At 38.6% G+C, this 225,056-nt stretch overlaps 2 protein-coding genes across 18 annotated transcripts; one reads left to right on the top strand and one right to left on the bottom strand.

The window, feature by feature from the left end:
- Positions 1-6,052: 6,052 nt before the first annotated feature.
- CPEB3 (cytoplasmic polyadenylation element binding protein 3) lies at positions 6,053-179,379 on the bottom strand. 17 transcript variants are annotated; one of them, XM_088791954.1, is made up of 12 exons: positions 178,964-179,091; positions 147,981-148,990; positions 115,719-115,878; positions 106,568-106,624; positions 90,430-90,453; positions 76,585-76,752; positions 74,601-74,690; positions 55,333-55,451; positions 41,800-41,914; positions 32,231-32,412; positions 28,617-28,715; positions 6,053-11,809 (listed from the first exon to the last, which is right to left on the bottom strand). In XM_088791954.1, the coding sequence occupies exons 2-12, from the start codon at positions 148,977-148,979 to the stop codon at positions 11,582-11,584; spliced, it is 2,241 nt and encodes a 746-aa protein (XP_088648080.1). In that variant the 5' UTR covers positions 148,980-148,990; positions 178,964-179,091; the 3' UTR covers positions 6,053-11,581. The 17 variants fall into 17 exon arrangements, with proteins under 17 accessions (XP_088648080.1, XP_088648079.1, XP_074195491.1 ...); XM_088791953.1 differs by lacking the exon at positions 178,964-179,091 and adding an exon at positions 151,728-151,870; XM_074339390.2 differs by lacking the exons at positions 90,430-90,453; positions 178,964-179,091 and adding exons at positions 149,084-149,309; positions 151,728-151,860 and having other exon boundaries at positions 76,585-76,725.
- Positions 179,380-179,471: 92 nt separating this feature from the next.
- Positions 179,472-223,215, top strand: MARCHF5 (membrane associated ring-CH-type finger 5). The gene is made up of 6 exons (XM_019739398.3): positions 179,472-179,611; positions 194,203-194,405; positions 217,525-217,655; positions 220,893-221,076; positions 221,199-221,365; positions 222,136-223,215. The coding sequence occupies exons 1-6, from the start codon at positions 179,577-179,579 to the stop codon at positions 222,250-222,252; spliced, it is 837 nt and encodes a 278-aa protein (XP_019594957.1). The 5' UTR covers positions 179,472-179,576; the 3' UTR covers positions 222,253-223,215.
- Positions 223,216-225,056: the final 1,841 nt, after the last annotated feature.

Genomic DNA, 225,056 nt, shown 5'->3' with positions numbered 1-225,056 from the left:
TTACCCAAATGAATCGAAAACTTAGGTCCACACAAAACCCTGTACTTGGGGGTTTATAGCAGCTTTATTCATAGTTGTCCAAAACAGAAGCAATCAAGATATCCTCCAGTAGGTAAACAAACTGTGGTACATCTAGACAATGGAATAGTATTCAGCACTAAAAAAGTAAGCTGTGAAGCCATGAAAATACATAGAGGAAACTTAAATGCATATTGCTTAGTGAAAAAAGCCAGTCTGAAAAGGCTGCATATTGTGTGATTCCAACTATATGACATTTTGCAAAAGGCTCAAACTATAGACAATAAAAAGATCAGTGGTTGCCAAGGCGGGTGGGGAGAGATGGATAGCTGGAGCACATAAAATTTTTAGGGCAGTTTATCTGTATGATATTATTAGGTTGGTACAAACATCATTGTGGTTTATGAGGTTAAAAATTGCAATTACTTTTGCACCAACCTAATATTAATATATTAGGTGGTTATGACATGCATTTGTCAAAGACCCATAGAAATGTACAAGACAAAGAGTGATCCCTAATGTAAACTATGAACTTTAGTTAATAATTTATCAGTACTGATTGATCAGTTTAACAACTGTACCACATTAATGCAAGATGTTAATAGAGAAACTTGGGGGAGGGGAACATGGCGATTATTTGAGCAGTTTTCTGTGAAGTTAAAATTGCTTTATAAAATGATTTAAAAAATAACCACATGATTTTTAAAAATCCAATTAGAAAATGAGCAAAATAGAAAGCGACATTTCACTGAATGGAATCTAGAGATTATAAATATGCACATGAAAAATAGTCAACATTAGCCATTAGGGAAATGCAAATTAAAAGCATGATGGGATATTATTGCATAACTATGAGAATGGCTAAACGAAAAAGTGGTGACAGACCCAAATCCTGGAGAGGATACAGAGAAACTGGGTCACTCATACATTCTGGTTGATACGTAAAAGGGTACATACACCCCCTGTAGAAAACAGATTGGTAGTTTCTTGAAAACTAAATATGAAACTACCATAATGCCCTATAAATGCACTCCTGGACATTTATCCCAGAGAAAATGAAGACATGTTCACAGGAAAACCTGGATAGGAATGTTTACAGTAGCTCTATTTGTAACAGCCCCAAGCTAGAAACAATCCCAATGTCCTTCCATAGTAAATGGTTAAAGAAACTGCTGTATCCATGCCGTGGAATAGTACTTGGCAATCAAAAGGAACGAACTACTGAGCCATACAACCACCAAGATGAATTTCTAGAGAATTATGCTGATAGAAAAGTGCAAGTTCCAAAAGGTTGTATAGTGGATGTTTCCATTTATATACCATTCTTGAAATGAGAAAGTTAGAGAACTGGAGAACAGATTAATCACTGCCAGGGATTAAGGCGGGGAGTAGGTGCAACATGACCATTCCCTATGGAGATGGAAATGTTCTTTATTTTGTCTGTATCAATGTCAACATTTTGGTTGTGATATTTAACATAATTTTCCAAGATGTTAAGACTCTGGGTAAAGAATACATGGGATATCTGTCTTATTTCTTACAACAGTATCTGCATCTACAAGTATCTCAAAATGAAAACATAGTAATGTTAAGAAAATTAAGCACTATAATGTGGAAATGGGGCCCACAGATCTTGGATATTAAACACGACTTCACAAAAGCCAGTCAGCACACGCACTGTGAGAGTAACTGGCTTTCAGTCTCATGCTCAACCACCAACTCCTGAAGTTAATGGATGGAGATTTTTTTCTATTGTATCTCTCTACTCCACCTTTAACTCCAAACGGACTTAAAGAGAATCCTCCTGGGTGTTGGTAGGCTTAAGGAAGAGCAGAAAGGAGGGAGCCTGGAGATGGGTGTGGGGAAGATTGGGAGCAGGGACACTGAGCTGGGGGGAGTGGGAAAGCAGGCCAGTCTACGTGGGCAACCGGCACCAAGGCCAGCCGGAAGAGGTCTGCGTATTCAGGAGTGTGGTTGTGAGTCACACGGAGCTGGCCTGGAAAGAAAGACATGCTGTGTGGCCCAAGCATCAGCTTTGACCTTCCACAGAGCCCGTTCTGGTTTGTTTTAGAGTCCCACTGAAACAAAGAAAAGTGCACAGGTGGCGGTGTATAGCTCAATGAATTTTTACAAACAACACACCTGTTTATTCAACACCCAAGCTCAAGAAAGTCACCAGCACACCAGAAGTAGCTGTCGTGCCCCTTTCAGTTATTCCTTTACCCGTTTACTTAAGTGGAATCATATATTATGTGCTCTTTTGAGTCTGGCTTGTTTTGATCAACATTAAGTGGGCGACGTGCTGCTGTGACGTTGCTTATACTTGTAGGTCTTCATTCTCACCTTGTTCTACAGGATTCTACCGTGTTGCCCCGAAAATAATACCTAGCCTGCACCATCAGCTCTCATGCATCTTTTGGAGCAAAAACTAATATAAAACCCCATCTTATTGTGGGGACAGAGCCAGGAGTGCAGTCTCCAGGCTCTCAGCCTCACGTGGGAAGGTGCTGACTCAGGTAGTAAATGGCCATCAACTGTGATTGGATGGCCATCAGCTGTGACTAGTTGGCCATCAGCTGTAGCCAGTGAGCCATTGGCCACTAATGTAACTGCCATGGCTACGCTAGCAGCAAAATGGACCTAGCAAGAAGATGGTGGTTAGCAAGCAAGCGCGGATTGCAGTTAGCAAGTGGCTTTGGTTGGTTGGCAGAAAAGCGGACAGCAGGTTGCAGATCATGTGGCTCCTGCTTCCTGTGTCTCCAACCCAGCCGTCAGAGAGACTATAGTGGTGTGACTCCCCTATCTATGGCTCCGTGGGTGTTCCTTTTTGGCTTCACCATGTCCTGTGTTCTTAGGTGGGGAGTGGGACCAGAGACCCCGCCTGTCGCCCTGCATGACAATTATATTACATTATTGTAATGCAGGGTCTCAGCTCCCGCTCACCGCACACGAATGCAGGATATGGTGAGGCCTAAATGGAACAACAACGGAGCCACAGATAGGGGAGTCATACCACTATATTCCCGATGGCAGCTGGTTGAAACACGAAAGCAAACATCTGCCAGTACCCCAGCGAGGGATCTTCCTGCACCCCAATCTCATTGGCAGCCGGGCGAGACACAGGAAGTAGGATCAACACAATCCCACAATCCGCCATCCGCTTCTCTGCCAGCCAGCCAGCCAGCCAACCCACCCCCCCAATGTAGCCATGGGAGTTGTATCAGTGGCTAATGGCTAAGTGGTTACAGCTGATGGCCATCTACTACCCGAGCCAACACCTTTCCACGTGAGGTTGAGAGCCCGGAAACTGTTCTCTGGGACTCTGTCCCATTATATTATATTAATTGTATATTATATTATATATTAATTATATTATATTTAATTATATATTATATTAATCATACATTAATTATATTATAAATTACATTACATCATATCAATTATATTTTATATTATAGTATATATTTTAATTATATTATATTATATTAATTATATGATATGATATATGAATATGATATGAATGATGTATATGATATATTGACCCAGTCTTATATTAAAATAAGACTGGGTCTTCATTAATTTTTGCTCCAAAAGACACATTAGAGCTGATGGCCGGTTAGGTCTTATTTTCAGGGAAACACAGTAACTACTCAATTATCTGTTCCAGTGATAGATTCATTCCAGCCATTTATCTCTGTGAACCCACTGGGATCCCCCATAATTAATATGAAGATGATTTTAAATTGAAGACATTTCAGATTCAACAAATGTAAAAAGCTTTTTCAGAGCTTCCTTTATCTGACTATCTCAGAAACTTCTGAGAGGCCATAATCAAACCCCTCTCCCTCCCGGAGAGTTTTACTGGCAACACGATGGAGAAAACGCTCACAACTGCGTAAACAAACATTCTCACAGATTTTCCTATCTTACATTTGCTCCCCTAAAAGCCCAATGTCAAGAGAAACCACTTGACCTTTCATAGACGCCTTTTTCTCCCCCTCCCTTTCCCCGATTAGGTTAGGTTGGAAACCTATCTTTAATTATGTTCAGGAGCCACTTTTGTGCGCTTCACATGCATGTGAATGAGCTTTGTCTTCTGTTAATCTGTCTTTTGTCAGTTAATTCGCAGAGCCCTAATCACTGAAGCTGACTTGGTGGAAGAAATTTATTCTTCCCAATAAGCCGTTGAATAGCAGTAGGACCCATCAATTTGGACACCCCTCTTCCCAATACACAACCATCAACCTACGAAGCACACACAGCTGCTCCAGTTAAAATGTACGACTTTTAAGCCTTCCAATTTCAGAGTTTCCGATTGACCCATGTGCCAAGGGTCTGGTGAAAAACCACCCAAATACAATTTTAAAGCTGAGCATTCACCAGTGTTTGAGGGCAGTGAGTTTTCTTTTCTGTAAAGCAAGGTACCTAGACACACCGTGTTTCCCAGAAAATAACACCTAACCGGAAAATAAGCCCTAGCATGATTTTTCTGGATGACACCCCCTGAACATAAGCCCTAATGCGTCTTCTGGAGCAAAAATTAATGTAAATCCCGGTCTTATTTTCGGCGAAATACGGTAACACGAACCATCTCAGCAAGCTGGGCCCATCCCTCACGGCTGTTCCGTGTTAGTGTCTTACAAACCTCACGCACCAGAAACACTAGGACTCCGATTTTTATCCTTAGAAATAACAGACCGGTCCTTACAAAGACACTTCTAGAGTTTAGACATCAGAACCTGTTTTCCAGGGGCAAACGTGGGGCCGAAGTCAGACCAGCATTCTGAAAATAAGATTCCATTTGTTGCTTAGTGTATGATACATATGTAGAAATCCTAATGGAAAGGGGACCTGAAACATACTGTTCCTCTGCTCATTTTGGAGGGGGCTGCAAGAGGAATACAGAGCTCCCAATGTTCAGCGCTGTCCCCCGCGGCCCAGGTCTCCTGCTTCGGGCTCCCGGGGCCCCCGGCTCGCGCGCGGGAAGCCGGTGCTGAGGGAGCCGGCGGCCGCGCAGACGGAACCCGGGGCGCCCCGAGCTGCCCCCTCCAGGCTCGGGGGCGCCGCGCAACCGCCCGGGTTAGCTTACCTGCAGGGCTGCAGCGAGGAGTGGATGGGCCACCACGATACTCCAGGGCCATCTGGGAGGGGGGCAGACGTGGGACGCAGATTTGGGTACCGGCCGCAGGAAGGGGTGCAATGCAGAAGACGGGGCTGGGAGCCTGCGACGAAGGAGCGTGTACGAAGCCGAGCAACCTAGGACGCGGCCCGAGCTGGAGGCGGAGGGAGCCCGTGGACGCCCCGAGCCGACCCTCATCCCTTCGGTCAGCTGGTGGCCGCCAGGTGGCTCAGGGCCCGGGCTCCCGGCTTGGCGGCCGCCTCCCTCCTGGCAGCTGAGCTCCCGAACGGCCCAGCTCCCTCCGGCGCCCAAGTGACCCGCAGAGGCGGAAGGTCCCGCGCGGGCCCGGGAGTTTAAAGCCCCGGGAGTTTAAAAACACCTGCGCCAGACCGCACCTGAAACCCATGAAAGCAGTCTCGGGGCTGGGATGCCGGCACTGCGTGTTTTAAAAGCTCTCCGGGGGGATTCTCCATTTTCTAAAAGGATTTAAGTTAGTGCGTACGAGAGCTTCTAGCACATCCAAAGTCGTTATGGGATTTTACAAAGATCCATTCCCTGAAATGATCGGAGAGCCTCGTGTAAAAAAAACGAAAAGGGGCGTACTTACGTTTTCATCGACTTCCATGGTTTTGAAAATTGGTTTCTGGTAGCAAGCAAGTAAAAACCAACACGTGCACATCGTGTTAACAGTCAAATACCTTCCTGTTTCAAAGATACACTCTCCCGCCCGGCCCCAATGAGTGTTGTTTGTGACAGAGAAAAGGTGAATGTTGCTGTACGTCATCTGCTGTAAAGGAATTTGTCCCACCTCCCCCAAAAGCTAATGGAGCAAATGGAACGTACCAACGTTCCCAGATGCAATCCACATAGCCAAGCAAATGCACCCTAGCGAATGCAAAGGATGACAAGTGTCAGTACTTCATACAACTAGATTTAATAAGTTGTTATTACAGAAAAAAAATGAAGTCCAAACTACAAAGTTTAAGCAGTTGTAAGCAATAGCTGCATTGAGCTCCATGTTTAGTCACAGTACTGCAGTTCCATACAAGCAATAAGAGTCCAAACCCCAAAGGCAGAAGCTGAGTAAGGGTTACTAGCAAAAACAATCTAAGAGAACAGGTAATAAAAGATACAATACATTTAACATTAGTTGTTAGTTGAAAAACAAATACAGAGATCTTAGCTGTGAACACTCTAAAAGTTATGTCCATTATTTTGACAGCAAAAATACAAATACCTAATACTTTATACCCCAACAGAACTATATCCAGAAGAGAAGAAAGAGCAGAAGTTATCCTGTATTAGCACCCGAGTTTTCTACTTGTTGCGATTAACTTCGTCAGACCAATTTAAACATCTCTGAATCACATATCCACTTCTTGACCCATTTTGGGGTATAAAGTCAATAGCATTAATTATAAAATACTCTGTGGTAAAATGGAACACTATTGCAGCTGAGATAGAGAAGTTTGGTTATTATTAAAAAAACAACAGAATGTTAGCTGACATACCATACAAACTGGTGAAAAAGCAACAATCCATACAAATAAATCAGTTTTAACAAAAAAGATATTTTCCCCACTATTCTGTGACTAATCTTTCACTCAAACCTTGCAAGTAGAGATGTCACAATACTCAAATATTTAGATAGGAGCTTTACCCAGTTAAATACCATTTTGTTGCTAATATAATAGATAAAATTAAAACTAGCAGTTATTTGCTAATTGCATAAATGCGATACATTCTGCATTAGCCCATGCTTCACTAACAAGCTATAAAACACAAGATATAAGCAGAAATCTAAGCATAATCTTTATATCACTAAGCAAGAATTTTCCAATTTCTTTTCTTCTGTTCCTAATCACTTATTTGTAGTTAATGTAAAATTCCAACCAGTAATACCCAATTTGAGTTAAAATTTTACATCACAACTTGACCTAATCTATATATTATTTACAAAACTGAATACATAGAGCGTACCCAAGAGCCAACTCTGGACACACGTTTCTCCGAGCTATTGACAACCCCGCTTCCGTGGCAACGGAACTGGAAGAGGCCATCAAGGACTGGTAGAAACACATCATCCATCTAGAGCAAGTCATTGGATGTTCTGGTTACGCAACACCAGTTTTGCAGTTTTTTTGTTTTAATTTTAGGTGCCATTATAATGACATGCTGCCTTAACAGCACAGCTTCAAGGTGAGGTGGGTGTTGGAAAGGTAGGAGGGCAGAGAGATCATGCTTGGGGTGTTGCCAGATGTGTTGCCACAATAAGGGACAATAAGGGACAAACAAGGGGCACCATAACACGGAGCAGGTGGGTGTGGGGTGGGGTGGAGGAAGACGAAGTCTGAGACTGTCCATACACAGTGGTGACGCCTGAGAGGGCTTCCTCGGTAGACACCCAAGCCCTACAGGGAGCTAACTCAGGGGGGACAATGCAGTCAGTCTAACTACACGGCAGGCGGTGTCCTCTCAGCAACTTCCTTTCACTCTCAGACGTCACCACTGTGAGTGCATGGAGAAGATCTGGCCTGGTGAAAGGTACCGTCTCACACATGGACAGCAGTTGGTGGCAGACACACACACACACACACACACACACACACACACACACACACATGCGCACGACATAATGAAGTTAGAGGGGAAAAGCAATGAGTCATTCTGTTGACCTAGCCAGGTTTTCCACCTGGTGGTATTTCACTAGGGGTGACTTTGATCAGGCCACAGATTTGGTTGCACCTGGTGTTGTATAAATCCACTGTGACATCCCTAGAGAACTGTACTGTGACATCCCTAATCTTACACTAAACCACTGTAATAAAGGAAAAGGCTTGTCAAAATCTCACATGTTCTGCTCATTCTGTCATTTTATTACCCAATTGTTCATTACATTTTCCAATCACTTTACATAACCAACCGTTTTCATTGTTGTCACACTATTGTAAACCACATCAGCAAGTTAATACATAAAGCTTTGCATTTCAAAAAACTAGACACTTTAGTAACAATATTACAAAGGTTTTAGCTCCAAAAATAACTGAAAATGAAAAAAATAAACTTTTAAAGAATTAGCATCATAAAATTAATTTATTCCAAGTAAAAATACAAAATAATATTATGACATTGACCAGATATGAAAGTCCCTCCCAGAAACAACTCTATTAATGATTGAGAAAGCACTCCTTAAAGAAAATACGAAATAAAATGAAAAATATGTAAATATGTTTAATTTTTTTCTTAGCAAAAAATCTTTCTAAAAATAACAATGAAAATTTGTCTCAGTACAAAGGCTACATTACTATTGAAAAAATACCAGCATGAAGAAAAGGTACATATTTGACAGTAGAAAAATGATTTCAGTGAATCACAATGTCTAAAGTTTGCAATGAAAATAAATCTGCAATAAAGATTTATGCCTTTTTTCTTTTCTTTTTTTTTTCTATTTTTTATACAAACAGTACAAACAGTATTGCACATAACAACAAATAGTCGAGGTTAGGTTATAGCCTTCAAAAAATCGACTAGTTCAAGTGTCACATCAAGGAAAGGCCACAACAGGACCTGTGATACCCAGGGGCTTCCCAGTCAAGCTGCAGGTCAGAACACCTCTGTGTTTTAAAAAATAATTTTTTTTGAAGGACCCTCTCTTTTAATATAACATTAACAACTTGGGGGCACATTTATTTACAAAACAAAAGGGAACGTGTTATAATTTAATAAACTAAAAAAGTTCTCTTTAAAAAAATACAAACAGAAGAACTCTTTCACAATCCTGGTCAGTCGTGCACAATCAACGCTTGATTATAAATATACAAATTAAGGGAAAGTAGTTTCCACCATCTATTCACAACTTTCAGCACCAAATGGAGTTTATTGTTTTTGTAACCTATTCTTTTGACAATGTTTTTTCGCCTTCACGTTAAGCATGAACGCTGTACGATCTTCCAGCTTTTTTTTTTCCTTAAATCTCAGTGTTATTTTAGTACATGAAAGAGGGGTGCTTCTTCAAAAAGTTTTGCTCCTTTCACATAATTAGGTAGATTTCTGTAGGTTAGATATGATCTTTACTATTATAGTTATAAAGCTCTAACTTCTTCATTTTCAAAAAACACAAATAAGCATGAAAAAAATAAAGTTACCCATCTGTTAAATCATTTTTCTTGCAGAATTAAATTAATATATATTTTTCTGAATAAACTTACTTAGAAAATATCATTTTCTCTCCTATATTTCAAAATTGAGGTATTGCAAAAGATCATGTCAGTCAGAAAGCATGCCTTTTTCCTTAAAAACAAACAAACAAAAAATCTTCAGCCAACTTTTGAAAACTGTCTAGAATACAAAAAGTAGTAGTGCATAACAAAATTTCTTGTACAGATGAAAAAAACCACAAACATAGAAAAAAACAAACAGAAAACCACAGCTGGGCTGGGACAAAAGCAATTATTACCAAAAAGCCCAGAGGTAACCTCAAAAGGGGAGAATTCTAATAAGCATTTTTAATCCAGTAAAAAACTATTTTGTTTTTCCTTTTTGAAAACAAACTATAGTTTGAGAGCTGGTAATTGCAACTAAACACTGGAGAAACAAAACAAAACAGAACAAAAACAAGCAATGTTAACTTAAGACAGTACAAGGACATCACAGCACATAAAACACAGCGATTTAAATCTATTCTGCAGTGTCATATCCAGTCAGATTGTCCCCAGAATTCCAAAACATAGGAAGATTTAAAAAAAAAAAAGATTTACATAGTCTCACAATCATTGTGTGTGTTTATATATTACTATCTGCAGGCCAAGAGTGAATGCTAAGAAAATGTCCATGGTAGTACTAGCAGGTCTTAATTCTATTCAAGCTTTACAGGATAAATCCAGGGAATTAAGTAGTTAATTTCTCACCCAGACAACCAACCCTGCCCAGGCCATCTGATTTGGTACAGACATTTCTTTAGCATCACCATCACGCAACTTTCTTAAAATGTGCCTAGTTTGTCAATCTGACAACTTAGCTCTATATACTGTATATATTCCTAGTGTTTGTAAGCTAAGATGAGCTCTTTGGTTTTCTGGACAAGGTCTGAAGCTATGTAAAATGGTGCAAGCACTAGGAGATTGTAACTAAGAGCTCATGTGTTAGTTAATAGTATACCAGTTATGAACTGTCAAGTTCAGTAATGTCTGACACAGAGGCTTTAAACAGTTAAGTTTGATCACAGTTAGACATAATCACTTTACTATATAAAATAAATTGCACAATATATAACAGAGCACCGCAAAGTACTTCATCTACCATCCACAAATTTGCTTTAAGAATATCCTACACCTAGGTTTTATATTGGTTGTAATATAGGTCATTCTGTTATGGGCTCTTCCTAATTTCAGAAGCATTCCATTTATTGAGGCATGCCTTCCTCCGGTCAATTACCAATTCTTTGAATGAAAAAAAATCTTCTTTTAAAAAAAAAAATCAGTATTTTATAGCTTATATAGATTCTTAATTTGTGCATTGTGGGAAGGTTTTATACTAGACATTGGATATAAAATTTATTGCATGCAGCAACCTGATTAAGTAAACATGCAGTCAGACATAGTGGCCTTCCGTTGAAGCTTTCTGAAGTCTATTCTGATCTTCGTTCGGCAGCTGATTCTATCCCTAAATCACAAAAGTGTGTTGTTGGTTTTTTTTTTTTCATTGATACCTTAGCCTGAATAGAGTATTATGGTATTAATAATACCATTTTAATAGCAGCAAAAGCTATTGCAGCATAAATTTACATAACACTAAAAGATCTAACCAAAATCCTCAGCAAAACAAAAATCAAACATGAAGGAAAAATAAAGATTCAGCTTATGAGGTATCCTTACATGTCAAAATAGGGAGCAACTAAAGGCTTATTTTCATTAAGGGTAATCCTTACTCTAAATGACCCCAACTAATGATTGCTGAATTGTTGGGAAGTGTTTGCTACATCTGCCACCTACTCGCGAGTATTACCTTTGGTAAGTCTTCTCCTAGGGGCAACTCTCTAAGTTTCTGAAAATAAGTGCATGCTCCAGTTCAAAAACAATCAGAACAACAACACAACAACAAACAAAAAAATCACAGACATCAACCTGATGGCCGCTGATGAGAATGGCAGTCTAGGTACTGTCACGAGTGACAAATCAGGTGTAAGAAATTAAGGTACCAAGCCGACAAAGGTGTGAATCAAAGTGCAAATCAGTACCGTTATACACTCTGCAATTTTGCATTATACTGGACATTGAGTTCAGTAATATGACTGTAAATAATAATAATAATAAAAAGACCCATTTCTTCTTTAAAAATCGAGAACAAATGCACAGATTTCCAGAACACTGTAAGCCCTGCGGCAGTGTCCTCTCTTTTCCCTCCTGTTATCGACTCCAGTACTTTGTGGCTGGGTCTGCCCCCGGCTCAGCTCCAGCGGAACGGGACGTGACGAGGGCGGTCGCCTCCCTCCTTCACCAGTGGTTTGTGGAACTCCCGCCCGGCGCGGGAATGGATGCTCGCCCAGCAGTATTCGCAGTAATACTGCAGACAGGTGACGTTGGCACAGAAGAAGGGGGCGAACTTCCCACCACAGCGTGTGCCCTGGCACTCATCACACATCTGATCATCCAGCACATATGGCTTCACTTCCACCTGGACCCAAAGAGGAAAGACAGGAAAAAAGGTTTAGCCACGCTTCCTCACGCTTCTCAGTTTCCAGTGTTGACAGCATAGCTGACTGGTATCTCAGTCAGAGGCCAGGATTGGATGTGGCTGAGACTATGGGCTTCAGACGCTGCTCCTTCATTTGCTAGTTGTGTGACTGTGGCAAATCCTTTACCTGTCTCCGGCTTCTGTGCACTCTATCTGAATATCTGTGAGATGGGTGCGCACATTTATTTGTATATCTGTAAGCTGAGTCTAACAGTGTGGACCGCAAAGGGTCCCGGGGAGGACGACGACAGGTAGCACACGAGCTGAAGGCGGGGCAGCACCTGACAATGAGGGACAAGGAAGAGCGTTTCGGGGACAGGAACCAGTTAGGACGAAGCCTGGAAGCCGGCAAAGGCAGCACATAGCCTAGGAGAATGGTGTGACAAGAGCCAGGCCAGAGGGGACAAGTCACACTGAGGCTGGCAAGGCTCAAGGACGGTGCTACTAGGAGGCCCTGGGCTTCATGTTTCCATGACAAGGCTTTCAAAAGACTAACATCCCCAGACTGTGTACAGTGGGCGGGAGAGGAAAGCGGAGACTAGTGAGATGTTCAAAAGCTAATAACAGGCTTTTACATTTTTTGGACTTTATTGCCCTATTCTCCTCCCAAGACTGGAAGCTTCAGTAGAGGAAAGCTGTTCATCATAGCCCTTTGGGGGCATTTAATACTCCAAAGAAGCAACACTGTATTATGGGGGAACCAAAAGCAAGGACGAACAAAAGTCACCACAGTTTTCCCCTGTGTCTCCTTCCTGGAACCTCAGAAAAGGAACGGCATTAATGTTTTCATCTTGAATGTTAGAAACCAGCACACGGGGGCGTCTGTGACCAGGCTCCTTGGCATATATATTCAAAAGACATATGCCAGGCTCCTTCCCACACTGATCGCCAGAGCCATTCTGGGGAGAACAACTGCTGTGGCCACAGGGGCTGTGTCCACAAGGACCCACCATTCTTTGACAGGAGCGAACTCCCTGCACATTCAGGCTGCCTCTGGATGCAGCCAGGAGGTTCCGGAAGGGCAGGAGGTGAGTGGGAAAGATGGGGCCTGCCTCGCATCGGACTCGCTACGTCCCTGCTTCTTCTTCCCTCCCGAAGGCTCCTTTGCTGGCCTCGTCTGGAGTTGTGTCTCCAGCCATAAGCTCTTGTCCACAGGTCCACCGGCCAGACAGACATTTCTACTTGGAAGACCCACCTGAGAAGACTCGTACCAGCTCCTGGTTGCCCAGAGGGAAAAGGTCTTTACTCTGGCTCTAGTTCCCTTTCTCCTAGTTCCTCATCCTCAACCTGACAAGGGAGTAAGTGGGCTTCAAAAAACTTTCTCACATTCATCTCTGTGTCATAATTAAAACTTCAGATGGGGTTCTGGGATCATTTGCCTGGGTTCAAATCTAGGCCACGTTAGTGGCTGTGCAACCTTAGGCAAGTTTCTCAGCCACTCTGTTCTGTTTACTCATCTGTACATAGGAGGCAAAGAAGAGTTCATACTTTATGGGGTCCTGTGAGGACTAAGTGAGTTACACGTCTGGACACCATGAGCACTGAGCATAATAATTGTGATTCCTACTGCTTCCTCTCTAGTCCAGGCCGTCTCGATGTACCGGATGTGCTCAATGTCGATGGCCTCTGCATTGACCACCAGGCTCCAGGCCTCCAATCGTCTACCCCTATGTCCCACTGGCCAAAAGCCCTCCCGATTCTCCAGCGCCTACAGGACGAAGCCCAGCTGCCATCGTGTAATAGGGTACTTCCTGTCTCCTGTGGCTCAGTTATAAGCCAGAGACGAGACTTCATGATTTGCACCAATCTCTCTCCTAACTAATTCCCAACTCAGACTCTACATGGTCTTTATTTTCACTTGCACGTTCTGTCCACCTTAATGCTCTCCTTTAACACCCAGCCCACTCAACAATTCCTGTACCCAATGAGGCCCAACCTTTCTTCTCTTTTTCTTTCTTAACATAAAGTTAACAATTTTAAAGTGAACAAGTCAGTGGCATTTAATACATCCACAATGTTGTACAACCACCACCTCTATCTAGGTCCAAAACATTTCATCACCCCAAAAGGAAACCCTGTACCCACTAAGCAGTTACTCAGCCCACGTCTCCCTCCTGAGCCCCTGGCAACCACCAATCTGGTTTCTGTCTCTAAGGATTTACCTATTTCTGTCTCTAAGGATTTAATATTTTATGTAAATGGAATCTCATAATATGTGACTTTTCATGCCTGACTTTTTTGACTTATCAAAATGTTTTAAAGTTCATCCGTGTTATAGTATTTCTTTCCTTTTTATGACTGAATACTCCATTATACGTGTATGTATATGTACATATATACCACATTTGTTTATCCCTTCATTATGGACGGACATTTGGCTATTGTGAATGGTGCTGCTAGGAATAATATATGGGTACATATATTTGTTTGAATACCTGTTTTCAATTCTTTTGAATATATGCCGAAGGAGTAGAATTGCTGGGATGTACAGAAATTCTACGATTAACATTTTGAAGAACAGGCAAATTGTTTTCCACTGAGGCTGTACCACTTTATATTCCCACCAGCAATGTGCCAGGGTTCCAATTTCTCTCTATACGCAGCAACACTGGCTGTTTCCCATTTTTGTGATGACAGCTTTCCTAGTAGGTGTGAAGAGGTACCTCATTGTGGTTTTGATTTGCATTTGCCTACTGACTAATGACACTGAGCAACTTTTCATGTGCTTGCTGGCCATTTATATATCTTCTTTGGAGAAATGGTCCTTTGACCATTTTTAAAATTGGATTTTTTTGTTGTTGTTGTTGAGTTGTATGAGTTCTTGGTATATGCTAGACATGAGATTTTTATCAACATATGATTTGCAAATGCTTCCTCCTATTTTGTAGGCTACATTTCACTTTCCTTTTTCTTTCTTTCTTTTTTTTATTGGGGAAGGGGAACAGGACTTTTTTTTTTTTTTAATTGAGGAACAGTGTGTACTTCCAGGACTTTTTTCCAAGTCAAGTCGTTGTCCTTTCAGTCTTAGTTGTGGAGGGCGCAGCTCAGCTCCAGGTCCAGCTGCCGTCTCTAGTTGCGCAGGGGGCGCAGCCCACCATCCCTTGCGGGAGACAAACTGGCAACCTTGTGGTTGAGAGGATATGCTCCAACCAACAACTGAGCCATCTGGGAGGCAGCTCAGCTCAAGGTGCTCTGTTCAATCTTAGTTGCAGGGGGCGGAGCCCACCATCCCTTGCGGGACTCGAGGAGTTGAACCGGCAACCTTGTGGTTGAGAGCCCACTGGCCCATGTGGGAATCGAACCAGCAGCCTTCGGAGTTAGGAGCATGGAGCTCCGACCGCCTGAGCCACCGGGCTGGCCCCTACATTTCCCTTTCTTGATAATGCCCACTGATACACAAAAATTTTTGCTCTTCCTTTTGGTGTCACGTCTAAGAATCCACTGCCAAATCCAAGGTCATGAAGATTTACCCCTATGTTTCTTCTAAGAATTTTGTGGTTTTAGCTCCCATCGTTAGGTGGGTTGATTGTGAGTTCCTTTTGTACACATACAGTGTAAGGCGGGGCCCACTTCATTTTTGTGCGTGGACACCAGCCGCCCCTGCACCACTGGTGGAAGAGACTCTTCTTTACCTACTGCAGGTCTTGCACGCCTTGTCAGAAATCAGGGAGAGGCACAGTCTGCCTTAACTATTTCTGTCCTTGCTCCTTTGTATGATACTAAACACGCCATATTGCTCATATGGCATTTCCTACTACAGTCCTGCCTTGGTCGGCATCTCTCCTTAGTTTCAAGTAACTTGAGGACAGAGTCCTGGAGTAAGACACAACAGTGGTACATCCGGGGAAGAGTGTGGTAGTAGAGATTATAGACAACTAGGGGAAGGGAGCTATTGGTTAATGAGTGTATCTAACCTGGCCCCATCTCATGCATCTGAAGGCCAAAGAGCAGCCAAATGGAGGAATGAATCCCGTGCCCTGAGATGAGGGGGCTGTGGGTAGAGGCAGCGCTCGCAGGGGCCTGGCAGCAGCCTGCGTTTCCGCCTTCACCCCACAAGTGAGAACTGCTTTGCTTCTATCACCAGGCAGACACCTATATTCAGGGTGCTCTAGCAACCAGATCTGAGCCCCAGTAAGCCTGGAAAGGGGGATCCAGCAGTCAAAGAGAGGATTGGTCTGAACAAACAGAATTCACTCTCAGCAAAAGAAAGCTACTGGGGGACAAAGACGATGGCCATTTATAATATATACAAATATGAAAAGAGCATTTAAGGAGATTCAAGTCTAGTACAAAGGGGACTTTCTGGTAATATTTTTAAAAAAACAATTACTTTCGTTTAGGTATAAAAGCATTATTGTGGCTATGTGGGCTTTTTTATTTTATTTTTATTTACCTCAGGTTTTTCTAAGAGCTTAAATTAATTTTTTAAATTGAGGTTAAAGTCTAAAACATTAACCATTTTAAAATGAACAATCCAGGGATGATTAATACACTCACAATGTTGTGTAACCACCACCTCTATCTAGTTCCAAAACATTTTCATCGTCACAAAAGGAAATCTTGTACTCCCAGTTTTTTCATTTTTAATTAAAGTTTAGTGGGGTCCAGTTTTGTTTTTTAAAGAACTCTATTTTAGAGATATAACTGAATTATTTAATTGAATTATTTCAGGATGAAATTATATGACGTCTGGGATCTGCTTAAGATAATCTGGGGGAGGGTGGGAGAGTGAGTAGGTAACTATTGAAACTGGAACACTGTATGTTGCTAATTGTTGTAACCGGATGATGAGGTTCACTATGCTGGTCTCTATACTTTTGCCTACATTCAAACTGTTTTATTATCAAGAAGCTGAAATATCTAAACTGTGACTTTTTGACTAATTAAGCTGAATTGAAATAATTAGATGAATTGAAGAGAAGATAATCACTGTTGAGATCCAGTTTAGTGGCCTAGGAGATCAGGTGGCAGAAATATTTCAAATCTCTAGAAAACAATAATTTTGAAAAGTAAGAGGAAAGATAAATTTTAGACTAGATCCAGGAGAACCTAATATACAAATCATAAAAGTTCAGGAAGAAGAAAAAGTAATGAGGAAAGGTAATAAACTGACAAAAGTCCTGAAACCTCATCTCAAAAATACTACCAGGTCCAGTACAGACTGATAAGGGAAAAACCCCAACAACATACCACGGGGCATATCCTGGTAAATCACTAGCTAAAATTTCTGTACTCCAAAGGTAAAGAGAAAACGTTACATGCTTCCAAGTGAAAAGAGCAAGTTACTCTCTCCTGCAAAGGGAAGGAAGAAACAAACTGGCACCGGACTTCTCATTTGCAACATTAGAAGCTAGAACACCAAAGAATACTACCTATTAGGCTGAGAGAAAAGGACATGATCCCAAAATCCTGTATCTAGTCAAGATATTATTTCTCTGTCAAGAAGACTTGTCAGAAAACTAGTAACCTTATGTTACTCTAGCAATAAAAACAGAAAAATTCTATTTGCAATTGTAGCAAAAATTACAAATTCCTTGGAATGAACCAAATTATAACGACACAGTACCTACATGAAGAACTATTTAAATGTAAAACTTAAAAAAAGAAAATAATCTTAAAATAAACTAGGTCTATATGTACAAATTAAGGGCAAGATAGACCTTTTTAATAAGGACTAGCATTCTAGGAGCTTCAGAAGGAAATAAATCTATTAGACTACGTAAAAATAAAATACATTCAAATGACCAAAAAACACCATGAAAAATGTCAGTAGACAAATGATGGATGGATTTGGAAAAAAATTACAGGTTATTATTTATATTACACAAAGAACTCTTAAAAACTGACAAGAAAAAGATGCATAAAAATAGAAGACATAAGAAAAAGCCATATAAGAATTCATAGTCAATCCACATTAAAAGGTTTTCACATTTGTTAGTAGTCAGGAAAAAGAAAGTTAATATTACTTTAGTCTCAGACTGGCAAACATTTAAAAGAGGTGATAACTGCCTATCATCTGCTGATAGAAATGTGAATCACTACATTTTTAAAAAATCAAATTCTTAAAATTAAAAATACGTATACTCTTTGACCCAATAATCCTACTGTTGGCTGTAATCCCAGTGTTTGGAAATATAACCACCATAAGAGAGTTCACATGTACAGTATATTTATTGAAGAACTGCCCATAGTGGCAATGTCCACCTATAGGTAAATGGTTGAATAAAATGTGGTACCTCTAACCCCATGGAATACCACGCAGTCAAGAAAAAGATGAAATTAGTGCTCCACCAGTTGATTGGAAAGGATTTCTACAGCATGGAGATGTTAAGATCAAGTGGAATGATGGATACAAACACCTACTGCAAACTGTAAAACACTGAACAAACAAATGTAACGTCAAGTAATATATTCATGCAGATATCTGAAAATGTAATAGGAATAAAGCTACCCCTTCTGTCTATTCAGGCTTCAGGTGAGCTCGGCAACAGTGCTCCTTACCAGCTGAAGGGTTCTGTGGAATCTGGTCCACACAATACATGTACTTCAGCAGATAAGTCATCAAGCATCCATGCCTGCCTCTAGGCCAGAGGCACTCAGTGGGGCCTTGTTTAATCAGCTTCCCTAGGGAATAACGAATTCCTCAGGAGTTACTTTTCCAGGGAGCAGACGTTTTTACTTTTTGGTGCTAATACGTCTTGAATTTTGATTTTTTTCAAAATGGAAATCTTCCTGAAATGTATTATTTACTCTGCCCTCTCTTAAGCAAGGGATGTTATAAATACCTTTTATAGTTGTGCCAGGTAATACAATGCAGTGGACAGTTTTCACTTTTTGCTGTCCCCCCCCTTCAAAATCTGTCTGTCTGCTACCTTCTAATAATACCTTTCAATGATGCTTTATAAATTTGCAATTTCCTATCATTTTAAATTAGACTGAAAAACTAGAGAATCAAGTTTGCTAAGACTTGCACATTAAATGCCAGCAATCAGAGTCAGTAAGACTCTGAATAAAGCCAAAAACGGAAAGGGGGTGGCTTTTGGATTGCTAGGGGCACTCAGAGGCCTTTCCTGGTTCCTTCCAGATGCGTGAGGGACGCTTATTACTGGGAAGCTGCTTCCAGCACCTCCTTGCAAGGTGCTGATCCAAAAAGGAGCGGCTTGCCCAAAAGATAAGACATGTACCACGACTCAGAACGATCCACAGACAGACACGCAGTGTGGTTTCCACATCTCTCGGAGGGCAACAGTCAGGCAGCAATTTTGACAATTTAAATCAACAAAGAGAAGTAGCTGCATGAAGGACATTGGTAGTTAGGTGGTCAAATGGATTCACTTGTTTGACTAATATTTACGGAGTGCCTAGTTCTTGTAAGCCACCATAATAAAAACTGAAATACAATGGAGAACAAGATGTATTTCTTCCTTAAAATGATTTATGGTCTGACAGTGTTTTAGAGGCACTCCCAAACCATTTGTTTTCTCCATATCCTAATGCCACCTGTATTAATAATATGTGACGTTTTACTTCACTATCCAGATTAATTCCTTTTTTTTCCCAATACACAGAATAATAACTATTAAAACAACAATGAGTTTCTCTGTTAACCACCTAAGTCACCTGCAGTGTCACTAAGCTTGACATTTTGGAGACTGGGAATCCCATTACTGACTTTCACTACCATTCAAGTCAAATACTAGAGCCCTCCACAGAGCCGGTCCTCACTAAGCTGGCCCTCGCTTCCGAGGGCTGTGCAGGCACCGGAGATGGAAACTTCCCACAGAGACACTTGGATTCACACCATGCCCAATGGAGACGGCCGTGTCCAAGGATGCTGAGGCCTGTGTGTAATTAGTGATGAGTTGGGAACCGCTACGCATAACGAGGGCTGATGTGGAACCCTGGACAAGTGGTTCCAAGAAGATGAATAAAGGGAATCATATATTTAGAATGAGACAGACAAAGAGAAAGCCATACGTCAGCAATCTGATCGCAATGCTGACATTGTTTCGTTTCTAACACGCTAGAGAAAATATTTCTCTCTGCACTCATGTTGACATCAGTCAGCAAAATGACCTCCCAAAGTAAATAAAGCAATGACTAAAGTGCTCTCGGTGGAGAGAGGGGATACCCAGGGAAACCGTAAAGTCTTCGCGGGTAGAGAATTCCCTGTCCTTGGGCCTGAAAGGTTGTCGTAATGAGAAGGGAGGCATAAGCCAAGGTCAGGCTCATGAATTACGTGCTAAAGGTTAGATAAAGGACACTAAAGACGGGTCGCTGCTTCAGTGTGCCTTTTGGTGATGGAAATAAAACAAATGAAGTCTGTCAGATACCTAACCATCCCAAGGCAGGTGAGGTATGTTTCCAGGTGCCTGGAAATTGAATAGAAGCAAAGATTTCAGATAATGGAATCAGGGTGGACAAACTGGAAAAAGAGGCCACATAAAGAGGTGTAATTTGGTGGAAATAAAGGCTTGCCCAGAAGTCAGTAGGACATTTTTTATCATGTGGAGCAAATGCTTCCTGGAAAAATCATTTTATTTGGTGTGCTCACAGCTTTTAAACAATGCACCTCTAATCTTCTTGGCACGTGTCACAGAGACATCTATCCTAAAAACCACAGTGACCTTGTCACCATTCCCACTAACCATGGTGTCTTTACAGTTGCTAAAGCAAGTTGCCTGCTGGCAGCGAATATGAAGATTATTTAAATATAAAATTTTTAGTTTTTCAACTGACTATGAGCTGGAATCCTGCTATTTAGAAAGCAGATGACAGATGCCCAGGAAATTAAAGCAGCTACATGAAAAATAACTTTTGCTTAGCAACAAAATTATCTACAACCTCCCAGGTTTAGCAAACTCAGTTATTCTAAAAGCAATGTGGGATAGATTAAAAATCACATAGGAGAAATGGTTTGGACTGTCTTTTCTTTTTACCTTTCCAAGGATAGGACTTACCAGTTTTCCTATTTTGAAGTGCTAGGGGAAGAAAGATTTAAAAATCACCCTTTGCCTTTCCCACAGGTGAGAATGTGCTTATGTACACGCAGAGAGCGCAGAGAGGTCTGTGAGGGCTCTGTCTAGCTGTAAGATAACTTATGTAAGGCCGGGCCCCTGACAGTAGCCTGTATCATCTATAGATTCAACGTCAGTCTGGTTTCCTTCCATGATACTTGCGAGTGGGGCTGGAGTTTCTAGTAGCAGAAGAGTGGATCACGTGGAGAATGAAGGCTAAGAAAAGCATTAGAAATCTGTGAAATGCATGACTGCCATGGCCTCACCTTCCCGTCCCCGCCCAGAGGGGCAGAGAGCCCTGGCTCTATTTAATGGCTGTTTCCCAACCTCGCAGGCCTCAGTTTCCTCTACCCTATGAGAGGTTTGGACCGGCTCTTCCAAATAAGAATAAGCATTCACCAAGAAACTGCTAACTGACTGATACCGCCTGCCTTCTGGGGTTAAAGAACTTGAATGTCTTACTGAGGTAAATACTTCAAAAGGGGGGTGATGGTCTTTTTTTCATTAGTAGTCCCATGAACAGCCTCTGTACTCCAACAGGAGCAGGAAAGAACACTTAATCACTCTAAAGAGTTTTCATATTAAAAATGATTCCAATTCCAAGAGAGAAGACATAAAAAGAGAGAACAGGAGAGATCAGAGGTCAAGATGAGGAAGGAGAGACAGGAGAAAACGTTTCCACGCCATTTAGAGAAAAGGAATATCTTTCGCTCTTTCTTTAGACAACCCAAACTCCATTTCAAAAACTATTTCTAGTCAAAGGCTCTAAGACCCCCAGTGCTTCAAAACAAGCTCAGGTAGGATTAATTCCGACAATATTTGAATTCACTTCTGGGAGTTGCTTCCTCTCAAAGGGTCAAATCAAACACAGCCATTGCTGCAGCTGGGAAGCTTTCAAGCCAGATCAACGCAGGGGTCAGTAACAGCAGCAAAATGAAGGCTGGGTTGTGGGAGGTCCCAAGACTAAGGCAAGCAGCAGACAGTCTGGAAACAGGTCATCAGAACCCCCACTTCTTTTGCTGTTGAACCATCTTATGTATTCCAGCTGCAGCCAGGGACAAAGTGTAGAATTACCAGCACTTGTGTTAGTGTGGTTACTGGGTCACAGTAATCTTTACGCAGGCTGAAAATATAAAGCCTTTGGTAGTCTTTAGCTAAAATTCAGGCCTAATATGTTTCTAGAGAAGAGAGGAAAAAAACCGTTAAATATGTGAAGTACTTGAAGTGCTTGCAAAGAAAAGTGCAATGGATAACATCTCATTAAATAAAATTTAAAAAAAGGGTTATTCTAAAGAGTATGCTATTGAAAGCAAATATGATGTACTATGACTTAGCTGTCACAATGTTCCTTAAATAAAAGTATCAGGAAGCCCCAAATTAGCTAACTGAAAGTCAGTCTCTCTGGTCCTATGCATTAAGCTAAAACAGAGTCAAGGAAATATTATTTGTCAATGGCATATTGATTTCAAAACGATTTTCCCTTCTTATATAGAGACTAATATGTTAGACAGAGACAATACTCTCAAATAATCAAAATGCAGAGAACTATAAATACTAAAGAGAACTTCAATCACATCTTTAATGCCCCCCATGGATATGCAGCTGCTGTTTCCCTGCCTCACACCAACCCTCTATCGATAGAAAATACACACCCAGCAATCCCCCTTCTGGGCATTTATTCAAAAGAATTGAAATCAGGATCTCGAAGAGATATTTTCACTATTGTGTTTATTGCAACATTATTCACAATAGCCAAGCCTTGGAAGGAACCTAAATACCCATTGATAGATGAATGGATAAAGAAAATATGGTATATGTATACAATGATGGAATATTATTCAGCCTTAAAAAAAGAAGGAAATTCTGTCACATGCAACAACATGGATGAACTTCAAGGACATTATGCTAGGTGAAATAAGCCAGACACAGGACAAATACTGCATTATTCCATTTATATGAAGTATCTAAAGCAGTCAAACCCAGAGAAAGCAGAAAGTAGACTGGTGGTTGCCAGGGTTTGGGGACAGAGGGAAGTGGGGAACTACTGTTCAAAGGTTATAAAGCTTCCGTCCCACAAGATGAAAAACTTCTAGAGATCTGTACATCACTGGGCTTATAGTTAATAATAACTGTACACTGAGACATTTGTTAAGAGGACAGATTTCATGTGTTGTTTTTTCACAATGAGAAAAAAAAAGAAAAGAAAATATATGGTGGGTGGGACACACTTAGTAAAAAGGCACCGAGGAAGGGAAAAACAGTCAACCGCTTATTAAACTTCTGAATTGGAGCATGAAAGAAGAAAAGAAGCTGGAAATAGTATTTTCTCAACTGGGCTCTCGAGAACATTATTCCCAAGAGATGGTGCATTTTAGAAGAGTTCATGATCAAAAAAACTTGTGAAAAATTGAAGTGTCTCCTTCGTGGATCTTCATAATGAAGATTAGTATATAAAAGATTCTAAGAAGCCCTAGAATAAAGCAACCTACTTAACTTTCTTGAAGAAAGCATTTTCCAAACTCATTTGACTTAGAAAAAAGATTTTTTTTTTTTATAGAATAGATATTAAAATCCTCAGGGACTCGTGCTTTATGAGGAACAATTTAGGAAAATGGTGGTTGACGGGCCCTAATTTTAGGAACGGATCCCTGCGTACCGAGAGCTCCTCCTCCTAGTTCAAAAACTCAAATAACCAACCAACTTTATCCTTGCCTTGCCTGAAATATTTAACTCCTTTTATCATGCGGAATTTCAATTAAACTGTCTAATAAGCATCTGCCAGAAAAGCTCAAATATTAGCCATTCATGGTTTCACGTAAATCAGTATGTTATCAGTGCCACTGTGTATTGACAGAGAGCTTTACAATTTCCAAAAGCATTTTCATTGACACATGTATACACATATCCTTCTTCCAGCTACGTAGTAAGTGGTATAGTTAAGACTAAACTAGATTGGCAGATGCTAGTTTAGTATCCTTTCTACTAGTAAAAAGGTCTCTGGGCTGAGTTGCCAGACTATAATCAATGTTTACCACATGCTGCGTATCAAGTTATAAACATCTGACTTACAAATTTCTAGGGGACAACAGGACCAAATTGTGCTAAACAATAGTTGTGTATGGGGGGAGGGTACCTCACATTTTTATAAAGAAATTGTTCATATAAGTCAAGTCACATGTTTTTGTTACACTAAGGCAGATTCAACTGATTCTACCCCTACAAATCTTCTCAGAATCACACAGAGTAGACAAAAGGGTAGATAAATGGCTATATAAAAAGATCACTCATTTTCTAATGATCTCATTTTTCACACTACAAAAATCTTTCATATGTAAGTGACCGAGACTTGAGTTATAAAGAAAACTGGATTTAGCAGAGCTTTCACATCTTTTAAGTGTTCATTTGGCATCACTTCTAAAAATATCATTTTAACAGACAGAATGAGTACAGGTGCCCTCTTTTGCCCTCTTTGTACTTAAATACTTTAAACTGTTCCAATTTTTCACAGAAACACTGTTCAAAGGAATATAAGCAAAATTTAATCCTAACCTTCTACTGAATTTCAGGTTCAAAATCTTTTCATTATGAGAGAAAAAATACTGGTAAAAACACATTTTCTAGACTAAAGGAAAAAAACAAACCTCCTTTAATTCTTTAAATGGTAAATGCATCCAGGTGTTTATATCTATAAAAGGAACTTAAGAATCTCTATATGTGTGTCTTAACTAACATCCAAGCAGAACATTGGTAGTTTGGCACCTATGTTAATTTCTTTCTTTTCTTCTTCTTCTTCTTGTTTATTTCTTAGTATTAACTTCAATTATTTCATTATCCTTATATTAAGGATTCCTAGTGGAACTGAGAAGGTACTTTCAGAGGACAAAAAGAGGCAACAATTAGCCTTGGACATATGGTTGGGAACAGCACAACTTAAATGGGCCAGGCTCTGCAATACAATCAACATCGGTACAGCCTAATAACTTCCCAAAGCACTTCATCTATTACTGTTGATCTGTGCAAGAAGCCATAAGATAGTTAGGCTTGTGTTCTTCCTATACTACGAGACAATAAAATGAAGCCTCTAAGAGATGAAGTAACTTGCCAAGGTCATACCATAACTGGGAGAAGAGCTAGGAGTATAGCTCAGATCTCCCAGTTCCCAAGGACACTTTTTCACTGTGGCGTGGCTTTCTGGGTGGTGAGGATTGGAGTGAGTGTGGGATGTATCCCCTCCTTACTTATGGTCACAACACATAAATGCCCACCCTACTAGTGTGCTAGGGAGCCCCTGTTACCCATGAGGCTGTATCACATGTCTCATGTATGTCAAGGCAGAAGAAACGCTGAGAACCACAGTGCTGGGTATTACACAACCTTGATATTGCCATTTTAGGGACAAATTATCAGTTGGCTCAGAACTGGTGAATGTTAGCCATAAGATATGTATAATATATGCCTTAAAGGATTCATTTCAAGATGTTAACAGTTTTTCCTTAGAAGTAAACACTGAGGCATGAATTGTATTTGTGTCATTTATTTATTTTCCCCACTCCTTGGGTCATTTATAACACCAATGTTCCATAATAAGGGTCACTCATACATTAAAAATGCCAAATATTTTCACTAATATTATATATAAAAATTTACATATTTTATATATTTATATATATACACATACATATACATACACACACTCACACACACACACATCCACATATATACCAGGGGTGCCAAAAAAAAGTACACATTTTAAGAGATGTTGTCTATGTATTACTTTTCGAAGTTGAATTACAGTAGCAATGTGTAGTATGACGTTCGCTCAAAAGACGGCGTTAATCAAATGAATGCTAGCGTGATTTCATTGTATTACAATTTTAATAGTTTTTTCCTTTCTTAAAATGTGTACACATGTATGTGTGTGCCAAGTTATTGGTTCACACTGACTTGAAAAAGGTTTTACATGAAGACAACATAAAAAAAAGTGAAAATCAAAAGCAAAACTGAAAAAAAAAGCATAGGAAAATTTCACTCATTTAGTTAACGTTCAAAACGACCTACAGACACACTAGAAAGTGCTGATAACAAACTCCACGTGTATACTCCGTCCTGTGCAGAATATGTTCATCTGAAAAGTTATGTGAAATACTGAAAGGTACACAAAACTCACTAAGGGGCCTATAATCTAACTCAGGGGTTCCTAACCTAAGTCTGTAGGCAAAGGACTTCATGCAAGAAGTGGGTCTGTAGAAACTTTAGACCCTGGCTGTGCAGCAAAATTCAGGGAGTTCCATGAGCAGAGGTGGCTCTGTTCTTAATTGACAGTCTTAATTGTCTTAAGAGTCTCCAAAACTCTCCTAGACTCTGCTCTGTTGCAAAAAAAAAAAGGGGTGCTGTCAATATAGGGACCAGGTCATGCCTAAGGTTAAGTCCAGTTTTAATGTACTGTAAGTGTCAAAGAACACTTTCTGATATTCTAAACAGCAAAACCTAAATTTCTTTATTACTTGAGTGTTCTTAACTAGGTAGAAAAGGAAAGCTGTGCAAAGTGCCCTTTGGTGACCAGTTGGATACGCCAAAGGTTGGTGCAGAAGGGCTTTCACCTGGGCTACCACAGTCAACATTCATTCAAGAACTCCTTCATCCATCCCAAAATACATAATTAATGTGTATCTACTATGTGTCAAGTAGTAAGTATACAGTAACAGAATGAAAGACATATATTCATTGGCCTCATGGATTGTACAGTCTAACAGGGTAACGGACAGTAAACCAAGCATTGCTTCATTACAGAGGTTCTTTAGTGACAAAGGAATGGTAGATGGTATTATGAAAACGATCTATGGGGTTGATATAAGCTCCACTGAAGAAAGGATTCCTAAAAATATCACAATTAAGCTGAGACCTGAAGGAAAAGTGGGTAATTGGCAGGCAGAGGAAACCGTATGCATAATGACCCTGAAAAGTAGAGAAAAAAGCCAGTTGTGACTGGTTCAAGATGAGGGAGTGCTAAGGCAGAAGACAGATGTCACATGAAGGGTCATGCAGGCAATGTTAATTACGAATTTTGACCTTTATCCTAAGGGCAGGGCAAGATAAAAAAAGTTTAAAAGATTTAAACATCATCAAAAGGTTTAAAAGGAGGAAGGCATTATTGACATTATGACTTTTAAAAGATTACTCTGGTTTTCATATCAAGAATGAATTGGGGATGGGCTAAAGTTGAACTGGGGAGACCATTGGGGAAGCTACTCTAGGTCCGGGTGAGAGATGAGAACGACGCACTCCAGTATCCTCGATAGACTTGCATGGTGGCTTCCAGCCCTTGCTCTCCCATTTATCATCCTAATTTATTCTACATATTTACTGAGTGTCACCCATGTGCCGAGCACTCCCATTCAGACCTCTGGGCACAGGTGGCCAACCAAGATCTGGCAGCTCTGTAAGGAACTACCATTGAAAGCCCTTCCACCTCTGTTTGTCCTCCCATTGCTAGACAGACTGTGGCAAAAAGTCTGTTGATGTGTAGATGTATCAGCTCACTCCATCAAGTCATATATTCACGAGGGACCCTAATTATAGCTAAAGCAGGAGTCAGACATTTGCCCCAATAGCCTGGGCTACCTTGTTCCTGTGACTTCAAAGAGTACAGGTTACATAAGTAGGATCCCCTCCCTATAAGGAGCTGAGTAAACTTATAAAGAATAAATGCAGCCCCCCACGTGCACTGCGGTTATTGTTCAACTGATCCGCTTATTGCAGAGTTCAAGGCTGTACATTAAAACACCTCTTCCTGTGTTCTAAAATTGACTGTGGTGATGGCTGTGGAACTATGTAAATATACTGAGAACTACTGAATTATACACTTTAAATTGGTGATTTGTATGGTATGGGAATTACAGATCTGGAGTGAGCTGATACATCTACACATTACAGATCTCAATAAAGCTGTTACCAAAACAAAAAACAAAAACAAAAACACCACCTCTTTCTCCCCGCCCCCCTTTCTTCTGTCTCTCCCTGCCCCACTCCAGTTCAAGTGGTTGTTTCTCAGTCTAGTTGTAGGACACAGCTCCCTGGTCCATGTTGGTATTATGAGCCTTGCGCTCACCCCTGTCTCCTTGGTCAGCTGGCCGCTCACAGCAGCTCACAGCAGCCCACGGGAGCTCGCGATGGTTGCCAGCCACTCACAGCAGCAGCTCATGCCAACCTCCGGCTGATCACAATAGCCCAGCTCTAGGGAGAGCTGTTGTTCACAATCTTAGCTGTAGAGGGCGCAGCTCACTGGCCCATGTGGGATTCGAACCGGTGACCTGGCGTTAGGAGTATGGCGCTCCAACCACCTGAGCCACCGGGCCAGCCCAAACCACCTCCTTCTTAAAGATAATGACATAATGGATGAGTGAAATGACAGCAGAGATGAAAATGCCAAAGCTTCAGGGTTGACAGTTCCTATAAATGTTGCATATTGACATACCTTATTTTATATTCATAAAGCCAAAATGTCTCTAAGATGGTGAGAAGAAATCAAATCTATAAAGGTTGCATTTTCCCCATAAACCACTGCATCTAAAGCTTAGCCAAAGAGCAATAATAATAATAATAATAATAACAATAATATAAACTCTAAAGAGATGTCTTTTTGGAAAAATTTGGTTGGACACAAAAGAGGTAAAGGAAATATACCAAATTCTTCTTCATGTACCTCCCACAGTTTACCTGAGAACACACACCTCAAACAGCTCTAGAACTTCCATGGTTCCAGGCACTGCTGTGCTGCAGGTGGCCGGCTCCCACTCTCCATAGGGGGCAAACAGTGAAAGAAGTAAGGGCTGCAAACAGGAAGCAAGTGGCCTTAAAATTCCATCTAAAGTTTTTTAAAAAGTTCACTAATTCCATTGAATCTGCATTTATAATGATGCAGACAGCAAAGGAGGCTCCTCTGACCAGAAAGGTAATGGAGGTTGATGCTATTTAAAACAGTCAAGGTCTCGGTTTAAAGGCAACTCTAGGCTCACACCCAAAGGAAGGAGAAAAAGACTGTAGCATCTTGGAATTTGTAATAGCAAGGAAAAAGGATTTGTAGACACAGGTGAACATCTGCGCCCGTCTTTTAGGACAGCAAGTTTCAAAATCTTAGCTAAGAGACGACTGCTAAAATCCTGGAGGGATTATTTAGGGAAGAAGGAATGCCTAAGGACAGAAATGCTGTAGATAATCAAGAACATAGCTCCTGAGAAGGAAAAAGCGCATTCCCTAAGGAAATAGTCATGTGATTATACATAACGGGAGCGCTCTGGGAAGCTCAAATTTAAGCTTTAGTAGAAAGATAAATAAAAACGAAACTCGGAATGAACCTTAAAAGGCATCTATGAAGGGTGCAGTTAACAGAGGCTCAAAATGCCAGAGACGACACAAGAAGGGAATGTGGCTGGCTATGTTCAAAGCAAGAAATTAAGAAGAGGACAGAAGAATAGTTTGGGAGAAGGAAGTATAATGTTCACAGAATAGTGAAAAAGGAGCCCAAGTCAAGATGGAGGCTGGCTTCCATCTTTCATACTGAAGGAAAAAAACCGGTCTCCATATCGGTCAGAGCAAACAAAGAGCGTGACGATGGGGCAGGGGAGGGAAGGGACTCTGCCACTTCTAATGATTTCCAAGTCTCCCACTTAGACAACACTCATCTCAGGGCACTAAAGGACAGGGCAGGTCCCTTTTAGACACCACGTGGCTGGAGGTGGCATTCTTGTGACCACAACAGTCCCACTATGCGTGTGTACAGTGCGTGACATCGTGTATACTGCTTTCTTGTTCAATATCTCTTCTGGGCTTCTCAACGATGTCGTGGAGTATACTTGGCTATTCCTACTGCCCTCATTATATACTGACACTCAGAATTTAAGTGACCCGCCCGAAGTTACATATCCCATGGGGAACAAAACCAGCTCTAGACCCAGCAATCTGACTCTGGCCCAGAACTCTTTTCACTAACCAGTGTAACTTTTCACTACAAAAATTTGTAATATTAACGACATCAGTATTACGTGCATTTGTAGCAAGATGAACACTGTAAACCAGCAAGTACTAGTTAATCATCTACCCAACTGCCATAGCTCTGGCTGTTCAACCCTCAAATCCCATTCAATCCTTAGACGTCCCCTGGAGGGAGTTACAGATGAGGACCAGAGGCGCCTGGCATTACCTAATTTGCTTGGGTTCACCAGTGACTGGTGCAGCAGAGGTTTAAATGTGCTGGAATCTGTTGGAACTCCAAACTCCATACTCTTCCCATTACAACTGGCTGCTGGCCTGAATGTGAATCAAGGATGACTCTACTACTCTAACATCTGGAAGGCATGGGTAACCCAAATACGGTGAGTAGCAAACAGTCAATGGCTTTCCTGAGTCCTGAGAAGTTTAATGTCCCAAATACATTTTTATAGCATGGCCTGTGATTATGCTAACAAAAGCAAAGCCACTTCTCTCTTTTTTGACTTAGTTTTAAAACTTATGGGGAGAAATCCTAAGGGTCTGAGCACAGCAGGGGTGAGAGTAGGGGTAGGCAACAAAACAAATAGTATCTGAATGCACTGTGATTCTTAAAGAGGCTTAAAATTACCATAATCCCCCGAGTACTTCCCTCCGCTAAAGAGGCGGCCAGGAGATTGTCAGGATGGGAGCAAAAGGAAGATAGAAGCATGAGGAAATGGAACCTTCTTTTATCATCTCTAGGACCTACCTCCTGCACAGTCTGAAGTTCTGGCTTCAGAGGGGAACAAAGAAAGCTACTTCCACACAGGTGAGTGCCTAAGCCTCTTCAGGTCAAGTGTCCTGCTGGGGACACCAGCGATGGGTGTGGTAGCAGTCTAAATGGAATGCAATCTGGTATCTGACTCACAAATGTAACAGGCAGAAGGAAATCCACCACACGAGCATCAGGAGTTAAGAGAGCCCTTCAAGTAGCACCATTTGTCCATTTGACAAAGGTTTATCGAGTACCCACTCCTGTAGCTACATATCAAGCAATGGGTACGCTGTGGGAATGGAGAGAGAGACAGAGCTTACACAGTCTGTGGGGGGATTACTGTTACAAAAGGGGGAGCTCAGGATGCTCGAAAACTAGGAATGGAGTCAAATCTTATCACCCCTCTGAGTTTCCATTAATTCAAAAGGTGTTTCAAAATTCTGAAAAAGTTTTATTCATTTTAATTAAAAAAACCAAGCAGCCAACACTACTTACTTTGAATAAGCCAAGTGACGTAGCAAATAGGTTGTTCATTTTAAGCCCTGGCTTTTATAATTTGATCAGATATATGTCTTAATAAAAACATAATCTTACTGAATATTAAAAACAACAACAACAACAACAAAAAAAACCCATCACTAATGGAGACTTCACCTCCTAAGAAATTTAAATTAAACCTGCTACACAAAACTAGTCAAAGTTGACCACAGAGTGTAGGTGAAATTTTATCACAGAACATATTTACTACTTTATTTATTCTAGTCCAGTGTATCCCCCCAAGAATATCCTTTGCTGGAAACGTTAAGACCATTGCACAACTGCATAGGGAGTGGTCCAGACTTGATGCTATTCTACTTGCTCTTTTAATCTATTAACATAGGTTCCAGATTAACACCTACCACCTCCTATCCCCACCCACAAGCTTCCAAACGGTGGCAAGGCTGAGATTTAAGGGACCCAAACGTGTGTGCGTCCATAAAACCAAATGAGCACACCAACTCCCTATAATTCTACCTCACGGCCCCTTCTTAGATCAGAGGTAGGAAAACTGAATGTCGCCAGTGGCCAGGCAGGTAACACCAATGAGCAGAGGCAGGTAATGCAGATGCATATATGGTATGAGCAGAACTACAGGGAGTTGGACAGGGGACTGGAGGGGACAGCAGCTATTTGGTTCCAATGGATGCTATTACGTGTGATCTGGCAATTTGAAGAGAAACCAGAACTTCAACATTTGATGTATAGTCCTGAACATTGACATTAAATGTTAGTCCAAGTTTGTTTGTTTTCAGAGCATCACATGGATCAAATAGGTCACCAGCTCTCCATCCTCATTAATACACTGTTGGCATCATCTTTTGAACAGCACTGGTTGATACGCGAAATTCTGCAGGGTTATTTTCATAAGTGTAACATTGCCCTGGGGATGAGTGAGGTAGGAGGTTCATTAACACCTCACATACCAAGGGTGCTCTCTTTCAGGCAGCCTAGCTGGACTCAGGGACTAGCGCCATGTAAGGGAAAGCTGCTCGCTTACGCTCACAAGGTGCTTTGCTTCCCAGGGACCCACCGAACAAACTTCATTTCTTTTCAGTTGCTTACCCGTTTGTCAATGTCATTGTGTTGGAGCTGCACAAAGCGAGCGCTGATGGCTGCAATGTAGCTCTGCTGATTGGAGAACGCCACGCGGCCGGCACCTTTCGGGTACTTCAGCTCTGGGTCCGTATCAATGCCAGCATAGCAGACACCACCGTACAAACGGTCCATGATCATTGCCAGTTCAACTGCAAGAAAATAAACACAATTCTATATAAATGTTTAGAAGGCACTCTTGCCCAGGGGAGAGAAGAACTATTTAAGGATCATGCAGTACAATGTAAAAAAGGAAAACCCATGTTAAGTATCATCAAGAGTGTCCACATCAGTCTTACAACTCAGGTAGGATATTTAAAAATAAAATGAAAAAAAAAAATTAAGAATTTACACACACACACACACACACACACACACACACACACGAATTTATATCATCAGAACTTCAGCAACAGTATAAAGGGAATGATCAGTCAGTAATCCTCTTTTCTAATTTCTAACTGCTTAGTCCACTGGAGTGGGCCCTGGGTAGGCAAAGCATTTCACAGTGCTCTAACAAGTTAATAAGAAGCAGCCCTATTTACTGACCTCGAAGAGTGAAAGCAATTATAGAGTCACACTGTTATATTTAAAATTAAGCTATAGAATGAATTAACTTCTTGTTTTAGCGAGAGGCAATATATTTACAGCCTTAAAGTAAATCTCTACAATTAAAAAAAAAAAAAAGACTTTTTGAGTATATTCTATCCCAACTGAGAAATCTGCACACTAACCTCCCATACTAAATTCTAAGTAATAATACCAGTAATGATATTAGCAGCAACGAACATTTACTGAGCACTTACAACGTGCCAGGAAACACTAGGTGCTCCAAAGGCAGGAACAGCATACCCATCCTGCACCTGCCATAAATCCACAGGTCTGCTCTGCAGTCCTTGCCACATTCTTTCTAAATATACCTTTATACTGGTATATTTACAAAATACCTTTTGTACAGAAAGCATTTGGAAATCGAACTATTCCGAAGGTCTGATATTCTAAAATTATCTTCACCATAAAGGTACCATGGAGAGAAATGTAGCAGTTACTCACCTCGATCCAAATTGCCTGAAGGTAATTGTTTACTTGATACTGGACGGCACCTCCTCCAGGTATGACCACTCCTTTCAGGCCATTCACATGGTTTAAATCCAAAAGACTTAGCCCTACCCCTGGGGAATGACCCAAGCACCCACTTCCATCAAACACCTACATATGTACTTGGAAAGGAGAAGACAGCAAAGGCCGGTGAGGACCTGGGCCCCAGCCAGTGTGCAAAGACCATCACGCAGTCGAGCTCACAGGAGTCAGTGTCTGGGGAGAAGAACAGCAGCACGAGCAGGGGAGCAGAGGAAGAACTCTGCAGTACGTACGAGGGCCGAAGGGGCTGAATGGTATAAGAACCCCGCCAGACTTTTAGGAGAAGAAGGAAAGCCAAGTACTACTGGGTTCCTGTAGTAGGACGCTGCTGAGGCAGCAAGAAAAGCTCTGGCACCATGACAGAATGGCTGTCTTTCTACTTCACTTTTTCAAAATTGCTCCCCAAACCAGACCTGCCTAATATTGGTGACTGTTGTCTAAGTGCTGCTTTCAATAGGAAGAATGACCTGCAACAAACAGGTAATTTTCAGAAGGTGAGAAAAGAAGCTAGCAATCACTAAACCAAAGAATATGTGCCATTAAAGACAGAACAGCAGAAAGCTATCCCAGTTGTCCCATTATGATCATAATTACACAGTCATACCAGCCAAGGGACCATTACTGATGAGAGCTCAAGGAGACACTCACTGCAGCCTTGGGGCAGGATCCAGGAATCACGTTCTTTCAAATAATGCAGTAAGAATGGTGCACATACCCTGAATATCAGAGTTCAGTGGGTCTTTCCTCCCAACCACCTCTGATGGCTTCAGGACCTCCTCATAAGGCTAATGCTATTCCAGTCAGAGACCAAGAAACTGAAGGTAGAATTAATTGATTGCAGTCATTAATGAATTTCCCTTATTAGTCAAATGGGCTTAGTAAAATAAGTAACCTTGGGGCCTGGAAATTAAACACTATTTTCCAAAACCTGGCTTCCTCTGGATTAGAATAAGAGAGTAAACACTCCCTTAGCCTGGTGAATGACCAGGAGACGAATGCTAGCAAGAAACTGAATGACACTTGTCTTCCACCCTTGGGAAAAACTCAAGAATGCATCTGACTTAGAAAGAAGGTATACCAGCTGTAAGCTTGAAACTCTAGCTGAGGAGAGTTATACACAGTTCCTCTACAGCACAGTCGTCTTAAAGGAATCTTAGGGGTCCTCAGATGCCAGAGAAGGTGCCTTCCATAAGCACAAACATTCTATTACTTCATAAATCTAGCTGCTGAAAAATCATCTTCATGTGCCAAAGATTAGGTCATGACTGATGTTGCAGGCAGTTAAGTACTGTTGATAGGAAGCAGAAACCCTCACTCACTTATGCTGTTTATGAAAATTAATTATAAATAAATCATTTCCACTTGTAAGTTTATATACATTTTCTTGGCCACCAAAAAGTCTGCAGACATTTGAACCAACGAAATCTCACCCAAGTGTAGGGAAATTTATTGAGAAGCTAAAAACAACCAAAATAACGAAAGGAAGTTTTTTGGGGGAAGAGTATGAAGATTTCCTATTTTTCTATCCTAATCTGCATTTTAACTACCAAAGGTCTAATCACCCTTGAAGAAAAGTAAATAATGGTCAAACAACTGCTGTTTGTATTTGGTCCTTTACTCAATCAGCAAGTCTTCACTAAACGTACACTTCCTGTAGGCTAAGCTCAAACACCAGAGAGATGTCATTTAAGTACAAAATAGTGTCTATTGAGAAAAGTAACCACTTGGTGAAAACTGCTTTAGGGGAAAAAAAGTAATTTAATGCACACACTACATAGATGACTAACGGAAACACAGAACAAGCCTTCCTCAAGTCCTATACATTTTCAATCTGAAAAAAAATTTATATAGAGGATACAGACTCACCTACAGATGTCAGAATGTACAACCACTTTTAGAGACTAGGTTTTAAAGGATTCTTTAGAACAAGTATCATCACTTAATACAGGAAAGGGCCATATAAAGTCCCTTCCTCTGATGGGGTGGGGGAAGCTGAGACAAGAAGAGGGCTATTATTTTGAGTGAGGAGAGAAAAGTAGAAGAAAGGCAGTAAGGATGAGGCAGAAGTCAACTAAAACCTTCATGGGTTTATCTATATCTTGTGATCTCATCTCTGCTCATGAAATGTGAGCCCTTGATCAAGGGTGCATCTTATCTGGAAAATGTAGTTAAACCACCTACTAAGCTTATGATAGTGCATCCTCATTCTAAATCATTCTCCGTAGGGGCCAAGAAGAGGGTGGCTTCCAGAAGTAGGACCGTAACATTTAACCCGAGGAAGATGAAGCTACTGGAGCCGAGCATATTCTGGTGGAGGCTGGAAAGCAGACAGATGGAGGTGACACCAGGCACAGATAGAGTCCACGAGGAAGTCAGGAGTCTCCTTATTTTTTCCTTCCTATCCAGACAGTGTTCACATGCTCTGTCTGGTCACCACAGGGGTAAGAAGTCAGCAGGTCTGCTAGCTACATCCAAGCGCATTATGCATTTTGAATAAGATGCTCTGGCTCCTAAGACAATTCAAATCATCCCATGAACCAATCTTTCATCACAGCAACACGACTTTGAGTGTAACCCACACACTGCTCTTGCGATGAGCTTCCCTGTGCCACACACTGGAGAGGGAAGCAAGAAGACGGCAGTTGTGTGTAGCAGAGAGCATTCTCATGAATTGCTCTGGATTATGGGGACTGTATCTCTGAAGTGAAATCTGAACCCTAATTATGATTTCTTGAATTTGCTCCTGATTGGAACTGAAGCTCACCAGAGAGGAAACTGTGATGATGCCCCAACCCTGCCCCACTCTGCACCTATCCTTTAATTAGATTTCAAAGCCAGCCATGAGGCAATGTCTAAGGCTGAGATACTATGAGAACCAAAGGGAGGAGAGCAGGAATGAGGATTCCTGAGGGAAATAGCAACACATTCATCTTTCCAGATTCTAAACTGTGCATCTAGAAGCCACATTTCTTCTCTTTGGAAATAAGAACAAAGCAGACAGGACAGAGGCATAAGGCACCTCAGAACGATGACGAGGTCTGGACTTCTGAAAGAAAGGAAGGCTCAAGTTGAAGGTGGACTTTCTCGGTTTACCACAATTACCAAGTTGGATCACAAGGGCAGTTCACACATCTTAAGTGCAGGAAATGTGCTCATAAGCTTCCACTCTGTGTCAGATGTTGGGAAGTTATGAATATTTTCAAATAAGCGGCATGAACAACCAACTAAGTCTGAGAAATAGTGTGTTTAACTTGATTAAAATCAGACTGGTACCGACTTGACTGTTACTACTGTTACAGAGACAACATCTCAGATCTCACTTTGATAAGGTGGCTTCCTTGTGTGCAACGAGCCCCAAACTTGACTTCTGGAGATCTGAATTTGAATCTTGGCTTTCTTACCTATTGTGGCCTTGGCCAATCACCCCCGTTGAACTCTGCTTCCTTATCTCTAAAATGAATTCTACCACTTACACACTTACAACATGATAGGGTTGTCATGAGGATTAAATATTCATGAAAACACACTGCTGAGTACAGAGTGGTGCTCAAATGTCTAGTTGTGTCCAGGGGTTGTCCTTCACTCTGCTCATAAATCTTTGCTTAACATGAACTTGGCCTGGTTTCTGCTCCATAAGCACCAACTCATCCCAGTCTTACTTTGACTTTATGCTAATGCTACCCAACCTGAGACTGATATGGCAAAGTTTGGCATCAGCTGTAGGGGAGAATTTGTTTTCTTTTTTTTTTTTTTTTTTGGGGGGGGGGAACATAAACACATATTAATATTAGAAAATCCTTAACCTAAATGCAGTCGATCAAGTCAGTATGCCAAATCTGGAGTCTATCTGGGACAACTCATACTGAACTTGGGACTTGGTGAAAGAAGAAGATTCTATTGCTGAGAAACTTGATATAAGATGTTTCCTGCCTGCTACCACTTCATAGAACAACAACAAAAAGATACAATACTCCTATTTCCTAAATCACAAATCAGGATGTGATTCCTAATGCATGAGCTACCAGAATGTCTGTGCAGAATATCTGAAAAAAATTCAGGACATGTGTTCTCTGGATGTACGCCATATATCACTGAATATTTACTTCAAAAGTTTTCCTTTTCCTGCACAGAAAAGCTATCCTCACAACAGTCAGGGGGCAAAAAAAGGCAGAGAGGGAAATGTCAGGATTCACTACAGAAATTAGTAGGGGAGAAAAAGACAGGAAAGAATAAGCAGAGCAATAGGAAAGACGGGAGACCCACAAAGATGACAAGCAAATGGCAGCTAGGCTCCAGGGACTCAGATGAGCAATCTCTCAAGACTGATGGTCTTTCCTGTCAGCGGAAGTCATGAAGTGGAAGAACAGCTCACATGCCTCTGATCAGAGAGGACGACTGAGGGTTTTTCAAATCTGAACAAAGTTGGAAGTGGGTGGGTTCCAAAGATGGATCATGGAGGTAGCACTCAAATTAGATGTCTAAGCCCAGAAGCTAGAGTCAGAGAATACCCATGTTTATAAACTGGGGGAGAGTAAGGGATCAATGCTTCACGTTCCACTTTTTCCTGGTAGCCTCTTCGAAATCCCCAAGCCTGGCACTTACTTCCTCTCAGAGCAAAGAGATGCATTCTAGAGAGCTCCTAATGCCACAGGGATATGTAATCCGGTACTGAGATCCCGGAAGACATGTTGTTTGCATCACTTGAACAAAGAGTGAAAACATGGCTGTTGCACGTCCAGGTGGAGAATGAGACAGACTACCCCTTTCCCTGTACTGACTCTCTGAAGAATAATGCAAATTTTAGCCACATGGTGGCATGGTGAGTCTACCTATAGCCTTTCCTAGCATGGGGGTGGGAAGAGGTGAGGAGTGGAAGGAGAACAAGACCTGAGAAACACCAGGACTTCAGGAAAACGGTCCTTGGCTTGCCACTGCCACTGTCACTGACGGGAGTGATGGAAAGGGCAGGAGACAGTAGGAATGTATATCATTTGACCTAGAGAAACCAACAATCAGGCAATATAGCTTTGGGCAAACGCATCTAGATTTTTCCATTGATACTTTCCCATTATCAGGTTAATTTTTCTAGGCCTGTGATTTTTTTCCAACCTGAATTTTAAAAAGGAAGGCTTGTCAAAGGACGAGAAGAAGCAACCTAAACTCAGGATAATACTGCTTAAAACAGGTTGCCTTGCTTCTTTAGAAGTGTTTGGGTATTTGTTTCGTGGGGTAAGGACTATATTTATAATCATTTATTAGTAACAAAGGTTCTGTGTTACAGGGGGAAATATCAAAGATAAAAAGCCTCGCAAGATCCAAAGGAATCATTCTGGAGTGGTAACATTTTAGTCATTACACCACGTTAAAAGTCCACTTATGGCCCAGAACAAGGTGAAAAGTAATTTGGACACTTACAATCCCACCTGTCCCACCTGTTGAGCACTGTCACCCATCTCTACTCCAGGATCACCCTGTATAGTGCCTGAAATAGTTTTAAGACTTTTCAGAATTCCATAACCACAACATCCCCTGGAAACAATAAAAAATGCCCTGACGTATTTAGAAATGAAATTTGAGGAACATTATGTTAAAAAGTATAATTTAGTATCTAATTAATTGAGTTAGCATTCTATTAATTCATTTCTCATTTTCCTCTGTTCTGAAATCTCTGTTTGCGGATGGTGGCCTGTTTGACACGACAGTGACATATTCACTCCGCTTGGTATGACACGTACTTGCTCAGGGCCAGTAATACAGTGGATGCTCAATAAATGTTTATTGTTCAAGTGAAGTGCACTGCATTCAATTCAAGATGGTCTAGCAAAGTCACAATGAATTCCTTTAAAAAATAGCCTTCTATTCCAGTCCACAAAAGTCAGTGTGTTCCAAAGAAACCCAATTCTATGCACATGGGTAAAAGCTGCAGAAGTGAACTCTTTCTGTTTAGATTACATGGCATCTAAGCTGGAAGTCTTGGATAGACAGTAAAATTCTAAGATGCTGATAGAGATTGTTTAGCAATCTAGAAACTAGCTACCATCATGGGAGGTGTTGGCCTGGGGTAACATTTCCATTAGATAAAATGACTATAGGTTACTATCCACATAACTGTAAAAACTTGTGTGTGTGTGTGTGTTTTTTTTTTTTAATACATTTCACTGTAGGTTTATTTTTTTAAAACTTTTATTTATTTGTGTTTTTCCAGGACCCATCAGCCCCAAGTCAGGCAGTTGGCTCATCTAGTTGTGGAGGGCGCAGCTCACAGTGGCCCATGTGGGAAGTGAACCGGCAACCTTGTTAAGAGTACAGCATTCTAACCAACTGAGCTAACTGGCCGCCCCTAAAAACAAAACTTTTAAAACGAAAAAAAATATTTTAGCTTAGCTTTAAGAAAAAAGAGAACTTCAAGACTTATAAAAGGTGTACAGTAGGGAACACAAAATACTACTTCTGATGAGAAAACTAAATATAATTCTTGTCTAATCCTGATCTTGCAATATCTTGCAGACACAGAATGTTAAAGAAAGAATATAATTTAGCATCTTGGGTTTCCTGTTCTGTGGGGTCAGTGTGATCTTAGAACAAGAGTGAAAAATAGATCTTCATAGGATTTATAAAGGGAAAATGATACAGAGGAAAATGACCTATCCTTTCAAATAATAAAAATAGGAAAAATAAAGGGTAAATAATAGAAAAGGTAATTTAGTTTATATACTATTGTGTCTGTGACTTAAAAATAGACATAGGAGGCTAAACCCAGTTCTGCTATTTTTATAACTGTGGGACTTTTTCTTTCAGATTTTTTTTTTTTTTTTTCAGATTCCTATCTAGGAAAAAAGGAGAGGAGCTATAACATTAAAACTAATTTATACTTGCAGTTAGTTGCAAAAAAGAATAGCTAGAATATTAGCAATGAATGTCCATTTTTGTAGAATACATATGTAGTTAAAAGACAATCAAAGGGGATTTTTCTTCCCCTCCACTCCTAAACATAACACTAGTTAGAAAAAGTCAGGAATATTCCACAACTCCCCGCCCACATTTTGCTTTTTTAAAGCACGAGTAGTTTAGAAACGAAGGGCTTCATTTGCCCTCATTTAATATTGGTGCTCATGTTTGAGTTAGCCATTCCTTGACTTTCTTCTCTGACAGCAGGTCGTGGAAAAGGGTGGGGAGAATCTCTACTGCTTTGCTTTCTTTCGTTAAGCATAGTTTTCCATTAAAATGAGAATAAGACTCAAAGATATTTGACTTCCTAAAATACCACAAAATTACAAACTCCACAGTCACAATTAATATGTTTTAAAGTCCTTCAAAATGGAATAATGAATATATCTTTATGTGGGCCTAAAGTTATCTTTTAGTAGATTGGAGTTGAGATTTAAATATGTCAGAAAGGTTGAGGAATATTTATAATTAAACACTCATCAAAGTCACAGAGCCAAATTGCTGTAGGTACATTTTACATTTTAGAACTCTGTTCTCACAACTTGATTTTAATGATCTCTGCTTTTTCTTTTATTTTTTAGGTAGAACTAAGTCTACTTTACAAATAACAGAGATAATGTTGCACTTTCGCAACTACAGTGGCAATGGTAACCTTCTTTTTTCATCTTACTTTTAAAAAATAAACTCAATTACTTTAAGCACTTAAAATATGTAGTTCCTACAAATAATTTTATTATACTCCCCTGGCAATAACACTGATCCACAACTGATTAGATTTGTCTTTGGATTTAAACACTGAAGTCATCAGCTCAGCATCACTTCAAATGCTCTAGTCAATTATGATTCTGCCCCACCTCAGCAGGCACAATTCTTTCATCATTGGAAAGGAACTTAAAAAAACAGGGAAGCTTTATAAAAAGTCATAATAAAGATGCTCGAATACATAACTCATTTTTCAAACTGTATAAGAAAAAAAATAGGAACCTGTTTCAGTTGGAAAGAGTTCAGTCTGATTCCCAGTGACATAACTCCCAGCAGTGGTTTGGCTCGTCACTGAGTGAGTGGGCACACAGCTGCACTGGACAGATTTCTGATGGAGGGACTTCTTTTTCTGTCATACATAACAATGCTAACTTGCATAAGAATGCACACTGCCAAATGTACTGCTATTATTGTTTAAATACGTGGTTGAATAGGAAAGCACTAAATAGAATTCATCCTTTCGAAATAACATTTTAATGAAATTCACTCTTGCACCAGAGGGAAATGGAGCACTTTGGGAGAAACCATTTAATTTTGGGTCAGCTCAGTGAAACTGACATGACAGCCTTCTTTTTGGAGACTGTGTATATATATAAATGACTGGAAACCTAGAAAATATTGAAGACTAAATGCATTGGGAATTTTGTTGTTGTTGGTTTTGTTGTTGTGGTGTTACTATTTCCACTCACCAGCTCGAAGGGGTCGTGGAACTCCCCCAACAAAGATAGTTTTTCTGGGGTCCAAAGGCTGAGAACCATCCATTACAAAGTCACTGTCACTTAGGTTCCATGGTCGAATTTGCACCTGAAAAAAAGTCGTTTACTTGGTCCTTACTTCATTTCCATCAACCCCAAATGAGAATAAGGTGACTAAAGACAAACCCACTGATTTGTGCATTTTACAACATACACAACCCAAACAAAAATCCAGTTATTAGTTAATGTAATCTGCATTAAGTGCCTTTCAATAGAACTCCTGGGGTATGTACTTATAGGTACTATACTCAACTCTAGACATACTCATATACCATGAAACCTTCAGAAACCACCTGTGGCTTAGGAAAAAAAAGCAGTCTTTTAGAGACAGATTCTGGGTTTTGAATCAGATCCATTTTAGCATTGTTTATAACCTGTCACAGAACAGCACTTAGCTTTTTAAGAGCTCACCTAAAGGAAGGGAACAGGAACATTAGAAATGTGTTCTAAAAATTATCTGTATGTCTGGCTTTTAAATTCTTATCACCCCCTAAAATTAAAACATTTATCTTTCAGCAATATGATTTAACATAGATTAGCGCTCAGCAAGTTCCCACAGAATTACCAGCAATATCAAATACTGAAGCACACAGAGTTAGCTACATTTGATTTATCTGATTTTCCAAAACAAGTCTGGTTCAATAAAGGCAAGCCTAGAAATTGAAGTAAATTTTCAAAGAGTAGAAAAAGATATTTTTATGGCATATTTTTTTTCTATTTGGTAATATCTCTGGACTGGAAATCTCACTTCCTGTCCATAGTTTGTACTGTTTTATCAAATAATAAAAAACAAGGTATTTCATCGGAATCTGAACCTTAAAACATATCCCTTTCAATACATAACTGAATTCTAAAACAGAAGCTTAAAACAATACCAAACACAACAAAAACACACACACACAAAAAAACCCTCCCATACCAAAAAAGGCGAGTTTTAGCACCGCCTGGAAAACCAACCAGTCACGTAACTGGCAATGTGCTCTAGGAAGTGGAATTAGGATAGGAAACAAAACAGTTGAATTTTCATTTCCTTAGTATCAACAAAATTCTTCATTTTCCCCACTGCTCAACTGTCAACACTTAATGCAAGGAAACACATAAGAAAATTTCTTATGTGGCTTGGCTTACATTCAAGAGTACTCCCATTTGAAAGGTAGTAAACCTGCCAATGACACTTTCAAAACACTTTGAATCAACTCTAAAACGCAATGCTCAGAGACAGTCTGCACATTCCTTGTGATTGCTACAAGATTCACCCCCACCTAACTTTTTGCCTTTTACGACACAGTTGCCTTCACTAGTTAGCCAGAGGCCATAAAATCTCTGTTTCTTTCCTAGATCCTGAAAACTTGGACCTGCTCGCAATACTGTAAACATTTAGCCACTGGCCCCACCTATACTGCATGGGGAAAAAAAAGATTCAGTTCTTTCCTTGTAAAATTTGCTCTGACTAAATTATCATTCCCTTGACATTTACCACAAAGGCAGATTCACTAATACCATAAAACATTCCTTTTAAACACCTTCATTCAAGGCAATTCGTTCATAAGGTCTATAAATGTCTAATCACTGTGCTGTACACCTGAAACTAATATAATATTGTATGTCAACTGTAATTGAAAATAAATTAAAAAAACAAAAATAAAGCCAAAAATGCCTTCATGAGGGCCCATTATTAATTTTTAATTAAAAACACAATTTCTTGACACTGTAAGAACGAGAATTCTAACGTCATCAATAAAAAAAAAAAGTAGGAGGTATCTTTTTCTACACAGAGCCCTCTCGTCTAGTTTATAAAGCCGTGAAGGCAGCTTCAGGACCTGGTAAGGTAACTCCAATCACTTTATAATTGAGTTTGATCCTGGATCACTTTGTTTTACAAATGAAAACAATTCCTGTGCATCCATAGTGATCTGGTTTCATTTAATCAGAGGTACAAAAAAATGCTGCCTCTTATCATCGCTGTAGGTTCCTGCTGCTCAAAAGAACTCTGCCCAAGCTCTCAAACCTTCCTGCTGAGAGCTTTCATGACTGTCTCCTCCACCTCCAGCTCTGCCCCCGACTGATCCCACCCTCACTTCATTACATCACACACAACCCATTCCATTACCCTCTTTTTGACATTATAGATTAGGTAAAAATACAGGACGAAGTCTCAGGATACAGTGAGGATTAACCCTATTCATAAAACCCACATTTCCCTGCTACCACCAGAAAACAGCTTCTCAGAGCTGGCACCACCGCAGAATCAGACAAATGTCAATATAGGCCAACATCAGCCATTCTATACTCTGAGCAAAAAGTAATGCTGTGGTCTTGTTTGCATCGAGAAGCTCCACTCACAGTTTGGCAACTCTCTGAAATAGAAGCCCACACGCACACAGGACATGTTCTCCACTGTCTGAGGTTTATTCTCAGGGTCCGATACCCATGTTCTATATCTGACTTACTCTTTGAATGTATTTTCTGGTCCTTTGAATATTATTTTCCACACGCACATGTTTCTCTACTTTTAAATACCATATTTTATAAGCTGACTCAAATATTTTATAGAAAGGGATAAAACACAAACAAAAGAACTGCTGTTGATTATCTTTGTTTCTTTAATAATTAGTTTTGAGAATGAATGAAATTAGAACTCTGTCCTAATTCAATATAAATTTACCCCAGCAATAGAACTTTACATAGACAGGGATCAGAGCGTGTGTGCGTGTGCGTGTGTGTGTGCGTGTGTGTGTGTGTGTGAGAGAGAGAGAGAGAGAGAGAGAGAGAGAGAGAGAGAGAGAGAGAGAGAGAAAGAGACAGAGAGAGAGAATGTGTGGATGTGTGTAACAGCTCTTGTAGTATATTCTCAAATAGGCTATATTCTGGGCAGGAAAAGCCTCAACATCCAGAGGACAAATACAGGGATATCACCAGACGGTGAAGATTCCCTTAAATGAGCCAGACATTAATCCCAACACTGATTCTCCTTCCTGGAGACACCTGACCATGTTTACTTATAAAGGTGACTCCAGGAAGAGGCACCACCCACCAGCCCTCAGCCATGTTCTCACAGCAGGGATTACACAAAACCACATGTCCGTAGGGCTGGACAGGTAGCTTAAGTGTGACCAGCCACCAGGACAATAGTCAGCAGGCAAGCAGCGACACACTGGGTAAACCACTCCTTTAGAAGGAAGCTAACAGTTCTCAGCTCTGGCAAGTAGTTATCATTGGCGAATGTGCTGTCAGAGTTTTCCATTTTTCAAAAGCAGCTAGATTTCTACGTGAAACTTCAAGATTTCTAAATACTGGGAACTAATTCAAATGTTAAATCACTGTACAGGCTGAACAAAACTATCTGCAGGCCAGATCTATCCTGTGGGCCCCAGTCTGTGATCTCTGGTTAGAAAGGTTTGGTTACCACACAGCTCACAATGGAATGTTGTGTTCCATAAGCACTTCTGAGAGAAAACACAAAATGGCTTTTCTTTAGTTTCTTTTCAAAGGATGTATTCCTACCGCAGCTCTGGTGAGGACCATGAAACCTACTTCTGGCTGAACTATTTGTCTTGTAAATTATTATCTCCAATGAATAATCTGCTTTAATTATCTCCAAAGACGAAATCTTTTTAAGGATAAAGGCACAAACCAAACAGGAAGCTTGGCTCTACAAATATGCCAATTTATGCCACATAGTGACTTTAATAGCTTTTCAGAAATCTAAAAGAATATAACATTAATGATAACGAGTTAGTACTAAAAGCACTAATTTTCCTTTTCTAGTTTCCCAAAGTGTGTTCTGTGAGGTGCAGGCCCCTAAGGCTGTCCAACCAGACAAGCAGTGTTTGGGAAAAGCTATTAGGCTGGTATCTCTTCCTTCTTGGAGTTTCACAGCACCCACTGGTGTGGATTAATTAAAGGCTCTAAGAAGTTCTACAGGAAAGAAATCGGTTCAAATGTTGTTTAGCCCAGCATTTCCAAAATGACTTCCAGTGAACCTATCTTTTGCATAACACCTATTAATATCCACACTTTGATGCATCAAAATATGGAGTAAGGTTGAATTAATTGAACAAAATGTTGTAGAAATTTCACTCTAAACCAGGACTTTTCCTCACTTTTTTCCTGCTCTGAAAGAGTTGCTTGTATAGAAATTAACTTTAAATGGTTGAGAGTATAGTAAATTTAAATAGATAGCTATTCAAAGAACTGAAAGCTTTCTGACTAAACTGTACAAAAGAGATGTGACCAAACCAGTCTGACTGTTTTGCTATCAATAAAGAATAAAATATCTAATTATAGTTCTAAATAGAAACTAAAGTTACATCCTAGTTAAAACTGAAACTCATTATTAACAGGGGTAACAAAAAAAAAAATTAAGAACTATGAGTCACTTATTCTGACAGGAAACTATAACATCATTTCCTAAAAAGAAAATTTCATTGAAATTTTGCAAAAATCTCTAAAAGTTAAAGTTAAATGTAAAATACATTTGATTGTATCTTTAATAACAGGATAAGAGAAAACATACAGTTTTAGTAAGAAGAGTTCTTAACACAAGCCTTAGGGCTGCAAGTTTCTGAATATGACCAAGCCTCCCTACAGTTCTAGAATTCTCTCAGCTTAGACACTATTTAGAATTTAGATATTCATCTACCAATAAATAATGTTATCTTGAGCTCATTTTGAACATCTCACCCTATATACCGGGGGTGCCAAAAAAATTAAGAGATGTTATCTATGTATTACTTTTCAAAGTTGAGTTGTGTTACGGTAGCGATGTGTGGTAGTATGACGTTCGCTCAAAAGATGGCGTTAATCAAATGAACGCTAGCATCATTCATTGTATTACAATTTAATAGTTTTTTCCTTGCTTAAAATGTGTATACATTTTTTTGGCACCCTCTGTATTTCCTTGTCTGGTCATCTCCCTAGGTTACGAACATCTGTCACATGACCGGCCTACTGCATAGAGCCTTTCTTTTCATCTGTTCATCTCAAGACAGCTCCACAAAGCAACCAAACTGTTCAGAGTTAACAGTGCAATCTGGTGGCCAGCACAGAAACTACCTGACCAAAAACAACCTCCCTGTCATTTGTTCTGCTTCCCTTAAAGCACGTGAGTAAGCCTTCCCTTCCCCGCTCCCTTTTCCTATTTCCTCTTTTCAGTACCCTTCAAACTCCTACTCAAGCTCTTTAGGAAAAAGACTCTATTTTTCTCTCCCTAATCCCACAATCCTTTCAATCCACATGAATCAGAAAAACAATACTGCAGAACCATCAGGACTGCTCTCCCCAGCAAGCTGCAGCATCCCGGCTCTTCTGACAACCAGCATGAGTCATCTAAACCGAGGTCTGCTGACATACAGCTGCGACAGCTCAGCTGTAGTGGTAATGAACTCAGACCCACTCGAGCTGTCAGCAATTCTATTTTAAGTGTCACAGACTTCACAGAGTGACTGGAGAGTCCCACAGTATCACAAATAAACTAGTTTGTGGTTTGTGAGACGTCTTTATCTCTTCCATAGTATAAGGGCTGATTTACTATTATGAACCACCAAAACTAACAGCCACAACAGCAATAATTGTGGTTTGGACTCTTCAAAGTATGTACATGCATATCTGGCATCTCATTTCAACCTCATGTTTTACCACATGGCTCCCTAACAAAAAGGTCAGTAATTTCTAGGAGTTTAGATGCTACCTATTATCTCAAGTGCTACCCTCCACCCAATGGAGAGAAGGAGATACTCTCCCTGTATATTCTGGGGGACATGGGCAGAAAGGAACCTAAAAGCTGATCAGAGTTGTTGCCTTGATTAGACTTATGTACCTTGGGCAGCTCTGGGGCCTCCAGTCAGAACTCCACTGGGCCTCAAAGCAAAAAAGCTGTCCCACATTCAGACTATTTCTCCCATTCCTTAGATGCAAGTATAGTCATGTGTCACTTAATGACAGGGAGACATTCTGAGACATGTGTTCTTAGGCGATTTCGTCACAGAGTGCATTTACACAAACCTACACGGTACAGCCTCCTACTACATGGTATGTGCTACACTTTATGACAGCAGCACAGTGTGTTTCCACCAGCATCGCCACAAACATGTGAGCAATGAGTTATGACAGCTACAATATTACTAGGTGATAATTTTCAGCTCCATTATAATTTTATGGGATTGCTGTTTTATATGCGGTCTATTGTTGACCAAAATGTCATTATGTGGTGCATGACTGTAGATCACAAGCCCCAGAGAGCCTTGTCCTAGACAGGGAGCCAAAAGTCACCCTGGGAAATTCTTTCATGCTCTCCCAACTTGCTCCGGGTCCACCAGCAGGGCCAAGAAACAGTCCAAGAACAGAAAAGAAACCCCTGCCATCTACACCAAGCTGCACAAACTGCATGGTGCATGGAAACCACAGGCTCACAGCCCCCTGTATAGGACCTTCAGTTACAGTTGAACAATTCAAACAGCACTCTGTATATTGTTTCATAAAGGCACCCAGTACAAAATACAGCATGCATAAACTGTGCCCCCAAAATGGCTATGCATAGCCTTGCTCTGTGCTTCATTTAATAAAGCCATTATTAATTAAATGCCATGATTAATACCTGTACTTATAACCAGAAGGTTCAAGGGAACACCTTCCCTCAAAAGGCTTCCTGGTTCCTTCAGGAACATCTGACCACTTTGCTGTGGAGCCACCACCCTCCCCAGCCCAACTCCTCCCTATATGACTTCTGTCACAGCACCTGTGACTCCTTACTTCACGTACTATTCACCTGCCTTGTTCCCTCCGTCGGACTCCAGGGTGCTCTAAGGCTGAGACCATATCGCTGAAGGGTCCCAGTGGCCTGGCACAGTGCCACCCTGAGTGAGTGCTCTGTGCTCATCAGCGTTCTGGTGACTTAGCAAAGGTTTCCCTGAGGGGCAGACACTGGTGCTGCACGAAGATGTCCAGCAGCTGCGCTTCTCTCTCCCAGATCACTCTCCTCACTCCACAGAAAGCCACCCTCCAGGGGCAAGGAAATACAGTGTGTCTGGTCAGCAGTGGGCACCCCCGGACTTGGGCCTAATCAGAGCCACCAGGTGACCCCTGCGTCATCAGCATTACCTCGTGCTCATCATCACTGCTGATGCTGCCATAACACACAGAAAGCACAAGCATGACAGAGGAGTCCCTTTGGAAAGAAAGAAGAAACCTGAACTCTTAAGCACAGACACTACCTCACAGTGCTGGCCATTTCACACACAGTGTTATACTTAAACTCACCAGAACTGCTACGCTGTAAGAATGATCCCTACTTTAGAGATAAGGAAATTCAGGCTCAGAAGACAGTGAAGTCAACTCAGGACTGAAACCCATGTTTACTCGACCCAAAGTCTAGATATACTCTTTCCCCGGCAGTGACATCGTGTGCCCCCAAGGTCCCTGTGCTTCAGCTACTGGCCACCAGTCACGCTTCCTGATAGTCTCCTGCACGAGTCAAAACGCATTTGTATTTGTGAGTGATTAGCCTCTCTTTTCTTTCCAAACCTGTTCTGCCCATTTTCAATGCATTAAAGAAGTAATCAATAGACTCTCCTTAAACCTAACAAACCTAGGGGTTAGAAAAGCTTAAGAGAGAGAGAGAGAGAGAGAGAGATAGAGAGAGAGAGAGAGAGAGAGAAGGAGAATGAGTAAAACTCAAGAAAATGGTTTAGCAAAGAAACTGACATTATATTCAGCTATTTTAACCTCCAGGTTCACAGCCTCAGGTGACTGTGCTCTGCGGCCATACAATATTGTCCAATGTCTACATAAATGTGTATTTTCAGCTCCATGGTACCAGGACAAGGAAGTTGCTACTGGCATGCTGATCACTAAAACTCTTGAGAGGAATGTACACATAAAAGTTCAAGTTACCTAAGTCTTTCCTGGGAAGAAGCCTATTCTTTGAGGGAGCTTCATGGAATACTAATTCCACTGAAATCTTCACAAGTATAATTCCAAAACAGGTATATAATATGCTGGATTAAACAATATTACACAAATTTATTTACTTCTCAGAACCTTTATATATCAATGTTTCCCGAGTGTTTTTGGATATGGAACCTTTAATTAAAGGAGAAAATGGATATACAATGTATACAGTAAGTGCTCAATAAATGACACCTATTATTATTATTATTATGAGCAAACCTTCTGTTGATGAGCCTCTGAAGAGGATCTGTTTGATGGGACAACTGGTCTTCAAAACACACTTTGGAAAACACTGAATATGGTCCCTTAGGGATAGATTGGCTGTTTTATCCACTAGATACCACACAGCATACTGCAGCGTCTTTTAGAACTCCCTACAAGAGAATAACCGTTTCCAAAGACTCAAGGACTAAGAAAACTGTGGACCCATTCACAAAATCAGAAACTCAGGGGAAGAAAAATAGGAGGGAATTCTCTCATTTTAGAGGAGGAATTCTTTCTTTGGAGGAATTCCTATGATGGAAGGTGCCCCAACCACAAATTTAGACCAGGGATTCAAGGAACAAATCAAAAAAGAAGAATTGCTGAAGATTTCCAAGGAGGAATATAACAAAACCAGATTTGATTGAGCCAAGATAAAATTATAGTTATTGTCTTAGGAGGTAGTAAATGGAGAATGACAGAGTTTGAGTAAATACACCACAAACCCAAGGCCGGAAGCTGTCTCTCTACGTGCCCTAGAACTTAGCCCCTCCCTATTTTTCCCAGCTTAATTTTCCTCTGTTCCCTTTCATACATGTGTGCTCCATTTAACCAACCTAAATCTCCTACATTCGTACCACACAGTTTCTCATTCCTGTGTTCAGACTGTTGTCTTTCTCGGGAATGTCTATTTCCCCGCACCTCCGCACCTCTACCCCTCTCCTGGCCAATCTCCAAACTCTCTTCATCCTTCAAGGCCTAGTTCAAATGCCACTTCATTCAAGAAGCTTTCTTTCATCATTCCAGGTATATATAAACTCTCCAAAGTACTTAATCTCCATCTTATCTTCATTGTATTTATTTTTCTTAATTTGATAAATATTTGCAAACCTTTTATGTGCCACAGTCTATAGATATGTGTATTTATATACTTGTTTTATCTACCCATTATACTATTAACTTTTTGACACAGGATTTTATATCTGATTCATAGCAAGTTCTGATTCATAGTGACTAGTACTAATGCCTTGGCTACAACTCACACTCAAAGGTGGTTTGAAGGAAGCAAGGCACCCCGTTTAAAAAAGATGGCTGTAGTGGGTTGGAGACATAGCTATAATAGCAGGTACGATTTGCTGTATAGATGGTGTAGTGAAAGCTTCAGGAAAGAGATGGCATTTGAGAGGTGTCTCAAAATAAGGGTAGACATTAGAAATTAAGATGGGAACAGAAATATTTCAGTTACTTGAATATGGGATTCAAAAGGAAAGCAGAAAAAGGTAAGGTTGGAAAAAATTTTAAGTCAGTTTGGGAAGGTATTAAATCCCAGGCAAAAGGATCTGGACTGCTTTTGTAACTAAAGAGAAGTGATTAAAAGTGCTAGAGATCTTATTAATACATAAATGGGGGCCAGAGAAACCAGAATGATAAAAAGATTGGACAGAATTAAAGAATTAAGCCATCCTCTATTTCCAACTTCCTTGCTCCTAATATTTTTTCCCCCAATTTTTATTTTTCAAGTTTTAAGTGGATGACCACGTTACCTAAGCAATAACCTAAAGAATTAACCTTCCATGAGCACACTTCAGTTTGGTAAGACAATTTTTAAACATATAGCAAAATCAATCTATCATATCTCAGGATATTTATAAAGTGTGATTGTGTTATAAACTGCAAGGAGGAAGAAGCAGGAAACTTCTCTGCTCTTCCTTTCAAGGTGTCTGCTATTCCACGTCTCTGGCTAAAGAGTCATAAAAAGGTAAAAACCACAAACACCTTTCTCACCTCCTTTTCAAGGTTACTCTTTTCCCATCCTTATTTCTGTTAGACCCGCCAAGGTTTCCTGGTCTATCAGTTTGCTGTCTTGAACCTTCAGGTTCAGTCTATTTATATGAGGTTGGTGCAAAAGTAATTGCGGTTTAAATGCCATTTCAAATAATTTCAAAAACTGCTATTACTTTTGCACCAACCTAATACATCCAAAAAAGTAGAGTCACCTTGACGAAAGGGACCACTGTCACAGTGTCTGCATGCTTCTCTGGGAGCCTGGACGAGGACACAGCTGTCCTCTGAGATGCCTGTGATATCTGAGCTATGGAACATCTCTTGCTGGAGGAGGAAAAATAGACACACAGATCTAAAAGTTCTGCAATACCTCCTGCTCTCACCAATTTGTCTTCCCATTCTTGGAGACTAAGGAGTCAATTAATCAGGACATTAATACAGTGTTGTCTGCCATCTTTCAGGATCAGACCTATACATAGAATAGTCTAAATGGAGCCATTTAATGAAAGGTAATCATTGACCAAAAATATCTCTCTGATACTACCTGAAATCCATTAATTAGGGATTCATTTGAGTTATAAAACAAACATGATCTTAGAAAGGATTAGTGAGAGGGGACCTTGCTATCAGGCTCTATATTAGAAAAACAATCTGATTAACCTAATCCACACAAAGGGAACAGGGTTTGATTGGGGCAGGAGGTTGGGGGAGACTAGGGGGACGGACAAAGGATAGAAAATCTGTGAGGTCATTTTGGAACATGGTGTATTTCCAAGGAGAAATTCAGGGAGGATTGGGGAGAACTAAACAACAGAATGAGAGCACTAGGATTCTGAAAGGAAGCCAACTAAGGAGAAAAAGTGGGGAAGAACCATAGCTCAGAGTTTGGGGAATGAGCTCCAAAGGTTGACTTTACATTGCGCTATTGCCAAGGTCCTCATTTACCCCCAAAGGTTCAACCCAGCTCTCACTTTCTGTGGGAGCATCCAAAACGAGGTGGATGTACCGAACCTGGTGGGGAAGTGTGGCCAAACGAGGCTGGGAGAGAGAGATGGAGCACTGAAGCATAGGAAGAGAAGGTTTCAAAAAAGGAGCCAAAAGAGTTGGAACCCAAAATGGGATCCAGTTCATTAGAATTAGAGGTGTTTGGGGATTTTAATGTTTCCTAGCCTAAATTTTATCCAAATTGTTTGTGCTGGAAATTCTGAGTGTGCTTGGGTCAAAGAAATATGTGATCAGCAGCCACCGTTCAGAATTCACCAAGCTCCAATAAAACTGCTTCACTTGAGCTCAAAAAATGAAAATTGCAATAAGGCAGAAATTTGCAGAAACACAAACAATGAAAGTTAGTTTCCCCGTAAACATTTCCAAAACAGATAATTACACTAATTATTTGCAAAAGTCCTTCAAGCCAAGGGCAATACATGTGTTTGGAGTGAACCACTCACCAGTAATGGTACCACTGCTCATTCCCCTCTCAAAAGATGTCCAGCCCTGGGGAGGGCGTGTCCTGACAAGGCATATCACCCCCTTTCTCCCATAGAGCCAGTAACGACCTTTCCAAGGTATACACACCCCATCTGCCCATCTCCAGTTACCTCCTCTCAATTCAACTGCTTCTTAATCTACTGTGGGCATAACCATCTCAATGCGTACCTCTACCCCTCTGCCTGTGTGTGTGTGTGTGTGTGTGTGTGTGTGTGTGTGTGTGTGTCTAATTTCTAATCCTCTTCTAGAGTGCATGACCAATCCTACCTTAGCTATTCCTATCTCACCCCCATCCCCTCCTACTGAGGTGCCAGTGGCAGAGGTTCTCTGGAGGTTGACCATTTACCTCTCAGACATCTGACCCTGCCAAATTGGGTTCACTCTTTCTAATCTCACACTATTCTAAAGAGATTTGGAGAAGTTATTTCTGGTCTCTTATTCTTCACTCAGATGAAACACTGAACATTCTCCTTCAACTCAGTGCCAGTGATATACAGCCTTTCCACACTGTTGATGACCAAAGTTAACGAAGGTTGCCTACTCTTTTTCCCCACCTTCTGTTTCCTATTGTTTTTCCCTACCTGTACAGCTACCCTATCCAACACTGTTAACTGTTGTTATAAAAATTTGGTAATGGCCCCAGAATTTGAAAATGATTGGCATTTTCACACTTACTAAAATAAAATCCTTGCTTCTTCTTCTGTATCAATTTTTCTAATACTGTGATGCAACCTCCCGATTCTTTAGTAACTCCCTCTTCTGCTTTACATACTGCAGTCTCCTCCTTATCGGTGGCCAAGTCCCCGCACCATCCTTTTGCAACCAACTGTAAACTCGGTTCCAGATGGCACCATTTTTTCCCAACAGATGCTAGTGTGTAGATCAGCTCTAACTTTGTTCTCTTGTATCCTCTCTCTCGCACTATGTTAGGCTAATAACACCCTCCAGCTACATTTGCACAAGTACCTGACCTCACCAAATGTTTCCACATTCGTTTTCCTCTTATATAAGCCTCTCAACATCCCAGAGAGGTGCCATTATTTCTCCCATTTTATAGATGAGGAAACCAAGATTCAGCAAGAATTGGGTGACTTATTTGGAGCCAAGCAGTTACGTAAATTCTAGAGTCACGACTCTAACTTCTATGTCTGACCATCTCTTTCCACATGCACATTTCAAAGAACAAATGTAGCTGCCAAGCAAGCTCCACCTCTGGTATGAGTCCTACAGGGGATGCTGCAGGCCCCACGACAGAGGTGCCTCGGTCCACATGACTATTTTTACTCTACTTCCCACTCCTAGCGCCAAGTCTTGACACACAAACTCACCTCTCCCAACTTCCCACAGGTCCTTACTCCTTCCACGTTCACCAAGTTCTTCTGCTCTGACTGTGGTTTTGCCCCCTTCTCCGCCAATACCCACTTCGCCAGGAGAAAGGAAGCAGTCTTCCTCTCTTACCCAATGACTTATGTACTCACAGTCTGGTTCAGCGACCACAAACTCTGTGTAAGTGCACATTTATTTATGGTTTTGGGTCCATGTTCTCTGTCCTCCCCCTCTCCTGCCCTGTTTGAAGCTATTCCTTTTAGAGTGTAAGCTCCTGGCCCAGAAGGCTCTATTGAGCAAGCTGTGGGTACCACTCAGCACAATGCCTTGCATTCAAAGGCACATAAACACTGACGATTATGATCTTTAAAAAAAAATTACTCCTGTCCTTGATCTGAAATAATAGAAACCAGCTGCCAAAACCATTAAGAGCATTATTTACTTCAATTCAGAGTTTTTGAATAGGAATTAGCTTAAAAGAGCTATAAAGTGGAAGACAAGGGCACATTTGTTTACATGCAGTCCCAAAGGTATAAAACGAAATACTGAGTAATTTGTTATTAGCTTCCCATCAACAACAGTCCAGCTCTACTGCCCAGCGAGGTCACCCCGGGTACGAGGATCCCAGTTACCAGCATTCCCATTACAACAAAGAGGCGCTCAGCTATTCCAATTGCATATGTGCTCTAGAAGAACAACAGCTGGCTGTGTATTACTGACCGGTTTATCCTTGATGGTGGGGCTCGACACGCACAAGTATAGTTTCCCGTCTTCTTCTAGGCACGCGTCTATCAAAGCTTGTACTGAGCTCTCCTCCTGGAACAGCAGAAAGGCGTAGCCTTGGGGAGAACAGAAACAAAAGGGTGGGGGAAGGAATCAGTAAATAGAACTCAAAGTACCAATGAAAATGTTAGAGATTGTTTTCCTTTGGCAAATTCTGGCTAAAGTCTGAGAACTCCAGTGGGACACAGGGAAGTAATAGTCACTGAGACCCTCCCTCAGGGGCCGGGCACTATATTAGGTGCTCTGCACACACTGCCTTGCCTCAGGCTTGACACCAGCTGTGGCATGGACACACCTTGAAAACAGGCTGAATGAAAAAGGCCTGGCACAAAATACCGCAGACTGTATACGATTCCATGTACATGGAATGTCCAGAATAGGCAAATCTATAGCAATAAAAAAAAAAAAAAAGAGTAGATGAGTGGTTGCCTAGGGCTGGGGAATTGGAGGAAATAGACACGGTTTCTTTGGGGGATGATGAAACTTTTCTAAAATTGGTTGTAGTGATGGTTGCATAACTCTGTGAACATCCTAAAAACCACTGAACTATACCTTTTAAATGGGTGAACTATATGGTATGTGAATTGTATCTCATCAAAAGTTGTCCAAAAAATAAAGAAAAGAAAAGAAAAGAAAAGAAAAGAAAAGAAAAGAAAAGAAAAGAAAAGAAAAGAAAAGAAAAAAGCCCAACAAAAGGCTAGTAGGTGGGTGCAAAAGCAATTGCAGTTTAAAAGGTTAAAAACTGCAAAAACCGCAATTACTTTTGCACCAACCTAATACTTCTGATGTTACTTCTGATACGGCTGTTTCTCCAAGGACACTCTCCTGTCTCAGGACAGAGCATACGGTCTGTAAACATAAACACTGGCTGCAGATCTCCATCGACACAGCCAGCTTTGTTCAGTCCAATTCTGTAAGATTTTCTGAGCAACTGCTATAAGTGGGACACCATCTATGGATTAGGAGAAAACTGAGATGAATGAAACTAGGTTCCTGCTGTCAAGAGATTTATGTGATAGAAGAAATAGACATTTAGACAAGTAACTAGTCGCTGCAAAGCTGAGGGAGATACGTGAGGACAAAAAGAGCAATGGGAGCCGAGAGCAGCCAGGACCCTGACTTGGGAGAATCACAGAGGACAACAGACAGTTAAGGGGCTAACTCTGGCACTTGCTGCTGTGCTGGCAGTCATGAGTGGCAGCTGAGTAAAAAGGATCCTCATGAGCTAGTCTAAGCCTGAGTATTCAACCTCTCCACAACCCCTCGAGCTTTGCTGGGTCTCTCAGCTGTCACGTCCACTCCCAGTCCTGCTAGGAAACCATCACCAGTACAGTCTTCCTCTGGTGCAGTGCATGCCAGAGAGATGTAGCTGGTGGAAAAGAATAAAAACCCCCAAATATTCAGAAGGTTCGCATACATCCAAGATGTTCATCAACTGGCCTAGAAGCAAAGGCCTCTCAAGCATGTAATAAGGGGCAGCGGATAACAAATAATGGGGACTCTTTTTGAAATCCTTTTTCCAAACTCCTCATCTACTATACAGAGCATCCAAGTAAACAGAGAAGGGGAAAAAAAGATCAACCACTACCCAGCACACCAAGAGCACCCACGCAACCGGCAGAGGCCAGCACGCAAGGGAAAGCACCAAGCCCACAGGAGAGGGAGGTCGCTGCAAGAGGAGGCCACCAATGGGGTAGGACCCAGTGCTGTTTTCTGGGCTTTGCTCCCAGGCTAAATGGGTCAGAGGTTTCGGCAGGTAGCCAAGCAAGAAAAATAATACTTAACTGCAAAACTAAAAGATTAATATATCATTTCTTCATAGTCTCTCTCTTTTGGCAACAGTATCAACCGATCAACAAGCCTCAGGGAATCTATTAAAAAGTCAGTGTTTCCATTCAATGTGAGAACATTAATTCCACTTGCCAAAGAGAAAATTAGAGATGAATGGGTTAAGAGATGCAACTATCACAAAGAGAAGGTCTTAGCATGTCCTCTCCAACCTGCCTCACCAGGTGAAATCCTGGTACAACTCTGCCACAAAGGTCCTAAGGGGCACACAGGATCTCTGGTTTCTGGAGAGGACCCCGTCTGTATATACCGTGTACAGGCACATCAAAAAGGCCGGGGTGTGCTCGGCGAGCTGGGCTTCTCCGCTCCTTGCCTCTGGGAGGCCACCAGGCTGGCTGCACCGGTCCTGCCTGTCCTCTGCAATCTTCCACATCAAATCCCTCCCTGGGTTCAGCGTTGGCATCAGAGCAGAGGGAGGTATCTCCCCACAGCAGCTGACTAGCTACCACAAAAACACACCGATTTTCACTCAGGCCTATCTCACAGTCATAAATGTCAACATTGGCAGTAGAAAGAGTAAAAACAACAGGGAGTCACATGTCAAAGCATGCCACAATATTATTACTAAGAAAAATATCTACAAACAACTTATTTTCCTTTCCCAGGGAATGGCCCCATTATACTTTACCAATTTCTTCAGGATGGCTCTTTTACAACAAATCATTTCTACTCCCTGGTCAGCAAGCCGCCACGCTCAATAATGACAATATTCTTTTAGCACTGCAGATAAGGTGTGTGACTCAAGTCTAACAATTTCCTTCAATCCTACTTCCCACCTCAGGCCTTCTGACCGAAACAAAATCCACTAGAAACATCCAAAATCACTCCTAAAAACAACTTTATGATACCTTCACCTACTAAAACACCTTCTGAAACCTCAAGGTCAAGGAAACCAAGATGACAACAGAAATCAAAGAATTAAAAAAAAAAAAAAAGAATCAGGAAGAATCCTTTAAACACATTTCCCTTTTGATCTTCAGAAATTTAAGGTCAAAATAAATAAAGTACAAAAAGAACCCTTCAAGAATAACAAGGTCAATGTGAGATAGAAATTAAATCAATGATTTACTAAAAGGCAAATTCCACATGGTACTCTGAAAAGAGTTCTGGACTAGGGGTCAGAAGGTCTGGAATTGGGCCTAAGTCCTAACATTTACTAGCTATGTGATAACAACTAACAGCTAACATTCATAAGGCATCCACGACGCACCAGGCACTATTCTAAGTGCCTTCTATGTAGTAACTCGTTTCATCTTCACACATACCCTATGAGGTAGGCACTATTTTAAATTGTTTTACAGTTAAAGAAATTGCAGAGTGATTAAGACACTTGTTCAAGGTCACCCAGTAAGTGGTGGAACCATGAACTTGAACATTCACAAAGTTTCTGAGTCTTGGCTCTTTTCTCTGTAAAATGAAGACACTTAAGTATTTGTCCTGATTATCTTACAGAGATGTAGGTTGTGAGATAATATATGTAAAGGTGCTTTGTAAACTAAAATATCACGCAATGTCAATTTTTCTCTTACTGCATTTTCAGTTACTTATGTGATATGTAAAATTAAGTTGAGTTTTGCATATGTCTCATTATAAAAATTAAAGTTAAAATTAATGATATACACTTTCTACGTTGCATCTGCAAGCATTTAATGAATAAAGGGCAATAATCTAGATACTAAAGAAAAACCTTAATTAAAGTTATTTGAATGACAGGCTTAATATTACTGTAAACAAACAATAAAGTCACTGAATGTTTGCTATTATATATCATTAGCCATTTCCACCAGGAGAGAGAATTATCAGATGTGGTATTATTTGCTGATTTTAATATATTCTTTAAATGAAAGTCTATGATAACTATAAATCCAGCTGGTCAAACTGTCACTATGATGGTAGGTTCTGTTACTAGTTTGAAAGGAATAAAAAAACCTGGCTAAAAAATTATGCACTCCCTCTGTTCTTCCTTGCCCTCTGAGCCAATAAGAGATAACAGGATTATAAAGCTCCTCAAGTTTCAGAAATGCTGACCTTGTTTCCCAAGTACCTGAGGAGGGTGCGGGGGGTGTCAGAGATGTGGGAGGCCCTCAACTCAGAGCAAGTCTGTGGGCAGAAATACGGGCTCTGGAGGAAGCGGTGGGAGCTCTTGCCCCCCGTCACCACCTCAAATCACACCTTACACCCCTGCATGCAGAATGGATGGCAGAAAATCACTTGCTTTTCCGCAGGTATCAAATAGATGGTGGGAAGAAGGCTAGAACAGTGAGGGATTTTTGGAGAAGCCTGGACTGACTAATGTCCTTCTCTGGGGGAGAGAGAAACAGGAAGGTATTGGAGAGGGAGGTGCTTAATTGGGATAATTCCATTTTATTTGGCCAGGTTTCTGAAGGGAAAATTTAATTAAAAGATTTTTTTTTTCCTCTTAATACCTGAGAACACATTAAGTATATAACAACCTCCAAAATGTTCTTGGCTACTTTACAAAAACAAAGCTTGCTGAGCATTTAAATACATAACTTTTCATTTTATAATGTTTTACACTGATCCCTAGTACAAATAACAATCACCACCAATTTACCACAAACACCAGTTACCAAGTGCTTACATGTGCCAGGAACTTCACTAATAAATACTTTACATCTGTTAGCTCTTTCCGTCCTCGCAGTCATGCCATGAGGTAATTACAGTTGTTCTGACCATTTTACAGATGAGGAAACTGAAACTCCAAGAGGTTTAGTGACATCTCAGATTAAAATGTAGAGATTAAATTTGGGATTAAAATTTAGGTCAGCTTCCATAGCCTTCATTCTTTAGCCATTAACTTCTGCCTCACCTAAAAATGGTGAGATAAAAATTTCAGCATCACTAGCAAATAAGGACTTGCCACAAAAGTGACAATAAATAAAAATAAACAAGTGTTTTAGTGGCAGGAAGTGGTCACCTGTGCTTCACTCCTAAAATTGAAGGCCTATGTAAATATGTTTGCTCTAAAGCCCACAAAAACTGTATTAAGAAGAGTTGAAATGATGAATTTCAAAATAATCAGGAGAAGCTTAGATTTAGCTTTATTTAGGTCAATCAAATTTTCTTATTTAGTAGAGATGCTTATTGGTTTCCAATGTATTTTTAAGTTGTACATTTAGAATGAACGCTCTTGAGGGAGTTAAAGAGATTCTACTAAATTAAACAAGATTTTAATAAAATGAGTATCATTGCCACAGGAAGAATCGATGTGAGCAAGAATTGTCAGTGTATCCTAAAACCACTGGGTGAATGTGGGGAGGGGATACCAGATCCTCATACAGCCTTAAAGCAGCACCTCATAGAGCAGTATGTCAAAGGGAGAAGGAGGTACCTTGCCAATGGAGGGATCTGGTGGATAACACCTAAACCAAATGATCACACGTGACAGCAGCACCAACGGGGCAAACTGACATCACTGCCATGTCCATCACACACTGCAGCCCTCTTGGTGTAGCATCTTGGCGGTCGTCCTGCTAACAGTTTCATCTGCATCTCATTATGAGGAAGTAATCAGATAACTCCAAATTAAGTGATATTCTATAAAACATCTGGCATGGACTCTTCAAATGAGACAAAGAACAAAGAGCCTAGGAAACGGTCTAAATTAAAGGAGAGTAAAGAGACATGACAAGTAAATGTAAAGCTAGACTTTGGATCCTGGATTTAAAAAAAACACAACACTTTAAAAAACATTACTGGGTCAATCTGGGTATTTCTTGTTCTCAGGAGACATATGCTACAGCATTTAGGAGTGAAGGGTCTTTTTTTTTTTTCCCCTTCTTCCACCTCCCTTCTCCCCTCTCCTCCACTAGAAGTGAGGGTCTTGATGTCTACAATTTACTCTCAAATGATTCATAAAAAAATGTATATGTATTAATACGTATACACAGACCAACAGAAAAAAGAGAGAGAAAACAAATGTAGCAAAATGCTAACAACTGGTGAGTCATTTGTACTATTCTTACAACTTTTTTGGTAGGTTTGAAAATTTTCAAAATGAAAATTTGTGGAAAAAATTAAAAACCATAAGATCTTTCTCAAGAAGAGGGTAATACACACTCTCATTCTCTAAAGAGGTGTGGGGTCTTTTGAAAGACCCATAGTTTTTATAATCAACAAATGCTCTTACTGATTTATATGTTTCAATATCAACTTCAATGGGAAAATAATTCTAGCTTATAGGGCTGTGCCCTGAACTGCTGCCTTCAGAAAACAGTGGCTGACCAAACACTGGCCGGTTTCTGGTCCCAGAAAGAAGGATCCACGGTTTGAACACAGAGTGAGATGTTTTCTTAGAATTCAGGCTCCCTGATTTCCTCTGACCTTCCTAGAGAGACCTGAAGGGCACCTCTCCAGCCAGAGCTGCCTGAGTTCAGACTTTTTTTGGCATGGAAAGTCTGTTTCAAACGTTCTCTCTGACCTTGGAGCTGAGGTCAGAGGACTTACCTGGTTTGCCTCAGGAGTCTTTTTCTTTGGATTCAATTCAATAGAACCAAAAATATTTAGAAGGTATAAGGCATGATACTAGGCACTGAAGCTACAAAGATGAATAAGGCAAGGAAGAACCGGGCCCTGGAAAAACTCAACCTGTAAATAAATAACTAAGAAACAACATGGAAAGTGCTAGGCTGGGAGTATATGCTACAGAACACTGGTGAGAGACAGATGGAGCAGAGGTGTCCAAAGATCAGGGAAAGCCACAGAGCAAAAGCCATATCTGAGCTGGAGGAGAATTACTTTTCCAGGAAGTAAGGGTATTCCAAGGTCAGGAAAGAGCTCAGGCCACGGCATGGAAGGATCAAAGGGCCAGTACATTTGGAAAACAGCGAGTAGTGTTTATTGGAGCATAGGATTGAGGGCGGTGGGTGGGAGGAGATGAAACCGCTCATCAACGCCCCCCGCCTGGAGAACACTGCAGGTCTCTGAACTGGATTCTTTATTTATTTTCCTCTTGGATGAGAACATCAGATCTCCAAGATTTACTGAACACTTACTACACGCCCTAGGAACTGTAGGGGAATACTGACCCGAGCAAGTCCTTGTTCTCAAGGAATGTGCAAGAAGAATAAGTACATAGAGAACTCTAATCTAGGAACAATACATTAGGGATCCTAAAAAGTATTTTTTAAAATGTATTTTTAAAAGGGGAACTTCATAGAAAGAAGATAGATTTTTTTTTTCCAGTGAAGACATGGATAGAAAAATCAGGGAAGACTTTCTGTAGGTGGTGGCACATGAGCCAGACATTAATGGTATGATATACGTGAAAAAATGGTGACATTCCAAGTAAGCTATAGAGATGCCTCTGCAGGTACAGCCCAAGTCCACGGATTCCTGAACATTCCAGTTGGATTCAGAAATGAACATATTTCTTTGACTACATTTACTACATAGGGCTGAGGCTCAACATTTTGGTTCTAGCCTGTTTTATGTTTTCTATCACACTAGTAACTGTTTCTTTGTGGGCTTCTTGCTTGGCAGGCAGGAGTGAGGGAAGGTAGGAATGGACAAGAAAACAAGTCGGATGGGGAGAACCCCCTCAGAGTTGAAAACTGGCCATCTACTTCCTGGGTTCTAAGTTAAGTCCTGCAGTCCAGGGCAGTGACTGGTGGCATTCGGATGTAAAGTCTGCTCTTTTTACATAACCACACATTCCTTATATAAAGAGGTCCTTGTGAAATCTGCCAATCTGTCAGTTCTGGTCACAGTCAGTTCCAACAAGCACCTGACCAAGAAAACTGAGACCAGATTATGGGTGTGGGAGGGAACTGGTCAAACAGGTCGGGCAGTTTTATTATTACCAAGCATGACATTTTCATCGGGAAGAAAAGACACTAATATTATTTAGCACATACTAAGCCTCAGTACTGTATTGGTGGGTATGTGCACGGTCTCACGTAATCCTCTATTAACTCAGATGAGTAAACTGAGGCTCAGAGATTAAACAATTTGCTCAATGTCATATTGGTTATAGCTGCTGGTGCCCACATCTGAGTCCATAAATACCTAGTTCTTGCCTCACTGCTTGTTGTTCTCTCTCATTCAGCATCATACAACTGGCAAATTCTGCATTTTAACCTAGTAGACGCTTCCCTACAGATGCTGCTTTAGTCTGGCCTTGCTTGTATATCGCCTGAAGTTTGACAATCGAATTTCTCCTTGCCCTTGCACTTTAATGCTCCTAATGAGTGCTCAGCGCTGTTGTCTGCTCGGTGTCACCGTTTCCTCTCCTCAAGACCAAGGCTGTCCATTCTATTTCGAAAGACAACCCAAGCCAGCGCTCCCAGCTTTCCAAATTTTTCACCAGATTCCCTCAGGCAGTTTTCCACTTCAGACTCTTTCAACGGACATATCGTCTCTTGGTCTCACTTGCTCATATCCTTCCCCTGATCCAATTCCTGTCAGCAAGTCCTGTCCCAAGCTACACCCTCTTCTGAAACATTCTCTCTGCCTCTCAGCCGGCCAAATTCGCACCTTCCATTTCACTTCCTGAAATCTACTCTCTTCCAAAGAAAGTGCTCATGAGGGCTGCTTTGGGCTTGTCCCCCTTTCCCGCACCTCTGCCTGGGCACAGCACAATAGATCCTGCGGGACAGACGACAAGAAGTCGCTGCTATTTATGCGGCTGCTCGGGCTGTCCCGTGGCCTGCGCCTTCCTCCCGCCTACTCCTTGCTGTACAGTCCCCCGAACTAGCCATGCTTTGAAGTCAAAGACTAACTCTTATAGTTCATCTTCAATACAGTGGAGATGAGGCCAGTGTTTACTACAACAATCGAAGCTGAGGGTGTGGTAAGCTTTTAAAAGCAACAATAGCAACAATCCATCTGTCAAAACAGGACAAAACAAAAAGCCCACTCTTGCTGCCCTGCAGTGCAGTGTCCATGTTTTTACAAACAAGTCCTTCATGAGAATGAAAATTTCAATTGATTAAATAGTAAAATATAGGATTCACCAAAGGGTATGTATACTATAACCCTGCGTTTAAAGGGTGGTGGGAGGGGGCAAAGTATTACTCAAAAGCTTACAAACTGCAAAAGGTTAAATACAGGCTAAAATCCCTCAGCTTCTCAATTTGACCGGTTTATGTAACTCAAAAGGTGGAAAAAACTTGGAATCTGGGCCTAAGACAACACTGACTTATTTCCATTCAAGTTATGTTACAAGAGAAAAAAAATGTGAAGTTTGAAAACTTTCCTTTCCAAAGCCAGATTTAGACAAACTGAAGCAAAGAGAAATCGAAGCCATGAGTCCAGCCGACTGCAGCTTCACAATGACCTATTTTTGCCCATTTCAAGTAGAGACTTCTTTCCTGTTCTTCAAACGGTATCTCCTTAGCTTGTTGGCTCAGAGTCGATCTGAATCCCATGAGGCCTGGCTCATGCCAGGTTCACAGACCATGTTGGTATTGTATAAACTTCCACAACGGCATGACTCTGGTCACAAGGCCCAGCAGGCAAGCCAGCCTGCCAGTGCAGCGGAAATACACGACTGGCAGCAGAAACAGCCACGCCAAGGGACACGCCTTACTCGAGGTGGGTGGGGATCATCAGAGCACATGGCATGGGTCACTCCTGCACGACTGTGCATGCCTGTTCCTGTTCCCGTTCACCTGGGCCCCTGGACTGCAGAGCTGAAGCTGGCTGCCCAAGTGGAAGGAGGACAGCAGCCTCGTCCATTCCACTGCCAGCACCGCCGACTTCTGAATAGAGTGTCAGAGCCACGTGGCCAGTCTCCTGTCCAACATCTGCAGCTGGCCGCCTTCCTTGCCTTTGCCCTGGAGGTCTCTGCCAACAGTGGTACTGCAGCTGTGCTTACTGCCCAGGAGACGCCAGCTCCCCTCCCTGCTCCCAGCCTCACTACAAGAGGTGAGACTATTGGCAGTGTCAGGGGCAGCTGCGTAGTATGGAACCATGGGGAGAAGGCTCAGGATGGGCAGACACTTTTTTGTGCCTCTAGTGACAGCAACTTTGGCTACGGGCTGTTCTCCCACGAGGCAATGAAGGAGGCTATGCTATCTATCGTCGTAGGAGCTTGTCACGCCCAACGTAATCTTCCCAGCTGCCACAGTCAAGGAAGCAGAACTAAGCTGCTTTTGTTTGTTTGTTGGTTTGTTTTTTAAGCAGTCAGGGATTCTAAGGCCACTCTCACTCAGATGGCCTATGTCACAGCCAGGTGTTAAAAGACGAACTGGGTCAATCAGATTCCCTCTCTCTGGAATTCAACTAGAAATATGAAAACAATTTGCCCCCTGGAAGCACAAACAGAGAGGAGCACACATGCAGAGGAGAGCTGAGTCATGATAATGGTGGAACATTACAATGAGGAACTAACAGCTCCCACTGTTCGGCTCCCTGGCACCTGCCGCCCATAGCACAGCTCCATGACATCTGGTTCTGTCACAGCTCCTATTTTGGGGCTTTCCTTGTCACTCATAACCACAACCCCAATTTGAGGTAGCACACGATAACCTCTTATCCTTGTAGTAAAAAAAATCAACTACAAAGCAGTGCACTCGTATCCAGCAATGGTGTGGTATCACCCAAGAGGCACCCAGGGTTAAGCTACAGCTAAAGGATAGCTCAGACCTACAACCTCATCCTGAACTAGCTCTTGGAAATACCCCAGCTGTGTATGAGTAACAGAATAGAAGAATTCAGGAAAAAGCCAAGGATCGCTTTCATTTTTAAATATCTGTGAAAGTGTACCATGGGTCATATAGCTTAAGATGCCAATTTTTATATAGCATACAGCCTTGCAAATAACAGCATAATTTATCAGATCATGTAGTTTAAACCTTCCTTCCTTTCCCACAAATGATACACACTAGCACAACAAATAAAAACTACTTCCTTTATAATTCACCAGGCAAACTACTATAACCACTGTGTGCTTTTTAGGAAAAGACACTTCACGTCTTTGAGTCTCAGTTTAAATTGTGTTACAATGAGATAACCTTTAAGGAACTAAAATTTGATGGACTTTACTCTCTGAGCAAGTAAGGAACTCATCATTTGCAAAGGTAAAATTTCTTCATTTAACAAGTATCTGAGAGCCAGCCCTTGAGGCAGGTATGCAGGGGACCGGGTACAGAGCAGTGACTAAAACATAAAAAATTCCTACTCTTATTAAAACTTACATTCCGATCTGGAAAATAAACATAAAAACATGTCATTTTTTCAGGTCATGAAAAACACGGAAGAAAAATAAAATTAGGGTAAGAGGCACAGAGGGTGAGAAGATAGAGGGGTGGCTATTTCAGATAAGGACATCAGGAAAAAGGAAGTGCTAAGGCCCTGAGGAGACTCAGCTGACCTCAAGGAATAGCCAAGAACTCAGTGTGGCCAGAGCGGGTAAGGGAAAGGAGGATGGGTGATGGCAAAGAAAACCCAAGATTCAACGGACAAGACCCGAGAGGAAAAGCTTTAAACACGTCAGGCACAAGAGTCATGCTAATGAGGTGTCTGGCTTCTGCAGGGGTCCATTATTTTCCAAACACACAAGCAAAAAGGTAAGTCCACAACTGCAGTGTACCACTTATCTGGCTTGGAACTAAGCAAAATATGTGCTGCAGCTGTCCAAATTAGCATAAACGTCATAATGAAAACTGTTTTGGGAAGCCACGTGATTGCAGACCCGGAATCATTAAGATTTTCATTTCTTTTAACTCTGGTTAAGCTCCTGCAAATTTATCCTAAAGAAAGTAATATGAAAGAAAAATCATATACAAGGATATGTTAACAGAAGCATTATTTATCATAGCCTAAATGACCACTAGGCAAGTAAATCATGGTTCGACAATAAGTTAGGTCGCTTTTTTTTAAATATGAAAATTATGTAGAAACATGGGAGGAAGGAGAATAGAAAATTGTGTCTCTGCTATTATTACATCCCCACAACAAAATATATGAATAAAGACTGGAAGGAAACAGAAAAATGATGGTGGTTGGTTTTGTAGGGGAGGCAGGATTCTTCTTATTACTTATAAAACAACATTTGATCAATGCAAACCAGATTGCTTTGTTCTGGTTTTACTACTTCATTACAACATTAAGGCCTAGAATTAGGCTAACAATCGAAATAACAGTGATCACGTGCTTGACTTCCTTTAGCCTCCACAGCCAGACACACTCCCAGTCCTTCATTCACCCACATCTCCACTGCCATGTTCTCTTCTTCCTTCCGGTTCCTAACAAAATTTACTTGTTAATAGTTTTTCATTTTCTTCTATAAAGATGACCCTAGATGGATGTGATCTCTAGCCAGTCTCTTTCCCCAAAGTCCCTAAGCCACAATTCCAACTGCCCAATAGGAATTTCCTCTCAGATAAGAGATGAGGACGTACCAAATTCCACATGTCTTTAATCAAATTGTCACTACACCAAACTGGTGTTCTCTCTGTTGACTCGCCTGCATTCAGCAGTGCCATGATTCTCCCATTCAGTGGAAGGAATTTTAGCACAATCCTGCCATTAAATCTACCACCATCATCATCTACTGTGTCACTACGAACCACCGGTCCCTTTCTCTCCTCGTTGTAGTAATATCTCAATGCTTATATCTTGGCTTTTCCTGGTCCTTATTCCTTCTTATGAGCTTGATTACAGAAAACTCCTAAATGGTTTTACTGACCCTGCACAAAAAATCCAAAACCAAACAGAAAAACCTAACTTGTCCCTTACTTTACAAAAAAAAAAAAAAAAAAAAAAAAAAGCCTTCCATATTTGGGCATGAAAGTAGTGTATGTGTATTTTCTCATTGAGTCCTCATAACGAACTAGAAGTAGACACTGTTACCATTTCCATTTTGTAGATTAAAAAAGAGATTAATGACGCTTAATAATCAGCCCAACGATACTTGTGGTGGTGGCAAGGAGTGGCACAGGAATTCAACCCAGGCAGCTACTCCAGAGCCTGGATCTTGATCACTGGTTACCTGGCCCAAGTTCTAGGCCTGGCAGTGAGGCTAATCCACCTTAATGAAAGCCTACCTTGAGCGTGCCTACCTCTGGGCCATTCTTACACCCGAATGAGAACAGTATGAGTGCAGTATTTAAGACACTTGGGCTCTGAGCTCAGCCTGTTCAAGCTCAAATCTCAGTTCTATCATTTAACACACGACCATGGACAAATTACCCTCCTCTAAACCTGCTTCTTCCTCTATAAAATGGGGAGCATAAGGGTGCCTACTTCTGGGAGCTGGAAAGATTAAATGAGATTAAGCATAGAAAATAGTTGTTCCCTGGATCAAAATAAGCCCTCAGTAAATGTTAGCCATACTAATTACCAGAATTCCAGGCCCCTGCAATTTCTGCCATTCTTTTCCTGCCTAGCTTTTAAGACCATGGTCCATAGTAATCTGTTCTAGGCAACCGTCCTCTGGCTGCCTAGAATAGTTCATTCATTTGTCATTAACCATAAATTAATCTGTATTTTAATAAAAAAATAAGCATCATTCATAATACCTACTGTAAGCAGGGATTGTTTTAAACATGCCACGCAGATTTACTCATTTTAATCCTCATCACAACCTTATGAAGCAGGTACTATTATTATCCCTCTTTTGCAGGTGACAAAAATAAGGTACAGGAAGGCTAAACAGCATGCCTCAGGTCACACAACTCATAGGTGGGGGAGCCCAGCAAGTCTGTTTCCAGAACCCATGCTCTTCACCATTACCTAATGTTTCACCATCTGTGTTTCTGTGTCTCCACTGGAAAACCGCAGCCTTCTCAACAACAAGAATGATGTCTTCTCTAGATCCCCCCACAGTCCAAACATAGCCTCTTCCACAGACTGATGTGCCAACAAATATTAGACAGTGACATTCCTCACGCTGCATGATCATTTGCACTAGGACCTAAGCTCTCTGTTTACATTTATTCTGTTCTCTTGCCATCCCTTTTCAACAAATATCTGCAGATTACCTGCATCCACGCTATTATAAACGTAATGATGTTGATTTATATTCTGTATGAATGGGAGCTTTGGTTCATGCCCTAAAATTTGGGAGACACTCTGTTTCAGGACTCATAATTTCAATGCTACTATTTCAGAACTAAAATGCATGAGAATGCAATCTTAGGAAACTGTTCCTCAATATTTTGATTAGAGTTGGATTCTTTTTATCATCAAGAACTAAATGCAGAAAACACAAAGCGAGATTGCTTCAATTTTATCCACAGCTATTTGAAAGTATTTTAAACTAATATTTCTAGTTGACCCAGTTACATTCTCCCTCCACCCCAAAGACAAGCACCACACAAATGCCTTCACATCTACTCTCTTTGGGGGACTGGATCACTTTAGGGAAGGGAAAAAAAAATCCTACTTCTTCAAGGCTCTTTCTTCTGCATCATTTTCTCTTCCCTCATTAAGATTCCAACCACACTTCCTTCACTTCTTCAAAGGGACTCAAGTCCTTTTCATACTCAGTACTTCCCCCATGGTACTCCTCTGCTTTTTTAACTTGCTTCGCTACATTTTCTAGCTAACTCTTCAATTTCAGGTCTGTTTACCCTGTTTCCACGAAAATAAGACCTAGCCGGACAATCAGCTCTAAAGCATCTTTTGGAGCAAAAATTAAGTAAGACCTGGGGTATTATATTGTATTGTATATTATAATTACATTACATTACATTATATTATATATTATACCCAGTCTTAAATTTTAGTAAAATAAGACCAGGTCTTATATTAATTTTTGCTCCAAAAGACACATTAGAGCTAATTGTCTGGCTAGGTCTCATTTTTGGGGAAACACGGTAACTACTGTTTTGTCAGAGAAGCTATTTCCATATCCCCAATCTAAACTGATACCTCCTTTTTAAACTCGCTCACTACACTCTATATTTTTCCTTTAGAGAACTATCACAGTTTGCAACTGTGTTTATTCCGTGACCATTTGACTATTTTCTTATCTCCTCCACAGGACCATAAGCTCATGAGGGCTGAGAACAAATCATGAAGACACACAATCTGACTTCCATGCCTTCTATGTCCTCAGTGGTATTCTGGAGAACACCAAGCAAGTACCTGCTTATGGCCCACAGATAGATTGATCCAGAGGTTTCTGCGTATCCGCGAATGGTTGGTCAAATGCCTCAGTGGCCCTTGTGCTGGAGAGAGCCCCAGTCTCTATCACCTCCCACTCTGTTGATCTAATAACAATTAAGGGGACAGCTGATGTGCCTGCCACTGTTTCTCTACGTGGATTTTAAGCCCTCCTTTGAAATGCTGATGGTTTTACAAACCCTATACCACATCTATATAGGTAAACCTGATACATGAATGAATGATTCTGTTTATTAGGGTACACTTTCTGAGAAAAAGGTCAAAGGGCTCAATAGTGGATGGTTCATGTTTTCCTCTCTACTTACACGGAAGCCTAAAATGTTCGGTCAAAAAAACTGTACCTAATGGCTAACCTGAGGTGACCTAAAGAAAAGTACAATCGGAAAGAGGGGGATTACCAAGAAAGCACAAACTGGAATTAAAACCCAAGGATTGTAAGGAAAAGTATAAGCAGCACAAGAGGGCATTAGTAAGAAGGCACAAAATAGTTCAGGGTGAACTACTTAGATGTTCCCAACATTCAAAGCAGTGGGCACAGATTCTCAAAGTTAACTTCAATCTTGGAATACCACCAAATTTCTTTAGGTCCTCCCCAAATAGGTCAACCTTCAGACTTTAGCTAAGAGCAAAACACAACAGGAGTCAATAGCATAATAATTATTTCTCCCCCTTGACCCCGAGCACCAGAAAGGCAATCTGCTCTCTGAGGACGCCAGCCTGAGGACCACATTTAGGAGATCCAGATTCTCTTCTCGGCCTGGCTCTCAGTGGTTTACCTCAGCACTTAACCTCGGAGCCAAATAAAGGCAGCAGCTCTAATGTCCTACAGTTCTATATGGTGATGCTGTTACATAGGAGTGGTACCAAAAACCACGGCATTTACAGAGCTGCTAAACTCTGTACTGCTCAGACCTCTCTCCAATTTTCCTCTCTCCAATTTTCAGTTAACAAATTTCAGTAGGAAATTGTAAATGTGATATGTATACAGAACAGGCAGACAAGAAGAATGGTGGTCCAGAAACCATAAGGCGTAAGATATGACTAAGAGCAGTGAAAATATTTAGCTTGGAAAAGAGAAGACTTAAAGAGAATCTGACAGTCCTTTAAGTACCACCAGATAAATGTCACAATGATGACTTATTCTGTTTTACTTTAAAGGCCACAATTGACCAATGGGTAAAGACTGCAGGGAAGCATATGACTCAATAGAAGAACAAAATTTAATAATTAGCTAGGTCTGCAAATATACAGACTTCCTCTGAAATAAACTGCTTCCTTCGTCAAGGGATGTCACAGAAGCTAAATGAGCAATTCTCTGGGCTGTTTTAGAGCAGGAGTCAACAGACTTTCAGCAAAGAGATTTGAGGTCCACATATAGTCTCTGTTGTATAATACATATTCTGCTTTGTGTGTGTGTTTACAATCCTTAAAAATATAAAAACCATCCTTAGCTTGTAGGCCACACAAAAACATGTCGTTTGCCAATGCCTGTTCTGGAGGAATGCTGTCCGACGGACATATGCATCACATCTATAATTTTAAAATTTCCAATATCTAAATTTAAAAAGGTAAAAAGAAATAGGTGAGATTCATTTTCATATATTTTATTTAATCCAATATATCCAAAAATTATCATTTTAACATGTAAACTAAATTACTGAGGATGCAAGCCTGAGTAATTTTTAAAACCAAATCTTTACCATTTTTAAAACCAAATCTTTGAAATGCAGTGTGTATTTTACACTTGTAGCATATCTCACTCAATTTGAATTAGTCACATTTCAAGTGCTCACTGGCTACATGTGACTAGTGGCTATGATACTGGACAAAGCAGTTCTAGAGCCACTTGTGCATTCCATTGAAAAACAGAAGAGGCCAATCAATACTTCACTCTAAGGATTCAAATCAATGACGAGAAAATGGAATAGTCGATAAGTGACTGTTGGGACAATAAATAAATATAGAAAAATAAAGCTGAATCCTTTCTTGTGCCTTACTCCATTATAAATTCCAGACAGAAATGAGATGTCAATGTAAAAATGTAAAATAAATTCAAATGGCCAGTAAGGAGGGAAAAAAATGCCAAAAAAGATGCTATTTCAATCATCAGCTTCTCAAAGACTGAAAAAGAGCCGTATCCCCAGACCCTCAATAAAACTGAGTTTTGTAAATCAGGTACTATTAGTGGAAACATAAAATATGAATGACTTTTCTTAAGGGCAGCTTGACAATATTTATAAACATGTACCTCAGACTTCTGGAAATTCACACTAAGTGGTAATTATTATATTAAAAGAGCCAAAAGATGAAGGCATAAGAATATTCACTGAAGCATCATCCATGAGAGAAAACTGGAGGTAAATTAAGTTTCCATCATCAGTAGGACTGATTAAATAAAATAAGGTCATTAACTAATACAGGTTTCTTATAGAAAGGTATTGATACTGCTGGAGGGAAATTGCAGGTTATTAAACAGCATGTATAGTGCAATCCCATTTATGTAAAATTTAAAATTTCATGTAAATGTATATACTCATAAAGAGGTATCAGAAGGTATTTTATAAAATGTATACAGTGATTATATCTGATAGAGGTAGATTTAGGATAATTTTCTTTGGACCTGATCATATGTACTTGTATGCTTATCTTCATTTTTACTTTTTATGATGATCCTCTGACACCTTTTATCCCAGAATAATTTTTACAACCTTCCCAGCTTTATTTTTTTTTCAACTGGCATTCTTAAAAATATATTTTATACCTGTCATTTTACAGAGTATGTTACATGAACCACATTGTGATGACCCATTCTCTCACTGAAATATCACTGTCTTGATTCACATGTGCAACAAGTACTTTTTGGAACATCTTTTTATACATATGACTTTACAGAGTGTATTACCTGCAGCAGAGTGTGGTGAACTCATTCCTTCACTGAAATGACACTACTCTGATTCAATGCATTATTAGCATTCTTAAAAATATGTTTTGAACACATGCCTTTATGTAGTGTCGTAGGCATCACAAAGTGGTAAATAAATCAGCATGATGATTTTTATCTTTTCTGGTTAATATAAAACTTGATTTTTATTTTTATTTATTTTATTTTTATTTTTATTGTTTTTAAAGAGGGCCCAGCTCACAGTGGCCCATGCAGGGATCGAACCAGCAACCTTGGTGTTATTAACACCACACTCTAACCAACTGAGCTAATTGGCTACCCCTAAAACTTGCTTTTTAACTTTAAGAATTTTTGGAGAGAATTAACAGAAGAACGTTCAAAGCAACCAAACAGCCCACTATTTAGTGACTTATTTTCATAGGCTATAAAGAGCGGGGAGAAGCACAGGCAACAAAGAAACTTAAGAAACCACACATCAAAGGGAGCCACTTGCCTTCCCTAGGTTAAGCTACAATTTGATTCCCGGAAAAGGCACTGGAAGGACGAGTATTTTGACTCCATGTTCTAGTGGTGAGTGATGTTACACAATAATACATATCAAAAAACAATTCCTTAGAGATGAAAGAGGTCCTTGAAACACATCTACAGAACACATCTACAAGAAGAAAACTTCCTCTTTAACCCAAAAACACTCTTCTATATAAATCTAGGAACAGACCCAGGGTTATTCTCACCAGAAAAAATCCCTAGATTCTGCAGAAGTGACAAACTATAAACAAAGTAATATATTTTCATGCCTTCAGAAATAATAAAAAAATACCTACCAAAAATAAGGGAAGCAAGGTCATATGAAGAGTTCTTTGCTAGTTTGCTCTCCACCCATAACCATGCTTAAAATACAGACATGGATAAAGGTAATTTCATGTAATATAATTCTTCAGTCACTAGGTTTTCCACGTTTGGGGTTTATAAGATCTGTAATACCACAGGGTTATGGGATACAAATAAAATTTGACTCTAATGTTTTTCTCTCCTATCGCTGACATTCCTCAAAACCCTTTCTCTGAAATAATGAAAAGTTAGCACAAGGCTCATTCACAACAGATTCACAGGTTCTCACTGTCAGTAAAATAGATGCCGTGAAACAATCAGTGTGCTTCTGGGGGAATAGTCTCCAAGTAGAAACAGTAAGGCACAAAAAAGGTGATCAATGTTAAAATGTTTTCTTAATTGGGGAAAAAAGTCAACAGCTATTTCAAGAGTTAAAAAGCTGCCTTTTATTGAATTATTGTACTAGCTCTCCAAAAGGCAGGCAGTGGAAACATTTTAAGTGCAGATAGTGGAGACATTTAAAGTGCATTACCTTTAGGAGGAAAATAAGACTTGCTTTCAGCTTTGTGAGGCCAGTCTACGACGAGAGGTCCAAACCTGCGAAAGCTGGCTGTGATCTCATCTACAAAACAAAAAAGAAATCTTAGCAAAAGGGAAAAAAAAATATTGCAAATGGAATAGCATAAAACATATCTTTTTATACAAAATACGTTTTGAGAGCTATTTTCTAAAGCATTTTTACAGAAGGTAAACTTATTGAGTGAAATACCATTGTTTGGGAGGTACATTTGGTTATTCACTTTCAACTGTGTAGAATGTGTTTCTAACTATAATTCATTTCCCTTCACTGCCAATAAACTTGATATAAAGAACATGGAAGAAAAGAAATCTAACATTAGCTAAGGTGACCTCTCTGTCAAGTAAAAAGGAAATTCTAAAAATAGGAATGGTCTCTGTTTCTCAGAAAAAGGCAGAAGTACACAAAATATTAAAAAATACGCTTTTACTTGTGTGAAATAATCTCTAAAATCTCTTATTTACCATAGATTCTTATTATTCATCTCTAAGATTATTTTAGAAATAGATATTCTTTCAGTTAGGAGTAGGGGAAATAAGGAGGTAATTCTATTTGGTGACAAGAAAAAGTTAAAAGCTTCTTCCTCCCATACTACACATCCTATAAAGAAAATATTTCAAAAGTTGTAGCTCAGTAAGTTTATCTTTTCCTTCTGACTTTTGACTCAAAGCAGGTTATAATGTGGCTCCTACCCAGGCTTAAATTGCCACTCTCTCAGCCATGATCAAAACTTTGTCTTACAAATAGTTCAGGGGCGGAGGGATGGTAGAAGAGGGGGAAGGGGGTCAAATACGGAAGGAGAACTGACTTTGGGTGGTGAACACACAATGTAATACATAGATAATGTATTACAGAATTGTACACTTGAAACCTATATAATTATCCTATCTATCGTCACCCCAATAGATTTTAATTAAAAAATAAATAAAACTTTAAAACAAAACGAAAAAACTTTGTCTTAAAGAAAAAATCCAATCAATAGATGAAATTAACACTAGTGCAAGAATAGTTTGGAGGAAAATGAGTCTCCAGCTGTGTACAATTTTAAAGCAGTTAGTCTAGAATAAAACTATTTTTAGAGATTGTTTTTCTCTTATCATGAAAAAAGAAAATCATGATAAATTAGAGAAATGTCATAGCTAGAATTATGCTGGCAAAACAATTCTGTTTTAACAATATTTTTATAGCAGATCCAAGGCCTACTAGAACTGGAGTTGTTTTTTTCCCTATGTTAAATTAACTCTGTCACAATTTTGTTTCATTTGTCCATTCAAGAAATATTTATTGACAACCGACTACGTGCTGACTTTAGGCATAAAAGAAAAACTTACTTTTGGATTGGTAGTATCTCAAAAATGTTATTAAGAAAATTTCTAATTAGTTTTCGTTCCCTTAAAGACACGAGGGGGCTCTTCATTTAACAGGTACCTGTATTAAAATATGAGATGGTATGGTCTGATAGACATGAGCAAAAGCTCTGGAATCAGACTAATTTTGAGTTCCACTGCACCATTAGCTACATAAAATGGGACGAATTCTTTCTCTCTGATCCTCAGTTTCTGCATCTATAAAATGGAGTAGGATGTGACTTATAGGACAGCTATGGAAATTAAATGAGATATGGTAATGTAAAGTGCTTAGCACAATAATGGGCTTATAGTAAGAGTTTCATAAAGATTAGCTCTCATTATTATTTTAAAATGTATCCCCAAATGAATATTTAGGAAATGGGAAGATGTTGGGAGACTGCTGTGTATAAACACGTATAAACAAAAGACCTGCAGAATACAGTCTATTACTGATCCATCTAGCGAATATTTTCATCTCCTGCACACTAAGACCTGACATGTCCCCAAGCTGGTTTGGAGAGGAACGGCAGGGTCAGATCACACAAAGCACAAACCTGACCTTTATAAAGTTATTAATGAATGCATAGTACCTTCATCGATATCAGGAGGAAGACCTCCGACAAACACCTTTCTAGAGTAGCGTTCTACTCGTTCCCCGTTTTGACAGCGAGTGGGAGAACTTAAGCCAGATGACAAGGACTGGTCGCCGTGACTGTCGTCCAGGAAGGCATCTTCAAAGGGAAAGAGAGAAGACCGACCTGAAACAAATGTGGGAGTTTCCACAATTAAAATTATTTTCCTGGACAACAACTGCTTTATTAGGAGCCAAAGCACAGAGTAAAACATACAAAAAAAAAAAAAAAGAATCCTGAGCTGGGACTTTTTCCATAGAATAAGCAGATTACCAGGTCTACACAAGTTCATAGCATCATTTTCGTGTAAAGGTATGCAAGCACAGATTGATACTCAGGAAGAAGCATTGCAGCTGTTTGTGGAGAAAAAGGAACCACTGTTGGTGGGAATGCAGACTGGTGCAGCCGTTATGGAAGGCAGTGTGGCGGTTCCTCAAAAAATTAAGAATAGAATTACCATATGACCCAGCAATCCCTCTCCTGGGTATCTACCAAAAAAATCTGAAAACATTTATACATAAAGACACGTGTGCTCCAATGTTCATTGCAGCTTTGTTTACGGTGGCCAAGACATGCAAACAACCAAAATGTCCTTCGACAGATGAGTGGATAAAGAAGTTGTGGTATATATACACAATGGAATACTATTCGGCGGTAAGAAAAGATGATATAGGAACATTTGTGACAACATGGATGGATCTTGAGAGTGTAATGCTAAGCGAAATAAGTCAGACAGAAAAAGCAGAGAACCATATGATTTCACTGATATGTGGTATGTAAACCAAAAACAACAAAAGAACAAGACAAACAAATGAGAAACAAAAACTCATAGACACAGACAATAGTGGTTACCAGAGGGTAAGGGGGGAGGGGGGTGGGAGATGAGGGTAAAGGGGATCAAATATATGGTGATGGAAGGAGAACTGACTCTGGGTGGTGAACACACAATGGGATTTATAGATGATGTCATACAGAATTGTACACCTGAAATCTATGTAATTTTACTAACAATTGTCACCCCAATAAACTTTTTTAAAAAAATTGCAGCTGTTTTCACTGTTAAAAAAAAAAAATCACTACATTTTACTCATACAGTCCCCATAACTGCTGCTAAGAGTATTCAGCAGTCATTTATCCTTCCCCCAGGCATATCTTAAAATAAATGGGAAAGTAATCTTTATTCACAGATTTTTATTTGCTCTTTATGGGACCTCAAAGGTTTGGTTCTAAAGATGGGCCCTGAGAGCCAAGGGAATATTACGTTTATGACAGAGGCTGATAAATTCTTTGATAGCTGGACTACAGATGACCAAGTTTTCCCTGCCATTCTGAGCTACGTCATAGAAAATAAACATCTGCAATAATAAAGCGGGGGCAAGTAAATGAAAACATACCAATTAAGATGTGAGAGAACAGATGTAGAAGTGGTTATGACATTTTCACCCTACGAATAATCTATGCCATATTTTATATTACTCAAAAAAATATTTTCATGTGAACTCTATAGCCAAATAAAGTTTGTAGAGCACATTAACTCCACATTACTATAAGAAAGACACTAGCAGTTAAGAGTCTGAATAAATGAAACATAACGATGCCATCTGGCATTATAAAATAAAATCTAAGTTTAAAAACAAATCTATTTCTTGTTTGAGTCAGTAAGTTCCTGGTAAAACTTTCCACTAGGTTCCAATCTATAAACGAACTGTCTTGAGCACTCTTCCTCTTGAAAAAAAGAAAACCTCTCCTCTAAAATAAATTCACACACTCGTCAAAAAAAGCACAGTGTCTTCCCCATTTAGTCTATCCTGTCTTTATTTCCCTGAAACCTGGGTTCTGCGTCACTACAGCCAACTCTCTGTAACCAAATATAAATAGCCATAGAAAAATACTGAACATTTATTTCTTTTACAAAAAAATAGCTACTAATATAACTCTGTTTATTTTATGAACAACCCAGGTGGTAGAAGAAAGGCACTATTTTGATGTTGGGAGTTAATAAATAAAAGGACCAAAGAATTTTTTGTTCAGCTCTTCCCAGCTTAGCTACAAAGACACAGAACAAAATTTGTCACCTCACGTCACCTAGCTTGTTTAGTCTGGCAGGAACAAACAATAGACAGTAAATTCTCATCTCTTGATGTCTGTTTTGATTATTGGGGGGAAAAATAGATCTGCAGCAACCATAGGCAAAACGAACTTCCCAAAAACATCCAGGGAAGTTCTCCCACGGCCGTTAAGTTTGTTTTTCACGCAGGCCACACTCAGTGAATTAATGTGCCTACTCTGTGACAGGCACATGCCTCAATCAGCATTTCCCACAGAATGTTCCTATCCCCACCTCTTACCCTTAACACTAGTAACATGAGCTGCTCAGAAAACAAAACTGGTGTGGGGGAGGGAGAACTAAATAACACTGGAAAATACTGTACACTTTATACCCTTCTCAGAGATTAATAATCCACATTAGAATGCCAAAGGCTGGGGAAACTGCAGTAAACTTAATTAATCCAGCATTACCTGGAGTTAAGATAAAGAAATCTTTAACATACATAACTCAGTGGAAAACACTTGAAGAAATATTTATTTACATTCCAGGAACACCAAACAAATAAGACAGTTATTTGGAAGTCTATGACAAAGAACTCAAGTCTGGTAAGAGAGATAGACAAGCACATAATTATTATAAAACAGAGGGATAAATACTAAGAGAAGACCTCACCAAGTGACACAAAAGCACAATTTACTGCCCTATGGGAGATGGGGGCAAAAAGACCTTTTTATTTTATAGGAGGGCAATTTTGAGAAGAATCTTGTGGAAGTGGGAGTTTCTAAAGTAAAGAACAAGAATCCACAGGAAAAGAACTTTCAAAACAGCTTTTAATCTTTCCCTCCAAAACTGCCCCTCTAGCACTCTCTGCATTCTCAATAAAAATGACTATTACCCATGTTCAATCCAGAAATCAAGGCGTCATCCGTGGCATCTCCATTTTTTTCACACTCCACGTCTAATCCCTCTCTCACTAAATCCTACCAATTCAAGCTACAAAACAATTCTTCAGTCCAGTCAGTTCTCTTCATGTTCGGTCCTAACACCCTGGTCCAGATCACCATCAACTCTCCCATGAACTAACACTCTAATGAGTCTATAGATACAATAGCCTGTTTCATCAACTGATTTCTACCTTGTATCCCATAATGCTTTTGCCACAGACGACCAAAATCACCATTTTCAAATATGAATCTGAACATGTAACCACACTCCTCACCCTTTTTTTTTTTTTTAAGATTTTAGGGGGGGGGGGGCGGGAACAGGACTTTATTGGGGAACAGTGTATACCTCCAGGACTTTTTTCCAAGTCAAGTTGTTGTCCTTTCAGTCTTAGTTGTGGAGGGCGCAGCTCAGCTCCAGGTCCAGTTGCCGTTGCTAGTTGCAGGGGGCACAGCCCACCATCCCTTGCGGGAGTTGAACCAGCAACCTTGTGGTTGAGAGGACACGCTCCAACCAACTGAACCATCGGGGAGCTCAGCGGCAGCTCAGCTCAAGGTGCCGTGTTCAATCTTAGTTGCAGGGAGCGCTACCCACCATCCCTTGCGGGACTCGAGGAATCGAACTGGCAACCTTGTGGTTGAGAGCCCGCGCTACAGCCAACTGAGCCATCCGGGAGGCAGCTCAGCTCAAGGTGCTGTGTTCAATCTTAGTTGCAGGTGGTGGAGCCCACCATCCCTTGCAGGAGTGGAGGAGTTGAACTGGCAACCTTGTGGTTGAGAGCCCACTGGCCCATGTGGGAATCGAACCGGCAGCCTTTGGAGTTAGGAGCATGGAGCTTCAACCACCTGAGCCACCGGGCCGGCCCCTCACCCTTATTCTTAAACCCCCTCAATAACTTCCCAATGCTTTCTGGATAAAGTACAAATACATCACTGTAAACTGTAAGGCCTCTGCCTACCTCTCCCACAACGTGGTTGCTGCCTCGCTCTCTGGTGCACTAACCTCCAATCACACAGACCTCTGATCACATAGACCTCCTTTGCATTTCTTGATTATTCCTCCTTGCCTCAAGCCCTAAGGAGAAAGTGTTCCCCCTAACCAAAACAAACATCCTTTTCCCAACTCCCTGGTTTTCTAGTTAATTCCTACCAAGTCTTCCGGTCTCAGCTGAAAAGTCATTTCCTCAGGTGGAACTTTCGTCACCTTCTAGATGAGGTTAGGTCCCATTTTCTATCCACTCACAGCACTTTTCTTAACACTTTCTCCAATTACCATTAGACTACTGTATGGGTTTTTATTTGGTATCTCATTCCCCAACCCCAGTGAATTGTAAGCCCTATTGGGAAAGGGACCAATTATAATCTTGTTCACCACTGTATCTTCATGTCTTAATAAGGGCACATAAAAGGTACTCAGTAAATGTTAAAAGTGAGACAGCATCCAGGAAAGGAAAACAGTATGTGCAAAGACATCCCACCTCAAGCATAGGCTGGAACACAGTACACAGCTTTGACAATGGCAAAAAGTGGGACCATACCCCAGAAAACTGGGACCTTTTCTATTGCTTCTATTTGTTTAAGCATTACATTCAACATTCTGTATTACAAAAGAAAGGAAATTCCCCCATTTTCCAAATTTAATATTTCATTATAATTCCTTCCTTCCTTCCTTCCTTCCTTCCTTCCTTTCTTCTCCTTCTCCTTCTCCTTCTTCTCCTTCTCCTTCTCCAACTACATGCACTCCCTGGAGACTCTGATACTCCCATCTAATCCACCTCCAATCCTGTCAGAATGACTTCTCTAAGATGCTCTGACCATGTTATTCCCTCTGCCCCAAATCCTACAATAGCTACCATCATCTCCACCAGCAATTTGCACCCTGGGAGAAGGGGGGACGGGGCAAGAGTCTGAAGAAATCTGCGATTGTCCAGATGAGAGATGAGGAAGTCTTGAACCACAGCAGTGAAGGAGAAGTGGGTGTTCAAGACATTCTGGAACAAAGAGAACTTTCTTTCTGCATGGCCAACATAACCACAGCTTCCCCAGAGTGTTTTGGCAAAGAAAATAAAAGCAAGAGTTAATTGTAAAAATTTGAACTTTTAAAAATGCGTTATGGGTACTGAAACGTCCCAAGGTTTTAAAACCAAATCTCTGTTTTATTATTGGTATTTGGAATACCATAGATTTTAGTAATAAAGTTGCCCTTGGAAATGAAACTGCTAAGAATTCACACATACACGATGTTTCTATAACTCTGGGTAAGAACTAAGAATATAGGTCTCAAAGCCCAATCCCCAGATCTATTTTATCTGAATCTGTGGAGGTCAAACTTGAAAATCTGCACTTTTAACAAATTTCCCCAGTGATTCCTGTGCTCAAGTTCAAGAACCACTGAAATGGAGATTGTGTGTAGCAGGCAGTTACTGAAAGAGATATTGTGTAAAGTGTATAGAGCCTTGGGAAACATCCAAGTTCAATCAAGTTAAAGAAAATGTATCCTCAGGAATGGAATGTAAAATCTACAATCTAGTCAACCTTATTGTAACATGACTGCTTGAAGTGCTGATGGAACAAAAAGTTAGTCGGCAGGAGGCATTTAAAAGAAGTGAAGAGTAAGGACTTACAGTGTTTACCCAGAGCAGACCAACAGGAGATAAAAGGATTTTACCATAAGGGTGGGATTACTCCTCTGTGGGACAGATGGTTTATTTGATGTTTTCACTGCCTGAAAACCATCTATTTCCCTATGTTCTAAAGATAAGCTCCTGAAAGACTGTTCTACCGTGTTTCCCCGAAAATAAGACCTAGCAGGACAATCAGCTGTCCTTTTGGAGCAAAAATTAATATAAGACCCAGTATATATTATATTATATTATATTATCTTATATTATACCCGGTCTTATAGTAAAATAAGACCAGGTCTTATATTAATTTTTGCTCCAAAAGATGCATTAGAGCTGATTGTCCTGCTAGGTCTTATTTTTGAGGAAACGGTATTAATGAATTTACTGTCTTGAATTGAGAAGAGGTGAATCTTGAACTAGGCAAATAACCAGCCATTGAAATTATATTTCTATTACATCCATTTCCATGGTAAGTGAAAACATTGATATTCTGATTTGTCCAGTGGTCCCTCATGAGGTTGGTATTTGTTCATTCATTCACTTGACATAACCCCGTCCCCCTAAGACAGATTGTCCCTGGGAAGACTGGTAAAATTTTAATTCTTGGGCATGTGTTACTAGAAACTGAAACTTGAAGAGGCTGCATCCAAAGTGTTTCTCACGAGAGGCCCTGCTTCACTAACTAGTGTCTCTCGGACATATTTCTTTTCTTTAATGAAAACACTCCTCAAAACCAAATGTTTTTCTTTTTTTTCAAAGAAATTTAAATTCTTTTTTTTTTTTTCTTAATTGGGGAGTATTGGGGAACAGTGTGTTTCTCCAGGGCCCATCAGCTCCACGTCGCTGTCCTTCAATCTAGTTGTGGAGGGCACAGCTCAGCTCCAAGTCCAGTCCCCGTTTTCAATCTTTAGTTGCAGGGGGCACAGCCCACCATCAATTGAACCGGCAACCTTATTGTTGAGAGCTCACGCTCTAACCAACTGAGCCATCCAGCCCCCCCCTCTGGAGGCTCAGCGGCAGCTCGTCTTCAATCTAGTTGTGGAGGGTGCAGCTCATTGGCCCATGTGGGAATCGAACCAGCAACCCTGTTGTTCAGAGCTCATGCTCTAACCAACTGAGTCATCAGGCCGCCCCCAAAATGTTTTAAATAAATCATGTTACTTACCAAAAATTATATTCTTATATATCTAGTATATAAACCTGCTTTAGAACCTCATGATACTTCCATACAAAATATTCATATTCAATATTTCAACAGAAGCAAGAGGAAAGCTTCTCAAATGCTGCAACTTGGTTGTTTGGCTTTCTTTTCCACCAATAGGCTGGTTTTCTGATATCTCTTTTCAATTAATAACCAGAATATAATTTTTGGTCCAGTAATTGGACACATAATCTCTGAGTGAAAAGATGACTTAAAGCTAAAATGCCAAGTAACAAATCCGCAGAGCATTAGCTAAGCATGAAGGCCTGTCCAAGGCCGTCTTCCTCAGGAGGGTACCTTTTCTGCAGATTATGATGGAAAACAAAAGGTCACTGGCCATGCTGGACTGCCAAAGCTGCTTGCACATCACCTCTGAGCTCCCACCAAAGCTCTGCTGTTAATCCAACAGCTCCAGGACACTTCTGGCCCAGTAAGGCCATTGCAAGCCTGACTCTTTTTATCTTAGTTTCGCAAGTAGCTCAGGGATTAGTCACTTTGGGTTTTTTTTTTTTAAAAAAAGGACTATGAGGCATGACTTCCCTTAAAAAAAAACATCGCCTGGAAACCAAGAGTCAGGTTCCAGTCTAGGCTTTAATCTGTGCCATTGGACAAGACATTTCATTTAGCTGAGTCTCATTTACATAATGAGAGATTTGAACTACATGAGTGATTTTCAAATCTCTGTGGGCATAATTCCTTTCATTACACAAAAACCTTACATAAAACCCTAATATACAAATAGATAAAAATACATCATTCTTGGTATTACTATGTGTCTATCTCTTAGGCATCACAAACTTAATCTGTTTATAAATGAACCCTTGACATCTACCTTAAGACTATTCTCACCCAGTCCCATTTCATTATGTGGCATCCCAATTCACCCAATTGCTCAAGCGAGAACCTGAACATCATTTTTGAGGCTTCTTTCTCATTTACGCTTCCATATTTAGTTTTTCTTTTTTTTTCTTTTTTAAATGATTTTTGTTTTTTTTTAATTGGGGAAGGGGAACAGGACTTTATTGGGGAACAGTGTATACTTCCAGGACTTTTTTCCAAGTCAAGTTTTTGTCCTTTCAGTCTTAGTTGTGGAGGGTGCAGCTCAGCTCCAGGTCCAGTTGCCGTTGTTAGTTGCAGGGGGCACAGCCCACCATCCCTTGTGGGAGTCGAACCAGCAACCTTGTGGTTGAGAGCCTACTGGCCCATGTGGGAATCGAACCGGCAGCCTTCGGAGTTAGGAGCATGGAGCTCTAACCGCCGAGCCACCGGGATGGCCCCATATTTAATTTTTCAATCTAATGCCATTAAAGAGGGTAGGTGCTACCCTCCATAATATATCTTCCCTTTGTTCACTTCTTTCCAATTCCATTGCCATCACTGTATCCTAAAACGTCAGCATCTCTTGCCTAGACTATACCATCATTCTGAACTAGACAACTCACTCCTCCTCTAACTCTACTCCAAATAGTAGTCAGAGTACTCTTTTAAAAACATAAATCCAATCACTTGACCCTGCTTTAAAACATTCATAGATTTCCTCTTGTACTTGGACCAAGTTCAAAATCCTTACCAGGAGCTAGCCGAGGAGGATCAGATTTCCTGCCTTCCACCAACTTCATCTTAACACACCCTCCCCTTTCTCCCTCCAAGCTCAGCCATTCTGGGTTCTATCAACTTCCTCAAACACTCAAAGCTCTTTCTTGCTTCAAGTACCATCCTTAAAAAAAAAAAGCAACAGCTTTATTGGGATATAATTTACATATCATACAATTCATCCATTTAACCCATTATCAGCCATTCTCCAGTTTCTTAAATTCTCTCAGCCCTAGGCAACCACTAGTCTACTGTCTCAATAGATTTGCCTATTGTGGACATTTCATTAATATGGAATCATACACTATGTGACCTTTTGTAATTTCTTTCACTTAGCATAATATTTTCAAGGTTTATCAATGTTGTAGCATTTATCAGTATTACTTTTCCTCAAGCCTCTTAAAATAGCTTTCTTATAAAGTCTGGAGTTTTCTTTAAAATAGTCTAAGGGAAAAAATGGAGGGAATATATGAAACAAGATTGGCAAAAATGTTGATAATCATTGAAGCTAAGTGATGGGTATATAGTTCATTAAACTATTCTAATTTTGTGTATGTTTGAAAATTTCAATAGTAAAAAAAAAAAATTTAAAGATAGCTGTCTTTCCATCCTTTGGGTTTCAGTTTAAACATCTCTTCAGTGAAAATCATTTTATATTAGAGGAAACCTCCCCTTTTTCCTGCCCAGTACTTATCACAACTTTTAAGTATCAAAATTTTATCTATTTTCTCTCTCTCTCTCCCCCCCCCCCACTAGAGTGAATACTCAGTAGGGAGACAAAACACATCTACAGTCTAGCAAGCATCTAACCCAAGTAAGCACACAAACACTTCATGAATGACTTCAGGGTGGACAACCCAAAACCCCTCCTCCCAGAAAAACTTACTACAGAGGTGAAACACCAGTGATCTTATTCTCCTCCCCATCTCCTGTGCTCAAATTTTCCTATTACTGTAAACAGTAACATTTCAGATATTATAACCATGAACACTAAGAAATTTCTTCAGCTGTCCATGATTCACTCTGGGACCATCCTTCCTTTAGACAAGGAAGCTCACAAACCAGGTTTGAACAAACAGGATGGCATGTTTGTACCCGGTCTCACTGCTATAGCTGACCTCTCCTCCCTTGGGCAGGCTTTTGACAGAAAGACCCAAGTCCAACTTGGGACACGAACTCGTTTTATTGGATATTTAGAACTTTTGTTATCAACTAAGTTATCCATTAATGTCAGATTTTTCTGGATTAAATATACACAGAAGTACATTTTACAATAGTAAATCCAGTAGTAAAGTAACTCCAATCATCCTTTACATTTGCTCATTTACATTGTTTAAAAGGATCTTTTCTATTTTCCTTGCTACTCTAACTAAAAAATTCTGTTAAACTTCAAGAGCACTGCCACAGACAACATGTCTACTTATGGACAAAAGTCTCCCCGAGTCCATAAAAACTCATGCAAAATGAAAAACACAACATGTATTTTAATAAGGAGTGCTGCTAAATATGAAGCAAAGACCTTGCATGACACTACCCATTAGACTAGTTGTATAGGAAACTACACATCAAAGCTTGGGAAAGTCAGAAGACTCCTGAAAGAAAATGTTAAGATTCTTTGGTGTCATTCTGATCCACAAGGGAAGTCAACATTTGTCTACTAAAATACATCTCTAAAGTAAAAATGAGTATCAATAGGAAATGTAATTGGATATTTAAACACTTTATATACAATAAACATTTATTTTCAAATCCCATTCTTTCACATCTAATTCTTCTTATTCCTTATTACTACTGCTTCAACTACCATGTTTCCCCGAAAATAAGACCTAGCCAGACAGTCAGCTCTAATGTGTCTTTTGGAGCAAAAATTAATGTAAGACCCGGTCTTTATTTTACTGCAAGTAACATAAGACCAGGTCTTATATACGACAGGGTCTTACATTAATTTTTTTTCACCACAAATAAAATAAGACTGGGTCTTATATAATATAAGACCAGGTCTTACATTAATTTTTGCTCCAAAAGACGCGTTACAGCTGATGGCCAGGCTAGGTTTTATTTTTGGGGAAACACGGTATACTACTGGAAGCACTTGGTCTGCCAAAGAGTCTGCCCTCCCAATGCTTGTTTCCCCGTCTAAGCCTTCAACTGAAGCCCAGGTTCTCCCGTGTTCATTATTTCTATCATGAAACCCTCTTCCTAAAGCCTGACATATCTACGTCTAGGAGTCTTACCCTGTTTCAGAAACCATTCATCAGGCAGCACAGGCCGTCTCACTGCCAACAAGACCTCTCCCCTGGCCCCCACTGCATACACTCGGGGACATATTCTCCAGTCATCTGCTCAATCGCACCTTGAAGCTTTCTTTTCAGTTGAATCACACACCTGGAGTGCCTTGCTTCCCACTTCTCTTCCATCAGCCAAAGAGTTTCTGAAATTCTACATATTCTAGGAAGCTGTTCCAGGTTTATCAGGAGGGATGAAAGATTCCACTGGCCTAATTCTTGCTGATAGATCTCAAAACTAACACAGATTATTCCCTTTGCTTTCTATTCCTAAAATATTTACCAACATACATATGTAATATATGGAATACGAGTTATAGCAGATCTTAATTATAGGTAGAATGAAAGAACATACATCAGCAAGCTTACTTTTTATGCTTTTTGGGGCAAGTCTAAATTTTGTTTAGAGGAAACAAATCAAGCATTAATATAATCCCTGGTCATACAAATAAATGAGCATGAGGAAATCTGCCAGTTCATCAAATTTATGCTATGCAGCATTGGCCCAGAAGAGTATATTTCAGGGAATGAAAGTGGATATGGGGTATACCTGCCCCCTCCCACGTGGCTATGTCACTCTATTTATGGAAGATGACTTTTCTTCTTTTTCAGCTTTGAGAACTGAAAACCCAATGAAAGTATGGAACAAAATTTTCTTCCTGTTCTTTTCTCTTTATAGAAAGTCAACATTCAGTCTTTTAATGCCCTCTCTCTCTCTCCACCCCCATCCCTTCCCCTCCCCAACACCTCTCTCTCTCTCTCTCTCTCTCTCTCTCTCTCTCTCTCCCTCCCTCTCTCCCTCATTATCTTCTTTATCTACAACTATCAAATTTCAAACTTACAAATGTATAGAGAGTAGGGACCAAGTCATCTAAGCAGTGTTTAGCTTAGTACTTGATGCAAAGCTGACTGTGGCTTCTGAAAATGATTAAGTCAAATCTTACAAATAGATATGGAAGGTAACATGGAAATAACAGGAGTAATTTCTTTTTTTGCAAGAGTTTAGAAACTACACACAAGTGATGTTACATTTTTGATGTCTAGTATTTAACACCCTATGATTTGTAAAAATAAAATATTTTAAAAAAATATAATGCCAAAGTCTGGTCTGCATTGATGTGGGGTGTTACTTCAAAGCAATCCTCATCAATAAGCATTTGGTAAGTGCTAACTAAGTAAACATATTATCACAGCATTAGGCAGAAGAGACAACTGTCCTTAAAGAACTTATTTCCACTTGAAGAATCATGGCATACAGAAAAGACAGGAAGAATTGGAAGGCAGTGGAAGCAGAGGAAAACTGCCTGTACAGCCACAGGGCAAGGCTTCCTGGAAGGGGAAAGGCCTGAAGTAGGCTTGAATGCATGAACTAAGGCTAGGCCCTACGTAAGTAAATGAGAGGAACAGTGGATGATACTTGCAATGGCCAGACAGTGGGAATGCACTTGGATTGGTCAGGGAAAGGTGACGTTGGAAAAGTGGTCGTGACGAGGCTGATGAAACAGGGAGAAGCCAGATGATGGGTATTCTGAATGGGAAAGGAAGGTGGCATGGACAAAGTGGTGTTTCAGAAAGATGAAACAATGCAGATGGAAAGGGAGGGACGAGAGCTGAGAAACTAGAGGGAAACTGTTGACAAGATCTGCTGACTGATTAGTGTGTGAGAAGAGGATAGGCTAGTCCCTGCCCTCTACCCTCCAGACTGTGTTCATTTTCCATGTATAACGGCGCATTCCCTATTCCCTCCTGAGAGTGATCATTTTCCAAGCAGCATGAAGAAAAAACATGGAACCAAACGATTTCTAGTAATATTATTTTCTATACATTTAAACATAATTTAGGTTGAAAAATGTTAAATGGTATTCATTTCCATGGTTAAAAAATAATCAACTACATATGTTTTTCTTCACCATGATGTGAAAACAAAACTGACTATATGATTCCGCCATGAAAGAAGGTTTCCATGGTGACTCAACTACATATTGGATTCTGCCAATATTCATCTATTCAACAAATATTTACTACGGAATAAATAATAAAATACTATGAATTTAATATTATCTTTTCTTTAGGACTCAACTACAAAGTTGGAGAGTGGCAATGAATGGTAAATATGACCCAATAAGCAGCCAAAGACAAAGGTTCCGGACTTGGCTCTGACTTGGGGATCACACAGCCAGTAAATCAGTTCATCTCTCCCAGCTTCTGCGAATGAGTACCAAAGCAAGTTACATTTGTGGAATGCTTTTAGTTTACATGGACAGGTTCTCCTCTCCCATTTTTTAAACCGTAATTTCACTAACATTCTTGAAGTTGGACAAGATTGGCTTTATTACCTCCTAATTTACAGATGAGGGTACCAGACATAATTGATAAAGCAGTGATTACAATCGAGGTCTTTGACACTAAGGCTCACACTCTTTCTACACTGGGCTTACCCAACCTACTTTAAAAATTATTTGGCTAAATTACAGATATGGAAATGCTTTGGAAAGGTTACAGCATTACACAAATGAAACCAATAGTATTTTGCTTGAGTGTGACCAGGAGAGAATGCAAGTTTTAAGGGGCCTAGCACCTATACAAGTTGGAGATCCTTCCTTAAGAAAAATAAGGTAAAGACCCTGAAGGGGGCCCATGAACGTGAGGTTCCCTGAAATTGAAGCTTCATTTAGTTTCAAGGTAAATTTGCCTCTAGATGTAACACAAAAAATTCACCAGTCAGTCTAAGAAGATCAAGAATTGCCTTCTCAAACCTAACTTCTGCCTTCTAAGTAGTAGGAAAAGAATACAGTGGATACAGGACAAAAAAAAAAATTCATATTCCCTCAGTATCACCCATGATCAACCATGTAACAGAACCTCCAGGTAGAATTAATCTTTGCCTTGTCTTTATAAGGATTAAAAAACAAATTACCAACTAACAACAAAAATAATTATAATAAAACTATAAGAATTATTTTGCTAAAATAATTAAGCTAGAACATTATACCATACAATAACTGCTTTACACACACACACAAACACACACACGGATATAAACACGCACGCATGCATTCGTATTTACTCACAATGTGGCAAGCAAAAGAACTCATTAAAAAAATTTTACCTCGTCTCCGCCCATAGCTCCTGGCTGCATGTAAACATAGAAGAAAACCATGGGTATTTGTATCAAAATGGTGAATTTAGAAAAAAAAAATATTCACACAAACCTTTTCTAAGTATTCTCAGAATTAATCTGGAGATACTGCTCAACTTGACCCCAGACATATTATAGTAAAAAAACCTTTATGAAGCACAAGTTAAATCACAATTTTAAAGAGAAATTCAACTGGATGTGGCAGCCACTGGAAAAGATAACAATGGGTGCTTAAGTTTCACAAGTCTCATAAAGATTTATATTGTGGCCCATTATCTGTATCAGACATAGAGTTCTTTTAAAATTTTTCTGATTTATAAATCTTCATTTGTTGTATATATTGCCATCAGACATAACCTAAAAAAAACAAAAAACATTCTAAATAACGAAAAACTGTAGCATGTGGTGGTCATTCTGAATTTCTCTAGACACACACACACACACACACACACACACACACACACACACACTTCATAAAGAGTCCCCTGAAAACTGTATAGAAATTTTATACACAATCAACTTTTCCTTTACTGAATGTGTTTCTACAACATTTTCAGTTAAGTTTCTCTTAGTCTCCCCATTTATTTTCTATACAGTATCACAGATGAGGGGAAAACAATAGATTTTTCATCAACAATAGATTTTTCACCTAAAAAGGTAGAAAGGAATTAAACTACTGGGGTACATCCCAGATCATGCTGAAGAATAGAGTACTTTGAAGATTATTTTCCTCTTCAAAACTCAAGGCCCACATTGTATTGTTACAGAGTTTAATAGAGCTAGACTGTGATAAGATATATATACTGCTAGGAGATCCTGTCATCTAAAATGATACTCAAAGTACAAATTTTCTCAAATTTGAAACCTCAGGTTCCATAAAAATAAATAAGACCTCCATTTAATTCATTGTTTAAAGCATGCAATGTCACAATATTATATTAACGTAAAACCAAAAACAAGGATATTGTGGGGCTGCATCTGCAGTTTCTCTCCTAGGAAAGGAATTCAGACTTTTCAGCCAGAAGTTGAAATACCAGTTGGCCAATCTCCTCTTCTGTTCCTGTGAACGTTTCCTCACTCACACTCCTACACGCCTTTGGCCTCTTCACTTTCCCATTACACAAATATTCAAAAGGGTTAGCCACTTCAAACCCTTCTTTCTCCCTAACGCCTTCCATCACTAAAAACCAAGCTCTTCTGAATTTACGTAGCAAGACTTTACATCACCTACAAATGGAATACAATAAAAAAAAAAAAAAAAAAGGAACTTTTCACACTTTTCATTATTGGAACCTGGAATTCATCTCCCCATAGAATGTATAATAAATGGTACTTGGTTTCCTAGCCTGCCCCCCCACCCAGAAAGCCTACTTAATTTATAATGAGTTAATTAATACTAACAGGTAACACTCAAAAAGAGATTCCGTAGGTTTGACATCCTACCACTTATTTCTCTGTCCTTCTTCCATCCCCAATGACGTCATGCTGCCCAACATCCCCACTACAAAACCTCTATTTAGAGGAAAAAATATAACATTCTGTATTTCAAAATTACTTATTTCTCTCCCAAACAACAAATTCCCATCCTTTCATTATATCTGATTTCTGGCCAGATACTCAATGAAAAAGAGTCTGATTACAATACTAAGGTACAAATGACTCATCAGCCCTTAACACCCCACAAGGATAAATGAGAATGCTGTTCCCTCAAGTCTCCTACTGCTAAGTATTCAGGTGACAGAGAACGCAACATGAACAGATCCAGACAGGCGTCGGGGTGCAGAGGAGCACCCCGAGTTGGGGAGTGGGGAAGAGTTGGAAAAGACATACTTGGGAGTTTTAACCACAGTTTCCTTAAACAATTCATGATTTTTATAGAGTCTTCGTTTTCCATTCTAATCAAAGACAGGAAATTAGTTCATGTCAGCCTGGGGACTCTGAGGTCACGCAGGGAAGATGGCATATGGAATAGGCAGCCCATTTAGTGATCTGAGATGCTTCAATCTGCTTTCAACCTTCATTGTGGAATTTAATTAGGTGCTACCTTGGTTCTAATTTCAGTATTTCATCTATGATCCCTATGGCGATTGTTATTATAGCAGCTAAAACTTAATGAGTACTTACTATGCTCAGGAACAGTTCAAAATGCTTGACACGTATCAATATCATTAATATACCCCACAACTTTATGATATAAGTATTCTTATTAGACTCTCCTTTCAAATGAGGAAAATGGAACACAGAATTAAGTATCTTGCCTAAAATCACACAGCTAGGAAGTGGTAAACTTGGAATATAAATCTAAGCAGTCTGGCTTCAGCGTTCACACTTTTAACCTACTCATGTTAAATTCCTAGAGGGCACGGTCAATATCTTGTACTCTTTTTAACATCCTCTAATGAACCTGGCAGAGTGCTCTGTACCAAGCTGGTATTCAACAAATATGGCTTATTAGCTGGGTACGCAATCAAGGGAGGGAAAAATACATGCCTTGATGGCCTTTGGAATGTAGGCCGACTCTGTTGGTGATTAAAAATTTGCTCATATGAGGGCCATTTGCAAATAGAATAATTAGAGTCAAACTCTTCCCCGAGGGAGAGGTAATGAAATGAACACCAAGGAGAGACATTTGGGCGCACAAAGGTAATGCTTTCCCCTGAGAACAAATGTGACTTTTAAACAAGAAAGAATGTTGAATACACAAACATACATGAGCCAGCACAAAATAATCCCACACAGAATAAAAAGGGAGTAATGTGACTAATTTCATCTATGTAATATATTCTGTGCTAGTGTATAATTATATCAGCCATAATAAGATGTGATATACTTCGAAAGTCCTGTGTACTCTGTGCAAGACCTTTAATTCTCGATTATCAATCATCATCATCATTACAGATAAAAGTCTTCTACAATTTCACATGTATTCAACAATTTTAGACCTCACAAAAATTACATTTAATTTTTAGAAGTCAAGGCAGTGGTTACCCTTGGCTAGGGGAATTAACTGGAAAGGAGCCTGAGGGGGTTTCTGGGGTGTTGGTAATGTTTTGGTCTTTAAGTACAGGTTATATGGATGTGATCAATTTGTGATAATACATCAAGCTATATATTCATGATCTATGCACTCTTTGGTATGTGTATACTACTTCAATAAAAAAACAAAGCACTACAAATATTTTAGACTGGTTCACTGGGATAAAAGGTTTTAAGGTTAATGTAGAAAATCCAAATGCTAACAGTTTTGTAGTCTTTGAATCATAAACCTGAATAATCCAAAACTGAAAAAAATTAAAGACTTATTTTCAATTCATCAAAATAAACATAAACAGGTACACGTAGTTGGCAGTGGAATATGCCCGAGTTATTCTAAGTTTACGTGATTAATGACTAGTACATGGTGAATGGCACTCTCATGTTAATGGTATGGTGCTTTGTTAGGCATGTGAGGCAATACTGTAAAAGCATCATCTGTTATTCCTTACGACTTGGCCTGCACTTGTACTCATACATGTGATTTCCCCAAGGGCATGTTATGATCTGATTTAAAAATCGAAACTAATTCTTCAACTACATGGATTCATCCAAATTGACTGAAGTTTCTCTAAGCCAAGTAATTTTATATACAGATTTCACCACAAAGGCTCAAAGATGAGGGGTGTTGGGGGGAGACAGATATCTCCACTCTATGGTGGATCAGGAGAGCATGCACTATTTCAGGAACTTAAGCAGAGTCCCTGGGGTGCTGTGTTGATGAAAAACAGAGGAACAAGATACAAAGAACCTCGTATAACATTTTTACTATAACTGGCTTGGAAATATCTGTCAGGATAGTTAAAAATCAACTATAGGAACAAATTATTAACTCCTTTCCTTGCAATAAAATCAGTTTCTTAAAAATACCTTGCAAACTTATTTTTTGAATACTGTTTCAGTAAGCAAAATTAAATTCTATTCCAACATCTAACGGTCCCTTTCAGCTTCCATCTAAGTATTAGTCATGCAAATAATTCCACCAAAGATGGGTTAAGATCTTAAAGTTAGTATAAAAATGTCCCCTTTTCCCTAATTAGATTGTAAATTCCCAAAGAGCAGATGTGATGGAGTTTGTCTCATAAATCCTCCTCTATCTTTGTCTTTATAATGGTAGGTAAAATAGTTTTAGCCCAATGATTCTCAAATCTGGCAAATTATAATTTAAAAGATCGATTGCTCCATAAGCATGAATTTAGCAGATAAAAACAATGCTTGAAGGAATGGGGTACATTTTCATCTGCTACATTCATATAAAGTGTTTTTGTCTGTCTTAAAATCCCTTCCACCCTTCTCTCCTTGGTTCTTACATATTTTTCTTAGAAAAATCTTCTTTCTGTTTCATTTGCAAGCCTAAAAAGTAACATTAGTAACTGACAAACATAATACTAATGTTATTGACATAGTTTATAAAAGAGAAGAGATATTATAAAGTAAAATATAAGAACTTACTGATAATTTACCTTGCTCCGGGCACTATATGCTAAACGCTTAACATGTCTATTCTAATTCCCAAAGCAACTATCATAATATACATTTCCAGATGGGCACACTGAGACCCAGAAAAGACGCCTGGCCTCAGGTTACTCAGGTACTAGACAGCAAAGTTGGGACTGAATCCAGGTCCACACTGGCTCTAATGCATTTATTTTTCTTTTCTTTTCCGTTGAGGTATACTTATATTCAATAAAATTCAACCACTGTAAGTGTACAGTATGATCAATTTTGGTAATAATACAGTTGTGTAACCACTATCGTTATTACCAAGATATAGAGCAGTTCACCTCCCGAAAACATTTCCTTTTGCCCTGTTACTGCCGATGCCATGCCCCAGCCCCAGCCCATGCCCCCTGGGAACGATTAACCTGCTTTCTGTACTACGGTTCTGCGCACCCTCTCAACAACCTCATATTAATGGAATCAATGTGTTTGACATCCTTTATTTAGCATCATGTTTTTGAGATTCATCCACGATGTTGCATGGATTAATATTTCGTTTCTCTTTATTGCTGAGTAGTATTCTGTAGTATGGAAATAACACATTTTCTCCATTCACCTGTTGTTATGGACTTAAATGTGTCCCCCCAAAATTCATAGGTTATAGCCTTAACCCCCAATGTGACTGTATTTGAACATAGGGTCTTTAAAGAGGTAATTAAGGTTAAGTGAAGTGGTAAGGATAAGGCTCTAACCCACTAGGACTGGTGTCCTTATAAGAAGAGGAAATAGTAGGAGTGCCCATGAACAGAGAAAAAGCCATACGAGGTCCCAGAAAGAAGGCAGTCATCTGCCAGCCAGGGAGAGAGGCCTCAGGAGAAACTAACCCTGCTGGCACTTTGATCTTGGACTTTCAGCCTCCAGAGCTGTGAGAAAATACAAGAAATTTCTGTTGTTTAAGCCATCCAGTGTTTGAGATTTTGTTATGGCAGTCCTAATAAAGTAATACACCAGTTGATGGACATTTGAAAAGCTCTTACTCTTAACCACCAAGATTGAAGGGCTAGTATTTCAAACCTATAAAGTTCTTGAAAGTACACAGAAATTCCCTTTAGAATTTCCACAAACTTCATCATCCTCTAAGTGTTTGTTTTCAGTAGCATAATCTAAGATTAGTAAAAAAGAACTTCTCACTCAAATCTTTTTAATTTCATTATTACAACCATAGCACTATTGTTTTCTTTTACTCATTTTACTTAAAGTTGTTATTTTATGAATTAAAATAAGTATTTTTAATAGGTATTTTTGTGAATTGGTCAGAAAATCCAATTGTCATTAACAACATATGAAACTGAACTTTTGCAACGTTCTGCTTCCTTGCTTACAAAACCTTAGAGGAAACCTATAAAACCTTTGATCAACTCCCCAAACAGAACAGGAATTACTTCTGTGAGCAACACAAAATGCTCTACCTGGTTCTGCTATGACACCTTCAACAAGACTTAGGTACAAGAATAAGGAGGCTCATTTCAGCCTCTTCCAGTTGTTTTTGTTTTGTTTTGTTTTTCAAACTTTTTTCTAAGTAGCAGAGTGCTCTCTCCTCCAACAAATGAACTCCAACAAATATGAGACATGTTTCTTGAACAAGACAGTTCTGGTTGAAGCAGAACAGGAACCCAGAGTCCCACCTGTCAGGTATCTACTCACAGTGGGCCTTGAAGTAGCTCCCTGGATGCTGGGACTCCACAGAACATGACCGGAAAACTAAAGAACTCTACTCCATGGTAGGACCATTCTTACTAAGTTAGAAAGTTCTTTCTCACTTTTGCCTCTAAATTAGTTTTAACCACAGACCTCAGCCTAATCCCACTTTTATTTGAAGGTCATCACTCTATCTCTTTTTGTTTTGGTTGTCTCTTTTTTACAACGAAGATATATTTAGCTATTCTTTATAAGAAATGGTTATTCATACCCTGTATCATCCTGAACATTCTCCTTCAGATAAACCTAATTTTCCAGTAAGACAACACTTGTCTGTCCCAGCTTCTCATGAGAATATCCAAGGCCCTTTACCATCTGAGCTCTAACCACCTTTCAGATCCTCATTCCCACCATTCCGCATATCAGACCCATATACTCCAGTCACACTAATTCAACCCACTCTTCTGATAGTATTATTATAATGTAAGTACCACAGTCAGCAGAAGAATCTAGAAAACCACAAGCTTTGACATCTATTCTTCTCTGCCCCCTTGTTCATTTCCATACACTATTATTTTTCCCATCTTGTCCAAGATGGAAGTTCAAGGCTTTGCTACACTCTCTTGCATACCTAGTGTTGTTACTTTCTAAACTACATTTACCACGTAGGTTTCTACTAGCGTCCCTCCATAGGTGACAAGTTATCAAAGCAATCACTCAAAACTTGTAGGCCATCTCCTAAGTGCCTCATTGAAACAGAAAAGATCATTCCAAATGTGCATCTCATAAGATTTCTCTGGAAACAAACCTCGGGAGAGACTCTCTGCGTTACACATTATACTCTCCGGCTTTCATGGGTTAGAGAGAATGGGCATCCTCATCCCGTTTACAAAGGTGATGTCTGTGCACTCACTCCTGTGGCCTAACAGCATCCTACTGAGAGTAATTAATTCCCTCCCTATTGTAATTTCAATAGCACGTTGCTGAATGACACAAGAATTGCAACCCCCACCCCCAGCAAGAAATCAGAAGTCCTGAGGATTCTAACCATGTACCAGAGTAGTGTATATTTTACTCAGACCCGTCTGCCCACATCAGGTCTGAAGTCACCTACTACAGAGGTATGCACCCAAACATCTGGCATAGGTTCTCAAGAAACCATCTCCTGTGAACCACTATGCCAAAAATCTCATCAGGTCTCTTCAAACATTATATACTCAATTTCTAGACTGTTCAGGACAGCCAATACGTGCTAATCTTGTATTTCTGAACCCCAAAATTACACAGGGATTTATACCAGAAAGAGGAGTGGGAACAAAAGGGGTGGAGCTGTGCTCAGGAGCCTAAGCAGAACCAAAGGCCTGGACCCTGGGTCGGTGCTCCTTGTCCCCTCCCAACCCTCTCATGAGGGTTCCTTCTTGGAAGAAAGTTATGAAAAGGACTTGACCTGAGAATTTGGAAAGAGCTCCAGCACACAGAGAGCCGCTCATTTCCCTTACCCCTGCCCTGACCTCTCCAAAACAGCTTCCTCTTCTGACTTGGATTTGGGAAAACCTCAGGGAACAATAAAAGAGGACCAAGCCTTCAGGGGAAAGAAAGAACGGGAGGGAGGGATGGCACAGTCCTCACGCTACTGATTCCTTCTTGCTCAGATATACAAGTAGACAGACACTGGCAAGGGGTAAGGGGAGGTAGTGGTCTTTTCCACACACCCCTCACTCATGTACCATAATCAGGTTTCATCTCAGATCAATGAAATTACAGTCTCTGGTGTGGGGTCATGGGTATTTTCTATTTTGGTTCTCATTTTGATTGTATAGCCGGGATTAAAAATTACAGCTAACCCAAAAGGAAAAAATAGGTGGAGAGGGGTAGGAGAGGGAAGGAGCAGAGACTAGCATTTGTTAGGTTTGTATTTCTTGCCCCACTTGGTAACAGGAGCATTGCACACTTAACCTTACCATTTGTAAAGAAGCGGTTAATATGCCCATTTGAAAAAAAAAAAAAAAAAAGGTAACCTGCCCAAGGTCACATAGCAAATAAGTTAATGGATCCAGGCTTTAAACCCATACCTATTTGCCACCACCCTTCCCCCTAAAAAAAGAACCATATAATTTCCACTATATTAGGCTGGGGGAAAAACACAAAACTTTAGTCTGATAACAAAGGTATATGTGTGTGGAGGCAATGAAGAAAAGAAGGCCAAGTTTCACCCACTTTACTCGGGGACCATCGCATACCAAGTCTCGGAAAGTCTCAGACTCCCGGTCTGCACAGACTAGCAGCCCAAATGGGGGTGTGGCTAAAATCCCTGCCACTAATAAGCAGGACTAGGTTCTGAAAGTAAAACTGGTGACTTCTGAAGTGCACTAAGTGTCCGCAATCAAAATATTGTTTAGCTACTTTGGCTGAAGGAGCTAATGGAAACCTGAGTGATCTTTTTGGGGAGACCCAAAAGAACAGAAATCACATTGGATTAAGGGACTGGTTGGAAGAATAAAGTGTGTATCCAAGCCATAGATGGCTATTTGCTGGTTGTATGACATGAGCAAGTTCCTTTGCCTTTTCAAGAAAATGAAGACACTTCCATGTTTTCAACAAGGTGGCAAAAAAGATGAAATGAAGAACCATCATTCTCAACTTTTCTGTGAAAGTGCCCAAATGGCCGAGAGAAATGAGCGTTCTTAAAACTTGTTGAAGACCACAAAACCCTTTGAAGTCTCCAGCTTTATCTTAAAAACTGCATTTCAGTTTCCTATACTACTCTATCACATAGCCATGTTTTATTTGGATATGAGAATAATCCTCGGGTAAAACTGGTGTTTAGGGCAACTGGGTTTTGACCATTTCCTGGCAAACTATTATAAGTATTACAAAGGCACAGAGATCTGTGAAAGCACTTTTTAAACTGTTAATTATTAGATCCATATGTTATTACCATCTTTCAAAAGAAAGAGTTAAAACAAATCTTTAGGAAGGAACTAAGGTAGCTTGGATATTCTCTAAGGCCATTACACTGCGTTTTCCCAGTTTCTCTGGTACCTTTCCCTCGCTTCCAGTCTCTCATATTGAGTCCCTGTTTAATGGGCCACGCATTGTACTTGAAGCCAATGAACAGTTGTGAACAAAAGGTAGTCTCTGCTCTCTTGAAGCATACATATTGAAGAGAAACACCAACATTAAATAGTTAATTACAAGTGTGTCGAGTGCTATAAACAGGACACCCAGGTTCTACTGCCTATATAAGTAGAGAAAGCAAACAGGGAAGTCCACAGGGAAAAGCAGGTAACTTTTCAGTTTCCTGCATCTTTATTATTAGGTTGCAAGCATTGCAAGCACCCAATTCCTGGCACTTAAGACATATTCACACACACAAAGAACTTCTTCCAAAATCCAATAAAATCCAGAATATTTCCGATTTCACTTATTTACAATGTTCAATGTCAGGCCATGCAGATCAGGTTTACCACTTGCTTTTTCAGGAAACAAGGATTTAGTAAGCATTCTGAGCATAAATAATGTAACTAGAAAATACTAGAAAAACAATTTTCCCAAAGACACCAAATTTGTGTGTTTGTGTTAAACTAGTATAAAAAGAAAACAACCACTCTTAACAACTAAGTATTTAAAGCAAGGGTTACCACCCTCAACCTGAAGATGGAAGGTTCTGTTCTGCTCGTGGCTCCATCATGTTACCCCCACCAACTCACATAGCCTCTCGAACTTCAGCTTCCCTACCTGTAAACTGAGAAGGACAAAACAAAACAAAACAACAATGTCCTTACGTCCCCTACCACGTTCATGTACAACATCCATCCAAAACAACAGTTTGAAACTTGAGTACTTGAAAGTTATAGAACATTACATATCCCTCTAATTACTATTGTTCACTTTTAATAAGCCATTGTTTACAATGTATTCATACCACAATAGTATACTAATTTTACTTCTAAACCTGTTCAGACAGAAATAGCAGGATTGGATCTTGTCTTCTAAAAGTTCCAAATACTCAAAGACAATGTATTTAGTCTGAGAATCTCAAATAGAACTACAATGTAGTCTTGAAATTTTGGAAAATTCCATTTGGAATTCTAACAAACCTGGCTCTATCCCCACTTTGGCATAAAAGCATCATGTGTTCAGCTCCCTCTCTGCCACTTTTTCTCAGCTGAGCCTCTCCCCAAGGAGTTTACTCCCAGCAGAGAATGAAAGGGGGGGTGGGGGAGTCTGTCCAAAAGTTCATACCAAAACCCCTTTACATTTCCTCTTTTGATTCAACAAATGCTCTGGTAGCCCTCGGTTCAAACAGAAATATAAGAAAAATCTTCTAAAATATTTTCCAAGCATTAAATAAAAGAAAAAAAAAAGTGCAAGATAACATAATCTAAAGCTCCAAGTTGCTTGGTGCTTCAGCTGTGAATAAGTTGTTTAACAGTCAATGAACTCAGCGTTTCTCAAGCCAGTAAATGTTTGTTTTTCCCAAAAAAATTTTAAAAATTTAAGTCTGTGAGCTGTCCAGGACTCCTACTCTAGGACTCCTCAATTTATCAATGTTTTTAAAACTCTAATAAGAAAGAGTGAGGACAAAAATCATCTCTCCCTGTCGGAGGTGCTTTAAATTTCTTACCTACTTGGAACAGACTCCAGTTACAAGCTGAGAGATATCACAAAATAAATGGCATGAAAACTTTTATTTAAATAAAATTAAACCTCTGTTACATTACAAGCTTCTGTCAAAAAAAAAAATCATTCTCTGGCATATCTTCTCTAAGTAAGACTATGCTGCCCACTTTCCAAATGTTGCACTAATAATACCTTATGTGTACATGTGCCTAATCTCATCTAAATCTCACAAACATGATGAGGTAATTAGAGTATCATAATTGTCCTCTTCTAGGGCTTTGAACTAAGAGAGACATTCAGAGACTTGCCATCCTTATCACATGACTCTTTCAAGACCTAAGCCTTTATTTTTGTCCTCAGAAGGGGGACAATATTACTTCAAAACATTGTTGAAGCTGTTGTATTTTCTGTCACTATAGATTAGTTTACATTTTCTAGAACTTTATATTAATGGAATAGTCAAGTATGTAGTCTTTTTTGTTTAGCTTTTTAAAGTTAGCATAAGTATACTGAATCATTCATGTTGTTGCCATGTATCAATAGTTCATTCCTTTTTATTGCTAAATAGTATTCCATTGTATGAATGTACCACAATTTGTTTATTCTCTAGTTGTGGAAAATTTGGATTACTTATAATTTTGGCTATTGTGAATAATGCTCCTTTGCATATTCACATACATGTCTTTGTGAGGACATATGTTTTCATTTTTGCTCTTGGGTAGGTTCCCGGGAGTTAGAACTGCTGCATCACGCGGTAGGTATGCATTTAACTTTTTAAGAAACTGTCAAACTGTTTTTCAAAACGGTTGTACCATTTTACATTCCAAGCATCACTGTATAGCATCTTTAAAAGTACCAAACAGCACAAGAGATACAGCAACTGTAATCCCCAAAGAAGGTGGATGTCCCAAAGTCAGGGGGACAGAAGCAGGAAGGATTTCATGCAGAAAAAAAGAGTCCCACAGAAAGAGATGGTGCTGTAGCCCCCTCCAGCCATCCCAGCCCACGAGTGACTTGTAGGCGTGCTGTCTGAATTCTATCAGGAAAACGTCTATCTAAATATAAACAGTGGAAGATAAACTCATGTTTTGGAAGTCTGACATGCAAAGAAAAGGAAATCTTAAAAGACAGCAATAAAGCTGACGAACGCTATCACAACGGCAGCTCACCTGAGCACCATCTATAGCGAGTCACTACGCTAAGCTTTACAAGATTTACACAGGCATACCTTGCTTTATTGCGCTTCATTTCTTCCGCCTCACATATACTACGCTTACTTATAAATCAGAGCCAAGACTCTCTATCAGCAAAAAGACTGTGACTCACTTTATTCCGTGGTTTGGAACAGAACCTGCAATACCTCTGAGGTCTGCCTGTATATAGTCAATTTAGTGATCATTATCTCCCTGTTACAGGTGAAGAAAACAGAGACAGAGAAGTTAAGAATGTGGCCTCCAGGTCATATAGCTTGTCAGAGAGGGAACCAGACCTGTCTGACCCTAAACAACGCTTTTCCCGATGATGCCAATTCATTGCTCCATCTGCAGGTTTCACATGCCTTTCAGCCTGCTGGGAAGGTAGCTCCCGGAAGCTGAGTGATACTATCCCTTAAGCTACACTGCTCCCTCTGTTTCTAGTTTTGTACTCATCAAGCAACTTTCTGATATTTAGCTGTTTTTCCAAGCCCATTCTCTACTTGGAAAAAGAGGAGTTGACCAGTCAAAAGGAATAAAGTGGATAGATTTGGCCGTGATTACCTCTCAGAGTAAATTATAAGACCAGGCATTCTGGTTTTGAACATTAATTTGTCTATAAATTTGGACGACTTGACTAATCACAGAGGCACCAAAATCCTTTTCTGAGGACCATAATAGATGGTCCTGTACAAGCCCTTAACTGCTAAACTCAACTCTAACAACAACAACAACATAAAAAACCAAACACAAAACACAAGCTACTGTTAGTGTTAGAAAAAAATCTGGCTGATAGAACTACTACACATACAGCTCGAAGAATTATCAGTAGCCTCCTTCCTTTTCCAGCAGGAAAAATAAAAGTATATTATGCAAACTTCTGGTGTTTCTGCTGTAAGCGTGAGCATAATGAAAGGACCAAATTATTAAAAGTAAAGAAAAAGTATATTACCAGGTTAAATGGAAGGGCACATTTTTTCAGAACTAACTTTATTTTGGAAATGTTGGACAAGTGGCAGGTCTTACTGATGGATCAGAATTTCTTCCCCCAACTCCCTGTCTATATTCTACAATACTTGAGGACCTAATATTTTGGAGGAAAGCCAAATTTTATGTCTCTTAGATTCCTCCCCAAAGGTTGGCTTGCTAATCCTTACATGATCTTGAATAGGAAAAATCAGTAGATTCTTTGGTTTTACATAAATCTTGCCAGTCCTTCCACACCCTAAATGTCTATAGGTATACTATTTTGTATAGTTGGTATCCTATCCTCCTCTCCCCAGCTCCATTTTCTGTCTTCTAGATGACATCGGCAGTGGTGATTCTCAGAGGAAAGTATAACTGGAGGGGACGCACTGGGAACACCAAAATATGGGAAACTGGCCCATTGAAAGCTGGACGTAGTACTGAGACGTGAGAATGCTCACCATGATACCTGTCTTTCCCATAGCAAGTCAGGAGAGCTGAGAATATCACGTCTTCAGGAAAGACTTGGGGTTTGGCAAGAACAAGGAAGTAAAAGCAGAGATCTTTTGAAGACAGTAAATAGTAGAGTTATGTACAAAGTTAGGAAGCATGGATTTTGCATAGCAAAAAGGGGTATAAAAGAAGGAAGTACAACTGATTCATACATCCTTTTTAGAAATACGTAACCACTGATTCAGTTCTCTTTAATTTTCTTAGCCAGTCCCTTCTTGTCTGAAAATACAGTTCAACTTCAACTTAGTATCTTTCAATAATCACAAATTTTGAATTAGTAAAGTTTCAGTAATTTGTGACTTCATCTCAATTATTCCTATGTGAAGTTGAGGGAAAGGAAAAAGGACAGGCCAGTCTTAGGACAATAATTGCTGGGCCAACAAACGATAGGCATAAGAAGGAAGACAAAAAATACATAAGAGTGTTTGTGCATGTATTACATACATGTCACCAGATGGGCTGGGACCAACTATACAAAACAGGAAAAAGCTTTATCACAGCAAGTCTGTCAAAGCCTGTAGTTGGTCTCACAAATGTCTACCAAGGAGGAATATTTTGTTTACTATGATCATTTCAAGTTGGAGTCAACTTTGAAAGAGAACTGATGTAAGTAATATACATGTAAAACTGGTTGTTTTTATGGTTTACTTTGAGGAGCCTACAGGGCACCACTCACAGAGTCCTTAGAAGACCGTCCCTGATCATCTGCCATAAAATTGCAAATATGCATAACTCATCAACATTTGATACAGATATTGGCAAAATGACCTTTTGGTACTTCAAAATATATCACAGAATCTTCAGCCTGAATAGAAATCATTACGATGACCTAATTTGGTCCCCTTCTCTTACAGATGAAAAAATTTAGAGGCTAAATAGGGCATTTTAAGCAACATGTACAAAGTGGAAAGAACATGAATGAAATCTCTTATTTAAAAGCAGAGAATTAAAGAGAATCAAATCAAAGTGAATCAAAAACCTTTTAAAAAGAAACATGTCTTCTCGCTTCGTTTTTTACACAAAACAATTATAAATGTTTTTGTGACAGACTCTCCCCCTTGCAGAAGAGGACTCACACCATGCCCAATTAGATCTTTTCGCAAATACACACTCATTCCTTCAGGCAGACACATTACCATGCAGTTCTTTCCTTTTACATTCAACTCTAGATCCCATCACCTAACTGACGGTTTTTCACGAAGTTTTGAAAAATCACTGAAGCTCAGCAAGTTAAGCATGTTCACTAATCCTCACCCCAATGTACCTGCTTCTAGAGAGAAAAAAAAATCAGAGGTGGCATAATCTAAATGTAAAATGACTGTTATTCTGGAAATTAGAAAACAGGTGAGTAGTCTAGAATTTTCATTGTGTCTCATACCCTCCAAAAGAAGGGATACTAGTTATTTAGAACAAAATGTGCATGCAGTGAATTAGGACCCCCATCACCAAACCCTGCCAGTGGTTCTCTGCCGTGCTCACTGGGAGGCAGGCTACATGTCAGAACCAAAAGAAATAGGAAATGTATATTGTAGAGATAACCTAAAATCTGCCCTAAGGAACTCCGATGGCATTCTAATACCCTTACTCAAGCAAGAGGGAAAGGGGTAATACTAAACCCAACCCTGGATTTACCCAGCACGTCCCCCATGTGTATTGAGAGTCAGCTTGCATGTCTCAAAGAACGAGCGGGACAACCTGATATGACCCATTTGACAGAGGAGAAAACTTAAATCAATGTCTTGGATCAGTCCATCTGACAACTGACAATTTCAGTTTAGAGATTGTTCTGCAATTTGGTCTACAGCCATTTGGAAGGAGAACTGATGCCAGCCAGGTATTTCTTCTAGTATTAATACAATGACTTTCTGGTTACTAAGGTTTTGATGCTCCAGGATTCCATCTAACAACAATTACTGACAAAACATTTCTAATCTGCAAAGCTGTTGACACCTATACGCCATGTAAACTCCACTAAGGGGAGAACCCCTGATGTCCAGTTTGAACCCCTCTTGGCTATTGACCACAATGAGAAAATTCTGTTACGTGTAATTAAGTTGAATTATTCATTCATATTCTCTACCCCACTCCCTCTTTTCCTTGGCTTCCCTCCTTTCTTTCCTTCCTCTACCCCAAAGGGCCAACAAAGTTCTCTGTAAAGGACCAGACAGTAAATAGTTTAGGCTTTTTGGTCTTGGCCATTGTTGCACAAAAGTAGCCATACACAACCCACAAAGGATGGGGTGTGGCTGTGTTTCAATACAACTCTTTACAAAACCAGGCCGGGGGCAGAGTTGGCTCATGGGGCTGTAGTTTTTCAACCCCTGGTGTAGAGTAGCAGTTCTCCAACTTTAGCCTGCATCAGAATCACCTCTAGGACTTCTTAATACACAGATTTTTGGTCCCCATTCTTAAAGTTTCCAATTCGGCAGGTCTGTAGGAGGCCTGAGATTCTGCATTTGTAATAAGTTTCGAAATGATGCTGATGCTGCCGGTTTAGGGACCACATTTTAGGAACCACTCGTATAGAATAATGGTCTATACTACACTCATTGGAAGGTTGAAATGTGACAAACAAGAAAGTGGAAATAATATGCTATAAACCTGACTGCTAATTTTATAGAATATTTCATATGAAGACTTACTGTTAAGTGCCATAATATTATCTGTTCCTGGATGATGGAAATTTATTCCCATGCGTCCTAAAAAATAAAATAATTTCATTTTAAGCACAAAAAAATAATGCTTAATACAATTGTTTCAAATACACTGTACAATATGAACATTACAAAAAGATAAAACAAATTAAATCTATAACAAACAATGCTATCAAAGGTCATAGCAATTACAAGTTTTTAAATCAAGTCATAAAATATACACACGAAAAATCTTAAAACAAAGCCAACGTCTCAAATAACAACAAATAAATAAAATAAGACAAAAAAGAAGCTTCCATTATAATCATGTGAAATTTCAATTCATCTCCCGCATTCCGATTTAAACATGCCAATTCCCTGGATTAAGCATTTTATTTAAACAATTCATAGTGCCCTTCAAATTTAAGCAGAAAATAATTAATTAAAAAGTATATAAACTTGAAGCTTAGAGGGAATAAAAAGGTAAAGGTTTCATAGAGGCTCAAAAAGACAACAACTCTCAGAATGGCAACGGGAATAAAGATGGTGAAATTTATATAACAGAGTGGGGAACAATGACCGGCCTAAAAATCTAGGGTTCTGACTGCTGCCCCTACCACTAACTAGTCATATGACGTAGGGCATAATGCTCGTCTCCAGACCTTTGTCCTTATAATAAACAGGTCACAAACTTCTGCCCACACTGGCTGGCTACTTGTTTTCGTATGCCTCCTCTGAGGGTTGTAAAATTAAAAATTAAAAAACAAAGAATGTGTGAGAGACCATGTGACCCACAGGCTGAAAATATTTACTCTCTGGCCCTTTACAAAGCTTGCCAACCTCTGGTCTATGAGATGGCAAGAATGAATTAGATGGTTCAGCTAACAGCTTCCAGGGTTAAAAGTGAAAGATGTACACATTTGGTATGTTTTTTTCATTAATTGTTTGGGGAAAGGAGGTGGATATATCCAAAGAAAAATGAAACAGAGAGAGTCTTATATGGAAAAACTATATACTTAGCAAGTTTTCTTGGCCAATTCCTTCAACAAAATAGTTATTGAAACAATGCTTTTGTGTAAAGCTAGTATCTATGAACTTGACTCTGCAAGGTTTTCATGTCCAGTTATGTAAAGGTTTACAATGAAATTCTCAGAAAAAATGTTCATTTTAGATCACTACCGTTTAAATAAATGTCAACAGTATTTTGGGGGAGAGGGAGACAGAGAAAGCTGGAGATAAGGAGAATGTGATTGACTTTTCCAACAAATACAGTGCTTTAATTGCAAAAGGTCAGTCATCATTTGGTAGTAAACTCTGTTATAGGATACTAGAGGCAAACAGTATTATCAAACTCTTCTGGCCTAAAATAAAAGAATCACAGTGGACAAAACGGAGTATTTCCCTCTAATAAAAAGGGGTAGCCATGAATTCCTAGTTAAATCAAGGCCAGTCTAATCTCCTAAAGACCCACAGGTCACAATAATTTGTGAAAGGTCATTTCATATTAAGGGATAGTGGAAAAAAACAAAACTCTTAAACGTAATGTTGCTTTTATTGATGGATGGATAGATGTGTGTGTGAGAGACAGAGAGAGACAAGAGAAATTAAGAATGGAAAAATCATCAATGGTTGATAGATTCTGATGAAAGTGTTCTAATTATATAAGGAAGCATTATAGAACTTTTAATATAAATTATTTTTTGTTTTTATTATTTTAAACTTCCTTATTAGGAGGAAGTTTATCTATCCTTAGTTCAGTGGAGACTATGTTGCTAGCATTTACATTATGATAAAATTATTTTTTAGATTTTAATGTTTTCTATAGAAAATCATATTCGTAAAGAAACATCTCTTAATAATAGAACTGCCTGTTTTACTTTAAACAAATTTTGTATAACCTTTCATATTTACTAGAAGCTAATTATTAGAGGAGTTTCAAAAACTACCTATTGTTAAAAGACACACTTAACAGGATCTCTATATGCAACTGCTCTGTGTCTTACGTTTTTCCAGCTCCTAAGTCCATCTAGAGTCCCTAAAAATTATAGTCTATACCATATACAATGAGTGCTATCTCTTGCTACCTTGATCAGAACTTATTATAGGAAAATTTGTCACCCGAACGAGGCTTTGATTCAGTAGGGAGAATTTCCACTCTGGTTTTAATTAGCTATATCAATGTTCTTTCCATTATTTTCAGATAATCATGACATTATTTGGATTCATTATCCTCAAATTCAAACATCCATGAGAACGAGGTGTGATTTACTCACTGGAAAGTCTGCCTAAAAACCCAGTGAGAGTTCAAAATCACTGCCCATTAGAAAGTAAGGAAATGGCACATAGAGAGGGACTCTACGACCTCTGACCAAGGAATATTCGGAGGTGGGTATGGTTCCTAAAAGGAGGGATGTTCCCTAAACATTTCTAGAATAATAAAGGGTTATCAAGAAAACCAAGTGAGCCAAATTTAGCTGACCCTCTTTCAACTTCTTTTGTTTCCTGTGCCACGATCATTTATAGTAAAGAATTATGTAGTTTACAATGACTACATCAAATAAGAGTTTTTTTGCCTGTTTCTAGAAATACTTATGTTCCCATACTTAAAGGGGTGCTCTCTCTGCAGTCCTCCAGAAGTTGGATCCTTTCTGGACTCTCTCCATGAGATTTTAGGACTTTTCAGCCTTGAAAGATGAAACTGAAAAGAAGCTTGGTAGTTTTTCTAATTATCATCCTCTACCCCACACTGACTTCTTCCAATTCAATCTTTCTAAAGATGCAGCAAAAAAAGAGCGCCTTAGGCAACTTTTTGTAGATGAAGACATCACTACTTGCTGAAAAGCAGAAAACTTTTTTGCTTTTCCTTGTGTCCTCCCTAACTCTGTTGGCCTTTTTGACCCAACGAAGCTCTGGATCTGTGGATCAACATCATTAACAAAAGATATTCTAGAAAACTCTAGGTCAGTGCCAGATTCATCAGAACCAATTATTTAAATATAATCTAATTTTCCCCCGACTGAATGCTAATTCTTTTTAGTAAACTCACTTATGGCTTCTTTAAGCTACTTTCTTTACCTCTTCAAAAATTAATGTTTAGATTATAAAGTACAATATATTTTCATTGGAGACAAATTAGACAATACACAAAAATGAAGAAAACAAGATCACCAATCAAAGACAAGCTCTGTTAACATTTTGATTTACGGTCTCTTCCAGTTTAGGGAGTATAGTATGTGTATAAAGGTTTCTTTTTAAAAATTAGAAACGATTTTATAATTTTATTTTTACTTCGTATATTGTATGCCTCAAGTCTTACAGTTATGGATTTTGGAGGAGAGAGAAAATATGTAACCGCAAAAGAAAAACTTATTCCAAATTCAGATGAGGCCATTTCTTTTTTTCTTCCCTTTGTCCAACAAATACTGCTGTTTAATCAGCTGTGAAAATAGACTCAAGTGTGTGACATCTGGAGATTTCTGTTAATGCAGTCTGGTGCTGCCAGCGTGACATTTTGTCCATGGTCTGCTATTTTTAAATTGTTCTTGTCAGCTAGCTATCTTTTAAGAATAGTGTAAAATATAAGGTTTTGAAAACTGGAAAGCATACTTGGTTTTACTGAGTTAAATGATGCTGTGGAAATCTGAGACTATGTCCCACTTTCCCCACTGCACAGCGCCTGAAAAATGTGGGTGAGAGGAGATGGAGGAAGAAGTTGGAGAATAGGGTTCTATACGGTTATTTGGACTGTAAAAATCACAGTCTCATAAGCTCAATTCACATTCGTATTTAAGAGGCCAGTTATAAAAAAACTACCTCTACTGTTATTCAAAGTTTTAGAGTCCAAAAAACCCACACTTTTACATGTCCGAAATAGAAATTGGAATTTTTATTCTTTCATAATGAATTATGAAAATCACCTCTTCACTTCTGCAGTATGTTATGAGATAGGGAACAACTGCTGCATCATCCTCTAATCCTCTCCATTTGCTCTAAAAAGTCAAGTCCTTCAGAGACCTTCATATAACAGAATTCAAGTGCCACGTTCCAGAAAAGTTATAAGATAACATGCATATTTTACTCGATTCTATTTCCCACCTCCTTTTTCTATAAAGTTGAAGATACATTCCTTCAGAAAAAGTATCAATAAGATGTAATAATATGACATGTGGGAATACAATAAACTGGTATTTTAAATTTCTTTAAGGAAAAATGAGAAAAGTTTGGTACTGTAAATATTCTAAATATGTTCCAAAGAGCAAAGAAGCAAAAGCTGAGAGTTTAGACCTCAGGTCAAACCCTAATTTATTTGCATACCAATAGTGGATATTTTTCGGCATTTTATCTCATTCCCTTGAGCCTACATTTCCTCATTTCAGACTGTACTTGAGAAAAATTAACTCAGAATTTCTGGAGGTAGTGCACAGGATTAAAGTACCCACAATCTTTTTCTTTTAAAATGCTCAGGTGATTACACTGCTACACTGAAAGGGTCACTGGGCAAATTAATGGGAGGGACCTAGAAAAACAAAATCACTCAACTTCTATCCACTGTCCCCCTCTTGTACAGAACAAGAACAATCACTTCTTGCTGACTCAGAACCTGTGCCCTAAAAGCCATGGAATCTGCTAACTCATACCAGACAAACTGATATGGGCCGAAGGGAGGTAGCACAAAAATAGAACTGGAGTAACAATTCAAGGAAGGAAAGGGACAGTATATTTTTCTGAACAAGCTGAATGTAATGAAGGTGCACTTGACACTTGCTCTTTTCACTTTTCAAATTTCAGTTCCATGAAGGGTGAAGGAAGAGAACATTCAAATATATAAAAATGTTTCATCAGGTATTACTCCCAAGCAGTCAGCCAGGTCTACTCTTCTGTTCAAAAAGGGAGACTGAGTGCATGGGATGAAAAAAAGGTGGCTTCTTCCTGTTTTTTCCAAGATGTCTGCTATACTGCGCTACCGCAGCCAGGGGACAGGGCCTTGCTTCTCACTGTCACCTACACTGCCCAAAGCACTGGGGTTGGTATTTCCCTATTATTCTTCTCTTTTATTACTTCGTCCTCTTTGAGTATTAATCCTAAGGGACGGTATGATTAATCAAACCTAATGACCCTGGATTTTCACAGGGCTTCCCCAGTGGCTAGATGAACCTTCATCTTTAGTAGCAAGTCAGGCGACAGCCGTAAGGAGGGTATACAGATGAACCTTTCCCCCTATCTCTTATCCTACCTCTCCCAATGCCTGAAATGCCCTTAATCCTCAGTTACGAGGAGAGTTGGATCTCTTCGGTCCACTAGAAAAGAGGGCAGAGAACAATTCCTCCCACGCAGGCCTCACTCACACTTCTCCCAACCCACGGAGTTCTGTACTTAGAAAAGAAATAAGGGACAGTTTTCATTCGTTCATTACCCTTCTCAAAACTCTCATCTCTTGGAGGCATTCTCTCAAATGAACAATAGGAAAAGTCATACATAAGCCATGGTAAGAGATAAGAGGTAATTGTTAAAATTTCATTCTGCTACAACTAAAAACTGTAGCTATCTTTAAGAAGCCCAAATATTAGTCCAATTTTTATTTAAACAAGCCTTCTGTGAGCTGATCAACAGTGCAGCAGACATTCCTCAAGATGCTGTGAAGAAAGCTTAGGTCATCTTTTCCTCTACATTACTTGACATTTTTATCATGAGGGAGGAGGTGAGGGACCTTTTAAAATTTCCTACAAACATATTCAACGCTGACCTAGTGTAAGTATAAACGTAACTGGAAAACTGCTAAAGCTCTTTTACTAAAACAGAAATCGTATTACTTCCTGAACTTCCTATTCTGTCATTTCTCCCACTAACACTTTTTTCCTCTGAATCAACAGAACAGTAGAATAAAGGGATTTGCTGTTGAATATATTTTTAATATTCACTTACATATCACTGTGAATATATTTTCACCATGTTCACTTTAAGTACATCATGAAGTACTTTATTTTTCATGAATGTGATCTTATACTTTCTTTACGTTACTCAGATATACAATTTCAGGAAGCCAACATAATTTATGGGAGGATTATTTTCCTTTCTCCTTTAGGTGGTTTTTGATAATGATAGAACATTTATCCTTATAATCATTATTTATCCATGGCAAATACAAAATTTTGAAAACTTGCATTTGAAAGCTTTCAACATTTAGCCGCAGTCTAGCTGGAAGGAAGTAAATATTATAGGGATATAAAGGTTTATTACCCAGGCCAGGAAGCAGGCATAGCACTACCAATGCCAGCAAAAAAATTGTAGATAACATTCAAGCAGTTTCTAGTGTCAGGAACTTTATCTGACTCTATGAAGTAGGTGCTTTATTTCAATGAAGAGGACACTAAGACTTGGAAGAGGCTAACACATTTATCTACATCAATAGCAAACTAGAGGCAGAGCCAGACTTCAAACCCAGGTTTGAATGACTGCAAAGTCAGTGTCTAGAAGGGATGAGTTGAAATTCGATCTCTTCTACAGAGAATATAAAATGTCTGGAAGAATGTTAATAAAAATAACAATCTTTGTTATCTCTAGGTGGTAAGTCTCAGGTGGTTTTTTCACTGTTATTTTTTGTCTTCTTATGTATTATCTGAATTTCTTATAATGAACAAGGATGTATTGTTTTCGAAAGAAAATTGAGCTCCAGAAAAAGACTCCAAAACAAATAAGCATACAGAAAAACTAATGACTCTATAATTTGAGTTTTGAGACCCTCAAAATAGTGTTCCTGTGTTCAAGTGGGAGAAGAGGATACGGAAGGTGGGAGGAAAAACCCAATGGAGTAGAGGGAAGTGTTGCTGGACAGAAGCCATATGGTGGGTCCCCTGGTCTACCTACCACCTTTCTCTTAAAGCTCAATTCACCTAGATGTTTACTTTTAACTGACTAATATGTTTTTATTTTTAACTGTCTAGAGGTTTATATCTTTTGACCCAGAGACCCTCTCTATGAATTTACTTTAATGGAAAGCTACGTGTAAGAACTCATCCACAGCAGCATTCCCTATAATGAAGAAAAAGCTGGGCACAAACTAAGAGTTTAAAGTTAAGGCCTACCAATAAATTATAAAAACCAGATAAAAACATGGATAATGTTTATCATGTGAGAAATAGAAAAATAAAGGATATACCATCACAATGTTTCTTTTATTGTTTTAGTTACGTTTTTCTTATTATAAATTTGTTTTTTAAAGTCAAAAGTTACTTAAAATCTTTCCTTTAAAATGCCAGCATCATAATTATGTCATTAGAAGTAATAAGGATCAAACACATGGTGCCATACACCAGATAAAATGTCTCCCAGCTGGAAAAGGGAAGCAGGAAGCTCAAACACCCTAACCAGGGGACAATGAAATGATGATGTAACTGACCATGGGAAGTAGTCCGTTCATGGGCAATCAACGTGGTGGCAAGATAAACTGAGAAATTGCAACTATATTGAGGCTATGAAAAAGTACATATTAAATGCCTTCCAATTTATTAGGACGTATTATAAGCACAATTCTATAGACGAAACCTCACATTTTCAAGTGTAGTAGAGAAATTTATGCAGAGGTAGTTGGGCATGCAATAAAAATGGGGCCACCACAACTGGAATAAGGTATTTACATTATCCCATAATGAGGGCCCTCCTCACATTTTGCCAGTGCTATTCTCAACAGGACACAATAGCTCCTGCTTAAAAATATCCACCAAAGTCTGGAAAATTATTTTACCGACTATAATCTAAGATCCTTTTGTAGTCTTTTATTGCTAGAAGAAAACAATACAGATTAAGATAAGACAAATATGCACAGAGCAAGGGTGGAATATTTTAGAATAATTAGAAAGGCTTATAGATGTTTGAGGTAGAGAAGAAAGACAAATGCAGCTTTAGATTTTAAAAACCAAACCAGTCTGTGAATATCGTTTTGTGTGTTTTTTTAAACACCATTCTCTCATTTCCAAGTGAAATATGCTTTAAATTACTATGTACCTAATGTTTCAACTGAAGAAAGACATGGTAACAGTGACTAAATATAACAATGAATAAATGAGAGATTTTTTTTTTCCTACTTCTGAAGGCTTTAAAATATAACTTTTCTCAAAATCCTTTTATTTTCTCCATAGCCTGTTAACTACTTTCTTTTTCACTGGAAATTGAGAAATGCAGTAGAAAATCATGAGTGTGACAAGAAAAGAATGAAATGGATTTCTGGTGTCGCTGGAAGAAGTGCCTGGCAGGTGTTCACAGTCAGTCAGTCATACCCTCTATAAAAGCCTGGAGAGAACCAAAGGGGATCAAATTCCTTGCAACTCCAGAGGACACAAGGGTTCATACGACCAGATAGGCAATCCTGTGGCTAACTCTTCACAGTTTGCAGATCATTAGGTTCTAAACCCACGTATAGTGGCTATTTCAACAGAAAATTTCCATTCAAGTATTTTAAACTACCATAGGGCCCCTAAAACGTCCTATAACCCATAAAAATAACTATCTGTAATTATGAGCGTAACATCAGCCTCTATCCTGAATTTACACGGGCTGTAAAAATAATAAGTCCTTGGGACTCTCTGCCTTCCATTTAACCCCAAACATTTATACACTTTAAGACATTTTTCTTGTGTTTTAGCCTTACAGAATGCAAAAGGGTTGCTAGTTGCTCTTCAGTCTGTGTCATGTTACTTCCTACACAAGGAAATTGATTATATATTAATATAATAAAATGGAACCCTTTTCTATGAAGTTTTCTGAAATAGTCTTTGGAGACTGGTTTACTGGTTTACTAAATCTCATACTTCCTTGCATTATACTTGGACTTAAATGAATTATCCAGGTTCAGCTAAGAATTCCAAATGCACAAAGCCTAGAAAACTTGGCTTCTGGTCTCATGCTATAATCGCAACCTCAGTTACCCAACACATGCTTCTGCCAGACATTATGATTAAAGCAATCAACCTTGAAAATCATAGGTAGCTGAACCCAGGTTAAAAAAAAAAAATCAACTTTAAATACATTCCACAATGCTTTATAGAAGCAAACAAAAACAAACAAACAAACAAACAACAAACAAAATAAAAAAAATCACAATTATTAAAAAGCTGATTTTTGTTTAAAACACCAAGCAAGGAATGGACATATGAATATTCCTAACCTGCAAAATGATTCCTCCACATTATATCAGCGAAACTCATTGGTGGGCCACTGGGAGGGTAGTGTTTACCTTTCAGAGGCTCATGATCAGTCCTGATCATATCCATTAAGGAGTTCTCCAACGAGTGCAAGTTAAAAGTGTCATAGGGCCTACTCCGGTCCTAAAAATAAAAACACAGAACAACAAGATAATACGTAAAATTACTTTGTAAAATTAGTACCATACCATTTGCTTCTTGCCATGTATTGATGACGTGAATCAAAATTCCAGATAATTCTAATAACACACATTCTTTTCATTAAGAATAATGACTTATTTCAGAATGACACCAAACTTAACATTAAGGTTGGAAGCAAAAAAAGTAAGAATGACTTGGCAACATTAAGTTTAATACAAGTTTCCATAATTAATGAAATTGCATTCTTTTCCCTAATATTCTTTAATGTATATGTGCCACTAACTTCAGACTGACTTTCTCTCAAGTGAACTAAAAAAGTGAATTCAAGAGAAAGAGTCAAGTGAATGGGCTTTGCCCTTCCCTCTTTCCCATTCACCCCCCTCCCCCTTCACTGTCAAATAAAGATTCTATTCAAACGAATAGAGATTTTTTTTCTGGAGGAAGACCATAATTAAGAACTATCAATCTTCAAAAAGAATTACTTTCCCGAACAACCAAAATGTGACTATAGTTTCAATGTAATTTTGTTGGATGTGTTTAATATTTATTATTGATAGGCTCCATTCAATAGATATACTTTATAAGAAATAAACACTAAAATTACTTTTTGAAAAACATTCACATGAAAAAACCATCCCTTGGTAGTGTTTTCATGATGTCAGATTCAAAAGATTTTGAAAATAGAAAGCTAATGCAAACTAAGTGAAGAAAAAAATAATTGTTGCACCGCATTTCACTCAAGACCATCACCTACAAATTACTTTTAGTAGTTTCAGCCTAAAAGGAAGTTCAGCTCATGGCCTAACTTATTACTATAGAATAGATTCAGTTTGCTTTTGTTTAAGAAAAGCAAGACAAACGTACACCTCCACAACCACACCAAATCAAACTGCAGCAATGAGAGATTATTTTTAGGATCCTGAACAGTTTATCCTGCCTTATCACTTATTCTCTCCTATAAACAACAGAATGACAAAATGATTGCCTAGATGAGGAAAAAAATGATAAAATAAGTAAAAACAAAAACAAAAACAAAAAAAACACCTCAGCTACAATGACCGTTTTCTAGGTTAAGTCTTAAACTCTTGGGAAAGTCTTTTCTTCTGGTTTCTGGAAAGCATGGCTGTATACTTATCCAGGAAGGCAGAAAAGAGGGCGGCATTTTTTTCAGCACTGGGCACAAAGGAGAAACTCAGGGAGTTATTGAATAAGTGAATGCAGTATGAATGAATGCAGATCCAAAGAAGAGCCCTGAACTAAGAACCAGGAGACAAGAGTGCTAGAACAACTACAATTCATTGGGAGCTTTTGGGTACCTTATGATCTACCTCTCCATTCTGTACCTGAAATTCCTCCCTTTTTCCAGATGAGATGGTTGAGCTAGATTATTTCTAATATCCCTAACGATTCTATACTTTTTTTTTTTTTTAACTCATAGATGAGGAGTAGGGGTGGAGAGAAGGTTTTACAAAAATGCACAAGCCGAAGGCCACTCCCCAACTAGGCCCTGGTAATTCTGAAATAAATGTAGCCTAGTCCCTGTTTGCAAGTAACTAGTAGAGACAGACATAACTAATTAAGAGTATGACAGGTATTTTGACAGAGGAATATATAGTACAATGGAAACTAAGCCACGTCTACTTCTTAAAGAACATATATTTGTGTATGTGTGTATTATAACATTTTAAAATCACATTCTGTAAAGTCCTAGGTGTCTTGAAGCTAGACCTGCCATGTGACCAGGTATAAGGCTTGTCTTAGTTATTCTCAATGGCCTCAGTATTCTCGTTAGTAAAATGGGATCTTACCTGTAAGGATTAGGTTGAAATTACTTAAGTATTTATTTCACTCACATTGTGTTTGCCAAAGAGCAAGTACTCAACATTTGTTAGTTTACTGCCACCACCCCCTTTCTACCTCCACCCCATTTTTTTCTTTTTAATACTCACCAGTTATGTGCTTCTATTGTTGGCTTAAAAGAAAAGACATAGACTATTTGGGGGGATTCTCCATTTTGTTCCCTATATAATTCAAGAAGGTCCTTTCTTTTACCTTCAAGGTCTTCCTGCAGATCATTTGTTTTGCTTTGGGTTCAAGTTATCAGTGGAAGATCCAATTACTTAAGGAGTAAAGCTGAATTTCCAGAAATGCAGGCTTATCTTTTTCCCCATAAGAGGTATCATATTCTTTGTCCAAAGAAAAAGCCAGAGGTAAAAAAGTGTGCTGATGAGGAGCACACAAAAAAAAGACAACTTATTTTTGGCACTGACAATCGCAGAATAAATGTCTAGGAGCCTTCTGTCATACATACTCGTAGCCACACTCATAACTACAACCCTGTAGACATGGGACTGTTTTAAAACAGTCTGAGAAGTCACAGGGACTATAAGAAATGGCTTTTTGAGGCATTTGAGAATCTTTCCAGCCAGGACAAGTTCTTTTTCATGTAATTCTTGATCTAATCTTCAAGGTAGATAACAACATACTCATTTTACATATGGGGGTGGGGAGTGGGGGCTGAGGTTCAGAGAAGAGTCAAGCCTGGATCTGACCTCAAAGTCAATACCTAAGGAGTATAAAAAGAAGCTGATCCAATCTATATGAAAGAGTAGATGAAAGGTCTATAGAAGCATAGCACTGCATCTAATTACTGACGAAATGACCTTCCTGGTAAGGTGGTAGAAAGTTCTTGTTGGAAGACAATATCAGATATTATTTTCCTGTCAGGAAAATTGGAAGGGATGTTTGGAGGAGGATCCATGTATCTGTATCTGAAGTGGTTTCCAAAACTGTCGGATTGTCAAAATCACATGTAAAACAGTTAAAATGTAGATTCCTGGTCTCCAGCTAAAACCCACTTAATCGTCATTTAAAAAGAAATAAATGTTCCAGGTGATTCTTATGACTGATTAGATTTGAGAGCCACTAGACTGGATGAGTCTTCAAGTTAAGCCTTTACACTCATGACTGATCCATAAAACGGGACAGTAAGATAAGGGAAGGGGCTAGGAGGACAGCAGCAGGAAAGAAACAAGCCTGGCCACTTGGCCAAAAGTCTTCCAATCGACTGTGGATTAGAGAAACAGTTGGTGGCCTAGTTTTTAAAAGCACAAACTTTGAAATCAGACATCTGATTTTCAAATTCTGGCTCAGCCACATGCTGGCATGTCACTCTGAACAAATTTTTAAGCCTTGATTATCTTCATCTATAAATGAGGGTGATAATAATTCTCTCTTTATGGCTATTTTTAGAACTAAATGACAGAGGGTACAACAAGGCATCCATACAGTGGTGGCTACTGGAATATTAGGGAGAATACAAGGAGACTTCTGTGATACCACCTCAGAGTCCTGGGACACAGATTTAAATACCTACAGGTTCACGGATTCTAACCTAACAGGGTTCACTAGTTTAGCTCAACAGGTAAAAACATATGACGTGTGAAATATATGACAGAATTTGCACAGGCTTCTTAATTGAACAAACCTCAACGCTGAGAAACATATTTTTCGCATTAAAATTAAGTCTATCCATGCCTCATCAATTTATATTTGCTGCATCCTTTCTGTTTTACAAATAGTAAATGAATGCTGAAATAATTGATTAATCAGGAAGCCTGTAAGAGATAGAAAAAGGATAGAAAACCTGAAAAATTTGCGGTGAAAGTCCACAGAAATTATGCATACGACAAACTGACCACAATTTACCGTTCAACAAAAGTTACAAGTGGCAACTAACCTTTTAAGTCTTTTTTTCATAAGTTTTGTTTCCCAATATAGAGAAAATAAAGAAAACATCGTTTTCATTTGTTTTTAACACACAAACACATCAGGAAGTATTAGAACATTTATAAATACTGCATCCCATTATTGACTCTTTTTCTCTGAATATGACCAGTAACAGATGTTATCAGTTACTTGTATATAGAGGCAGTCCACCCCCACTGTTCAGTTCATTAGCCCTGCTTTCTTTCTTCCCCCAGCTTGACTTAATAATTTAATAAATGATTCAAGTACTTAATAAGTGCCTGGCACTGTTCTAAGTATGCTAAATGCATTCCCTCTCAATTCTACAAGGCAGGTAACTTTTATTCCCATTTTATAAATTAAGCAATTAAATCTTGGAGAGATTAAATAACTGGCCAAGGTTAACAGGGCTAGTAAGCAGCCGAGTCGGGGCTCAAACCCAGTCCAATCCAGACTGTGCTCTAAAGGACATTTGCTGCACTGCCGCCCTGGCTTCCTTCTCCCTCTGCCTCAAATCCTTTCAGAAACACCCCACTTCAACCTAATCCTAACACTCAGAGAGAGGCCTCTGACTTCACCCTGCCACACAGGCAAGGGAACCCTTCTTTACCCTTGCTCAGTTACCCTTGTCCAACTGGCAACTCGTTAAACTCACGAAGTAGCTTATCTATCCTCTGGCACAGCCCCAGGCCTGCTTCTACCAGCCTTATCCCATGCACCTGCCTTTTCCTTGTGAGAAATCCTTTTCTACCCTTTCTGGCTTACCCCCGGACATTTCCTCTCCTAGAGATACAAGGGGGCCGAGAGCATGAGAGCAAAAAGCAGCTCTGGACCCAAAAGATAAAATGCATCATGCTTCTGGTGTGCTGGGCACTGGGCTAAACGCTTTCGAGCCATGATCTCAATCCTACCACAACCCTGCAGAGTAGGCGTTATCTCCATTTCACAGAGGAGAATACTGAGGCTCACAAAGGTGATGCAACTGCTCATACTTTAACTGTTTGTAGAGTCACAAAGCCGGTCAGAAACCAGGATGTGAACCCAGGTCGGTCCAGTCCAAGTCAGTAAGGTTCCAGGGCTTCTACACTGATCAGCTGCCGTGTGTCCCATGAACACCGGGGCTTGGCTGGGAAGAAAGGGGCACAGACAAGAGCAATAGTCCACGCGTGGGTAGATATTTAAAAGGGCACGAAAAGGATCAACGTGGTTGTGAAATAATGTAGAAAAACAAGAAAAGGAATTCCTGAAGGCAGGTTTTTCTATTTATCATATAGCTTCAACATAAATATTTCAATGTTAAATGCATTCAACACATAAAAGAGGATTAACCCACAAAACTAGCCATTTCTACATTTCCACCCTACTGCTCTTATTTTCTAACTAGTTTACATTATTTCAAATTATTTCAACTCCCTCCCTATCTACACTATAAACACTGTTTAAGGGTAATGAATAGGCTTTACCTGTTTTTAAATGGATATTTAATCACATAATTAATATATGAACCTATTTTTCTCAAACACACATATATACAAATAGAGTATTACAGAAAAAGCAAAAGTCCCCAATCCTGCCTTCTTGAACTCTCTTCAGAGTACTCTATACATTTGGCATGTAGTCTTTCGGATGCTGGAAAAAACAAACAAACAAACAAAAATATATATGTATACATATATATGTTATAAAATATATGGTTTTATGTGTTTTTTCTCCTAAACATAAAAGTTTGCATACTGTCCTCTGTGTGTGTATATCCATAGAAAATATACAATTTTACGTGTTTTTTTCCTCCTAAACATAAGTTTGCATACTGTCCTGCACTCTGCTTTCTTTGACCAACATTGTGCTTCTGAGATAGGTTCCTTTTAACATATATATTCTTGCCTCTCTGCCACCCAACCATATACACAGCCCTCCTACAAAGTAAATACATTGTGACTATGTTAAGAGAACCAAGTAATCATCCCAATGTATATTCTATAAAAACATTTTTGATTTTGAGATTTTTTTCCCCCCCACCTCTCATTTTTTCAAAATTTCTGTTCTGGCCCTGGAACTGCATCTCTTCCATGCTTGGTCTACTTTGGCACCATGGTTTCCTGACGCCTGGTTTCTATGAAGGACACCACTAATAATTAAACCTAAGGCTCTATGAAACCTGCCAGCCCCAAGTAAAAATCAAAGAGGCAGTATATCTAAAAGCTCAACATACAGTGATTTCAAGCACAGAGTCTGCATAAGAGCACCATAAAGAACAGACGGGACATTCAATAATGTTCTAAACCAATTACTGCTGCTAGTTTTCAGAACCTACTAAAAGAATGAGGTTCCTACATCAAGCTGAACTTTACTATAGTCCTGAGCAGCTGGACATACATTTGCCCTAAGATTAAAACCTCTCGCAGATGATGGAAAACCTATGTCAGTAACCTGAGGGGAAAAGGAAAACAATAACTTTTCAAAAGCAGGTTTTCATCCCATCTTCAGTAACTATCAAGTGCTTTAGTCAACGGTAAATTGTAACCATCCCAAATGAGACTAGTTATTGTATTTGTAACTCTCTGAAAGACGCGATTGTAGGCTCTCTGTCAGTCACTCAATAGCAAGCAAATGCTCTTTCTATCTAACTTAAAGTCCTTGCAAAGTTGAAACTTTTCTCCCTTTTCTGCCCAAAGGAAAAAACGAAAACAATTGATCAGCACCTGCTGTGAATTTTAATATTCTTTAAAATTATTGTTAAACCCAGTCTTCCATACAAGAGATTCTCAAGATTATTCTCCCAAGCAGCTTATTAGCCCTCACCACAGACTAGGATAGGATGAGGGTAGACAGAGAAATTACACCTTCCTCATCTTTTTCTTCTTCAGGATGCCTACTTCCAACTACTTTCACCTTTTTATCAGATGTGTTTGTCCTTGGTGTATAACGCAAACTAAGCTAAGTTCTCGAGAAGTTAAAAAAAAAAAAAAAAGCAAGCCGATAGTTTTACTTGCTCTGAGAGATGCTCAACAATCAGATGAGCAGGACAACTTGTAGCACAACCCAGCAGTTGTCACCTAGTCTCTTCCTGCTCCCCGCTGTCCCCAATCTTCCTTCATAGCTCTTCTCATTGATTTGCCACACGGGTAGATAAGAGGCCCAGTTTATCTGACACAGGGAAACATGGCTCTTGGGATCACCTTCTTCACCTGAAACGACCTACGCATTGAAGCCAGATCTAGCCAGGCAAATGCTGAAGGGGTCAACTGGACAAAAAGTACAAACGCCTATTGCTACCACTTCTGACTGTACCACTTGTAAACAGTTCAGAGCTAAGTACATATGAACTTAAAAGAGGAGCGATTGTATACTTCAGCAGTGTGGTAGGTACAAGCCAGAAAGTCAGACCTGACCTAGGAAGGATACAGAAAGGAAAAGGAGCAACTACATGGGTCAAAACAGCAGGCTTCAGGAATCTACAGAAATTAACGTTGTCCCTTTCCCTGGTTATTACGCATACGAGACTAGCTGGTGTTGCCCCAAATCACTAAGGTGTTCGCCAGCAGATTATTATCCCAAGCAGCTTATTAGGCATCGATTTATTAGGCATGATAATGTATGGGGAGCTTGACCTTTGCCACCAAAACCTATCTGACAACATTATGCAAAGTTACACACATCTCCTCATATTGTTTTCTTTTTAACTGATCATAAATGTCAAAATCCTTCCACAAAACTGACCGCTTCTTGGTGTAGTTGGACTCTCCTTCCCCACCCCAATATTTTAACTCCAGTGAATTAGCAATGACTCAATCTACTGCAATTACCTCTTTACATGCCTGTCACTCTCAATAAACTGTCTGTTCCATGGGAGCAGAAATGTGTCTTATTTCTCCATATTCCCATCCTTTCGCAGAAGGCATGGCACATAATAAGCATAGAGTAAATGCCTGCTTTACATTTAAATTGTCCTTCTGATGGTTTCATATTGCAATATTTTCATTTAAAACTAACAAAGAACTGCACGCCTATTAGAATGGCCAAGAAGAAGAAAGAGGAGGAGGAGGAGGAGAAAGAGAAAGAAAAAGAAAACCCGACACCACCAAATGCTGACTAGGACATGGAACGACCACAACTCTCATAAACTGCTGGTGGAACTCACATAAATTGCAAAATGGTACAACCACTTGAGAAAAACAATTTGGGAGTTACTCATAAAGTGAAACATACACTTACCCATACAACCTAGCAACCCCTCTCCTAAGTATTTACCCAAAATAAAGAAAAACACATGTTCATGCAAAAACCTGCACACAAATGTTTATAACAACTTTATAAAACAACTTCATTCATAATTTCCAAAAACTGGAAACTACCCAAATGCCCATAAACTGGTGAATGGATAAAAAATTGTGGTACATACCTATTATAGAATATTATTCAGCAATAAAGAGAAATGAAGCACTGATATGTGCTATAACATGAATGGACCTTGAAAACACTATGATAAGTAAAAGAAGCCAGTCACAAAGGATCACACACATAATTCCAATTGTAAGAAATGTCCACAATAGGCAATTTATCCAGAGACAGAAAGTAGATTATTCATTGCCTAGAGCTGGGGGAGTCAGGAGGGAAATGGAGATTAACTGCTAATAGGTACGGGGTTTCTTTTTGGGGATGAAAATGTTGGGAGAATTAGATAGTGATAATTGACACATAATTTTGTAAATATACTAAAAGCAACTGCACTGTATACTTAAAAGGGTGAATGAACTTCACGGTATGTGGATTATATCTCAATAAAGCTATTATTGTTTTTTGTTTTGTTTTGTTTTGGTTTTTAATTTATTTTTTAAATTTATTGGGGTGACAATTGTTAGTAAAATTACATAGATTTCAGGTATACAATTCTGTATTACATCATCTATAAATCCCATTGTGTGTTCACCACCAGAGTCAGTTCTCCTTCCATCACCATATATTTGATCCCCCTTACCCTCATCTCCCACCCCCAACCCCCCTTACCTTCTGCTGTTATTGTTTTTAAAAAGCACTTTTCTAAGGTTTTAACAGGAACTATGACACTACCTGCAAATCGTCTACTTTAGGTATAGGACATAAGACCTAACAACTTTCTTGAGCTATGACGGAAGGACGGCAAAGCCTTGACTCTAGCTGTTCCATTCAGGAGCCCCTGAAGGACCCAGGTAATGAAACTTAAACCAGACAGCAGTAAAGCTCAAAAGACAGCCATCCTACCAGTCAAATAATTAATGCCACCCATTGCCACAGTATGTGTCATCTACATTTCCAAGGATGTCTTTAATGCTCCTGCAGAGACTTATAAGCACTTATTAGCCATATAATCCACACGAGCAGCATCTTCTCATGCCTCCCATTGTTTGTGATGAGATTTTTTTGTTTTTAAACCCGAGATTCCTATCTTACAGTCATATGCCGTATTCTTCAGAAACCCATCTCGCCCCATTTATAACCAGGGCACATTTTAAGAACGACGTGCTCCAGCATCTACCTAGGAGCATTACTAGACCATAAAAGATACCCACATCCATAAATACCAAAGTCTGCCCTGCCATGTTCATTTCAGTGAATGGTGAGGTGAGGCGGTACACAGCAGAATTCGCAGATTCACCAGAATCTGACAGGGGCCGTGACGTGAACACTTCTGCTGTGGCCCCGGTATCCTCTATGATCCTTGTATTTGAAAACTGAGCAGCAAAACACAGCTGCTTTTATGCAAATAGTCTTACAGCAATGAGAGCAATAAAGCCACACTGCCAATTTGGACTAGCAGCTGTCTAGGGCTCTTCCCCCTTTCAGAAACCATGCCCAGTGCACACACAGAACAACTATGGACTATGGCTCTTCACTGTCACTCCGTGGCCACCGTTGGAGGTCACCAACAGGCGCATGTGTTTATTTTTAAGCATGGAACCTAGTGAGTACCAGATCAAAGAATTCACTCCAAATTTCACTCTGAGACCAGAGAAAGAGGAACACCTTCTTCTGTTCTCAGTTTCTAACCCTTCTCTTTTAACTGAAGGAGAAGAGAAAACAAACAAACAAAAAACCCTGCATCTCAAGTTTATTGTACAATTCTGATGCCAGACGAAACCAATAATAGAAACAGATTAAGGAACCAAACCAATATAATAGGATCATATTGTATGGTCAAAAGCCCTAACTGTCTTAGCATTTGTAAAGCTTTATTATTTTTAAATCCGAACAGACTTACTCCCTAACCCCCTTATGCCCAACTCACCTCTGACCTAAGATAATGTTTATAAAAATAGCTACCAATCTGCCTTTGGGGAGAGACCAATGGGAATGTATACTGCTTTTCAAAACAAGACTCGTAGTGTTTATTAAGTCATAGCTATCAAATAATGGGTGATCAATATGTGCCAGACCCCATGCTGAGTATTTTACTTGGATTATTTTATTTAATCTTTACAACCATCCTATGAGGGAGGTATTACAATCTCTATTTTACAGATGAGGAAACTAAATATTAAATTCAGTTCTTAATACAAATCAGGCGTCCATGAAGAGGGCTAAACACACACAAATTGTTATGTAAGCATTCCAGGAAGAAAATAAAATTTTACCACATTTAAGATGAGCAAGTTAAAGCATCTTAAACGCAGAGCATCTATATTTCTTAAAATATTTGGTATTTGGAAGGTTAAAAAATTTTACTTTAAAATGAAATCTATGTCATTCTAGTAATACTACTTTAAGGTACTTTAGAGAACATAAACTAAAACGTAATAATTTAGATTAAGGGAAGTTCAGTCGGAATTTCCAAAATGTCTACACCATAGAACATTTTTAAGAAGAACAGCTTTCTTTATTACTTTCAAATGTTGGTGCTAACAAAATTTTGCCAAGTGTGCTGAAGGCTGTTTTACTCTTTCTTCTTTTACTCCACATGTATCTTCTGGGAACTTTAATATGCCAGGCCATTAAATATTAAAAAGTTAAGTGAGGCACAGTCTCTGTCCACAAGAAGCCAGCTGTCTAATTCATAATTACTATATAATGAGGTAAATACAATGACAGAGCTATGTGCTTGGAATTATGGGAGCACAAATGATGGAGAGATCAAAAACGCTTCCAGAAAAGAAGACCAGAGGCACAGAGACTTGCACAGACTCCAGAGCCCAACTTTCTCAAGAAATTTGGGAGGACCCAACAAGAAATTCTTCAAATGATATAGAGGTTATAGGCTATAAATAGACAGAACTTATTTGTAAATACTATTAACATTAAGGATGTAGCTTAGCCAGCTCTCCAGGACAGCATCAGATTAATTTGTGTACGAATGCATACAATTTCAGAATAATATTCTACCACAAAAGAGTACCACTTTATTGTAAAGACTCTGTGGGGCGGGGGGCGGGGGGGGGCCTTAAATCTTTTCCCTGGTATTCAACTTTGTGGATCTGGCGAGACTTATTACCATTATCTGTTGGGCTAGATCTGCAAATAGTCACACTCCAGCATACTAAGGCTACACATAACCTAATTTCCTCATATTACCTGTTATTTATAGAGTACTTTACATCTCATAAAGCATTTTCACACACATCCTTGTTCATCTGTACCTCAAAAAGGTGTTCTTGTGAGCCTTACTTAACATGCCTTATCTGCTTCTACATGTCCCAGAACCTTTCTCCTCTTATTAAACCAACACCAGGGCTATCAAACACTCGTGGAATTAAATAATAGCAGAACTGATCGATATTGGCTATGTGTCCGATACTGTTTTAAGCACTTTACATGTTTGATCTCTTTTCCTCCTCACAAAAGTCCATGGAAGTAAATACTATTATCATCCCATCTTACAAACGAGAAAACTGAGGCTCAAAGATATCACACAAAAAGTACGAGGTGTGATCAAAAACTACGGTGAATGCTTAAATAAAAAAAACTTATTACAGTAAAAGACACACTGCCATTAATCCCCCTCAAAATACTCTCCCTGTCTTTGAACACACTTATCCCATCATTCTCACCACTTCTTGAAGCAGTTCTGGAAGTCCTCTTTCCTGAGTATCTTTAGTTGCACTGTCATGGCTGCCTCGATGTCCTGAACTGATTCAAAAGGTTTTCCTTTCATGGTCATTTTTCTTTGGGGAAGAGCCAGAAGTCACACAGTGCCAGATCCGGTGAACAAAGTGGATGAGAACACACTGTAATGTTTTTATTTGACAGAAATTGTACCAGAAGCGATATGTGACACGGAGCATTGTCATGATGGAGGATGAAGTAAAGACACTCACGAAAGAGGACTTCCAGAACTACTTCAGAAAGTGGCAAGAACGATGGGATAAGTGTGTTTGCAATGAGGGGGAGTAAGTTGAGGGGGATTAATGGCAATGTGTCTTTTACTGTAATAAATTATTTTTAAATTTAAACATTCACCGTATTTGTTGATCACACCTCCTATCTGAGACAGGAGCCAACCCAGTCAATTCAGAGCCTTAAAACCATTGGCTGCCAGGTTGAGAATCATTCCTAGCTAACAGTTCTCATTTCTGTTACTATCTAATCACTATATTTCTATGTGTGTGTGTGGGGTGAGGGGGGTGTGGAAGAGAAATGTGCTTTCTTATATTATTGTTTCTTATTCATTAAGCTGAACTCCCAGGAACAAGGGAAAGCAAAAACATAAATAATCCTAAAGTATTTTTTCAGTTTATAATTTTAAATCTCTCTCCCATACTTATTAAAAGACTGAAAAAAACTATTTTTTTACTTTAATTTGGGGAAAGTTTATTTAAATGAAAAACTTGAAGTAATAATTTGCTTATAAAAAGTAGTTAAAGTAGGACCTCCTTTTAAAGTATAGTTATTTGGAAGTTCTTAAACTGATTTTATCGACAAAAATTAATTTTATTCCCAAAATGTTGTGGAAACATTTACTGCCTAAAAAGTGAGATACCAATGTAAGAAAATGTATACATATGAACATAAATACAGTAGTATTTATGTCCATATATAGTAGTCCCCCTTATCCGTGGTTTTATCTTCTGTGGTTCGTTACATCACAGCCCAAAATTATTAAATGGAAAATTCCAGAAATAGTTCATCAGTTTTAAATGGCTTGTTGTTCTGAGTAGCATGATGAATATCTCGCTCTGCCCTGCTCCATCCTGCCCAGGGTGGGAATCACTCTTTTGTCCAGCATGTCCACGCTGCATATACTTCCAGCTTAGTCAGTAAGCAGCCATCTTGGTTACCAGATTGGCTGTCTTGGTATCACAGAGCTTGTGTTCAAGTAGTCCTTATTTTATTGAACACTAGCCCCAAAACGCAAGAGTAATGATGCTGGCAATTCAGACATACCAAAGAGAAGCCATATAATTGTTGTATTTTATTATTAGTTATTGTTGTTAATCTCTTATGGTGCCTAATTTATAAATTAAACTTTATCATAGGGAAAACATAGTATATACAGGGTTTGGTATTATCTGCAGACTCAGGCATCCACTGGGGATCTTGGAATGTATACCCTACGTATAAAGGAGAATTACTGTAAATATATAACATAAATACATGTTTATATGTAAGTATATATATATTACTCTTTCCATGACTCTGCTATCGCTGGAATATATAGCGTCTTCTTGAAGCAGAGGACAAAACAAGCAAGCAGACTAGCAGTGTTATGATTATTCTCATTAAATGAGACTACCGGGTACATGCAATATTCCAAAAGCAAAAACTCAAATAAGGAAATTCAATGCACAATTTGAAGAAGGAAAAAGGAGAGAAAAGCCAAGAAAAAATGAAAAGGAACAAACAGACAGAACTCACTATTTGTACAACTGTATACACAAGATAATCTGTCTTTTCATGGGAAAGACCAATGGTAGTCAGAATATAACTCTCTGCTCCTCTGCAGTTAGATGAAAGTAAGAAAACACAAATCACAGCGCATCACAAGCACTCAAATTTCAATAAAACTGGATAAGTTACTTAACCTCCCTGTGAATCAGTTTCCTCGTATGAAACATGTGGATAACATTAATACCTACCTTACATGGATGTTATGACGATAATATTTGTAAAGCCCTTAGTACACTATGTAGCATAAAGTAAGTACCAAACACGTAAAAAATAAACAAATGAATACTATGCTTCTCTATCATCATGCAGGAAGGTGAAGGTAGTCACATGCCATGGTATGAAAGTTCAGAATGAACCTCAGTTCTGTTTTCACGAAGTAATAATGAACTGGGGTAAAGTCAGGCATAATGTACAGTCTGCAAACTATGGAATTGTGAAAAAGGCAAGTGGCAAAAGAACTGCATTCAACTAAGTGGCACTGAATATACAGAGGGTGCCAAAAAAAAAGTATACACATTTTAAGAAAGGAAAAAACTATATTAAAATTGTAATACTCAATATATACCGATAACAAAAGATGAATATGAGTCATGTGTGTACATTTTTCGGCACCCCCAGTAGATAAAGCATATGAAAATTCTACAGCAATTATTTTCAAATAAAGGAAGATAGGAAGTTGGAGACCATAAAAAAGAAGGGAAAATGTTACACACACACACACACACACACACTCACACACATCACATACATATTATAAGGAGTAATACTTAAACTTTTGAACACTCCGAAGTCACCTGGAAAAATTGTAGGTATGAATAAAACTTCTGTGGATATACAGTGCTTTTAAAAATAGTTTTCATTTGAATAATTTTATGATTATGTTGACAACTTATCTATCCTATATAACAACAATTTCATTTAAAATGTAAACATAAAAGTTCAAAGAGAATACCTAGGAATACGTTTAGGGATAACAAATAAGAATATATATAAAATGCGTTTGTCAACTAAATAAAGCACCACATAAAATTAATAGAAACAATGGCAGTACAATATATGCATTTAGCCATTTCAGGGCAATATTTGTTATTCAAAATACTCGACAACTTTAGAAAATTTGATGACTCATTCTACCTACTGGAAGTGAAGGCTTATTCTAGCAGATAGTCTATCAAGCATACGAGAAAACACATTCTCCTTGTAAATTATATATTTGTATCTATATGTTTCATTAATGGCATGCTAATGAAGACTACAGATTTATACATAAAAGTGAGAAATGAAACAGAAACCACAAGTTATAAAAGTACACTATGACTTGCAGTACAGCTAAAAGGTGCCAGATCATGACATGAAATACAAACTAAGTTCAAATTGTTTCAAACATTAATTAGCTCATTTAGACCCATCTGTTCTAAGACTATAGATATCCATAAGACTATGTACCATATAAATAGAGAGAGCAATTGAAATGTTGCTAGAATGAATTGCGATGTGTTATAGGTATAAAATACACACTGGATTTCAGACTTAGCAAGAAAAAAATACAAAATAACTCAATAATTTTTGTATTGATCACATGTCGAAATATTTTGTATATAGCAGGTTAAATTTAACATATTATTAAAATTAATTTTACCTGTGTTTTTGTACTTTTTAAATGTGCTACTAGAATATTTTAAATTATTCTGTGTGTCTTGCAGCCCATTTCTATTGGGCAGTACTGCTGCAGACATAGATTTAGCAGTAACTCAGCTTGAATTCCTGTTCCAAGGTTAAGACCGCTGACCATTCCAGCAACTAGACTAGTTTACAAATTTAACCAATCCCTGCCCAAATTTTGCTTACTAATTTCTACCCTAAAACCACTCTATGACTAAGTTCAGCCTCCAAAACTTGAAGTATTCTAAGTGCCCCCTTCTGAGAGCCCTCTGAAACTGTCAAGGTGATGCTTGTTCAGCAAGTTTAGGAAACCCAGCTGTGTATAATCAACAGCTTCCCCCCTGGTGGTCTTTGTACAGCACTTTGACAGTCAGTGAATGAGAGTGGTAAAACGCAATAAGCTGTGTTAAGGATGCATAACAAACAGGAAAAGTTAGAAATAAGTAATTAAATATCAATTGTTCTGTCTAGTGATTTAAATTACTTAAATTAAAATCCATACTTGTAGCAACCTACCTTATTTTGAAAGAGTAAAAGAGCAAATCATGTGGGCACTAAGGTTTCTGCCATGACAGAGTAGAAGATAACATTAAGTCAGAAACAAGTTTCATTGAGATTTCTGATTCTTATAAACAGACTAAAAATATCTAGATTTTCAGACTTTGTAGAACCCTTATTATTTTTCATGATTTGGTACCCAACTCCTGACTAGATCTTTAAAGAAGAACTGGGTGGGGCTTTAGGGGAGACACAAAACAACTGTGGCTCTAGCTCTACTACTTTTCTTTCAATCTCAGAATCCAGAGGAGCACCATTGTAAAGCCCACTAGCCAGGGTAAGCCCCCTAGTCTAGAGATGATTATAATGTGGCACATTAGCTGAAGTCCACCAGGCCTCCCTAGTACAGAGTAAATTACACCCTGCCATTTTTATTCCAATCAATGGCCACATTTAAATTCCAGCTACTTAAACAGGCCATATTTATGAAACACTAAATTTATCGCCAAATCACTAAACAGAAAACCATACATATGACTCAATTTTCAACTTTTCACCATTGCACACATATGAATCTCAAGCAACACAAAAACATTTTCGCTTACTCCAAAGGAGTTATCCATCCCACCCAAACTTATTTTAACCATTTCCTTCAACTTTCTCAGTGTTGTTCACATCAAAGTTTTTTTTTTTTTTTTTTTTTGGTTTTTTTTAATTAACAAAGATATCAGATACCCTCGAAATCCTATGGCAACCTAACTACAGAACACCAAATAAATGTCGGGAACCATACATTGATGACAAAAACACTGTGTGGCAGCATCCAGCACATCTAGTTGATTTATCGATATGATGAGCCACAATCAATTTTGCAACTTTGGCAGCTTTAGTTTGATTTTCAGCATTCTTCTTAAGTCTTTCTCCACCATCAATAAAGGTTCACATGAAATTCATATTAACAGAACATGATTAAGAATGACCCCTGACCAAACAGTATTCTAAAAATCAAAGCAAATTTTGACTTTTAGATCATTAATACTACTTCACAATTACATGGTCTACTCAAAATGTCTCAAACTCAGTCTCTACAGGATGTATGTACATGTGTGTGCATATGTATACAAAAGAGAAGATGTGGGTATGTGGGTAGTGAGCCAACATAAATTGCTGAACAGATAAGAAGACCCTCTTGTGAATTCAATGGAAGGTTATTAAGGGAACACCACAGCATAAAGTGATGCTGTCATTCCCTCCCAGTGCCTGACCTTACATTGGTTCTACTACCCCACTTTTCACTGCATGCCAGCTGCTCATCTTTACTTAAGTAGCCCCTCAGCTATTATGGAGACAGGGATCCAAGAAGTGGAAATATCCTTATCAGTAGTATGAGAATGAGAACAGACAGCAGCAATTTTGACTCTGGAGTGCCAAATGACAAAATTCAGAGAGAAGCAGCAACAATTTGATGCAGTGGACGTGCCCAAGAGAGAAAGGGGAAAGACTATCCGCTTCTCTTCTCCCTCAATCCTTTTAATGGCTAGGAACCTCCATGGAGAATGGTGTGGGGAACACAGTGTCAGCAAGTGTGAACTGGGGCAAAGTCACGCAGGGAAAGAAAAACATGGAAAAAAAAAAAAGCCTAACAGTAGATACTGTTTTAAGCATAACAGCTCTGAACGATCGTGCACTCCCTCGTACCCTCTACTCCACCAGTCAGTACTCCTAACATATTTTCTTTTTAAGGTTTCTCAGAGTTATACCTTCCTAGATTTGTGCTAACCCACGGTACCTATCCCACCTTCTCATCACCAGCCTCCCTACCACCAGGCTGCACTGTGGCAGACACACACGCTTCTCCAATCCACCAGTTTGGTCTTTCTAAACATTTATTGTGCCTCTGCTCTCATCTTAGTCCTTCAGGGTTCCCACTGTCTGCAGAAGGGTCCACATTCCTAAGCCGAACGTTCGAGATTGTCACTATCAGGATAAGCATCATCTACTGATTAGACTAATACTAATACTTAGGTCTAATTCTGGACTCCATTTTACATCCTCTTACTTTACCTTTATTTCATTTTTCTCACCTACTTCTAGTCTACGTTCTTTTGCAGTATATATGTACAAAGACATCTTAAATGCTTTTAAAACTAAGTGGTGTCTAGTAAGTAAAAATTTACTGTTTTTTAATCCTAAGAAACAACCAATCCATCCTCATCTCCCAGTAAAACCTAAAAGTCCCTTGTTCTAGTCAGGAGGGTCTGCTCAATAACCTCACTTACCGCTCATTTTTCTTTCCTTATTTTGGATTCCCATTCTACCTAGCCAAATCCTAGCCTTCAAGATGAAGCTATAAGGATCCTCTCTAACACTTTTTAAAAAAAATGATTCTAGGCCAAATTATTCTTGCCCCTCGTTGCCATTCATGTCAACTAACACAATCACACAGTCTGGTACTTGCTTTCATATAATGCTCTATTGCATGTTATTTTTAGTTCCTAAGGACAGGATTCAGAAAATTTGTGTTATCCACAATACCTAACACAAGTCCAAGAACATAGTATGCACCTTATAAATGCTTATTAAAATCAAACTCCAATTAACTGCATTGCCACCTATAACACATGTGAATTTCTAGATGTATAACATAATAGAGAAAAAATATAAGAGAGTATATTAGAATTTTGCACAGCATGAATGTTTTCTACAGCTGTCTCTATAAAACACGGATCTACAGAACATATCTTTTCTACATATGTTGTCTTATTACAATATTAACCATGGTGAGAAGTCATCAGACTAGATCATTAATAATATGCACAATACAAATTATGCTCATCACACGGTTTATCTCTCTTTGATGGTTTAGAACAAACATGAAGTGTCTTAAAGGCATCATAAATATTATGATTATGCCACAGGAGATTAAGATTGGGTTTTGAACTTGCTCACGACATTCCCTAAAAGAAACTTCTTCATATAAATCCCTGATGTCAGCTTACTTGCCTCTGGCTTGCTTGCATAAAACTGGAATATAAAATGGGCAATTGCTTAACTTCCTGGACAGGATAAAATGGCTGCCTTTTTGAATATTTAATTATTGTAACAAAAGCTGAAGCATCCTTTTACCTAGCTTTGTCCTCTTCGTGGAAATCTTCTTCACTGTCTTTCAATGTCCTTTGACGTCTCAGTATTCAATACATGCTCTATTATTTATGTCCCTCTAACAGAATGTGTCACTCCAACTGCCTGGTCGGCTTCAGCTCTCCATTATATCCCTCAGTGTGAAGGAATATATTCACTCTCAAGAGATTTTTCTTCCTTTCCTCTTCACTCCAGGCCTCGCATTTTTTTTTTTACATTAAGCTATAATTTCCTTTAGGTATCTATGTTTCACATTTAACAGAATATAGGCCTAAATTAGAATATCAAATATCCCATTGTATTCTAAAATGAAAGCCTTGTGCATGATTCACCAACTTTAAAATAGCTACTCTGGAATAACATTTCACATACTAGATCACACCAAAGTTGATAGGTCAAATAGAATCAGCTACACTGGCAAGTAAGTAGGAACTCGGCGGTAAGCTCTAAAACACTAACTAAATAATTTTGCTATCTTCAGTAAGCTCATGTCTTTGGAATGTTGAAGAATTCAAGGTCAAAATACGATAAAAATCAATCTCCCCACTGAGTTCCAAATCTTCTAAAATGTTAAATTCATAATGCCTTTGAAAGTAGACTTTAAAATTTTCCATTTACCAAACAAAGTTTTACTTTGCAACATCCTGAAGCATTTGCACAATTAGTCCGTCTTTATTCTGCTTAAAATCAGCACAAAGTTTAATTTGATAAACATTGCAAAATAACGTTTCATCAGCCTTGTAAAATAATTCAAAGTATTTAGATTGTTTTTGCAGGTTAAAGGCCAATGAATTTTTTATACAGATTCAACCATTTTGGTAGTGTCATTACACTGATTTAAATAACAAAGCCTCTTTTTTTTTCTCCAGAATATTTTTGCCCTTTGAATGAGCATGATGGTAAATGAAGTACCTGGTAAAGCTTCAACTTAAACTTTCATGTTAAAAAAACAACCACCCCCTCCCCAAACAAACAAATAAAACAGGGTCTTTCTATTCTAATTTAGATATATTCCAATCTAAATTCCATGATGCTGAAAAATAGTTCAGAACTGGCTAAATTTGGTCGGTTGTTCTTAGGGAGCCTTGGTGTCATACATTTTAAACAAATTGTATCCCAAAATGTTCTCTTGCTAAAACGGCTCTTTACCAATGGAAACTAAGTAAGAAATGAGGTTAGGTTTCCACGCTAGCCCATAAGTAGTTAATTGGTTACAGAGCTAAACAAAGAACCTACCTTATGTAGCCAACATTGTTTCTATCCTATTTCCCCGAAAATAAGACCTAGCCGGACAATCAGCTCTAATGCGTCTTTCGGAGCAAAAATTAATATAAGACCTGCTATTATATTATATTATAATTATATTACATTACATTACATTACATTACATTATATTATATTATATTATATTATATAAAACTGGGTCATATATTATAGTAAAATAAGACTGGGTCTTATTTTAATTTTTGCTCCAAAAGATGCACTAAAGCTGACTGTCCAGCTAGGTCTTATTTTCGGGGAAACACAGTATGTAAAAATCTCCAGGTGCACTTCTCTCCAGGAGTTGCAGGTCTATCACTGAGATCTAGGACACCTGCACCTTCACTCCACAAACCTCCAACTTCTACCCCCTCCCAGTTCTACTCTCTACTCTCTTCATTGGGTTACAATAGTAGAAATGGGCTTTCTAAGGTCTTAACAACAACAAAGAAGTGAATGGGACCGTGGAAATGTCCCTCTGAGGAGAGAAGGGCATATGCATACTAGCAATTTCTGAAAATCAGTATTTCTAAGTTGTACCTCCTATACTAGAAAAGAAACAACAACCCTCTCTGAATCAAAACTTTCTAGTCTATTTATTTACATAAGTATCTACCATAGGTGAAGCTTTTGCTGACTTTCCAGATTAACCCGTGAGTTCCATCTTCCCAATAAAAAAATGCCCCTAGTACTCTCAACATCTATAGCCAATAAGCCCATAAATTCTGCCCTACCGGATGAGCTGCAAGCTTACCTGGAGATGGTGGGTTTGTCCCCATACCTTCTTAATGCTAGTATTATTGTAATCATGTGATTTAACATAATAGATGTAAACCCATTAAATGCATGCCAAAAAAAAAATAACTTGTACAATTAAAAGTAATGTGAATGCTCTAGAGAAAACCAGATAAAAGAAGAGTTGGGTCCCTTTTATTTAGAAAGTTCTCAAAGTTAGGCAGAATTTCTCTCAGCTAAAGAGAGGAAGAAAAATTTTATGAGATGCCTGTTTTTAAAACCTTCTGAAGGTGTATTGGGTGCCACGTCACAGTGCTTTTACTCCATATCTGTGATTCTTCATCATTTTTGAGTTATGGACTCCTTTGGAAATGTAATAAATGCTATAGCCCGCCTCTCTCACTAGAAATACAAATGAATAAACAACATATAATTCTGCTGGTTCTTAGACACTGTCCCTGTCTCCTCTCCCCTCAGAGCTCATCTCCCTGTGGCTCTATGGACCACAAACTTCACACATTTCAGCATGTTTACACCCATTAAAAACTAAGCATTGTATTAGCACAGAACTAAATTCCATGAGGTCTAATCCCAACTTTGCTTAGACCTTATTAATGATATTTCAGACTGACTAATAACATCCACCAAACTCTCAAGTGAGTTTATTCAACTTAATAAAGGATGTCAGGTTTCATTCCTCTTATTGCCTGTGATCCGCTCATGTGATTGATTGGTTAGCAATTCCATACAGTTCTTTGCAATGCCAGGCTGTTACCCATAAACAAGATGACGAATCAGCTGACATGTACTCTAATTCTCAGGGTACAAGGAAAAGAAAAATCAAGCTGGAATCAGAAAAAGCTCTTGACTTAGAATGGTAGTTATTTCTTCTTTCAGATTTAGTGTTCTAATAACTAGTCCACAAAGTAATCTATCTTAATAAGGTTTTCCTTCCCATGCATTAAGAGTCACACAAAAGCATGAGTGGATAAGAGATGTCAAATCACTTGCTCAAATATTCCCAACACAGAGCTTTCCCTTCTGAAGTTCCTCTACTTTAAATCCACCTGGCTTATGAGCTGCGACAACTCGAATCTACCACTATTAAGCATTTTCCCCTTTAGATCGTTTTCCCTAGCTGCCTTCCCTGAGACCTGGGAGACATTTGAAACGCCTCCGTCTCCTTTATTCCCCATACCCAAGCAATCACCAGTCCTTCTAGTCAGCCGCCTTATTTCTCAGTTCCATCCCTTCCTCCCAATCACGTTAGGTCCCTACATGTGAACTGGCTTCCTGCCTGTGTTTGGTTCCTGACAATCTATATCTCAGAATAATCTTTCTGAAACAAAGATATGATCACTTCACTCACTAACATAAAAGCCTTATAATGGTTATCTTTCTCAGCTTAAAAACCCTTCAATGTCCCCACTGGACAAAGTAGAAGGCCCAGAGGCTGGAATGTCCTCTGTGACCCGGCCCCTACCTTCTTCTCCAGGCTTATCTCTCACTCACCTCACCCCTACCCTCAATCTTGGCTCGTGCAACACACCATGTTGTTTCTTACCTATGTACCTGATGTTCCCTCTGTTTAAAACAAATCTTTGCTGCAACCCTTCCCCCATGGCCTAGAATGATAAGAAAAGCTAAAAAATATGGCTATCCATTGTTTCACAGAATCATCTCGACCATATAAAATACATTATATATACACATATGAAAGAGATCACTGGTATAAAATGCACCAAAACATTAAGAACAGTTATCTCTGGGTAATAGAATTATGGGTATTGTTCCCTTAAGTTTTAAATAGTGACTATACATTACTTTCAAAATCAGAAAAGCTTTGAAAATATTTTAAACTGTGAAGACTTTCCTGGAGCCTTCCCCCATACACACACAAATTGTAATCATTCCTTCCTCTGATTCAAGTACATACTCTCTCTGTTGTGCATATTGCACACTGTTATAAACCTTATCCTATATTTTAATTTATGTTTGTCAGGGAGCTGTCTGAGGCCAGGATATGGTTCAGCTTTAACCCCTAGTGCCTGACCTCTGGTAGAGGCAGGTTAAGTGTTTATAGAAGAGATCCTTCTCACATTGCTAGCTACATGCAAATGACCAATAAATGCCTAATTAATCATTTATAAATGTAAATCATTAACACCTTCAACAAATATTTACCATGCGCCTAAAATATCCCAGGTACTGTCACAACCCCTGGGTACACTGCAGTGAAACGTCCTCGTCCTTGGGAGCCTACCTTCCAGGCGAGAAACAAAACACAATGAAGCAGCTCATGGAAAAGTGTGACAAGTACTATAAAGAAAATGTAGGATGAGGGGCATCGGGGAAGATCTGGGGAAAGAGGACAACATCAAAGGTGGACGCAGAGAGGGTGAGCGACATGGTAAGAGGCCAGCAGATGTAGTAACATGGAAGAACTGGACAAGGAGTCAAAAGACCTGTTTCCGTTTCTACTCTGTCAGCTCACTAGTAATATCCTCTAACTCTCAATTAGGACAATAATCCCTAATTCACAAAAACATGTAAGGATTAAATAAGATAATTTACGTGAAAAGGGTGAGGCCAGTGCTTCACCCAGGCATTCAGGGTACCCTGTATTTGTTAGCTATAAGGACATCAAAAATAATACAGCACCCAAAAGCTGAACTACATGGCTTATGACTGAGTGAAGATGCCAAAAGGAACTTAACACTATAAATTCCATCCCTTTGATCAGGGAATTCTGCAATAGATACGTGGCTACCCAAAACTCTGCATATGCTACCCTTTACTGTTTATCTGAATTCGGGATTCTACTTTGATTACAACTGCTTTAAACAACAATGTGACAAAGAATTGAATCGTCTACCACAATATCACATGCAAACATATAAAAACAGATTCATGATCCAAAAATCATCTCTCAGCCTTTCCCCACAATCTCATAAACCTTACTGGTCTTCACTATTTTTAACCCCCTGCATATCTAGGTTATATTTCGCTGGTCCAAAAGAGGAAAGGAAATTTTCCACGGCAGATTACAAAACAGAGGTGCTTCTGGGTACATTTACTTCTTGTCCTTTTTAATTGCTGCTTATCTGAACCCTAAGAACTACGTCTCCTGGCCTTTGAGTAGGGGGTTAGATTGTGAGATCACTAAAATGTTTCCTCTGAAGTGTTCCAATCCCTAGTCAGTCCCCAAACCCTACCATATATTTAGGATAGAAAGTCTTTTGCCCTTTATACGTCCATCTTCCAATCTCACATTTCTCAAATGACTGACTGAATGGGCCTACTATAACCTATCCTTTGTCAACTTCTTAGACCAAAGAATTCTCTCCGTAATATGTCTAAGTACTACCGTATTTCCCTGAAAATAAGACCTAACTGGAAAATAAGCCCTAGCATGACTTTTTAGGATGACATCCCATGAACATAAGCCCCAATGTATCTTTTGGAGCAAAAATTAATATAAGTGTGGGGACAGAGTCCCAGAGAGCAGTTTCCAGGCTCTCGGCCTCACATGCTGGCTCAGGTAGTAGATGGCCAACAGCTGTGACTAGTTGGCCATCAGCTGTAACCAGTGAGCCATTGGCCACTAATGTAACTGTCATGGCTACGCTAGCAGAAAATGGGGGCTAGCAAGAAGATGGTGGCTGAGCTAGCAAGCGCGGATTGCAGCTAGCACGCCAGATTGCAGCTAGCAAGTGGGGTTGGTTGGCAGAGAAGTGGACGGCAGGTTGTGGATAGTATGGCTCCTGCTTCCTGTGTCTCCAACCCAGCCGCCAGTGAGACTATAGTGGTATGACTCCCCTATCTATGGCTCCGTGGGTGTCCCTTTTTGGCCTCACCATGTCCTGTGTTCTAATGTGGGGAGCGGGAGCAGAGACCCCACATGACACCCTGCATGACAATAAGACCGGGTCTTATTTTCGGGGAAACACGGTACAGTCAGAATTATTCTGACTCGCATTCTGATCAGTTCTAGTATGAATGACTTGATTTGGGAAGTCAGGAACAGATCACCAGGACAGTGTAAACTGAATCGACAAGAATGAGCTGATTAACAGTGAAGCGGTAAAGAAAAATTTAAGTCGTAGGGGGTAAGCTCGTGTTTCTATCTATTGGCTGCTGAAATATTTTATGTCAAAGCAAGAACCCTGCTTACTTCTTGGCATACCAAAACTACAAATACAGAGTCACAGCCCAGGAATCATGGGATGTCTATAAAGTCTGGGAACGCACATAATATGATCTATTTTTACAAATTGAAGATATCCTTTACGACATTATGTACATTCACCTGTTTCCATATTCTTGTACATCTTGTGGAGAAATGCTATAATGAAGAATCTGTCTCAAAAATGTTAAATATACTACTGTATTGCAGAAAAAACAAAGGAATAGCAACTTGTGTTTAAATACTTGTTCATTCATTCAATGAGTATCTACTGTCAGGTGCCCATGAACTTCGAGATACTGGTTCATTGGGTAGCACTGACCATTTAATTAGTTGCATTAACTAAAGATAGAGAGTTACTTTTTTCCCTCTTGCACTTGATCTTCACTTTGGAATAAGTTTGAACGCTTGAGAAATGAAGCTATTTGGCTGTACAACAGTCTTACGTATACAGAATCAGTACACAATGTTTCTTTCCCTTCATGTACATTATTTCTATGATCACTCCAAATGATATAAAGGAAGTTTGGTGCCCATTCTTGTGTCTCTCCTTTAAAGTCTGCCAACAAGGATTCATAGCATGTATTTATTATTTCTGAGAATTATATAATAGTGCTTCTGGAGAGAGAAAAGTAGGCTTGATTCCAAGACGCTAATTTATTGTTTTGTTTTAATTCGTGAGTACTTTTCTGTTTCAAGTTAAGTCAAAATGCAAATATTAGACTGGTTTCACATTAAGAAGTTTACATGCCCAGCACCTGTAAAGAACAATAAAGGATATAAAAACTAAATGTAACAGAACTGAAGCATAACAGAAACCCACAGAACAAGCCATCTACAAGATATAAAGACCAGCTGTGGAAAATTCCTTGCAAGGCTGGCTGGTACTGCAAACTCAGCGATCTCCCTGGGAAAGCCCCTTTGATGCTGTGGCTTATTCCTCAACTCTCAAGATCCAGTTTGGGGCTCTATGTGGACTTTAACCTCTGACGACCTCATTGACCCCTGCAGAGAGCCAGGCATCGTCTTCAGAGAAGTGAGAATGAGGAGATTCAAATTAGAGCCTTTGTGGCTTCATAACTACCCAACTCAACACTTGTAGCAGTTAGGAAATTAAGAATTTAAGCAATTCTCCCATCACCAATTAAAATGTTCACAGAGTAAGCAGAATTCTTACACTTGCGTTGGTGAGTCAGCCATAAGCAGAAGCAGGCGGTTACAAATGCACCCCCTCCTTATGACACAAGCCTCTACTCCCGAACCCTCAGAACCCGGACTGCTTTTCTAGGGCAGGCAGTCACCTAACACACATATCATCACTCTTCCATCCCTACCAGACACTTTCTAGCCCCTCTCAACTTCCAGATGCCAGGAACTAGTGTCTAACTCAGACTATAGAAGACTATCAACAATATTTCCTCTATTAACTGACTATACAGATTCTGCATCTGTGGATCCAACCCACCAAAGGTTGAAAACTATTTTCTACCCACGAGTGGGAATCCACAGATGTGGAGGGTCAACTACAGACTTTGTTCTAAACCATGTTATATAAGGGCCTTAAGCATCTGTGCGTTTTGATATCCACAGGAGGTACTGGAACCAATCCCCCATGGATAATGAGGGACAACTGTAATTACCGGTAGTTAAGCAGGCATCTAAAAGACATAACAACATCTAATTTTTCTGAACACTTGTATACATTTTCTCATAAAGCAAACCCAGATGATAGGCTCTCTCCATTTTTACAGTCTGGGAGAAAGAATCATTGGATAAATGACTTGACCCCAATCACCACTGACAGAGCTGAGGCTTCAACCAGTGTCTTCCTCACACCAAGCTTCACGGACTGTCCACTACTTTATATTCCCTACACCTCACATAGCGCATTCAAACTTTTCATATGTAAGAAACAAAGCAATCATCTTCTGACATTAGATCAAAACACTTACAAAAACCACGTGAGCAACGACAAGTTCCAAATGGACAAGCATTATGCCTTATGCAGCCCTTGAAAGACAGAAAAACAGGCCAACAATGGAGACAGCTATTTAAGTAGAAAATTGTGTCTTAGAGGATATCTAAAAACATTACATTTCTGAGAGAGCATCTTTGTGCAAACTCAAGGTCATAAAAAGTTTGAAGCTAACTACTTTTCAACATGCAATTTTGACATATACAGTTTATATTATTAGGTTAATGTTTCCAGTAGCATAGAAAACATTCTGATATTTCCTAACCAACCCCTCTTTCAAATAAAATATAGATACGTAGCTTTGCTGGCACTGACATTAACCATAATACGCTCTGAAGCAGTTTGTGGGGTTGGGTGGACATTAAGTGGTTTTTCATGACAGCAACGACGAAAGAGTCTCCAGTTTTAAATCCAAGTCGTATTATCCTTATTCAAAAGCAAGCATAAGCTAGACAATTCATATTACTTCATATATATATATATATATATATATATATATATACACACACACATATATATATATTTTAAAAAGGAGCATGGACTAATTGAAAAATATTAATGTTTCCTCAAAATTTATATAAATAGGCATATTTATTTTAAAAATAATTTATATTCCCATGAATTCATATAAGAAATTTCTTCCTCTGTTATAATCCACCAACAAAATTAACACTAAATTATATTTAACTGGACTTATGCTAGAAAATCTAAAATCTAATATATATATATACACACACACATATATATATAAAATCTATACAGTCACTTTCAATTTGGGGTGTGGGAAGAGGGGAGGCATAAAGAAAGACAAAGAGGCAGAAAGAAAGCAGGACATAATTTGAATTTTTTCCAAGAACACTATATTAAAAATACATAAAGTAAGCAAATAGAGGAAAATATTGACTATTGTTGAATCCAAGTAGTGGTATATGGATGGGCACTATATTTTTCTTCCTCCATTTCTATCAATACAAATTCTTTTAAAAACACAATTTCCAGGGTATTATCATAAAGTCAAGTACATATTCAGCCCAGTCGCCTACTTCTATACTGTACTGTTAACTGACGTCCTGGCGGTATCTTGGCCAAGGTATTACTGTATGTCTCTCCTGGCTCTGGAGGCAGATTGCCCGGGTTCAAATCTGAACTCTGCAGTTATTGGCTGTGAGCTTGAGCAAATAATGTAAATGCACTAACCCTCAATTTCTTTGTCAGTATAATGAGGATAATAATAGTCCTCGACCTCAAAGGAGTTCCAGTGAGAAACTACTATGAAGTGCTTAGCACAGAGCCTGGCCCAGAGGTAAATAGTGGGTTACCATCTTGTATGGTAACCATAGGGTACCTTCAGACAGAAAAAAAGACTAAATGATATTACGCAGAAGAAGTCTGGAGTTATTCAGATTGCACAGTATGAAAAAATCAGTAATCCACAGTGTGATAAGGTCATGCAGCGCCTCTGGTCACCATTACAATAATAATTGTAACCCAACATTTATGTGGTCGCTTTCTACAGACCAAGCACTGTGCTAAGCACTTCACCTGCAGTTTCTCATTTGGATTCATATGAAGCAAGGAATGATTATGATTTCCATTTTACAAATTAAGCAATTAAGGGTATATATATATATATATATATATATATATATATATATATATATAATTTGCTCAAGATTACAAAGCCAGTAACTGGCAGAGTTGCAATTTGAACCTCGGCAATCTGGCTCCAAAGCCTGCTTCTGACCCACCTGAACTTGGGCAAGTCATGTCACATATTAAGACTTCAGTTTCCTCCTCTGGAAAATGAGCAGCATAGTGGAACAGGTGCTTTCACAAGTCCCTTCTACACTTCTCTGGACCACGATGCTATTTAAACCCAATTCACTATATACAGAAACATCTCTACTCTGGTCCTTTGACATGCCACGGCTTCTCTGTCGCACATAATATAGAACAATGTGCATGTATAATTCCCCTGCCTCAATGTTCTTGAGCTCTGTTGGTGGGAGGAATAACACTCACAGGCACCGGCCAGGTAGAGAAGAGCCTCCAAACAGTTCTATAATGAAGTCTCTTTGACTGGAGTCCAAAGAGAACCTTACTCAAAATGAATTCTACCTGACAGCACTAATGCTACAGGAAAGTTAAGGACACACCGCAACAAAATTAGCCAAAGCTCTAGGACCTGAGTTATGTCACTCTACCTCCCCGGACCTCAGTTTCCTTATTTATAGAAACGAAGTGCCTTTTAGATACAAGCAATCCTGAAGGAAGCAGCCACCACAACCCAGGGAAACCGACCATCTTTGTTAGAATTCAGGGAAGTGGGTAAGGAAGCATGTATAATTTGAAAAACCACATTCAACACAGTTATTGTTTTTACAATATAAACCACAGAAGTAAAGCTCCAAAAAATCTATTGTGTTGTTTGGCAAGAGACTGAAGCAGCACAGGGTAGGGGAGATAGATTTTTTTTTTTTATATTGAGATACATTAGAGGAGATCACTGTTGAAAACCCCTTTTAGCTCAAAGAGTCTGTGAAATAAAAAAATAAAGTTGATATTCTATTAAATAAACTCTTTAAAGAAAAAAATCCTATTTGTCAAAATAAACAAATTTTTAAAAAGTCGTTAGGACTACTTAAGATATTTTTCCCTTTTGTAGAAAAAGTGATTTCAATAATTGCACAAACATGTAAAATTGTGCACAGAAGACTCAAGGTGTTTGTTTTTTTAAAACATATTTGTATTTTTTAAACACAAACCAAGTCTGATAATATTCCAAGCCAAAACACAACCAAGTTGGTTCTACTCTGGTTCTAATATTGCTTCAAAATCCTGAAAATCCATTTTAAGTAAGGAAAAGAAATGAGACATAAAGTTCATGTAATTCTTTCTGTGGTCAAATATATAAGGCTCGATTTTTAATCAAATCTCTTCTACAAATCTTTTGGCCATCTTTGCCCACTCAATAGCACCATTAGGGATGAAAAGACAAAAGACCAAACTGAATCCAATCCGTCTGGCTTTCATTAGCGTTGCTGGTAAATAGTTTGCTGAGAAACAACTGGCAATCCCCACACTACCTGTCAATATCAGTTTGGGAAATTTTTATGGATGTAATCTCTCCTCAGTCCCCATTTTCGGAGATAATTAATCAAAAGCTAGTTGTATGCAGATTAACCCCTAGAAAAAATAATTGATGTATATGTATATCATCAGCTCTCAACACCTAAACCTCCCTGTCAGATTTCAGGTTATCCTCTAAGACTGGACTTGGATTGGGAGCACCAAAATAAGAAGAAGGCCTATTAGAAAAACGAATACTATGAAAAAGTGGGTGCCTGTTAGAAAAGCCTCACTACCTTACCCACCCTCAAAAAAATAAGCGCACAGGGAAATTCCAGAAAGCAGATACCGCCTTTCCTCTATCTACCAAACTAACCTCCTCTTGCAGTGTCCCTTCATTTTATTAAAATAAACTTTAGTATGGAAAGAAGTAAAACTTAATATTAAAATCTTCCATTCCTAAAGGACCTTGTGAAAACTTGGTAAGACCCTCTCATTAGAAACTCTTAAACACACAATTTATGGGTTTTGTGGAACCCCTTGAACCGTCAAGGTTAAAAATCCTTGCTGGAGCCCGGAGAATCATGTGCCTCTCAATAACCCTCTCTCCTCCTTCAGGGATGGGAGCCACCCAAACATCACATTTGAAATGTAAAGAGTAATAAAATGAAGTCTCCAATTGCACCTGATGCTTTAAGCTACCTGTGTCAAGTGTCAGTTCTGCCATTTTTAAGCAATGCTCCAAGGATTTCTGTTTCATTTCCTTGACCACGCAAACTGGGTCTTATCCAAAGCCCTCCTCTCTCCTGTTCTTTCTCCTTTTCTTTTTTTAACTGAGCCTAGAAGCTTATGGCCAAATCAATTTATAAGTGAAGGACAAATGCCTGAGAACAAAAGCCCCCAGCGAACACTCACCCTTACCACCCCTTACCAACTCAAGATGTGCAGGACACTGCCAGCCAACGTGGCTGTGGGCTGCATCTGAAGCAAGAACAGAATAAGGACACTCCATTCAACCTTTTTGTCTGGGGTACTTCCTGGGGTTTTCATTGGCATTTAACACCAAGACACAAGGCTCATTTTTCATTAAAGTTGCAAGACTTTCACTTTGGCCAGTTTCAAATGGTGTAATTGATCTGCACTGTCTTCTTAAATAACCCAACTGAAGGACACTGCAGCTTTAAATATTTCAGTGCTAACTAGCAAATAGACTCCATTGCAATATGGCTCTGAAGGTCGCGTCCTATTGTCTCTTTCCTCTGGAAAAAAACAATTTCTACATCCTTCTTCTAGGGAACGTAGGAAGGGTTACCCCTAGAATTCCCACTCTTCCGCCTGGGGCCCCGGTAGAGTTCTAGTGGTGGCTGGAATCTTACACTCATCATTTTCCCGGCAGGGGCAAGGCGCTGATTGCTATTAATGATGATGCCGGCACCTTAGCGAGACATAAACACATGTGTTCACATTAGTTTAATTGAGCGCGTGCAACTGTCTGAAATAGCACCACTCGCGACTGGGCTGTGCACCTCCACAAGAAGAGCAGGGCCGGGGTGCTTTAGGAGTGGACAGCTTGCAGGCGGTACCCTGCGCCCCGACTGTCATAACCTGAAACGTGCAGCTCCTTAAAACGACGGGAATCTCAGCCCACTCATCCTGGGACTACGCCCGCACCTTGCCACGCACTTGCTGCTTTGGTTGTCAAAAAAGGTCCAAACAAGAAGCCCAAGCACGGTGAAGGGGAAAAAAATAAACGAAAAGGAAAAGGCCCTTTTCTATCTTGTCAGGGTGAATAAACAGGAACCCGGGAGCAGCCACAGTGTTCCCCCACCTGGGTGCCGGCATCGCTGCCTTGTTTAAGGAACACACACATCAGCCGACGCTTACGAGGCCGGGAAGAAGGGGCAAACGAAGCGGGGTAGGAGGAAGGTATGTGCGGGTGCACGGGAGCATTACCTGAAATGGCAACAGATTGTTACCATTATCGGTCCGGAAAGCGTTATCCTCCATCCAGGACTTGGAGGTGAGCGGGGCCGCGCGGGGGAACTTGGGCGGCGCGATCACGTTGCTGGAGAAGGGCTTTTTGAGCGGCGAAATGGGGTTGAGCGGGGAAGGCACCCCGACGCCTACGCCCACGCCCACGCCGACCGCCCGGCGAGGGTCCCGGCCCGCCTGCAGGCCGCCCCACGGGTTGGACGGCGCGCTCCAGGCGGCGTTCACGCTCTGGTGCGTGTTCCAGCTGGACGAGGCAGAGGAGGCGGCGGCGGCGGCCGCAGCGGCGGCGACGGCCGAGGACGAGGACGGCTTGCTGGTCATGATGGGCTGGTGGCCGTACGCCGCGGCGGCGCTCCTCTGCGCGTAGGGCGCCTGGCTGGGGCTGGCGGGTGACCGGCGCTGCTGCGGGGGCTGCGCCTGGGGGGGCTGCGCGGGCTGCGGCGCGGGCGGCGGCGGCTGCTGGTGGTGCTGGGTCTGCGCCAGGCCGATCTGCGGGGAGAAGGTGCCCCCGAAGACGGGGTTGACGTGGTGCGGGAAGTTCTGGAAGAGCATGGTCCCGTTGACTGGGGTGATCCCCTGGAAGAAGCTGTCCTCCACCGCGTTCGTGGTGCCCGTGGACCAGGTGCTGCCGAAGGACGGCGACAGCGACGCACCCGGCGCAGCGGGCTCCTGCTGCGGCGGCGGCGGCTGCTGCGGGGGCTGGTGGAAACTCAAGCCCGGCAGGAGCGGCGACTCCATCTGCATCTTGTCGGAGCCGTTGGGGGCCGGCTGGGCCGCTGCGGAGCTGAGCGCCGGCACTGCGCTGCTGTCCTCCGGCTTGGGGGTCTCTGAGGAGAGGGGCGTGGACGGGGCTTCGGCTGCGCTGGGCTCGGGCTGGGGCTGCTGCTGCTGCTGCTGCTGCCGCTGCTGCTGGGGCTGGGGCTGGGTTTTGCTTTTGTCCATCAGTAAATCATCCTGCATGGTTTGCGCAGCTGAAACGGGAAAAAAGAGAGACGCGTTATTGTCAGTGTGATCGCCCCTCGCTGAAGCGGGCGGGTGTTTTACTTGCGAAAATCCAGTGCCACCTCTACTAGCCAATTGCAATGCAAATCCATAATCTCCCATTTAGAAGAGCAGGTCGGACTGGGGTGGGAGGGCTCGCGCAAGGTCTCTAAAAATACTGTGAGAGCGTCTTCACCCTTTCTGATGTCTTGGTTCCTTTTCTGTATTAGTGAGAGATGTGCTTTAAGACAGAAAGACAGCAATTTCGCCACGTCTCTTTTCCCTTCACCGGAACTCAGAGCGTTCACCCTGCAATGAGAAACTGATTCTGGTTCCTGTTTTTTCCCAAGCACCACCCTCCCCTGGTTATTTGCATACGTCAATAAATACTGCTGCGTCCTTCAGCAAGGTTAAAAAGACACCGCACACGACCCTTTCTTCCCCCCTTCCCTATTTGGGCACTTTAAAGAAACAGCAGTCTTATCCCTCTTGATTAGCAAACTGCCTTCTAGCGTTGATAATTGTTTCATTTAGCAGCAGCAAACCACGAGGGAGGAAATCCTTGGCATTCGTTAGCAGGAGGACTCAGCTGCACAATCATTCTCTGGCCTCCCAGTAGCTGCAGCTACTCCATTTTGTTAGGAGACAGGGGGGAAAAACCACCGCTTTTAAAGAGGTGAAAATCTACTGAACCGTTTGGAAGTGTTTGCTTGTTACTCTAAGGATTAGGGTTTTTCTGCTTATTCCCCAATTTTCTTGTCTCCAATTCTGCCACGCGAGATTTTTGGCATCTCAGTGGTTCAGCTCTTTACAGGAGCCTGAGAATTTCTCTGCAGAGTGTAGAAATGTTCTGGTTGGATTTGAGGTGAAAGAGGGTGGGGGGAGGCAGGCTGACAGACACTGAGTGTGAGATGGAATAGGGCTTTTAAAGAAATCCCCCTGAGATTTAAGTAGAAAGTCAAGATAATTTGGGGGTTGCCAGATTTTCATGTTTGAATCCTCCTACTGCTGCTTTGGTCACAAGACTTAAGCAAATTTAGAATCCAATCTCTTATCACTAGTATTAGCAGTGAAAGATTATGGTTTGAAAACCCTGAATTACCATATGCTACCAAAAGTGTTAAAAATAGCATAGTACAAAGTCCCAAATTGTCATACATTGTAATTATAGTGCATTGCCATTACTGTTTCATTTAGCCATATAAGGAGTGTATGGTATTTTCCATTTCGCATAGGACTGTATTCGCCTCTGCCATACTGCCTGTTTTCTCATTCCAGGGTGAAAATAGTAATCACTCAAAACCAGGAGATTTCCATATACATGGTTCACTGAGTTAGCTTGTCCCTTAGAACATGTTAATTGTGTTAAATATATTAGTATTACAGTGCTAAGACCCTGAAAACAAATATTTTGAAATGTTAAAGGAGCATATGACCAAACATATAATTATTTTTAGATGATGATTCAGTGTAATTGCAACAAAGTTATTAAAATATTTAATGCAGTTACTTAACGCAGATACTTGGAGAAGCATCCTTCTCAGGACACTTGTGAAAGGGCATTCAAATACACACAGAAGCTATGCCTTGGACATCCTCATGATAATAACTGTTGTAAAATAAATGTATTGGAAAATGGAGATGCTTCCACTCTTAACTATTAAGCAAAAGATGTCAGACCGAGAAATGGGATTAAAAGTAGTTCTCTTTTATTAAAGACTATCTTTAAAATGGTTGATCTTTCATTTTAAAGTTTCATACATAGACAAAATAGTGGGCTCAAGGAAATGCTTCACAGCTACCTTACTCTCTTTTCTAACCCTCTCTCCTCTATTTCCCCCACCAAAAAAAACCCAACCTATCACAAACTGCCAGCTACTACCAATAAAACCTAGTTAAGACTGATTTTATGTCCCTCAGTTACCCTGTCTAAAACAATGGCTTTGATCAGTGTTGAAAAATATGACACAAAGAGGCAAGCGAAGCTTGGATTCACAACACAAAGTTCTATTGCTGCCAAAGAAAACGGTCATAGAAAGAGACATTTTCATACTTGGTTTAAGCAGTGCTGTAGTAAACGATTATAATCCGGGGTTTGAGATGCTTCCAGTGGGCTAGAATTGTCTTTACAATAGCCATATCATCATGGCTGAAATATGCATTTGATTATAATTTCAATATCACTCAGCTTTTCCGATGCTTGTGTCAATGCTTTTAGTTAATGCCTTCAGTTTAAACTGCATGCTCTTGGTGGAAAAATTAATCCTGTACTATAGCAAAAAAAGCCAAAAAGTAAGCTGGACTCAGAATATTTTATAAAATCTATAATTAATATTAATATATTTATTGAATTTTTTAAATTTTATCATACCATGAACACCCATTTTTCTTCTCAACACTCCTTAAAGATATAAATTTCACTTTCTGCATAAATTCACTCTGTCAAGGTCAAGACCCATCTTTAATAAATAAGACCCTTTAAACAAAAGGTAAGCAATAGATTAAGGTAACATTTACAAAGTTAATATGCAGTGTCTTTCAGTGACTGCTTGTATAGTTTGTTTGAGTCCGGGTTTTTTTGTTTTTCTTTTTGTTTTTTCTTTTTTCTTATTTACAGCAAAGTCCGAGAAATAGATACCTTCTTCCCCTCCCCCATCACACACACAATAGATCTTCCTTTACATGCAATCACCCAATCTCAAGTAACAAATTCTTAGTAGCAGTTACCTTTGAGTGTCCAGTTTTTAAGGATCGATAAAATTAAAAAGTGTACAGTATTTATTTTCTTCTTTCAGGTTGATTATGTGACCGCTCTGGCAAAAGCACTTTGACAACTGTAAGAAGAGAGGGCATGCGCACACAGGGAACTGTGGGGGCTGAAGTCCTCCACAAGGTACTCCGCCTGTCTTAAGCACGTTCAGCCAGGAAAGGAGGAAGCCTTGCGAATTGTGATTCCAAGGGGAAGAGGTTGTACCCGGATTACATTATATCTTCCTAACCAATCTAAATCACGAGTTGTTGAAATGACAAAGGGGAAAAATAAAATTGTTTGTCAACTTGATTTAGGGAGCCCGGTTAAAACAGAAACTAGATTGTAGGGCTCAAAATAAAGAAACCCAGCAGAGCTACCTTAAATGGTATTAGAATGGTAATGACTGGGTAGCGAGCAATTGGAACCATACCAGAGCAAAAGAGATTGGGGTAGAGAGGGATAAGAAAGGGAGGGGAGACTACCAGGGAAAGATAAATACTTAAAATCTGACCATGCATAGCAGAAACATTTTTAATATTATAGAATGAAAACTACCTTAATATTAAATGTGATATTAACCTTAGAGGTCAAGTAAAAATAGGTGTTAGCCACAAATTTTTGACATCCACCAAGATTTCTTTGCATTTGAGTTTTCAATGAAGGCACAAATCACTTATTTTAATATGTTACCTGATATGCTCTAAATCAACTCACCTCATTTTACTTGTCAAAATGAAAATTTACATTGCATTATTCATACAATGATCATTCAAATAAAATTCAACTCTTTTAAGCAAAAATATTTTTGAAATATTAAATAATATTTTGAAGTAGTTAAAAAAAACATGTTTAGTGTTTCACTGCATAGGACAGTGATTTCTTTATTCAAGACAAAGTAGATAGTTTCTATTTTCTAAAAAATGTTTTGGTGTACATTTTTCCTATTTTAACGTCATGATTCCGAGGCTGGAATCTCACAACATATTAACATCAACCGTTATCTATAGCTTCTAAGAGCAATAGTTCAACTACCAGTTTGCTTACGTAGGCAGGAGATATTATTTCTTATGGGATTTGGCTCAATGCCATTCACCCAAGGGGTTCAGAGTAAATGTCAGTTGATGACTATGCTGATTGAACTTGGAACTAAAAATGCTAAGCATCATTTAAAATTGTCCTTATTCACCAGTTAGAACTCAAGTAATACCAGAGACTACCAATTTGCAGCAGTCAGTATTCTTTGTTTCTAGTTATTTCTAAGGAAAAACACTAACAACTGAAGAAGAAAAAATCACTTTCATCAATCTGCCAAAAGCTCTTTTTAAAAGAACTAAGTGGTTTTCTTATTCCTACTATGAACTTAGCGTATATTCCCTAATTTTTCTCTTTCTCTACCAACCCTCCTTAAAAAGCTTCACTTCTGCTAAGGTGCTATTCTTAACCATTTGCATTCCAGAGCCTGTAAGGATCCACTCAAGGTTAATCTGACTCCAGAAGACTTCCTAACCAACATTTTCAAGTATTGGAAGACAAAAAAAAAAAAAAAAAAAAAAAAAAAAAACCTCATAAAATCCTCACAAAGACTTGATTTTTAAAAAATCATTTGAAGTTAATGTCAAGATTTTATCAGTAAAGTAGACACTCTGAAGTTATTCAGGTATGCTTGAAGGTAGTTTACTTGGGCATTTACTAATCCACTGGACCCCAGGTGCTGGTTTACTAATAACTGACACAATGGAGAAAAATAAACTTTGGCCCCTGACCCTTGATAAATGACAATAAAAAATTAGCACTGCTCATACTTAATGTAATTTTACTGTATTTGACAATGAACAAATTTCTGCTCTTCCTTTCCTAAAATTAGCACTCAAATGAAAAAGAAAATGACTCCAACATAAATGCCAGGGTGTAAATAAATACCAAGCAAACAACACAATACAGGAGCACCCACCAGAAGGACAAAGACCTTCGCTACTAAAATCCTGTTTTTTATTTAACCAGAAAGGAAGCACTTTCTGAAATGTTGTCTTCAACTCACAAGTTTAACCATATACCTCTTTTGAATAGACACGGAATGTTGTAAATACAGAGATTACAGAGTTAACTCACTCAAAAATACATGGGTCAAATTCATCTTTCTAGGCTTCCTTCCTTCCTTTCTTTCCCTATTTACATCACTAGCACAGTGCTTATAAGTCCTGGGCAGTTGAATGGATGAATTTGGATGGATAAATGAATAGACGAATGAATGAATGAAATATAGTTTTTGATTATCTAAAACGGCCACGTTTTGAGTAGGTATTAAATTATTCTGCATTTAGAAAAGCAATTACTTTTTCATCAACTGCAAGAAGTATGAATGGGAGTGGTATAAGACAGAAAACCATCTTGGCCCTCATGATGCTCAGCAGTATGCAGATCATTTGATTATCGTCATGAAATAACATTCTCTAAGCACTAATTAAATGGGAACTTTGTTCCCATCTAAGAGTTTACAATCTAATAAAGACACACACCCCACCTCTCCACAGAAACGCCATCATGAAGTTCACAATGGCCGCTCAGAGCTAAGTCCAATGGATGTTTTGTCTCTATCTTGCTTGACCTTGCAGCAACACTGACATAACTGACCGCACTTGCTGGATATACCTTCTTCCCTTGGCTTCCTTCGTGCTGTCCTTTCTTGGTTGTCTTGCATTTAGGGTTATTCTCTCTCTCTCTCTCTCTCTCTCTCTCTCTCTCTCTCTCTCTGTCTCTTCTTTGCTAACTGACTTTCAATATTGAGTTCCTCAGGGCTCTATCCTGGACCCTCTTCTCATCTCACTCTTCTGTGAGTGGCTTTCCCAATGATAAGGAAAGGACCAGGCCTATCGTATTGACAGCTACATTCCCAACAACTATCACTGTGCCTAGCGCATAATAAATGGGTATTCAATAAATATTTTTAAAATTACGATTACATTTATATGCAAAGGGCCAAGAATGCCAAGGCAAACGAGGTGGCAAAAAAGAAATAAACCTTCAGGACTTACACTACCAGATATCAAGACCTATTATAAAGCTATAGTAATTAGGCTGTGTAGCTATTGGCACAAGGATAAGAAAATAGACAAATGGAACAAAATTGAAAGTCCAGAAACAAATCTATATATGTATGGTCCTCAGATATTTGAAAACAGTAGCACTGCGGTAGTGAAAGGGTGGTCTTTTCAATAAAAGATACTGCAGTCAACTGAATATCCAGATGGCAAAAAAGAGACCTTCACCCTTGCCACACCATACACAGAAATCGAATTCCAGATAGATTGTAGGTCTAAATGTAAGAGGTAAACAATAAAGCCTTGAGAAGAACATAGGAGAATATTTTCATAACATTAGAGTAGGCAACAATTTCTTCAGCAGGTCACAAAAGCAATAAACATAAAGGAAAAATGTAATAAACCAATTAAATTAAGAACATCTGTTTTCCAAAAGCCAGAATTAGAGTGAAAACTCACAGAATAGGAAAAATACATGCAATAGATTTATAATCAGAATACAGAAAGGACGCCTGCAAATTAATAACAGTAGATATCCCAAAGAAAAATTGACAAGAGACTTCAATGGAAGATATCCAAAAGGCCAAAAAGCATATGAAAAGATACTCTACCTATCTAATCATCAAAGAAATACAAAATAAAATCCGAATGGCTAACATTGGAAGAGGCAGACAATGCCACATGTTAGCAACGATGTGGGAACAACTCATTCTCAAACACTGCTGGTGGAAGTATAATTTAGTATAACTATACAACCACATTGCAAAACTATTTAGCAGGGTCCATTAAAGCAAACATTCACATACCTTATGACCCAGCAATTCTGCATTTAGATCCATACCCAATAAAAATGCAAACATGTTCACCAAAAGACGTGTCAAAGCATCATTATCCATAATAGCCCAAACCTAGAAACAACCCAAATACCCATCTACAATAGAATGGATAAGTAAATTGTGATGGATTCATCTAATGGAATCTCATAAAGCAAAGATAATGAATAGACTCCAACTCTGTAAAACAATATACCATGTTTCCTCGAAAATAAGACCTAGCCAGACAATCAGCTGTAATGCGTCTTTTGGAGCAAAAATTAATATAAGACCCAGTTTTATTTTACTATAATACCAGATCTTATATAATGTATAATATATAATATATAATATATAATATATAATATATAATATATAATATATAATATATAATATATGATATGATATATGATATGATATGATATGATATGATACGTTATGATATAATACCAGGTCTTATATTAATTTTTGCTCCAAAAGATGCTGATTGTCTGGCTAGGTCTTATTTTCAGGGAAACATGGTAGATGAATTGCATGAATACAATACAGAGTGAAAGAAGCCAAACACAGAAGAGAATATACTATAGGATTCCATTTATATAAAGTTCTAATAAAACTAATTTATGGGGTTAGAAGTCAGCATAGTGGTTACCTACACAGAGAAATAATGATTGGTAGGGGACATAAAAGGGGGTTACCAGGGATTTTTGGTGATATTCTGTTTCTTGAACTGGATGCTGTGTTACACAGGTATGTTTACTTTGAAAATTCAGAAAACTGGACACTTAAAATGTATGCACTTTTCTGCATTTTTGTTATATTTCCATTAAAGTCATAAAACATACACATGCATTTGTAAAGGTTACCTATCTTCTGTAGGGTAAAGAGGAAACAAATAGCACAATCTGGCTAAACAGGAAGGGGAACCTTAAGTCTGGGTCATCTAAGCTAGAGAAATAAACTGGGGGCTCCCTATGTGCCAGGCCTGTGCTAGATGCACTAAATGCAAAGACTGAAAAAAGCTGAAGTCCCTTGACTTCAGAGACCTCACAGCCTATGGGGGTGGGGTCATTTGGGTCAACTTTGGTAAATTAGATAATTCCCTAGGTAACCTAGGAAGATTTTAGATTGTTAAAGTCTAAAGCAAGTTATAAGCAGGAAGTCTACATCGTTGGAGTGAGGACCTGTCAAGCAATTCTAGATCAGACCAAGTTTGGGAACAGAAGGAGAGAAAGGCAGCAAAAGGGGAGCCGGGGTGGTTTGGTGGGTGATCGACCTGGAGATCACCAACAATGGTATGGAAGGCTTCTGGTCACAAAGCAGCCATTCCAGAACTTCCCCTGCTTTTTTCATGGGCCTTGTCGCTAACTTCTGAGAGAAACCGAGGCTATGTGACAGTAATGTCCTCAATTTCTGAGCTGCCTACCACCAAGCTCCACCCTCCAAAATTATCTGTATCCCCATCCAAAATTATCTGTATCCCCATCCAAGAGGAAGCAGAGTTCTTTTACAGTTCCGCAATGAATCCCTCGATATATGGTCTAAAGCTCATTTCTTCTAGTTTCCTTGAGACCTAGTTCCTTAATTATTCCGAACTTTCTCCTTCCCATTCCAGACAGGCTGTTTGGAAGAAACTTATAAATCCTAGCTCTACTTTCTCACTTGCAGTTGACTCTCAGACTTACTGTATCTGGCTTCTCCCTCTACCATCTGCTCAAATTGCTCTTGATATTGACCATACTAAAGCTATCAATGAACAACTGACATTTTTCCATTCTTTATTTTATTTGCCATTCATCCTTCCAATAACACTTGTAGCAAGCAGATTTCTAAGATGGTCCTCCAAGATTCCAGGCTAGAAGGAAAATAGGAACCGTAGTCCTATAACTGCAATTCTGCCAACAAGAAGAATGTGCTTGAAAGTGGATTTGACAGCCTGACAGAGAACCCAGTCATGCTGTACCTGACTTCTTACTAACAGAACTCTAAGCTAATACATGAATGCTGTTCTAAGCCATTAAGCTTGTGATAATTTGTTACACAGCAGTAGAAAACTAACACGACACTATTCCATTTTCTTGGAAGACAATTGCTTTCCTGGCTCTCCATTCTCAAGTTTCTTATCAGTCTCCTGGCCACTAAATACAACTTCCTCCGGGGTTCTCCTATTTCTGTACTCTTCCTGAGCAATGTTATGTTTATGAACTGGGAAATTAAGTTCACCACTACCTAGGTTTCCAGATCGAATCTTTTTGCTAAGTTCCAAACCACTAATTAACTTACAACTTCTCTCTCTGAGGATCCCACAGCAGCTCTTCTCCCACAAATGTGCTCCTATTTCTGGTTTACTTGCCTTTATCCTTTTTAATGACACCACCATCCATCTAGTCACTCAGGTTAGAAATCTCAACATAATTTTGTCCTTTTTCTTCTTCCTTCACTGAGGGACAAGTCCAATTGGTCACTAAAACTTATGAATTCTGCCCCTTAAATTTCTGCTTGCCCTCCCCTCCTCTTCATTCACAGCCTGTATAACACCTCACCTAAATTATGGCAGTAATATCCTAATGTCTTTCATCTAGTGCCCTTCCAAGTGTGGCCTCCACACTAAAGCCCGAGCCATCATTCAAACAGGTTTACCATGTTATGCCCCTTCCCCAAACTCTTTCATTACCTGTCCCTTGCCAAGAGGATAAAATACAAACTCAATCTTCTTCTACTCTTCTTCCCAACTGTCCCATACTACCGGTCCCTGGACAGACAGACCATGCTCTTCTAGCACAATGCCTCTGCACATGTTCCTTCTGCCTGGAATATCTTCTACCTACATAGCTTACTCTACTCACCAGTTAGAACAAGTTCAAATATCCCCTTTGAAGCTCTGCCTGACCATGTGAGCAGAATTGCCTATTCCCTCTTTTGTACCCTCTGTAACACACATATATCTCTATTGCAGTATCCTTCACACTTCAGTGTAATTATCTGTTTACACATCTGCCTTTCCCAGAATAGCTCCAGGATCAGGACTAGTTCGTTTTTGTAACCCTGGCACTGGGCCTAAAACATAGAGATAAAAGTTTGTTGGATAAGTTTGTTGACCAAATCAAAGAACAAAGCAGGTTTTTATCTCAATTTATAGAGGCTGATGGCACTGCTTTTAACATTAGATGAAGAGAAATTCTCTTGCCATTAAAGGTATTTCAAAAACACTATGTTTGATGACACTATATTTAATGTTTAATGAAGATATTTCTGCTAAAATTTGGTGTGATTAATTTACCCTTTCTCATGTTGCAGGACATTTAATTTGTTTCCAAGTTTTCACTATTTTCCAAATTGATTGTTTCCGTAAGCCATATTTCTAAAGAAAACATTACTTGGTTAAAAGGCGTAACATTAAGGCTCTGAATACATATTAACAAATTGTTTAAGCAAAGTTGTAGCAGTTTATACTTCCTTGAGAAATGAACTTCTAATGTGAAAACAATGTATGAATAGTGGATACAATAAAGAATACAGTTACTGTTCTGATAATAACCTAATGTAGAAAAACATCTCTACTCTTTTGATATGCCAAATAAGGTTACATCCCTTTCAGCATTCTAATATATTTCATACTTTGTCGTTTTTCTTCATCGTACCTTCCTGTGGTAATGAAATAGTGAAGGTAAGTTTATACACTTACAGCCTATGTTTATTAGCTGGACATTCCATTTCAAATTATGACAGATATGAGTAAATGTGTATTTGTGTGTATTTCATCAGAGAGAAAAAGAAACAGCCTTCATCTATCTATGTTCCCTATGTTTGTAGACTTCAATTGTAATTAATTTTAGTTTAAAACCTAATGTTCATAAAGGTGATCAAAATGTACAAACTTCCAGTTATAAAATAAATAAGTCACAGAGATATGATGTACAGAATGGTGTCGAGTTAACACCGTATTGTATATTTGAAAGTTGCTAAGAGAGCCAACTTTTAAGATCTTAAAAGTTCTTATCACAAGGAAAAAAATTCTAACTATGTGAGATGATGGATGTTAACTATACTTATTGTGATCATTTTTGTAATTAATGTTTATGTCAATTATATCTCAATTTTAAAGAAAAAACTAATATTCATGTATATTTCATGTACCTGCATTCATCTTGGGTCTGAAGAATGCTCAATAGATCAGATAGTTTTATATGAAAAGTTTTATGCATCAAAAATTTATAAATTTATAAACTAAATGTATACTCTTTAAAAATGACCCGACACTATTTTTAGATTTTATCTAATGGCAATTGAGTCCCCTTACCACAATGTTCTCTCCTTTACAAACCGTTTTTGGTATAACATACCTCCCTTTAGTCAACTATAACTTGTTCATCTTCCTACTCTCATCGTGGTAACTCAGTTACAAGAACCCTCTGAAAATGGCAAAAGAATGCAGAATGATTTCAGAAAATATAATTAAGCTTTGCATGGGTCATTTCTTCTCTCCCTATAACTGCCGTTTCATACTTAAAGTTTTCATTTAAAATTTTTATTCTATAAGGCCAAGTGTTCATTGAGAAGACTTCAGAAAAGCAAACCCTACCCAGTTAATGTTCTAAGTTGTTCTTCAAATCTCCTGACAGTTTCACCATTTCACTTTAAATGCTGTTTAAAAGTTGCCCTCATTAAATCAGAATCAACAGGGAATTCTCAAGGAGCTGGCCTTAGAAGTATCACCAGCTTCCACCATTCCAACTCCATCCCCAAAGTTTTAGCTATGGTTTTGAGCATTTTTCCAGGAGCTTTCCAAATGCCTACTGGACATTTCCATGTGCAAGTTTCATCATGTCCCTCATCATTATCTATGGGGCAACAGTCAAACACTCACCCTAGTATTTAGTATTTAGGGCTCTCCTCTTCTAATCCCAACCTATGTTCCCAGACAGCATTATCCCCACTTGTCCAGGAAAACGAGTGTCCTCACGGTCCTGACCCTTGCTGATGTTCCTCATCCCCAATGGAATGCCCTCCTCATCCTCTCTGCTAATCCCAACCTCACCATTTTGCAGACCCTTGTTCAAACACCAGTTCCTAACAATAGCATCGATCTGTACCGCACGTTTATTGCTTTGCAATTCTATTTGCCTTTTCTGGTATAATTTTGTTAATTCCCCAACTATAAGCTTCTTAGGAGAAGGCATTGTAACACATGCTTTTTTTTCTTCCTCAAAGTCTAGTAGCTCTTACAGGGAGCTTAATAATAAGAGCTACCATTTATGGAGCATATACTGTGTGCTAGATAAAATGCTAAGTGCTTTCCAAATATTCATTCAATTCATGTAATAAACTTATGAGGTAAATACTGTTGTTGTCCCTAATTCCAGATGACAAAATGAAAATTTAGAAAGGTGATTTACCTACCCAAGGTCACAAAACTAGTGTCAGAAGTGGGACCTAATTACAGGTTTGTCTGATTCTAACGCTGCCTTTTGGTTGGTGACTCATAAAAATAGGTCCTCCTGTCCTTTTTGATCCAGACAGCCCAGCAGACAGCTTGGGCTTCAAAGGTGTGAAAAGAGGGCAAATTGTGGTTCAGCAGATTTTCTTTCTCCCATTGACACAAAGCTTTTATATAATGACTTTTGCCTGAAAACCAGAGATAAGCTCTAACCAAAGGATTCCAAATTCTACCTATGGGCAAGACCCCATCCCACTCCAAGGTGCTCTAAAAACAGCACGATTGTCCTAAAGAAGAGGAATCATCAAAAGAACTGATTTTAGTCTTCAGGATTCTAGGAAGCAAGGCTGGTCCAGGCCTGAAAGTGATGGGGAAAAACAACCTTTCTTTGCCAAAATCTCTGCTTTAACAGCCAGTAATGAAGAGGGGCTGTACGTGTTGACGAGTCGCAGGCATCTTCAGAACAAATGGAAGGACAACTGATGGTCACTGTGTCGATCCGGGTGGCCCGTGGGTCCTACTATTTGAAACCAAGTGGTGTTTGTGTAACATCAGTGCCTCACATTCACAGAGGATCTGACTTGACAGATCTCCTTTGCCTCTATTATCTCACTTGCTGTTAACAGACCTGGGCAGTGGATAAACAACACAGACAGAGCCCTCGCGGTCACTTCTGCAGGTTGTGCAATGTACTAAAAAGCTGGCAAAGGCAGCTTGCGGAGGCTGGAATCTAGTTCATGGTCTGGTCACAAGCTCATGAACCACAGAGCTGTGTCCACCTGGAGAAAGAGGCACCTTTTCCTAAATTCCTCAAAGCGATTGTATAGAGAGGTGACAGCACTGAGGATGACTGTTGGGAGCCCCACTCTGAAGATGTGGACATCAATTATTCCTCCATAAAGCTGGGAAAATAAAGATGTAGAAACCCAGGCTCCGAGATGTTGCAAGATATAGTTAATAAGTGGTAGATCCGAGATCAGACGTCAAGTCTTCCAACTCACTAGTTAGTGTGCTTTTCCAACTAGACAACATTGTAGTCGCCCATTGGTTCCCTTTAATGTAGGCTGGTATCCTCAGCACTTTGCCCCAAACAGCTGAAACAAACTCCAGAGCTTTTTGGTGTAGCTCTGTCCTGAAGCCATAGCTATTCTCTTACTGAAGGAGCTGAGAAACAGATGTGTGCCCACTGTACCAAGAAGGATACATTAGCTAGATCTCCTACCATTTTTTTGGAAAAACAAATTAGACCACCCACCGTAATGTTAATGGTTCATGATAGCATCACAGTGCCAGGAAGTCAATATTAATATTACGGGTGGAAAGGACATAGGATATGAACTCCAACTATCTAAATTTGATACTAGCATTACCACTTACTACGTAGCTGGTAGCCCTGGGTGCTAACAGTAAGGAATATTTAGTGAGCACATCCTATTGGCCACGCCATGGACTTTGTTTACAGGATGAATAATTTCACACACTCCTAAGAGGTATGTACCTTCATTATCCTCACTTCACTGATGAAGATATTGAGGTTCTGGGAAGTTCAAGTAACTTCCCCTACGTTAACCTGTTGGGAAGTTGAGGAGCTAGGATTCAAATCCCAGAATCACAGTATGACTCTAAAATCCATATTCTCAATTTCTCAATCTTTGTTTCCTCTAGAATAAAATAGAGATAATAACAGCCATCCTACCTATATAATTAATATTAGTGTGTAAGGGCATTTTTAATAGACTACAAAGCATTAAAGGTCAGTGTATAAAATCCAAAGCTAATACTGACACGCGGAAGGATTTATCTGGAAGGTCTACACTCAAGTACAGATTTCTTTGCCTTTTCACTTAATATTGGGAGTCAAATGAATAGTGGTAAGCTCAGCCTTCTTCTGGCAACAATGATCTTGTTATCCAGACTTTTCTTTTCCTACCTCTTTCTATATCCTATGTTCCTGTGCAAAATACTGCCATAGATACAGATTTTATTATTAGTTTCAAAATCTATGGATTGAGAGAATTTCTTCATCATCTGGTGATGACAACTATGATGATATTTACACTAAGATCACGTAGTCTACAGCAGGCATCTAGATAAGCATTTTACATGCCTTATCGGTTAATCCTCCTAATAACCTTAAAAGATAGAAACTATCATTCTTCTCATTTTTCAGATAAGGAAGCCTGGGCTGAGAAATGCTAATTTGTCCAAGGAGACAAAACTAGCGAGTGAATAAGCTCAGGTCTATTTTGACTCCAAAACTCAAGTTCTGAAGCTTAACTCTCATCACTCACCTCCTGCCACACCCAGGCCCAAACCAGAAGACTAACATCCATGCCTATATTTTCTTTACAATCAAGCTTCTGCCTCTTTTTGCTTCTTCCTTTAGTGACCATATTTTTCCTAAACCAAAAGCCAAAATGTGTCGTCTGACGATCTGAAATATTTAAAGTTCAGAAAAATCCAGGACCTGTGCTTTTCAGGCCTCTATCTTTCTCCCCCATTCCTGATCACCTACAACAAGCCCTATCCAGATTATTCTGTTTCTCTTTTGAGTCCAGGCCCGTTTCCTCTGAGTGTTAAATCCATCTGCCAAGCAGAGGCCTCTACTTAAACTCGTCACCCAAAAGCCTCAGAGCCTCTTAGAGAATGAGACCTCAATTAGTCTTATCATTCTGAAAAGTTCCTCTCTTAAAAGAAAAAGACAAAAGAAAGGTTTTCTTTCCTTTATTTCTTTTTATTTTTTTTAAATAAGAAATCCCTAAGAAGTCCCTTTGAAACATTCCCACTCTTCTAGTAAGTACTGGCCTCTCCCAGTGAAAACAGAAGTTTATCTGTTCTCTCAAGGGAGAGGCATTGTTTTGCTTCTCCTTTCTAAAGTGGCTCTTCATTGCAGTTTGCACTGCAGGTCTTTGCAGAGAGGAAAAAAAAAAAAGCAGAAGTCCAAAACTTCATATGCAGAAATAATCTGAAAAATGTACTCATTCAACACATTTCTTGAGCACCTACTGTGCAGGAGGCTCCACGCACTCACTATTCCTCCCTTCTACTAAATGCATAAGCGAGAATACTCAAAAGTAGTAAATAACAAAGAAAAGGTCTTCCTACATGGGGTAGGGAGGAAAAAATAAAAATAGAAAATATCAGGTAAGTATAAATACTATAAAGAGTAAAAGGGTGGTGTGATTGAGAGAATCTAGTAAGGTGTTGAGATTAGGTCATTAGGGGCCTCAATGATGAAGTGACATCTGAATTAAGCTCACACCTAAATTGGTCCTTTTAGGACCCATCATGTATAGACTGGTAGTGGAGAATGCAAAGGAAACAGCTACCATGAAGACCCTAAGGCAGGAAGAAGCCTTTAGAGCAGAGGTTGGCAAAGTTTTTCTGTAAAGGAGCCACACAGTAAATATTTCAGGCTTTGCAAGTCATATAAGGTCTCTTGCTGTATATTCTTCTTTGTTTTTGTTCTTGTAGTTGTTTTAAAATCCTTTAAAAATGTAAACACCATTCTTATTTCCCTGGCAGTATAAAAGTAGCCCCTGGCAAAATTTGTCCCCTCCTTAGTTTTCTAAGCCCTGCTTTAGAGGAACATCTAATCAATTGTAGCTAGAGAGCAAGTAAACAAGGAGGAAAGTGGTATAAAATGAGGTCTGAAAGGTAGGCAGGAGCCAAATCATGGAAAGCCTTTGGGCTAAGTTAAGATTTTGGATTTCGAGTGTCAAGCAGGGCAGTGATATGATCTGATTTATGCTTTAAAAAGACCACCAGGGTTCTGTTTGAAGAACAGACTTTGGTGGGAGTAAGAGTGGAAATTATTGACAGTTGATTAGGTCATCGATTGTATCATCCAGGCCGGAGAGGGCAAGGGTGGTGGTAGATACATACTCATATAAAGAATTAAACAGAAAGTGAACTGAACACCCTCAGTGAAAGCTGTTTATCATTGATGAACAAAGTCATGGAAGGATTCTTGAAATTTTGCTTTAAAATCAAAATAGTATAAAGAGCTTAGGTTGAGCTATAAATAGTATTAAGTTTGATTCATAGGAAAATTTTCGTTACTCACATTTTTAGCAATATTTTGACATGTTTGATTTATAGATATTTGACTTTCAGGAAGATTATCTTTTCCTCTCTCTTCCTAGTGAAATGATTCACAGCTTCTTCTCTGGTTCCTAATACTCATTATTTCCCCTGTTTCACCTAAATGTATTATAAAATATACTTAGAATGTTCCTCTCATCTCAAAGTGTACTGCAGTCAACCAAAAGATAACCGTTTGCTCTGTTAAAATCTGAGAAATTTCCAACTTCCCTTAGCAGCAGCCCCCTCTCGAAGTTTTCACCATGAGGAATTTGTAAATGTAGGCGGTTGTCACACTATCCAAACTCATTTTCTTGTTCTTTCTCTATAAAACTACTGCTGAGAGTTTTTGAAAATTCATCAAGTTTTACGTGTCCTTTGGGCACTTTTTAAAATATTTGTTAAGACTTTTTCCAAAGCTTGGAGGGAACAAACGAAAACAAACAACATAAACCCAGACACACACACACACAGAGGTTCGGTGGTGACAACCTTTAGCGAGTCAGCAGACGACTAGATAGTGTCAAAGGCTAGGTTCCTCAGAGGCGGATTCTGAGACCAAGTTTTGCATGCAAATGATTTATGGGCGCAGGACACAACCGGCAAATACACCTGCAATGAAATGAGGAAGGCAGAAAAATCACGCGGAACATTGAACCCCAAAGTGGTTGCAAATGAAAACTCAGCTGATCCTGTGATGGGCTTGGGACCGGGATGGTCCCTCAGACTTGTTCTCAAATGAGGCAAGGAACCTGGGTCTTTGCATCTTACAGCAGCCAGTCACTGCCTGAGGGCTCCTGAGAGCGTAACCTTAGGACGCATAACCCTGCATCCTGAGGCAATGCCCAGTGAAAAAAGAAAGCTGCACACCAACCAGCAGGGACACAATTCCCAGTAGCCAAGGGACGAGTACATTAGCAATGAAGAGTGGAGCTGAATTGGAGCACACAGGAGCCACCACGGCGGGAAACTCTGATAGTCTCATATAGCCATTTGTCATTGTTTAATGTTTGTCATGGCACATAGAATTTTGCCATGGATATATGTATTTTTAATAAAATTCTCTATTCATTTTTAGTATGCCAAATATACTCATTAGCATGCCACGTATCTTCATGAAAATGCTAGTTACAATATCATTTAATATAGTATTTTACCATGGGCATGTAACATTTTTAGTAAAAATTAAGACTTTGTGTTCAAATATTTTAGAACATACTTTTAAAAAATATTGCTGGATAAGTGACTCAACTGTGGGCCTATATGCAGCTGCTGATTAAACCTGAGTCATTTTCACTCTTCCTTCTCCCTTATCAAGTCCTATGGTGCCTTCCGTGATAAGACTCCTTCATCTGTCCTTTTCTGTCACTGCCACCAATGCTGGTCCCCATCTCCTCAAACTTGAAACGTCTCTTGTATCCAATTTCATCCAAGTTGTTGATGTCGGTGGGGGGGGTAACGCTCCATTGCATGACTCGCATTAATTCTTCAAATAGTCATTGAGAATCTGTACAAGGCACTTCCGGAAATAACACTGAGCAACAAACAGTACAATCCCTCCATCTCTCATGAACATTAATCTCTAGTGAGTGAGAGAAACTTGAGTCAATTCCATGATAAATAATTTCATGGCAGTTGTGATAAAAATGCTATGAAAAAGTACCAAATGTTATGAAACCTTATGATGTTGGGACCTGGATTAGAAAGTCACGAGGGGTTTTCTAAAGTAAATAAGGGGAGACTTAAAGAAAAAGAGAAAGTTCAAAGGAAGTATTTTCCATGCAAAGAGAATACCACGCTTCTTCCTACCTTCCAGCTGCGAAGAGGAGGAGGCATGGTGTACTGAAGGGACTAAAGGAGAAAGCCAGTATGGCCAGCAAGCTAGAGCTCAGAATGCAGTTGGGAAGCCGGAGAAGAGGGCCTAGCTGGGTAAAGTAAGCAAGGGCAATACGAAGCTATTAAAGTGGGGTTTTATTTTACTGTTTTTTTAACTTTTCATTTTGAAATCATTTCAGAATTATAAAAATGTTACAAAACAGAATTTCCCTACACTTTCACCCCCATTCTTCAAATGTTAACATCTTTGATGACCACAGTACAATTATCAAAATAATTAACATTGACTCAATACTATTATGTAATTTACAGACTTTATTTTGCCATTCGGCCCGCTAGTGTAAAGGATTCTTATAAGAATCCAATCCGGGATCACACATTGTAAAGGATTCTTATAAGAATCCAATCCGGGATCACACATTGTAAAGGATTCTTATAAGAATCCAATCTGGGATCACACATAGCACTTCGTTGTCATGTCTCCTTGGTCTCCTTTAATATGGGACAGTTCCTCAGCCGTTGTTTTCATGACCCTAACACTTTTGAAGGGCACTGGCCAGCCAGCTGGGAGAACGCCCCTCAGTTCTGGTACATCTAATGTTTACTCATCAATAAATTCAGCTCAGACATTTTTGGCAATAACACCACAGAAGTGATGCTGTGTCCTTTTTCGTGCATTATTTTAGAAGGAACAAGATGTGGACCCATCTCGTGGTGGTGATGCTGATTTGGAGCACGTGGTTAAGGTGGCGTCTGCCAGATTTCCCCACTATAATGTTACTCTTTTTACCTTTTTACCTAAATATTCTGGGGAATATACTTTCTATGTGAATGTCCTGTTTCTCAACATACTTTTACCCACGAATTTTAGCATCTATTAATGATTCTTGTCTGCATCAGTTACTCCTGTGCTGTTTGCAAGGGGTGATTTGCTATTTTCACCAACCCTTCTACATGAACTAGAATGCTCCTGAGTTTTTCCCCTCTCCTCTGGTTCATTCATTTTTCTTTTTATCAGTATAGACTCATGAATTCATATTTTATTCTATGGGTTACAATTCATTACTATTATTATTTATTATGTTACTCAAAATGTCCTTGATTTGGCTGTTGGGATCTCTTCAAGTTGACTCCTAAGTCCTTTTGACATATTCTGAGTGCATCCCTATTTTCTGGCACTGCAGATGTTCCAGACTCATGTACTCCTCCTGCCCCAGTCTGCAATTAGCAACTTCTCCAAAGATCCCTGGTTCCTTTTATTGGAGATTGCACAAGGCACGCTCATTGGTTCCGGGGTATAATGATACCCATTGTCTTAGGACTTCTCAGCAGGTAGAGCTAGAAAGTGTATGCGTGCACACATCTGTGTGTGTTTATCTATACAGCTGTAAAATCATGAGTTTGTATTGACACCTCCAATTCCAATCAACCATCACGGGGTTCATTCTAGCTTTGGAGGTATTTCTCTTTTTTACATTCACTAAATATTTACTGAACACCTGCCACAGGCTAGGCTCTGTGCTAGGCAGTGGGGATATAATAGTGAACAAAACAGGTATGGTCCCATCCCTGCCCTCACGACACTTAAGTTATAGAAGTCATCATTTATGGATTATTCCCCTTTTCTCCAAATAGCTAAATTTATGCTTTCTACTGGCTCTTTCTCATTGGGATTTACAGGCCACAGAAAGATTTTAGGCAGATAACTTGATCAGTTCTACATTTCTTAAAAGATCATTTTACTCAATGAATCAAAGGAAGAAAGAGTAGAATGGAGAGGCCATTCTCAAATCACTTGAAGGGGGGTGGAAGCGAAATAGGGGGAGACCAGTTATGAGACTGGTAGGTCGTCCAGGGTAAGAGATGACCGTCAACAGCAATGGGGTGAAGGCAGGGGGAACAGAAACAAATAAATGGATCTGAGAGATATTTAGGAGATAAATGGACCACACTTGATCATCCATTTATGACGTAAGGGTAGAAGGATGACTCAGGAAGGACTTCGAGGTTTCTGGGAGTGTGTGCATATAGTGGCTCAGATTTCCATATATTGTAAATGTATGATAAGATGTCTCTTCCATTAAATTGTAAACAACCTGATAGAAGAACAGTGTAACAATGTATTATTCACATCTCTGTATCCCCAATATTTCCTACAGTGTCTGGTACATAGTTGGAGCTCAAGAGATGATGCTGAATAGGGGCGGATGGGTGGCTCAGTTGGTTAGAGCGTGAGCTCTGGGCAACGGGGCTGCTGATTTGATTCTCACATGGACCAGGGAGCTGCGCCTTCCGCAACTAGAATGAAGTCAGTGAGCTGCCATGCAGCTCCTGGGTGGCCGGATGGCTCAGTCGGTTGGAGCCTGGTCTGTCAATCACAAGGTTGCTGGTTTGACTCCCGCAAGGGATGGTGGGCTCTGCCCGCTGCAACTAGCAATGGCAACTGGACCTGGAGCTGAGCTGCGCCCTCCACAACTAAGACTGAAAGGACAACAACTTGAAGCTGAACGGCACCCTCCACGACTAAGATAGAAAGGACAACAACTTGACTTGGAAAAAAGGCCTGGAAGTACACACTGTTCCCCAATAAAGTCCTGTTCCCCTTCCCCAATAAAATCCTTAAAAAAATAAAAAATGATGCTGAATAAATGATTGAAAGGGTGACCTTCAGACTTACCAAGTTCCGATTTCAGATGTAAGGTCTCAAATTAGATATAATGCCTCATAAAAGCCTAAAATTCCCTAAGTAGAGAAAAACTACTTATGCTGAATATCAATACTCCCAAAAGAAGACTGTCCTGGTCTATTAGTTGGTTATATACACTTCCTCTTCTATCATAATTCATCTTACCCAAGACATAAAACCTGGAAAGTATAAGATAGAGGTAAACATTTGACTATAACAATGAAATTTCGTCTCGCACCTATCAGATCACCAAAAATTAATGCCTATTAATGCCTGTCCCTGGCAGGGGATGGGGTTAAGAGGAGGCCCCTGTTTCCTCTCCTCTCAAATGTCGCTGTGGGAACTAGGTGAGATGCTTCTAGCCTCAAGCAGGCATTCAGTAAAGGTTGACACTCTGCTTTGCTCTTTACACATCCACATACTCCTCTTTCAAGACCCAATTCAAACCACTTCTCCACTCGGAAGCTTGCCCAGACCACTTCAATATGCAGCAACTTCTTTTTCCTTCTCTGAGTTCCTGGGCTATCTACCTGTAAAATTCTTCAAAAATTAATCATGGGGAGTTGTGTGATCTCTCTCATCAAAAATCACTTTCTCTTTTTCACTTGTTATTTAACTATTCATATACTCATACACGGTTCTCCAGTGAAGTCAGATATAACTGGATTCAAAGGGCAGCTATGTCACTTATTTGCTATGACTTCATCTTTCCAATTTTCAATGTTCTCATCTATGAAATGGGAGACATCACCACCTGTCTGACAGAGTTGTTACGATTTGAAATAATGTGTGCAAAGGGCGCAGCACATGACACATGTTATGTGTTCAAAAAGTAGAAGCCGACAAGCACACACTGAGGGCAGTTGTCAGATCTTTCTCAAATGCCAGCCCCCTCCCAGACACACGCCTCACACAGGGCCTCACGTGTGGGTGGCTGCTGCTTGATATTTTATTTATTTATACTCCACCTTTTCCAAAAAGGATCTAAGGCAGCTAGGTGTTCGACAAATATTTGCTGAATGATTACAGGCCACACTTTCCAGTCGGATGTTCTTTCTTTCTTTCTGCTTTTCCACAATAAGAAAAATACCACAACAGCATGACTTTGAAAAGCCTTTAATCATCCTTCACTTGCACCAAAAAAAGTTTTTTTATTTAATTTAAAAAATTTAAACTATAAAATACAAGCTCATGGCAAAAAATGAAACCACCACAAGAGAATAAAATGAAAAGTAGGCTCCTCTCCTCATATTCAATCGCCCCATCCAGAAGTAATGTTTAAAAAAAACCCAAAATTTTCCTGTATATACTTCTAGAAATCTCCTCACATATGCATGCTAAATTAAAAAAAATAAAGTAAATGGGATAATACTATAGATACACTCTATTCCCTGCTTTTTTCACTTAACATGTAGGTAGTGTTTATTGGTTTTGGTATTTGGCAACTATTCTAACTTCTTTAAGTTATTCCTTAAAAATTTGCCCTGATGTAGCCTCATAAGAATATATACTCCAGGAAGGTATTTTTGTCTCTTTTGTCCTACTCTGTCCCCAGCACCTAAAAAGTACCTGGAACATAAGTATATGATCAATAAGTGTTTACTAATGAATGTACTTCCTTTTGAGGAATTGCCTTTATTCAAGGTATACTGCCCTCCCTTCGCCAAGTGACAAGGAAGATGGATAGATGCTCCCTCCTTGGATTTTGAACTAGGAGCAGAATAAAAGCAGTTGGAGTATATTCCTTCATTCCAGGGCTGAACCCATACAAGAGCATGGGATGTTCCTGCTACCGAGATTCTCTAGGGTGGCTGCTACCTGACTTTTCAGCCTGGTACTCCTGCCTTACTTTCAACCCTGTGAGCTCACCCATATCCTTTCAATGAGATTCTTTCTGCTTAAGTTAGCTCAGGGTTTGTCAACCTCAGCACTACGGACATTTTGGGTTACATGGTGCTTTGTCGTAGGGGCTATTCTGTGCATTATAGTATATTCAGCAGGATCCCTGGTCTCTACCCACCAGATGACAGCAGCATCCCCTAGTGTAACAATCAAAAACGCCTCCAGACATCAACAAATGTTCCCTCGGGGTGTTAAATTAGCTACAGTTGATTTCTTTGGAACCGGAAAAAAAAAAAAAAATCCAAACTGATGGCTACTATATCTGGCAACTTTTCATTATGACTATATAGAAATATATCATTTGTTTCAATAGCTCAGCTATAGAATATATAAGATTGTTATATGGATATGTCAGTTATTGAATTGGTCTACTAATAACGGATGTTAATGTTTTATCTGGTATTTTTTTAAATAGCTTTATGGAGATATAATTCAAACACCATATAATATATCCATTTAAAGGGTACAATTCCGTGCCTTTTACTATATTCACAGAATTGTGCAATCATTACTACAGTCCATTTTAGAATACTTTCATCACTGCAAAAACAAACCCCTGAGCACCTTAGCTGTCACCTTCCAAAACTCCATCCCCCTCAGCCCTAGGCAACCACTCATATACTTTTTGTCATAGACTTATCAATTCTAAACATTTCACATAAATGGAATCATAGAATCTGTGCTCTTTTGAACTGGCTGATTTCACTTAGCACAATGTTTTCAAGATTTATCCCTGTTGTAGCATGCGTCAGCATTTCATTCCTTCTTATTGTGGAATAATAGTCCACTGTATGAACATACCACATTTCATCTATCCATTCATCAGTTGATGAACATTTGGTCTGCTCCATTTTTTAGCTTCTATGAAGAATGCTGCTGTGAACATTCATGTACAAGTTTTTGTGTAGAGATATGTTTTCATTTCTCTTGGGTTTATACTGGAGGGTAGAATTGCTGGGTCATATGAAAACTTTATATTTAACATTTTAAGGATCTGCCAGACTGTTTCCAAAGCTGCCACACCATTTTATCTTCCTAACAGCAGCCATACTAGAGCTATAATTTCTTCACATTCTCACCAACATTCGTCTTTTTTTTTAATTATAGCCATGCCAGTGAGAGTGCTAAGGTACCTCATTGTGGTTTTGGTTTGCATTTCCCTGGGGCTTACGTTGGTGAGCATCTCTCCACGTGCTAACTGGCCACCTGTATATCTTTGAAGAAATGTCTATTCAGATCTTTTGTACATTTATTTTTCTTAAGTGGTAAGAGAAAAGTTTATTGGAAAAGATAGTACATTCCAAAGAATTAGGAGCGTGCTGAGCACTAAGAAAAGTGGCTCAAGACTCAAGGCTTAAGGCTGCATTATTAGGAGAAAAAGTACACTCCAAAGAGTTTGGAGCAGGCAGAGCAAAAGCTGCTGCTAAAAAGGCTCAAGGCCTCGAGGCTCAAGGTGGCATGATTAGGACAAAAAGTACACTCCAAAGAGTTTGGAGCGGGCCCCAAGCAAAGGCAAGGCTTAAAAGGGCTCAAAGGGACCTGTGTACATTTTTTAATTGGGTTATTTGCCTTTCTATTATTGAGTTGTAAAAAATCTTTATATATCTAGATACCAGTCCATTTTCAATGATATGATTTCCAAAATTGCCCCCCATTCTGTGTGATGTCTTTTCACTTCCTTAACAGTATCTTTTGCAGCACAAAAGTTTACAATTTTGATTGTCAGTCTTTCAGATAAACATAATGTACCATGAGCAGTCAGGTCAGCCTGTATCTCAATCAGGTAAGTATTTTTCTCTGAGACAACTATCACACTTTCGATGCAGCAGAACTGTGCATATTTCCCATTTCATCACACACAATATTAAAAATATGTATATCCATGGGTCAAGATTAAATAAATATTTTTTATTGCCTGATCAAGGATTCTTAAGTGAACTTTTGTTTTGACTGCATGTGTGTGGTGGTGAAGAATATAGAGGGTGCCAAAAAAATGTATACACATTTTAAGACAGGAGTAAACTATTAAATTGTAATACTCAATATATACTTATAACAAAAGATGAATACGAGTCACGTTTGACTTCTGCAATTACAAGAGGTGCTCAAAGTGTTTCCCATCAGCATCCAGACACTTCTGATGATGGCAAACTACTGCTTGAGCAACATTGACCAAAGTGTCTACTTGTATATATATTTTTGGCACCCCTGGTATATAACCATGAGTACAGTTGGTGCCAATGCCTACAAGAGTACGAAAGTACAGCAGTTTCACCAACCATCAGTGTGAAGGCCAGTGCTGTGAAAAAGGCACAAAAAATATCTTAGTATTACTGTGAAAATAGACTTGACCTCGCATACTCCCTGGAAAGGTTCTCAAAGAGCCCGTGAGGTCTGCTAGACCACACTTTGAGAACTGCTGCTCTATGGCATCCATGTTTGTTTAAAAAGGAAAAAGTAATTCTTTATATACACAGTTTTCTCATAAAATTGATACACCTGGAACAACATATAAGAAGGAAGATGTGGTGTGTTATCCTGTGATTTTTGCCTACCCTGACACACCACTGCATGTCCCAGGAAAACAACCCAGGGGCAGGAAGTTAAGCAAGGATAATGAAAAGAAATGGGTCATCCAACATATTTATGAGCAGGAGGAAAAGGCAAATTAGTGGATGATAATTATTTTGTAAAATGATTTACCATTTGTAAATATCTAGTCCATCAGAGTATATGTAAACTGTTAGGATTCTATTCTCTGAGTAGCAAACAGACAGGTTTTAGACTGTCCTCTACAAGTGGCCAGTGAAGCCTTTGTCCAGAGATAAAAGTCAATTCAAAATAATCCTGTAGATGCTAACCCAGTAAAATGTATTCTGGGGACCAAAGTCTCCCCATAAAAGTCCTTTAGAGATGCCCATGGCCATTACATACTTGAGAACTACTTAGCCTATTTAAAGATCTTCAAAAACTTATAGCTGTATTAAAGCAAACGTGAAAATAGTTACAGATCCTGGTTGTTACTGAGACCCAGCCCAGTCCTAACTTGTCTTTGTTTCCCACCCACACGTGATTACCACTGCAAGATTAATCCCCCTAAATCACTCTCACCTTTACTCAAAAACTTTTAGTAATAATTAAGAGCGAACGCCAGTGGAGCTCTTAACCATGTGCCCAGCATTATACTGAACAATTTAAATGAAATTTCTCATTTAATACTCCCAGTAACACACTGAGGTAGGTTCTATAATTCTCCCCTGGAGATGAGGGAACTTCGGTTTTAAGAGATTCAATAACCTGCCCAAAGTAGCTGAGCTTCTGAGTGGCAATGCTAAGATTCAAACCTAGGCTTCAGCTGAAGCTCTCAACCACTGCAGTATTCCTGCAGAGACACCATTGGTCTAATAATCACTTAGGGAACTTATTAAAAACAACAACAAAACAGTTTATTGGGCACAACTACAAAGCACATGGATCAGAATTTTTAGGGCAATTCTCTGATTCACATAGGGTTTAGGAATCCCTACAAGTTAACTTCCTCTTTCCTACAGAATGAAGTTGATCTCTCATGTCTAACCTCCTTCTAGCAGGATTCTAGGATAAGAGCAAAATTCCTAAAATTGGCCTACAAAACTCTTCATAGTCTATCCCTTGACTGACCATCCTGCCCAGTCCCCTTTCTGTTTCAGTTTCTCCTTTTCATCACAGGGCTTTCCTTCACAGGGCATTTGCACATGCTGTTCTTTGGCCTGTAGCAGTTCTTCTCTCCTCCCTTTATCTAGTTAACCCCTGCTCTTCCTGAGGCCTCAGTGTAACGGACACTTGCTGAGAGAACGTTTCCTGACCTGTGTCTCTAGGTCAGATCCATCGTTACAATCTCTCATAACACTATGTACTACATTCGTAACTTTAAAAACGTATTTATGTGATTCTCTCTCTCCCACTATAAACTGTAAACTCCACAAAAGTAACTGTGCTTGTTTTTCCCCATTATCGTACTCCTAGTGCCTAGCTTAGCGTCTGTCATAATGGTGCCTGTTCGATAAGCATTTGTTGAAAGAATATATTCAAGGCCTTTTAACTAGTCCCTACTTAACCAGCCAATCATATTGTTGATTCTCAACAGAGACCCACAGTCCCAGTTAACAAAAGTTAACTCCTCTTTCTACATCTTTTCATCTTTATCCAGACCCAAGATCCTCCTCCACTTCTTCACCTACATAATTCCTCTTATCACTACAATGGAAAGCCTTCATTTCCTTCATTTCACAAAGCTCTCTGTTAGCGTACCGGCCCTTAACAGTCCCCTCTCAATTTCTACTTCACTTTGTATTTCTATGCCATTCATCTGGCACTTCATCATATACTGCCATGTATCAGTATGTAGTATTTCACAAGTAAGTGCCTGTTTTATTTTTTTTAATATAAGCATTATTAGGTAGTTTGTATGTTCCTGAAGGGTAGTTACAATTTAATTTGCTACAGGAATACCCAGGCACATCATAAGTCCTCTGGAAACTGCCAAATGAATTCATGAAGAACTTCTGTGGCTTGCAATGTGGGCTCAGCCTGCAGTTTATCACCAAATTTGGCAATTGACAAGTCTCCTTGGAGGGCACCTGGATATTTTAGACTAGCTTTATGGAATACCTCCAGGACCCATTTTAGCAGACAGTTCAGAACAAGTGTGACAAGTGATTAACATAATGTACTATTTTAAATTTCCTGACATATTTAGAGAAGTTCCATACTCAGGTATTTCTGAATCCATTACCAAATTATTAGTATATTCCATAACTATTTAGGATAACTCTACATTGCCCATCCTTGTTCTTGTCCTCTAAAGTTGGGAGAGTCTTTATTTTCAGTAGATTAATTTGTATTTCAAAATATATCACTGAGGAAAATATTTTTTTTGGCTATAGTCATGTTGTTACTCCCTTGGCTGAATATCATTTACCATAAACCTTTAGCCCCACGAAAAATACAGGAGTGCATTTTAACTTTTTTTTTGTCAGACTAAGATCTAAGTAATTAAGACATTTCTCCTTAAAAATTAGGGAGTAAATTATAATTCCAGTTATTCTGAGTCTTATTTGAAAATGCAAGAGCCAAGGGAAACAAAGTTGACAGACAATATTGAAATTCGGGGTATATGCATCACCTATTTCAAATGCAAAGAATTAATTTCTTTCATGAGTTTAAGCAATCATGATGTTTGCCCATACTAATTAAAAATATAAAAAATTAAAGTTTGATAATAAAAAATTATCAGTTATCTGTTTCTCTTCAGATTTCTTTATGAACATTTTATGTGTAGCTAATTATGGTTTTTAACAGCTTTATAGAACTATAATTCAAAAACCACAAAATTCACTCATATTATGTGTACAATTCAATTTCTTTCAGTATACTTACAGAACTGTGCCACCATCACCAGAATCAAATTTTGTTTTATATTATTTTTAAAATTGAGATATAATTCACGAAGTTGTATAACCATCACCACTCTAATTCTGAAACATTTTCACCACCCCAAAAAGAAACCTTGTATCACTGGCAGTCTCTCTCCATTTCTCTCCAACTCCCAGCCCTAAGCAACAACTAATCTAATTTCTGTCTCTGAATTTGTCTAGTCTTAATATTTAATATAAATGGAATCATACAATATGTGGGTTTTGTGACTGGCTCCTTTCATAATGTTTTTAAAATTCATCCATGTTGCAGTGTATCAGAATTTCATTCCTTATCATCTAATAATATTTTATTGTATGGCTGACACCATATTTGGTTTATTCATTCATCAGTTTATGGATATTTGGGTTGTTTCTACTTTTGGGCTACTAGGAATAATGCAGCTAGAATATCTGTATACAAGTCTTTGTGTAGGCATATGTTTTATTTCTCTTAGGTAAATATCAAGGAGTGAAATTACTAGGTCAGGTGCTAATTACTCTTAAGATGAAAAACAGTATTTTCATTTTTTTCTATTTCAAAAGGTTTTTGACATAGCCAGGAAACATAATTTTCATGCAAATGCTAATATCAAATCCTTTTTCTTTTTTTTCTTTTTTTTAATAATAAGGTAAACCTGCACACAGCTTTGCTATCAACAGAACTGTGTCATATTACTTTCCAATTCTGGGTTCAAATAGAAATTCTAAGATAAGGTGAGAACTCATTTTAGTGTCAATCATAAAACTAAATGGAGTTTGCACTGGCCTATTTAATCAGTATGCTAGGATCAAATTCTATTTTGGGGGCAGGATATATATATCCATCTCCTTGTGGCTGACAATTGCTTAAGAGATAAATGCACTTAGGCAGCAGGAGGAGCAATAAATAGGAATTTAAAAAATCAAACAGATTAAATACTCATTCCCTCCCCTAGCGGGGGCCTGTTTCTCATTTCATGAGTAAAAGATGAAGTATTAATTATAAGTCGTCATGCAAATTCCCAAAACCTTTTATAAAAGCATCTTTCAGAAATTGGAGGCCAAATAAACTTCTGGTCATATGTTATTTTGTGTCCCCGTCCCCCCCCCCCGCCACCCACCCCCCCGCAATGTACACTGTAGTTCAAATACATTCAAGAAGCAAACTTTAAACAGAGAATTGAGAGCTGATTGTAAAATTTTACGTTGAAAAGCTTAAAACACACATTTTCATTTAAAATAATCAAATACCTCGCAGCAGAAATTAGGGAATTAATTAGAAATTAATCAAGGGAAAACTACCAGACGTCCTACCAATCACAGCACGAGAGAATGCCACAGGTCGTCCAAAAGACGCGTTCGTTTTAGCCAACAGCTCTTTCCTCCCACCAAAGCTGTCCCCAGAACGTCAGGGAATAACCCAACCAGTAATTTATGATTTTTCCCTTATGATCTCCCCACCCCGACACCCACATCCACCTACTTGGAGGTGTCAAGGCGACTGGAAATGGTTAACAGTGACCAGCAGGGAGAGAAACAAACATCCCCTGACAACCCACAGCTGAGTAAGCAAGAGCTGTTTATTCACGAACATGTTCCACTTGGAGACTGTCGGCGATCCTTGAAAGCCCAGGCACATTTTAAAAGGTTTCTAGAGAGGGAGAGAATAATCTTTCTCTCCACGTCCCACCCCCAAACACACACACTGTTGGACTCGGGTGGGAACCAGCGGGTCCACGCAGTCCCTGCCCACCGGCCCCCTCAGGAATAACCTCTCGCACTAGAGCATCCGACCCCTTGCGGGGGTTGTGTAACTCCACAAAATGAGCTCAGACGCGGCAGAGTCTGGCCCCAGCGCCGAGGGCTTCACAAGGAGCTTCTGCCACCCCTACCCCCATCACGGGGACCGACGCCGCGGCTAGGGTTGGGTCCCCGACCAGAAATGGCCCTTGAGCCCCCTCCCCTCTCCTGGCTCGACCCACCTGAGGGCAAGAGCTGAGGAGAACAGAAACAGGTAGGGAGGGCTGACCTTGTTGCTACTGACAGTGGAGCGGCACATTCTGCTGCTTCCTGGAAAGCGGCCCGAAGGATCTCTTTCCCCCTGGAGGAAGGAAACGGGAGGGCGCCGCCCGGGCGGCAACCGGCGCGGCGGCGGTGGTCGGGACCGGCTGTGCAGCCTCTAGCGGAGACGGTCCGAGGACTACATCTCCCAGGCTGCTCTGAGCTGCCTTGCGTCGTGACCCCGGCGCGCAGGGAGGCGGTGACTCTTACCTCACAGAGGTAGCTCCTCCGCCGGCAGCAACTCGGCGCCCGCGGTCCATGGACCGGAACCCCGGGCCGACGGGCAGGAACCCGGGCCGCGATCGTCGCCTCCCCGCCCCAGGCTCCTCCTCCTCGCTCCCCACCGCCTCCTCCGGACGCCCGCAGGCAGCGCACTGCAGGCTCCGGGCTCTCGGAGCCGCCCCGAGAGACTGGGTGGCGGGTTCGCGGCTGCCACCGAACTGAGGCCTACTCCGCCGTCTCTCAGTGCTATTGTCCCTGGGCCCGGCCCTAACCGGGTCCACTGGGGAGGCGAGTGCGCCGGCTCCGCGGAAAATGCCGGACCAAGCCCTACAGCAGATGCTGGACAGGTACGGGCAGCTTTGGGGGAGCACGCGAGCCGCGGACAGTCGCTCTGGCCCCGTCCGCGCCCGTCCTCGAGGCTCTTCGTAAGCGGAGCCGGGCGTGCGGGGAGGAGTTCCACGGCCTGGGGGCCGGGTGAGGGGCAGAAAGTTTGGAGTCGGTACGTGGGGGAGGACAGAGCCGGCGGCCTGGGTGTGGAGACTTAAAGCGAAACTTAAGGAGTGGTGTGCAGTTTTGTTGGAACGCCGTTTTGAAATGAGAGGGACTGGTGTTAACCCACAGAATTAGTTTATTTTTCTGTTTCTTATTCTTCCTCCCCTCCCCCCAAACTATGTAGTAACGTTTGTCAGCGATGTCACTGGCAAGAAGAACCAGACTGTCTTTCAGGGGAATCACTCTCCTACAATTTTAAGATTCCAAAAACCAAGGATAAGCATTCTTTTGGAAAGTCTGATAGGCTGACTTCATCCATCCTCCCCCCGCCCATCACATCCCTACCCCTATACTGTAAGGTCAAGAGTATCCGCCGGGGAGCTTTAACGGTCAGACCAGAGTAGAGGTTATGGAAAACAGCCACATGAGTTCAACACTGAACACTTAGCGTATTTCACTATTTTTGAGTTCACTGAGACAGTTTCGTCTTATGCTGGGCCAATTGCCCATTCCTGGGTGGGGGGCTACAGTCGGTAAAACTCTTTGTGAAATTGGCTGCATTGCCCTCTGCTGTTCAAATTCTAATCCATGGGTTCTACCATGATTTTTTGGAGCCTTTATCCACTATTTCCCCCTAGCTACCATAGGTCTTCCAGGCATAGCCAGTGCTACAGGCTAATGCATATGATTGTAGCAAGTGGTACAGCTCCTTATGCTGAGTAAAGGTCCAACTGTAAGGTTTTAAATAAAAGGACTCCCTTAATTGAGATTATACCCAATTAAACTTCTGTTTGGATCTGCCACACCCAGAACACAAATCACCCAAGAGTACATCTCCCAGAGTGAAACATTCCCTTTGGAGCTTAGAATTTTGAGACAGCTATGTAAATAGAAATCATGTTACTGACTTTTTTCAGTTGGGGTGACCCAGTGATTAATCCAGCTGACCTTGAGGTCATCATTTAGGTCAGATTATATTGACTACTCCTTTTTTATGTAAGTAGTCTACAAGCTCCTGGAATGCAGAAACTTAACTCATTATTTATCTTGAATCCTAGAACAGAGCCTGGTATTCTGCAGGTCATCGATAAATATTTGTTTTCTGAACAATGCATGACTTTTTTGGCATTTTTCCCAGTTGTCTGGGGTGGGGTGGGGGGGTCTGATAATTTACCAGTTTTTTCTTTCATTACAATTTAGCATACTGGCAAATTGCATAGGACTACTAAAAATAAGCCCACAGGAGACCACCTCCAGCCAGTTCCAATCAGATGAGACCCTATTCTGATGCAGTGTATTTTGTAATTCAATATTTTTGTCTTCTGAGGGCCTGCTGCTTACACTTTTAGTAGGTGACTTTTAGAAAGTTTTTGTGTCCAGAAGCTTTTATATGCTCTTTGGAGATTTCCGTAAAAGTGAAAAGCCAAGGAGTGCTAGTAAGGCCTTTAAAACTTCTCAGAAACTTGGAAATTCTGGCTGCATTTACTGAAGCAGGTGACTGTAATACTGGCTTACCCTCACCTTTTGTACCTTTTTGACATACATCAAGGTAGATTCTTAAGATGACATTCAAAGACCTTCGTTATCTAAGTCGGTAGTTGGCAACCTGGCTCCATGTTAGAATCACCTGGGGAGCATTTTAAAATATGGATGGATGCCTGGCTCGAGACCAATTAGATCACAAATTTCTAGAGGATGGGGTCTGAGCATCTATAGTTTCAAAAGCTTTCCAGATGTTTCTGATGTGGTTGAAAAACCACTACCTTAAACCTTAAGGGATTATTTCATGATAAGAGTACAGTTTAGTGAAAAAAGCTTGGACTAATTTAGAGACAGAAATCTTGAAGTTCTCATTTTGCCACTCACTGGCTACGCAACTTTGTAGTTAAATTCTGAGGCTATATATCATAAAGTGGGAATAGCCTATCTCATAGGATTATATCAAATGAGAATACATGTAAGCACTTTATAATAAAATGTTATTAAGTGCACAGGAGATACTTAAGATTCTTGTAAAACAAACCAGTGGGGCAATTCTCCTCCCTCATTTCCTTCATATTTACTGTCATCTTAATCTGAGCTGGTCCTATATGCAAGTTGAACACAGATACTTGATGGGTTCATTTGAGGAATACTGACAGGCCCAACAGACTGAAATATGTCAGCCTATTAGGGTGCATCCAGAATTCTCGCCATGGATTTGGCTTCCCCCCAGCTTGGTCTTTGGATAGAAGTTTTGAAGGACAGAATTTAGTTCCAAAATCTGTCCATATGTTTATTTCTTCAATGCAGACTTTATCCTTGAGAAGACTAAGAAAATGTATATAACACGTTATTGTTCTTTGGTTTCTAGGTTAAAAGTTAGGTGTTTTTATAGTGAATTAATTATTAAACATTTGTATATATTGAATTTATGTAATAAATATTGAGTGCCTACATCTGCATGATACCATTCTAGGCCCTTGGTATATGGTAGCGAACATAACCAAAAATGATCAGATGGAGCTTAAATTCTAGTGAGGTTTGTGTTCCATAAACTGTCAAATAAAATGAAGATTATGTTTATATATGACATGAATGGTATGTTCAGTTTATAACACGTAATTTTTCAGAGTTTTTAAACCAATGGCAATTTATTTATAACTGAAATCGAATTATCTTTTGTGAGTAACTAAATTTAGTTTAGCAATTATTTATCTTGATAAATTTTATTATTGCAGTATTTGTAAATAAAAGTACATATATGTAGATATTTTGCCTTTATTTTTATAAATAAGCAACTGGTTTATGTAAACTTATTTGAGCCTTTTAAATTGCTGTGGGTAAACATTTGTTTGAGAATAGTGGGTAATAATCTAGTGTTATTAATGATTTGGGGTCACAAATCATTGCCCTGAAATGATAACCATTTATAAACTCAAACCCTTTATATTAGGCTTTCTGAACAGTGGTCAGTTTTTCTTTCCTTCATTGCCACACATTTTTAAGGAGACATTTGTTGTATATTACTCTATCACCATCTATTTGTCATTTTCTCTTGTATTTCTCAAAATTAGGATTAATTGTGTAGAGAATACAAAGAGTATTGTAACATACTGCAGGAATGGACCCTCAGGTTCGAAGTCTGGGCCTGCTGAGAAATGCTTCCGGAAACTTGACTTTTGTGTACTCTCTGTCACAGTAAACACTCAGGAATTTATTGAGGTTGTTTTGCATCACTTACTTGCACCTGGTGAGTAGGCAGGGAATGTAGCCAATGTCCCCAGAAGAGTCAGATGAAGCAGAGAAAATAATCTGCTCCTTGCTGCCCTCCTGCAGTACAAAGTGCATTTGAATCTTCACTCTGTGAGGGTGTTGTCAACTACATATTACGTCACTTTGGAGCATGTACAGTATTCTGGTAGGGACATGCCGTATTATCTTCTGATTTATATAACCATCTGAGTTTCCATTAAAGCAGTTTCTCATTCTCTATGTCAATTGGCATCTTTTCCTTAATCACCTCTACCCCATTTTGACAATTACAGAGCAATACCTGGAATTAAAAACCATTAGCAATTAGTTATATTTGCTTCCCTCTGTATGTAAAGTCCCCTTTGACCATTATCCCGTCTCATGTCGTCTCCTCATCTCCATTCCACTATCATAAATAGGTTTATATTCTTCCAGTCTTCTATTTTATATATATGTATATACACACACACACATACACACACACATAAATAATAGTTTTTTGTTTCTAAAATTTATCTACATTTGCTTTTTAAATACTGTTTTGAGCTCTGTGACATAACAATTAAAGAGAATATGTAATACCCATTGTCTTCACATACCACTCTTTTTAAATTCATTCCCCTGTTTGACATTTAGGTTTTTATTTTTTCTTTATTATCTCCTTATAATTTGACTTTCATTTTCCATTCTTGTCCTCAGCTCTACTAAAAATATACTAAAGGTCACCAATAATTTTCTTACTCAGCAAACGTGATGGCTTTTTTTTCTTGGGTCTAATGTCCTTGACATATATGTAATGAAGATGAAACTGATGACTACCACCCCTTAACTTCTTAGAACTATGTTCCATTATAGCACACTATTTCTTTATTTTGTACTTTTCCCCCTCTTATATATCATCTTACCTTTAATCCCTTCAAGCACTTAAATATGGGTCAACCCTCAGCACTTATTCTCTGAAAAGTATACCCACTTACTATCTCACTTGCACTTCTAGTTGAGTGACTCCCAGATGTGTCTTTATTCCTGATCTCTTTGCACATTTTAGTGTCTCATTTCTAGCTGCCCAGTAGACATTTCCACTTGTTTATACACAGTATTACTAGCATCTTAACCTATCTAAACTACTGATATTTCCCTGGCTTTTACTTATCTCGACTTCCCAATTTTTGGTCTTTGAGAGGACTGTTCTTCACCAGTTATGAAACTTAAAGTCATCTTTTTCTTTTTCTGTTTTTGTTTTTGCTTCTTTCCCTTCAAATCCATTTCCTTATCAAATATTGCGGATTCTTTCTCTAACTCCAGTTTTTCTCTTCCACTTTGACTTACAGCGTAGTACTAGAATTAGCCAAGGCACAATTATAATCATAACATTTTCATACTTTAAAACCTGCCAGTATCTATATTTATAGTCTATAAGATATAATCTAAACTTTTAAAACCCCAGTGAAGGGGTTCAGATCTACTAATACAATCCAACCCCAACCTACCTTAACCACTGCACTCCACTTCACTGTCCTCTGAATATATCCTGCTCTTTCATCATCTTATTTTTGCTTTAGATGACTTCCTCCCTTTTAATACCTGACTAACTCTTACATATCTTTATAATTCAGCTCACACATCATCTTGAAGCATTGCACAACTCCTTCAGGCAGAATGAGTTACTCCTTCCTGTGTTGCCGTAGAACCTTTGTGCATTCATTACAGTATGTCACATTGTATTGTAAGTTTTTTAATGCACCTATTCCATGTTTCAGAGCCTTCCACACTCACCTTTTACCGCCACCACCACCACCATGCACATTCAACTGGAAGTTCACTGAGAACAGTAACTTTTCCTTACAAGGGCCTAGTGCATTGGAGAAACACTGTTGAATCTCAGTATCCTTTCATTCTTTATGACATATCAGTGCTTGGAATAGTCCTACAGAACACCATTTAAGAATCGTCTCATTTGCTCAAAACCTTCTGTATTTTCTTATTGCTTATTAAGTTTAAGTTCACATTCTGGAGCCTGGCCTTCAAGACCCTCCATAATCACATCTATTGTGTTTCCTATTATGTTTAAGACACTGAATATATGGCTTGTACCAACTACCTTTTCAAAGTGTTGCTTCTCTTTAAGAATGAGTACATAAGTACATGTCTTTTGCCCAGGCCAGACTGATTTGCTCATTGCCCTCTGAACGCAAAGTGTTCTTTTCAAGCATCTTGTCTTTTAAAGTTATACCCATTCTTTAAGACCCAGTTTAGGTTCTGCCTCATTTTATAAAGGTTTTCTAACCATTTCATGCAGAAATAATTTTCACCTCTAATCCAGACTCATGTATGTAGCAATTCTTTAGATGCCATACTTATATACATGCCTTCCAATTATTTACATGCCACAGTTCGTAAGATGGTAAGATGATAATATTTATTTGGCACATTGGAGTTAGACTAGAAGGGATTTACATCTCTGGTGAAAGCTTATGGCTGCTTAAAACTACCCTAGCAAAAATGAAACACATCGTTTCTTATATTGGCTGTAATTGCCTAAGGAATGAGAAATGGAAATTTTTATCAAAACATACTGTGCATATGTCAGCGTGGTGCAGTGAAAAAAGCCGAGTAAGTCAAGGCCTGGGTTGCATCAGTGCCTCTTTACTTAACTGTGAGGCCTTGGGCAGATTACCTTCCTGGGCTTTTGTTTCCTTATTTATTTAAGGTGGAAATAATTACACTTGCAGAGTTTATGAAAATCAGAGACAAGGGTCACGGCATGACTATATGCTCAATAAATGATTGCTTTCATTGGGTATTTCCCTTCAGCTTCCCCTTTGGTAGGTAACATGTCATGATTGTGGTTGTATCTCTTTGATGAATCCAAGTACTTTCACTTCCGTTCCACTTGGGTGTACAGACTTCTAGCCTTGCTGGTATAGTTCCTACTCCAGAATCCATGACATACGATGCTTTTAATCCTGGGACAAAGCAAGCAGTCTGCATCTTTTTCCATCATTAAATGGGACCTTCCTTGCATTAACCAGAGTTATGGGTCTCTAAGCATGTTCTGAATTAAAGAGTTCTTGTTCTCTTACCATAAAATAGTCATGCAAATACATTGTTAAGGCACCATATATAATACAACAGCAACAATTTAAAGCTTGTTTCATTGCTCTCTGTTATTCCTGGGATTCTTCTATTCTGTTACTCTCCAGTTTTCATCAAAGTGATCTCTAGGGCAGGAACCTATGATTTCCCAGATGTTTCTAATCAAGGTAAACACGTGCAATTTGCATCTGCAAAGATACGTAGACTTTACTGCCAGCTGCTTTGTTAGATTACCATACCCATCTTGCTTAATTTATGTTCCAATGAGAAACTATTTTATTGATAAGTTTCTTCCCATTTTTTTCCACATAATCATATAAACAGTGGATGACTCACAAGTGGACCCTATAAAGTGAAATTATCTTTGTCATCCACCTTTTCCCTACTGGTTTGTAATATCTATCTTTATCTTAAAACCTTTCTGCTCCAACCACTTTGGTCTTCTCATTGTCATGACCATATGTTCATTTCCATCTTTAAACTTGTTTATGCTGGTTTTTCTTTGAATACCCTTATTTTCATTCCCCAGTCCAACTTGAATTCTCATCTGTAGTTCTCCTTTTTATTGAACCTTCTCAGCTATTTCATCCTATGTTTCTTACTGTTGTCATCACATTTCAGTATAGCATACATCTCTAACATCTTTTCTTGGCACTTTTTATGAGGTTTTATGTGGTGGTTTTTTGTGATCCTTCTATGCATACATTTGTTCCTTGTGGCATCAAATAATGAATGTACTTAGTAGGTACTCAAATTGATTTAGGAGATCTTGAATAATCTTAGATTTAAGGCAAACTAGCCATGTATTCCTTGAACTGTTTATGAATTTTACCACTAGGAAGGATACATAACTGGAAAAAAGTTATAATTTTAAAATCATATAGAATTAAGTGACTGATCTTTTATAAAGAGTGGTATGTTTTACAGAGGTTAGTGATATTACCAATAACATTAAGGCTATACATTTATTTTAAGGAATAAGTAATATTACTTAGATTTGTCTTATTTAGTTCTGTTTCCTTGTCTTCACATTATAATAGTGATTTGTTCTTTGATCATTGAATCAATCATGATAATTCCCGTATCTCCCTTTATGTACTTTGTAAACTAATGTGCCCCAACTTGGCTGGTAGGAAGGTGTGGAAGTAAATCCTGAGTGGGTACATCAGCAAGCAGGAGGTATTTAGAAAAGCTATTGGAAAGACAAGAAAGGTGGAAGAAAATGAATTGAGGATTTGAATGAGTATCTTCAGCAGTGGTAGTGGCCTATTGAATAATTTGAGGATGGTTAGGAAACCAGGGCTTTTTCCACTGAATATCAGGATGCCAAGCAGAATTGCTTTATATGTTAATTTAGGTAAGAAAATGCATCCATAAAATCTAGACATAGATGTAAAGTTGACACCATCTCTTCATCCTTGTCAGTGCCATTATTGCTAATGTTCATTTGATGGTTATATATGTGTCAGGCAATTCTTAAGCAGTTTCATGATCACTTGTTTAGTCCTTAATAGTAGAGGATCTTAATATGAAATCTATTCCATGCTGAGAACACCTTTGGCATTCTCGTTAAGCCTGTGGGGTCTTTCATAGGATGTTTTGAAAGAATAAAACAAAATACATACGATCAGAAGTGAAACTAACTATATTGAGATACAGCTATCAAAATATTAAAAATCTGACATAGTAATTTGGACTTAACAATATAAGATCTGTTGGGTCTGATAACTAATTTCAGATTAGCAGTGAACTAAACGTTATTTGGGGATCTGCACAGCTGTAAAGTAATATGAATATTTCTGGTCACTGTACTAATTTCTGATTGTACTAATATTACTATGATTTTCTTACATTCATCATTGCAGGAAAATTAAATTGTATTTAGAGGTCAGCAAAAATAAAGATGTAATTTTTCCCCATGCAAATTTACCAAACCTCATGTTTTTCATGGGCCCCGGATTGAGAAGTCCTGCCTTACATCAACTCTGAAGAGAATCTGTCATTAAATGTGTAAGTGGTGAGCAAGGATGTGAACTCAGGCAATCTGGCTCCAAAGCCAAGGTTCTTTAATCATTTAGAATATCCTGAACTTGCATGATCATTTCCCCAAACTTAGCGAGCTGTTTTCCTTAGAAGAAACGATCTTAAGCATTTTACTTACTGTTTAAATGAAAAACAAGATAATTTTAAAATGTTTACATTGTAAAATGAAATTTGATTTCTGCATTATGGTGAGTTGAGGAGACAAAGGGAAGAAATAAGGAAAAAGGAAAGAAGAATGGCTAGAGCAAGCGTTCTCAAACTTTAGGTAACATGATCACCTAAGGGGCTTATTAAAATATAATATCAGTGGTTCCTCAAAAAATTAAAAATAGAATTAACCATATGATCCACAATTCCACTTAAGGCTATATACCCAAAAGAATTGAAAGCAAGGAGATAGCCAAAGAGATATTTATACAGCCATGTTCATAGCAGCATTGTTCACAATAGTTAAAACATGGAAGCAACCCAAGTGTCTATCCGCTGATGAAGTGGATAAGCAAAATGCAGTATATACGTACAATGCACTATTTTATTCAGCCTTAAAAAGGAAGGATATTTTGTAGTATGGTACAAAGTAGATGAACCTTGAGGACATGATGCTAAGTGAAATAAGCCAGTCACAAAAAGACAAAAATACCAAATGGTTCCACCTACATGAGGTACTTAAGAGTAGTCAAAATCATAAGGACAGAAAGGATAACGGTGGTTGTCGGGCTGGGGGAGGGGGAAAATGAGAAGGTGTTTTTTAATAGGTATAGAGTTTCAGTTTTACAAAATGAAAAAAGTTATGGGGATGGGTAGTAGTATTGGTTGTACAACAGTGTGAATGTGTTGAATACCACGGAACTGTGCACTTAAAAATGGTTAAGATGGTAAAATTTATGTTAAAAGTATTTTACCACAATAAAAAAAAATAATTTTTAAATTAAAAAATCAGAAATAAAATTTTAAACAGTTTCGGGTCGCACCTCCAGAGTTTCTGATTCTGTAGGTCTAGAGTGGGGCCTGAGAATTGACATTTCTAGAATTTTCTCAGATGATGTTTGTGCATCACACTGAGCACTGCTTTCTGAGAGATTGGGGATTGAAAAGAACTAGGTGGGAAAATGAGTTGACGAGAAATTCTTAGCATTTGGTCGGAAGTTACAACCTTTTCTAGGATGTGGACTTTGAAAGGTTTTGCGGCTTTGTTCTTTGAAATGGAAGATAGCCAATTATTCTCACCTTTTAAAGGTATTCAAATTGCTATTATAATATGAAAATTATAATATGAAAATAATGTAATAACTTAAAGTAGAATTGTTGTATTGACCCTGAAATGCAAATATTATGTCATTATCAATAAACATTTTTAATTTCAAAATGTTTGGTTTTAAATTTGACTGTTTTTGTCAAAGAAATGACCTGATACAATAGCAGAATCAAGAGCATATTTTGCCCTGTGTGAGAAATAGAAAAGCTTGCAAGATTCAAAGTACTTGTAGTGGAAATAAGGTTTATTTAAGCCTTTTTTGCTCAAGTTCCAGTCAGTAGGAAACAAAGCAGTTGGCAGAAAATACTATGTGCACTTATAAAAGCTGTTTAGAGTTTATAATTATATGATTGTTATAGGGCCTTCTCTTATATCCAGTTTCTCACACTCTATCAAAATTGTTTGGACTGCACACGATTAAACAGTCTCAAACTGTTTAAGCTAAAAAAAAAAAAATCGGTTTATATAAGTGTAAGAGTATATTTAGTTTTAAGCACAGCTTGATCCATGTCTCAAAGCCATCAGTTTCCATCTTTCAGCTTCCTCTGGGCTCTTTAGTCTTGGTGGCTCTCCTGGCAGCAATAGTCTCACACCCTCATTTAGTCTCACACTTTCCTGTTTTCAAGTCCAGTCGAAAAGAGAAAGTCTTCCAACTTTCCCAACAAAAATTCTGAAGTTCATTCTGATAAAACCAACTTCATGGGCCCAACCTTTCAATCACTGTAATCTGGGGCATGGTATATCCCTTAAACCAGTCTAAGGAGCTGGTTTAAACCACACATCATGGCTGATGTTGGAGGGACGTGTAGTTTTCCATAGAAGTTTGTTCCTAAAAGAGTAGAAATTGTGCTGTCCATCAAAGCACACATTTCTACTCTCCCCTCCATTTTAAGATCTGGAGAAACTAGAAACCCATCATCTTCAAACACCTCTTTTCTCCTTTTAAAAGGAATTGGGGGGTTTGGGAATAAATAGCTAACAGATTGCATCGAAGAAGGAAGAGAGATGGAGAAGCAAAGAGGGAAAGCATGATTATAAGACCTTCTTAGGTGATATTCCTGGCCAGTCAGAAGTTTTTTTTAATATGAGGAAAGAAAGGATTCCTATATATTATTTGTTCTCTCCCTTTCTTCCAGCCCTGAAGACTATTCTGTATAAGTATTGTTTGCCTAAAAACATTCATGTGACCATTTTTATATGCTTTAAGTTAATTTCCCATGTGCATGGCCCTATTTCACAGACTAATGTTCTTTCCATATTAGGTAGATTAAACTCATATACCAAGTAAGGGAGTAAATCTGTTCATAAGTTCTTTAGAACTTAACATTTTCTGTACTGTTATTTATATTTTTAAAAAGTAAGTTATCAGAAGCAATTATTTCTAACTTAAGCAAGTCCAGGAATTGTCTCCTTCATACAGTTTGCTTTCTCCAGTCTCTCCTTTTTTTTACCTGCCTCTTTTCCACACCAGCAGTTCTCAAACTGTGTTGTGCATCAGGATCACCTTGAGGGCTTGTTAAAACACATTTCTAGTCCCTCCTAGAAACTCTGGAGGAAACGAGCAAGGCATAGCCGAGGTGGGTCAGAGGGTCTTTTGATCTGAGGTGGAGCTGGAGAGTTTGCACGTTCCCAAGTGATCTGAAGCTGCTGGTCCAGGGATCTTTGTTTTGAGAATCTCTATAATAAAATCACTTGTCCCTGCCTGATTTCTACTATCACTTTTCCCTGAAGTCTCCTGTGATCTATCCAAATTGATTCTACTTAAAATGGATGTACTGGAACCTTAAAACAAATCTCTTTTATCTTTTGGACATAGCCCCAATTAAAGATAGATACAATTTTTAGATGAAATAATTTGGTATTGTTATCAGAAGTTTACATATTGTAGCAATACTATTTGATCTAAGAATAACTATCATCAGATTTACTGTTTAACAATTGGAATAGAAAATGGAGAAGGTATGTTGGCAGATGTTGAAAACTAGGCAGACTTTGAGAGTATTGCTATCAATAAGGTTTCTTTTTTAGTATCTCTTCTGTAAGATAATTTCAATTAATCTCTAATAAACATTAGCTTTAAAATCCAAATTTGTAAGCTATATATTCACTATCACAATGGATCAAACAATAAAAACAAGGTTATTTGTATTAACAGTTCTAATTAGGCTTGACTCCTGTTGAGTTTCAACAGTAATTGTTCATCTAATTTACCATAATTGTGAAATTAGAAAAAAATCTAAAAGTGCCTACTTCAAATGTCAGTTGTGTACCTTCTAAAAAGTAAAACTGTGAAAGTATTTAGTGGCGAAGTATATTAATGCCTACAACTTTGAAATGCATCAAAAAATGGATTGATGAAGATGTGGTAAAGCACATACGAGTATATAGCAAAGTCTTAAGAATGATAAAATCTAGATATTGGGAATATGGGTATTCACTGACAGATTTTCAACGTGTTTTAAAGTTTGAAATTTTTCATAATGAAATGTTGGGAAAAAATAAAAACACTTATCCATAATTTATGGGAAATATGCACATACAAGTATTCCTATTAGATTGAAATATGAAATTGCCATCGACGTAAGTCAAAAACACACAAATATAGGCAGTTTCATTTGGTTCAACCTAGTATTAAGGTTGTTCTGAGTAAATATATATATATATATATATATATATATGTGCATATATATATATATACATACACACACACACACACACATATATACCTCCAAGTCTAAAATGCTACCTAAATAGGATAGATTTTTTTTTTTAGTAGATTTATTTTTACCTTTTATTTTTTTCCTGATGACTAAAATTAGATTAATTTAAAATTCGATTCACCTTAATACTGATTAATTATGCTGGTCTAGCTGTATTTAGCTACATATATATTCCACTGTTGAAATTAAAAACTTACAGCCTACAAATTTTCTACATATTCTTCCTATATTTTATTACCAGAATGATACATCTCATTTCCCAGAGGTATACAAATATATTTATAAAGTCACCTCAGTTACGGGGAAAATATATAATAACACCTTAATTAGCTGGACTGTTTGCTCTATACTTGTCAATTGAAACTTTATGCAAAAGTTGTGGGTTAAAACCCAAACCATGGATAGTGGTGATGGTGGCATGTGAATGTACTCAGTTCTACTTAATTGTACTCTAAAAAATGGTTAAAGTCATAAATTTTATATTATGTGTATTTTACCACAATAATATTTTTTAAAAAAGAAAAAGGATGAGGAAGCATGTTTGGATAACCATAAGAGAGTCTAGCTTGGCCGAGGTGGATCAGAGGGTCAAGCTGCTAGACAAACGCTGCCTACCTCCCATTTTTACATAGGTTATATGAAACCTGACTGAATTTGAAAGCTGAGTAAAAATCACAATTTTGGATATTGTTGCCATGGATTAAAATCAGGTTTTTTTCCTGTTTTAATTGAAAAGTTTTAACTGGAACAAACAATTAAAATTCATTTTGTTCTACAGGAACTGGAGACCTCACCCATTTATAGTACCTGACTATATAGTCTTTCCCACTGAGCATAGTTAAGCTAGTTATTCTTACAGAAACCACTTATTTAATTAAGTGAAAAGTATGTAGTAGGTAAGAAGCTTTAATTAGCAGCAGTTTTCAACTGTACAGTCATACTTTACTGGGGGTCGTGGAGGGTCTCATTGAATTAAATTGTATTTGCCTAGGGGGTGACCAGTTAGCTCAGTTGGTTAGAACATGGTGCTAATAACACCAAGGTTGCTGGTTTGATCCGCACATGGGTCACTGTGAGCTGCACCCTCCTTAAAAAAAAAAACCACTGTATTTGCCTTAATGGAACTCGATGTCAAAACGTGTCTTAATTGGGGGAAAAAATAAGGAATTACAACCTAATTCCACAAGAACAAAATAGACCTCCTGAAGTACCCATAAAAGCAAAATGGGAAAATATTATAAATATAACCATCTCAATTGAATTTTTTCAATCTAGAAGACTTGAGACTTCTAGATTTCAAGTATAATAAATATAATTTAAATCCCCCCAAAAAAGAAAACCAATCATACCTATAATAGAAACATGTAGGCCCAAATTTATTATATCACTATCCTAAAACAGTTTATCCTGATGTCATTTCTTCTTCCCTTTGTGTCCTTTTTATTTTAATTTAATAATATTTCTCTTTCTTTATAGTTATACTTTACCAGAAAGAGAAATGGGTGCTTTTTTCCTCTCAGTTGAAAATTAAATGAGACCATATGTGAAATTACTTGTGTAATACTTTAGTTTTCCAAGTTCAAAGGTTAGTGTTGAAATGGGGAAAACACTGAATTTCACATATTCCTGTGCTTACCACTCCTCAAAGAATTATTAGGTCATATAAAACAACAATAGCTTGATGGTTGTCTCCTTGCACTCTTGAATTACTAGAAGGATGGAGGAAATTACGTAAAAACAAAATTGAGAAACAAAATTCTGCAGACAAATACATAGAAAAACAGAAAAAGAAGAAACTACTGTACTGGAAATGTATTGGTGGTTTTGTTTCCTCAGTCTATTACTGTACAATTAAAATAGACCATAGTAGGCTCATCCTTTTAAGTGAGAGCCACAGTGGAGAGGAGGCTGGGGTCTTAAAGATAATGTCATTTTTTTTTCCTTTAAAGTTTATTGAGGTGACAACTGTTAGTAAAGTTACATAGATTTCAGGTGTACAATTCTGTAATACATCATCTATATCTCACATTGTGTGTTTACCACCCAGAGTCAGTTCTCTTTCCAAGATAATGTCATTATTTTCTCTCTTAATTTACAGAAGTTGCTGGGTATGTTTTGCCACCGATGAAGATGATAGAACCGCCGAATGGGTGAGACCATGCAGGTGCAGAGGATCTACCAAATGGGTTCACCAGGCTTGTCTGCAGCGCTGGGTGGATGAAAAGCAAAGAGGAAACAGTACAGCCAGAGTGGCGTGCCCTCAGTGCAATGCTGAATACTTAATAGTTTTTCCAAAGTTGGGTAAGAGCCTTAAAAACAACATAGATATATGTGATATCATTATACATAACTGTGATCTTGGGTTTATTTTAAAGTGACCCATCTCTTTGCTTTTTTTGTGTGAATTTCTCTATTTCCTTTCTGTTATTTCCTAACTATTTTGCTAACCGTTTACATTATCCTTAATATATTATCCCCAGATCCATCCATTTGTCTGTGCATTAAATGTTTTCATTTGGTTGAGTGGATAAAGAACTTGGACCTCTAACCATGTGGATAAAATCAAATAACAGAGCTATAATAAAAAGCTGACTAAAGAGCCTCATTCTCTGGAGACCATTAGTGTAGGAAGAAGAAAACAGTACTGTGTTCTTTCTAATATTTATCCTTAATTCTATTAAGGAACAAAAGTTGGGAAATTAAAGATTCAATAAAAGACAGCATTAAATTCATCTTTGGAATCCAATTTATGTTGTTGTCTTTCATGAAAACTGCTTTTTTCTGCGAATTGGCGGACAAGGAACAATCAAAGGTCTTTGAGAATGGAGCTAGCTAGCATTAAAAAAAAGTATAGCAAACTGTTTAAAGGGTGCTGTAAATAAGATTAATGTTTAATTAGCATGTTCTATTCCAGCCATGTGAGCATGTCCTTCTCTTTGTTTAGTGTTTGTGCCATGCCAGTTGTTAAACATTTTTAATAACAGCCTTGGCTGTAATCAAGAGGTATATGAAATCAGTTTTGCTTCATATACCAAAGATTATGAAGGTCAGAAGAAAAGAATGACTGTCAATGGGGAGTAGGGTTCAAGGCACATAAATGCAAATAATGAAGTTATTTTATAATGCGAGAAGAATAATAATGGCAAATAAAATGTCCTTGGTTGTCTGTATTTCTGTAGCATAATGCATGGGAAGACATGATAGCTTCTTGTGAAAGCAAAGGAGCACTGTAGAGAAAGTAGTGGTTCTCAAACATTTAGAATTTGTGGACTATATGACGGGTCTTCATGTACACCACAGGTTTTAGACAAACGCAAAAGAATAATCCAAAAAATTTTATAATGTCAAAGAAATGTATTAAACATCAGGAAAAAACAATGACTGCTGCAATCTTTCGCCACATTGATATCTGCCTTACTGAAGTCAAAGTTAAGTTTTCATTTTTCCTACTCTTTAGTTCTAATCCAGTTTTCAACTATAGGTTGTTGGGAATAGCAGCAAGTATAGGATGATTCTGTTAAATAACACTTTGATAATCAGAGGTATGGAAATAAGAATTAGTGCAAGAATTCTCACTGAAAACTACATATAACGTGTGACAGGACATTGAGTTGACAATGTATGACATTCAACAGTGAAGTTGAATGTTTCAGTTTGGAAGATGGCAGTGGGTAAATCTGCCCTTTGGTTGTTTCAGTCTAGGAAATATGTTGTTAGCTCTAGTGTGGTAATTGAATGCTACTTTTAATTATACCTAATAGTAAGACATTGGTCTCTTTCTACAACAAGGAAAAAAAATGGCTAGATGTTGGAAAAGTCAAATTCTTTTTAAGCCGTATGTGTCATGATTTGGTCTTCAGATTTCATCCTTCAGAATTGTTATTTCACTCACATCATAGGATCAGGCTATTCACTATACTGTGTGTCACGGTGATCTGCCACTTGAGGAATTCACAGATAATCACAAATTTTTTATTGACCTTATCAGTGTCATGAAAAAAAATGTATATTCTTTATTTGAATAATTTTTGTTACCATCTTTCTTCCTGGCAAGATAGAGGAGCAGCAGAGTCTTGTATTTGCTTTGTCTTTCTTGACATAACATGCTGAAGATCCGCTCAGGGGCTGCAGTTTGAATTATACTCACAGTTTTCCATGCAGCTTTTAATACTGACTCAAGAACAGAGGGCTTATTGCCCAGTGCCAGCTGTTGTCTGTAAAGGAAGCCATGTAAGAATTGGCTTTCAGGTGCAGTACTCTTCCTTGCTACACACATGGCTACTGCTGTTGGCCATACTTATCCCAATATACTTTTTCAAGTCAAGGTTTCAAAATAATTGTTCGTTAAAAGAAAATCTCTTTTCTGTAGCATGTTTTCATTGGTAATCAGAATTTAAAGTTGCCTGTATTTCTTGCTTTATGTATCATATTATGTATATGCCACTAGTTGATTCATACTCCAAACACTAGTGGTTTCATGCAGCCACAAAATATTTAAGAGCATACATCAGTGACAGTAATTTTTCTTCCTCACTGTGTACCCCACATAGAATCTCCAGTAGTGTCATCAGGTGATAGAATTTTGCCAGGTTATTTTCTCTGAGCATATTTGTCATTAATTAGGAAGCCGACTACGTTATACCTGTTTTTGTTGAAATAAAGTTCCCCTGACTGCAGTTTTTAATCTTTGCTTTCAATCACAAAATTCATAATGCAGGCTTTGATCGGTTTACTAGAATGGTTGGAAATGATATGAATGCTTCAGTGGCTTCTTGTCCCTGTTTTAGAATGTTCCATTTCCTGTTTAGTAATGTATTATAGTACAGGGGGAACAAGGAGGTCTCCCAGGGCAAAGCTGTCATTCCTAATTTACTAGTCACAGCCCCTTCTAAGATCACACGAGTTTCACTCTAAGATCATACTATTTACCACTTGTGGCATTCTGAGTTAAGTGTGTTTTACTTTTACTCTTCAATGAATACTTTTGAGGCATTGATTCATTTTCCTAAATTTGGGATTTAACACATTATGATAGTAAGAACAACAAAATTTGTATTTAACCAACATAAACAACTCATGATGTGAAAGTTTGTTAGCTGAAACAAACAGTCCCCTCTTAACTATCCTTGTAGAGCGTGTGTGGCCCTTGGAACATAACAATTAAGAACCTAAAAGAATTTCCTTGAAAGTCATAATCTTTTCAAATTTATAACCAAAACTTTTATCCGTTTTTTAATCAAATTGTCTGTAGACCAGTTAATAGATTAACGGGGACCACCATTGGTCCCCAAACAACATTTAAACACCGGCTAGAAGAAGGAATAAAAGAGGAAAGAACATACAGAGAGAAAGAGTTGATGGTTATGGGATGATCTCTGTGTAACAGGTATTTTTAAAAAATAGTTTTTGTGTGGATTTAGCCTCCGTTTGGCTGGCTACCTGGCCAAGTTTGTGTCTTTTCTAGTACTACTTAGTAGTGGCTGGAATGGTGGCAAATGTGTGTTCTGAATTGTTGATAGGGAGTGTGCTGTGCTCTGTGATGAAAAACTTAGAGGACTCATTAGACTCATTCCTCTCACTGTTTGCCACCTATGTTAGGGTTTGCTTTCTTCTAGTTTAGCCAGTTGTGTCTATGCAGCTACGCACTTAAATACTCAAAGTGTGAAGTGAGGACCAGCAACATTGGAATCCTCTAAGAGCTGTTAGGGATGAAGAACGTTAGCTCCTCCCCTATTCACCCCCGCTTTTAATTAATCAAAATCTGCATTTTTGTGAGGTCATCAGATAATTTATGTGCACAGTAAATATAAGAAGCATTGCTTTAAAACACGAAGGGAACCAGCTGGGAAAAGTTTGTCTTCCATTAAAAATAAAGCATTTCCATGACGTTTAAGACCAGGTAATAACATTTTTTTAGCTCAACAGCAGACTTCAGAGGAGAGATCTTAAGGGCAGAGTTCTTGATTCCCAAGGGGAACAGGGACTGATTCACATTAGATTCCTTTCTTTCATTTCTTTAATGATGTTTTGTAGTGTGCAGGCCTCTTCTTTCGTTAAATTTATTCCTAAATATTTCATTATTTTTGATGCTTTTTAAATGGATTTTTCTTATTTCATTTTCAGATTGCGTATTGTAAGTGTATAGGATACAATTGATTTTTGTATTTTGATCTTGTATCCTGCAACCATGCTGAATTCGTTTAATAATTCTGATAGATTTTTAGTGGATTGCTTAGGATTTCCTATATTTATGATCGTGTCATTTGTGAACAGAGATGGTTTTACTTCTTCTTTTCCAGTCTAGGTGCTTTTATTTCCCTGGCTACAACCTACAGTTCAGTGTTAAATGGAAGTGGTCAGAACAGACATATTTGTCTTTTTTGATCTTAAGGAAGAACCAGTCTTTCACCATTAAACATGTTATCTCTGGGTTTTTTAATAGATGTTTATCAGGTTGAGGATGTTCCCTTGTCTTTGAGTGTTTTTACCATGAAAACGTGTTGGATTTTGTCAAGTGCTTTTTCTGCATCTATTGAAGTGATCATGTGGTATTTGTCCTTTAGTCTATTAATAAGATGTATAATATCAACTGGTTTTCATATGTTAAACCAACTTTCAAGTCCTGAGGTAAATCCCACTTGGTCGTGGTATATAACCCATTTTAAATGTTGTTGGATTTGGTTTGCTGGTTTGTTGAAGATTTTTCTGTCTGTAGTTTTCTTGTGATATCTTTTACTGGGTTTGGTATTGGAATCATACTGGCCTCATAGAACCAGTTGGGAAGTGATCCCTCTTACATTTTTGGGGAAGAGTTTGTGAAGGTAGTGTTAATTCTTTAAATGTTTGGTACAGTGAAGCTGTCTGGTCCTGGGCTTCTCTTTATAGGAAGTTTTTTGATTACTAGTTTAATCTTTTTACTTGTTATAGGTCTTTTCAGATTTTCTATCTTTTCTTCAGTGTTGGCAGTTTGTGTCTTTCTAGGAATTTGTCCATTTCATCTAGATTATCTAATTTGTTGGCTTATAATTGTTCATACTATTTCTTTATAAACCTTTTTATTTCTGTAAGTCTGGCATTAATGTCCCCTCTGATTCATGATTTTAGTAATTTGAATCTTCTCTTTTTTTCTTGCTCAGTCTAGCTAAAGATTTGTCAATTTTGTTGATCTTTTCAAAGACCCAACATTTGGTTTCATTGATTTTTCTGTTTCTTCATTTCCTGTTTTATTTATTTCCACTCTAGTCTTTATTATGTCCTTCCTTTTACTTGATTTGGGTTTGCTTTGCTTTTCTTTCTCTAGTGTTTTAAGGTGGAAGTTTAGGTTATTGGTTTAAGGATTGTTTGGTTGTTGTTTTTTAATTGATTTTGTTTTTTAGAGCAGTTTTAGGGTCACAGCAAATTGAGAGGAAGGTACAGAGATATCCCACATACTCTCTGCTTCCTCATATGCAAGGCCTCCCCCATTATCAACCTCTTTTACCAGTGATACATTTGTTACAACTGAGGCACCTGTACTGACACATCATTATCACCCAAAGTCCATTGTTTACTTTAGGGTTCACTCTTGGTATTGTTGGTTCCATGGGTTTGGACAAATGTGTAATGACACGTATTGATCTTTATAGTATAATACATAGTATTTTCACTGCACTAAAAATCCTACCCCATGGCAACCACTGATGTTTTTACTGTCTCCATATTTTTGCCATTTCCAGAATGTCATATAGTTAGAATCATATAGTATATAGCCTTATAGCCTTTCAGATTGGCTTTTTTCATTTAGTAATATATATTTAAAGTTTCTCCATGTGTTGATAATTCATTTCTTTTTTTTTTTAAACTTTTAAAATTTATTTTAAGTGTGTTTTTCCAGGACCCATCAGCTCCAAGTCAAGTAGTTGTTTCAGTCTAGTTGTGGAGGGCGCAGCTCACACTGGTCCATGTGGGGATCGAACCGGCAACCCTGGTGTTACGAGCATCATGCTCTAACCAACTGAGCTAATTGCCCCCCCCCCCCCAGTTAATTTCTTTTTAGCACTGAAAAATATTCCCGTTGTCTGGATGTGCCATAGTTTGTTTATCCATTCACTTACTGAAGGACTGGAAGTTTGGTCGCTTCCAAGTGTTGGCATTTGCGAATAAAGCTGCAGTAAACATCTGTGTGCAGGTTTTTGTGTAGACATGAGTTTTCAGCTTATTTAGATAAATACTAAGGAGCATGATTGATGGGTCTTATGGTAAGAGTATGTCTAGTTTTCTAAATGTCTAGTTTTGTAAGAAACTGCTAAACTGTCTTTCAAAGTGGCTGCATTCCCACCAGCAATGCGTTCCTGTTGCTTTATATCCTTGTTTGTATTTGGTGGTGTCCGTGTTTTGGATTTTAGCCATTCTAATAGATGTTTAGTGATATCTCATTGTTTAAATTTGCAGTTCTCTAATAGAATACTCGTATGATGTTGAGCATCTTTTCATATATTTATTTGCAGTCTTCTATCTTCTTTACTGGGATAGCTCTTAAGTCTCTCAATCGTTTTTTAAATCAGATTATTTTCTTGTCGAGTTTTAAGTGTTCTTTCTGTATTTTGGATAACAGTCTTTTATCAGGTGTGTCTTTTGCAAATATTTTCTCCCAGTCTACAGCCTGTCTTCTCATTCTCTCAGTCTTTCTTATTTTTTGATGTCATTTACAGCTATAAATTTCTAAGGACAGCTTAGATTTCTTATTTGACTGGTTGATAATTTAGTAATGCGGTTTAATTTTCACATATTTGTAAATATCCCAAATGTCCTTCTATCATTGATTTCTAATTTCATGCCATTGTGATCACAGAACATACTTGGACTTATATCCTTTTAAATGTAGTGAGGCTTGTTTTATGGTCTACCATGGTTTATCCTGGAGAATGTTCCACATGTACTTGAGAAGAATATGTATTCTGCTATTGTTCGGTGGAGTGTTCTATAAATATCTCGTTGGTTCATATGATTTTCAAGTCCTCTTGTTTCCTTGTGGATCTTTTACCTATCCTTCATTGAAATTGGGATATTAAAATATCCAGCTATTGTTGAATTATCTATTTCTCCAATTCTTTCCATTTCTGCTTCTTTTATTGGGCTCTGTTGTTAGGTACATAGATGTTCCTAACTGCGCTATTTTCCTGATGGATTGTCCCTTTTATCATTATAAAATGTCCTTTATTTCTAGTAACAATTTTTGTCTTAAAGTTGATTTTAACTGATTAGTATAGGCACTCCCGTTCTCTTACGTCTTACTACCGTAGGTTAGTAGTAAATTTTTAGACTACTTTCAAGTTAAATTTTTATTACAGTTTTGTTCTTATTTCCTTATTTTATTGTTGTTCTCAACTAAGCATTAATTTACACTTCTGTATAGAGTTGAAGATGACTAACAATCACCTTCAGGAAGTGGTTGTAAAATGTTAAGTGGAGTGTAAAGCTTAGAAAGGAATGATATTTACTGGGGATGATGAGGGATGATTCCTAGGAGAAACCTTTCGTAGATAATCTAGCAAATAAAAATAACTGTTACAATTTCATTTTATTTTATTTTACAATATCAGTAATATTAACAGTGATGGCAATAGCTATTATTTGCTAAAGACCCTTAGCGTTTGCCAGACATTATGATGGTCACTTTGCCTATGTCATTTTATTTAAGCCTCTCAAAAGCATAGTAGATATTGTCCTTACTTTACATATAAGGAAACAGACTCAGCAAATTTATTTAATGGAAGCCCATTTACTTATAGCAAGTAAATGAAGGAGCTAGTATTTTAAATAGCTGTATTTCTTGTTACTGTCACTCAGTGAGTCAGCTACCAGGCCACATATCGATAAAGGTAGTTTTATGTACCATAAAAGTGAATAGGGATGTTAATTGAATAGGGATGTTAATTTGAACATATTTGAGATACTGTTAATAAATTACATGTATGATGAGTAGGTAAAGATTTTCTGTGATTTGATGCTATTGAAATCAAAGGAGAAACATGACTAAGAAGCAAAATGATGGCTAGCTGCTGGCACTAACAAACAGTGTATTCTCTTTCTTGTCTTGATATTTGTCCTGCTGGAAATGAAAAGGAATAACAAATGCATGAAAGAAAAGATGCAACATCTCATAGGCAGTATTTTCTTTAACTCTTTTAAGTGTTTAAGTTTATATATTCTCCCTCCAGATAATACATTCATGTGGACCAAAATTCAAAGATAGTGAATATAATATTCAGTGAAAAGTCTTTTTACCATGTCTACTAGCCATGATGCCAAGTAAGTTTCCTTACTTGAAGGTAACCATTGTTACAAGTCGTTGGTGTTTCATTCCAGGGTGATGTTTTTCTTTTCTCTCTCTCTCTCTCTCTCTCTCTCTCTCTCTCTCTCTCTCTCTCTCTCTCTTCTTCTAACCCCCACAAAAACACACACACACAGGCGCATGCACTCTACAAACATTAGGGTAGAGTTAAAGGAACAAACAAGGGACAGGGAAATACCTAAGCATCAGCAATTATGGGAAACCATTTCTACTCCTAGGCCTGAAAATACAAGGGAAGAGAACTATTGACAGAACTTGACAACAGCTGTAGCAGAGAGTGAGAGGCTGTTTAACAAGACCTATGATTTTAGAGAGAAAAATGGCAAACTTCCTGCAATGGGGGAGCCAGGGAAAAAATTCCTTTATCACTTTTACCACCCTCTGATTTTCTGGCCATTCCACTCATTATTTGAACACATCAGAAACTAGAGGGCAAGGTTGTCGGGAAGATGCTATTTATTTAATCAGCCTCCCAATGCACAAAAGCAGGATGGAGAAAGATGAGGAATAAACCTGGATAGGAAAATAGAATACTGAATACAATTAGGTTATGTGTCAGTAAATTCTATATTATACATCCTGTTCTATACTTCCTTTTTTTTCTTAGCAATATATGGTAAATACCATTACATTAGCACATAAAGAGCTTTTTTTCTTTATAGTTATATAGTATGCTGTTACTTAAATGTATGGTTATTTATATAACCACTTTTCTGTTGAGAATCATTTAGGCTGTTTCTAATCTTTCACTAGTACAAACAGTCCTGTCATAAACTGTGTAAAACAATTGTATGCATCTTTGCAAAAATATGTGTATGAGGTAAATAACTAGAGTGGAATTGCTGGGTCAAAGGGTATGTGCATTTATAACATTAATAGGTATCATCAAATTGGCTCTTGTCAAGATTATACCTCTTTAATCTTCCCAGCAGTGTATTGGAGTACCTGCTTTTCCGCTGCCTTTGCCAATATGCTGCCATCAGTGTTCAGAAGTGATTATATCTGCTGCCTTAACAATAATCAAAGCTCAACAGAATGTTCACTCGGGTTTTTTTCTTTTACTATGAAATATTCCATTGGTTGAAAGAGAATATATAAAACTACATATGAGGAATAAAGACTAATAAGCTATCACTCATTTACCTGTCCCTTAATTTTAGAAATAAAATATTTTGGTGAATTCAGTTTTTTATTATTAAGTAATGAGTATTTTATCCATGATGCCTTTTTGTCTTAAACTTGTATACAATATAGACATGATAATAAGTAGAATAGATATAATAATAAAGCTATACCAGCTTCTTTTTAAATCAACTTTTTAGGACAATTTTTGATTTACAGAAAAATTGCAAAAATAGTGCAGAGCGTTCCCATATATTCCACACCGTTTCCTCTATTACCAACATCTTATGCTAGTATGGTTCATTTGTTATAATTAATAAATGAATATTGATACATTATTGTTCACTAAAGTCCATACATTATTCAGATTTTTAAAAAAATGTTTACCTAATATCTTTATTCTGTTCCAGGACCCTGTCCAGGATACTTATCCAGGATACCTTTAGTCATGTCTCATGTCTCCTTAGGCTCCTCTTAGCTATAACAGTTTCTCAGACTTTCCTTGTTTTTGGTGACCTTGACAGTTTTGAGGAATACTGGTCAGATGTTTGAGGAATACTGGTATTTGTCTGATGTTTTCCCCATTATCTCTTGGGGTCAGGAATTTAGAGGAGCAAGACCACAGAGGTGAAGTACCATTTTCATCATATTACATCAAAAGCACATACTATCAGCATTTGTCCCTGGTGACACTGACCTTGATCACCTGGCTACAGTAGAGTTTGTCAGGTTTCTCCACTGTAAAGTTATTCTTTTGTCCCCCTTTATACCATTTTTTTATGTTATTGTTGCATTTGCCGTTTGACTTTTTATTTTATTTTTCAGTCTTCTGAGTTATTTTTTACATTCATTGCGATACTCATCTAGTTCAGTTTTTACTGTCAAATTTTGTGCATTCTATTTGTCCTTTTTTCTCCCTGCACCTTTTCTTGACCATCTTTTGGATTGCAGTGTTTTCCCTCTGATACTGTATTTTCCTCTGTGCTAGCTTTTAAGTTTTATACTTTATTTCCTTATTTAAGTGTCTGTCCTTGAAAATTCTTAGCTTTTATCTCTGTAAATACTGCTTCTCCCTCATTCTCTCCATTCTCATCTTCTGTAACTGATAAGAGTTATGTTACATGTTTTCATTTTATCTTTCATGTCTTTTCACTTTTATGTTTTTATCTTTTGGTCTCTCTTTGCTACAGCATTATGATTTCTCCTGAACTGTTACCCAGTTCTCAAATTCTCTTTTGAGCAATGTCAATCTGCAGTTTTAGGGTTTGGGGTTTTTTTTCTATAAGTTATCGTTGTTTCTTAAATGTGTTTCATCATTTTTTTATAGTCTCTTGTTTCTTGCTCACTTACAAATTATCTTGTATTTTATTACATAGTTTTTGTAATCAGACTGATAATTTCATTATCTAAAGTCTTTGGTAACCTAAATCTGTTGTTTTCTGGCTGTTGCTCATGATGCTTTATTTCCCTTGAGTGTGGGAATTGTGTTCATATTTATAGGTTGTGGATTCTGAAGGTGAGGGAACTCCCGAAAGGATCTGCATCTGCCAAGGGATCCTACCAATCTGAAATCACTTGAATCTCTGGCCTTGGAATTTCTCCCATAGCACAGACAGACTTCTAAACTGAAATTAATTAGCTTGCCAGTTAACTGTGGTTAAAACTTCTTAGAGGAAACTATTCTCATCATTCTTTTCTTCTTGACTATAACAGGTTTTGTTGTTGTTATTGCTTCACTTTATTGTCATATGGATTTTTTTTTCTAGCTTACCTTAGCATTTATTTAACCCTTTTGAGGTTCTCAGGGTCAGTTTGTATGGACCCAAGACCTAACATGACTAGTAAAAGCCAGTATTTTAGCCTTTCCCCTTGCAATTTTTTCATTGAAGAAAAAGATCATTTGTCATCATAGAATTTCTCATTTTCTGGATTTTATTATTACACCACAAGAATACTTAGGTAATATGTTGCTGTATCCCGAACATTTCTTATAAACTGGTAGTTAGATCTCATTGATGAGATTATGTATGATTTTTTTGCAAAAGAGTGGTCCTGTGTACTTCTTATTACATCACAACATGAGGCATATAATGAGTACTTGTCATTCAAAGAGGAAACATTACAACTGACACCTCAGAAATACAAAGGATCATGAGAGACTTCTATGAACAACTGTACACCAACAAATCGGATAACCTAAAAGTAAAGGATAAATTTCTGGAAACATACCACCTACCAAGACTTAATCATGAAGAAATAGAAAATGTGAACATATCAGTAGCAAGTAAGGAAATCATAAACCTCAACAAAGTAAAACCCAGGACCAGATGGTTTCATTGGTGAATTCTACTAAACTGTTCAGGTAGAATAAATGCCAATCCTTCGCAAACTTCTAAAATATTGAAGAAGAGGGAATACTGCCAAACTTATTTCACAAGGCCAGCATTGTACCAAAACCAGACAAGAACACAAGAAAACTACAAGCCAATATTCATAATGAATATATATGCGGAAGTTCTCAACATAATACTAGCAAACCAAATTCAGCAGCAAATTAAAAGGATCATAATCAGATGGGATTGATTTCTGGGGTGCAAGGATGGTTTAACACCTGCAAATCAATATACCACATTAATAGGTTGAAAGGTGAAAATATATGATCATCTCAATAAATGCAGAAAAAGCAACTTTCACAAATTGGGTATAGGAAGAACACCTCTACATATATGACAAACCCATGGTTAACATCCTATTCAATGGTGAAAGGCTGAAAACTTTCCCGCAAAGATCAAGAACAAGACATAGGAGCGTCCATTCTAACCACTCCTATTCAACATAGTAATGGAAGTCCTAGCCAGAGCAATTAGGCAAGAAAAAAACTATATAAGTCATCCAAATCAGAAAGAAAGAAGTAAAATTGTCTTTGCAGATGATATGAGCTTATGTATGGAAAGTCCTAAAGATTACACCAAAACATTGTTAGAACTAATAAAAGAATTCAGTAAAGTTGCAGAATGCAAAATCAACATACAGAAATCAGTTCTGTTTCTGTACACTAACAGCAAACCATCTGAAAAATAAATAAAACCATCTTGTTTATAATATCAAAAATAATAAAATGCTTGGTAATAAAACTAAAAATTACAAAACATTGAGGCAAGAAATTGAAGAAGACACAAATGGAAAGATATCCCATGTTCATGGATTAGAAGAATTAATATTATTAAAATGTTCATTCTACCCAAAGCCATGTATAGATTCAATGCAACCAAAATTGAATTCAGTCAAATTTTTTATTCAATTCAATGGCATTTTTCACAGAAGTAGAAAAAAATAATCCTGAAATTTATATGGAACCACAAAAGATCCCTAATAACCTAAGCAATCTTGAGAAAGAACAAAGCTGGAGGCATCACACTTTCTGATTTTAAACTATAAAACTATATTACAAAGCTATAGTAATTAAAATAATGGTACTGGCGTAAAAACAGATACATAGGCCAGTGGAGCAGCCTCAAGAGCCCAAAAATAAACCTGCACATATATGTTCAACTAACATTTGACAAGGAAGCCAAGAAATGAGAAAAGAATAGTCTCTTCAATAAATAGTGTTGGGAAAACTGGTTATTCACATGCAAAAGAATGAACTTGGACCGTGTCTTATACTACTCACAAGAATTAACTTGAAATGGATTAAAGACTTAAATGCAGGACCTGAAACTGTAAAACTTCTAGGAAAAAAAATAGGAAAAGCTCTTTGACATTGGTCTTGTTAGTGATTTTTTGGATATATATCAAAAGCAAAAATAAAAAAGTGGGACTACATCAAACTGAAAAGCTTCTGCATAGCAGAAACAATCAGCAAAATGAAAAAGCAGCCTATGGCATAGGAGAAAATATTTGCAAACCATCAAAGGAACTCATATAACTCAATAGCAAAAAAAACTGATTAAAAAATGGGCAAGTGACTTGAATAGATGTTTTTCTAAAGAAGACTTACAAATGGCCAACCAATGCATGAAAAGATGCTCAACAGCACTAATCATCAGGAAAATGCAAATCAAAGCCACAATGAGATACTACCTTCTACCTGGTGGAATGGCTGATATTAAAAAGACAAAAGTCAACAAGTTTGGGCAAGGCTGTGGAGAAAGGGGAACTCTTGTGCAATGTTCATGGGCATGTAAACTGGTACAGCCACGATGGAAAACGGTGTAGATATTCCTCAAAAAATTAAAAATAGAACTATCACATGATCCAGCAGTCCCACTTCTGGGCAGATATCCCTCCCCCAAAAAATGAAATCATTATGTCTAAGAGATAGCTGCACCCCCATGTTCACTGCAACATTATTCACAATAGCCAAGACAGGGAAACAACCTAAGTGTCATCAGTAGGTGAATGGGTAAAGTAAATGTGATATACACAGAAAAATTATTACTCTTAAAATACTAAATATTTTTTTAAAATAAGGAAATCTTGCCTTTAGCAACAACATGTGTGGATCTTAAGGGCATTTTGCTAAGGTGAAATAAGTCTCAAAGACAAATACTGTATATTTTCCCTTATATGTAGAATCTAAAATAGCCAAATTGAGAAATAATAGAATGGTGATTGCCAGGCGCTGGGGGATATTGGGAGACATTAGTCAAAAGGTACAAACTTCCATCTAAAACATGAATAAGTTCTGGGGATCTAATGTACAGTATAGTACTATAATTAACAATATTATGTACATGAAAGTTAAGAGAGTAGATGTTAAGTGTTACCACCACAAAAATGGTAATTACATAAGACTGAGGTGTTAACTAGCCTCATTCATTTCTCACTATATGTGTATATCAAATCACATTGTGTAGCTTAAACTTATATATGTTATATGTCAATATTTCAGTAAAGTTTGGAAAAAATGTGTAGTTGTCTTTATGATAAGGCTGACCAATGGGCACAGGTGTTATCAGCCAGAAACATCCAATAAAGTTCCCTGTCAGCTTCCACCTACTGGTTTTAGCAGAGATTGATAATTTTCATTCATTGCCTCTAGATCTATTATTTTATTAAATGGTACAGAAGAATTACATTGTAATTCTTTCATTCTTTCTGCATTTATTAACTTAGAATATTCATGTAAAGATGAACTGAGAAGGGATTTTTAAGTCAAAGGGTGAATTAATTGCACATATGCTTTTGCCAAATTCCCCTTCGTGGGTACTATACCATTTGTATATCCACCTGCAATAAATGAGTGTGCCTGTTTGCTCACAACTGTACCAATAGTATGTATTGACAAACTAAAATTTTAGTCACTCTGTTAGGTAAGAAAATATATAATTTTAATTTGTTTCTTTATGAGTGAGGTGACTAAACTGTTGTAATGCAAGTAAGAATGCTGTAGATTGAAAAGCAATGCTATAAAGTAAGTATTAAATATATTTTTCCCGAATCAAAAATTTCTTCCTGGCTTCAATTTTAGGGAATTTTATATTTTTAGTATTTTCTAAGCTATGATTTACACTCTAAGAATAGTCTACATTGTTTTCCTTTAACCACATGGCCCTCTATTACAGGAATTCAATCTGTTACTTTTTTGACTGCTATCATAAAATACATTGTTGGCTTATTTCACAACTTAAAATCCAGTGTAGACTTAAGAATTCAAGTGCTTTCTTCATATTGATAAGGGTTTCTAAATAATATTTACACTGAGCCATCAGAAGTATGTATTTTTATTTTGCTTTATATCTAAGTTCCTATAAAGGATGAGACAATTTAAAAATTAACGTCCTATTCCATAGTGATTCAGTCTTTGAATACCCTTCTGTTATCAGTTTGTAGTTAGACATCTCATTACATCTTTGGCCTTCATTTATTTACTATCTTATGAGGCAAATGACTAGGATACTTTCTCTTTTTTTATTTTAACTTTTTATTTATTTATCTTTTTAAGTGTGTTTTTTCCAGGATCCATCAGCTCCAAGTCAAGTAGTTGTTTCAATCTAGTTGTGGAGGTCACAGCTCACAGTGACCCATGTGGGGATTGAACCAGCAACCTTGTTGTTAAGAGCGCTGCGCTCTAACCAACTGAGCTACCTTGCCGCCCCAGGATACTTTCAAAAATAAGGATTTCTTGTGTTTATTGCTGGATTACTGCTGGTCTTGTTCACTAAGATTTAAAAGTAGATTAATTTTAAGAAGTATCTTCAACAGTGAGACTTTCTGGGTGCATACTATATATAAATACAGATAGCTGAATTCTAGGTCCAAAACAATTGCATAGTCTTGGAAAAAAAGTAACTACTAATTAGAGATCTAAATTCTGTAAATGTGTTGTCTTCCTTCTCCCTCTTCATTCCCAGATTTCCTGGCTCCATGAATTTTCCTCTTCTTCCTTGCCCCAGTTCTTTTAAGCAAATAGTATTTCTCTTTTATTTCTTACCTAAGAATTTCCTGAAACAGTCTTGTTTTTATTTTTATACCAGAGCCGTATACCATAAATTTTTCTTCAAACAATATGTCTTAGATTATACCTTCTGTCACAGAGTTCTATCATGCTTAACTTTTACCATTTTTGAAAGAATAGCTGACATTGTACTCTATTAAATATTGTACTAAGAGCTTCGTGTGCTTTATGTTAATTTTCACAAAAACTGCGGTAGATATCTTCATTGAACAGATGCAGAAATTGAGGTCCAGAGATAGCAATTTCTTAGATTCACACAGCAGACCCTACCTAATCTTCACCCACCTTGTTATGTTGCCTTCTAGGGAAGATTATAAGAGTGTCTCGTATAAAAGGAAAAAGAAAGTGAAACAGTAATGTAGAGTTGACGTTCCTCAGGGTTATGGTTACCTAAATTTTATGATAACCCTTGTTATTCTCTAAAAAGTAGTTTTTGTTATTAATAAAAGAATATACTAATAATTATATTCTTATAATGGAAAATTTGGAAAATATAGGTATGTTGAAAGAAAATGTGTACTAATTCCTTGGCATGTATGTAGTATGTTCATAATTAATATTGCCATGGTTTTATGTATCAATTAATGATAATTGATAGTGGTGTTTTTTTCATCACACCTTAAAGAACTTTCTCAGCTTTTTATTTTGAAATTCAAAGAATTTAATATACCCTAGGCATGGTTTTTCTCCAAAAGCAGATAAGTAAAACATTGTCTTTTCTCGAAGTTTTAATGTTTCTTGATACTTTCCTAACTTAACTCTCTTTTATATTAAGCTTCTTTAGGCTGACAGTGCTTTCTCTTTGCACTTGCTCTGGATACAAAATCTTGTGGATTCTATTCTAGGTTAGTCTGACTTTAAATAATCAGTTATAACATTAGTTTTCCTTAAATATCTTTTTCATTTTAGCATCTCTCTCACCAGGAACTTACTGCCTACCTATTGTGTCATGTTCTTCAAAGATCTGGTCAAGGTTTATCAAATAACCCCCACCTTATTGGTATACCAGCTTTTAAAAAATATATAAACCCTTTGAATAAATTCTTTTGCCTCTGGTTAAAAGGTCTTTTAGCATTCCCTTGTTTTAGATTATAGACTTCAAGTCTAGGTTAAGATTCACTTCTGTTTATTAGTAAATATATACATATAGCAATTAAAAAACTCTTTGTAGCCTCACAACCTCTATAATTTTTACTTAAAATTTCATTAACATTTATCTGTATAGTTTGTACCATACTATCATACATTTGTTAATTTTGCCTTAAAATTTTTCAGTTGTTTAATGGTGTTTATTGTTTGTCCCTAACTAGTTTATAGGCTCCTTGGAGGCAGAGGCTAGTGTGTTAAATTTTATTTACTTTATTTTAGTACATAGTAAAATGTTATGTGTACAGTAGGTGCTTAATAAGTACTTAGTGGTTGACCTTGTAACCCACAGATACTCTATGGGCTGTTCTGTTCTTAGGATAATTTTTTTTCCTTGGCACAAGCGATGTAATCATAAAGAACAACTATGATGATCTTTAGTCATTATTCATGGTAATATGCTGTGCATGTACACATGGAGGAATGGTACTCATCTACTTTCACTCTGGATCTTTTATTCTTCAAGGTTGTTTGTTTTTTGTTTTGTTTTGAGGGTTTTTCAGTCAATTATTATTAGTTTAGTTATCTAAAAAATTGTCCAAGGACATAGCCTTCCTTCTTTGTTTACAAGCTACTGACTAACTTCTTATTAAGCAGTGTAACTTACAGCCTGAGTTTGCAGGATGTTTGTTGTTACACAAAAATGGTAAAATCTCAGGCTACAAATTAAGCAAAGATGCTACTTACATAAGCTTGTTTGAGGCTCTTAGACCTAGCCTCCAAAGCCTAGTGTTTAAAAAGTGTTGAATGCTACAGAGTTAAAATTCTTTACTATCCCATCAGGATTCACACATACTTTTAACTCTTAATTGGATTAGTTGCTGTGATATTATTTCATGTCCTCAATAAAATCTATATTTGTTAACTTGGGACCAGATAATTAATAACCTTTTTTAAAAGTTTTTTTTTTTAAACAACGGATTAAGTCAAATACTTGCCACAGTGCTACAGCTAGGTCCTGTGCCATTATTTTCTAGTGCCCTGTGGAACAAATCAAAGTGCCTCAATATACTGCCAGGTACCATGTGCTGAGATAGCTGTGGCCTAGAGAGTCCCCGCGTGACGCCAATCATCATCAAAAAGCATTTTTTAAGCACCTATCTGTACATGGTTTTATCCTAGGCACTGTACAAAACGAGTTAAACAGACATGGCCCCTGCCCCCTGGGAGTTTTCAATCTAAGATGATGCTGACACGGACAGACATAAAGGATATTGAGACAACTGAACAAACATTGAACAAGAACATAAAGTACTAACATTATGCACAAGCAAAGGGGTAAGTGCATTTTGTGGGATAGTATGTAAAGGAAGCCTGTTGGGACATGAACAGGGTGGGGTAGAGCAGTCAGTCAACCTCTACCAGGTTAGGTTAGTTTTCATTGGTAAGTTGGGTTTTCATGCAGACTTAATCAAAATGGAGACAGGACATTCCAGAAATAGAGTGCAACAAAAAGGAGAGTCGGAGCAAGAAGAGAAGTTTAGAACTATATTAATTGGACTCTTTGGCCTCAAAAACTTGCATTCTGGACAGTTCTGAATTTGAAAGTGGGGTTGATGTTTTGGCTTATTAGCAAGTTAGCATTTCAGTTGGTCAGAACTAGTTCAATGCAAAGTAAAAAGCAAACCTCCACCAATAACCTGAGTAAAAACTTGAATAGCTTCTACAAGCAGTCTGTTTCTTTGTTAAATCTCTTGTATAAACCATTGGCAACTTAATGAAAACCTTGGAGTTCATGGGAACTCCAGGTTATCTTATGAAGCACCTTATGTATGCTCATTAAATTATGTTCTGTGTTAGAAACTATAGCACTCATACAGATATTATTTTTCAAGAATTGGTCAGGGGTGTTTTTGAGGATACCTTTCTATCCGTGAGAAAGGTACTAGGAATGTTGAACACTAAGTATTACCTACCCATCATTTATTAATTTCTTACCTCCCAAGATATGCCTTTAACACTATGCATACATATAGACTTGAATTTAAATCACAACAGCAGCAAATCTACGTTTGCAGATGCCAGATAAAATTGATTACTTCTTTTTCAGTAGAAATGGACTTAGGAGTTTCCCCAATAGTTTCTCAGTTCACTGTTTGATGTCATTCAAATCTGAAATGTGAAAATTTGAATTTACCCAAAAGATTAGGGTGTAGTTATTTTCTTTACAAAACCTTCTTTATTGTACAAAAGAATTCACAGATATTTCCTTTTATTTATTGTTTTATAAATTTTATCGGGTAATATTGGAGAACAGTGTGTTTCTCCAGGGCCCATCAGCTCCAAGTAGCTGTGCTTCAATATAGCTGTGGAGGGCGCAGCTCAGCTCCAAGTCCAGTTGCCGTTTTCAATCTTTAGTTGCATGGGGTGCAGCCCACCATCCCATGGAGGGACTTGAACCAGCAACGTTGATGAGAGCTTGCGCTCTAATAAACTGAGCCAACCTGCCGCCCCTCCAGAAGCTCAGCACGAGCTCACTCTCTTCAATCTAGTTGTGGAGGGCACAGCTCACTGGCCCACTTGGGAATCTAACTGGCAACCCTGTTGCTCAGAGCTCGCGCTCTAACCAACTGAGCTATCCGGCCACCCTAGATTTCCTTTTAATTGCAAGCTTTCCTATTGCCCTTTACATTATTGGATTTTTCAAAACATATTTATACAAAGCTTCTTCAGTTGCCATCCATTGTGTAAATACAGTACTGTTGAAAACATAAGTGGTGAAGCCCACTGAGGCATTAAAAATTCAATAATGCCTGTTTAAAATATTGAAACTTTTTTATGTCCTTATATATTTAATTTGTAAGGTACATTTATTCATATTTCTTCCTCCCCATTAGAATTAAAGTTTTCAAGGGTTAGAGTCTGGCCTTTCCTCGCTTTCCGTAATTCTTTGTGCTGTAATTTGACAATAAGAAGAATCTAGTGACTGTTGCTATTTTGCTTTTGTGACCCCGAAGGTATGGGATAGTAAGAAACACATGATAAGCTTCTTGATAGTAGGGTATGATTTAGGGACTGTCATCCATGGGACTTCAGTGATTGTTCTTATTCATTCAATAGCTAACCTAAATAATCGTTAGCACTCAGAAATACCTCCCCTCCCTGGGTGGCAGTGTATTATTCTAATGGTATGTTTACCATTTAACCTTCCTTTTAATTATTAAACTAATCCTGGACTAGTCTGTCTGGAAGAGCCTTGAGAGGTTTAGGCAAAATAAACTTAAGCTGAAATCCTAGACAGAATTCTGTTAGAAAAACTGGAATTAGGGACCATAAAATGCAGCTGGTTTCTTAATCCAGCACATCTTTTGCATATGACCCAAAGCATGTGTAGAAAATTTCCAAAAAAGAGGGAGGATTTTGTTTTTTGCTTGTGCAAAAAGTTCACATCATTCGGGAAGAAAATTGAATCATTCAGGAAGAAAATTAAAAATTGAGCTCATTGCGTTAGAACCTTCTGAGATCTTTGAAGGAAAAGAATTCAAACATCTGTAGATTGTCGATGTTCATGGAAGGTAGTGATGGATTACTTTTTAGGAATTATGTTTCATCCAACTTTTTTAGGAATTAAATTGCTTTACTCTGTCAATAGATAGTTCCAAGTGCCCAGTTGAAAAGAAGAGGGTAGAACATTTAAACCTTTACATGCCCTTATATATTTACATTGGAAGCATGTAAAATACCTTGTTTCCTTATAAATTCTGATGGTAAAATATAGTCTTATCAGTTGGGCTCTGTACACAATAATGAAAAAGGAAGACAGAAATTTTCCCTTTGGAGCTTTTGTTATAGTTCAGGAGTCAGCAAACTTTTTTCTGTAGAACAAAACAAAACAGACTTAGGCTTTGTATGTGGCCAATGCTCCAATAAAACTTTATTTACAAAGACAGGCAGCCAGCTAGATTTGGCCCATGGGCCATAGTTTCCCAACCCCTATTCTAGTAGGTAGAAACAATAAGTAGAGTAGATTAGGTGATAAGTGCCAGAACAGAGTAATCAGATGGAGTGTGTATGTAGTGAGGTAGAAGTTGGCAGGGTGGGCTCACTGAGGTCAAGACGACCAGGAAACAACAAAGGAGACTGACAGGTTAGTAATGGCTAGAGCAGGGGTGTCCACACTTTTTTCAACGTTTTTTACCAAGGGCCATATGCGGTAAAATACACAAACAGCCGGGCCACTCACTCGAGGTGAAGTACGTATTGCCTCACCTGGTTTATTTAAGTAAACTAAATATATTTCTGGAATTTGCTGCGGGCCAATAAAAAATGGATTGCGGGCCTCAGTTTGGACACCCCCGGGCTAGAGAGATGATGGTAAGAAAGCCAAGAGATGGGGATGTCCTGGAAATGCAATGAAGAGCCATATAGCAGGAAGAAGAAGGGAACATCTGTGCCAGGTGTTACTGATAGGCCAAATAAGGGGAAGGTTGAGATTAGACCATTGGATTTATCTATGTGTAGATTGTTGGTGACCTTCATGATTAGTTTTGATGGAGTAGGTTCAAGAGAGAATTGAAGGAAAGAGTGAAAACAGATAAGTCTCTTGATGAATTTTGTTGTAAAGGGAGCAAAGAAATGGAGCAGTGGGAGAAGAAGGATCAAGTGAAGAGTTTCTTGAAGATAGAAGAAATAATAGTGTTTGCTTGATGGAAATCATCCAGCAACGATTGGGGGGCGGAATTACGGGGGAGAGTAGGAGAGAATTACTGAAGCTGTGGCTTTGAGTTGGAGAGAGGATGGGATTTAGTATATACGTGAAGGGATTGACTTCAGATGGGTGTGATGTGCTGTAGAGTCTGTAATTGTTTTCATGTGCCTTCAATTTCCTGGTTAAAGAATAATCAGAGAATATGAAAGTTGAAGTATTGTCTTTAACTTTTCAGTACCATCATTTGAAGGATCTTTGGTGACTCACTAAAATGACATTTATTGTGCCTTCCAAGGAAGTTATAAACGTAACTCAGCAAATTTGCATATTTTAAGGATTAACTGTACATTATGAGATTAAATAATGATGCATGTAATGCCTGTGGCACAGTGCTTGGTATCATGTAGACACTCAAGGAATGCTAACTATTATTAGAAGATGTATGCTGAACTAGGTTTACCTTATCTCAGGTCCCAAAAGATACTTGGTCATAGTTTTAAATGTTATGTAAGTTAGAATTTGATAATAGTAAGTAAATATGCTAAACTTAAATCATAGGTTCTGTCATCTTGCGTAGTGTTCTTTCTGCTTCACAATGTGGTCTCTTTACACAGTGACTAGTGATATGGCTCCAGTGATCAGGGGGACGTGTTGATCAGGGGCTCAATAGATGAATGCTTGTTCTTATCTGTTTAATTATTTTATCATCATATTGCTATGCTAATTTCTTTGTACAATTAAAATAAATTGGTGTTGTGTACAGCATCGTCCTGTAGATTGTAAGCCCCCATACGGTAGGTAATAACTCTTACACATTTCTAAGAGAATGTCTCAAGTAATAGTTAGAGGGTTTTCCACCAATATGCTGATTACTAAATGAAGGTTTCATATTCCTTTGGTTAAACTTAGATATTCAGTTCTTTAGGCCTTGCGCTAATTTAGACCGATGACCCTTCCACTATTCTGGAAAATTCTGGAGCTAAATTATATTGGGCTTAATGAAAGTTATTAGCATACCTCCAAATGTAGCTATTCCAAATAAATTCCAGAGGGAAGTAGTAACCAAATTTCACAATTAAGCACATAATAATAGAGGCATAATTGGCATGCACAGCTGTTAGAATGCCATAAAAACTGGTATCATGATCATTAAAAGAAGTTTGTTAGAGAATAATACTCAACTAAATATAGCATATTGAAAATCAAAGTAAGATAGATTGACTTTGTGTAGCTACAGAAAATAGCCTTAGTAACCTACGCACACTATACCAAGGAAATAATAATGAGTAAAGTCAAAGAAGTGTTATTCTTACTAAGTACTAGAGAATCTAATTGTGGCCAGGAACTATTTGGGAAGAGCAAGCTGAAATAGTCATTTCATTCTGTAGTAGCCAATGTGATTAAAAGAAGAGAGCTATTTCCTTTATAAGAAGCAACTGTGTTTGAAGCTTTAATCTTTGGTTCACTGATAAAGGTAAAAATTTAAAGAAGCTATTTCCTAGAATTCAGAAAGTAAAACTTAGCTATTCATGCAAAGGACTGAGAAATTCTGAATCTATCCAAATCTAGGCTCCCATCACATTTATCATAGTTATTTCTAAAGCATCAGAACATCCAACTTCATAAAAATATTTTAGATCTATGAAAAGTATTGAACAAGTCATTTTCTTTTTTTGTCTTGTGTTGAAACTTTGTTTTCTTTGTATCATAGGTCCTGTTGTGTATGTCTTGGATCTTGCAGACAGACTGATCTCAAAAGCCTGTCCGTTTGCTGCAGCAGGAATCATGGTTGGCTCTATCTATTGGACAGCGGTGACTTACGGAGCAGTGACAGTCATGCAGGTTCACTATTTTACTCTATTCAGTGATGCTACTTTTGATGAGTTTTAAGATTATTTTGAACAAGTAATAACATTCTCATGGCTTAAAAATAAGAAAATATATAAAAAGCTATCTAGTGAAAAGTCTTCTTACTCCTGTCCTTCATTTGCCCAGGCTCTCCCTCACCTTCCCAGGTAGCCGCTATTATTAGTTCCGTATACATTTTTCCAGATTTTTCTTTATGTATATGCAAAAATATATATATTCTTCCACACACACATACTTTTTTTTTTACCCAAAAATATGCATATTGGGACCTTCCACTTATATTTTTATTGAAAAGACAACATGGTAGTTAACTTTTTCCCCCCAGCACTTGCTGAACTCCTTTTAATCACTGATACGTTTAATCCTTGCAATCTTGGAAGAAGCATTACGATTCCTTTCCGTAATCTACGGCTCCTTAAGGGAAACCTGGTCCCACAGGCAGCTGGAACATGTTATCCTGGAACAGTGGAACCTTAATATCTAACCCAGTTCCACTTTGGCATCTAGTATCAAGACAACCCCCACAAGCGTTGTCCATTCTTAATTACACTACACTTAATTATCCTAAATTCTAACTAAGAAAACCTATTAGTTCATCACTGTTCCATCCTCTCATTAAAGTAGGGTTCTAATGGGCAGTGCTTTAAAAGACCAGGACTTAATTAAAACTCCTAGCCTTTCAGCACTGGTGAACTGCAGGCCTGGCTGCATATGAAAATCTAGCTTTTAGCTTTTACGCAGAAAAACATACAAACCTTTCTCTAAACCTACGGTTCCATAGGCCTTTTATACATGGATAGCAAACTCTTAAAGAAGGCATTGATTCTATAGTTCCTGAATATCACCCCAAAATTAAAGTCTTAAAAATAATCTGTTTTTAAATCTTGCGACATGTAGCCAGAATGTATATTATCATACACAAGGTTTGCTGACTTTGCATTGACCTCATTGCTTGATTCACTTTTCATTTTTTGTCCTTGAGTCTGACTATAGTAGCAGGTAGTATACTACAGGTGTTGTACTATCCTGTTTTCTTTATAGCATTTATATTTGCACACTTATTTGATTTGATTATCTGGATGTCACAAGACAGCCATTTAGCTCCCCCTTTAATCCCCAGCACCTCGCCCTGTGTCTGGCCCATCATCAGGTCAGTTGAATGAATGCATGCGTGCGAGTAGGCGTGTAGGGTAAGCCCCAGCTTGAGCGCAGAGAATCGCTCTTTGCTTTAGCTGTAACAAGTAAGCCTTTGCTCACTGTTTGCTCTATTTCCTTTTTTGTTTCTTCATTCTTAGACGCTTGGTTATAAGGTTTTTACTACTATCCATGAGGAATAAACTTTCCCTAACTATAGTCCATACCTGAATATTCATTCTGCTTTATATTTCTAAACCCTAAATTCTAAAAAGAATATATAACCCAACTGAGGAATTTTTCAGATTTCTGAATTTATTTGCTAACACTTTGAGAATGTTTAAATTGTATTTAGTTAATAACGTTAAAGTGATCATTATATTGAAAATAATAAAATGATACAAAAATGGAATGTCCTCCAAAAGCACTATAGGTAAAGACAGTCTCTGGGCTAGTCCATTTTTGCCACCAGTGTGGGGTTAGGGTTTATAAACTCTTCTGAACCAGACTGTTTCACTTTAGTGCAACTCAAAACAATTTTCTTTCACACGTAAGATGTGAAGTTGTTAGGTTTCTACCTGGAGACACAGAAGAGTATCAGGTACTGATACCATGGTTTTTGACCATTTGGAAGAGGCTTTAATGTTACATGTTGGTTGATAAGTTAACCAAGTGCAAGTCTGGGCTCTATCCCTAGCTGAAATTTTAAAAGCACCCATTTTGGTCTTCACATACTGTTATAAAATATTTTTACCTGGATCAAGTCAATATTCTAGAATTTCAATTTGCCCTGACCATTCTCAGCTTGACCTTATTTCATATTTCCTTGTAGTCTACCTAAAAAAAAATCTGCCATAATAGCTGACATAAGGGCATCTCGTTTTTTAAAAAAATCCCATTTACTTTCCCATGAGCTTGCTTTTATGAGTATATATTGTCTCTGGCAGCTTTTAGGCTTCCTTACGTTCTTTGCTTCCGCCTCTCCTTTCCTGTTCTTCCTTCTTTTTCCCTCCTCCCTATCAAAATACAGACAGGGTCCTTTCTAATTTTTTATTCCTGGCTTATTTTTCAAGTGTGATCAGGAAAACTATTGTATAGAGGCTTTTACAGTACTGTCTTCCTACGTTTACTTTTGAGTAGTTGGGATTTCTGGCTAAAGGGGAGATCATTTGAAACCTTTGAAAGAGAATTTTCAGGGAAATTGTCTAGTTAAAAATAAGAAGCTCACCAACAAAATGGTGATGTTGAGAGAAGTATTAGGCCAAGATTTATCAGCAAATGAAAGGATTCTGCTGGGGAGGGAAGTATGGAGATTCACAAATACAAATTAATCATGTACCTCTGGCCCTCTGGGATCTAAACCAATTGAGAAATAGCCCCAAAACCCAGATGAAAGGAGAAGGTTAGTTTTAGCTTCATTACCCAATAGATAAGGCACCCAAGGGTTCCTGGATTGGAAAAAATGACTGGAACCTGTAGCCAAAAGTCCTTACTGTAGTCCCCCAAATCCAGACTTTGAAATTGCATTTTAGGAGTGGTAGGTCTGGAGAGCAAGTATTTAGCCAGCCAGAGACACCTCACTCTATCCCAGATACCACTGAGAAAGAGCCAACGAAAAGTGAGCTTTCTGACCATCTCCTGAAGGGCTATCCTGCCCCTTGCCTGGCTATGCTTACCTCCTAGTAGGAAGAACAGGAAAACAGTGCTCTGCTGGAAGACAAATAGGACCTAAAATTATAGCCCTTTCTAACCAAATCAATTAAGAGGAATGGAAGCAAGAACCAGAAGTTCCCTTCCCCTGTATTGAAATATAATCAATAGGGATCAACCATTTTTAAAGCTTTTGTTCCAATGTAATATGAAATTGCTTGGGAGCTTTTTTTACCCTTTGAGTTAGAGACACTTCTTATAAATAAATCAGGACTAATAGCTTTCCAGCTTATTTTTAAAACTTTATTTCTGTATTCCTTTGGCATTTAGCATTTCCTCTAAAAAGAATTGAGCTCAATTCAAGCATGCAACATCCCTTCATTAAATAAGGAAATGATTCTAGCAAATGCTATTTTTGTTTCACAGGTTGTAGGCCATAAAGAAGGTCTGGATGTTATGGAGAGAGCTGATCCTTTATTCCTTTTAATTGGACTTCCTACTATTCCTGTCATGCTGATATTAGGCAAGATGATTCGCTGGGAGGATTATGTCCTTAGACTATGGCGCAAATACTCAAATAAACTACAAATTTTGAACAGTATATTTCCAGGTAAGGCCCTGAATTGTGGATGTAACAAGCATGCCAAATTCATCTTGTGGAGAATCCTAGCATGCAAACATATTGCATCTATTCTAATTTATAAGTACAATACTCTGCATTGTTTTCTCTAGGAATTGGTTGTCCTGTTCCTCGAATTCCAGCTGAGGCGAATCCTTTAGCAGATCATGTCTCTGCCACCCGAATTTTGTGTGGAGCCCTTGTCTTTCCTACTATTGCGACAATAGTTGGTAAACTGATGTTTAGTAGTGTTAATTCTAATTTACAAAGGACAATCTTGGTAAGATGGATTTAATATTACTTTTTTCACATGACTATGCAAAAGAGAATGAACTGTATATTTGTTTTAAAAGAAACCCGATAGGACTGTATAAATATTCTGTGGCTTCTGTGTCTTTAACTTGCTTGATCCCCACTGTCATCCAATAACAATAAAAAGGGAAGGAGCCACTGTAGGAGTTCTGGCCTCCCGCAACTGCTGTGGGTGGTTTCTCTCCTGGAATATGCATGAATCATCACCCCCGTCCTCTTGCCAATGAGATTGTGGTGAAGAGCTTCTGCTCTAGGGTCAGACTGCCCCATTCAAATCCTAGCACAGATACTGCCTTGCTGAGAAACCTAACTCAAATATGACTTCTCTGTGCCTATAGAATGGAGGTAGTAATGGTAGCTCTCTCAGGATTATTGTGAGGATTAAATGAAATAATTCATTTGAAGATCTAGCACATAGTAAGCCCTCGTATTGTTTGATGTCATTATTATTATTATTTTCATCTCCCCCTCTGGTGGCAGCCTGCACGTTGTGCGCAGGCATTCCCCCTGACATACCAAAGTGGAAAGAAAGTTACTCAGATAGGATAACAAGACAGGCGTCTCTGACCTGTTACCTGTAGTGTCTCCCCCATCTCACCCCTTCATTGAAAAGAGAACTGTTTAATTTACAGTCACTGTACTAGCATCAATGCCTATGTCTTTTGTGATCTGCGTAAACTTAGTATTATGTTTCTCTAAATCTGCCATATAAAAACCTCATTTTCCTTTTTATTTTAGGGTGGAATTGCTTTTGTTGCCATAAAAGGAGCATTCAAGGTTTACTTCAAACAGCAGCAATATTTACGTCAGGCACACCGCAAAATTCTAAATTATCCAGAGCAAGAAGAAGCATAAAACTTTAACTTCTAGTTGTTCTGCAGTCCTCTCATCCTTATGAGTCTGTTGTGTTGTTTTGATTCCATCATTAATGCACAGTAGTGGAGACCTGTGATAAGCTGCTGCTCCCCAATTTTTAAGAAATACAATAAAAGCACTTAGGGCAAGGGAAATCCTCTCAGTAATCACGGAACCTAAGGATGGAATTTGTTTTCATTGTTCTGTATGTACTTCTTTTATGGCAGTCATCTGAACCATTATCTTAGCATGGTAAACCTGGGCTTTGTTCCTATTTTCTCCAGACAGAAATGTAAAGATCAAACTACAAATATTGAAAAGTGCACATGCTATTTTATTCAGATGCCTTTTTTGTACATATTCATGTTCAATGTTTTCTTAGAATCAGCAACTCGATGAAGGTACTATGAGGATTTTTCTCACTGGCATAATTTGATTCCATGTTAAACAATAGTATATGTTAATATGAGGAAATGTAAATTAAATTAGTTATAAATAAATAACCAAAAATGTATGTAAACATTCACATGATTATCTGAACAAATGCAATTTTGTTGTTTTTCTTAACCCATGTGATGTCCTCCAAAATGTGTAGGGTAAAAATTCACAGGGCTTCCAGATCACTTTTTTCACTATTAAATTTTATTTATATAATGTTGACATCTCATAATTCATAATGTAATTTGGACTCATGCAGTCTGCAGTCTTAATTACTCTGTGTGTGTGTGTGTGTGTGTGTGTGTGTGTGTGTGTGTGTGTGTGAGAGAGAGAGAGAGAGAGAGAGAGAGAGAGAGAGAGAGAGAGAGAGAGAGAGAAGCAAGAGAGACAGACACATCAGGTCCTTCCATCACTGGAATAAGGTTTTTAAATCCATATTTCTAGAAATTAGAGCTGCCAGTTTCTAGTAGTTTGAGCACAGAGAATGATTTGCAAAAAAATCAATAAAGTTATTTTACTCTTGTCTTTCATTGATTCAGTTATTCAGGTATTTGCTGGTCCCCTCCTATTGGCCCATGCATTGTGGAAAGTGCTAAGTGCTACGGGATGCAGTGGTGAAGACGACAGACTTGGTTCCTTTTTTTATGTAGTCTACAGTCTAGTTTCATTCAACAGGTAGAAAACCAGCAGTGAGTAAACCAAGGTGAGGCCTTGAGCTCTTTGTTTTTACACCAGTCAGTGAGGAAATAATTACGAAAATAAGTCTTGAGTAAATATTGCTGTCACTGTTTTTGGCTTAAGTCAATTTATTTTTTAAAAACTCAATACTAATGTTTTTAGATTTTAATTGTCATATTGATGAAGGTAGCACCTGAATTCATTTTTCAAAAGCAATTATTTATTTTAAGCCATTTCAATGGTGGCCCTTTTCGTGTTGTTCAGCAATCTGAATGGTCTTGCAGTTATTTTCATTAATTAAAATTTTTAAAGATAGTTCCAAAAACCCTATCTATTTTCTTGTTTACAGTATCTAATGCATGACGATAATAAACGTTTCCCCTTACTGAAGTGGCTACTTCTCTTTAGGGGTGTAGCAAATTTAGATCAAGCTGTGTTAGATTGCAATAATATATGCTAACTTTAGTAATTTAAGACTGGTACATTTTTATCGTATAAATGTCTTAATTTTGAGTTATAACATGAAGTTGATGTGAATGGCTATTGAACATTCAAAGTTGTAATTATTTGGGGAGGAAGGGAATATTTGACTGACAGTAAGCCTTATTAAGAACACTGCTACAGTTCTGAAGGGGAAATAAAAATCTATGATTATATATAAAAATAGATTATATAGCTGTAATTATAAAATATATTGGCTTTTCTTTCATTTTCAAGATGAAAAGACACTACAGACTTCCTGCATAATTTTATTACATAGAACAGCTTTTAGGCAGTTCTTACTAAAGTTACGTAAGCACACAGTTCCCCATCTACTGCTTTATCCCCAAGATGGGGGCGTGGCTGCTTGGGTTTATTGGCCTCAGGGCTCAGGAGGGCCAGAGAAACAACTCTGATCCTTTGGGGGCAGGGGAGAGGGGTTTTTAGGGCTGTGGGGAGGAAATTGCAAGTGCCTGGGGACCGAGAGTGGCCTCTAGCCCTGGAACCAAACGCTTTTAAATCTAAAGAGCCTTAGCTCAAGAAATGCCATGTACCACCAGCCTCTTCAGAAAGGTGGCCTGCACCACCATGAAGCAGCAGAAGAGCATAAGCTGACTAATGGTGGATGGACTTGGCTTCAAATGCTAATTCTGCTTTAATAAGTTGGCTCTGGCCAAGTGACTTAACTTCCTCTCAGCTACAATGTTCTTCATCTCTGAAATGCAAGTAGTACTGAACCTGAACCTCAGAGACTGTTTCTAGGATTAACTGAGAAATTGAAAAAAACAGAGGCACTGTAGGCTCGAAATAGCCCCTGCAGAGCAGTTATTGTTTCTTAATTGCTAAATAGCCTGTTCCCCTCTAGGAAAAGGGAATGAAGAAGAAGCATTAGGGGACAGATTAAAGGGGTGCTGTGGACTTTGGGGATGGGTGGGTATACTTTGTGTTTTCTAGGTTATTTTCACACTGCTTTACTGTGTTACTCCCATAAACTTTACTGTTTTAAACCTCTTTTACGAAATTCAGTGAAAACTAGAATTCTCTTTGCAGAAGTTAACTTATCTCCGAAGTGGCTGAAAATATTGTTCATCATTACATGATTATCAAATGACTGTGAAGAATATAAAATTAAACTTAGTGACTTAATTAGTCACTGCCTTGCTAACTGTGCTGTAATTTTTTCAAACGTCTTTTTAATATAGCAGATT

The sequence above is a fragment of the Rhinolophus sinicus genome, chromosome 15 (assembly GCF_057876585.1).
Source record: "Rhinolophus sinicus isolate RSI-liver-muscle chromosome 15, RSI-T2T, whole genome shotgun sequence".
Lineage (NCBI taxonomy): Eukaryota > Metazoa > Chordata > Mammalia > Chiroptera > Rhinolophidae > Rhinolophus > Rhinolophus sinicus.
Note: the sequence above shows the minus strand (reverse complement) of the source record. Positions and strands in the feature narration are given on the sequence as shown.

Excerpts from the sequence above, each read along its gene's own strand:
- MARCHF5 (XM_019739398.3), top strand. The coding sequence starts at position 179,577 with ATGCCGGACCAAGCCCTACAGCAGATGCTGGACAG. Across the intron at positions 179,612-194,202 it reads CTACAGCAGATGCTGGACAG|AAGTTGCTGGGTATGTTTTG; the intron begins GTACGGGCAGCT and ends CTTAATTTACAG. Across the intron at positions 217,656-220,892 it reads GAGCAGTGACAGTCATGCAG|GTTGTAGGCCATAAAGAAGG; the intron begins GTTCACTATTTT and ends TTTGTTTCACAG.
- CPEB3 (XM_088791952.1), bottom strand. The coding sequence starts at position 149,123 with ATGGGAGATTATGGATTTGCATTGCAATTGGCTAGTAGAGGTGGCACT. Across the intron at positions 76,753-90,429 it reads GAGCTATGGGCGGAGACGAG|GTCGGTCTTCTCTCTTTCCC; the intron begins GTAAAATTTTTT and ends CATTTGTTTCAG. Across the intron at positions 32,413-41,799 it reads TCCACGACCCCTTCGAGCTG|TTGAACTGGCAATGATCATG; the intron begins GTGAGTGGAAAT and ends ATTTTCTTGCAG.